This window comes from Lemur catta, chromosome 12, assembly GCF_020740605.2.
Source record: "Lemur catta isolate mLemCat1 chromosome 12, mLemCat1.pri, whole genome shotgun sequence".
NCBI classification, from domain to species: Eukaryota; Metazoa; Chordata; class Mammalia; order Primates; family Lemuridae; genus Lemur; species Lemur catta.
In genome coordinates, this window is record NC_059139.1 from 88018791 (window position 1) to 88306817 (window position 288027).

At 41.1% G+C, this 288027-nt stretch overlaps 1 protein-coding gene and 1 long non-coding RNA gene across 3 annotated transcripts; both read right to left on the reverse strand.

Annotated features, from left to right (window-relative positions):
* Window positions 1-26057: 26057 nt before the first annotated feature.
* LOC123648255 lies at window positions 26058-36905 on the reverse strand. Its single transcript, XR_006738541.1, has 3 exons — window positions 36610-36905; window positions 36084-36208; window positions 26058-26383 (listed from the first exon to the last, which is right to left on the reverse strand). It is a non-coding gene; the product is annotated as an uncharacterized LOC123648255 (long non-coding RNA).
* A 16964-nt stretch (window positions 36906-53869) lies between these two features.
* ZNF608 (zinc finger protein 608) lies at window positions 53870-156829 on the reverse strand. 2 transcript variants are annotated; one of them, XM_045565851.1, is made up of 10 exons: window positions 156125-156829; window positions 154005-155098; window positions 112824-113079; window positions 65686-65773; window positions 62729-65183; window positions 60670-61087; window positions 59928-60100; window positions 57652-57805; window positions 55456-55537; window positions 53870-54842 (listed from the first exon to the last, which is right to left on the reverse strand). In XM_045565851.1, exons 2-10 carry the CDS (start codon window positions 154911-154913, stop codon window positions 54836-54838), a joined length of 4542 nt encoding a protein of 1513 aa, XP_045421807.1. In that variant the 5' UTR covers window positions 154914-155098; window positions 156125-156829; the 3' UTR covers window positions 53870-54835. The 2 variants fall into 2 exon arrangements, with proteins under 2 accessions (XP_045421807.1, XP_045421808.1); XM_045565852.1 differs by lacking the exon at window positions 156125-156829 and having other exon boundaries at window positions 154005-155650.
* Between the last annotated feature and the right edge of the window lie 131198 nt (window positions 156830-288027).

Below are 288027 nucleotides of genomic sequence, written 5' to 3' on the forward strand. Positions count from 1 at the left end.
ATGGACTTTCTGTATCCAACGATAATGAAAATAGCCACTTTATGCAGTTTCTGCATGCAATTATCCAGGCTTTTCTCAGACTCTAGAGAAATCTAAGCTAATTGCTTTGGGACTTTTCCTACATTTCCATAAATTCTTTGTTAATTTTTCATGAGAAACTGTTATTGCAGTCGCCCTTAAAGTTCCCATTGTATTCAATAATGTAAAGAAGTCATTACCGAAAAAGAACGATTTGCTAGTGTCCCTGCCAGAGCTGGACTGCTTTTGAGCCCTGTGTATTCTCAGGTGAGGTGGAGTGGGTTTTTTTTCTCTCTCTTTTTTTTTTTTTTTGATACAAGTTTTTCTTCATCTGAGTTTACTCAAAGCCAATCTAAAAGCGGTTGTATGTGGTGCACGACCTTGTCATTATAGGACAAGAATTGAGTTTGCTTTATCTGACAGTTTGCTCTGGAATTGCTCATATACCCACTCATCAACTCCAAAGACAAAGAACTCTGTTTTAAGCGATAGAGGAGCAACTGAATGAGCCAAGTTTCCCAGGGATTGCTCTGAAATTACCTTAAATGTTACATTTGATTTATTGATTGCTTCAAACTCAGAGCCACAATTTCTATAGCTTCAAATAAGCACTACCTAAGAACACCTCAAACACATTGCAGAGAGTTTCAGGGATTTCTCAGCCTGTTTCTCTTCTTTGAGCTCCCTTCGGTACAAGGGCACACCCTCTGGAACCACTAAGGGAAGACAATCTTCCCTCTCATTCTTAGGCGGGGCTGCATTAAACATGGTGAGACCAACCTGGTGCTTAAGACACTAAAAACAAACACACAGGAGAAACAGAGCAGTTTAGCTTTGATTAATTTATCCAAAATGAGCAATCAGAAAATCTAAAAAGAAGCTATTTTAATTTCAAAATATATGCAAGGCTTATATTTTACAGTTTACATTCAAGTTTTATTTCAAACCACCTGGGAGATATGTATCAATTCATCCACCTATACTCAAGATTTTTGCAGGTTACTGTATGTATCCTTTATCTCAATAAAACTGATATGGAGACAAGGCCAAAAAAAGTCACCCAAATCTTGTCTTTACTTTCGGTTTCTAAAGGCTTTGGTCTTTCTGGGGAGGCAGCGAGCACTGGGGAAGTTATTCTGCCACTTTCAGCCCACCTTGAGCTCTAGGCTGGAGAATTGGGATGACTGATTGCTAAGAAACGTGCTTGCATTCCCTGCAGGTTATAATCTCTTCTTGAAGATTATGAGAAGGTACTTGGCTATATTTAGGGCAGACCACACTGTGCTGCACTACACTCTTCATTCGGGCACACCAGCGCTCAGTGTGGCACAGGCCTGCCCACATGTGACGTCAGAGCTGGCCTTCCAGACTGTGAAATGCACAAACTTTTCTTAACATGGGCTCTTGTCATCCACAGGTGGTTTTGGCAGCCCACATGTGAAAACTGCCCATTTGCAAACACGCTCATGTATCAGCAAATGACCAAGTGGTCCTTCCCAAATAGGTACCAAAACCCACTGGAAGTCATTCAAATTGTCTAAATCCATTCATGCTCTTTTATGGGAAACAGAATAAACAAATATCTTTACAAAGGAGAATTAAACCTGCTGCCTTCCAAAGTCAGAAAAGCGAAGTTCTTGCAGCCCGGTGTCTCCCAGTAGTCTTTCCAAGGGCTAATTGTTCATCTTAGTAGATATTTTAGTAAATCTGTGTTAAATTAAATTAAATTAAATTTATCTAAAAGAGTATTGACATTTGAATTTTTTAAGTCTGATTTCAAGGCATCTGAACATTTAACTTGGGGTGAGAAATCCTAAATGGTTCCCAGTCTTTGATGGAGACAACCAAGCCACAGCCTCACTGAAGGTGTTCTTGCTCCTCACAGGTGCCAAGGCTCCAACCACGCTCCTCTCCAAATCACAGCTCAAAATTTGGTCCTCTCTTGTCTTCCGATCGGCATTAAAGCATTCTTTCAACAGTTTCATAAAACTTTTCCGTTAGGAATTATTGTTCTTGACTGTGGAAATGTACATTACGTAAATGCCTAACAGTGGTTATTTATTTAAAGACATTAGCACAAAGGAGCAAGGGCAGGCGCTACAGTCCCTGTTCTTACCAATCTGTATTTGAAAACTCAAAACGGGGTGAGTTTGGAAGTGCTCTAACTTGGATCTAAGGTAAGCTGGTCATCGAACAGGAAGTTTTTTTTCTTGACAATGAAATGCACATGGAGCAGTTCCTTATACATCAGCCTCCCCTCCTGTGATCCTCCTGACACTGTGATGTAGGAAACATAATCCCCATTTTACAGGTAAAGAAACTGAAGGTCAGGGAGGTCAAATAAATTCCCCAAGATAACACAAGAAGTAACAGAGTCAGGGTTTTAGCCTTTCTATCTCTAAAACTCATCTCATTTCCACTACGCCACATGCAAGGATTAGCTCCTCCATGCCCTTTGACCTCTAGCTTTGACCCATCCTTGGAGAATTGCCCACACAGTTCTTTGGACTCCCTCAGTATTCTATATAAACGTCTTCCATAGAACCTGTAATACTTCATTGCAATTTTTGTTTATGTGTGTGATAGACTGTGAGTTCCCTGAAGACAGACGTCTTGCTCTACACATCTTTGTATTCCTGGCACCCACCATAGTATCTGGCACAGGGACTCATTTATTGAAAGATAATGCTGATGCCAAACAAACACGTATAAAGACACTCAAGTGCTCACATAGATAAATGCAAATTAAAGCAACAATGAATTTTTTTTTTGGCCATCAGATTGGCCAATATTAGATCATTTTCTAACACTGAGTGTTTTTTAGGATTGGGAGAAAACAAGGACTCTCATACTTTGTTGGTTGGCATAAAAATTAGTACAACTTTGAACAGCTTTTTGGCAATACCTACCAAAATTTTAAATGTACACTCCTCTTGAAGACATTTGTCTTTCAGATATACCTGCAAAAGGGTCCTAAAATAAGTAAACAAGAATATTTATCATAGTATCATTTGTAATGGAAAAACATGAAAACTGCCTTAATATCCTTAATAGGAAAGTACTTAAATTGTGTAATGCTTTCCTGTGTCAGAATGCCATCATCTGAATAAGGTGCCGCCCAGCTGCTTAAAAAAAATGATTTTTGTGTACCATGTGCGGACATGGAAAGATATCCACATTCGTGGAACTCTCTAAAAAGTTATGCAAGAAGCTGATAGCTGTGGTTGCCTTCAGGGAGTGGGGAGATGAGGGAGATTGAGTAGGGAAACTTTCTTTTCATTTTATATTCATCATTATATTAATGATTTTACAACAATCATGTATTAATTTGATCATAATTATGCAAAATTATGTGGAATTTAATGAATGATATTATTGGTTTAAAGTCTGTAAAATGTCTGGCTCAATAAATGTCTGTTCTGTATCCCAATCGCCTGTAACCTCCTTTTAAGAGATGTGATGTTCAAAGACACACCATGAGACTTGGGGTCAGAGAAACCAGGAGTTTTGTTTCAGATCCACTACTTGTATAAACTTATGAAAATTATATCTAACTTATCAGCCCCTTTTTTCATCACCTGAAAAACAGGCAAAACATCACCTGACTCATAGGGCCACTGACAGCGGTCAGTAAATTAATAATCATAAAACATGTAAGGGGCACATAGTAGGTACCTAATAATTATGATGGATGCCCCGTCCTTGGTCTTTGTCTCCCACAGTCACTTTATTTATTAATTTATCAGCCTTCTTCCCATGGGTGGAACTTGGAGACTGAAAAACAGAAAGAAAATCTAACTAGTTAATTTTGCTACTTACGTTAGGCTACAGGAAAGATCTGGAAATCAATGAAGGAAGATAAAGAAACAGAAGGTTATAAAGAGATTCTTGAGTTAACAATGGATTTCATTGTGTCCACAATGGACAATGATTCCTGTTTGCTTTCTAGGTGAGAAAGTTAAGGGTAGCTAATCATTCCAGACTGGACTGACCACCTCACCCAGTGTCCTGGATACCCCATAGTCCCAGGCAAACTGGGACGGATGGTCACCCCGTAGCTTTGAAGACATGCCTGACACTCACTCCCCTCCCTCCTCTCCCCCAAAAACCAAGCGTCACCTGGGCTAACCCAGGCCCTCCTCCTTGAGGTGTGTCCCCAGCTGAGAGAGCCCCAGGAGAAGGCTCGCCAGACCCAGTGAGACCCCGTCCTGCCCGGCAGCTTTTCCCAGTGGGGCCCACAGGGCTTTTCTGAAGGCAAGCAGGGTGCCCGGGCCTCATTTGCATGTCAATGCCCTTTCAGTGTGCAGTGATTTCGTTGCTCTGCTGCTCTCTGAGCTCTGGGAACAAACGGAAAGGTTTGTGTTCACTGGTGAATGCCTGCCATTCTCTTTGCTTTGCTTTGCTATCAGTCACCTCAAATGGTGAGGGTTAGACAAACAGTTCCTTGAACTGTTTAAAGGAAACTGCCCCTGCCCAAACAAGGCAGACTTGGATTTTCTCATCCCAGGGATAATGATAAAGAGATTGGACTTTGGCCTGTGAATCCAAATCCAGTGCCTATTGAGGGATTGAAAGGGAATTCACTTTTTCTTAAAAGTGGCCACCAAATTAAATGGAGAAAGGGCTTTGTTTAGGTTTGGGTTTGTTTTGCAGCTCCTCACAAGCCCGGCTTTCATGCATGCTGACTGTCCAGGTCAGCGACCAGCAAGTGCCTCACTCCACAGCTGGGAACAGGCACTGCTTTTCTGGCAAAGTTCAGGGCGGCACATTCTCCCATCCCCAGCACCAGCAGGAATTCAGAACAGACAATTGGGTCTTTGAAATCCACTGGAAAGCCAGCATTCCTGTGCTCCAGTGGAGGAGGTGGGGGGCAGATTGGAGGCTACTGAAGCGTCCATCACGCAGCCCTTTGCTATCGGGGCACCGCACGGGAAGCAGAGCGTAAACACCTCCTGCTTGTTCAGGATCCGCAGCGTCTCTGAAACCTCCCTGGCTCCTGCACTCCATGCCCCAGCTGGGCGGAAAGGCAGTGTCCTGTACATCAGCACGTTCTTCATGACTCTTGTTCTTTTCCACGTTGACTAGGAACTTTCAGTGCCACCATGCAAGAATGGCGCTTTACTTAAAGCTCCTGTGCTGTGTGAAGCAGTCTGTCACGACTTAGCGGCCACACTCTCCCACGGACGCAGTCCTGTTGTTTTTATTAAAGGGGTTGTCAGGATCTGTGATTCACACATCATTAACTGCTTCATTAGGAAGACAGCAGCCCTGTGGGCCCTAAACTTGTAGCAGTTTGAAGACAAAGCGAGTAAACACTCCCCCTGTCTGAGCCAGAGAGGCAGCCCCCCTCCCCCCACCCCCGCAGACCCTCATCGGTGGGAGTGTCTCAAGAAATGCTATTTTCTAGGAAAAAGGTTTTTCAAACTCTGGAGCATAAATGTGTAAAACATATTCACTTAAAACTGATTTGGTTTAAGTTAAAAGCATTACTTTGCAATGAGCTGCGCAATCCCACATCATCCATCAAAACCAAGCCATCACAGGCTGCAACGCGGGGTTACTTAAGCATTTTCATATGCCCTAGCCTTCTTTTTTTCAGAATAAAAATCAAGACCATGAAATACACAGAAGGGAAAACATCAAAAAATTTGTACACACAATTTGCCCGGGACATGGGTATTCCTCTAACACGGATTTTACTAAGCATCATTTATATAAACAATGGAGCCAAGCTCTGCTTTCTTTCATATGCATGTTTTCTCAGCGGTACTACTGCAGATCTTGAAATGCAATATGGGGGCTCTGGTTTCCCAGTGAAATCATACGGTTGGTCTCTTTCCTCAAAATAAACTTGCCACATGGAACCAGCCCTGGCCTGGATCAAGCAGAAAAAACTAAAGATTCCACACCTCTTGGACCAGCCAACACAGCCAGTGTATAGGCCAGTCAGCCTTAGTGATTTCTTTAGACTCTTTCCACTTGGTTCTCTGTACTGGGTTTTCTCTGAAGCTTTTGCTAAAAGGAAGGATTCTGTGACTAAAATAAGTCGGAAAGGCTTTCTTGACTTTTTTACTCTGTCAAAACTTACCTGTCCTTACAGCCTCCTTTTTAGGAGCTCTACTAGGTAACTGGCTAAGGAAACTATACTACACTAGAGCTAATCTATAGGACATAAACAGAATATATTTATGCTTTCTGGATGGCATTTGCATTAATACTTAAGACTTCAACCTTCTAACAAAAAAGAGTTAAATACAAATTTCAGGTTCCACGGAAGGCTACTTGGCAAAATATTTTTGCCATAGCAATGAGTATGGAAGAGACTTATGCTTAAAATCACACCACCATAGCAATTGTCTGAACAACGATTCTCCAAGTATGGTACCCAGACCAGCTACATCAGCACCACCTGGGAATTTGTTAGACATGCATATCCTCTGTCCTCACCCCAGATCTACTCAATCAGAAATTCTGAGATTGAGGCACCCCAGATCTACTCAATCAGAAATTCTGAGATTGAGGCCCAGGGACCTGTGTTTTAACCAGCCCTCCAAGTGATTTCGTGTGCACGAAAGTTTGACAACCATGGACCTAGGCTAGTGTTCTAAGTTGGGTTGCCTAGAAGCAGAGCCTGAGATGGGGATTCTTATGAAAGTGATTTATTAAGGACACTCTCTCGGTAGAAATCTGTTAAGAGAGGCAGCGGAACAAGGAGAGGGTAAAAGCCAACCAAGCATGTGGACTCAGGTGAAGTCTAGCGTTGGCCCAATTCATCTGGAGCACAAACCACAGAGCAGAATTATCTGCCCTTGAGGTAAGGGGCCAACCTTTGCTATAGGCCTTCTTAGTCACTGCCTCTGGGGAGGAGAGAAGCCTCCCATCAGTGGAGGGTAGTTCTCTGGAGAAAAAGAAGTAGTTGTCATTAGTAGCCAACAGTCACAGTGGTTGTGGGATGGGGACCTGGAAAAGTACTGCTGCTACTGCCAGTATTTAAAGTCAGCTTCAGAAATACACACGCTCCACCATTTTTACAGTGGATCAGCTGGAGAAGGACTCGCCTCCCCACTCTCAGTACCCAAGATAGTATTGGGCATGCAAACACAAAGCAGGAAAGAGCTTAAACTCCAGTCTAGCCCTGAACAGCCACCAGAAACCTAATCCACTTCGCCCATCTTTGAGTAATACCGACCCTGGAATAAGGTTGGTTAGAGCACAAAGTCACCAGCCTCATGGTGAGGTGAGAGAACTTCATTTGAATCGCTGGTTCCTTACAACGTGAGTTTTAGATGCCTCATATCTAGTCTTCCCTTGCTAAACAAGAACACGCTTATTTCCCTCGGGGTGCTGAGCCCTTCCCCACTGCATGCTGATCTTAGTGAAGCTGCAAATCACTGTGCCTGTCTTCTGCTAGGCAAGGTGTGGGCATCTCGCTCAGTCTGGGTTGACTGATTGCTTTCCTTGAAGTTAAAATCTTAATCAGAGTGACACAACTGACTGTGGTCAGAGCACATTCACAGCAGTGACTGAGTCTGGAAGAAACTTCTTTTCAGTGCCTGCTACCAAGGCCCCCAGAGAGCCTTCTTAAGCAGAATTGTTCTTAATTCCTTTGGATCCTTCCAGCCCCATACGCTGCCAATAAATTCTATTTTGCTTAAGTGAGTTGGGTTTTTGTTGCTTGCTCGGACTGACACTGGTTCCCAAATTCATTGAGTTTGATGGTCCATTTTTTTAATGTTGTGATTTTTATTCAATCTTGTTCACATTATTATTACTGCATAACAAACTATCCCAAAACTTAATGATATAAAATAGTCATTTTAATATGCTAATATATTCTGTGCTTCAGGGCACAGCAAGGATGGTTTGTCTCTGCTCCCAAGTGTCTGGCACCTCAGCTCAGAGGACTCAGATGCCTGGAGGCAGGAGGAGGGGTCACTCAATAGCTGGGGCTGGAATCACCTAGACTTGTCTTCTCTTATGTGTCTAGTGCTTGAACTTGGATGCCTCAAAGACTTCGTTCAGCTGGGCTGCCCACCAGAGCACGTACATATGGCCTTTCCTGGTGACCTCAGCCTTCTCGCTGCACGGCAGCCTCGTGATAGTGGAACTTCCTCAGTGATGGCTCAGGATTCCAAAGCAAGTCTCTCCGCTAACAAACAGAAGCTGCCTGCCTTTTATATGTTGGTCTCTGAAATCACATAGCTCACTTTCACTGCATTCTGTTGATTACAAATGAGCCGTAAGTCTGGCCCAGATTCAAGGGTGAGGAATAAAGATCTTACCTCTTAATGGGGCAGAGTCAAAGAATTTGTAGGCGTGTTTTAACACATCCATGATATAAAAAATATGGTATATAAAGTTTATTAATTGTAAGTGTATAGCTGGATAAAGGTTTACATATGTGCCCACTGGCATAGCTCTACCAGAATGTTTCTCTTCTCCCTGGCAGTTCCCCTCACGTTCCTGCCTACTCAAAACCTACAATCCCCTCAAGGCCAACCCTTGTTCTGACTCCCATGGCTGTCAGTTGGCTTTGCCTGTTCTTAGTGCCATTTGTACTGAATCAAACAGTATATTTGTCTGGCCTTTTTTTTTTTTTTTAACTCAAAAACATCATGTCTATGAGATTCAACCACATGGTTGTTTGTATCAGTGGTCTGTTCATTTTATTGCTGTGCAATATTCCTTTATATGACTATCCCACAATGTTTTTATCTATTCTGTTGATGGACATTTGAATTGTTTCCAATTTGGGGAAGTTATGAATAAAGCTTCTATCCTTGTATGTCTGAAGGTCTATTTTTAATATTAAAAAAAACATTAATGAATCCTTCCATGTTCTAGTACCTATTGATTTTAAAAGTACATAATGCTAAAAGGCAACTTTATGACCCCAGTCACACTTTTAAAGGAATTTCTTCTAATTTCTTTTACTAGTAAATACATACATCTAATACAAGACATATGTATGTGACATTATTCTTCCTACTGATAACATTTAGGGATTACAGGTATTAATAAACCCCTTTGCCATAACCTGTGCTCCCCACGCTCACCCCTAGGGATTCACGGCTCTGCAAGTAGGGATCACAGATAGGAGAGATTCACCTTTGGGATCTTTTAAATAAGAAATGTGCTTAAAATTTAGATGTCCCCTTACATTGCTCCAGAGTCAGAAGCTACAGTAATCACACCAGAAAGCAGAGTTTGAGATCACCACTCTCCTGCTATGCTCTCTTGCTTCCCTCTGAAGCAAAGGTTTTCATTCTGTGCAGGCATGCAAGCCCGGGGTTTGCCTCTGCCATATGGAATTGTACGTGGCAAGAATAGCTATTTCTGCAATTTCAATGACGAGGCTGACTTTCATCTTAAATGAAACTTGAATTTAATGCATTTACCTGGAGTAAACCAAGTCAGTGCTAAATAAGAATGCATGTTGGAATGACCTCCCAGTTTCAGAAACGTTCTTGGAGTCACCCTCGCCATGTTTCTCTCTGCTCATTCTTTTCTTGAGGTCACTTCCAGCTGGACCACTGGAGTCAAAGTTGAGTTTGAGTTTTCTGGGCTGCTTCCTCCATCTCTTTGACACTTTCCCACCCTTCTATTTCTCACTGCCTTTCTGACTTTTATCCTTGAATGTGGTTATTTTGGAGATGGTCACCTTCCTCCAGAGACAAAGGAAGCTGCAGGAACCATCCTTGGCCACATCTCCTCCGCTTTTGCTCTGTCACTGTTGGAGCCACTCTAGTCTAGAAGGGAGATATAAGAAAAACTGTGCAGCATGTTTTATGGGGCTGCACACAAAGAATGCTAAATAAAATGGATGATGTTGTATTGTATACTTTGATATTAACCTGAGAGTTCCAGGGAGAACTTAATTGATTGATGATATGCCAAAGATCCGTTTGAATTGTGCTAAGCTCATTCATTTTAGTTTTGCTGACAATCTGAACAGCATATTTGTTAGTATAAAGTCAGTCTCTGGGTAAATGTGCTGTCAGCAGTGATATTGTACAGTCTTTTTGAGGTGAGATGTAAAAACTTCTATCAACAATTTTTAAGGTAAATAAATCTAAATTTTGAAAAATTTAAAGCCTTCCCCCCAACTCCTATTGGCACGTGTAGGTGACTAATCTAGCTGTCTCTCTTTAATGATTTTGTGGATGGTCAATGTTATCACGGTCTTTCAATGTTGTCATACTCTGTGAGGGAACTATTACTCTGAAAAAATATACATATATATATAGAGAGAGAGAGAGAGAGAATCTAGTGGTATTGGGGTAGAGGGCTCTAATTAGGAAAAAAAAATCTTTTGCTGACAGTAAAATGCAGATAACTACTTCACTTTGACTTTTGTATGTAGGTCACAAATTATGATACAGCCTTAGAATAATTCATCAAAATACACACTACAAAATTGCAACTGGTGCGAAGATATCATTAACCTTTATTTATAAACAATGACTGTGTTCTCTTCTCCCTGAATCACCTCAAGCCGTTCTATTTTATTTTCATGAATTGGGCCTTAATCTTCCACTGAAACATTTATGTTACACAAGGTCTGACAAGAGGAGATTACTGAAAATCTCCTTATTTTTCTTTTAAAGAGCCTCTGAATGATTACTGTATTTGCTCATCAGAGAATGAAGTATGAGAACATTCTAATATTTGTCACTATAAGAGACTCATAAAAAGAGATTGGACTACTCCCTAACCCCCCCCCCCACCACCCTAACCCCAATCACCACCACACACACACACACACACACACACACTCTCTCTCTCTCTCTCTCTCTCTCTCTCACCACTGGCTTCAGTTTTAACCTGGGAATATCATTCCTGGAAGGAAGAGAATGAAGCCTAGGGACACTAGTTATGGGGCTCTTCCCCTGAGAGGGGTAGCCAGGGAGCACGTTCTGTTTCTTGATATAACACTGATTCACCCAATTTTATGTTGTAAACCAAAGCTTGGACAATTTCTCATGGTGTGGAAAATGTGACCTGTTATCCCTAAATATCAGCTAGCAGCTCTAGGCTTAATTGCTGCTGCTTTGATGCTTGTACCGAATATACAGTTATGTTGATTTTGAAGTGTTTTCAAGACGTTCAGCAATTACACAAAGATACTTGATTATAAAAATCAGGGAAGCTATGCCAAAACTATAAATAATAGTAAAATGCGACATCTCTGCCTTATACAAGCAAGGTAGAGAGTAACTAAGGCATGTTTGCACATTTCAAAAAAGATTTCTAGATTCTGATACTTTAAAGGTTTATTGTTTCAACAGGGCTTTATAAAATACTTAATATAATACAGCTTTACAAGGCTTAGAGGAGATCTATGAGAAACACATATTAAACAGAAAGTAGGAATACTTCTATCTTGTTTCTATGTGTTAGTTCTGCCCTCTACCTAGAGAGCTCCTTGGCATCTTGAAGTTTCAATCTTAATATACATTTTTATGCCACACAAACTATTAATATTTATCCCAACATTATATTCAAAATAGTTTCTCCAAGTTCTTGATAGAGTAAATGCTGGTTCTGACACTTCTGAAACCAGATGGCACTTAGATCTTTTCCTGCTTCTTTGCCTTTCTTCTCTTTGTCTAGTTATTTTCAAATTCTTCTTTGAAATTTGGCACGTACATCCGTAGGTAGAATGGGTCACTGGCAACATTTCCACAGATGCATACAAGACGATTTTAAGGACTTGGGAAACGCTCATTAAATAATGTTAATCAATGATGTCACCACGTAAAACTCTTTCCTGGACAAGTCTGTTCATTTGCAAACTGACTGTTACCGACCCACTCAAAACCCAGAGAAAGAGCTCGGGGCTCTGCTTGCTGAGGGGTCATCAATGATAGGACCAAGGTGGGAACCTGACTGGAGAAGTGTTGATTATGTTTTCTCTCTTACTGAAATTTTTTTCTACTTCTTATTTATTTATTTATTTATTTATTTATTTATTTATTTATTTATTTTGAGACAGAGTCTCACTTTGTTGCCCAGGCTAGAGTGAGTGCCCTGGCGTCAGCCTAGCTCACAGCAACCTCAAACTCCTGGGCTTAAGCGATCCTACTGCCTCAGCCTCCCGAGTAGCTGGGACTACAGGCATGCGCCACCATGCCCGGCTAATTTTTTCTATATATATTTTTAGTTGGCCAGATAATTTCCTTCTATTTTTAGTAGAGACGGGGTCTCGCTCTTGCTCAGGCTGGTCTCGAACTCCTGACCTCCAGCGATCCACCCGCCTCGGCCTCCCAGAGTGCTAGGATTACAGGCTTGAGCCACCGTCCCTGGCCTCTACTTCTTTTTTAAACTTTTTAAAAAATTTACACATAATGAAATCATTTTTAAATGTAGAATGTTATGAATTTTGACAAGTGCATAGAGCCATGTCACTAGCACCACCATGAAGTGACAGAACATTTTCCTCATCCTCATCCCCCTAAAGAAAATTCCGTCGTGCTGCTCCTCTTTAGACAATGTCCTCACTGCTAACTCCTGGCGACCACCGATCTCTTCTCCATTCCTATTGCATTGCCTTTCCGAGAGTACCACATAAATGGAATCATAGATTAATAGTATGTCACCTTTTGAATGTGGCTGATTTTACCTAGCATAAGGCATTTGAGATTCATTCATCCTACTGCGTGTATCAATTTCATTCCTTTTGATTACCAAGTAGTACTCCATTATTTTGCATGTATTTATTTACCCATTCCTAGTTGAGAGACCTTTGGGGGTTTTTTTTCCAGTTTGGAGAAATTATGAATAAAGCTACTATAAACATTCATGTAGAAGTTTTTTTATCATGTCACCTATAAACATGTAGAACTGGAATTTCTGCATCATATGGGAAATGTATATTTAACTTTTAGTGAGTTGACAAACTGTTTTCCAGAGTAACTGTCCGTTTTGCATTCCCACCAGCAATGTACGAGATTTTTCATTGCTCTGCGTTTTTGCTAGTTTTTTAACAAAACATTCTTTTTTTGGTTTTTTGTTTGTTTGTTTGTTTTGTTTTGTTTAGAGATAGTGTTTCTTTATGTTGCCCAGGCTGATCTCCAGTTCCTGGCCTCAAGTGATCCTCCTGCCTCAGTCTCCCAAAGTGCTGGGATTACAGGTATGAGCCACTGCACCCAGCCAAAAAGCATTCTAACGGGTGTGTAATAGTATCTTATTGTGGTTTTAATTTATATTTTCCTAATAACTAATGATGCTGAGCATCCTTTCATGTTTTTATTTGCCATTCATATATATTGTGTGGTAAAGTGTCTTTAAAACTTTTGCCCATATTTAATTAGGTTGTTTGTTTTATTAGTGAGTTTTGAGAATTTTTTTATGTATTCTGAGCACAAGTGTTTGTATATGTTTTATAGATATTTTCTCCTGGTGTATGGCTTGTCTTTTCGTTCTCTTGATAGTGTCTTTGACAAAGAAAAAATTTTAATATTAACACATCCCAATTTATCAAATTTTTTTCTTTTATGAATTGTGCTTTGGTGTCAATGCTAAGAACTCTCTGCCTAACCGAAGGTCACAAAGATTTTCTCCTATAGTTTCTTCTAAGAGCTTAATATTTCACCTTTAGATCTATAGTCCATTTCTAGTTAATTTGTGTAAAAGGTGTCTCATTGGAATTTGAACCAAGAGGTCCGGAAGGAAGTAGTCAGCTGATGGAGGACTTCCGAACGAATTCAGCATGCGGCTGCATTGTGCCGAGCAAGCAAAGATGAGCAGAAGTGAGAGCGATCGTGTGACCTCTGAGTGTAAGCTCAGGTCTTGAATTTTCCCATCCTACTTCCCCTGAAACCTGTCTCTTCCCTTCTTCTCATCTGTGGATATCCATAGGATTGCCTTTGGGGATTCTTAAATTATCCCTTCCTCTGTTGCCTGATGAGCCTTAGGGGGTTTCTGATCTTTGCCAACAAAAGGACTTTAAGAGGAACAACTCTATCCCAATATGATGGCCTTAGGTGAATGTGTGTGTGTGTGTGTGTGTGTGTGTGTGTGTGTGTGTGTGTGTGTGTGTGTGTGTGTTTCATCTATCAATGGTCCTGTCTAGCACCCAGATAGTCATTGTTCGGAAAAACATTCACTAAGTGTCCTGACAGATTTAACATTTAGTCTGATCTTATAAACTAGACTGCTTCTTTGAGGGCTATTGGATAGAAATGAGAATCTCTCCAGGAAAGAGGGCAGGAGCAAGGCTCACTGACCTCAGGGCAGACGCTGAGTCAGTCTTCCAGCTCTCTGGCCCCAGAGCCACCACCCCCCTCAGCACCCGGACGCTCCCAGCCCAGAGCCTCTCATGGTCACACTCTGCAGCTGGTGGAGCTTGCCACCTGGTCCCTCAGCTGGGACAAGTCTGAAGTTTTAAATCCCTCTCAGGTCTTACAGTCCGCACTGTGTCCCAGCTTGAGCTGACACCTCTCATTCTCTGTGGCAGAGGCACCCTGCCCCCACTCTGCTGACCCCGTTTGACAGTGTCCACGGTCCCACTGAGCTGCTTCTGCATCCTGCTTTGTCCTGCGGAGACCAGGGGCAGCTCCAAAGAGATCAGCTTTAGCCCCTCTCTCCGCCTGAGCGGGCTGCACCGCGTCCTCATCCCTGACTGGCGTGAGCCAGCGTGGCCGCGCCCCACTCCCCAGGTGGGCGTCGGGAAGGGGAGGTAAGTTAAGACCCCTGCTTCTCACTCCCCTCCTGACTCGCTGCAGGGAACACTTCTGGCGTCCCTCTCCTAATCCTCTTCCCTTCTTCCCGGGGAAGGAAGTTGTAGCCTTCCTCTCTGGCCCTCCAGTAAGAAACTGCCGGTGGTCTAACTCATTAAGTGTGGATTTGGATAAGCTAAAAAGTAAGGAGACAAAGGAGTTTAGAAAAAAAAATTTCTAATATCCTAGTTTTCAGGACTGTTGGGTTGCTGCAAAATCATATTTTTGAATGCCAAAAATTGCATATTATTTGTGTTCCCTGTCTACATTCCCGACAGGCAGTTAGGTGGGTACCTCGGGCAGAGTAAAGCCAAGATCAAGTACTTAGGAAAACAAAAGACACCACAACAAACAATTTTAAACTAGTACCCTCGCCACACCCCCTCACAGGCACACTCGCATACATGCCCCCACACACACCGCACACACGCACACACATGCACACACACACACACGCACAGAGTCTGAACAAACGGGTCCTTCTTAGTCCCAACTTGAAGCCCATCCCAGCACAGACGTCCGTCCAAAACCAGAAATCCACAAAGGCCTTGAAAAGGTACGTCTGTATTGAAAGTATCTTGCAGAGGAGACCAAGGGAGGATTATATTCCACAACATATAAAAACACATGCTCAGTTTCTTCTTCATCCATGTATGTCCCAAGCGTTGGCATGACGGCTACTTCCCCGTGTCGCCCTTCCTCGAATTCTAGCCAACACCGTATTTGCTCAGGGCTCTCTTCTTACTTTCTCCCCTCAGGGCCTGCAACCTGTTCAGTGTCACCTGGTGCTTTTTCTCTTGGGAAACCAGCCTGCCGCCCTCAGCCCTTAGCCCTGGCTCCGCCTCCACCAGCCCACGCAGCACACCGGAGGGCTGGAGCCAGCAGCCTGCACGGAGTCCTGTCTGGACAGTTGGGGGTGGAGAGAAAGCTTGCTCGCTCACATGCTAGGATCTTGGCCCAGTTATGCACATGCACACATACATGCACACACACGCACACACAAGTAAATACACACACTGAAAATTCCAAAGAAAATACATCAAAATGTCAATTGTGGCCATCTCTGGGTCGTAGGATTATAGCTGCTTATTATTATTTTTTATTCATTATGGACTTTTCAGAAAATTCAGTGATGGGCATTTATTCTCTCATTTAATGTTTTTCTAATTAGAAAAACATTCAAGTTAAGATTTCCAAAACTCAGCTGAAGTCTTACTTCCTTCCAAAGGCTGGCTCTATTAACTTCCCCTATCCCAACCCCTAGTAATTAATTTATTTAATAAACATCCACCTAATGTTTTTTGAGCACTGACTGTATGGCAATCTCTGTGCTGGGGGCTGTGGATCCAATGCCCGACAAGTCCAGTGCACAGAGAGGATATTCCAAATATTTAGCAATCTTTATGGCCCAGATGCCAACTAAGCAGAATGGACACAGGCCAAGACCCTGGAGCTGTGGCTGCAGGACCCTACTCTGCCCGCAGCTGCTGAGTCTATTGGAAACAGCCGGGGCCTCTGGGGCAGAGGGGACGCTCTGAGGTCATTCACTGCCAGGACAGTCATGCCAGTGTGTGCCAGCCCTGCTCCCATGTTTGCTCTTACAGTCATTTAATCACCACACAGGGCAAACACTATGACATGAGGACCAGTAAGAGAACTGGAAGAGCTCAGAGCAGCTGATTTAACACATCTTCTCCTCCTTCCCCCGCTCTGTATTAGTGTGTCTCGCATAGATTTTATGATGGCTATTGTATTACCTATAACTAAAGTAGCCATTGAGGCAGGCACGGTGGCTCACACCTGTAATCCCAGCACTTTGGGAGGATGAGGCAGGAGGATCACTTGAGGCCAGGAGTTTGAGACCAACCTGGGCAACATAGTGAAACCCCATCTCTACAAAAAAATTTGTTTTAATTAGCTGGGCTTGGTGGTGTGCCCCTGTAGCCTTACAAATCAGGACGCTGAGGCAGAAGGACTGCTGGAGCCCAGGAGTTCGAGGCTGCAGTGAGCTATGACCGGGCCTCTGCACTCCAGCCTGGGAGACAGTGAGACCCTTTCTAAATAAAGAAAGAAATAAAAAAAGTAACCAATGCTTATTTCCTCCCACTGGATCCCAAAATTCTTAAGAACACTGAACATGTATTATTCATTTATGTGCCTGTCTGGTACAGTATCTGGCATGGGATAAGCATTTATGGAATAATATTTGTTATATGTTGTCAAATAAATGAATAAACTTTTAAAGTTATGATCCTCAAATCTGAAAGAAGAAACAGTTCTGCCAAATGGGGCCCTCTGATACTGAAAGGCTTTCGGATAAGCGCTGTTTGCTAAGTTACAATATTCTGGTTGGCAGGTGCTTGGGAAGGAGAAATGGTGCCCAGAGATGGCACCTTGGAAGACGACAAGGACGACAGGGACAGATTCAGGGAAGAAGGCAGGGAGCGAGGATGGGAAACGAAGCAAGAGAATCGTTTGTCCTTGTGCCTGGAACCACCAGTCCCCTTCACAGCCACAGCAAGGGTCCAGGGGCAGGCCCAGGGGAACACACACGTGCACGCACCCACACACCTTGCCCAAAATTCTAAGTATAATGCTGAAGTCTAGGGGTACTTCAGTGAACCAAGTAAAAGCAGCTCTGAATACAAACAAGAAGCCCAGTTGCTTGATTATCCAAGTGACCCTGCACTTTGCTTAGGGCAGGGAGAGAGACAGGCTGCATGAGGAGCTCTGTGCTGTCCCACATGCCCAGGGCTGGTGGCAGAGCTCCGGGTGCCCTGCTATTGCTTTACGTCTTGAGTGTCCGGCATAGCCCCAAATCGCCTTATCTGCAGAGCCTCTGAAATGCATGTGTATGTGTCCTGCCTCCGGGGACCTGGAAGGAGAGAGTCATTAAAATGGGTGAAAACCCCCAGATTCCATGATTGAAGTCCTTCCTGCTCAGGTAGTATATCAAAGAACTGTTCTTTAGAAAGCCCCCCTATTCTGATTTCTGATTTGGTATGTGCATTCCATTCAGGTGCTAACAGCGTGGCCAAGTTTGGACAGCAACTTCCCTGAAATTAGTTGAAGCTAGAGTCAATGAGCCACTCTCGAGCTAGGGGCCACTTGGCACCACTTCACTCCCATGGATTTCATTCAGAACACTTTAAAGCTCCGAATGAAATGTGACTTTTTGTTTCTTATAAAATACTGGTCTTAGAGAAATATAACAAAACTCCAGTTACATTATCAAATCTAATATCATTTTACTGTCAAAAATCATCAAGTCCAATTCACAGGGCACTGATTCATTGTTTTAATCAATATAATACCTAATTCTCAAAAGGATTTGAGGTGAAAAAATAAGACTATGTATAAAAAGTAAATAAATGGTAAAACACAGGAGGAAAGTGCCTCCTTGAAGTACGCTCCTTGATAGCTTCCCTAAACATTCCCTCTCCTGATTCCCTTCCTTTCTCTTTCTGGATTCTTTCTCCGTCCTCCATTCTCCTTTATGCTAACCACAAACATCCCCTAAGACTTTGGAATCTTGTTTTCATTAGTTGCAAAATGGGCTCCGTACCACCTTTTTCTCTGAATTGCAATGAGAATTAGACACCAAAATGCAGATCTTCCAGTGCAGTACGGGACACGAAACAGGAGTCAATCCATGCCACCTCCCTTTCTTCTTCCTTCCCCTCCCCATATAGCAAGGGAGTGTTTGCTCTTACACAGAATGGAAACTTACATTTCTGATTTGGCTTTTCATATGAGGGCCAAGTCTAATTTTAGCTGTCTTCAGCTAGATCTGAACATAACCCTTCAAACCCAGACTTAAACAAGAACACGAAAATCTCCCCCACGCAAACCATCCTGTTTTACAGAGTCTACTTTGCCCCAGGTCTCAAAATGTGAAGTTTTGTTTCACTTCTCTTTCTCCTTTGTGCCTCCCCAAGCCCTGCTGGTTATAATTTTTGCAGAGCCATGGACTCATCTTTGTATTTCGCTAACATAAGTTAGGTCTCTTCGCCTCTCTGTAACCACTGCATGCTCTTGAGGAGTACGTGTTTTGGTATACCTGTCTCCCATGCCTGACTGACCAAGCACGTCTCCCTCACACCCTTTGTCAGACTACAACCAGCTCAAGAGCCAGAAATGTCTCGCTCCTGCCAGTAACATCAAACCCCAATCCAGCTTCTACAGCCTGTCCCTCCTAATCAACCCTGTACAATCTGCCAGCCCTAAAACTGACTGTGCTCTCCGGGCCCCGTCCCTAACCCTATAAGAACGCTTTGGCGTACATGCCTTCTCTCTGGGAGTGTCCTCATTCCACTGGCCTGTAATCTGAAACATACATGTTGTTCAAACACCAGATAAATTCTTATGAGACTTTTCCAAGGCAACCACACCTCAGAATCACATTTCCTTTTCTCTGAATACCTTGGTGCCTACCAAATATATCACACATCACACTCCTTCATATGTCAATTTAGTGCTAGTCTCAGATCTCAAATATAAACACACACACACACACACACGCACACACACATATGACGTATGTCTTCTAACCCCAATTCAAGTTATTCTGTTTTATTTGTCATAGTGCCTTGTACAGATGATACATGTGCTAGGCATTCAGTAAACCCATACTGACCTTTTGAATCTACTACCAGCTCCTACCTGGTCCAGACAACAGTTGAAAACATTTCTCAGCATGGGAGACTCATGCTATTGAAGGTGTATGAAATGCAATAGTTCACAAACACAGCATTAAATAACACTAACTCACACAGCGAGAAAGTTACTCTATTTTCAGTTTTCTCTCAATCCTTCTGAATAAATCAGGGAGAAAGTGTTCCTTTGGCACCAGCGCCCTAACCGCCTCCCTAACCCCGCCATTGCCTTTTTCAGAGAAAGAAAACTGGCCTCAGGCTCAGATCCTTTTCAGCTTTTAGAGCCTAAAAACCATTGTTTTGTTTTCACAGCTTTTGTGTTGTCTCCTATTTATAGCATGTGACATCTTGTTTCCTTCTATAATTTGTTTAAATTAAAAAGTAAGTCAACTTTTTTTTTTTTTAAGATTTAGTAAATTTCAGAAAGATGGGTCCACAAATGACTCAAGTATGGGAAATACTGCTTAAAAGATACTCTTGCTAAAATTTTTTGTCTCTAAACCCTAGTGATCGCCTTGGCCTGGAGCTATGCATGCGATCAGTGGATCAACAGTGGACAAGTTAGCCCTAGTTCCAGAAAAGAGGTGGGGAGGTGGTCTGGCCAGTGAGGTTGAAAAAAAGACACGAGTTTCATTAACACGCGAGTCCTCCACAAATCGCCTCCAAGGCCAAGGCACGCCTCACACACCCTTGCCTCACAGACTGTCCTGTGGGCTGTCTCGGGTCGTTACTTCGTCCTGATTTCCCCCAGGTGAACACGCTCAGCTGTGGAAGGGGCAGGCCACATGGCTCATCCTAGACCCAACAGCACCTGAAAACTTGGACCTCATTTTTCCTAAACCTGAGTCAACATACCCAAGCTCACGATTTCAATTTGTCTTTGAGCTATGTATGAAATGGAGATCATAGCCCCAGTGTGGGGATCTCAAATGTTAGCAGAAACTAATCTAAATTCCTAGCTTTAGGAATTCCTGGGGAAATCAACCCAGGGAAATTACATGACCCATTGCCAAGAACGTATGTAGCAAGAAATTATGCTGAAATTCCTTTGTTATCTATTAATATCAACTGCCTGGCACTGTATCAACCTGGGGATAAACAAGTGACCCTGATCATTCAATTGTTCAAGTCTTACATTCTTGAAAGAGATAAGACAAAACAATAGATTCCTATTTGGGAAGAAGTAGCTTCTTATTTTTGTGGTAAACAAAATAGTGCATTGGGTAAATCCTGTTATTATTTGATAAGAATGCAGGAGAGATTGATGGTTGAAGTTAGAATTCTGAGATATTTATCCTAAACAGAATTGGTAGGAGAGAAAAACAGCAGATGTAGAGTAAAAGGTTGTTCCAAATGTTAGGAATGAGATTCACTGGGTTAGGTCCAAAAAGAAGGAAATGAAGATCATGGCAAGAAGACTAGAACTGAAGCCATGCAGGCTGTTTGTCTTCAGGTCAAGATTACAGGAGCTTAGACACTGCCATAAATCGTTTAAACAATTGCATAAGAAGTTAATTATTAAATACATTGTGTTTTATTAATAAATATGTACAGATGTATCAAAATTGGTACAGGCTTAATTTTTCAAAGCTATCACTTTAGACTTTGCATTAGTGAAAAACTCGAGCTAATCTCTGAGAATAAAGCCAGTAGGATCCGCTGCTGTAATCCTGTCTGGTCTGCCAAAGACCTGGGTAACCCACCGACACTGACAAAACAGCCAGGGCAGAAGTGGACTGTCACCACCAGCTACTTTAACATTTTGAATTTTGTATTTTCCATAAAAACTGCATTCATGGCTTTTGGAAAATAGATTCACACGACGCACGTGAATAAGTTACGCATAAATCGAAGATCTTATTTAAAGTAAGTCAGTGGAATCTTTGTTACAAATAAAGTTGCATTAGAATAACTTCTAAATTCAGAGTCAAATATCATCCATATTATAAAATAAAGTGCATATTAATAGTAATAAATACAATAGAGTGAAATTGGCCATTGCTTATCTGACATAACAAGCATATCCTAAAGTTCTAACTTATACATCATATTTTGAATTTCTTCCTCTGTAAAAAGTCATAATCACACTTGCCAAAGGTTTAATCTCCCAAGATCTGACTAAGAAAATACTACATTGTGAAGTTATTCTATATTTTCATAAAGTTTATGATAAAAGAATTTTACATCAAATTTACGGCAAACTATGGAACCAGGCAAGAGACATAGACATCTATGCCTACCCAAGATTATAACCAACTAAGGGTAAGTCTTTGTCTTTTTTATTTATTTGTAGACATGTTTAAAGTGATGTTGATGTGTTCAGATTTCACAAATGGAAGTTACCTTAAAGATCCTATTGTCTAAGACGGAGATCCAATAAAGTATGACAGACTCCAGTTCAAACTTTCTAGCTGGCCTGCTGTGTACTGGATGGATGACTTTGAGCAAAGTTCTTAGGTTTTCTGAGATTCCTTAGGAAACAGCAAAGTTATTAATAATTGTACCCACCTCATAGGGCTTTTTTGAGGATAAGATGGGGTATTGCATGCCAAGCTTACAACAGTGCCTGGCACGGAACATGGGCTCAGTAAATGCAAGCTGTTGTCACCAGTATCAACAACAGCTTCATTATCCTAGGGGGGTTCAGTGAGGACTTGACTGAGATCAAACAGCTAATAAGTGACAGAGTTAGGGCCTGAATAAAGGTTTCCTGAACTTTCATCCAGTGCTATTTCCACTAAACCACAACTACTACTGACGTTCCATCCAGTTTTTAAGATCCCATTTTTAAGAGATTGATTAATGTGGTATACCCCACAGCTTCTGTTCGGCTTCATTTCAGCTTTGCAGTGAAGCCACAGGAACTGTGTGTGATGTGAGATAAAATTGCATTTGAGCAGGGTCTTTAAGCCAGTTAGAGAAATTCCTCTTGTGTTCCATTAGTTTAATTATGACATAGTTAAACAGACTCTGAGAAATTTCAAACCTGGGAACATTTGCCCACAGAGGCATGCAGGCCCTGGCAGTAGCTCTTAATCACATTCCTCAGTCAGGTGTCAAGCAGAACACAGGCACAAGCACACAAGCAAGTTTTGTTTAGAATACCTCAAAAAGCCAGCCAAGTGGCAAATGTGGACATCTGTGCTAGACTGTGGCTGTCCTGTTTTTTCAGGCTAATCTGTCAAGATAACCATTTCCCCATTCTCTTAAACAAACACAGACTTCCTTGTTTAAACACTATAACAGTTCTAACAGAACACACAGCTTTTAATCATTCTGTGTTAAGTACACTGGCAAGAGTCTGAGAAAAGAATCAAAACATCTTAAATGTAAACTGGATGATTTTGCTACTTTGCAAATCCCAGGAAACAGAAAAGAGAAACCTGAAATTCCAGATAAAAGGAATATAACATTGTAGGAAGAACTATAGTGAGTTTTAAAATTTTAATTGAATTGGAAATGCAATTGTGAACACAGTTCAGCTTCTAATGAAAAAACAAGAAAGAAATCTTATGCTTTATTTTTTCTTCTGCAGAAAGCTTTGAGTTTTGCAAATTTAAGTTTACGTGCTCCTATTGTTTTGTATATGTTTATAAAGGCGACACATGCTGTCCTCAGGAAAACTATTTAAACACAGAGGAAGGTTGCTTATCCGCTAAGTTAAGTCCCTCTTGAAAGCCCTTTAGCATAAAGCTCTGTCACAGCACAGTGCATATCCTTTTCCATTGATGAGGTATTTGGGGTCATTTTCTAATATTTGAGAATAAAAATGTGAAGGATAAGGGGGAAAACTTTCATGGTGGAATAAGCAGGAAGATTGACAATACTGAAGCTCAGGTTGTACAACTTCAGCCTCACTGCTCTTGATTTGACTTGTAAAATATCCAAACTCACCCTGAAATATGAAAAAGTTTAAGCTTACATAAAACCTGATATGTTTTCTACTTAGAAAAAAATGGTGGTTAAATAACCCAAACTCTACATTGTCCATGCTTGAGTGTGGTTCAAGTACCAGCTTTGCAACCTAACCAACCTGGGGTCATACCCTGGTTCTATGGCCTAATTGTGACTTTAGACACATTAATAATCTCTCTGAGCCTTAGTTTCCTTATCTATCAAATGGGGATAAAAATCTTTTGCTTGCATAGTTCTTGTGATGATTGAAGGAGATATGTTTGCAATGGTAGGTGCTGGATAAACGTTAGCACTTATTAAGTAGAGTATTAACACCTGACAGGCACCTCCCTGGCGAAGTAGGCAGTGTATCAGTCTCATAATCTATTAACACCTGTCATATTGGATAATGTAAAGTTCTGACATAAAATGTGGATAATAGAGTTTATATATAACATAGATATTAGCAACTGTATAAAAATAGAAATTAATTTAACCTTGAAATACTAAACCTGCTTAAGAGATATAATGCCCTCAGTGTAGGTCACATGTACAAGTCCTTATGGAAAAAGCAGCCAGAATTTGCACAGTTTTCAAAATCATCCCAACACAACCAGCTGGACCCCAGTTGGGCACGAGTGAGACTCCAATCTGCAAGCTCTGGCGTATGCCTGTCTTGCAAATGGTGGTCCAAACTGCAGATGCCTGGAGGGCACCAGTAGATTGGTACTAGCTGGCCAGTCACTTCTTCCACTTGAGTAACAAGGTCAATCTTGACAACAGCAGTGGTTGCAAAGACCAACAGAAGCTGAGTTTCCACAATGGCAAAGTGCTAGAGTTGGGAGCAACAGAGGCCAGTACTGAGGAGCCAAGGACGAACTAGGCAAACAGCTGTAAGTAAATTCTGGTTCTCCGGGAGCCAGGGCAGTGTGGTAAATGAGATTATTTTAAGTCGTTCTTTATTTCCTTATGAATTCCTACAATAAATGCCCTAACTGAAGTAGCCTGGGTATGTATTAATTGTTTTGCAACCTGATAGGGTGTAACAGGTCATTGTATCTTCGATGATCAGAAGGCACTTAAAGATCTCAGAACACTTGAGGGTCAGAATTACTCACATCAGTTACCACATGAGCATAAATGTCTGGTTATTTCCTCTTGAGATTTTATGTCTATGTTCTGATAGCTGCTACCAAATGGCAGATGATGACACTAATTAGGGTCTCTTGGGCCCAGCTCATATACTTTAATTAAACAAATATTTATTAAGAAATTGCTATATGTAAGACACCTTGCTAAATATTGTGAACAATTAATAAATGACTAAGACGTTTCCCTGCCATAAAAAATATTACAACTTAATGGTATTTGACAAGTTCACAAGTACCGTAAGATAGACTATGATAAATGCTTTAAGAAAGAAGCAAAACTTTTACGATGATCCAGAGGAGGAAGAAATCCTAGGCACTTGGGAGGAGAAGCAGCGCAGGAATCAGGGGAGGCTATCGGAGGGCGTAACTCTAAATACCTGGAAATCCAGTGGAATTTCCCCGGGAAAGGTAAAGCCAGGACAGGGGGCAGGAAGGGGCGGGAGGCAGAGCAGTGAGTGCTATGTGAGGAACAGCCACTGTCATTGATTGGCTGGTGTGTAGAAAACTGGCAGTAAGAAATAAAGATGGAAGGGAGTTTGAGCCCAGGAAATCAAGGGCTTGAAATGTCAGAATAAAGAATTCAGAATTTATTTAGCAAGTAATGGAGTTTAGTGAAGTTTTTGAACAGGGAATGATATAATCAGCTGAGTTGGAGTCTGACACATGCCTCCACACTTGAGTAACTTTTCTATAAAAATATGACTTTATCAAAATATCTTTATGAATAAAATAACACATACCTATAAAATATGAATAGGCAATAGAAACACAATAGAGACTAAGAATGTAAATAGTATAACATCTAAGCGTAATGCATTATCCAATTTGTCTTACCAGAGAGTGATGTCAATTTTCTCTCCTAATAGTCACTTGAAGCTGATTCCTGCAACCAATATTCTCTTCTTCACAGAGCATGGAACAGACTGGTATTATTAGTCTGGTTCTTTCCTTAGGCTGCAGCATAGAGTGGTTATAAAGAGTATGAGCTAGATTGCACTGAAACTGGAATTTTCACCCATAATTGGCATAGCCATTTTGGAGAGCAATTTGGCATATGTGTAATATTAAGAGCTATGGAATCTTCACAGCCACAGACCCTGTATACCCACTTCTCAGTCTCTAGCCTCAGGACAATTTAAAAATAAGGAGAAAATGATGTGAATTAATATGCTTCAAATATTATATAGTATAGTAACATGATTCACATATTAAATAGTAATATAATAGTACAGTGTTGCTTATAATGTGGAAGAAAATAAATAGAAACCTTAATTTCAAAAACTATGGAAGGAATTCTTGAATGAATGATGGACCATCTATTTCATAAACTGTTATACATCTATTTTAGATAGTAATATGCAGCAATATGTCTATGTTAAGTGTAAAAAAATACATCATGATTCCAAACTATGTAAAAATAAATTTATGTAAAAGAGACTGGATGACAATAGATAGAAAACAATAATGCCAATTGTGTTGAAGTAATTTTATTAAAGAGGAAAGGGCTTTCCTCTATTTTGTCTTCCAAAATGCTATTATAGCATCAGAATTATCAACGAGTAAAGGAAAGAAAGGATTAAAAACAGATCTCTAAAAAGAAGCTAGTTAGTCCCCTGAAGACAACATGAGAAGAAAAGATCCAGTGGACCTGAGTGGTTTCGTCCCTAACAAATCCCAGGGGAGCTCAGAGTGCTGCAGAGGTTCCAAGAAAACCTTAAGCTGCCAAAGCCACATAACATAGAATGAAAAATGAGTTCCATGATGATTTTGCCCTCTTTGGTGCCTGCATAATGCCGCAATCAGAAGAGGACAGCAAAAGGGAAGGAGGACATATGCATGGCATTTCATTGAGTTGTAGTTGAGTGCACGGATCATCAGATTCCACCCTCCGTAGTCTATTCTCAAATGCTTATGCAGGGCTTGGTTTCCTCCTTTTTTTCCTTCTCTCGGGAATGAGAAATAGGAAATCAGTAAGAGAATACTACAAATAAGATCAATTTACCATTGATATTCACAACATGTATTTAGAAACTGAGCTATCTCATTCTCTTTTTAAAGTAAACCAATAAAAATGTTTTCTGATCAATCAGGTCATCAACTGAGACAAAGAATTTCTTAAAAGTTTTGTGAGAAGCAAGATGGAATGCATATTTAATTGCTGGCTACAGATAGTCAAAGTATTATCTCTACATTTCTCAGAATAATCTCATCTATGGAATTACTCATAATTCTACAATATATAGTAGAATTCTACAATATCTATTTAGTTGCTGCATGCAACTAAAAGAATAAGAAAACAAAGCATCACCATACAATATATAGTAAATTAAATTATTATTTCATGAGGATTTCAATATTATTCAATAACACTGAATAGTACTGCTTGGACTAAAACAGTTTTAAAGCTAAGATCTGATTCAAAGGCAATTAGTCCTATATAATGAAAGCTTTTTGCTTTAGGGGCTTTTATTATTTACAAGATATTTTTATTATTAATTTAAATTAGACAACATTTAAGTAGGTCAATACCACGTACATTGCATGAGACAGAAACGAATGTTCTTCTTGAACCCATTTTTATGTGTAGCCACTTCCCATTGATAGCTGGCTGTTCAGACCTGTGTGCTGGAGTTATTTTCCGGGTGTGCAAACATCTTTGACCCTGTTCCTCCTGACTATTGTGGGGAAGATACACAGAAAGAATGCGGCGCCTTGGCACTATTTCACACTTCATTCCGAGGCAGAGGCAAAGGTTAAGAATGAGGAAAATTAGGCAGACAACCATGTGTGGCCGAAAGAAAGGCTGACTGTTCTGCAGAGGCGGATTCCCCTGACACAAATAGCAGAAAGGCCCGTGAATGAGATCATGTCAACTTCCTCTGCTTACACAGTGATGCCGGCCTTCTTTCCTTTCGGAAAAACAAGTCATCCGTGCACCAGAGTTCAGGGCTGCATTGTAACATGTTTCCGAGCTCCAGTGACAGCACACTGACACAGGTCCAAGGGACAGGCCCAGGCAGGCTTTTCCAGGCCTGGCCTGAGAGCCCTGTGAGAATGCACAGAGCCCACTTTCTGCATGTCATTGAAATCCAAACCTCTGACTATCCGACAGTCAATGAACTTCTGGAAACACGTGCTGAATGAGCAGGCTCCATTTTTGAAGGAAAACCCTTTTACAAGGATCTCAAGACCATGTTGGGCAGGTTTGGGGCTTAGTGATAAATTTTTACGTGTTGAAAGGAGGTGAATCTGGTTTTTGGCCATGCCCCTACTCAGGGAGGATGAGACTCAGTAAAATCTTTTCACAGATGAACTCTGAGTCAGAAAGAGTTTTTTAAATTATATTTTAATCCATGGATTAGTGCACTCGATTTCTTTTATGATTCTTTTTCTCAATAAATTATTTTTGCTCTCCAGGAGTGATTCTAGTTGGGGAATATGACATCAATTCCCAGAGTAGGCATTAACTCATGGTAGATGGAAAGGCTCAAGATCATAATATTGTATACAAGAATGAGGTTCCTATAATCCAACATTGAACATTACGCAACTGCTTTATGAGCAAATTGGCCTCTAAGTTACCGAACATTAAACAATAAGTAAAATGTTGCTATGGAAATTCTATATTAAAATCAGATGTCTATAAATGTCTTCATTTTGATTTTTTGGGGGGTTATTGTTACATATATACATTTTTTTTGTTAAGTCTCTGTTTTAAAAAAAAATTGAAAAGACCCTGCAGCATCTCCTTTGCTGGATGTGAGACTAGCAGCCATCTCTGCGAGGCAGCAGTTCCCGGGAGGGCAACAGGGCATTGTGCCAGCAGCACCCCCTGTCCCCACCCCCCCATCCCCACCTCGAATACGGTTCCCAGGCGGTCAGGTATCTCCACAGACTGTGAATGCTGTTCTTCAGCATTTCAGACACAAAGATATCTCACTTCAGGTAATTTGACAATACAGTAGATGCTCTGTTAACCGACCCCCAAAGAGCCAAGTCCCCAGGCAGGCCGCTGTTTTCCCAGCCCCGACTCGTGGCCGCTGCACACCGACGCCTCAGCTCACTGCCAACAGGCTCCTCTCCAGGCAGGCTCTCTGGGCACCTCTGCTCTCGTCAGTGTGTGCACGTACCAGGAGTCAGTTGCATCTGCCCCACACCTCTTTGTACAAGTTGTCTTTGTGATTATGACTATGTAGCTTATTTAACACTTAAACTGATAAAAGTGACAGAAGAAAGAGATTTGTATTTTCTCTGAGTTATCTTTTTCTTATGTTGTCAAATTAGGTGTGGGTGATAAAATTGTAAATAATTGGAGGGATAGCATAAAAATAGAGGAGGATTTTGTTCTCAGATGGCTCCAAAAGTTCCATTAAGTTCCTGCTCCATTTAAAAGAAACCAAAACCAAAGAAACCATGCAGTTGAGACGCTAATACAAAAACAGATGATGCAGCACATGAATCAAAGGGCCAGAAGTGTTAGATTAATGCACATTTATATGCTTTAAGTTAAAAAATATTTAAGGTATGGGTGCATCATGATTTCTTATTCTGTTTTAATTAGTTTTCTTTCTATTAACCCACAAGCCATCAATTCTGAAGATGTTTGAATAGGGGAGTTTCTGCTGTATGTAGAGTGTCCTGGAGTTTAAGAGCTAGAAAGCAGACACGTAATTCAGGAAGCTATTTCAGTCAAAGCAAGAAGAAAGGAGAGCCTGAACTATGCTGGTGATAAGCAAGTAGGAGGTACATATAAGAGAAATTGCAGAGTAGAAGTAACCAATTCCTGAAGGTTTACAAGGAGTTAATAAGGCTGCAGGGTTTGGGTGTGGGTGGAAGTAGCACCTTGGAAAGACACAGGGAATCCCAGAGAAGAAGCTGATTTAGTGGAGGGGGCTTGGGTGTTTGGTTTATCAGGTTTGAGATGGACAAAGACTCCAGGTAGAGATACCTGATGTTGCTAGGAGGAAGTTAGCAATAAGGGTCTGAAACTTAGGAGAAAGGTCAGTGACAGAAACACAGGTATGAAAGTGGCAACGCAGACAACAGCAGTTGAAGTCCTAAGGATGAAAGAAACCTGGAAGAAAACCAAAAGAGAGAAGTGGTCTAAGGAAAAAAAAATCAATGTTTAAAGGCAAAAGATTTAAGAAAAGTCACAAAGAAAATAAAATAATTCGAAAAATGAAGATGAGAATTATAACTGGACCAGGTCTCAGAAGCCAAGAGACGGGGGAGCCGGGGGAGCGGCAGATGGTCAGGGACATATGCTCGGGGAAGTGTCCTTGAGGCTGTCAGACGCCCGGCTCCAGTGGAGAAGCCTCTCAGTGGAAAACAGGGAATGTGCCAGATTTCAGAACGTGAAGGATTGAGTATCTTGTGAGGAAGAACAGGCGGGGGCAACAGGAAGCTTGAGAAGTTTGATGGTGAAGAGGTGGGAGATAGCCGTATGCCTTGGGGGCTAAAATGGTTGAACAGTGAACATTTTTTAGCATAATGAAGGCTTGAGCTGAACACATTCATGTGAGAAGGAAAGGAAGCTTTAGAGACAGAGTTGGCGAGATCAAGCAAACGAAGATAGAGGACCCCGAGGAGACAGAAAGATGAGAAGCAAGAGAGCAACTAGGGGCCAGTTTGGCAAAAAGGAAAGGATCTTCTTTCTTAAAGACAGGAGCGAGGAAAGACAGACAAGAGGAGGAAAACTGAAGTGTTTATGTCCATTAGCCTCCATTTCCTTACTAAAATCTCACATCGTGGCCAAATCAATGTTTAGTGAATAAAAGCGTCAGAAGTCATCTGCTAAGTGTGATTATTAAGGACAGGGCTGGGGATTGGAATTGATGCATGACCTGCAAGAGGAGCATTTATCAAATGGACAACCGATGAGTATGCTCACCGAAATAAGCACTCAATGCCACTTAACGAAAGCACAACAAAAATATTTGTTATTGATTTTTTTCTCCAACCTGGGTAAACATGACACAGACAATCACCATTACTGGTAGGACCAGGAAAGGAAAGAATTAAAAATTTCTGGTTTTCTCTCCAGGTTCTCCAGTCTGGTTGTATAGATCAGACACCTGGAGGCCCACTTTTCTTGGAGACAAACATGTACATGTATTGGCACACAATGGCTTTGGGAATCCATTTTACTGAATAATCTGTCCTTCTAATTCTTAGAGCATGAGCTCTTCTGCACACAGATTTCCAGTCGTCATGGCTGGTGTTTCTAAATGAGGCCCCTTCAAGCTACTTGGGTATTTGCTTCTTGAAAAGCAAAGCCTTGTCTTGATAAGGATGACAATTTCCAGCTCCCCCTGCCAGAGAAGGCCATCCGGCAGGCCTTTCCTCTCCCTTCTCAGCCACTTAAAAAGGTGTCAGATTGAAACATGAAGCAGTTGGACTCCTTTTTCTTTTTAGAAACCCTGAACAGCCGAAGGATTTCAAAGTTAAAGTGATAGAACTCAGCCTTTACTAGGTTATTTCAATTTATGCTAAAACATTTCAATTGCATTGAGTAATCATGTAAGTTGAAAGAGACATTCTCTGTTCCTCGCATACATGGACACTTGCCCACACCGATCTTAAACAGGCAGAAGGAAAATATGTTGTAAGAATTGGGGGACAGGGGGCTTCCAATGCCTCGCTCTTTCAAGGTATGCCCCATGAGATTGCCCAAGTCCCAGATAGCCTTATTTCATTCCTGCTGATGAGGTCACTGTAATTTTATGAGTCACCTTTAAGATGTGAATAATTCTAAGAGAGAAGATCATCATTAACACCTAATAAATTGCTATATCAAATTAATCAGCCTGTTGGCTGAGGAAATTAGGCCCAGAACAATTAAGGACAGAAGGGCAAGGGAAGCAAAGGGTGTAGACTCCAGACATACCAAGGAGGAGAGCAGGCCTAGGCGCAAGCTACCCAGCTGGAAGACCCTGAGGTCCAGCCTGGTCCCCTGGAGCAGATCTAGAAGTAATTACACCAGCTAAATGGGGGGATGCTTCCTGAACTTACCAAGGGACCCCAAAGGCTTATAGATTAGGCCCATTCCAGAAGAAACATATTTAATAAAGTCACTTGGTTTGTAGCCCACCAGTCTGCTCTGTGGATGAAATTCCAGTCCAATGAGACCCACAATGATCGGTTCTCCCCTTTGGCTCAGGCAGGGCCGAGTTGCAAGAAAGGGGGGATTAGAACACCAGCTGGGCAATTAGACCAAATGATACGTAGCATCTCTTCCAACATCAAGAGTCTGTGGTTCTGTAAAATATTGCTCAAAGCATGTGGGCCAAAGCTTAGGATTTCAAAGGCGTTTGGTTAGATAAGACTTTCTTGTGATAAAGATTTTGACTTTTTTTTTAAATAATAAAATTACCCCAGGCCGGGCGCGGTGGCTCACGCCTGTAATCCTAGCACTCTGGGAGGCCGGAGGCCGAGACGGGTGGATCGCTGGAGGTCAGGAGTTCGAGACCAGCCTGAGCAAGAGTGAGACCCCGTCTCTACCAAAAATAGAAAGAAATGATTTGGACAGCTAAAAAAAAATCTATATATATAAAAAAAAATTAGCCGGGCATGGTGGTACATGCCTGTAGTCCCAGCTACTCGGGAGGCTGAGGCAGTAGGATCACTTAAGCCCAGGAGTTTGAGGTTGCTGTGAGCTAGGCTGATGCCATGGCACTCACTCTAGCCCGGGCAACAAAGCGAGACTCTGTCTCAAAAAAAAAATAAATAAATAAATAAATAAATAAAATAAAATAAAATTACCCCACTTCATTTTCCCACTTATTTGTTGACTGATTTTGAACAAGAGAAATCAGAAGTTTGTAGAAATATTCCATTTAGCAGTGTTAAAGGATCCCGCATGCCCCTCTCGATGTTATTTTGAGATAGGAGAAGGAATGGAGAAGAGAAAATAATGATTATTGGGCAACTATTATATACTTTAAATTTATTATCTTATTTAATTCTCTTTAATGCCCATCTTGTTTAGTTATTCCCATTTTATAAATGAGAGAAATGATCTCATGGAGATTAAATAACTTGCCCAGAAACATAGAATCAGAGGGCACATTTTGAGGGTCTACCAGATTTTTTGGATACTAAATCTCATGCTGTTTCTACTATGTATTACGTCCTCTTTCACACTTTGAGTTATAATATAAACACTTGTCAATGGAGTTATCGAATCACTCCACCTTCAATGGTGAAAGTCTATGAGTTTGAAATGTAATAAGTAGTAACCAAAGGACATTTCTGATAGCCCTTGCTAAGTATATTTTATCAAATAAGGAAGTTTTTATGCCTGTTTTACTTAAAAGATGAAGTTCAACTGACTGAAATGTAGTAAATCATTAAAGAATTTTAAGTGCTAGATATTGAAACACAGTCCTGTTTGTTTCATAATATATGTTAAAGCAAAGATTCAAAAGCAAAAATGCAAGGGGGTCCTTTAGAAAAGAATGTGATACTCTAAAATATTTCCAATATGAGCCAGGTGTGTTGGCTCATGCTTATAATCCCAACTACTTAGGACCAGGAGTTTGAGACCAGCCGGGGCAACATAGCAAGAGTCCAACACTACAAAAAATAAGAAAAAAAAATTAACTGAGCAAGGTGGTGCCTGTTGATGTCCCAGCTACTTGGGAGGCTGAGGCAGGAGGGTCTCTCGAGTCCAGGAGGTCCAGGCTGCAGTGATCTGTGATAGCACCACATGATGGCACTTCAGCCTGGGCAACAGAGCGAGACTCTGTCTCTTAGAAAAATAAATAAATAACATAAAATAAAATATTTCCAGTATGACTAATGCTGCAATAGGATGTTTAAAAAAATAATGACTCTGGGCCGGTTGTGGTGGCTCACGCCTGTAATCCTAGCCCTCTGGGAGGCCGAGGCGGGTGGATCGCTCAAGGTCAGGAGTTCGAGACCAGCCTGAGCGAGACCCCGTCTCTACTAAAAATAGAAATAAACTATCTGGATAACTAAAAATATATATAGAAAAAATTAGCCGGGCATGGTGGCACATGCCTGTAGTCCCAGCTACTCGGGAGGCTGAGGCAGTAGGATCGCTTAAGCCCAGGAGTTTGAGGTTGCTGTGAGCGAGGCTGATGCCACGGCACTCACTCTAGCCCGGGCAACAAAGTGACACTCTGTCTCAAAAAAAAAAAATAATAATAATAATGACTCTGGAATAGTTAAAAATTCCTGGTCATGTCACTGTTGCAGATCTTTGTTTATTCTGGTGTTTAATGTAAATGTTTACTAGAGTAATAAATAGATTCCCTTGAAATATGGTGACAGAATTGCTAGCAATTGTATAATCACTTTCTAAAAATCATATTCTCTGATAATACAAAGCAAACTAACACAGTAGGCCATGCGTTTCCTAAATTAGAATGAAAGGGAAAAAATTAGATTGTATTCCCCCACACAAAATTTGAAATCATTTCTAAGAAATCTGTAGGAAAAAAATTGATGTTCATGAAACTAGTTGACAATTTTCTCCATGAGGTTTGAGTCTGACAAGCATGGCTCTCTAAGTGTATGATTTTCCCTGCAAGAAGCAAGTGGAGATTGATTATTAATTATTTGAGGTTTTAACTGCTCCTCTATATGAACTGCTAGAATAACAAGGCTCTGATCTTGCTTTAGTTCTTGGATTATATCCCACTCTAGAACCTCACAGAAGACCCTCCTCCCCTTGGACTGCAGTTATCACATTCAGACTGGACCACCTAATGTGGTCCAGTTCTAGCCAGCCTTCTATTAATAAACTCAATATGCTGAATTGTTAGATTAAGAAAGTGATGAAGCACACAATTCATCTACTTTCCGTGGATTTTGTAAGCACTTAAACCAAAGGAGAAGAAGAGCTTAGGTTCCAAGATCCTTCTTAGGCATCAACCAATTTTTGCTGCAAAGATAGGTTCCAGATGAATCCCAGTGTTGGGAATATCATGCTAAATACTTCAAAATTCTGAACATACTTCAAAGTAACTGCTGCTATCCTACAACAATTTTTGACTTAGTATCTTGGGAAATTCTTTCCCATGGATATATATCTGATTTTATAATAGACATAAATAGGGAAATGGAATTTGCTTTGCAGAAACTCACTTTATAGCCAAATTTGCTAGCGTGCATCTATTTCATAAAGTGAGAGATGAATTTATTTATGTTCATATCTATCATCTCTATATCTGTCTCCCTCTCTGGGGCTTCCTTCACGCAGTATTTAACAAGAGAAAATTGACTCAGAGGAGAATGTGGCTAATTCAACAAGTATGGTAGATCTTGTTTAGGAGACTCAATATAACATAACCCTCTTGCAGAACCCTTCCAAGCAGAGTATATCATTTAATTGCCTTCCCACTCCCAGCCCTCTCTACCTAAAAAAATAAAACTAGCTAATGGATAAAGTATTATTCTCATCATGTTATTCACACTCCTATTTTATAGACTAGGAAATAAAGGCTCAGCAACAATATTTGGATTTTCCCAAGATCACAAAGTTAGTGAGTGTGGCAATAATCTTAAAGCAAAGACTCTTTTATGCCTTATTTAACCCCAAATTTTATATATCACTCACTAAACCACATTGTCTTGCTTGTTCCATCTAACAATGTAGTGACCATATTTCTTCTCTTTCTTATATATAGTTCTATTTTTCTTTCTTTCTATGGAATTTCTTTTCTCACTTCCTCACCTAACTGAGCAAAAATAGTTTCATGAACTCCAAATCCTCAAAATCGAGCTACCTTTTCTTTAATTGTCTCTAAATTCTCTGATTAGAAATAAGATGCTGGTCAAGCTTTATTTCAGGTCGGAGCAGTGTTTAAGACAAATTGCAAAACTAAAACTGTGTGTGTGGTGGGAAGGGGCAGGGAAAAATAAGGATGGAACAGTCCAGATGCCCAGGTGGGATCTCTAAGTAGGACTTATAACAGCACCTCTTTAGAGGCAGGAAGGAGACTCAAAGCAGCAGAGTCATTCATTTGAGCTTCAGATTATTCACTTTCCTAGCTAATCAATAATTGTTATAATTAAAATTGATAGCTGAAAATAACATGACATAGGGCTGCTGCCAGAATACTGATTGTGTCTTTGGCTTGGAAAGATAGGCAGCGGCGTGGAACACTTATTTTCCAATTTGCTTTTAGCTGTGTGCAAATTGCTTTAGCTGTATCCAGCTGATTTAGACCTTGCCTGGAGGTGCACTAGATTAATTGGGAGCCACACATTCATTGCTTACAGAATGGACTCTGTAATTGGTGAAATTTGTTAGTGCCAGTTATAAAATAACTATATAGTTCTGCTTTTTAGCTGTCCTTTCATTACTCTTGCTGTAAGAGGGGAGGAGAGACAATTAGAACCATCCGATGATTAAGACGGGTGCTTTTACATACGGACTCAGAGGAACGTGTCCACGGTCAATATTTTATACAAGCAAACATTAATGTGAATATGATATTGATTTTTTTCAAAAACTGAAGAAGTACTTGAGCATATAAAAGAATTTTTTCATCTTTGTTGTGACTGAGCCTTAGATAAGAGAACCCATTTTGTTAGAACTATGAGTAGATTTTTCAGAATGATTCTTTGTTCTCTCTTCTAACTTTATTGGGTTAAATAGAACAAGCACTCTTTCTTACTTATGGCGAATGAAAGAAATAAAAAAAAATCCTGAGGCCACAGCTGGGTGCCTTCCAGTTTGTCTTGTTTCTTCCGCTTACTTCTTCGAGTCACAGGGTACTGCGGGGACCATCTGGGTTCCCTGCTTAAAATATCAGATGAAGCTCAATGAATATGAAAGTCATTTTTGGCAGGAAGATGTTTTTTCTCAGGAGCAAAACCAGGTAGGCTAAGAACAAAACATAATCTATAATTACAGGATAAAAAAACAAAGAAGTATTTGTTTCCTTAGCTCTTCAAAAGTATTTTATGTCAACAGACTTAAATATTCAAAATGGTAAATTACATCCCTCAAATAACTCTTGGTATATTGTGACGCATACCAAATTATACAGAGGCTATTTCTATACATATTCAAAAACTATGTATACACATAGAATAGAGATGTCAGCCTGGACGCTTTGTCACTCCGGTGACAAGATCAGATTCATTGAAGAAGACAAACAAATGAAAGAGTGGAGAAGAGGGATGTTTAGTGGTTCATACCTGAGAAAGCACAGAGGGTCGCTGCATTCCACACTGCCGGCTTCGGGGGCTCGGAACGGTGTCATGACTGTCTTCCTCCATTTCTTAGCTTAACCTTCTCTCCTGTTAGCTTCACTTTCGGAAAAGTCCTCACCCCATGGAGGTCCCGGTGGGACTCAGATTTACATTATACCTGTTCAACAACTCTGCTGAAAAGAAGGTGTTTCTTTCCTAACAGTTTCAGCAAATTCTCAGACCTAAACATCACAGGCCACGGTGAGTCACCAGCCCGCTCGGAACCAGTGGCTGAGGGTGGACAATGCTCACCAATCACACCTGAGCCGTGCGCACCTGGACTGAGTGTGAGGGAGGAGGTCCCCCAAGTAACACTGAGGGACCGTTGCCGAGGAAGGGGAAATGGATGCTAGGCAGGGACAACCAATAACCACAACACCGAGAAACAGCAAAGTTGTAGTAATTCCAATACCCTTGGAATCTAATTAAAACTGAAGATCTTTTCCACCAGAAAAATGTCTGTGTGACCCTGTCACATGAGACGTTGCTTGCTATTTCAGAAGGGTTCATGCATTCCTGGAGTCCCACCAATAACATGGAAACTAGAAAATCTTTCTGAAGTGAAACGGATTCTTAAAAGTATCCCATTTCGTATCTAAGAACAACTTTAGGTTTTATTTTTCTTCCATCCCTCTTTTATTCCCCCCAAGTAATTCTGTTTTTGAGGAATTCTTCTAAGGTAGCTATTTGCTATCCTTATTGTAGATGAATAAACTCTGAAAATCCAAGCTGTGCCCAATGAGTGTTTTGCACAAATGATAGATTATCAAGAGCTAAACTTCAGTAGGATGACTAACACAGTGGCCGCAAGAGTGATGTCTGTCCTTCCTTATTTGGCACAAGAAAATGAGTGTTCTGAGGTAAAACATTGTAGTGAGTCTAATTTAGGGACTCAACATGAAGATATGGTCTACCAAAAGTAAATTTTCTTTAAAAAAAATTCAAAAATTAAAAAAATAATCTTTTTTAATCTTCTTATTTTATATAGAGCTATATGTGAGTGCTATGGAGGAAAAAGATGCATAATGAGACAACCTCTTTTATGGTTATGATCAGAAGAAAAACTTGTTTAAACATTAAAGTGATTGCTCAAAACAAAATATTTCATTACATTTCCCTCAGAAATATGTATTTGAATATTTAGATTAAAATTGTTCTCACAATTTAAAAAAGAATTAATTTCACAAAAGGGGAAAAATAGGCCAGGCCCAGTGGCTCACACCTGTAATCCTAGCAATTTGGGAGGCTGAGGCAGGAGAATCACTTGAAGCCAGAAGTTCAAGACCAGTCTAGGCAACACAGTGAGACCTTATCTCTACAAATATTTTGTTTAAATCAGCCAGGCATGGCGCGTGCCTGTAGTCCTAGCTACTGGGGAAGCGGGGCCTGAGGTACGTCGATCCCACGAGCCCAGGAGTAGGAGGCTGCAGTTAGCTGTGACTGTGCCCCTGCACTCCAGCCCAGGTGACAGAGCAAGACTTAGCTCCTAAAAAAATAAAAATACAAATGAGTATTGCTCCATAGCAATCTTCACAAAAAGAGATCTTGTCCCATGTTTAAGATCTTGCCCCAAGTTAAGAAAGGATCATAAAATTTGCTAGGAATAAAGAAGAAGGAGCAAGAGATGAAGAAGGAGGAAAAGGAGGGAAGGAAGGAGCTTGACTTCAGTTCTTGTTTTCAGGTTTTGGAAAATAGAAGATTTTAAATGAAACCTCAGGAGAAAGAAATGGAAAAATCACCACTATCATAATGTTCAATCTTTGTTGAACATTTTGTCCTTGAAGATAGAAGTAATTGCCGTATGTTAAGACCAATAATTTTTTTTTTTTTTTTTTTTTTTGAGACAAGGTCTCGCTCTGTTACCCAGGCTGAAGTGCAATGGCACAATCATAACTCAGTGCAACCTCTAACTCCTGGGCTCAAGGGATCCTCCTGCTTCAGCCTCCCGAGTAGCTGGGACTACAGGCATGCGCCACCACCCCTGTCTTATTTATTTATTTTTTTTTAGAGACAAAGGTATCACTATGTTGCCCAGCCTGGTCTCAAATTCCTGGCCTCAAACTCCTGGCCTCAAGAAATCCTCCTGCCTTGGCCTCCCAAAGTGCTGGGATTATAGGTATGAGCCACCATGCCTGGCCCAAGACCAATAATGTTTATAAAAATTTATCAACCAGTTCTGCAGCTATGGAATAAGAACAAAGTTAATGATAGAATGGGATAGGGGATTAAGAGCAGAAAAAAACCTAAGTATGAACAAAAGACAAGATGAAAGGCATGAATTTTAAAATGTATAATATCAATTTATATATATACACATAGGGAAATATCTAGAAAGACATACACCAACCAATGAAAATGATTATTTTCTGAGAGTTTGGGAACAGAAGTAAGGGAGATTTTTATTTCCTTTATTTAGTTATTTATTTACTCATTTAGTTATATATGACTTGTGCAATGAAAAATGCATAATAGAAATAAAAATGTTTATGAGAATAAAGATTTCTAGTATAAACAAAATGACAATTTGGTACAGAATTTCTTTCTCCTGGAAACTGTACTGAGCAACCAGGACAATGAAAAAGAAACATTTTCAGAAAACTTAGAACACTAATTTTAATGCTGTCCCAAATAGTAGAGATCACGCAGAACCCCAAAAGAAGATACCGTAAAAGCACCAGGGAGCAGCCCAGGAAGGGTTTAAGGGACCCAAGGTGACAGCATATTCACAAAGCATAAGCACAAATGCACTTAGGATGAAGGGATCCACTGGGAAGTGAGCAACCAAAGAGAGAGAAATAATACTTTGGACAGCTAGGCAAAAAGATCAAGTCATTTTCAATGATTGTTTTGTTTTGTTTTAGGTATGGAAATGTTTTAATAACATCGCATGCAATAATAAAATAAAAATTGCAAGGAAAAGGCAGAAGGTAGGAAATAGGTGAGGACAAAGGAATGTTATTTAACATTGACAAAGCGGTGGAAGTGTCAGCACTACAAAAGTGACAACAAAGTTAACTCTAAATTTGGAGGAAGGAGAGTCACAGAGGAAGGGGAGCACACAGGCCAATTTTATCACTGATAATAGTAAGGAACAAAGAGGATCAGGGTTATTATATAAAAGTAGCCTTTGTATGAAACAGCCTTGGTATGGGGTAATTATACTTTTATATAATACAAAGGAGTTGTACAAAATATTTGTACAAAAATATAAACCTCAAATATCACAAGAATTACAATGTTAAAATAATCAAAAAGAAAACATAATACAAAATAGTATGAAAGAACAGAAACAAGCATATCTCTCAGAGCCATAAATAAATATGGGCTAAAGTTGACTAATAAAAGAAATAGATTTTCTGATTGAATTTCTAAGAAACGAATGTCTATTCTTCATAAAAGAGACACACCCAAAACACATGAGTCAGAAAGCTTGAAATGAAAAGGATGGGCAAAGATACTCCAGGCAAATGCAAAACATTAGAAATGCAGGCTTGCCCCTATGCCGTAGCGTATGGGGTGGAGACACAGTGCCACTGCTCTGCTTCAGGCCCTGTCCGAAGTGCGCTTGCAGCTCCTGGGCCCATCAGCGATTGCCAGCAAGCTAAGGAAAAGCAAACAAAAGGGAGGAAAACAAAACAAGAAAAACACAAAGGAAGCCTTTCTGTTCCTCTAGGTATTAACTAACCTTAACTCCTCCTCACTAAACTCATTTCTTGCTAAACATCTAAACCACCGTATGATGTCTTCTGTCTCCAAGACTCTAAACTACGCTTTCAACGCAGCCCGTGAGGCAATGAGTCCACTTCTTACTCCTAACTGCCAATCCCAACTGGGTGTCTTAAAATGATGAGCCTCCTCCATTACTTCAAAATGAAATAGGACATCTATTAAAAGAATGTTATATAGACTTCTTCACAATGGATATGTTCTATTTTTAACTCTAAGATATTAAGTACCATAAGAGGGGACTTAACCTATTATTAATAAAGACATTTATTTGTTTGCTACTCCATTTGAGCACTTTCCTCATTAAGCTTATAAGAATATGCATGTAATGTTATGCTAAAATAAAATATTATCCACTAATAGCCAAGGACAAACTTTGTATAATATATTTCAAAGCAATTAACAACATCACTGTGAAAGATTCTATAATTAATAAACATTCTCTCTTCATTTAATATATATATTAAAGAAATTAAATAGAAATGAATTAAGTAGAGATAGTGATAGCAAGAGAGATAGAATATGGAGACTCATACTGCCACATATTCTTGGTGAGAGAAATGTCAGTTTATTTTTAAAGTGATTCACGTCCTTCATTTAAAAAAACAAATAGTTCATAATTATATTAATTAACAATAAAATTCCCTTTCCCCTCTAGGCCACTTCTCCCCACTCCAATTCATCATAAGTAAACCACTGTTAGCAGGTGGAGAGGCTTTGCTTTCCAGGTTTCCTATCCAAATACAAATAGAACAAACAAACATACACGTCTGCCACACACACACACACACACACACACACACACACGTATGTAAATATTTATTCATTTATTTACAGAAATGAGATTGTACTCCTATACCCTGTGTGTAGTATCCGGCAAATTCTTTTGTTGACAATATGTTGTGGCCACCATATCATGTGAATACATGAAGACTTATTTCATCCTTTTCAAGGCAGCATACTGTGGCTGTACCATTACTAGGCCACACTGATAGACATTTAAGTAGGTTTTGGTTGTTGAAAATGATGCAACGAACATTTTTGTACCGTGTCTCTGTGCAATTAAGTGAGAATGGCCATAGACTATTCCCCAAAAGGAAATTATCAGTTGACTGTCACATTGTTTGGGCCATGACAGTGACCTGGACACGCTGGTGTGGTCAGTTCCTGTGCTGTATCGAGATGGGGAATGGGGCACAGGACCATGCGCCGGCCCTACCCTGGCCACGCAGTGGCGAGTCACTCATGTGACACTCGCTTCCTAGAAGATTCCAGACTCTGGAGCGGCACAGAGGTGTGCTCACCTTTGCCTAGACCCTCTCTGGGGCACCACACGGCCCTGTCAACGGCACTGGAGATTGTAGTCTGCAGGGGAAGAGATCTGTTTTCAAATGTTGGCCATTTTTGCAGTTTGTTTCATTCTGGTTTGTTTATATGTTGTTTTTAATTAAATAAAGTCATAGTGTTTCACCAAAAAAAAAAAAAAAGTCATAGTGTTTCACCAAAAAAAAAAAAAAAGTCATAGTGTTTCACCAAAAAAAAAAAAAAAAAAACAAATTTGTCTCTAACATATTTCTCACCAGCAGTGTAGGAATTTTGACTCTCACCCTCACCAACATCTAACCTTCATCTTACTGATAGGTAGAAAATAATCTGTTACCCTTTTAATTCACTAGATGACCATCTTTTCATATTTCTCTCAGTCATTGCAGTTCCTTTTCTATTAACTAGTTGTTTATGCCCTTTGCCCATCTTTTTTTGGGGTGCTAGCTCAATGCTTTTTAAAAATAATTTGAGCATAAATATTTGTTTTTGGCTGAAGTATATTTTGCAAATATTTTCCCATTTTTTGTTTGCTATTTAATTTTATTTATGATGTTATTCCCCATGTTCAAGTTAAATTTTTTTTATGTCATCAAATTATCCATCCTTTTCTTTATGGCTTCTGAATTTCATGTTATACACAGAAGCACCACTCCAATTCCAAGAACAGAAATAAATTCATCCATGTTTTCCTCTAGTGCTTTGATACTTTCACTGAAGGTTTGATCCATCTGGAATTTATTTTGTTGTAAGGAATTATATAGGATTCCAGGCTAATTTTTTTCCATATGGCTAACCAATGTGTCAAAGTATATTTAAGGCAATAACATACCACATTTGCTGGTTGAGTAATGTTTTATTACAAATAAAGATAAAATTACTTCTATGTTTTCATGTATTAATTTTACTTTTCAGAAATAGTAATAGTACACTCCAGTTATTTCATAAGTTTTGTGATACGTTTCTTTAAGAAATATATTCTTCAATTTAAAAATGTTCTGTGTTACAGGAACATGAGAAAGGAATAACTCCCTGAATTCTTTTCAACAAGAGACTCCCAAAAATAGTGAAAACAATTACTCCACAAAAATATTTTTAAATGACTCTTTTTCAGTAGAGTTTAACTTGGCTTTCAGGGTTCTACATCAGTTCAAATTGCTATGCTCTTTAGCTTCATGAACAAACACTGCAATGGTTTTGCCAAAGTAGGAAATATGTTAGTATTCTATCCCAACTAATTCAAATCATGAAAATGGTGCAATTAAAGTATATAATATCATGTCATTCAAAATCTGTCAAATACGCAGTAGGAAACATATAAGGAATAACTGGAATAGGACACTTTGAGGGGTAAGTCAAGATTTTGCAAAGATTGAATAATTAGTTAAAAGCAACAGTGCCCCTTAATCTTAAAGATACTAATTTATTTCCTCCTACCTTGCAAACTTCTCCCATTTGAACTTCCTTCTAGAGCTGGCTGCATTTGTCTGTTGGCTGACCCTTGTCCTCTCTGTCCCTGGTCCTTCCCTTCACCCTGGAGTGGCTGCCTTAGCCCACATTCTCTCATCCCTTTGCCCTCATGACAAAATTGAAATGGCTGGTAGGCAAACAAGTGAAATTAATATCCATCATCCTCCCCCACCACTGCCCATGACTCTCATCCTCAGCACCTCTTACACGGCATGACGCCACAAAGCAGCAGCTGGCACCGACTTCTATAGGTTTTCCTGCCTCCTGCCTTTTCTGAAATCTTCCACGTGTGTGATGAAGGCTCATCTAAAGGCGGTTCCTCCATTCCCTTTAGAGTAAAAAATAGTCTTTACAGAAGCTTACAAGATCCTAATTAATACACCACTTTCCCCACCCAAACACACACAACTCTTGGGCCTCATGCAATGAGCATTTGCCGAATTGAGGATATTCGATTCTGCTATAGAAGACAACCAAGCAAATGAGACTGATGCAAATCATTAGATGTGTTAAGCATAGATAATTAAATTATCTACCTGGGAGATACGTTAAACAGCTAAAGGAAGTAGAGCATGTATGTGTGAACCTACATAGCATGGAATGGAAGAAATAAGTCAATGCTAAATATTCACGATGCACTAAATATACATGAGACACACGAAGCACTAAATATTCATTCTGTCCTAAATATACATGAGGACATGAAGCACTCAATATCCATGAGGTTCTGCTTCAGCCATTCGGTAACACCCATGGGCGTCCCCACCTGTCCGCTGCCCTGGAGATGCAAACAAAGCCCCTAACTGCTCATGAGGCTGACGCGACAGCTCTCGGCCAGGCTCTGCAACAGAGCAAGCGTGTGCCGTGCCGACTCCAGACACCGTCCACCTGCCTCGCCCTCGGCTCTGGCCCTGCTCACCGCACATCAGCAGGGCAGGCTGGTGCAGCACAGAGAGACAGGTACACGAACACTGTGGGACCTTGGATTCAGGTAGCATGGCCCTTCCATTTTCTTGGGCACCATCCTAAGTATGTTGATCCACTCCATTTCTTTCCACTTGCTTCTCACTTTATGCTTTAATTTCAAATGCTTCAATAAACTGTATGATCCATGCATGTTAAATCTGTGAGCTTCCTTCCCATGACTGTGGGGTAGCTCGCCTGGCTGGGTGGTTGAAGGCGACCATTGCATCAAGGTTGTGTCCACACAACACCTCATCCACCATCCTGCCCCTCACTTAGTTAAAGAACAACCACACTGTTCTTGCTTTCCCCCGAACACTCCAAACACACTGTGACCTAAGAACCTTTGCACTTCCTTGTTCCTCTTCCAGAAACACTTTCTCAGACATCTACATGACTTGCTCCTTCATGTCTCTTCCCTGACCCTCCTATATAAAGCTACATTATTTTCTAACAGCAATTCTCCAACACTAGCTGAGTGTCCTGTAATCCAGTTCAATTCTGACACTAATGACCCAGAGCTAGTTCAGACCCCAGAGGTTACAGGTTCAGTCCTAGAAGACATTCCCCACTTCAGATGCCAGCCGCAAATGGGGTCCCCAGCTAACTACAGGTCTTCCCAGCCAACTACAAGTTCGGAGCTTCCCACGATTCCCTCTTCAGTTCAGTAATTTGCTAGAATGACTCATAGAATTCAGGAAGGAGTTATATTTACAATTATAGTTTCATTATAAACCCAGGAACCACCAGATGGAAGGGAGGTACAGGACGAGGAATGGAGGCGGGGGTGGCACAGAGCTTCATGCCCTCTCCAGGTGTGCCACCTCCCAGCACACCGACGAGTTCACCAACCCAGACGCTCCCTGCACCTCACTGTGGCGGAGTTTTTGTCCAAGTTGCATTACAAATCATGATTAATCACCTCACCGGTCATTGGGTGACTGACTCAATCTCCCCTCCTCCTTGATAAGGATGCAACCAGCCCCTCCCTTATCTCTGCAGGATGAGACAGACACAGGGGCCCAGAGATTGGTTGTTTAAAAATTTTTATTGCAGTGCCTGTTCTGGCCCAGGTACTCACTCCCCCCAAAGAAACATTCTGTAAAACCCAAGGCTTCCCCTCCCTCAAGGTGGACGCTCTTTGGCCTCCACCCATCTACACCCAGATGCTCAAAATAAATGGCATTTTGCTACACATGAGGCTTTGTGTGTCTCTCTGAGCTCCGGACCTAACTCTTCAGAGTCTAAGGCTACTTGCTTTGGTGGGTCCCTCTTCTTTTTTATCGGCTGGAAGTTCTGGGGAACCTCTGCAGAGGAAAGGAGTATGTATCAGTGTGTGTGTGTTAGGGGTAGAGAGTGGCACTTTTCCTCCTGCCAGTAGAGTCCTACGCACTGTGTCGTTGAAGAGAGAAAGAAAATACAGCAGGTTTCTGATCCCTTCATGTTCCTCTGTGTGCTCAGTGTGGCCCAGCGCCGTGAGCGCCTCCCTGTCCCGATTCTGCCCAATCACCGGATTCTCTAAGGAAGAATCAGTTACAACTGAGGGTCTCTCCATGTTCTGCTTGAGTACAAACACCTGCCTGCCCCCACCCACACCCATCCTGAACATACACTTACCCCTCTGGGACACCCAGGGGAGTCTACCAAGTCCCACTGGCCCCAGGGAAAGATGTACGTGTTGGACAACAAAATATTCCTCACCCTTTTCTTCCTTCCAGCAGAACCCTGGGTGTAAACCATGATCCACCCCTCCCATGCATAACCCAGGGGCAGATTCCCATCCTTCTTAGCCTGAGGAAGTCACAGCAATCTCATTCTCTTGCTGGGGGTGGTTCAGGCGTGAGCATGTGGCCCGGTTCTGGCCTAGGACACAGGAGAGGATGCTTGCCGGAGACATCTGAGAAAGGTCTCTTCCCTCCTAAGAGAGACACAGGAAGACACTTCTCTCCCCTGGACATTGGTGTCTCGGGACGGAGATCTGGAAGTCCTGTGGCCGTAACACGGAGGATAAGACCCAGGAGGACCGAGCAAAGAGTGTTTCAGAGAAGCAGAGCCAGCAGCACGAAGGATGGTGTCTGGAGCTCATCCTGCTCTTGGCTTCATGTTATGAGAGAGAACACATTTCCTTGTGGCCGAAGGCAGTTTGGGTCAGTTTGTGTTCCATGAAGCTGAAAGCATCCAGCTGTAGAGCAGCCTTGCTAGGGATGCTCTCCCCTGCCGTGAGTGTCACACTGAAATCCTCTGCTAGGCTGGGGATTCCACCCCTCTTCCCCCATCTGCCAAACACCACCCTATAAATGGACCCTGGAAAATTCTAATCTGATCTAGGAGGATGGGGTGGGTGGTTGGACCACCTCTGGACAGTGGTGGGTGTAAGGCTGGTGGTGGGCACCCCTCCCCTTCCCTCCTTAATGGAAAAAGAAGCCCACGAGACCTGCCGAGAACAATGCCTGCAGGGCCCAGCTAAGTTAAAGGACGACCACATCTGCATAGTTACCCTGATAAGAGTCATGGTTCCTGGAGTCCACACATACCACCAGCCCCTCCTATTTCTCAATACCCTCCCTAAAACTGCAACAAAGAAATTCTTCACTCTTCGCGCCAAAATCTTCCCGCCGGAGAAATCTCCATCCCTCAGCCCTAAAAACATATATAAGCCCACTCAAAACTTCTGGGCAATGCGACTTCTCAGGCCCCTCTCCCCGGGACCTGAAAACCTCACCCAGGCCCCCCTCTCTTGGGACCCGTTACCCCCACCTGGGAGCGCTCCAATAAAGCCTCGTTATTTATCCCTTTCAACTCTGCTCGTCTTTCTTTCTCTGGCGCCGGCCAATCCAAAAAACCTTACAGTGGGGAGATGGGACTACCTTCTCTTTCTGACCTACGGGTCAATGACCTCCAGTGATTAAATGGGGCCAGGATGCCTTGATCCACTAGCCCCTGTCACCCTTATAAGGAAGAATTTTTGAATCAATTAGCATATTTTGTCCCCAGCACAAACCATTTGGAATATGGCCAAGAAAAATCTAGGCCATTCATTTTTTTGTAGCTCCTGCCATATCACAATAAAGTGGCAATTTCAATACAAGATTACAGAAATTAGAGCATAGTTTAAACATTTACATTTGCAAATATGTTCCATGTATTCCCCTCTTCCTTCAGTGGACACAAAATGCACTGGAGAAGGACCTGGTTATGGAAAATGACTTTAAAGTTATGGTTTGAAAATCTTCCTTTTGTAATCATTTCAGAAATCCTCTGGGACGTAAGTGTGACATCATTTGGAGATAATTAAAGTACAAATTTAAGCCCACTGTCAGACATTGGAATGGCCTTCTGTAGAACCCCATGACTATCTGCCAGAATCACAAAAGCATCAACTCTCTCCATCAGCCTCTGATGCTCAAGCACCAGGCTCCCACAAAGCCCGACTCTTATGCTCCAAGCTTCTATTAAGAGTTACCATGTGCGTGTGGTAGAGCATTAAAGGCCAGGGTCACCACGGCAATGAGAAGAACCCTTCCAGCAGCCTCTGCAAGCAAGGCACTGAGGAGCCTCCGGGCTCCCAGGACCCCGGGCCTGGGATGTGGAGTATAACAAGGGGGTGGGGCTTTGTCCCACAGAAAACTGGAGACACAGTCACTTCCATAGCTGTGTGCACTTGAGCAAATTACTTTACCTTTGTGCCCCAGTTTCCCCAACTCTAAAATGGGAAGAATAATTGGGTTGTTTTGAGAATTAAATGAGTTGTGAAATACTTAGAACAGCATCTAGTGCATAATAAGTGCTATATATATGATGATTATGATGATCATTATACCTACCAGTTAAAATCATAGTGTTTAATATCATACAACAGTATTATCCTATTATCACCATGTTAACATTGCCCAGGCAGAAAGGAACTGTGCTGGGTGATGTGATAGGCAGAGTAATGACCCCCTAAAGATGTCCATGTCCTAATCCCCAGAGTCTGTGAATGTGCTCTGTCACATGGCAAAGGGGAATTAAGATTGCAGACGGAACTAAGATGGCTAATCAGGTGCCCTTGAGGTGGGGAGATTATGCTGGATTATCTGGAGGGACCCAATCTAATCAAGGATCCTTATAAGAGGGAGGCAGAAGAGTCAAAGGAGATGTGATGACTGTGTAAAAGTAAAAGAGAAAAAGAAAACATTTCCACAAAGCAGTAGAAAGATGGGTCAACAAGTAATGACTCTAGCTCCCCAACTTTTCTGACTAAAGGAATAATGGTTGCTTTAAAACACTGAAAGTAAATAGATTACTTCCAAATTTTCCAATAGTTGGAAGGAAGCACGGTGCCACGTTAAATCTCCTCGCTTAAAAATGAGGTAGGGAAGGAGGTTGACACTCTTGAAAGTTATAGGGCCATGATTTCGTTTCTCAAGAGCTCAATTTCTTGCAGAGGCAACAAACAGCCTTCACCTTGCATGTCAACTTTGACCTATTTTCAGGGGCTACCAGGAGAGTTGTGCAGAGGTGGTTGTGAGGTGTCACCTGCACTCAGCTGGGGAGGGTGCTGCCGTCACCAGCCACGTCTCTTGTGGACTCGGGGAAGGAGTTCTGTCCCACTGTGCTACCTGCTGTTCCATGTAGAGAGGAGCATGACAACAGGTGGGCACAGGTCAGGCCAGTCTGACCAGACCATACACCTGGACCCTAACCTGTAGACGCCTATGGGCGTCATCTTGCCTTGTGCTCACTGTGGCCCTGGAGACCTTTATTTTCTCCATATCTCAGATTTTGGCATGTTTCCTTTCACTTTATTTTCAATGTTTAAATGAAAAAAAAAAAACACACTTCACTGAAATATATATCATATCTAAGAGTCTCTCAAAGTTTATTCCTGTATATGAATCAAATGACTCTCCCCGTGGGAAGAAAATCCAAGTTCAATCCCAGCAGCTCGCTTAAGAATTACCCATTTTTCCAGGTTTTCAAATTTGACAGCCTTCCATCCAGGGGAAAATAATATGCCTTTTGGAGGGCTAATGTTACTAATTGATGTGCTGTGAACTGAATTCAGCCCTCCGATCAGCTCTTTAAATTGAATTCATCTTCAACCCATAAAAACTACTAATTATCATGTTAAAATATGGATCATCCAATTCTCTTTAAAAAGCCAGAGATCCAGTCCAATTTTACCCACGTTGTCAAATGGGCATCCCCATTATATTTTCAGGGGGTTACAGGGAGCCACAAGGATGGCTTTCACGTCTCCTAAGGCAACAAAGAACAGAACTCAGCAGTCTACATGTGGGTTTAGGGGCTAGGCAGGAGTTCTAAATTTCAAATGACCAGCCGGCAGCTGGTTGTCACAACTTTGTGGGAAGGTTGCTACGGCGTCTCCACGGTAGAGGCCAGGATACTGCTAGACAACCTATAACGCACGGGACAGTCCCCCCACAACAAAGAATTATCCAGTCCAAGATGTCAAGAGTGCTGAGGTTGAGAACCAACCCCAAGAATGATTTTGTTAAGAGAAATACAAAAGAATCAATGGCAGAGGCCCTGCTAATAGTCAGACTGGGGGCTTTGCTTTGTTTTCTCTCCTAAAGTTAACTGAAAGTAAACAACATTTATGACTCAGACTACTGCAGGAAGCAGGGAATGGATGACTGTGGTTAGTGACAAAAACAATAATAAATGGCTTTGCCTGTCTTGTCTCTTTTTCAGAGTCAGGGAAGGAATGAAATGACCAGTAATTATCATTTAAACTGCTGTTTTCTTCTGTATCAATCAGAGCTATTCATTCTGGTTACTCACAGACCCTTGGGCTGCAACTGCACTAAATCAGGGTCACAGCCAGCCTTTCTACTCTGCAAGTGTTAATGACCTGGGCTGAACATCAATGGCAAGTTTCCATGAAAAAGCCATCTGAGATCCCAATCTCGGAATAAATGGTTCTATTCGGAGCCTATTACCTTGTTTTTAATATTCTGTATTCAATGAGACCACAGCTGTAAACAACTCTTCACTCCCATTTCTCCCCGAAGTTAATTTGCACTGTGTCAGCACTGCAGGCTTTTTGCATATGTTCAGGACAAGCTGATATGAGCAGGCCTGGAATGAATAATGTTTAGTAAAATCAATAAACCCTATTATTAGTCACTAAGGGGACTGATTTTATGTCTATAAAAGTAAAACAATTAGAACGTATTAATGGCAGATTCATCATAGTAATATAATGGAGCCAAGCATGCTTGTCTTTTGGGAATCTTTAATTTACCATTCGTTACTGACTATATACTCAGCCAGAGAAGTGGCACATATGATATAAACAAGCTCTGGCCTTTGGCAATTCATGTTGTCATCAGCAAAGTCAACACTGTAATAGTAAGAGGAAGAAACAAAACTTCATTTAGTGATTAATGTAAACCAGTCATGAATAATGTTCCAGTAAAAGCCTAGGGGGAAAAACTGTTCAAATCACAATGTGCTTTTGGTCATATATCTTTGTATTTATCAGCATTCCTGTTTATTACACTAGCAGGGATAAGCATCCTCTAATGTACCTATTTATAACCCTATTTATTTAACCACCTAACTAGAAGTGATTAAAAGTTTAGTATGTATAATAAATATACATCCAAAGGTAAGATTTGGAGCTCAAAGGTAAGACTGGCTTCCAAATGTATGACTTAAAAAATACGTATCACTAAAAGCAGGGAAATTGTCAGGAACTCCAGTATCACCCAGTTACCAACAGGAACATGGTAATTCAGCTGGTGAAGAGTAAGATGACCTTGCTGTGTTTCGAGAGTTAAGGGGCTGGTCAAGAACTGTGTTCAGCACATAAGCAACCAAGAGACACACTGCAAACCATACTCTGAACAGAGGAGACCTACTTGTTTAACTGCATGAGACAAATTACAAGTCTTCAAGGATAATGAAGATGTGGTGTAAGAAAAGAAAATATTTAATAATCACAGCTTTGTAGTATAGTTTGAAGTCTGGCAAATTAATACCTCCCATTTTGTTTTTGTTGTTTAAAATTGCTTTTATTAAAACTGCTTGGTATTGGCACAAGTGCAGGGACACAGACCAGTGGAACAGAACAGAAAATCCAAATATAAAACCATCCTCATATAGCCATCTAATCTTTGACAAAGCAGACAAAAACATACTCTGGGGAAAAGATTCCTTATTTAATAAATGGTGCTGGGAAAACTGGATAGTCACATGTAGAAGACTAAAACAGGACCCACAGCTTTCACCTCTCACAAAAATCAAATCACGGTGGGTAACAGACTTAAACCTTAGGTGGGAAACTATTAGAATTCTAGAAGAAAATGTAGGAAAGACTTACAGACATTGGCCCAGGCAAAGAATTTATGAAGAAGACCCCTAAGGCAATCACAGCAACAACAAAAATAAATAAATGGGACCTGATCAAATTAAAAAGCTTCTGCACAGCCAAAGAAACAGTCATGAGAGTAAACAGACAACCTACAGAATGGGAAAAAAATTTTGCATACTACACATCAGATAAAGGACTGATAACAAGAATCTATTTGGAACTTAGGAAAATCAGTAAGAAAAAATCGAACAACCCTATCAAAAAGTGGGCAAACGACATGAATAGAAATTTTTCAAAAGAAGATATAAAAATGGCTAACAAACATATGAAAAAATGTTCAACATCTCTAATCATCAGGGAAATGCAAATCAAAACCACAATGAGATACCACTTAACCCCAGTGAGAATGGCCTTTATCAAAAAGTCCCAAAACAATACATGTTGGCATGGATGCAGAGAGACAGGAACACTCATACACTGCTGGTGGGACTGCAAACTACTGCAACCCCTATGGAAAACAATATGGAGATACCTTAAACAGATTCAAATAGACCTACCATTCGATCCAGCAATCCCATTATTGGGCATCTACCCAGAAGAACAAAAATCATTCTATAAAAAAGACACCTGCACCCGAATGTTTATAGCAGCACAATTCACAATTGCAAAGATGTGGAAACAACCCAAGTGCCCATCAATCCACGAATGGATTAGTAAACTGTGGTATATGTATGCCATGGAGTATTACTCAGCTATAAGAAATAACAGTGATACGACATCTCTTTGGTTCTCCTGGAGAGAGCTGGAACCCATTATACTAAGTGAAGTATCCAAAGAATGGAAAAACAAGCATCACATGTACTCACCAGAAAACTGGTTTCCCTGATCATCACCTAAATGCACATTGGGGAAGGATACCAATTGGATATCAGACTGAGACGGGGGGTGGGGGGAGGGGATGGGTGTATGCCTACATGATGAGTGCGTTGTGCACTGTCTGGGGAATGGCCATGCTTGAAGGTGCTGACTCGGGGAGGTTGGGGTGGGGGGAGGGGATGGAGGTATGACTACATGGTGAGTGCCAGGCGCACTGTCTGGAGAATGAACACGCTTAAGGCTCTGACTCAGGAGGATGAATGGGACATGGGCAATATATATAACCTGAGCTTTTGTACCCCCATAATAAGCTGAAATTAAAAAAAAAAGAGAAAACATCTGACAGCTTAAACAGATGAAAAATATGAGAAATATTCTCTTAGGTGCAGGAATAAACACCATAAACAATATTTTTATAAGTGACAAGCTAGATGAAATTCAAAAGAAAAATAAACTGAAAATTAGAAGAAAAGTGTCTTCCCCCTGAAATCTATTAAGAACCTGGACTAGACTAGTAAGGCAGGTAGCAAATGTAACACTTTAAGGTGGTCTTTCAAAAGCAAAGGAAACATTTTTTTCTGATTGCTAAAATCATCTATTCATTTGTGAAGCAAAGGCCTCTAGGTAGAACTAAGCAGATTACACCAGCACAAACTCTGTCAATTTAAAGAACTTTTTAGTAAACCAAGTGGTAGAACTGTCATTAGCAATTATAGTAATGACACTTTCAGCTGGGATGCATCATTGACATCAACCATCCCAGACACACAGCGCACCCCACCTAGGGCTTCTGCACTTGCCTTTCCATCTCACTGCCGTGCTTCTCCCCTAGATGCATCAGTGGACCCCCCTCCTCATGTCCCCAACAGCCACTCTATTTACAGCTACAAACTCCGCCACACATCCACCCTGCCCCTTCTGTGCTTCATTTCTCTTCATAGCATTCACCAACCAACGACCATACTCTGTACACTGCTCACAGATTTTGTTATATGTTTATTTCATCCACTAAAAAATGCAGGTTCTGTGAGGACAGTTTTTGTCTGCTTTGTTCACTGCTATGTCCAGCACCCTGTACAGTGCCTGGGATAAAACAGGCACTCAGTAAGGACTGTTCGAAAGAAGGAAGGGAGGGAGGAAAGAAGGGAGAAAGAAGTAAAACTTTAGCATAAAACATTTTAGTGTATCAATTTAATGACAGCTAGCTCACTGACTTTTTACAAATTTCATCCACTGTCTACCTGTCATAGGATTTACATCTTTTGAGTGTCATTTCATACCACAGAAACCTGTATCTACCAATATGTAGCAATACTAAGCTCCATGTCTAGAGTAAATACTCTGTAAATATGTATACACTCACTGAATTAAATACACTATTTAGTTGTTACAACTGTGTATAATAAAAGTTAGTATCTGTGTACTGTATCCTATGCACTGGGCATTCTTGATTAAGAAACCCTTCTTTGAAAATTAGAATCACTATCAGCCAGCTAGAAATAACATGAGACAGACAAGAAGCCATTATAAAAAAAAAAAACCTTTTTAATTCTGATTGCCAAATTATTTAAGGCAGGTATAAAAAAGGAAAGCATTCAATATACATTTTACATAAAATAAACTAGATTACAGCATAAAACAAGTAACCAGGCAATGGCGTTAAAGTCTCTCTCTTCTAAAACTGGATAATTGTAAACATTAAAAAAAAAAAAAAAGACTGCAGGACTATTCAAGTAATAGAACAATCACAGATGTCTCTGGTATGCAGGCTATTGGGTTATTTGCCATTCAAGATTATCAAAAAATGACACCTCATTATTCACAGATGCTCATTATTTCCCCATTTTAATCTTTACATTATATACAACACAGTTTTTGTGGTACTGGCAACCCCATGCCTTCCAAAAGTATTTTTCCCACAACACACAAGTACAAACAGTGACTACAGGAACGTTTTACACTGATGCGTCTTTAACAGGAGCCACCAATAGACATCTAAATTGTACCAAAGTGTCATCATCACAGTTAGCCTTTCTGAGGGGCTTCCAGGAAATATGGGAAGGATATGCAAGGTTCAGGCACACTGATACATAACATTATTTATTTACAATTTAAAAGGAAAGGAAAAGAAAGTAAGCAGCCTTTTGTGGCTAACACTTTTCAACATGACAAATACATTTTTTATTTCCTTTACTGAGTGGTTTGCGACGTGGCAGCAGACCCTGTGTGTGCGAGCCTGGTTACTGATACAAAAAGTAAAGAATATATATATATATGTATATATACAGATATGTATACGTATATATATATAAAACAGAAGTTTAATTACAGCAACATTTGTTACTCTGTGATAAAATCTGTAATTTACAAAAATGAAATGACTGGTTTTTGCCTGCCATTAAGGCATTTCAAATTAACACCATGGAACTGATGTCTGTATAAAGCGCTTCCCCATGTGATCCAGTCACATGACAACGTACATTTCCAATCTTGTTATTCTCTGCAAAAGAAAAGCAAATCTTAGCACAGGGTTCTATCTACATTTGACACTGCAAACCTGAAAACCAGAATGATTGATAGGCTTATTTTAATTCCATTTAATCAATTCATTTAATTCAATTCCAGGAAGTGAAAACACAAGGTAATGATATACATTGTAAAAAAATTAATTTTATAATCTTAATAATTTAATTCCTTTAAATTATTTTCCTTCTTAAAACAACTTGAGGAATAATTAAAAATATCAAAGAACAAACATTACCTTTAGCATTATGAAAATAAATTTCTCCATTTGCAACTTTATCTTTAAACATAATAAAACAAAGGGAGTCATGTCATGGTGAATTATTTTAACAGAGTTGTGAGGATAAACTAAGAAAATGTGAACTGTCTAAAAACCGAACTGGTTAATTACTAATCTACAACACATTCACAGAATGAGGTTCCGGAATGTAAGTTGCACGGGAAGCACACTGGCATAATAAGTATATTCACTGCAATGACACAAAATCCAAGAAGCTAAGTTTTTGGTCTAAAAACCCTACACTTGCTTCCTCCTGACCACCAACACGTCTCTCTTTAGAAAAGCGATTCAAAATGTACAGGGTATTTACCTTCTCTGTGCAGGAAACATCCCAGATGCAGATGCCTGGGCAGCCACTTGCTGAGAGGCAACGAGGGCAGCAGAGGTCAAGCCTAATGGGGGGAAAAATGTAAAGGTTCTGTAACGTTTGGAAAGGTAAGAGTAGACACAGGCCCAGTGGCAAAGGCTGCAGACCCAGTAGCAGCAATGTGTCCTTTCCTAAACACACACAAGAAATGTTTCATGCAGCAAGGACAGAGAACAAACAACTTGGTCTATCCAATATCTAACCCTTTATCAAATACTCTGTGGTTTTCTTAATAGCTATTCAAAGAGGATATAGCATTCCATCTCTCTGGCTCTGTGTGGTACTAAATGGTTCGCATGCATTCCTGAATAGGAAGCTCAGGAGAAATAATAGGTACCAGGCAACAACAGGAATCAAAAGTCACAGTGCATTATAGAAGCGGCATGCTATTTGCTTAGAATACAATACTTTCATAATAACTTTTATCACTTTAACATTTTCCCCAGTGATTGAACACGATGCATTCCATAAGGTACATGGAATGAGTGAATCAAACCTAGAAATATTCTTAACTTTTACCCAGCAAGACAAAGGTAGCAGTCAGAGATAGTAATAGTCCCAAATGGCATGAATTTGCCTAATAGAGAATTCTTTTAAATTCTATAGGAAACAGAGCTGGGGATAAATAGAGTAAACAAATACAAACCTAGGGAAGATTACCCTCTCCTTCTATGTCCTTTATTTGGAAATATTTTCTTTTTCCAGAGGTATTAATAACTTCAGACATTACAATAATAACAATAATATCTTGAAAGTAATAAGATTTCCTGTTCATACGTATACTTTATTTTTATATAGATGTAATGCATTAGAAATAAAACTCGTTTCTTTCTAAGTTCTTCTCACACTCAATATAAGTTGTTTAGGAAACAGAGATGCTCTCTCTTAACACCATTAGTTGATACCAAATAACAAGAGTTAAATAAATAAAAATGACCCCTTCATGTTTGTTTATCACTTCCCATTTTTGGAAATACCTTCAAACATATCATTTTACTTTATATTCATATAGAAAGGTAAGAGGCAGCTTGGCAAGTGCTATGGACTAAATTGTGTCTCCCCAAAATAAAAAATAAAAAGCCCTAACCCATAATGTGATTGTGCTTGGAGACAGGGCCTACAAGTAGGTGATTAAGGTTACACGAGGTCGTAAGGGTGAGGTCCTAATATGGCAGGATTAGCATCCTCATAAGAAGGGACACCAGAGCTCTCTTTTCTTCCACCCGCCCACCCCCGCACATGCACAAGGAGGAGGTCACGTGAGTACAGAACAAGATGGTGGCCACCTACAAGCTGGAAAGAGAAGCCTCTGCAGAGACTGACCCTGCTGGCACCCTGATCTGGACCTCCCAGCCTCTAGAACGGGGAGAAAATAAATTTCTGTTGCTTAATGTGATATACGCTGTGGCATTTTGCCATGGCAGCTCGAGCAGACTAAGAAAGCAAGATCCTAGCAAATGGATCTTTTGGTAAAGATGGTGCCACGACCTACCCCCATGAGGTGACAGAGATGGGACACATACTACATGTTCAACTACCACACCACAGACGGAAGACCCCTCACATCAATTCTACGGCTTTTCAAATATGTTTCTCTTTCTCAAAGCTCATCGTTAGTGACAGAGTGGCAGCAGTGAAGGGCTGTGAAGAGCCCTTGAATTAGGTTATAAAAAGTGTTAAACCTGATCGTGTTAACGCCACTACTTCATGGGAACAGAGCAACTGAAAAGGCCCGCAGAAATCAGGACAAGTCATTTCAAAGCCTCCCCCTGCCCCTTCCTTTTCTCCTACAATTTCCGCGAAGTAGATATCTGACCTTCCGATCGTTATATTCGTTATATTCGGGGCCCAGACACAGGCCGCCGCCCTCCGTCTGCGAGATAACAGGAAGCCTCCGATAACATCAACCAGTGACAATTATTAAGTGGGAGCCATTTCATGTCTCAATGGAATACAAAGCTGTGGGAACAGCCTTAACCGTGTCACTAAAAAATGCTAGGAAATAAGTGTTGAAAACCGTCCCCAGAGCTAATGTCAACTCAAAGCTCAGTGTTTTTATTTTAAGATTTGAGAGGCAGTTTTAGCAACTGTTTCCCAAAGCAGGGTGGACACAGACGCAATAACGATGGAGCCGCTGACCTTGAAAAGGGTCGTACTGGCCTGGGATGAGCGGGTAGCCCATGCCCACGTGGGTGTGGTGGTGCGTGTGCAGGTGCCGCTGGCCGAAGGGCGAGTGGCGGTCGCGCTCCCGCTCCGCTTCCCGCTCGCGCTCGGCCGAAGCCTTCTCCACCGGCTGCACAGAAAAGAGAAATTCCCCGCGTCAATCTCCGAAAACAACTTGTAGGAGCAGTAAACCCCGTCACTGATTAAAAAGTAGACATACAGATACTTAGAATTCTTTACGAATTGAAGATAATTTCAAAAGACAGGCATTAGCTGCAGTTGGGATTAAGCCAACACTAAACAATTACTCTACCCAAAGCAAGCCAAGCAGTACCAAGGTTTCCCTCAATGACTGAAATCAGAGTTCTTCTCTGTTTCACTCATAACTGCGGGTTGAAAAGCCACCCGGTATCCTCCCAGAAACAACGTGTACATATGGATCAAGGAAAAGAAATAGTTTTGGAGATTCCTTTAAGGTCAAGTTTTCTAATTACACTTTTATTTCATTTATATTTTGTGGGGAGAACCTATCTCTTAAATTTAAACATATCTGTATCTACTTTTTCTACTGAAAATATACATCCTAATATTATATGCCAATTGAAAGTATATGCCCACATTCTGAATCTCTCCATTTCTGAACACTCACAGAGAAGCTCCCATTCTCCCAAATCACAATTTGGTTAAGGAAAGTGTGTTTCCTATGCATTTCTACCTTTTAGAATATAACCACTCTTTTCATTTACAAAAAAAAAAAATCTTTGTACTAGGAGGGCTCACAGAAAAAGATTCATAGATCACCTTTTCTAGTTTCTTTACAGAGGTTCTGGCGGACTCATTCACATCACAGATACTGCATCTTAATTTACTTTCAACTTTTCTTTTCTAGCTAAGAACCACCATAGCCTATAGCCTGTCTTTAGTCTCTCTTCATAACAGTCTCTAGAACTAGCAGTGGCTTTTTCTGGGGGGAGAGCTGTCTTTCATAAAGACACACATTTATACTACTTCAGCGGAGTTATAGGGACACGACAATGAGTCAAGGCCAAAAAATAGCAGATGCAGTCCTCACTCCTTAGCCAAGTGACTCACTCTTGCATATGAGCTGCATACTGTGCAAGACTCCAATTAGTGCCGGAATAAACTTAACAGCTATTACATGTCATGGGACCTCAGCTTTGCTCATGACGGAACCTCCACCATGAACACTGACCACGTGAATACCAATGGTCAAGACTAGGAGTAGAAAACTGAAATCTCTACGGAAGTCAAGCTAACAAAGACGAGTGATGCAGGCTGGGAGGGTCTATTTACATACATGCCTACACTGGTGGGAGTGGGACATACTGCCTACGTGGGGATACTTGTTCCCATCAATTACTGCCATGTCACTTTGGACCAGATTTTCTATTAAGAGAAAGAGAGCATCTGAATTTGCATGTGAAATCTTTGATTTTTAAAAGCTGTCCCAAAAGAAAACTTTTTTTTTTTTTGAGACAGAGTCTCACTCTGTTGCCTGGGCTAGAGTGAGTGCCGTGGCGTCAGCCTAGCTCACAGCAACCTCAAACTCCTGGGCTTAAGCGATCCTACTGCCTCAGCTTCCCGGGTAGCTGGGACTACAGGCATGCGCCACCATGCCCGGCTAATTTTTTCTATATATATTTTAGTTAGCCAGATAATTTCTTTCTATTTTTAGTAGAGACGGGGTCTCGCTCTTGCTCAGGCTGGTCTTGAACTCCTGACCTTGAGCGATCCACCCGCCTCGGCCTCCCAGAGTGCTAGTATTACAGGTGTGAGCCACCGTGCCCGGCCCTGAAAACATTTTTTTAAAAACTTGATTTGCCCAATAGGTCAACAATTTGTGGCCTCTAAACTGCTTACTTACAAGGATGCTATACAATAGAGTTCTCTGTTACCTAATTTCTCAAAGTTTTATCAGAAATATTTCACACAAAATGTTGGTTTCCTAAGAATTTAAATTTCCACCTCACAAGCATCCTCCCAAGTAAGCAAGGTATACTAGATTTTGCAGCAGAAAAGCTTGCTATCACCATACACGCTTTAACAATAATTTTCCCTCGTGTGAAAATATCTTACTTTTGAACATTCCATTCTTTATGTATTAGGATAAAACAGCATCCTGAAATCACAGCCGGGTTCCAAAACCATTTATAGTTCAAGACTGTTGTCTAGCTTGATTCCCTTTCTCTTCAAAACACAGTACTTTTAAGCAACAACAAAAGGAGCCTTACAGCAGGAGACTTGCTGCGGTACTGGTTGGCGTGCTGCTGGAGCAAGTCCAGCGCTTTAGCTTCAGTGGCTGTTTTCGTGTTGATGCTAGGGCTGGTACTGACTTTCTCTGCCTCTTCTCTCCCTGACATCTTCCCATAAACAGGATAATGAAATCCTGGAGAGAGATAGGCCCCTGCAGATAAACAACAAATGCCATATCAAGTTATGGGCTACATCTTTAAAAAAAAGATCATTTGGGTCACATGAATTTGGGATAAGAGCCGGAGATCTTAAAATAGGGGGCTACATTAAGAATGAGCTACATCATCGTTAAACTGTATCTAGGTTCTCCGATTTTCTTCTCCCAGTTAATTCATCCTGATGAACGGAGGTTATAAACAGAATTGAGCTTACAGCCATTTCATACATTTATGTGTCCGCTTAAGTGAAAGGAATAGTAACTATAATGATTATGACAGTAAGTGCTTAGGATATTTTCATAGGCAATAAAGTATCTGTCAGTCTAACAGCTGTAGCAGACCATCAGAGACTATGGAAACTACAGCAGAGGATTCTTGACACTTCATTTAAAAAAAAATCTTATATTAAATCTGTTTCATCTTTGGGACTTTAAGCGGCATAGAAACAAGCAAAACAAATGTCATTCTTAAAGCTTCTAATTTATCTAGAGTTTTTATAATAACAGCTAATATCTGGACATAGCCTCTTCCCTCTAGTACAGTTAGAACGCACAGCACGTACCAGGGTAACTGTGCATCAGGACGGGAGACACGGCCCGGTACGCGGGATGGCTGGGGTCATACATCTGCGGGTAAGGGTAGGCATGCAAGTACTGTATGTATGACTGGTGCTGGCTCATGGGCGAGGACACAGCCACTCTCGTTCCCCGAGAGTCCTTCCAGTTCACAGGGGTCTTCCGATCATCATTTTTCAGCTTGTTCTCCTCCATTGATTGAGAATCGGGACGCTTGGCCTCTTTGGGCTCCTCTTTGATGCTCGTTAATGACACAGGAAGGCTGGGCACACCACTCTCTTTATTAGGAGTTTTCCTTGGACTATCCTCTTTTAATTTCTTCTCTCGATCAAGTTCTTCTGACTTTTGCTGATCCAGATACTTGGGCTGGTATACGTAATGATGCCATGTCCTTGAATCTGGATCCTGATTTTTAAAAAGAAAACAAAACAGATTTGTTTTAAAATTTCCATTTTTAAGAAAACTTATTTATCATTGTGACAGCACTATTCTAGTATTAAGTTAACATCTATCTGTGTGCTAGGCATTGTGCTAATAGTTTTACTTCCTTCTCTCACAAAGTAGCATGTCTGAGGGAGGCATTGCTACTGATCCCTCGTGCAGAGACAAAATCAAAGTTTTTAAAGTCCAAGCAGTATCACGGTCACACCGCTGCCCAGTCGTGGAGCTCGGCTTCAAACTAAGGTCAGCTGGAATTCAGAGCTGGGCCCTAAATGTCACTTCTCAACATCAAATAACATCCTCAGACATATTTAATCCAATCCTCATTTTCCTTTTAATACCTTGCATAGGTAAAAGGAATATTAAAAACTCCAACTCAAGCTAATAATAGTAAATTTAAGTAATTGCTATAGCTATTAACATCACTTAGGAGGAAAAACTCTTGGTTTCCTAATACATTTTCTTCATCTACTGCAGCTGAGGCTTAATATATTGGCTCACTTCTCATTATGTGCTAACATCTTAATCAAAACAAAATTTCAAATTAATAGCACACATTATGGCTTCTCTATTGGAAAAACAAAGCCATCTATAAACCCCCCCAAATCGTATTGTTCTAATGCAGCCCTGGGAGGTGACAGCCTGATTTAGGCGTGGAAGTGGGGCACGTGAGACCTCTAAATGGCCTTTGTGACCTGCAAGCCATTCATGACAGAAACCCACTGGGCACCCGGGCCCTCAGGGGACATCCACAGCTGGGCCTAAGCCCCAACTCTGGGCAGAACTGTGCGTGGAGGAGGGTTCTTGCTCCGATGCACCGGGGCTCTGGAGCGCGGGGGCCGGGGCAGGGAAGTGCGGTGCTGGGAAATACCAGTGTTGACGCTCATGGCGCTGCAGTGAGTCAGGACATCTGGGCTGTGACAGAAAGTGCTAGCACATGGTGGTTTCACAGTGACCGGTTTTCAGGTGTTCTCGGGCTGGCTGAGCACAGGGCTCTGGGACGGCTGCTGAGGCCCATCCCCCCCTCGTTGCCCCCACTCATGCTCAGCACTGAGCTCTGCTCCGGGGCACTTCGCATAGAGCGTAACACAGAAATCTAGGCGTCGCAGACCCTACGTCAAAGACAGCTGGGCCCCAAATTTTATTAAAATGGTGAATAGGAGGTGTGAATTTAGGGACCCCGTTTTAATAGTCTGAGAAGATGCTAGTAGAAATTCGGAAATTTGTAAAAGAAAAAATATTTCAGAGATCAGATCCAGAATCTGAGGGTCAGAAGGGAATTCAGCAGCCCCATAGTGGAATATGCTAAGTGAGAAATTAAGGGACCCTGTCAGAGGCATAGAGTGAGTGAGTGGCATGGAACACAATCTGCAAAGTGCACGCCCACAGTTCCTTTTACCCCACAGCATGACAAGAAAATAGTGAGTAAGGTACACTTTAGAGCTACATGAAACTCCTAAGAATCTTAAGATGTTTTTCAAAGGAAGAGGAAAAAGCCCTAAGGTCGGTTTCTTTCCTGTGCCAGAAGTCTAACCAGACCAAGCCCAGACATGTACAGGTGTCAGACTGCTCTCTCTCTGTTGGGGCCACGCTCCACAATCTTACTTGTTTAAATCTCGAGGTTGGGTCTACACCTGTCTGCTTCATAGAGTCCATGACAGATTTCATTTCTACAGCCTCCTTAATAAGCTGGTGGTTTTCCATCTGCTTAGCTTTGAAGCTGTCGGCCTGAAGCTGCTGCTGGTGATTGGAGAGAAGCTGCGATTTACCTGTCTCCTCAGTTTTATTAGGCACTGACGGCCCTAGTTTAGAATGGTTTTTGTTAGGCTCCGGAGTAGAGGGAGCTTTTGAGATTGTGGCCGATGGCATGTTTTTCTGTTTACTGTCCTCCTTGCCCAGCTCTTTCAAGGGGAGCTCACTTTTCCTTTCACACTCGCCTCTCCCAGTCTGGACCAGTTTCTGCTCTGCCAGCCTCTGGTCCTCATAGTACTTCTCATATTGCTGTCTATAGGCAGGGCTGGTGGCCATCAGAGACTTCTGGTCCATGTAGAGCCCATAGGCATACTGGCCGTAGTACAGTGACTGGGCCAGGGCGGGATGTCTCTGTGTGATCACCGACTGGTGCTGGGGCTGTAAGGATGCAGAACTGTGGTCCACTTTCTTAGCGTCTAACTGCTCGGCCTTGTCTTTCTTGTCGGCATCTTCCTCAGACTCCTTCTTGATCTTCATTCCCTGCATGCTGCCGCTGTTCCCGGCTGCAGGGGCACCGACCTGTCCAGGGTGCAGGTAACTTGGAGAATAATAAGGATCGTAGCCATGGTAATAGGGAGAATGGGACTCCTTCAGTTGAGACGATTGTACTGTAGTTGCAGAATGCCCTTTGACGACACCATCTTTGCTAGAAATGATATCTGACGGGGAACTGGTTTTTGACCTCATGCCCTCCGACCTGCTGTCAGAACCACCGTCGTCAGCAGCATCAGATATGTCCGAATAGGCCGGGGTGCTCGTCTTGGCCGCTGAGCTCTCTGCGCCATTCTGGGTCAATACGTGCAGGGGTGCCATCGGCGCCTGCCCGTTCACCAAAGTGCTGCATTCCATCCTCGAGGCGCTCCCTATGGAGGGGCTGGGCGCGTTGTCTGTGAAGGTGTAAACCTTGTCGGCCTCGGCCTTGATGCTGGCCATGCGGCTCTCCTGAGACTCCGCCAGCCCGTTGGCCAGCCCTTCGTTCTTGCTGAGATGCTCCTTCAAAAAATGCCCAGACAAATCCTTGCCGGCCCCCTTGGAGTCCTCTAGTTTCCCCAGCTTGGCATCCATTTTCGGGCTTCCCGTCTCTTTCCCTTCTTTGTCCTTTAGCTTCCGCTTCTCCTTTTTCTTTTTGTCCTTGAGTGACACCAGAGCTGGGTTCACGGTGACGGGCTCTCCCATAATCGTGGGCTTTGGTTGAATGGGTTTTAACGGAGGACTCTTTGGTGTAGCCTGAACGACAGTTGTTGTGAGGGAGGGCAGCCCGGGTATCGTCCCCGTGGTGGTGGTGGTGAAGGCTGCGGTGGGTATAGCAATTAGCTGCGGGGGAGTGGGGGCTGGGGCAGGGGCGATGGGCCGGGCGCTTTTTAGTTTAGAAAGGTTTTTGTCCATTTTGCAATTGTTAGCTTTTTTGCCCTTTTCTTTTTCTCCCAAATTTTTCTTGTCAATTAATCCTTCTGCTTCCAGTTTAGGCATCTCGGCAGCCAAACTGCCATCTGCTGCTGAGCAACTGTCTAATGTGGCCGTCATGTTGGAGATCACCGGAAGGTTGTTCAGTTCACTGTTAAGGCCCTTCTTTTTGCCAGAATTCTTCCCAGCTTTAGAACCGATAATAGAACCCGGGCCATTGCTCATCAGTTCCCTCTTTCCCTTGGGGGTGCCGGGGGGGTTCCCAGACCCAGGGGATGCCGGTGCCTTCACCTGGTCGTAAGCTGACACACTTGTGCTTGGCTCACTGCACTCAAGTGCCACGTTGCTCAGTGCCTCCTCACAGTCCGAGATCTTGTCCTCGCTGTCGGGCTCAAACTCCAGCTTGTTTTCTGGGTCTAAGTGTGCATGAGCCTGGTGGTACCTCAGGCCGTTAATGTGCTTGTACTTTTTGTTGCAGTTTGGGTGGGGACAATCGATTAACACTGGAGAAGAGCAGCCCTGGTCCAAAAAAGTAGTCTCTGGTTTCCCTTGAGGGGTAGTGGGAGTGCTTCTGGAATTTGTGCGGACACGCTTCCCAGGCTTGTTGTCCTCAGAGCTGGAGTTCAGGTCCAGCTCCATCGGAGGCTTGTTTTTCCTTTTATTGGTGGAGGAAGGGCTGGCTTTGATATCCTCGGCAGCACAGTTTGGGGGTGTCCTTCGTCCGCTGGCATTGAGGCTGCCCCGCCTCCCTTTCCCATTGGCACCCCCTCTGTTCTTGTTCTGCAGCCCTCTGGACTCCGTGAAGCTGGCCTCGGAGCCTGGGGCAGCTGCGGCAGACCTTGCTCTCTTCCCTCTGCCCCGGCCCCCTCTCATCTCCAGGTCACTTGTCGGTGACTCACAAAACCTAGGGAAGCAAGTAACAGATGTCAAAATGAGCATCCTGTAAAGAGCCAGGTGAAATCAAAAGGTACACAATGCAGCAAAGAGGAGTCAACACTCTGGTAGCTTAAGGGCTGGGCCCCGCCAAGGAAAAGAGACCCTATCCTGCCACCGACAATTTCCAACACCTGCAAAGGAACAGGCTACCAAGGGCTTATATTCTTTTTCAGAAAATGAAAGGAAAACAGCCCAGGTAGCTAGCTTCCAATCCAGTTCAAATTCCCATTTTGACAAAAGAAGAAAACAAGAAGAGAGAGAAGGGGTGGGGAGTAGAGATCTTCTGATAGAAAAGAAATCCAGCATCTGCATTGTACTGTGTTCAGTCCTGAATTGTTCATTTCTCTTTTGCCTGGTTTCAATTACAGGCAGACTTTTATGTATTATTAGTCTCTCTCTATAGTTTCCTTGCAAAGAGAGGATGGGGGAAGGAGAGGAAGGAGGAGAGAGATAAAAGACCCTGTTTGTACCTGGGAGGGGCCCAGTCGTGCTTGGTGCAGTCCAGTAGGGTCCCCACGTAAGTTTTGTTCCTCCACGTGACATTGACCACTAGGACACCTGTGGGAGGTGGGGGAAGAAAAAGGATCATGGTTAGCATGGATTACAGTATTTCCAGTTCATTTATCATTACTGTTTTTTACCAGCAAAGTTCTATTCTAATTTGCTTTCAAAAGCTGTGGTTTGCATCCTTCCTCTTTCTGGTTTCGGTGACCTCAAGCTAAAACCCACAGGAAATAATGTGAGTGTGCGTGTGTGTGTGTGTGCATTCGTGCGCGTGCGCATGTGGTACAAAAGGGTGAGACTGTGTGTGAGAGTGTAATCAAGATACTGCTGACAGAAGGAAATGGTTTTTGCCATGTCCTGCTGTAAAACAGCAACACTCACCTCTTAATTTTTCTATTATTACACATAATTGCTTTCGTTTGGCAAGCAGCCAACATAAACTAAGCGCCAGTTACCAGCGCTTAAACCAGAAGGTGACTGAAAGCAATCGGTTTTTGTTTCCAATTCAACAACATAAAATAATGGGGATTTTTATTTAATATTAAGAAAAAAATTGTGTAGGTATATAAAAATAGGCATAGAGGGGAAAGTAGGGTTTTAGAGTCCAGACAGCAGACAATCAGCTATGATTTCTCTTTCCTAATCCTCCCCTCTTTGACTTTCTGAGACAATAATCAGCCTTGCTATGGTATCTGTTTCACTGTTTGGTCTTGTTTCATATTAAGGACTCCTAAAATAACCCTCTTAAAAAAATAAATGTGCACAATAGATTTGCTCTTGGGGTTATCTTTAGAATCAACTTTGGTAAGCATTTGCCACAGAGGATTAGAAGAGAAATCTCAAAACCAACACACTTGTTTCCTGCAAGCCATTCTGCTTTTCCCAACTGCTTTGCAGACAGACAATTTAATTTAGCACTGCATCTGTGAATTACTAAACTTAAGTGCACTTAAGTATACCAAATGTCACAGAGAGACAAAATATAACATCCTCTTTATTTCTCTAGAGGACTAGTGCCATATTTTTTTTAAAAAATCACTCCTTTAAAGCGTATTTTAATAGGACCTACATTTTGAGACATACATAAAATATTAGGGTAAGGAAATGAAATATTTAAGTGAGCCTTTGTTTTCTTTTCTGCACCTACTCCCATTCTTTCTTGGAAACACCAGAGGACATTACTCAAAGTCTATTTGTAGCTGGTTTGCTCTCTTCCGTGACCACTGCCATTTTGAATTTTGCAAAAAACCTGTACTGAGCTCCTTTATGCTAAGGGAAATCTCACAAGGTAAGACTCATTTCCTTGGGAACCTTTTAACAGCAGGTAAAATGTCTGAATGGTTGGGCCTCAAGTAGTGGGGAGGAAGAATTTCTTTCAAAAGTCTCAAAAGGAGATTTTAAAATTGTTTCCCATATGGTCGATGTTGCTATTACTTAGGCAACAGCTGAATTTACTCAGTGTAAATTCAGCCCGTTGTAGCAATAGGCTAGCAGGTGAAAGGCTAGGATGAAGCAAAGCATTTCCTCAAATCACGTCTGAGTCCACTGAAATTCCCTCAGGGCATTTTTTTTTAAAAAAACCATTGAATATAAAAATTCATATTGCGATGAAAATCAATGGTAATTAGGCATTTGGTCAAAATGTGCACAAGACAGAACAATTGGAGGAAAGGATTCTTTATGAGCACATCCCTTCAGGAAAGGGGAGGGGTGGGAGAGGAGGAGAAGAGGAAGACTGAGCTGGTTTTCTCATCATCTGCTCTCTGGGGCACTCTGTGTGGTGTCAAAGACCTCTGCAGCTGCTTAAGATTCTTTAGCATGTCAGCTATATTTACAGTGCAGGAATATATCTGTATCGCCAGAAGGTTACTGCATTTTAGCTTTAGATGCAATAGGCTGGATCACTGCGTTCTGGAGTCCCTGATGTAGCACAAATGTATAATTAAAATTGCTTGAAAGGAAACATGAAAGAAACAACAAACCCTCCATTCTTGCAGTAATAAAATTAAAAACAGGAAAAGTCTGCACAGACACTTAACATTTGTCTGCAGTGAAAGGCTTTTGTTATTGCTTTTCCCCTAAGGGGCTCGCGCTTCCCGCGAACGCGGGCCGCGGATTGGCCAGCGCCCGCTGCCGGCGCTCGCGTCTGATTGGCCGGGCCGAGGGCGGCGCGGGGGGCGGCGCGGGAGCCGGCGGGGGCGGGGGGCGCCCGGCGGAGGCGAAGCCGCGACCCGAGCCCCCGGCACCGGCGGCCCCGCTCCGCACCGGCTCGTCGCCCCGGCGAGGGCGTCCGCGCGAGGACAGCCGGGGGCCGCCTGGCCGGGCTGTCTCCCCACCGCGACCCACGCCAGGCCCCTCGCAACCGAGGTCGCGCCCAGAGCAGCCGCGCGGGAAACCCGCGCCGGAGAGGAGGCGGGGACCCAGCGCGAGCAGTTAATCACCGGTTATGGGGCTGCTGGGTGAAGCCGTCACAAAGGCTGAACTGCAGTGGCAACTTCCGCACTGTAAAACTATTCCCATCTCCTGCTCCTCTTTCTAGAAGCCATATCGGCAGACCTCTCGTCTGGGGACAAGCGACGCTGTTGTGATTTGCACTGGGAGGAAATAAAATCCTGGAAAGAAAAGTCCATTTTCAACTTCCAAAGGCCTAAATAAGTCACCCTTATTTTTCCAGAAGCACTCCGTATTTACAATGTTCTACTCCCAGGGAGATACCCTGAGTAGCCTCCATCCAGCAATGCTAATTAAATACGTGTGCTTGGGTCTATGTTTCTTTATGTGTACAAGCCGCTTCACAATGCCACAGAGTATTTAAATCTGCCTGGAATTCACATGCGAATATACACACGCACGTTTACACAGCCACATCTGCCGCTTTATATAGGAATGAAGGCTTAAGGAATGTTTCTCATATAAACTACACAGTGTCTTGTCTCTTTGTAACAGAGTCTATGTTTAGACAACACCCTATTGTGAAGGGCCAGGGGGAAAGGTGGTGTGTTAGTTCTCAAACATGTAACAGTTTGATCACTTTGCTGAAATCTTAAAATCTTGCACATTATGTAACCCATGGTCATATAAATGTCCAAGATGAAAATTAGTCCTTTAAGAGTAAAAATTTGAATTTTATAAACATGGGCATAGAGTTATATTTCTCACTATCTTATATAAATTGGAAATAAGTATACATTTATTCCAAAAAATTTAATGTCATTTTAATGCACATTTATTCTTTCAAACACCTAGCCTGTGAGGCAGGTGCTAAGGACACTCTATACGAGTCCTTTCCATCTTTCTATTTGCAAGTATTCCAACAGGTTTATCGTCCTCCCCTTTCCACCCATGCACTGGACATGGTCTTTCTCAAGGAACTAATGCCTGCACTGTAACATTTTATATTTGAAAAATATCTGAGGCTTATTACTAATAAAGTAAGAATTACAGCTGAACAGTACAATGGATGGTTTGAGACTGTGCTCACCACTCATGGTTTTCTTCTTTGTATTAACACTTTGTCTCAGATACAGATACAGAATCTGATGCTGCCCCTAAAGGCATATTACCTACAGAACATTTAATAAGAACAAGGTCTTTAGTATATAACCTCAGCCTCTTACCTATAGGAGCCAAATAAGCCCTGAGATCTCATAAGGATTCCAGTCACAATGTTCTAACTGTTATTTCCTCAGTACAGACTTTCCAGGGAGATGGTCAAGCCCATCAAACATTTACTGTGTCTGTGGGGTACACATTAGGTACCTATTTGGGGCTATGGAATCAACCATGTTTTAGCTGGAATTCCACCCAATCTGTGTACTTCAAGAGTCTGCAGTCTTAAAACAAAACAGACACAGGCATTCACTATCATCCAGAACTTGAAGTACAGTTTTGCACATTACCTGCATTTACAGAGCAGGCCCCTTAGGCCATCACATTAGACTAGACCAGACCCTGGATGCGATATGTTCATGGTGCCTGCCCTGCCCACAGTCCCTGCTCAGAGGGCGGCCTTGGGTGACCAGACTCCTAGATCAGAGATCCTAACCCTAACCTCATCTGACTGGACCAGAGATGAGCACCTGAAGCAGAGGCAACCAAACAGGGACTTACATTGGGAATCCGAGTTAGTAATGTGCAAGTTGCAGAAAGTTAGCAATTAGAGCGGAAACCTTACGGTTGTGAGGTACTATGAGACTAAGAAGACCATGATAGGCCAAAGCCCCAATAATACAATAGCTATGAGATGAGAAAGCCAACTGCTGGTGCAAAGCCCTCAGTCCGTGTGTGTGTGTATCTGTGTGTGTGTGTGTGTGTGTGTGTGTGTCCCTTTTTCCTCCAGCTTCATCACTGATACAGGATTTCACCAGCACCCATTCAGGACTGTCCAGTTATTTTCCAGCCATCTTGTTAGAACGTTGTTCCGTGTGTCTTTGAATACCTTGGTCCTGGCTGTGCCTTCTGATAGTACAGGCAGTCCACCCATGTCCCCTTGCCTGCCTTTCTTTCATCCAGGCAAGGACAGTGACCATGCTGGCATTCTCCTCACCTCCGGTTTACTCTCTTCTTTCCCCTCTCTGGCCTAGACAAATTTCTTCAACTGTTCTGCATGTCACACTTTCAATTCCCCTGAAAGAAACCTTGAAGATGCCTTCATCCAAATCCTCAAGGAAAGCTGAAGTTCCTAACAAATTAGGAGCAAATGGAGACAAATTCCAAGGGTGTCACTCCTATGAATCCTTCCCTCAGTCATGCACAGAGCACACACACCACCAGAAGGCGGCCCCTCTCTCCTGGGTCGCCACGGCACCGCACACACAGGCCCCTCACTGGCGCACGCTCACAAGGAGCCACGTTTCCCTCCCCATTCTGGGTTCAGAGCTAGACTCCTCCTCAGCTGCCCTACTGATTCAGTGCAACCGTGTGACCGAGTCCCACAAAGGAAAGTGAGTGAAATGACGTGGGCCACCTCCAGGCCTGGCCCATAAGAACCTCCCATGCACGTTCTTCCAGTCTCCTTCCCTTGCTTGCTGCTATGATGGAAATGACTACCATGACTGTGAAGGCCTCAAGTTGAAGGTGGCTACGCCTCCCTCATCTGGGACCCTGAATGACAATAAGAATCTCCTCCCACCAGAATACCCAATTCAATCTGCTGGGTGACCACCAAATACTCTTACCATGTCTGGACACGGTTGAGACTATCTGCCCTACCCTGATGTCCCCTTCATATTTTACTCCACTCATATACACAGTAAGCCTATCTCTCCCAACCAGATGACACTCCTTAAAATCAGGAGTGGTGTCTGCACCCGCAGACCCTGGGAGCACAGGCCCAGCTCACAGCGAGAGTTCATCAAACACCCAGGAACTAACTACATGGGAACTGATGAGAGACAGTCCAGACTGAATCCTACTCAGTGACTTCTTTTCTCTATTATCATACTTTTTCAGTAGGCACAATCTCCAACTAGCTTATAGATGGTAGACATTCTCCATGGAGAGATTTTGCTCCCATGACGTTATAAATGTGGTTTATGAATTATTATTTCTGGTATTTGTGAAGCTGTTTCCTCAAGAACTGGGTAAATGCCTGATTTCCCAGTGGACAGGCATAACTCTGTTTGCATTACAGTTTAAAGACTGTTTCAGAGTCTTTAAAGTGCCTCATCCCTGGGACAGAAGTCTTTGCCAACCATTGCAAACACGGAATTTGGAATTAGACAGAAGTTTTTTTGCACTCTAATTCAGACTACCACATCTGGACGGACTTGGTGTGCCCTCAGGCAGAAAACAGAAACCTCATTCTAATAACGCCAAACTGTAACCCATTTATGCCATAATCCCTTTTTTTAAAATTTACACATTTCTTTCCTTTTATGTCTTTTTTCTAGTGAAACATTAGTGACAATAAAAATCCTGCAATACTCTGGTTTCATGAATACAGGACAAAGTTCATATATTTTGGATATCATATTACCCTGCATTTTTATACAATGTAACTATTGTACAAGGTGTGATTTATCACCATTCCTTTGTTTAGAACTCCCTCCCTCCAATATTTTGTTGTTGTCACTCTGTTGTATTCCATACTGGTACTTTTTAAAAAGCTGAATCTTGTACACTTATCTGTTGTTCCAGCTTCAGATAGAGCTTTCTTCAAAGGACAAAGTTGAGTTTATAATTATTTGGGAAAATTTAAAATTTGCAACTAAGGTTGCCCATAAAATACTTGCCAGTCAAAAAGCAGAGGGACTTTCCCATTACCTATGTATGCTAAGTATACATGGAGCACTGGGACAAGAAAAGTAAGTGTTGTCACATGACCATAAAATGGAGTATTTTCTTTTAAAGAGCCCTACCGCCGGGCTGAATGTTTGAAGAGTCACTTTAACCACATCCTGTAATCAACCCATCTGGAACACAGTGCAGCGATTAGTCACCCTGAACATTGGACTTTATCTGAATAAACAGTGTACAGCAGTGGAGCTTGGGAGCTAGGGCAGTACTAACAAAAGGAAGTGTAATGAAACACTCTGTGCCCTAGTGTGCCGCCACCCCAGTCACAGACCCCAGAGACATGCCGCTCTGGTGTTAATGCAGTACTTCATGAAAGCACAGTGAGCTTAAAGATGAAAGGACTGAAGGGCTAAAAATTGCTGGTTTGGATAGATCTTCTCTGTCGGTGGCTGGGATATGTTGGCATCACTCTATCTATGTTAATTATAACCTCTCAGATGACAGTTCAGCATTCCTATGAGAGTCTGGTGTTATTTTCAGGACATTAGGAACAGGGTTCGTTTATGGGAGGACAGTTATGATTCTTTATTTGCCAGAGGTTAACCTGAGCACCGAGACATTCTTTTTGGTTCATCTAAACCCAACCCATAAATAACAAATAAACAAATGAAATCTTAGCCAATACCAAAAAGCAAAAAGCCATGGCAAAATACTGTTCTAATCTACATTTTAAAAGATAATAAGCTTTCTTACTTGACTGTGTTTATCTCTTTCAAAAGTACATTTGCTCATCAGTATACAATCTATGGAGATGTTTAAAAAAAATGTGAAAGGATTTTCCCCTCTAAATACACTGAATAAGCCCTTAAAAAATACACACACACACAGCTAAAGAAACCTTGTTTCCCCGTGGGTCTTATGGTTTAATACACAAAAGAACACACAGCCACTTCCATCACTGTCACCTCCCCCGCAGCCTTTGTTCTGAGGCCTGATGAGCTGTATTGATTTGGGAAAATCATTGAGCTTCTTGGAAAACTAGACTCTCGCTTATTCACTGCCATCTATTTCTTTCCCATGAAGACAGGTGGTCAATATCCAGTTGACTGGTCAGCTAAAAGAAGCTCTTGCTGCTTTTCTTTTTCTCGCTTCCCTAGTAACATTATCCTTTCCCACTTCTAGAAAACACAATGGCCTGTTAAGGAGTCCTGTGGGTAAGAAGAGGGAGCAGAAATAAGGCTTTTGTGAGGCACCACTGGGAACACTAAAACGCTGTCCCGTACATTTGCATGGGAGCCTGCACCACATCTGTAGGTGGTGACCACATTTCCATTGACCAAGCACTACACAAGTTGAAGTAAGCATTCAGAAAACTTGTAGAGCCCAAGATGTAACTTGAAAAAAAATCGAAACGGATCATTAAAGATCAATTAATGTTTACCAAAGAAAGAGATGCTTTACTTCTTTTAAGTCATCAGAACAGATGTTCTAGCAAATCTCCTAGTTATAAAATGTCATAGGTGTAATTATACACATTTTAGGTAGCAAAGAACATCATTTAAAAAAATATCACATGGAGATCTTTAGAAAGTAATTTTAAACATAATTGGTAACAAAAACATTTCTTTGAAGTTAGGCAGACATACATATCCTAAAGCAACACTGGCCTTTGATGGCTTGAGGCTAGCTTTAAAAAATATGCATATATTGCATTATTCACAGAGCACTATGTATTCCTTATTGCTTAGGGAGTTCCTCTAATAGTTTCTGCTAAGGTGCCCAGAGTCCCCTACTTGGGGACAGTCAGGAGAACAGGTTTGAAGTGACCACACTGTGGGAGGCAGGAGGAGGGCTGAGGATAGGGGTAGAAGGATAAGCCCCCTGAGCTTGCTTCAGCAAGGACAGCAAGTCAGAGACGCCAACTGGGCCGCATCAAAGCCACCCCTGTACCCCCAAGAGGATGGTTCTCAGGCTGTGGTCCAGCAAGGCTCGGGCAATACACGGCAGGATGCAAGGGACACAGAGGGACAGGGGGATGGAATCAAACAAAAAAAATAAAGTCTCCGGAGACAGACATTTGAAGCGATGCAAATGCATAAACTGAATATGTACATCTATAGAGTATGTGTCTGGGTACATTTGTACCAAGACGTTTCATTTCATGTCTTTGATTAAACTTTCCAGTAAGCAGCTGTTGCCTTTGAGGCTTGGCGACATGGAAATAAGCAACAGCACCACTCTGATTTCTGAAGCCAAGCTCTAAACTTGGACTTTCCCCTGTTCCTTGTCGGTACCCACTGTTTTATGTGAGATCTGATGAGTTCAGATGATGGTATCCAGTGCCCGCAGGTTCCTCACACCCTCTCCCTTCTCTAAGCACAGATTCCTCATCAGAATAGCAGAACGATTTCTCATTTCCTTCCTCCTCCTCCCTTTCTTCCTAGGAAGACCAGGTTTGCTGCTGACTGTAACAGCATCAGCTCCCCACCCCCAATCCAGCCTCACAAGCTTTTATTATCAGCTTGTTAGGAGATTCTTTTTCCCCCTTTAAACAAAAGTGTTCGGAAAATTTGGAAAAGGTACTTTATAAATATTTATTGAACTAGGCCTACCATGAGCCCTAATAATGACACAGTTCTTATGGTATCACCTTCTACAGTCATTCCTTTCTTAAGAGTGTTATTTCAGGAGACAGCCGCGTCCAGGGGCCCTGGGCACACAGCACAGGGCCAGGGTCTCCCAGAGTGAGAGGGACACAGCCTGCAGTCACGCCCACTGTCAGGCTCACATGTCACAAAAGATAAGCAGCTCAAAGAATGCAGCCTTTCAAATCATCGGTCCCAGTCCTCTCCTGCACTTCATATTAATTACAGGATCTTCTTAGCTAACAACTCCTATACCCAAGCTTTCCACGATGCCATTAGATGCCATTACTTCAACTGGAAAAATGGGCAAAGTGAAGAGCGAAACCTGACAAAAATAATATCCTTAAGGCAAAAACCTCCCTGGCCACACCACTCCCCCACAAAAGAGAGTACTCTGTCGTAGAAGGGTGTAAAACGCTCTGAATCTGAGAAGTCATTAACAGCGATCAGCCACTTCCCTATTTTCTGTAGCAGGCAGCCTGTTTCCCGTTCAGTCCTTCCCCAGTGGCAGGAGAAGGGGAGGGAGGAGAGGAGGGAAGGCAGAGTCATTACTGAGATGAATGAGACTGAAAGATGCAAAGGAAATAAAATGTAAGAATGAAAAATCTCCTATGCCTTGGGAGGAGGGTAGGCAAGGAAAAGGGAACGCAGAGGTATCATCAGTCTTCCCCTCTAGCCACCTAGTCTTCCTCACCAACCCACCACCTCTTGTAGACCAGCACCAGCCTAGGTTGTGCGTGATTAGCAAGAGTTTCAGGCTTAAACTCTGTTGAATTGCTTGTCAAAATATGTGTAATACAACTATAGATTATAGGACTGTGTTTTAAAGTAATTTCTTACCATCCCCAGTCCTTGAGATATAAGGAGACAGTGGGAACCAATTGACAATTATGCTCCACATCAAAAAGCTGCTACTGATCCGTGTACCTCACTGGGACTGAAGAGCCAGGCTTCCTATAAATTATGATGCTTTATTTAAAGTCAGAGCGCTTATTTGCTTTTGTGCCAGCTCTGGGCTCTTTTCATCTCTAGCTCTGCCGGGCCCAGGAGAGCACACATTCCTACAGCTCTGCTGGCCACCAGCTGTGTCCTCTGTAAATCATAAAACCTCTGAACAAGCCATGCTTTACAAAGGCCAACAACATTTACTGGAGATGATCACTCTGCTATTATTCCACTCACTGAAATTTAAAATAGCAATTTATAACGGCAGCTGAAAACGGGGGAACTGCCTCCCAACTCCATGTGTGTTTTGTGTGTGTAGATGGGCAGGATCTGCACGTATTTGGCATGCAAAGGGGTACATTTTGTGTGTCACCAAAAAGGCACTGTCTTTGCAAATTTGGAAAAGAAACAAGGAATGTGGATGTCAGAGAAACTAGATTCAGTACCCTCACAGTTGAAGGCAAGAGGGTGAATGGGCTCCTGTCCCAGGAAAGCCTCCCTGTGCTCCCCCGGAGGCGGCCATGCCCACAGGTGGTGTGGGAGGGAGTTCACACACCCGGTGGGGAAGCCACATACTATGGCTCGGGTTTGGGATGTAGCAGGGAAAACTGAAGGAACTAACACTAATGGAGTGGAGTCTGCAGTCGGTGTTGAGGACTGGGAGGAAGAAGAATAAAAGAGCAGTGATTGAATGGAGCACCTTAAGCGCCTGGAAATGTGGCTTTGGAGACAGATCCATCTGGTTCACAGCCCACTGTGTAGCTGCTGCTTCCTCAGCTGACCTAAACCTTTCTGAGCCGCAGTTTCTTTATCTATAAAACAGTATGGATAATATGAACATTAAATAAGATGTGATGCATGTAAAGCATTTGACACGGGCACGGGCGTGCTCAGCACATGCACCATGGCTTCCTCATCTTTTACACTGTCCTCTCTGTTACTCCAGGTCACAAACTGAAGAATGGGGGAGATGCCAAAATGCTACGAATTCCACACTCAGCAGCGTGGCCAGCAGCAAGGCCCCTGTGTTCTCTCCAGGTGAGGCACCCTCAGTTCTGGGCATCAGCACTGATTTGCCCACATTCCTAGTGACCAGGCTTAGTGTAGATGTGGCACATCTATCTTTTAGAATCTTAAGGACTACAAATTCCAACCTTTAGCTCTTCTTTTATTATTGCTATATTTACCACCAATTTCAGCCAATACAACGTTATCTTTCCTAACGCATCCACTGTGGAAAGCAAACATTTCCTCATCTGATCACTCAATAGTAGAGTCGATTGAGAAATGCAGTTCTAAATCACTGAAGCCTCCTCTCTGGACGATTCAAGAGTAAGGAAACCTCATTTCAAGTTTTCGGGAACAGCTAACTGAACGCCCGACATCTGTCTAAATTACAAAAGGCAAAATTAAGGCTCCCCAGTGCAGTGACAACAGAAATGAGAGACACTGCAGCAAGGCTCTGGGGACGGAGACAGCAGGTTAAATGCGAACCCATCTTTCCAATTCCCATCTGGACCGACCAGTTTTCTGGACAATGGTCAGAGGCTGCCTTCCCACCCTCCCCCATGCCACATTCCAAAGTTCTTATCTTTCAGCAAAGAAAAAAAGCCCAACAGAGTTACAAGTATTTCAATAACGTGCTTAGAGACCAGCTCTTTTCTGTAAACAAGCCTAATGAAGTGTGACTAACAGTCCTCTCCTGGAGCAGAGGGAAGGTAAAAGGGCCTTTGTTAGCACTTACTGGAGCAAAGTCGTCATTTTGCTGGAGCAGAACAAAACTTAGCTGGTTATTGATTGACCAGCCCGGCTCGGTGTCACTGCTCACTGTCTATTTCTATATTCTATATGTGTAAATACGCATGTTCACACGGACGCAGAAATGTTCTACACGTGCACAGTCACACACAGCTGCGGAAACTAATTTTGGGGTACGTTTCTCTGCAAACCAGATGAAATGCTCAAGGCATCTAACTGCAATCTAATTCTTCTCTGATATTTGTATCTCTTCGAGTCCTTGATGTTACCTAACATTTCTCTCCACGTTTTCAGTACCATGAACCTCAATTTCAGAGCCTGTAAACCCACGATCCCCATAGACACTTCATAGTTTCCGAAGTCACTCTAGTCTAACCTGACCTGGTTATTACATTCTAGAGGTGATTTCATTTTTTAATAAATTCAAAATTACTGGTGTTTCCTTTTCCCATTTCACCTATTGATTCTGAAACTCCTGAAACGTGGCTCCAAATGTTAACTGCTAAATAAATAATTCATGATGACTTTAATTCTCTTCTTCAATTAAAGTTCATCTTAAGTATTATTAATACACACAATGGTGATGATAGCAGGAAAGTCTGAAGTTGGCTCAGACTTCTTTCTCGGACAGACTGAGGAATTCAAGTCAAAACCTGCTTTCCTTGCGAATCTAAGCAAAGATTTCAGCATAAATTATTGACTGCACTTTGGCCTCATCTGAAACATTAGCCCCACAGGCTGATAAGTTCTGACCCCAGGTGGCACATCAGCCCTCTCCGAAGAGGCAGGAACATTAGTGCTCTGCACGGGGGACTGAGGAGTGCGAGCCGATCAATCAAGCTCTCCGACAGCTTTTACTGCCTCCATGCATTAGGCCCAAGTCAACCTTCAAGACTCCTATTGTCCGCATTATTCTCTTCTTCTCTGGTCTGATGAAGTTAGGGTTAAGTCCAAGGCTTCAGCGGGAGAAAGGCTATTGTTAGTAACTCAGTCTTTATTGACTCTGACCTGCAGGGCAGACTCCAAGTCTTTTCTAGAAAGTAATGCACTGTTAATTGCAGCTCATCATCAGGGTGTGTGTTATACACCAAACACTTCAACATCTTTCCAGCTTGCCTCGTAATTCTCCTAAGAGTTACACACACACACACACACACACACACACACACACACACACACACATATTCTGGACAAAAATTTGATTAGTAACCACCACAGCCCCTGAATTGCTGAATCTAATACCAACGCAAACATGGAGTGTTTGGCTGAACAATGCCAACACCAGGGAGTTGGCACAGGAGCAAGAAGTAAACTTTTTCACGGCAAATATCTGTTTGGATTAGTACATGGGGCAGGAAAATACCTGATGGAGGAATAAAGTGGAAACCTATGATTTCCTTCTGATGGCTTTGCTTAAAATAACTAAAGATCCTTTTCAGCTGAAATTGGTAGCTACATTTGTGAGCAACCAGCGACAGACTGGATAGCCTCGGGGAGAAGAGGCTTGGATTCCACTCAGGCTTCATGGGGAGAATTCAGCACTCTAAAGGGGTTGCAGAATTGTTGGTCGAAAGGCTTTCTGGTCTTCTTTGAAAAACAGGCAAACCATTTTCTCTTCTTACCCAAATAGGGCTCTCAGGGACGGGGTGGGGGAGGCAGTGCCCAGCAGAAGGTCCATGCCACCAGGGTCCAGGTCTGTTTCTCATTGTACCGGGGCGACCAGGCCTGCCACGCAGCAAGCATCAAAAACCCCAAAAAGCCTTGTTGAAAGTGGAAAACGATAGGCTGGAAACTAAATGCTTCCAGGGAGATATCACATGTTGATATTTTGGAAATCAAATTTTCTGGGTACATACAGGGGAAAAGCACTCAGAACTAAATGGCTCAGTTTTTTTACTTAACTTTTGATTGAGAAATTTTTGTCCACAAAAGCCTTCAGATATTTAGCCAAGGTATTATGGTACCTTATTTTAGTACATCCCAGTATATGAACTACTATATATGAATTAGTGCACAATTTCCCAAACCAGTGAGTAGAAAGCTGTTTTAAATTCTGCTCCATTTGTGTGCTTGATACTGTATTGACTCCAAGATATGTGAAAGTGATACTAAATTTGATAAGCTTTCTGAAAAGGTGCTGGTTAGAGAGAATAATGCTTTCTGTCTTGCTAAAGACTCTAGGTGCAGTGGACTGTGTTTTCTGGTGCCATTCACTCCAACTTAACTTTAACATTAGTGAGAATTAGATCAAGAAAAACTAACATTTGCAATTAACCTTTTCCTTTAAATTATAGCCTTGTATCTGTAGCTTAAAAAATTTTAAAAGTCCTTAATTTCTAACAACCAAGAATACACCATCATAGTACATTAAACTCATAAACACAATGGGCTACTGGGGCCAAAAATATTTTGTGAAGTATTCAAAACAAAACTCAATGGGCTGTTCCTATATAAAAGAACTTCCTTGAGAAATAAGTTAGGCAACAATTCAGAAAAAAATCAATTGAAATACTCGAGCAGCTTCTGTATAAAGACAGAGTCTAAATTTTAAGTCTTGCGTTAACAAACACAGAAGCTGCAAGGGGTCAAAATCATAATTGCTAATAATTTTAAGCCTACAGACAAACTGAACTCATTGAGTCTTGGTAAAGCTGAATTTGGGGCTTCCTCAGAAGCTTCAAAGAAGGCAATTCAAAACTAATAAAATAAGCATTATTTTACACACCAGGTAGTTAACATTTGTGTTACTGTCCCCAGGGGGTAAAGACAGAAAATAAATATAAGGAACACTGATTGAGTGCTTTGCTATGTGTAGGTCACAAGAATAAGTGTTTGTACACAGATTATCTCATTTATTCCTCAGAGCGAGCCTATGTTCAAGGTTCTTTTATTATTGCTATTTTACTGATGAGCAAATTAACTCTTGGAAAGCTTAACTGGCTGATTTGCCCCAGGGTAGAAAGTCAGAGATTCGAACACTGGCAGTCTGACTCCCCATACCAGGCTCCTAAATGCATTATGTAAGTTTATATAAACAGAACCCCAAGGATGCGCCAGGCCTTCTCCGTGATGACTGGTGGTGTGCTGGGGACATGCGCTACTGATGACACAGTATTCAGGACCCATATTCAGGAACATCCCCCTGAGAGCTTGAACTTGACCGTGGTGGTGATAGATACACACAGAAAACAGCCATCCCAGCACAGCAGGGTTCTTCCCCTGGAACTCCCACCCCAGAGCTAGTTGTTAAATACTCACTGGCACACCAACCGTTAGAAACTTAATTTGCTGAATTGTCATTCTTCAATCACAGGAAGTGGTAAAATGAATGAAAGCACAGGAGAACTCGTGTATTATAATTTTGTACACAAATCAACATAGAAAAGTGAAAACTGCAAAGCTCAAAACTGTTCATCAGCTGATTCTGATATCTCCTAAGTGAAGGAGCTCATTTCAGTTGATTATTTCCATTTTAAAATAATCTGAAAATGATATAGATGTAAACAATTTGGTTTTATGTATCTTGTATTTTTTTTTATTAGAAATTTCTATGGAATAAGTAATCTTACAAGTTAAAGAACCCAGGAAAACTTCCTCTGGGATTTCAATAGCCATCCACTTTCATTGAACTATTACAAAAGCAATTGATGAGGTACATTTGTCGCTCACCTGATGTAGAAGCCCTGAACACAGACCATAACCCGCCCGGCTACGGCAGATCCAGGCTGTTGGCCTCTCCCACTCCTCCTTGCAATTTAATGAACAGTCATATCCAACAAATCTCCTCCCAATAGCCTGCCAGTGGTTATTCTCCCAGACTCTGGGCCCCAAAGAGAGATTTGTCATTGCTTAAATAAATTTTACAGATGTAATAGATAAAGGCAATAAAGAAAACAGGGCTTTTATAAAACAAAGTTGACAGAGCAGAAAGCTATCTTTCCATAATGGGCATGTACGTTTGTGCGTACTAAGCTGCTTGTGTGTACCAAAGGGAAATAGACAATGAAGGTTAGGAAGCATGAAATGACAGCCTTCTTTGCCTTTCAGGGAACGTAAATTTTATTTGCTGAATGTAAATTTTAAAGCCATAGTTTTCAATCTGCATGTGTGATCACCAGAAATTGATTTCAAGAAGATATAAAATTATTTAACTTATTGCTTGGCGATGCAAACCCCAGGATACACATTTATGACTACCAATACTGGAAAACTCAGGTGATGCTTTCCCGTTGGGAATCTTCTTGGCACAGACTAGAAGTGGGCACCTGCAGCAACTGTCCTCAACAAGGGGCCCATAGTTTCTAACGGGCAGTTTCTTGGTACCAAACAACTGGAATGCAGAAAGATAATTTTCTTTCCCAATGTGCTTTTAGATATCTCATGCACTCCAAATGATACAAATAGAGTAGTTTCCTTTAAAATGTCAGGTCTTTAGGCTACGGGAATCAAGTATCTGGCTCCTAACACAAGGAAAAGACATGGGAAGGAAACCACTTCAGTATTTTTGCCTTCATAATATGGTAAAGATGCATTTTTTTTTTCCCCAGAAGATTGGTAACTCAATTTGACTAGTCTTGTCACAACTCAAACGATCAAAATACAAATTGGGTTTGCTCTGTGTGTGTGTACGTGCAAGCGGTGTTTAATCTGTTTAACAATTTGTGTCCTTTAATGCTTAATCCTAGTTAATTAAATTAGCCTAATTTTATGTTAAGTCATATTTTAAAATAGAAACTTGGTAAATATGTGGAAATCCCAGCATGCAGGCATATAATTCCACAAAGTAGAACAGAAAATCCTAAAAAGAAATTTTAATAAAAATTGTCATTTAAAAAAAATGACCAAAACAGCAATAATGTAAACACCAGTAATCAACAGATGCAGGGGTGTCCCCTGGAGCAGGAGATTAGAGAGATGTAAAGCTTCAATCACTTAATGTAAGTTAGCAACTCCATTCAAAGTAAAAAAGAAATGCCTGATCCCTGAGCACGGAAGTTATTTAGGATCAGCCCTTCAGGATAACTTCTGCTTAGACTATATTTACAGCCCCAGTCATTTCATAAAAGAAACAGAAGAAAGAAATTTATGGGTGTGGATTTGGAAGTTGGGGAGGCAGGAGGGACAGGGGGAGCAATAAAAATTTTTTACAAAGCATTTACACAGAAAGCACTGTTCCCAACTACACCTTCTCCGGTAGTTTACATTCCTCTGATCCCAGAGGAAAGCTGTATCGGACAATCAGTGACACTGGGCTCCTGGGGACAGAGCGCTCATCCCCTGCAGGTCCTGCACCTCCATTCATTCCCCTTCCCCTCATGGTCACCTTTGTGGGAAGAACACACATGGCAACACTCACATCATTGTTAATAACTGTAAGAAGATCTACAGGTACCAGGGTCTTTTATGTTAAAATCTTAAATTACAGAGAACATGATGGCAGGATGACGAAAATCACCCCTGTCTCTGCCTAGAACAAATAATACAACACTAAGAATTGTACTTTTGTTTGTTTAATTTAACAAGAACATATATAGTGTTGACTACGTGTCAGGCACTACTAGAAATGCCTTACAAAATATTAACTCTCTTAATCCTCCTAACCACCCCGTGAGGGGGTGCTGTATTACAGTATCTCCTTTTTACAGCTGAGGCACGAAGAAGGCCATAAGTAACTGGCCGCGGTTGCACAGGCTGCCAGCTACAGAGCTGGGAGGTGGAGCCCAGGGGTCTGCTGCGTCTGTGACAATTACCCCGTGTTCCCACATAGAAGACACCAGTGCAAAGAAGGAGCAGATTCCGGCCCTCAATACAAGGGGTTTGCTCCATGCCCTAGTTGTTAGTATGCTAAACATACATGACCAGGTACATGGTTCACATGATAAGCTCTATCATACCATGTCTCAAATTCCCATAAAATAAACAAACCAAAAATAATCACGTAATTTTCAAGCACAAAAGTATCTTGGAGATCATTTATTCCAAACTTACTCTATGGAGAAGGAAACTGAGGCCCAGAGAGGTTAAATGGCTGGTCCCAGGCCCCAAGACTAGAGCAGAGCCAAAAGCACCCTTGGGTTTCCAACTTTCTTCCCTTCCTTTGCCTCCGCACAGCAGCATCCGGGGTGTGGGCGATCAGGATGCCAGGTGCCTGGCTCTCAGGGCTTCTCCAGTGAGCATGAGGTTCTTTCAAAGCCCATCACACAGCTGGGAGGCCTGACCTGCAGCCAGGAGCCGTTCAGGACTTTTGCCCCAGTGAGACTAACACACAGCTAAGTGATTGGAAATTGCTCTGGAGAAGAGGAGGATCAAGACAAGGCTTCCCTGAGGTCTGAGTAAAGAGGGAACCAGTGACTGAGCAATAACCAAAGTCCTGTGGTAGGTGACACAGGAATCAATTCATTTAATCTATCATTTAACCAATTCATTTAATCAATCCTAAACTTCTCGGTCCAATTAGTAAGGCAGCCAAACCTAAATGTCTCAAATTCATGGAATATAAAGTAATTGAAGAGAATGAACCAAAAGACTACCTGTTGCAAAGGTCATTATTGCTAAAGCACAACCCATTTAGTGCCACATTTAGTGTACTGAGAAGAAAAAAACATCAGATGCAGCAATACGGAGGGACAGGATTGCCCCTGAGAATGTGACCACAGGCTTCCTGGGACAGCACTTTGACGAGCAAAGGGGGGCAAGAACCAGCGTGGTGACTCACCAGCCCTCCCCCAGAAATCACATCACAAAACGGAGTTATCTAAACGCACATTGCAAGCCTCTTGCTCTACTCGCTTTATCTTATCACAGGGCTCAGAAAGGAGCCACTGATGGCTGAGAGGTGAGAGCTGCATCCTCAGGCGCCGTATCTGCACTTCCCAGAATGGAAGCGGAGGTGTTCTCGGGATGGCAGTCAGCCACCACGCCCTCTGCCCCCGTGGAGATCCGACAGGAGGGCAGGTGACACACAGTGTGCCCACACTGAACGGAGTGCCGCTGCAAGTGCATGCCACAGTCACGAGTCTCCAGCTCGTTCTAAACGTTAAGAATCAGGGCTCCACTTGTGAAGGAAATACAGGGTAGGTATTTGAACCTGGGTCCCTGGTTCAAAAAATCTGTGAATCCCTTCATACACACACACACACACACACACACACACACACACTCACCCCTATAAGATGGTATATAGGGGTTTCAAACCCAGCCTTATCAGACTCCTGTGTTTTTCCAAATTCACCAGATGATAAAAATTCCCTTGAGTGCTTATTAAAAATACAAATCCCTAGATCTACCCCAATGATCTAAGGGGATTCTTAGCAGAGCCACCAGGCTAGCAGACTTTAAAGAAAAATGGACATCACACAAAATAAGATACATAAACCATGTTGAGCTTTTCTAAGAAAGAAATGGGGATACTGGTTTTTATTGATTATTCTCAACATTGTGGGGGACGGGGCTGCAGGTGGGAGTAGGATGCATTGGGCTATTCCTTTGGAAAAGTCACTAAGGAGCATGGAACAAGGCTCAGAGCTTTTTATCTGCCTGAGCCCTGTGACAGGAGTATTAATACAACAGCTTTACTTGGTTTAAAGAAAGAATTATTTCACCATCCACACTAATCTCTTCTGGCAAGAGGCAGAATTCTGCTGTGGCGACTCACAAAAGATGATGGAGCCCAGCAATCCTTTCTTCACAGAGGGGACTTTGGGGCTTTTCAAAATATTAATATAATCTCACTTATTAAGATAAAACGATGTGCTAAATAAAGCACTAGAAATTTTCACACTAGCACAGCTATCTATTCTTTTACTTTTTTTAAAATGGAAAGGCTCTATAAGAGTGTCCATTTTCACATCATAGCCTAAACTATTAATGCCTTGATATACTACATAATTGTGTGCTCTTTTGCCAGAAGTCAAATAACTGGACAGGTCACTATGCAAGATCAAGTAAATCATAGCTGGCTGGGTATAGTGGCTCAATGCCTGTGATTCCAGCACTTCGGGAGGCCAAGGCAGGAGCACTGCTTGAGGCCGGGAGTTTGAGATCAGCTGGGGCAACATATTGTGACCCCATCTCTACAAAAAAATTTAAAAATTAGCCAGGCATGATGGCATGCATCTGTAGTCCCAGCTCCTCCTGGGGCTGAGATGGGAGGATCCCTAGAGCCCGGGACATTGACGTTAAAATGAGCTACTATCACGCTATTGCACTCCAGTCTGGGAGACAGAGCACAAAGAAAGAAAGAAATAAGATAAACAAACAAACCACTGTAGCTTAGAGACAAAACTAATAGCCAGGCTAACTTCTACCTCATCATAGGGACAACGCCCCTGCCAGGGGTGCTGTGTATAGAGGCGAGTGTGCCTGCGGGTAATTTCTGATCCCACATATTCACCCTACCTGAGAATCACAGTTAACCAGCACACTTTCATTAAGTTTATTGAAGGCCCTTTCTTCTCTTTTCTAAGGATAGAAGGCAGAAAGAAAGAGAGAGAGAGAGAGAGAGAGAGAGAGAGAGAGAGAGAGAGAGAGAGAGAGAGAGAGAGATGCAAACAAGCTTGCCTTTTCTACCCTGTTCCACCACAAAAACCTCTTGTGAGGTCTTCAAAAATAACAATTCAGCAAGAAGTGACAGCAAAGCAACCACTGAGTCAACCCTTATAAGTCCTTTTCAAAAAGCTGCTTCCAGTGAATCAATTTTCAATGTTGTTTCAGTTATTCTTAGATAGAAAACTTTCTACCCCCTCCCTTTCTCCTTTGGAAATTTGGTAACCATAGTTTCTGTATCCTGCTGAGACTTGATATGTAGAGCCGTATTCTACCTGCTATTAAGCTGCTGATAGCAGTGTTTCTGTTGCAATTTATGAGCAATGTCAGTTGAAGGCAGAGAGTATTGTACACACTATATTTTCCCAGCTGGAGATCTCCGTGAATGGAAAGCAAAAACATGAATACACATGCACTGTGGGCTTGAGGGAATAAAAAGACAGGAAAAAAGTCAGCAGGCTAAAATCAGGTGGGTGGTCTTGATTATAAACCAAGTAGATAATAAAATATTCAAAGGAAGCTCTAACTAAATGGTCAGGAAACAGAGACACACAATATAGAAGCCCAGAAAGCTCTTTTTCTGCCTGGACGTCTCCTGCCCAATTCCTACATCGGTAATGTGCCAAGACTCACCTGGCCACCTGGGGTTTTAAATAACTTGCCATATCCAAAAGGTCATTTGAAACCACAAAAACAAATCCCATTCCACATTAAGTTTCTAATAACTGCTATAGTACATAGTGAGAATACCAGATTCAATTTCCAACCTTCTCTTCTAAATGCCTCCACCCACACAATACCTCAAGAGTCAAATTTATTTCTCTTCCCATACCAAAAGTATTTTATATGGAGAAAGAAATCTGGTTTATTTTTATAGCTAAGAAAGAGGTACATCATACTGTCCTCAGGATTCTTCATCATGAATGAAGTGCACAGAAAAGGTAGCAGTCCTGGGAGAAGACTAATTCTGCAAAGGAAAAAAGGATCAAATAATGAATCAAGAAATTATCCAGCAAAATCATTAAAAAGCCAAAAGACTGATTCTTTCTCTAAAAACTCTACTGAGAAATACAACATAATTTATTAATAGGCACCCAGTCAAATAAACCTGATTTAACTCTTTCTCGGCCAAATGCAGTGCAGCACTGGCTTGTCTGTGTCATTGGTTCCCAGTACTGCTGTACATTATAGCTATGGGGGGGGGGATTCTTTTTAATAACCATGCCATGGCCTGACCCCTAATTATTGTGATGCAGTTTATATGGGTCCCAAAGGCCACTTTTTGTAAAAAGGGATCCTAATGTGTAGCCAGAGTTGAAAGCCACTAGCCTATGTTCCTCCTCCACGGAAATAGTAAATCTCTAAAGAACTAACAAACTAATCTAACTATGCCCTCAATGACATCAGTAGGCTATGTTGACTAGGAAAACGGGAAAACTGTCTCCAGATACTAAATGAGATGCATGAAAAATGAATAATTACAAAAGGCAAAAGGATCATTCACGCATTTTCACTGGAACATAGTTTAAGATATTTCCCAACTAACACTGGAACAGATCTTCAATCTAGGTGTTCAACTGTCTCCCCAATCAGAATTTAGTGTTTTTGATTCAGACATTCATCTCATAGTATCAACAACATAAAATAAAGATACTGTGCCTATTAAACTTACCCAGCCCAGAGCTAAACCAGGGGAGAAGTAATTACCAATTAAAAAGCAGCATGAAGTGCTTTGAAGGAACAGCCTTTTGATGGCAGAGTCTCAAATGCTAAAAGGCAAAAATCTCAGATCTTAACATTGTTCAGAGAAAGCCTAAGAAAACAAAATATGTCTCCTAAAAATTCTTTCATCAGAAAAAAGGTATGCACCCAAGCCATTTATCATGGCTTGTAGTGAGTATGTGGTGACAACAGTAAGGTCCTAGTAAATTAAGGTGACTGTCTAAGAAAGAAAATCGGAAGAAAAGGGGATTGCAAAGGACTGGCTATTTCCAAACTGCAGAGAAAATATAACCTGAGAGACTGGGCACATGCAGTTAACACATTTCTGGAGTCTCGGTATCCAGTAGAGGGGACCTGATTGTATCTGCCACCATCAGTATGGGTGTAGTTCATGCATCCTCTCAAATGGGTTCGGCACAAGGCTGGGAATGCCTGTTGTTATTACACTCGGCCTCTTAACTCATACCAGGGGAACTTTCTCCTACAAATGATTAGAAACACCAAACAATATGATGTTTATAGGCAGAGATATAGATACATAGATATATCGCCCACTCTCAATTATTGTGCAGTTGATTAACCAGTTGGTGGATTAAACAGGTTGTACATTATCCATACACTGTAAAACATTTATATTTCTCCTCCAATCACAAGGTCTTTTAATTTCTTTCCTAGTGGCTTGCATAAGGGCTAGGTACAAAACAGAATCCAATAAATTCTATTGAATGCTCTTGGCTTTTTACCTTTGTTTTTTTGTTGTTGTTGTTTATTTGTTTCTCTCTTTCCTTTTTAATATAATGCTCTGACTAGCTATACAAAATGAAAATCATGAAAATCAAACTGTGAAACACTAACCAGATAACAGCTCCAAATTCAAAAAAGACTCAACAGAAAATAGGAGGGTAGGGGGGCCCTCAAATATAATGAGACTTTTCATCAGTTTGGGCTTTTAATTACCTGTGATATCCTTACTCTCTGTAATACAGTTAAGAATTTGCCATATTCCTATGATCAAATTTTTATCTCTGAACAGGCTTATTTATTTCAAGGATTTATACAGCATGTAGTCTATAATCATTTAACTACAGAAAGAAAGCAATTATAATTGTTTCCTGAAATGACATAATTGACACTGTTTGCTACTTATATACATTTTTCCCAAATATGAAAGTGTTTTTCTGTTTTAATTCAAAAGATAGCATGTGCTTGCAAAGCATGTCTCTCTGCTCAGAAGCAAACCAGGTAAATTATAAGAAAATTTGCTCATAACCATAATATAGTAAGAAGTAGAATATTTATTGGTCCATGTTCCCCAAGCCTGCAGCATCATAAAAAATCACCTGTGGAACTTAGAGTTCCCTTACATTCCTCTGTAGATTCTGGGGTGGTCTCCAGGAATTTGCATTTTAGCAAGCACTGCAGGTAAACTGTATCATCAGGCAAAGTCAGACAAGGGTGTTGGACCTATCAGTGTCTGGCACTGTGTTCAAGGAACCTACAGCTGAGTGCAGCCATTCAAAAACTGCTGCACATTAGAATCAAATGGGTGGTCTTTTAAAGTTTTGATGCCCATCCCAACTGAAATCAGAATCTGTGGGAGAAGGACCTAGGCATCAGTATGTTTTAACTTCTCTAGGTGATTCCAGTAGACAACCATGTTTGTGAATTAATGTTCTAGTTTAGTGGTTCTCAGCCCTGACTGCTCATCAGAATGACCCGTAGGAAGTTATACACTAACTAACTAAACAAACAATGCTTAGACTGCATCTTCAACCAACTGAATCAGAGTATTTGGCAGTGAGGCCTGAACCGTGACATTTTTTTCTAAGTTCCTCAAATGATTTTACTGTGCAGTCTGGATGAGAATGAGTCTAGTAGATTCTATGGTTAAGAAAAAGTATTTAAACAACGTCATAAGCTTTTATCCAAACACCCTTTCCCTGCAAAGCACATGACTATGTTTGCTAAAAATAAATAACAAATTAAAAACAAAACAATTTCTCCTTTGAAGACTGCTACTCAGCTGCTCAGATAACTAATACACCTAGATGAAAAAGCAAGGGAATATTACAAAGTATCAGCAAGAGTAAAATTTACAGAACCCTAAATATCTAAGTGTTGAGAACAAAACTAAGAATGTTCCTAGTAAGTTTCCTGTTCATATTAGCTAGGTGCCTAAGTCATTCAAAAGTGTGCAGATTGTTAATAAAAATTACTGAAGCCAACTTTGGAGTTAATGGTTTGAGAGAAAAAATGTCTTTTGGAGCCTTCCAACTTGACTGGTGCCTCTATCTTTAAGGATTGTGTTCTTCCTACAGGAAAATTATAAAACACTTTCCATCCAAGTTCTCTTCAACAACCTTTAAGGCTAATAGAGCCAGTGGCAGTTTACATATCTGTAACACATAATAACAAACTTTTCCATCTTTTTTCAAAGCAATTTTTTATATATTAATATATTATGTTTACCACAACCTTAACCCCATTTATACAGATGAGAAAAATAAGGCCTAATGAGTTTAATAACTTGCTTAAAAGTCTCTTGGCCCTGTCAGGGTTCATATTCCATGAGACCACAACCATCATTTGTTTAGAAATATCCTTAACCTATCTGTTATTTAAGGAAAATCCATTTCCTCAATCCATTTCTACCCTCTAGCCCCCTAAGGGCTTAGGGGACACTGGGTGGCTGGAACACAGCAGGGAACAGGACAGAGACACGGCCAGGTAGGCAGCTATAATTTCAGGTACTAAGTACTTGAAGAAAACAAAGCAGAACAATGGTGTAGGGAGTGACAGCAGAGAGGGTAGTTTGGGGGTCAAGGAATGCCTTTCTGGGGAGGTCTGATCTAAGCCAAGAGCTGCAAGACACGAGGCAGCTGGCCACGCGAAGGAGACAGGGCTGCAGAAGTAGAGATGGAGCGTCCTGCTTTTTCAACGCAGCTTGTCTTAGAAGCCACGCTTGAAGAGTGGTCCATATTTAGTGAGAACCCAGTGTGTTCTTGACTTCATACGAAGTTGAAAAGATGTCATCAAAGGCTTTAGATGAATGCCCTGGAGAGAAGTAACCAGAATCCTAGAGCCATCTGAGACTCACGTGCAAACAATAAATGCTCTCTGAACCCAAGGAGGAGGGGTGACTGCAACACATGCAAACGAGGTAAGCATTTCTTGGAGGTTTTCTTTTCCTTCTGTTTATCTTTCTGATCTGAAAATTCCATTTAACTCCTTAAGATGTAGTTTTAACAAATATTAGTGAAGTGCATTCTGCTGTTGCAATGACTTATCTGGACCACTGTTAAGAGCAGAAAAACAAAGCTACTAACTGTTCCTTTATACTGTTGTGTAAATATGGGCCTTTCTTTGAAGTGTGTAATAAATCTATAATACCTGGAATATTTTCTGACATACCCTCTCAGCAAAACAAATCTTAAAAAAAAAATACCAACATACTGTTTAAAGTAGATTGGTTTGTTTAAAAACTGGCTTAGATACCAAGGGACATGTTTGCAATAGCAAAGAACTGGCCACAATCCAAAAATCCATGGGCACAAGAGTGGACAAATAATAATGGTGTATTCAAACAACCTGATACAGCAATGACAATGAATTCACCCTAATGTTGAGAGAAAAAAGCAAGTTGAGAAAATATACTGTATAAGATTCCATTTATGTAAGGTTCAAAAACATGCAAAACTAGGCAATGTATTATTTAGGAATTCAGAGGTATGTGATAAAACATGGGAATGAAAATACAAAATTCAGAATATTGGTTACAAAGGGAGAATAAGAAATATAATGGGATTGAGGGTCACCGAGGGGTTAAAAAGGTACTGAAAACTGAAATTTTCTATTTCTTAATCTAGGAGGTAGAAAATATATGCATGTTTTCATGGTGTTCTTTATACCTTACACCTATTTTAAAATATTATTTTGCACATATATTCAATACTTAAGTTTTTGGCTGATTTAGAAAGAATTCAGATTTTCTTCACCCAAATGCCACTCCTGCTCATTTCACACTTGTACATAAATTTCCTTTTTTTAGCTTAACATCCTTTCTTGCATTGATGCAATATTTTGGTGAACAATGCCTGAAGAAAAGGAAAAGCAATCCCACCCATTGAAAGGGAAAACACCTAAAGACACAAAGTAAGTTGTGAATGAGAACGGTTTTCCCCTGAGAAGCCATGGGAAACTGGAGAGAGTACTTTACTCTCTCCTCTTTGACAGAGCACAGAATCTATGATGTCCTGATCTAATCGACACAGGACACATACAGGGTCTACAAGGAACATTGCAGCAATATTCACTTACAAGGGTGTACTTCACAGGAAACCAAGGATTAATTTTCCCAAGGCTCATAAGCAAGTACTTCCAAAAAAGGGAAAAATACAACTATTACATATCTGTGCAAATCAAAATTCATAGAACAGTGGCAGGCAGCCAACCCAACTATTCCAGGTCTGCTATCCCATCTGCTTGGCCTGTTAACTGTCGGAAAATACAAGCAAATTGCTTCTTCTGCAACTAATTCTCAATAGGGCTCCTAAAAACCAGACTCCATGATGCAACTTTAATAAGACAGAACAGCTTATTATGATCAATAGAGCAAAGCCTTCCAGCAGTTGCAGAGCCAAAAGCTGGCTCAAATGGCTCTTGGGTGGACGTGGAGCATGACCGCGATCCTTGCCCACACTGCATAAGGCCCTGGGCCAGGAGACACTCAGATGCCAGGAAGGAAGCAGCTCTCCGTCCTGATTCCTCTCTGCAGATGAACCCAAAGGCATTCTCAATCCTGCTAGATTTTATTAGCCCCAATATATGGTAATTAATTTACTGCAGGCTCTTAATTCATAAATGGATCAAATAAAGCCTTACATGGCTTTTGGCAGCCAACCCTTACTAAATTATGGTGACTAGAAGTTTGTTCAAACGCTGCCCATAAGTCAGCCCCCTCAGCTTGTAAAGTTCAATTAGAGAGTTCTTTGCTTATTGTGTGCCTTAAAGCTTCAAAGAAGGCATTATTCATGCCTTTTCCATTGCCAAAAAAGGAAAGCTGGCAATGAAGCAATTCCTAGAATGTTGATCCAGGCATCACCAAGAAATCTTAAAACTTCAACTCTCAGTATCCAAAGGCCTCCACTTTGGGAAAAAAAATCCCAGTGAACTGTAATAGACTAAAATTAATCTAATGAATTATGGAAATCTACATAATAATGAAACTTCTAACCAAGACTGCATAAACATAACCACCTCCTAGAGTTTCTTTTTCTACATTCCCCTTATAATTGCCACTGATAGGCTCCTGTAAACGCAGTCTAAACAGACTGCGGACTTAACCGAGAAGGACAGCTTGGAACTGCCTTCCCCACCACAATGGGCTGCCATCTCAGTTCCCATGCTCACATCTAGACTGGAAGGCCAAGCCAGGGTATGACTTGCCAAAGGTTTGAGTTCGACTAGCATTTTCTGAGGGTGCACATCAGTTGCTGTGTGTTTTCTTTGTATGCTGTCTACTTCTGCCAGGGCTGATGACAGCTCTGCCCAGGGCCATGGGGCCAAGAGCTTTCCCTCTGATTCCTCCCTTCCTGGCAGGTAAGTGGCTGGACTCTAGCGCCCCTTCCCGTGGGCAGTTACGTGGTTGCCCTCAGATATGAAAAAGGATTGGTGTATTCTCCTAAGAGTACACCATTAAGTCAGAAAAGTGTCAGGCAACAAATCTCCAACTCTCTGCAAAAGAAGAATTTGGTCCTGCCAATTCTGTAAACACTCGGCCTTTCCAGTGCAGCAGACTTAAATGAAGGGGCAAGAAAACAATTCCACTGCGGGCTACTGCCCGGAGGCCAGGGCTCTAAATCTCCCTGAAGCTGAAAACAAATTAGCAGCTTTGCCTACATCAAGCTGGCCATCTGAAAGGAGGCTGATTTTCACTCCCGCATTACAAACTGTGCTCCTTGAAGATAACACTTTTAGGGATATAAAAACGTTTCCTTCTGCTTACTGCCTGTCACCTCGTTGACTGGACTGACAGCACGCTCTGAGCACCAACGTGGGACGTGAGCGAGCAACGTGGGGGAAACGGAGGGCGGGTTGTTTTTAATCAGCACTTTTTAAGTTGAAGGACAAAATCATGGGTTAATGTGACCTCCTTCCTCTTCTTCCACTCATTCAGATAACACACATTTATTGGTAGCTGCCCACGCATGTGGCACTGGAGACACATTTGTGAACAAAAGAGACAATCTCTGCCTCGGAATAAGATACAAGTGTGATGTTTAAAATCATCTTTTACAGTCTTTATACTCAAGGAAGGCAAGCAAGTACTTCTTATTATTCTGAAGTAGGTGGACTAGAAGGAAAAACACCTATCTAGGCTCAGAAGAAAAACTTGAAAATACAAGTAATTGTACATGCTTTGGTTAAGTGAGCAGAGTGCTCTGGGGCACTGTGAATGCGCCCTGCCTCGGGGCTTGGTTTTCCCACAGAACACAGCAGTGGACCTTGGTTTTAAGAGATGTCTTCAGTGCATCTGTCCCTTGTAGACGGAAAGTGCTTATGAGACCTAACTTGACGACTGTAGCTTCTTAGAGGTGCAGATACTAACAGCCTGGTCAACAAAGAAGATGAGAGTTTTGCTAAAAACATCAAAAGGAGTTTAGGAAAAATCAGCATGGTGAACAACTCAAGTTGCTAAGTAAAGATAAAAAGAACAGAGCTGAAGCCCAAAATAATGATCTGGCAGGGGCCCATCAGGGAGGGAGGGAGGACTGGGGTTAGGAGAGAGTGTCCATTCCAAAAGCTGCTAAATTGGTTTTGTTTAGATAAGCAATAGCCAAACAAAAAAGGCAGTTTGGGGTCATTGGAAGTTTCATTAATATGTCACTGTTTTAAGTTCCCAAACTTCTAGTCTTCTTAAAATCAAGCATCACTGAAGCCACATTTGGAAAAAAAAATAGGCCAAGTAAACCATAATAATAATAAATTGAATGATTTGATCTCTCTGTAGAAGTAAAGTGATAATTACAGTGGAATATTCCATATTTATTGAAACTATCTCAATTTCAGATCATGAAACAAATGGTAGCTACCAAGAAATCTCAATAAAGGAACTTAAGGCTCTCTAAGAGTTTCCTCACCTGTGAAATGAGCATAATATTATAGTCACTAAAAAAGGGAAAGATTAAGTCAAAGTTTATATAATGGAAGGAAACCTTCACTTTTTCCCCCCAAAATGGGCACCAGGAAAGTAGGCAGCCAGGAAATCAGCGAAGCCCCCAGAAAACTGGGGAAACTGATCAAAGCAAGAAAAAAGGCATATGGAAATCTACAGCTGGGGGACTCTCTAGAGAAATGATCCACCCAGTTCTCTCTATACCATCCACAAGTTCCACTGAAGCACCTGACACTTCAAAACCAGCTTCTCAGCGTGCCACTCGTAGAAACAGACAGCCAAGGGTCATCAGTCTTTTGCGGAAAGGATCCAACATGAAATTCAGAGGCCAAATCAAACACAAACAAAAAAGAAACTTAGAGGAATGAGAAACAATGCTTTGGGGGGGTTAAGGGAAAGAAAGGGAAAAAAGGGTAATTAATATCCTCAGAGAAATGAGAAGATATTATGCATTCATGAAAGTAGAAAAAGAGGTTTTTTAAGGAAACAATTCCAACAACAACAACAAAAAAAACTTTAAGAAATGAAAAACATATGAGAACAGATTTTTCTGTGAAAAAACAAAGATAAAGAAAAAGGCATCCTTTGGCGTGATTCTTTTGTTTTTAATCTGCTATGCTGAGATTGGTCCTCTCATTGGAAACTCAGGTCCTATAGTTTTGGAAGTTGTGTAGATACATTTCTTAGGAAAAAATATAATTTCCATTTCCATTCTCTTGCTGGAACTTCTTTTATTTAAAAATTGAACCTCCTGCACCAATCTTCTTTTCTGATTTTTCCCTCCTTTTTTGAAACTCTGGTTTACAGGTATTCATATATTTTCAGATTTCGGGAGTTTTTTTCCACTTTATCTTTGTTGAGATACGTCAGAATGCTGGAGACAGAAAAGATGAAAGCTCACAGGATGGAGTAATGAGTGCGAAGCACAGGATCTGAAATCAGAAGGGCACTGGACTTCTCAAAGACAACACTAGGGACCTCAAAGCGAGGGAGCACCAGCTCCCAAAGTCTAAGGAAAAATGATTTCCAACCAATTCTTCATCTAACCACACTACCAACCAAGCCTGAGGGTAGAAGGAAGACATTTTTAGGCATCCAAGATTTTAACATTTTTACTTTTATTGGAAGATGTGCTCCACCAAAATAAAGGGTCAGACCTAGCGAGAAGAGTACATAGATTCAGGAAATGGGGTATCCAACATAAGAGGCAATGGTATCTTCAGAATTTTTATAGCTATGAATAATGCCCAAGCAATCAGTCCAGAATGGAGAACTTAGGAGACTCTGGGAGAAACCACTCCTGAAGATAAAACGTACAGAATACATACTTGATGTATTTCAACATACTGAGAAGCAAATTATAAATCTTGCATGACAGTCAATGGTGAATTAGTGAGGGTACATACAACACCAAGCAAACAAAAAATAAGTCAATTATCAACCTCAGGGAGAAAGTTGGATGAGAAAAAAAGGCAATCATAGTACGTGGTTGTGCTGTGAATAATATATACATAATTATAATAATGTAAACACTGAATATTGACCTAACCAAAAATTACTTGTGGTAGGAGGCCTCTAAGTTGGTCCCCCCTGATCCTTGCCTGTTGGTATTCACACCTGTGTGTGATGCCCTCCCCGTGAGTGTGGGCTGGATTTGCTCACTTGTAACCAGGAGGAATGGCTAGCATTCCTAACATTAAGTTCCGCAAAGACTGGATTCCACTGTGGGCCCTCTCTGTCGGACCTTGCTGGGGACGGTCCATGCGGTTAGCAGCCCCACAGACAGGCCCGTGTTGCACGGCAAGGCGCTGGGGCCCTCGGTTCAACAGCCCATGAGGAATTGGAGCCTGCAGACAGCCACATCAGGGAGCTTTACAGCGGACTCGTCAGCTCCAGTCAAGTCTTCGGTTGACAGCAGGACCGGCCCACGGCTTGACTGAAACCTCAGGAGAGCCTGAGCCAGGAGCACCCAGCTAAGTTGCTCGCAGATTCCTTACCCATGGAAACTGCGAGGTAGCAAATGTTGGTTTAAGGTACTACACTTTAGAATAATCTGTTACACAGCAACATAGAGCTCGTAACTCATAACTACATTGGAAGTATGGGAGGTGGTAAAATATGTTTGTGTTGGGGAGGGGTAAGAGAGCTAAAGCATTAGCTTCCATAGTAAGAAGTTACAATAAAATACCTAACACTGAAAAAATAAATCAATAAGTATCCATAGAAACACGTGTTTTCAAAGTACAGAGAAAAATAACAGCTAAAAGAGTTTAAAGTTGTTAGTTGCCTCTGGAAAGTAGAAATTGGGTAAGAAGAAAGGTGCAATAGGAAACTATTGTTTTTTGCTATAGGCCTTGTAGAACTATGCAGCTTTTTAAACTATATGCACATATAACTTGAATAGAAGTTAAAAAGAAAATTAAACTGCAGTTATGTGTTAACTCTCGTTCATCCAGTAAATTCTCAATTTCACAGTGGTCTTTTGGGCATTTTAAGGAGTGTTAACACAAGGTATATATAGCAAGCACTACAAGTCATTAGAGCTTGTGCAGGCATATTAGACCAGAGGCTCCAAAACTTGCTAATGAAACTGTTATGACTATACCTCTTAGGAATCTTATCAGAGAATATCTTTAATGGGCTCATTCTTCTTTAGAGAGTTTATGTCAATGTAAAATAAATATCAGCCTACTGAGACCAGACTCCTCTTTACCTGCAGAAGTGCTAATAGTTCAGTAAGTGATTTGAGTAAATAAAGAGTCCTGGAAATAAAGCCATTTTTGGAGACTCTAATCATGCCTACTCACTCCACAGGACTTGGCACTATTTAAGGGTAATGCCATTGCAGCTCACTATTTGCTAAGAATTTTCTTCAGAATCCTTTAAGTCTGAAATGATTCTGGCATGAAGAACACCCTAAGATCTTTATACTCCTTTTCTACCTAAACTTTAGGTATCTTCAAGAGATGATGTGTATCAACCTCTGCCCCCTTCATTTTACACATAAGTGAGGCCCAGAGCCAAGGAAACACAGAAAGGCGAGACTACAGCCCAGTTCTCTTGCTGTTTTCCAGGGTTCTTCTTTCCCTTGGACCTTATCAAACTCCCCGACAAGTGGTAAGCATTTCGGAACTACATCATACTATTCAGGTTATGTAAAATGCAGTCACTTTCACAGCAAAAGGTGAGGAAGCAACAGGAATACTCTGAAAGAACTTCATGGCTTCATCATATTTACATAAATTTTCATAACAAATGGGGACGGTGAGAAGTGAGAGTTCCCAGCAAAGGTTTAACAATCACACAGCTTTCCTTTCGTTTTCACTAACCTTCCTTTTCTTTTAAAACCAATACACTATAGTAACCTCAAAGTTATAGCAATTTGCCATTTTGTTTTAATTTGGTTTTTCTCCATGGTTTAGCTACAGGTTTTTTTCTCAAAAACAGTCTGTCCTGTAGTGGTCATGACTGCAATACCAAGAACTCTTGAGGATTCACCAACAATACACTTTTTTAAATCTGCTAAATGGACAGATATTGGCATATTGCAGCCAAAAGGATAAAGAAGAATTTTTAAGGAACATATTATAGGTACTTTTTAATGTATCCAATTGTGCTCTTTCAGAGGGTTCTAATAAACACAGTATTTTGTACGAAATATAAAATGCCCTTTTTGCTTAGTTATAATGGGGGATTTTAAAGGTGAATAACTTCTCACATGCTTTTACAGTCACATACGGTCACTCCAGATACTTTTCCCTATTCAGGTATCCAAAAAGGAAAAAGAAGTTCATGTACAATAGAAGAAAGGCTTTGGCTGCCCTCAAGTGATTTCAGTGTTTTCATTTTGGGTTCTAATCAATCTTATTATGCTTACCAACTGGCCTGGCACTCCTACTATGCTTTTGTCGCTTTTCATTAATGATCAGAATGAAATAAATGGCAGAATGACACCAAACACTGAGCTGTAACAAGTTGCACTGTCAGAATTCACGGAGGGAAAGAACACCATAAAATTAGGCTCTCTGACAATCTCCTAATATTTCTTTGTACACACCAGACTACTCTTTCTACATTCTAAAACACATGAACAATTTACCCTGAGCAACGCACAAAAGTTAAGGCTGCAAATTCCTTGGTAGAGTACTGCATCTCCCTCAGGTAAAGTGTGGTGTAAGTGGTCAGGTTGAGAGTCAAATCTCAAGGAAAAAAAAAAACTTACCAACAAACTGGAACCTGGACCCCAGGGGGTCTGGCTTAACTGCCAGGCCTGGCTGTCCAGAGGAGAAGCTCGGTAGGCTCCAGCCCACCTTATCCTGAAACGTGCGGTGGGTATACGTGGGCAAGACAACCAGACCCCTCTCAAGACATCACTAAAGCTCAGGAACACTGTGGCTTTTAATTCTCCTTCGGACCTTGCCTTGATTTCTACACAAGTCATACATTCCCCATACCTCATTTTCCTCCCTGTGAGAAAATAAGGACGCTGGTGCTAAATTGCAGCCTCAAATACTTAACAGTTGCGCTCAACATATGATGTGCTCTGTTGAAATTCCATGCTTGGAAATGTGCTGCTTGCGAGAAACTGCAAGCTCAGGAGGACTGGTATGGCTGATGGTATTTATTTTAAGAAGACATTTAATTCAAAAGCCGGATATAAAGTGAGATATCCTAGAGGGTGGATACTTCAGGGATTCTCTAGTAACCAACTGAGGATTTTGAGGTAATGCTCTCCTGAATCACTGAAGACTAGTGTGCAGTCAATATAATTTTAAGTAGCTCACTATATTCTGCTTCTTTGAAAACTAACCCACCATTCTCTTAATTCCATTAGGTTATTTGTTCCACCATCAACTCAAAATTTACAATTTTTTTAGAGCTCCATGTGAATGTGATAACGCCTTTCAGTCACCTACCAGGCAAGAGTCTATGGAAGAGACAAGTTCAACAAGTTCAACATTGCTTTGCAATGAACACTGTCCCCGTTCCAGGTCTATGGCCTCCTACCTTGTCTGCCCTTGAGCATTCAGAGACTTACTGAACTCACAGTGCCTCTCTCACACTTGCTTACTGCAGCCAGCTCCGTTCCAGGGTCAGAGAGTGTCAAGCAAACGCCACAATCTTAATTATGGCTCTTCTGAGCTTTTAGTATCCACCCCCTGTATTTGTTGGGACAAGAAATAATTTTATATGTGTATGCACGAGGTCCTGGGCAGGAAGCAGCTGACTGTGTACACTGTCCAGAGCTGGCTGGCTGCTCCTACTCTGAAAGGAGACCAGGTCTTCCTGCCAGGCTGAGGAAAGCAGGGGAAAGCAGCCTTCAAACAAAACGGCCGCCCCCGCTGCTCGGGCGAAATAAGACACATAAATGCTCTCAGTCAGCTCTTTCAACCTGCGTTTCTTCAAAAGTTGTCTGTCGATGTGGATATCGAGAACACATCTACACCACAACATGCAAACTGTGCCGATGTACGGGTGAGCCCCTGAAGAGCTGGCAGGACCCGGGCTGCCCGCTGGGCCAGGGGACCGCGTGGCCCTGCCTCTCTGAGGCACCGGCAGCGGCGGGCCATGCTTCTCTTGATATGAAATACAGAGCTGAAAACTACATTTTGGGTATTTTCGGAAAAATATTTGGTGAATATTTAATTTAAAAAACATTTCACTCTATAAGCCGAATTAAGTTCCCACATTTCAGTCAAACCTCAAACTGACAGGCAAATGTTTATTTGCCTTTTAGCATAGTTTTTAAATAACAGGTTACAGTCATGCACACATACACATACCAACTCAGACTCAAAACTAGGAAAGGCTAATCATTTTAGATAGGATCTAGAAATCCAAACAGGATACACTCCCCGCAGTCATTTTATTTAGATTGCCGGACCTCAGTTTTTCCATAAGAATAATGGGCCTAATTATAGTAGTCTTCTACATAATGAGAAAATGCTGATTAGATGTTATTGACGGAGCAACATAAGGTTCCCCTGGCTAAAGCGTTAAATTGTTCAGACACACCAAATGGGTCATGTGTCATGTAAAGGAAACAGTCACATTTCTAATGTCCAAGGACTGAAATACTATGAAAGTGGCTCAAATATCTATTGCGTCAGAAAGCTTAATAATGAAATGAATATATACAGGTGTGATGTGTATATAACCACTCAATTTACGATTTGGTTATAAGAAATTATCAAATGAGCAATAAGAGTCCGGCCTACCTCACAGATCTTTTTATACGCCCCCCTCTCGGGTCTCCTGGCGGTTATGTCAGACTCCGCTAGACCTCTGCAGTTGTGCCCCTGAGCCTAATTCTCCCAACTTTCTTTGCTGAGAACGGCTTTTTGAAACCTATTATATGCCTTCTCCCATATTATAGCTTATTTTCCCTTTGCCAGGAAAATACCAGCCAAACTTACTGGAGAACAGAAAGGCCCCAGAAGGGCATATGGGAATGCTTTGGTAGATATTACTTTCAAAAACTACCTGGATAGTTCTTCCTCCTGCCACAGTTATACACAAAAGCCGAGGGGACAAAGACTAGGAGAGGAAATAGAAGCAGGGGTCTGGGCAGGGCTTGGGTGTGCCAGGGAAAAATCGTTATACTGTTTGAATACATCAAGTGACAAATCATATATTATAAACAAATCACGAGATGCAGGATTTCTATAAAAATCCTGTCCTTCAGCCTTCTTTATTCTGAAGGAGCAGACCCCGAAAGAAAGATGTTTACAAAGACAGAAATACAAGGGGATCAGATTCCTTCCAGTTCAGAATGGATGCCTGACAGACTAATTTTCTCACCAGGGTGTTTGAATTCTTCATATTTAAAAGTCTCTCTTAACTTCCTTCACTTGGGGGTGGGGGAAGCTGTAAACGTCATTCTAGACACAAACAGAGGCGAAATCCAAACCTTTCTGTCATCTAGAGCAAAGCCCTCCACGGAGGCAGAGCCCGAGCCCCGTGCCTTCCCGGGAGCGCTGCTGAACAACTGTGGTTTTACTGTAAGGGGCAAGTCTCGCTCCCTTCCTACCTAAGGTAGGACCCCTGGATACGGACATTGAAAGCTCTACATTTGACTTACAACCTCATCCCCTTTGCCATCAAAATGTCAGTAGGTCCAAAGGTGGAGAGGGTAAGTGAGACAGGCACTCGCATCCAGAAAGTGTAAACTGGTACAACTCTCTGGGAAAGCAGCTAAGCAGTATGTCTTCCAGTACATTAAAAATGTTTCTATAACACTGACCCAGCAATTCAGTTTCTTAAAAATTGATCTAGCATAAAAATTGCAAATTCATAAAACAAAACAAAAAAACTTCATGCATACACTATGCAATGCTACTTATATTTATCTAAGAAGTTGAAAGCAATATAAATATCCATCATTAAAGGAACTTAAATTAAACTTTGGTGTGTCAATTCCATGGACTATTTCATATCAAAGAAAAATGTGGCTGGGCGCAGTGGCTCACGCCTGTAATCCTAGCACTCTGGGAGGCCAAGGCGGGAGGATTGCTTGAGGTCAGGAGTTTGAGACCAGCCTGAGCAAGTGTGAGACCCCCATCTCTGCAAAAAATAGAAAAATTAGCCAGCCATGGTGGCACATGCCTGTAGTCCCAGCTACTCAGGAGGCTGAGGCAGGAGGATCACTTGAGCTCAGGAGTTTGAGGCTGCAGTGAGCTATGATGATGCCACTGCACTCTATCCAGGTGACAGAACAAGATTGTCTCAAAATAAAAGAAAAATACTTCTTATAAAGTGTTTTAATAATATTAGAAGTATTTCTTTCTTAATGTTAAGATTAAAAGAAGACAACATTAAAAAGTGTGTCTAACCTAGAACTAATAAGTGATTATAACAAGGCTGCAGGACACAAGGTTAATTAACATACAAAAGCCAATCGCTACCTATACACCAGTGATGAATAAGTAGAATTTAAAATTAAAAACACAATATATTTACATAAGCTCCCTAAAAGTCAGTATGTATGTATAAATATAACAAAATATTTATAAGATCTTTACGAGGAAAGCTACAAAATGTTCACGAAAGAAATCAAAGAACTAAATGGAGAGATATTCCATGTTTATGGATACGAATACTCAATGATGTCAGTTTTTCCCAACTTGATTCAATGCAATCCTAACTAAAATCCCAGCAAGTTATTTCATAGATATCAGCAAACTCATTCTAAAGTTTATATGGAGAGGGAAAAGACCCAGAACAGCCAACACAATATTGAAGGAAAAGAACAAAGTTTAAGGACTAACACTACCCAACTTCAAGACTTAGTATAAAGCTATAGTAATCAAGACAATGCAGTATTGGCAAAAGAATAGATAAAAAGATCAATGAAACATAGCAGAGCTCAGAAATAGACTTACATAAATACAGTCAACTGTGGACTTTCAGTGATAATGATGTGTCAATGTGGGTTCATCAACTGTAACATATGTACCACTCTGGTAGTGGATGCTGATAGTGGAAGAGGCTATGCATGTGTAGGGGCAGGGGGCATATGGGAACTCTCTGTACCTTCCTCTCAATTTTGCTGTGAACCTAAAACTGCTCTTAAAAAATAGTCTTTAGGCCAGGTGCAGTGGTTCATATCTGTAATCCTACCACTCTGGGAGGCCAAGGCAGGAGGACCACTTGAGGCCAGAAGTTCAAGACCACCTGGGTAACACAGTGAGACTCCGTCTCTACAATAAAGAAATAAATTAGCTGGACATGGTGGCTCGCACCTGTAGTCCTAGCTATTCAGGAGGCTGAGGCAGGAGACTCACTTGAGTGCAGGAGTTTGAGGTTGCAGTGAGTTCTCATGACGCCACTGTACTCTAAGCCAGGCAATAGACCAAGTCTCCAAAAAAAAAAAAAAAAATAAAGTCTTTAACAAAATAGTATATCCACTGAAAGATCTCAAGTATGTTTTTAAAAATACATATTAGAAAGCTAAGACACGGACAATGAAGGCAAAAATAGCCAAGTACAAGTGGGACTACATAAAACTTAAAAGGGTCTGCATAGTAAAGGAAACAATTAACAGAGTTGAAAAGGGAACCTAAGGAATGGGAGGAAATACATGCAAACCCTGTATCTGATAAGAGGTTAATATCCAAAACATATAAGGAACTCCTTCAAAGCAATAGCAAAAAACCAAATAACTCAATTTAAAAATGGGCAAAAGACTTGAACAGACATTTCTCCAAAGAAGACACACCAATGGCCAACAAGTATGTAAAAAGATGCTCAGCATCATTAACCCTCAGGGAAATGCAATCAAAACTATAATGAGTATGAATTAGAGAATTAAAAGACAGTAACTCTCCTTCTGAGTATTTATCTAAAAGAATTGAATTCTGATCTCGAACAGATATCTGCACTCCCATGTTCACTGCAGCACTATTCACACTGGCCAAGACTTGGCAACAACCAAAGTTTCCATCGATGGATGAATGGACAAAGAAAATGAGGAATATACACACGGTGAAATATTGTTAAGCTTTTAAAAAGGACATCTTGCCATATGTGACAACATGGATGAACCATTTTGCTAAGTGACATAAGACAGTCACATGGATTCCACTTATAGAAGGTATCTAAAGTAGTCAACCACATAGAAGCAGAGTAGAATGGTGGTTACCAGGGACTGTACAGAGAGGAAAATGGGAAATTGTTATTCAGCAATTTCCTATTTATGTAACTTTTAGCTGTGTGATTAAATTCTAGAGATCCGCTGTAAAACACTGTACCTACAGTTAACAATTTTTTTAAAAAGCTAAGAAAGTGAACTAAGTGGTCACCTGAATTATAGATTTCTTTTCCTTCTATGTTTTTACTTTTCTTCTCAGATGTCCTAAAAAATGGCCATGTATTCCTTTTATAATCATAAAATAAAAACCATATTGAGGATATGAATGATTTAAGGGCAAAAGCATGCCAAATATTTTGTTTCTCCTTTTTTGTGTTGATTAACCAAACAATAGCAAGGTTGGAAGAGAAAATATAGCAACATGTAATCAGATTTTATAATCGATTTTTAAAAATCAGTGACAAAGTAGATTTCTCAAACTATATTTTCAATTGTCTAACTTAATGTAAGAGTTACATATCCCTCACTAAAAAGCTACGCTACTAAAACTTAAACAGGTATCAAGACCATATCACTTTGTTGTACGAACTGATTCAACATTCAGCAAATATGTATGGCGTGCTTACTCTGCGCCAGGCGCTGAGGCTCCAACAGTGAACAAAACAGATGGAATCTGTGCACTTAAGAAGCTCACAGCATAGTGGGGCTGAAAGGGATGGTTTGTATACATCAACCCAGCTGAAGCTGATTCAAGTACTGCTGCCAAAATCAGATGCTAGAACTATAAAGAAATTCCTATCATTCCATGCTTAAAAATAAACTCCAGTTATTACATCACATTTGACTCCCTCCTTCCAAAGAGCACTTTGTGAAACATACAGGAGCTTTCTGAGCAGTGATCTCAATCCAGGACTCCCAGGAATGGCGTGAAGAGAGGGCTCTGCAAGTTCAACCACAAGGGGGTTCAAATTCAGACTCCCCCGCTCGCCACATATGCTGCCTGGTACCGGGGAATCTCCTTTATTAAATTATAGGTAATAGGGAGCTTATTTTAGACTTTGTTCTGGGGATTAAAAGAAATCATTACCTAGCAATAAGTCAGTACTCAACAAATCAGTCCCTTCTCTTATCCATATACATGTTTACACATAAAAACAACAAAGAATCAAATACAAAGATGTAAAAGTCAATGAATGAAATGGGGGGACTGGGGTAAGTGGTAGTGACTGCTGACGGATATGGGGTTTCTTCTGGGGTGATTATAGTGTTGTGAAATTAATTTTGGCAATGGCATACAACTCTAAATAAACTAAAAACCACTGAATTGTATTCTTTAAATGGGTAGATTATATGCTGTGTGAATCATATCTCAATAAAGCTGTGATAAAAAATTGTATTAAAAAAAAGGTCAATAAAATACTTTAGTCGATATGCCTACGGGGCCAACAGCTATTCTTTGCAGCCAATCTCCATTTTGTAATTAGAAAATGTATCTTCAGTTCAAAGTCACTATAATATTAAGATACGTCCAAGATTTCCTTACCTACTCCTTCTTTACAGGGTAAAGATAAACAAGCAGATGGGACAACACCACACACACACACACACACACACACACACAACACAACTCTTACAGAACAACTTAAGTCATTTACTATACCTAAATCCTAAGAGAACATTAGTTTTACATTCTGTATTTACATGTAAGAATAAGTCTGACTATAACATCAACCAACAAAAAGGTAACAAGGCCTTTACACAGTAAGTTCAAACCTTGTCACTTCATTACTTAACACCTACTGTCACCACCAAAATAGTACACAAATAACACCAAAAAAAATTTAGACTAGAAACATTAAGCTGAATCCTACCTAACAACAGCTTATTTTTCACATTCACAAGAGGTATAAAATGACTCTGTTGTTGCTTTCCAGCAAAACACACAATCACTCATCATATCCAAATTTTGGCTGCATTACCGCATCAGTAAAGCATAAAACAAGTAGGTGCAAGAGTAAAGCAATACCCAGGAAAACAGCACAAAACCTGGGAAAATTGCTTCCTTCCTTTCTCTCTCCTTCATCCAATATGTATTGAATGTCTACTCTATGCCTGTTTGCAGATCTGACCTCCATTTTTGCTCTTTATATTTTTCTGTGAGGTTGGTAACATTAGCTTCATTAATCTTTTGTTTTTTTCTTTTCTTTTTCTTAAAGACAGGTTCTTGCTCTGTTGCCCAAGCTGGAGTACAGTGGTGTGATCATAGCTCACTGCAGCCTTGAACTTCTGGGCTCAAGAGAGCCTCCCCAGTAGCTAGAAATACAGGTGCGAGCCACTGCACCCACCAGCTAGTTTTTTGCATTTCTTATAGAGATGGGGGGGGGGGTTCTCACTATGTTGCCCAAGCTAGTCTTGAACTTCTGGCTCAAGAGACCCTTCCACCTTGGCCTCCCAAAGTGCTGGCATTACAGGTGTGAGTCACCACACCTGGCCTAGTTTCATTAATCTTGAAAATACTTTGCTGAGTTTTGTTGTTTATTATATATCCTTAATTCAATTTTATTTTTAAAAAAATGTTCACCACTGTACTCAGAATAATCAGAGGTAAGTAAGATGGTACATGGTCCGGCAAAGAGATAGATCTGATTTTCTATTTGGGGTGCTTTTTCCATGTGCAAGTGGACGGCAGGAGTGCGCGTGAGTGCACTGCCACCTTTGAGCTGCTCTGCCACCAATGGCGACGGACCTCCAGGAGCCATCCACACTGTCCTCGGCAGCCCCCACTGCATGATGGCCCAGGAAGGGGAAGGAAAAGTTCACGCTGACGATCAAGGCTGGACCCTTTTTCTTATCAGCACAGTGATTAAACAACCATGCTCACCTGCCAAACTCACATACGGGACACTGTTTTAATCATCACTGATTTGGGGGGTAATAAAATACAGAAGCTGAAAGTGATCATCCCCTTGTGAGTCAAAGTTGAATTTATAAAATCACTGGGATTTACCTCAATAAATAATATTTCATTCTGTAACGTACTGCACCAACTCCATGCTCAGTTACTGAAAATATAAAGTAAGCTTGCTTAATCTCATCTCAAATTAATTAAAATTTAAAAAGAAATGTTCTATTTTAAGTAACAAGATTGGTAAGTAAATACTGCAGAATAGGAATAACAATACTATACCTTAGACTCACCCTCTGTTATGCAGAATCATCTGCATTTTTTTTTTTTTTTTTTTTTGAGACAGAGTCTCACTCTGTTGCCCGGGCTAGAGTGAGTGCCCTGGCGTCAGCCTAGCTCACAGCAACCTCAGACTCCTGGGCTCAGGCGATCCTCCTGCCTCAGCCTCCCGAGTAGCTGGGACTACAGGCATGTGCCACCATGCCCAGCTAATTTTTCTATGTATATTTTTAGCTGCCCGTATAATTTCTTTCTATGTTTAATAGAGACGGGGTCTCGCTCTTGCTCAGGCTGGTCTTGAACTCCTGAGCTCGAACAATCCACCCGCCTCAGCCTCCCAGAGTGCTAGGATTACAGGCGTGAGCCACCGCACCCGGCCTCATTTGCCTTTTGATGAACTACCCAGAAACCCCCTACAATGCACATTTAAATGCTATCCTCTTTATGACTGGAGATACAGGAGAAGCAGAGGAATTCAAAAACATCTTTGGTAGCTTAGAAGAGAATCACCTATTTCTCCAATTAATTACCCTGAAAATATTAATTCCCAAAATCACTTTTCTTTCCTTGGAAAACAAAGAACATCAGGTGAAGGGCTGGATAGAAACAAGCCTTCCTCCTTCCTCTCACACCTGGTGTCGAGTTTGCTCATTAAAATCATCCTATCATAAGTTGCCATGTTTATTTCCTTTGTCCCCTCTGAAAACTGGCTGATTCTGAGTATAATCCTTTATTTGCTACATTAACAACTTTCCTTAATACTAAGGGTTTACGAACCATTTCAAAAGTGATTCAGCAGAGACCACACAGAAATAAAGGTATTGTGTCTTGTTCACTTGAGAAATCAACAGTAAGGTCCACCACCACCATATTAATAAATTAGGAAGAGTGGTACAATGGTTGTCCGTGAAGCCCTGCAAACTCTCTGCAGAGTCCATGTTGAGGGCCCCCTTTCTCATTAGCCCTCTATCTAAACCAACGTGTTCATCTGCCACACGACAGCATCTTGGTAGACACTACCTACTCTGGGAGGGAAACAGGGCAGGTATTCCTGTTCATCTTATACCTGGGCAGGTGAGGCAGTAACAAATGTGGCTTCCTTAAAAGAAAAGGTCAAGGAACTTGCACAAAGCTAGGCCATCCACTCTTTCCCTAGATGGTGGTTCTCAACCTTGTTTGTACATTAGAATCACCTGGGGAGCTTTGACAGAACACCAATGCCAGGTCACCCACCAAACCAGACCAAACTGCCAGTCTAGACCAATTAAATGCCTGGGGCAGTGCCTGGGCATCAGCACGTTTTTAAAGCTCCCCAGGTGGTTCAAAGGCACAGCACTGAGAACCGCTGTCCTATAGCCTATATATGTTTAAAAGGCCATCACAGGCAGACACCAGTTTTATTTCTCTCTCTTTTCTTCTGTGGCTTTGCTTAACTAGTAGGAAAGTAAAGGGGTCAGGAATGCCCAAGTGGCAGAGCAGTAGTGAACGACAGTCGTACAAGGAATGATGGATTCAAGTGAAACAAGTATGTTCTCAGGTATGGCAAAAACAAACAAACAAACAACAAACCAAAACAATAAGAAACGTGATTCAATAAAAATCAAAAGAAAAACACATTCAGGAGAGCTAAAAAGCGAAGTTCAACACATATGTATTTATACACATTGCTGTATACATCATGTTTTTTCTGGTTTTTTTTTTTCCCCCAAAAAAGGAGCAAATTTTCAAACAACTATACATAGGCATGTGTGTCCCAAATGTCAGAAATGAAATGCTAAGGAAATTCTTTCCAACATCTGTGAGTAATTTTGTACAATACATCATTGCTTCTATGCATTCACCTTAAAGGAAAAAGATCAGAGTAGAATAACCAAACATCCAAACGCAGTAATAGTTTTTCTCTCCTATTAAGCATGATCTGAAACCCACTAATTTTTTCCAGAGGGAACTTGACTAGCAACACTTTATTCCTGAGCATAACTCCGTTCTTAGACAGCCAGGACTTCCCGTGCTGGCAGTAACTCTACAGGGAAACACTGACTGAAAGAACCCTCCTCTAAGGAGGAATTCCAAGCACAAGAAACAGTGAAGCACGAAGCAGACATTGCACACTCCCGCCTTGCTGCTCCCCCCATCACCAACCAAAGAAATCACAAAAATAGTCCATATTCCCCAAAGCCTGCAGATATGAACTCTTAAAATCCAAGGATCTTAAAACACAGGCACATATACAACCTCTGCACACACGTTGAGTGCATACAAAAAATTAGGTTTGTGGAAAACACTACCAGTTATCCAACACCCTCAAAATGAAAATACCCAGGAAAGGATTTTATCCAACTCAATCTACAGGACATTAGTCAAAGGTACCTGGCAGTTTTATAAGTGCTCACCTTGAAGCTCTTTGTGAGTGAAACCTCACACTACTATTGTAGCCTACTCCCCATCCCCACCCCCGCCCCCGCCCCCAATCCATCTCTTTTAGCTCTGCCAAGTAACTGGCTCCAACTGTGTTTGTTCTGTGTTTCTCTTTGTTTTTCCCGAGAGGGAAAAATTAATGCTCAAATGGGTTTAATTTTAAAGTGGTACAAGAGCTTTAAACACATGCAGTGAGAAAAAATGCAAATGGAATGCTCCTGAAAACGACTGCACACTGAACACACATCTTAGGACCTCGGCCTTTAACTGAGACGAGTTCTTACATTCTACAGAGGTCAGAAGTTTAGTTTATCCAGCAAGAATAACTCTATTAACAGCTCCAGCTCCCTCTTGTCACCACAGTAAACATCCACACGTTCCAAATCCTGGAAAATGTGAGGCAGGAAAGAGGCGGTTGGAGGCGCTGAGGGCCCGAAAGCCCTCTACAGTGATCAGCGAGCGCGTACGAAGACATCCACGGGGAGGGGTGGATCGCAGCGCACGAAAGCAGCGGGGTCGGGCTCAGGAGGCCAACTTTTCAGAGGACAGGGTGGAACTGGTGAGGCTTAATGTACATGACTATCAAAAGATGATAGTAATAATAATACCTTACAGCTCTTTATGTCCCGAGTATCAGAATTCCACATCGACTCATGTACTGCCTGTAGTTTTGCAACACAGGTTTTTTTCTAAAATAATCCTATCTTTTATTAGAGGCTAAGGTTAAAAAGTCAAAACTAAGCCGACTTCTAAGCAAAGGGAAAAATAACCCAAGCCTTAAAGCTGTTCCAGAGTTTGTGGCTAATTTTATGTCATCTACCACCCATGAGGTCACACTGCAGGAACTCAGTCCTGCCCCACACTTGAATAAATAAAATCATGACAAGTAACAAACTGACCGGTGCTAAGTCATAGCTAAGAAATGGGAAGACAGCACTTCACCCTAATGAGGAAATTATCCAGGTACAAGAAACTCTGAGGTTCAAGTTCATGGAAATTAACCCCTTACCTGTCCAAAGCTTTCTCTGGTCCTGAAAATTTGCACCTAAACGAATTAATTGTGCCCTTCTTAGTGTCTTGATTCCTGTTCCGTACTTTTCACACTGAGGTATCACCCTTACCCGCTACTTGTGCTTCAGGAAGAATCCAAGGGAATGCAAACTCACAACCCAAAGAGAGGTGGCAGACAGACGCCTGCTCCCCACAGGAACCCTCGCCCTGGAGGGTGTCTGAACAACAAACAAGATGAAAAAAATTTAAGGTTGGCTCCTCCTACGGCAATTCCTCCCAATGTGGTTCCACAGTATGGTTTTAAATGGCTTCCCAAAATATCTGAAAAACCCAAATTAAAAGGATAAAGAGGGAGGAGACCCAAAACCAAAAATGTCTAAAGCCAAAAGTAAATTTTAATCACTTCCATTTGAGCAAACAGGAAAGCTCACCATAGCTACTGCTGTCATTCCCTTTCTCCGATCGCTTCTTGTATACTTCTTTCTTCTTCCTTACTGCTGCTATCTACAAAGCTGTTTTATTTATTTACAAAATATACACCATAAGAGTATATTTAATGTAATACATAGAACTCAGAGAGTTCTCTAAGAATCTTTGTTTTTCTATCCTGAAACAGCTTGAGCTGTTTTCTGCCTTCTAACAACCTGTCGCCTGATTTTCATTCTTCATTTTTATTTTCATTCCCCAGTGTGCCACTATCTTTAACTATTTATTCCCAACTACTTGCCCAGCAATTTTCCTCAATCTATCCTGCTTTCCCATCCCTCTTTTGCATACATTTTACCTTTTCCCTTTGGGTTTTGGCCCTCAATTTTCCCCCCTGATTTAGAAAAACCTGATGAATGATTTTGAGTCTCAGACCTTTCCTATTATCCTCATTCTTGCCCTTACTCCTCTCAAAATGACCATGAGATTGACAACTGTCATCTCCTTTACCCTTGAGCAATCTACCTTAAAGGGAAAAAAGTTTCTCCTTGTTCTTCATTCTCCTGTGTTCCCCTGCTATACGCTGGGGCACGATTCCTCCTAATTTTTTCTACTTGTTCCCCAGTGGAGCAATGCAGGTCTCTCCCTGGTATTTAGTTTTCAATTATCGGTGAAGCTGTTAATGACACTGGCCAGTGAAACACTCTGTACCTGATGGTTGTGTGCTATGAGATGTGGCCAACCATGATTTAGATCCCCTATCAGCAGGGCATATGCTCTGATTTATATTTCCAGTAGCAATGTTGGATTAATCCTGATCCATTTCTCTTGAACCTTGTTTCTCTGGTGACTAACGGATTGCACTTGCCAAACAGCTTGCTAAGTTCAGGGGCAGGAAAGGTTCTATGTCTCTGGCCATAGAAGAGAAGTGACTGCCTTAACTAGAGCTTAAGCCTTTGACCTTGGCTTCATTAGCTCTGAGCACCAACCAGCCACAACCACATCATGACAATGATCCTCGCTATGTGCAAGAACCCTTGCTCAATTCAGAAGGTAAATATAAACTTCTACGACACAAAAACAACCACATCAAGACAGATTGGTTGGCACCACAAGAATAAACTAAACTTAAGGGACTATCTACTTCCCAATCTCCACAGCACCTTTCAGGGGAAAGGTAAACCCTGACCCTGCTTCTCACAGTCCTTCCACGTTAGCACTTAAAAGTGGAGAATCACTTTTAGAGACTCTGACTCATCCTGAATTTTTGTAAAAGCAGCCACGAACAAGAAGACAAACAGTTCTTATTTCAACACAAATCCAGACAGCATAAAAACCAGTTTTCTTTCCTCTCCAAATACCATTACACAAATTCCCCTCACAAGTGGACATTAATACATCATGGGGAAGAGGGTGTGGGGAGTATATAAAAATAAAAAAATTGTATTTACCTTCTTCTGTTTCATGCCACACGATCCCTTCCAAATTCACACTGGTCCCAGGTTCACAGGGCCCAAGACACTCTGGCTCTGTCACTACTCCAACTTCACATGTATTGACACCCACGGAACGAGTCCGAACCAAAAGCTGTTCAACCGGTGCTGCAATATTGGATGAAGATGGGGAAAAGTAGGAGGGTAGAATCTGAGGCGTGAGACTGCTGGAAATCGGCGGTGGTGGTGCTGGCACTGTAAACAGGGGGTCAACCTGAAAGACAGACAGGCTTACTGCAGTGGTGCTGCATTCTGTGACTTCTTCTTCATGCAATCTGTTTACATCACTTCTAGAATATATCACCATTCCAAATTCCATTTGCAATTATAATATGCTTCGTGTGTTTTCATGGTGCCAAAATATAAAGTAGAATAGAAATGAGCATTTTATTTTTTCATGCCAAACAAGGTTAAACATTAGAGCACAGATTCCGGAATCATAGGCCTTCAATGTTCTTCTAAATTCACCAATGGACAACCGTTAGTCCCAGCAGATGTGAATGGAATATGCTTTACAAAATTAAAGCTCTTTCCCACTTGGAATGAAATCTTATTTTTAAAATTATAACATTTTCCAAAGGAGAAACTCCAATAAACACTAATAAACAGCAACAAATACATTATTGGACATTTAAGTATAGGAACTAGACTAAAACTGTTTTGAAAGTACTTTATAAACCATAATAAATTAAATCACTACTGAAATATATTAACTTACTCTGCTGGATATATAAAATATATAAACTTGATTACACACACTGAAACACATAAACTGGATATTATTAGCACGTATGAAGTGTAAACTCCTAATTAAGTATTCTATTGCAAAGTTTAGCAGAATTCATATAAGAGGGGAAGTAAATGTGTGTGCCCAACATTAACAGAACTTGAGTTTCTCCAATGTACAAATCCTTTAGTGGTTCGACTTGTAAAGATCCCTGATGAGTCTGATCAAGGCTCAGTAGCCCTCTCTCTAAATCCAGGAAATAGAAATTACAGCCAAGTACAAGATCTTGTCGGGCAATGACATCTCCCTTGCACCCGTATCCCCAGGAAAGCAGCAAAGGGAGTTCTTCATCACAGAAAGTTTAGAAGTCTGGCCATAATGAAACCAAAGGCTATGCGTGTACTGAACAGGCACAGCAACCCATTCAATCATTTGGCCCATTCTAAGACTGCTACACAATAGCCAAATGCAAAGTCTGTACCAGGACTCCAGATTACCCATGTCCTGGTTTTGCAGATAGACACAGCCTAATATACCTTGCATGTATTATCAGTTGGGCTAAATAGTCATATATGTAAAAAGGACACATAGAAAATCATTCTTATAAAATTCTCTCGCTCCTTCGGTTGTTCATATACTCCCAGTTATTCTTCTGTAAATTATCCTTTATAGCCACTTGGCTACAGACATAATCTCATCTAGTCTTTGTTGTTTAAAAAAAACAAAGAGTGTATTTCAAGGGAGTTATATGAGGAAGTATGCTCCTAGTTAAACAGCTGAAGCAGTCATCTGTGTGGGCTCCTTGTTCATATGACTGTAGGAACTATTTCTACAGTTTGCATTTCACTAAAATGATAAACTGACGTTCACTTGCCTGAGTGATCCAAGATGCAATAGAACAGCCTTTCACCCATCTGCATGTTAAAAAAAACTTAATTTCCTGCTCTCAAAGCTGCCATAAAACTTCTTTTGCTCCATGCTTTTTATTGTTCTGCATTCTTGATCACAGAGCCCAAAGAAGAAAAGCATTTAACAGCCCCAAACCCCAGATACGGTGATTTATGCTTTTCTGTAAATGTAGCTTAATGTGGATCAAAGTTCGCACTGATAGTTCTTATTTTAAAACTGAGCTGACAAATGAAGAAAGGAGTCCTAAGGGAGGAAATTTAAAGGGAAAAAAATCCAATGCCACCTTGTAGTCTTTATTTCAACTAAAAGATTGTGTGAATTTTGATTCAATTCTAGAATCTAAAACAAACAAAAAAAAAGACCAAAGAAAATTATAAACCATCTTCTACTGCATTTTTCTGCATGCTTCTCAACGTCTTAATTTGTACAGTTAGTTGTAAATTGACTGCAATTTGATGCTACGAATTGAAATTGAAAAGACAAAATGGAACAACATTCTGAAAATGTTCTTTACATCACCTGAACAACAGCATGCATTAATACCGGGAGAGTAAATATAGCTTCCATTGGATGTGCAAGAAACTGGAATCAAATTAAAGAGGTGAGTGGTCTTAGAATCAATTCTCTGATTTGCAGATGAAGACACAATAGGGCAATGAATGCAGTAAGAACTATGGGGGCAGAACATGTTGATACTAGGATTTTGGCCCCAACTCTAACACTAAATAGCTTGTGCCTTAGAAAGTCATTTAACCTCTCTGAGACCCATTTCCCTCAACTGCAAAATGTATATTATTCAGCCTTCTAATATTGGTGAGAAATCCTACCACAGCAGTTGCTAGACTAAATCCCTATTTCAACATAACCCCCGCCTATAGATATATTTGCATACATGCACACACATACTATTTGGGATATTTACATAATTTCCAAGATCAAATTTCTAAAGAATCCGGATGGCTGAAGGGGAAAAGCCATGGTATTCTGGACCTACTTTTAAGTTAACTGTCTTTATTTCCATTAACACAATCCAAATGTAATGATAAAGTTTAGATGATGATATTTATAGGAGGGACCTTGGAGCCCTGTCCAACATGTTTTAAAATAAGAAAGCTGAGGTTCAGAGAGTATGACTATAAATGTGAACTTAATCATAAATAGTACCCCAAAGTGGTAATAGTCTAAAACCCCCAAACCCAATAGATAATATTGTCTTAAAGGCTCAAATCTTTGACTTACACAAGTGAATTTCTCTCAGTTTTTTCACTAGGGCTTCCTCACGGTAGCTCAAAACTGCCATCCCTGTAGGTACTATGGATGAGCACTACCAGTGAGAGAAGAGGAAATCTCTTCTTCCCCTCCCTCCCCGTGGGATTTCTAGATTTGGAGGAGGAAGTGGAGCTCAAAGACCACCATGTGGTCTACCGCAAGCCCCTTTTCCCTAGAAGTCACAAAGTGGAACGGGGGTTTAGGGGAGGGGGGGGGAATTACAGCCATTCCCAGAAGTGTTTTATCTGGCAGGCATACTACTTTTTAAAATATTCCAATTTTTTACCAACGATTAAAACAGCACGGAAGAGTCTAAACTTCCACTATCTCTTAAAATAATAATTGGGGCCAGGCGCAGTCACTCATACCTATAATCCTAGCACTTGGGGAGGCTGAGGCTGGAGGATCACTTGAGGCTAAGAGTTTGAGATCAGCCTGGGCAACATAGACAGACCCTGTCTCTACAAAAAATAAAAAGTTAGCTGGGCATGGTGGTGCACTCCTGTAGTCCCAGCTGCTCGGGAGGCTGAGGCAGGAGGATATCTTGAACCCAGGAGTTTGAGGTTGCAGTGAGCTGTAATAGTGCCACTGTACTCCAGCCTGGGCAACAGAGCAAGACTCTGTCTCTGATAATAAGAATAAGAATAATAATTAGATAATGTGCTTTGCTGGGCCCACATTCCTCACGGCATCAGCTGACAAGGCTCAGCTCCACTACAGCCTTGCCATCTGACTTGCTGGGCCGCAGGCAGCTTCCGTTTGTGCTTCCGGCCTTTCCCTGAGACAAATACAGAATGCTCCAGCTAGCAAGTCACCTAGCCCAAGCTCCTCATTCTAGAGAAAACTGTGGCCCACCTTTGTGCCCGGGCAATAAACTATCTCCAGTGGCAGCCCAGGTAAGCATAAAAGAGTAGCATCCTGCATGCAGAAAATGTACAGGAGTTCAGCACACACTGGGAGACAAAAGAGGGAGAAAGGCAAATAATTCAAAAGAGTGTGGCAGTTCTGTCTACCAGATAATGCCCCCAGTGGGAGATGTTCCCCCTACCAAAGGTTTCAGTTCCCTTGTATCTCACAGTGTCAAACACGAAGCCACATATATCATATGTAAAGCAGGATTTTAAAGGACTTTCAGTAGTTATTTTTGCGTTATACAAAAGATCAGCTCCATTGCACCCTGATTTCTCAGGTCACTGATCCCTACCCTGAACCACAGTTTCTTCAACCAAGGAAGCTCATCAAGCAGAGGGTGGCACAGTTTCCACAAAACTCCTCCACTGAGGAGGCAGAACGCACCTGGGGTTCTGGCAGTAGACAGGCTTGGGTTCAAATTCTGGCCCTATGGATACTTGCTGTGTGGGACCCTGAGCAAGTCACTGGGCTTCTCTAAGGCTCAGCGTCTGGATCTAAGAAATGGGAGTAATAATAATTCCACGCCCCATCCCGGCTGCAGTGAAGACTCAGGGAGATAACGCATGCAAAGTGAACGCTCAGCCCGGTAAACACCGGCTTAAAAATAAAAAAGGCCCAGGTCTGATATTACAGTTCCCTAACCCTGCACACAACCTTACAAAGCTCCTTTTTATATCCTACCATATTTAACATAAATCTATAATCCCCTCCAAATGCATGGTTAAGTGTGGTTAAAGTATGTTAAAAGTATAACAAAAAGGGCTTAACCCTGAGAAGCTCAACCTGGAAAAATACAGCTTCTTTCCTACACTAGCATCTGGCGGCGGTCGACTGGCTTACCCCACCCCATTTCATAACGTCACGGCAAAGACGGGATCGCTGCAAAGGTCCTGATGAGCCCCACGATCTCCTCCTGCTCCAGCCAGCTCAATCACGCACCCCCCAGTGATGGCTGCATTGCTGCTGTGTGCCAGGCCCTGTGCAACCTGCTAGAACAGCTGCCCGCACTGACCCGGTCTCTGTCCTTGCAGACTGACTGCTCTGTAGGCGAGCCTGTGATACTAGTCAAATAATCACCCAAATAGGACAAAATTACAACAGTAATTGTAGAACCACATCCAAGAGACCACTCATGGTGGCCTGAGTACAAAATGCAGGGTGTCAGTGGAGGACAGGGTGGTGCAAGAATCGGTCTTTGGAGTTGGAATCCCAGCTCTGCTGTGAGCTACATAACCTTGGGCCAGTAGCCTGATCTTTGGGACTCAGCGCCTTCATCTGTGAAATGGAAATAATGTCAGGCTAATGGGACTACTTCATGAGATCATACAGATAACCTTAGCTCAGGGCCTGGGATAGAGTAGCTCTCAATAAATAGGAGCTACTGCTATTGTCAATATTATTATCATTATTTCAAATACATTTGAGACCTGAACTAATAAGAAATCAATAGGTGGTTTGGCCCTATGGGGCTAAATGCTAGGATTTGCTACACCAGAGCCAATTCGAGAGAGGCAATTACAAATTCCTTTCTGAGGGGAGAAACTCTAATATAGCTCTAATCTGATAGTCCTCATTTAAAAATTGGTCGGCGATTATTAGTCTAATAACACTAGTAACTGGACTAAAAGATCAGAACAGAGAACCGGCCAGTTTTAGCAGTGGTTCTTTTGTCAAAGCTCTGTCCTGTCATCTTGATGGGACACTGATGTAACCTATTAGAACCCAAAAGAGGAAAGCAGGGAAGCAGCCGTCTCCAGTGGAAAAAAAAGACCCATAAGTCTAACAGCTGGTGGTGGCAGCCTGTCAAACTGAGGAAAGTTAATGTCAAGAACAGACGCACGGCAGTCTCTCACTGTTATTTTTGCATGATTATTCCCAGGTGTTGGTGCACGCTGAGCAGTAGCCTGGCGATTTATCACGGAGAGAGCCTAAGAGCATGGGAGGGGCGGCGGGGAGGGGGAAGGGAGGCGGGGAAGAAAAGCTTATTTACACAGATAGCGGCACTTAGTGTGTGTATTCAGAGGACTGGGGGTGGGGTGGGGGTATCTGCGGAGAAATCCTGGCAACATTTCTCTGTTCACCTTATTTCAAGGACTTCCTTAGTGCTGATGAGCAAGGAAGGCTCCAAGGCTGGAGTGTGGGTGGGGGCAGCTTCTTATCACTCAAGTTTTTGACTGTTTTGGCCAGTGATGGTTTCAGTACCAGAAACTGACACCTAGTGAGGAGGGGTCACCAGGGCAGGGCTCCAGCAAACACTCTGCTCCACAGGGACCAACAAAGGGACATTCAAGGTGGCTCTGCTGCATGAGACAGCTGCCAGGCAGAGGGAGAAGGGGAGACCCCGGGCTGTGGAGATAGGCGAGCCTCCTGAACGCTCAGATTCCCTCCCTCGCCCAGGGTCAATCTGAACCCTGACAGGGGAGCTTGCCACAGGTTTCTCCCATCTGTTGCCAAAAATCTCCACACCCACCCCGCTATTAACCCCTCAATCCTGGGATTCTCAGATCACCAACAACCAGAGGAGGCATGATGCTTTTATTTTACTCAAGAGTCAATATTTTTACATTCTATGAGCGTGCTAGGGCACGATTAGCTAATGCTCACGTTTTCTCCATATCCCGGTATTTGGTGTTATCATGAGACTGTCCACGGTCACCTCTTAATTTAAAAAGTATTAGGGCAGAGACTGCACTATCTTGTAGGGGAAATCACAGCTCTTTGAAGCTGACCACGGCCACAGTCTCTTACTTGGCATTTTAACCACCCTTTCTGCCTGACATCACTGCTTCATTAGCAAAGCAGGGGAAGCTTATAAAAAACTGTTTCCTTAAATTAGGCACTGTTCTTTTCTCCAAAATTAATCACCAGGGTTGAATTTCCATCCCTGATGGACAAACGTGTAAGAATGTATTTTGGTCATTCCTAATTCCGCCTTTCCTAAATGCAGCAGAACCATGATCAAAGCGCTTCATGCTTTCAGCTTCCTACAAAAACAACACAGGCCAATTCTTACTAAAGGTCTCAGGCACCACCCGTTTTTTTGCCTCTAAACTCTCACAACATTCCCACTTTACAGAGGCAGAAACTGAAGATCTTAGAGATGGGCAACTCATGGAAGCAACTGAAATTCAAAGCCAAAGCTCCCTGATTTCAAAAGCTTTCTTGTAAAAAACAGTAACATCAGCAGCTACTTTTTAACAGATGCCATAGAGGGATTACGGCTGTTCTGCCACACATAGTGTAAAGGGATGATGCTGTGCATTCCCTCATTCCATCTCCACGAGGTGGTCATGGGAATATTTTACAGGTGAGGAAAAGGAAACCTGGGAAAAGTTAAGTAACTGAAAAGGTCACGCAGGGGTCTGTGGCCGGGCCAGAATTTGAGCCCACATTGGTCTAACATTAAAAGTAAACTCTTCTAAGTGTAAAATAGAACACGAGGTGGAAAGAAACCTTCCTCCAAAGGTAATTTCCAATCCTTTTCTGCATGTTGCAAGCCACACACCCGAATCACCTTTTATTACCCACAGTTTAGAATAGTACAATCTCTTCAGAAATCTCATTTTAAAACCCTACTGAAACCAAAGCTCAGGTTTTGTTTCATTATTGTTGTTACTGTTTTAAATCATCCAATTCTAAAAGCTACAAGTATGGACACTGACTGGGAATAATAAAACTATTTCCATTTTCTCATTACCCGGTGTGAAGACCAACCCTGCCTAAAGAAAAAGCCACCAAGGGCTCAGGGTTTCACTGCTGAAGTGCCGCCAAGGCTCAGCAGCTGACGTGGTGGGGCCCGGCCTGGGGATGGGCGACCAGGGCTCTGGCCCCAAGACCAGCAGGGCCAAGAAGGATGCCTTTATGTCCGGCCAGGACCCCAGCCACGCCGGAATTCCAGAATGCCAACGACCCAGGGCCTCTAAGGCACTACTACTCCAGTGGGTAGGAAAGGGGGTCACTGATTGTTCGCGTCTGACTGCCAAAAGTGGCCCTGTGTTCAGATCACAAAGCGCAGATGGCCAGCCACATGTGTCAAATACACTTTAAACAGCAGGGACTATTTTTAACTTTGTTCTCTAGCCCTGACCCTTTTCAAAGCAAAACAGAAGGTACTGAGGATGTAAAGATAGCGTATAATTAAACTACTCAACGTCTTACATTTTTTTCTTACGAAGGCAAACCAAATTCCTCCCTCCAAGGCCTGTGAGCGCGCAGAGCTCCACGGCAAGGCGACACTGCTGGGGGGCAGATGCAGCCTTGGGGACTCTCCACCAGTCACACACTTCCCCTCATCTGTGTTCTTTGAGAAAAACCTGTCCTACTGCTGGGCCGCAGATACTTAATCTGTTCCTAAAGTGCCGCTGACATCTTTCACTGCTCAGAGAGCTGGTGTACTTTAAATAGTGGCTGTAAATGATCTGCGTTTTCATTTCTGGTTCATAAGGATTCTCTGATTTCCTCTCATCATATTTCCAAAGACTGTTAATAAGCCAAAAAGAAGGGAGACCCTTGTAAAGGTACTAAAAAAAGACTGGCCTTTTCACCAGTGCCATTGCTTGTACAAAGCTGAATTCCTGAAAAGTTCCACATAAATTCCATTTCTGTCGATTAGATCTTTTTCCCAATCCCTTAAGACTGAGATTTAACGTGGATGCGCCTGTATTAGCCAACAAGTCAATTTCAAAACACGTGAATAACGCATCTATCTTAGCCGATACTGGCCCCTGGCAAATGCACTGACTGTGTGACTCCTAATTTCTCCTTGAAGTTCGGTTGAAATCAGGGACAGGGTGGATGTCTCTCGGCGTCGCCCTTCTGGAAGCAGGCATGATTTGAAGAAAGGAGAAAGGAGGGAGAAAAAGGACAGAAAAGCCTGTTTGGGAAACACCACCTTATTCCCATTTCTCTTAGCTAACAGCAGTTCTTTTCCTTACTTTACATTAAGGAATCCCACAACCACCTAAAAGGAGTATGTTCAACCAAAATTTTAGACATTTAAATTATAAACACAATACATGCTGGTCATAATAAATTAAATGACAAGAAAGTACCTGAGTCACACTGTGTAGGAACTAGGGTAGTGTCTTGAAAAGGGTCCCAAACCTGGTTTTTCAAAGCATCGTGGCTTGGCCACAGAAGAGGACAATTTTGACTCCCTGCCCAGGATACTATCTTGGTACCATTCACTTTCCTCCCTGCAGAATGTGAACATTGCTCACATCAATTCAACACGTGTCTCAGAGGCTTGGCATGTATGTCTCACCCCTCTTCTCTCCAGACCTCCCAAATGTTGGTCTAAAACACTGATCAATTTCAATAAATTAATGACAGCTTTGAAATTTTAATTTCGTATTAAAGCCCAGTTAAAACAACTGGGTAAAGCTCTCTATAGTTTATCACAGAGATGGAATCGTTAAAAAGAGAAGGACAATCACAAAGCTCCTACGTTTGTATCTTCATACGTATCTATATACATGCACGTGTACAATATATCCACCCATACATAATACTTATCCACATACCTATTTTTGCAGATACTTTAGAGACATATTCATTCCTACTGCAGCTCTGCAGAAAGGCCAGGGTGGGCTTGCACATCTGATTTTGGAACCTGAGGACACTGAGGTCCTAAGTGGTGAGTCACCTCTCAGGGTCAGGAGCAAAACCAGAGGCCAGGCCTGTTGTGGGGAGGTCCCTCACGGCCTCCACCAAGCTCTGTACCATAACCCAAACCTTTAAAGGTTTCTTCCCACAGACCCACAAACAAAAAAAAGCAGCTCCCAGTCCAGAATTTGGTTTCCCTCCTGAGAACAGAGCACATTTTAAAAGCCAACAGGTCGCTCTCCGGCGAGAACCCCTCTTCCAGCAGTTGCTTGTGTGCCCTCTCAGCACTGGCACCCACAAAGCATACAGAGGGAAGCACTTTTCGTTTTATAGCCATCTGTGTTGCTTGAATTTTAATATGAGCATGCCCTACTTTTATCATTTTTAAAATGATATTCAAAAACTTTTTAATAAAAAAATGCTAAGCAATTCCACTGTAGAATAAAACTCAACAGAGCAATGCAGAGAGGAGAGGGCAGATGACCGAAGGCTATTACGTGAGCCCCTCATGAAGAGTCCTGAAATCCGCAAGTGAGTCCCAGGTGGCACAAGGACCCAGTCCGTGTGACAGGGGACTACGTATTCACCCCACACCCTGCCCTTTACAAGGGTTGCTGTTTAAGATGCCTCACTGTTAGGGAAGTCATTCCCTCATCCAACACATTTTTGCCAGGTGCCCCTGTGTACCAAGCATGGCTCCAGGAGCCCTTCTGGAGCCCCGAGGTGGCCAGGCAGTGGCTGCAAACCAGGGCATGGTCAGGGCTGAGACAGTGGGTTGAGAGACGCTCCCCAGGGCATTGTGGGAGCACCAGGGGGGTGCGGCAGGTGTGCAGAGGTGGACTATAAGGATGTGTAGGGCTCGGCCTGGTGACAGACGGGAGTGCAGGCAGAGCTGAGCCACTCTGGGTGCCACACTCAGCTAAGGGGCTGGCAGCTCAGGGCATCAGGGAGCTCACAAAGAGCCCGGACCAGGCTAAGAATTTGCGAATTTACTGTGAAGTCAGAAGAGAGCACTGAGGATTTTAAAGTAGGAACACAGGAGGATCAGATTATTCATTTGATTTAAAAAAAAAAAAAAAAGCACATACTGGAAGCTATGGGAAAACCGAGGTGGCAGGGCAGGACTGGAGGAAGGCGTCACAGTACTGCAAGCAGAGACAGCACCTGGTGGGGGGTGGGGAGGAAACGGGGGCAGAGGATAAACTCAAAGATGAGCCCCAGGTGTCTGCTTCAGTGGGTGAGTGTCAGTCCCTGGGACCAGGAGGATGGGCAGAGAAACGCCTGTGGGGCAAGGTCTACCAGGCACATGGACAGAACTGTTTGGAACTCAGGAGAATGATCTAGACCAGAGAGAGGTCACTGGCACAGAGGAAGTAATGAAGCCAGAGGAGTGGCTGAGATGGCTCAGTGAAAATGGGAAGTGTGTGAAGAGAAGGGGCAGAGCCCTAGACCCCGGCAGTGATGGGGCAGAGGGGAAGGGAAGGAGCGGGTAGCTGATGAGGTCCCAGCAAACCCGAAGAGTAGAGTAACCCAAACCAAAAGAGAGAGGCTCTAAGATGAGAGAGGTCTGAGAGGCCTGGTGTCCAACACCACGGAGAAGCCACAAGGAGACCGTGTCCACCCTGTGGAGCTGGCCCAGTTTCCTCCTTACCCTCCACCTACCAGAAGAGCAAAGCCGCCGGCTTCTGAAAATCTGCAGATTCCTAACATTTCCCTTAGTTTCACCCTAACAGCCATTGGCGGTGTGCCCATAGTGCGGCCCCTACACGAACCTGGAACCTTCTATTTCCATCTAGGTGAAGAAATAATGACTCCACACTGTGCATGGCTGCAGTCACCTTTCTTCTGTTAGGTAACTCACAATCTTTGAGAAATCAGACCTCATCCCCAAGTACGTCCCCGTCCCGCAATGCTTTGTGGCTGCCAGGAAGACAAGGAGCCCCTTCACTACAGGAGGCTGGATCACAAAACCAACGAGGATCCTGAATAAGCTTTTCAACCAGCCCTCCACCCTGATCCTGGCCCTCCCGGAGTGATGTCCTGGTAGGGTCCAACGCATATCCCCCCTTAAGAATCACTTTCCAGCTTTGAGCAGAGATAAACTTTCTCTCCTTCCTTTCTCTCTTACTACTCTCATAGTCTTTAAAATTAGGTTCCCTAGTTCCCTAGGTGGTAGGGTATTTCCACCCTACGAGTCCCATTTGAGCACCACCCTCCCTTTGCCGTCTTAGAGCAATGAGCCTTTACAGAGGGGATGTCACAGGCAGCTGACCCTGCTTTGGGTTTCTCTTAGTCCACAGTCTAGTTCAAGGGCTACCCAATGATGGCCGATGGGCCAAATCCGGCCAACTGCCTGTTTTTGTACGGCCTGAAAGCTAAAAATGTTTTTTACAGATGGACTTTTGCAATCAATTTCATGATAGCAAACACTAACTTTGAACCTCTATTAAGCGAAATTTTATCCCTTCCCACAAAAAAAAAAAAAAATCCATTCTTCTCATTAGGAAACCTGTATTACCAAAAATTGTACTCAATTACTATCAATGGATTTTAAATTTTGTCAATTAAAAAATTTTGTGGAAATTTGTTTTCTCTCATTATGTAAGTACCTACATAATGTCCGTGATTGTACCTACAGAAACATCCATGATTTTGCCTCTTGGCCTGCCAAGCCTAAAATATTTACCAACAGCCTTTTACAGAAAAAGTTTGCGGACCCTTGGTCAAGTTAATGAGAAATGCCTGTATTTTCAATAGCTCATCTAGGTTCACCCTTGGACTTCACTGTAGGTTGGTGGGGAGGAGCAGAGGGGACTGAGTATGTTGGGAGAGGGCAGGAAGAAAGAGAAAACAGGAAGTAGGGAGAAGTGCAGAGAATTCAAAAAGCAAGCAGTAAACATCCAGATCCCTTTCTGAATGGGGGATAAAGAAAAAAAATTAGTGTACACACTATTGAGCTCTCTCAATAAAACCCAGGAGTCATAACCCAGAGGAGACAGGAGCACATTCCAATTCTAGCTTAAGCAGTCATCACTTAGAACATGCAGCATTTACTAAACATCTTTATTACGGCAGCCAATATGCTCAGTGCTAACCAAGACAGACAAGATCCTTGCTCACACAGAAGTGCATTTACAAAAAAAAAAGAAAAGTCAATAAATTACACCTCCTCATGAAATAGAAGAAACTTAAGCATCCTATGTAGTTGCGAAGTGTTTCTGATAATATTTTAATCTTAAAAACCAAGATATTTTATCTTAATTCCCCCACAAGTCAATGAACTAGATGAAACAATTATTGTTCTCTAATATATTTTGTTGGAGACTAGAAATGAACCCCAAGAGATCTGGGGTTCTTTCATCCAGAAGTCTAGTCATGGATGGGACAACTAAGGCCATCAGTCCCTGAAGCTACTTCTCACAGAAGATAATGACAGGCTGGTTGATGTTACATGCCATGTGCCCCACTAACACTTCTAAACTGAGTAATATACTGCAATAAACAAAGAGTGCAATCTCTGTGCTTGGATCTCATGTTGCTTACTTTCTAGCTGTATAATCTCAAAAATTTACTTAACCCTTTCTAAACCTCAATTTCCTTACCTATAAAGTAGAGATCATAGTATTACCTAATTGTATTTAATGTAACAGACACATTAAATGAGATATTCCCTATAAAGCCCTTAGTGTCCCCAACACATAAGTGCTCAACAAATGTTAGTTATTCCAGCATTTAGTTTCCACCAGTCTCAATAGCACATGTTTACAGGGCTTGCTTAATTTGTCACATGGCTAAACCAGCACATTAAAAACATATTGCTGTGCTCTCTGAAAACCAGAGGACAGTTTTCAAATGAATCGAAAAATGAAAAACTTCAAAATACCTGGGGATGGATTTGTAATTGAATATTTACAGTTATTTAAAATCAGGTATATAATAAGATTTTATTTTAGCAGAACAATGATTTTTTCTCTTCCAAAAGCTGGTGTCCTGGGAGGAATCCTAGACTAAGAATGAGATCAGGATCTTACAGTGTCAACAACCATAAAATGGCATTAAGAAAGCTTGCCTCAGCTATTTTATAGTAGATACTGTAACATCTGTAAGATTTCTTAACCAGTGAATAAGACATTTTATATAATTGGGGGTCTATATCCTAATAACATACTATCAGCACCCTGTGAGCAAGAGCTTCCCGTATCTACATTAAAATATACATTTCTATTATATGCTCCCTTAGGTGTTGCTAATTTCCAGTCAGTCGATAAACACCTGCAACACAGTTTGAGCTTTAAACTAAGCTAAATTTAAATCAAGTTGATTTGAATCATGATTTTAATCATCAGTCAGGAAAAACTGGTATCTTTTAAAATTAAAGAATGCATGTTTTATTTTTGCCATAATGATAATATATATACCTCATAAAACTCATAGATGTATGTACATATACTACTGTTTAGAATAAAACATTATTTAAAATTAGTGTAAAAAACCTTTTAAAACATTCCCATTATTTTTATTTTTAATATTACCATCTAGTCCTTACATATACATATATATTTTATATAATGAAAACCACATACCGTACCTTTTTAATGCATTTTTGTCATATTTCACAGCTATATGAGAAACTATAATATAGTTGCTTTATGTATCAAAACTAAATGAAGCAGCCAGGCATGGTGGCTCATTCCTGTAATCCCAGCACTTTGGGAGGCTGAGGCAGGAGGGATGTTTGACACCAGGAGTTTCAGGCCGCCCTGGGCACCTTAGCAATACCCCATCTCTTTTAAAAAACAAACAAACAAAAACCCTAAATGAAGCACCTATTTAAATCATTCAACGACCATCTCCTCTAAGTTAATCATGGGTATTTTTCCACAGTGCGTTAAAATCTAATAACCATAACCAAAACAATTTACATTTAAATTGTTTTGTTTAATTAAAAAAAGGGGGGGGACTTTCTCCAACCACAAATCATTTTAAGATAAGCACCTTAAGCACCTTTGTTCATCGATGTTAATATTTATCAAGAAACATTTATTCCTTGACTATCGTGCTTATTTTCATTACAGCCCAAAATTTACTAGGGAAAAGGAGCTCTCATGTCAAAGCCACTCTCAGGCAGTTAAGGAATAAACTGGTGACCTAGAATTAAGAACATAAAAACTCTGAAGTTCTGACATCTTACGTGACTTTTGTTTTGTTTTGTTTTGTTTTGTTTTGGTGGGGTGGGATGGGGTGGGTGAAATTCGTTTCAGGTAGCTTCGGTTGTAAGTGCATTCTCCTGTATTATTTATATTCTAGAGCTCTAGTAACTCTTTAAATTCTAATAATTTATTAACAAAACCCCCACGTCCTATCTTTGCCACAGAACATAATTTTATTCTGAACTTATAAATGTGGATAAAATATTTAACTTCTGACACACCTTAAAACTATATAAATTTCTCTTAAAAGCAATGTGACTTCTTAAAAATCCACTTTTTAAAAATCAATTTCTTCAATTCACAAATACTTCTGATTTAACCATTTCTTTGGAATCTAATATTTCAGCTCAAAAATTAAGTGAAGATAAACTAATGTTAACAAAAAGACCTTCTTGAGGGGCTCTCAAACTATAGAGCCCAAGGATAATACAAAATTACAAAAGCACAGCAAAATGATGTTAGCAATTATTTAGTCCTTTTTTAAAAAATTTTTCTTAGTTTTATAGATGGGGCAAGTTACCTCAAGACCACAGGAGTTTGTGGCCAAATAAACACCCAAAACTTTTCAGAAATTCCCAGAGCTCACCATGTGTATGCAACATGCAACCTGGTTTCACCTCCTGCATGCAGAGTTCTGAGTGGATGGGGGGCTCTGGGTGTGTCTGTAGCCACACAATCATCCTCATGTTGGCAGAGAGACAACAGATACAAATTCTGTAGCTGTTACCTCTTCCTCTTGTAAAACCTTCTTGCCTGCTCTTGCCCTTCTATAAAGCAGAATCATACCTTGACGCCCAGGCTCAGCACTTAACTATGACTGAACAATTAGTGCAATCTCACAGTTCTAGATGGCCTGTCCCACCATGTCACAATCTGAGCACAGGCCCACATTCAGAGGACTTCCTCCCCGGTGGCCTCTCTTCTTCTTTCAGAGTGACACAGCCTTACTCCATTTATGTTGGAGGAAGTAGCCAAAGCAAAAGTATGACCTGCCATCCCAACTCGTACATCTTCCCATGGAAAGCAGGTAATCTTTCTCTGCTTATCATTCTCCGAATGCCTTGTTAGGGTAACAACAAAAAAGAAATTCTTTCACATGCGTTACAAAGTCTAATATTTTGTCAAACAGAAATGAAAAATAAACCTAATCTAAGCTGTCATAGAATAATGAAATGCCCCTGGCAGTTCCATCAAAGTATGCAGACATGTACGGACTCTTTGAAGAAATGAAACTGCAGTTTATCAAGTGTGATTTATAAGCAACACTGATTTAGCTGGTTGATAACACTGCTGTCTAATCATTAGTAGTCAGACAACAGCCATGTGAACACATCAATTATGGGCCACTGCCAAAAGCCCTTGAGATCTTGGAGATTAACAGCCAATCCTCTGTTTTACAAGCTCACATCAAAAAGAATATTAATAAGAGGAGGGGCAATGTGAAAGCTTGTCAGAATAATTCAGCCACTAAAACAAGGCATTTTTTTTCCTCTCCTCTCTGTTGAATTGGCCCAAGGAAGAAGCTGGCATGAGCTACAAAGTGCAATGCTGCCAATTTCTTGGAAAATGTTTTTCACTAACATATGGGAACTCGTAAGGGTCTGCAAAACTGCTATTTGGTGAATAAGACAGGCAAGCTTTCTCCATGTCTCTTTTTAATGCTGGAATGAAATAAATGGAGTCATTATTGAATTATTTTTAAATTAACATGCACAGTAGAAATATCCGTTGCTTTTTCTCTCCCCTCAAAATCAGAAATTTTATAAAATTTCATCACATATACTCCATTTCTAATACTTCTGCCATCCATTAAATCTAATTAAGAGAAACTACTAGTACTAACCTGCACATTAATGAGTTTCTTGAAATTAACATGGTTCTTTCCAGTGTAGAACAAAAATCAAAACTGTGCGCTCTCTGACTTTACTTAAATTTCTTCTTTCCAACTATCTCATGAAGACAGATATAAATCCCACTGATATTTCTGCAATTAGAATTAAACCAGCTCTCATAACCCATACATATAAAACATTTGCAAAAATACACGCCACAGGCACAGCATTCGTTTCAGTTATATCTGTATTTAACATACACACCAGTTGAGCATTGCTATATTTTTGTAAATGATCAGATTAAACTAAACAGCTGGCAACTAACGGTTTAGTGGGGTTCCAGCAGGCTCCCTAATATATGAACATAAGCCACATTTCAAAATGTGTAGCCTGGGTTTCCCTGCCACTTACAGATTTGTTTGCATTTATATTTGTAGAACATTCTATATTTACAGAGTGTTTTCCTATTATTTCATGTGTTGTTCATCATTTCAAAATCAGCATGGGGTGGTGGGTAAAACATTAGGGAAGGAAAAAGAAGCATGGATTTCCTGTTGCTTCTCAGTAGTTAAGCCATTTGGCCCCTAAGTCACTCACTTAATTCAAGGGCTCGTTGACAAGCAATTGTTAAATCACAGATTCTTTACCTGGGGTTCAAAGACTTTTGTAGAGTCTGAGAAACCCTATAATTACAGAAGCAAAGGTTAGTGTGTTTGTGCACTTTTCTTTCTTTCTTTTCCTGGACAGAAGGTCCATAGATGCTCAGTAAAATCCTAACCTACAACAGAGATAAAAACTGCCGACCTAGTGGTAAACTCAAGGACAAAAGCTACACCTCTTTTTCACTACAGTGCATACTCAATGAACAAAGTTTGCTAGACTAAAGCTACTGGCATTTGTTCTAAATCTCAGTCTCTTCACCTGTAAACCAGAGCAATAACATGTACTTATGACCTTTGAAGGCCATCATAAAAACCAACAGGATATCACTTTGGAACTACTTAAACAAATTTAAGGTGCTACTGAATACAACAAACATTCCTTGGGCAGCTGGATGCTAGGCATTGTACAGAGATTAAAAACTTTTTTTTTTTTTTTTTTTTGAGACAGGGTCTTGCTCTGTGGCCCTGGGTAAAGTGCAGTGGAGTCATCATACATAGCCCACCTCAACCTCAAACTCCTGGGCTCAAATGATCCTCCTGCCTCAGCCTCCTGAGTAGCAGGGACTACAGGTATGTACCAGGCCCAGCTAATTTTTATTATTTTTAGTAGAGGTTGGGGTCTCACTCTTGCTCAGGCTGGTCTCGACCTCCTGACCTCAAGCGATCCTTCCACCGTGGCCTCCCAGAGTGCTAGGATTACAGGTGTGAGCCACTGCGCCTGGCCTAAAAATTATTGCTTTATTATTAGAAAGGAAATAGCCTTCTGAGTAAACAATTTATCTGGGGAACTTACTTGGGGGGAACGCAGATGTCTCAAAAAGGAAACTATTCCCAGACTTTGATGATGCTGTATTAGAAGCTCACTCCAGAAGATGTTAGATTTCTCGTGAACAGAAATCATCATCTTCTTTTGTAATACATCTGATTATGAGGTCTCTTTTCTCTACTACTTTTCCAGCAAAAACTCTCTTAATGCTAAGACAGACACACAACTTAGAAGCTCCATAAGAACCACAGCCATGCCATAGCTATCTAACACAGCAACATCAGAATTCGTTCACGTGAAACAAACCTTCACAGGAAACACGTAGATTTTCAATCTACTGAATGTATACTGACAAGTATATTTTTTGCAAAAACATATTTTAATAACATGTTGTGTTTAATGGGCATCTTCAAGGTAAAAAAATCAAACCACTCTTCTTTTTAACAACAATTACGGCTATTAATGACAGATGATTGTAATCAATGATTATATACCAAAATTGTCCGAATGGGCTGTACTTCAAGTTCTTACACAAATTTTAACAGAGATAAAAGGGGCCAATTCATGCCTGAGTTCCTAATATTATATTCCAAACACTTGGGCTGGCTTTCCATCCCCCCCAAAAAAATTAGATTGTTAACTTGGTTTAAACAATTTTCCCAAGGTCACACCTAAGCTATAATAGACACTTCCCTCTTACTTTTGAATAATGACTTTTTCTCTCTCTTTTTTTTCTTTTTTTGAAGAGTAGCTTTCCATTTTAGCCCTGAAAGTTTTGTGGGTAACAAAAAAATCATCAGACAAAAATGTGCCAGCAAACAGGATGCCAGTCCAATCTGTTCTTCTGACACAGCATGACCCTTCTGGAAAAGTCCTCTTTATCTTCATTCTTTAAAATTCAACAGACAGGCTCTACCAGACCTGAGAAAGCAGGTGCAATATAACCAATGACACAGACAACAGTACTTTTAAAGAATTAAAAATGTCACATAGATGCAAGCTAAAAGAAAATCCAGATAATTCTCAGCAATGGTTTCACCTATGATCATTACATGGAAAAAAGACAAAAGATGTGGACCCAGTAGAGCCAGCCTTGAGGCCCTCTTCTCCTCTGTCACCCTACTATAAGACAATCCAGTTCAACAAATATGGACTTAGCATTTCCTAGAAGAGGGCACAGTGCTAGGTGCCAGAGAGATAGAAATAAGATGGCATCCGTGCCCTCAGGGGTCTCAGTTTGGCAAGGGAGATGTGTACTCACATCACAGAACAAAATGGGGAAAATGTAGATAAAAAGATACATGTTTCCAGTGCAGTAAGTAGGAAGGGGGGAAATTACAACTCTTTTGGAACTGGAAGGATGCTCAGAAAATGTAGTCCAAGAAGAAACTAAGTCCCAGAGACGGTGACTTTTGCCTAGAGTCAAAAAAGAAGTCAAAGGCAAATCATCAACTGGGACCCGGTCTTCCAATTCCGGTTCTAGAGTTTCTCTCCCTGGATCACTGCTGAGGTGGGAATCAAAGTAAAGGGTCTGCAACAGGGAACAATCTACCTGAAAGCCACATGTGGCCAACATCAGCAGGACTTGCTGGCTATGTTCCAGTAAGAGGGCCCCGATAGCAAACTGGCAATTTTCTGAAGCCCAGCTGACCAGAGGAGACGGATGATCTCCACAGATCAGACCTATAGCAGTAACACTTACAACTGCATGCTTTGTACACTTCCAAAGCATTTCCTCCTGCCTCCACAGCAATTATCTACGTGCTACTAAACCAAAATGGCTACCTAAGCAAAGCTATGGCTCATCTTTACTACTTAAGCAGTTCATTTGTGTAGGAATGTTCCTGCCCCAGGATTCTAGGAAACACTAGTAAGTGTATTTACTAGCTGTAAATATTCCTAGGGCTGGAGCTGCAAATCATTAGTCCTTCCTGCTCTACCTCCCATTTGACCAAGTGCACTAATTAACCACCTGTAAAACACCTTAATGAAGTCATATTTAAAGCAATACTGTGGTGATTTTTCTATAAAGAACCTTTAAAAAAAAAAAAAACAGGAACTTCTAATAACCATTCCTAACATCTGCCCTTTGAGAGGAAAAAAAAAAAAAAGACATCTTCAAATGAGCTATCTGAAGCTTCTGCTAAATGCACACAAAGGAGCCAACCTCTAGAGCTGGAGAATCAGAACAGGGGTTAGGAGACCTGGGACTGGATATTTGGGGAAATGAAAACAATTAAGCAGTCTTCAAATAATTCAGATGTGCAACTTTGATTAAGAAACAAAATTTATATTAAGGGTTCAAGGATTTTGGATACTGAATCAAAATTCATTTATATAGAAATAGACCCCCAAAGCCAATAAGGTGAATATCATACCTTCCAGTTAAAGACCATTAAGATAGTTCAACTACCATAAAAGCAGTAGAAACAAACAAACAAAAATGTCTAATAATCTAGGAGTAAGAAAAGTCTTCTTTAGGAATACAAAACCCAATACAAAACCTAACAGCCATAAAAAATATGAATTGTAAATAAACTTGACTGTATATAAATTTAAGATATTTGCACAGTGGTAAAAAAAAAAACCTACCATAAACAGAATCAAATAACAAATAGAGATGGAAAAAAAGATTTGCAAAGCACATAAAAAATATTCATAAAACATATGGAAAAAAACTCATGTATTTAATTAATATACACTGAAATACTTTAAAATCAATAAGAAATGGCCAAGAACTCACCAGAAAATTAGTCGAATGTTACAAATTAGCAATATGTAGAAAAATAGAGATACAATGGCTTGTACGCAAGAAAATGCAAATTAAAATAAGATTACTATCAGACTAACATAGATTAATGGCAGAAAATGATAACTCATAGTGTTAATTGTAGAAATACAGGCAATTCATGTTCCACTGTTGGGGGGAATGCAAACTGATGCATTCAAGTTGGGCAGTGGAGACAACTGAATTTTGAAATACATGTGTGCAAAGATGTTCACTGGAACATTTTTTGTAACTGAAAGGGCCTAACCTAAATGCTATCAGTAGAAGACCAGTTAAATTATGGACTCAAAGGTAGAAAAGGAACATATGATACCCAAGACATACAGTTACGTGAAAAGAGCAAGGTCCAAATCAATCTCTTTAATATGCTGATTTGCATAAGGAGGCAAGAAACAAATATATTTGCTTGAACATATGGAGACTATTTTAAGGACATACAAAACTGTTAAAAATAATTGGATCTAGGAAATAGGCTGGGGGGTCTAAGGAGGAAGTAAAACCTACTTTCCATTATATAACAATTTAGTACAGTTTGAACTTTTACAGATTTATGTCCTGCTTTTCTAATTTAAAAAAACAGTCAATTAAAAAGTATTTTAATAAATATAACTAGTTTCTCAGGGCTCTACACCAGTCTCCAAAGCAGGAGGCATGTTCAGCTCCCAGGGAGTATGCAAGCAGTCTATTGGGATGTAAGAAAGAAAAAAGACTGGCATTTCTTTTTATATTATTACCTTATTATTTTCAATTTCTGTTGTTTGTAATTTTAGTAATGGTCGGCTATATTAAGGCAATAGTACATGCATGTCTGTAGAGAGAGAGAGTGTGTGTGTGTGTGTGTGTGTGTGCATGTGTGTGCATGTGCACAACTAGACACACTTGGGAAACATTCCCTCTGGGCAAAGTAATACTCTCTTTTAATTAATGTCTTCTGAGAAAGGTACTGTTTTGTCCACTGAAAAAAGACTCAATATTTATGATCCTGCATGTGAAATCAGTTGATATAATTCACACAAGGTAACATCCCATCTCCCTTAACCAGCTAGAAGTGAGAATGAAATCAAAAGACCTGAGGAATGAAGCCAGAAGTTAAGCTTGGGATGGGTAGTTCCCACACACTGAGATCTTTCTAGAACTTAAGTCACAGCCTGTCCCTCCTCTGCTCAAAACCCCCTAGTCCTTCCCACCTTTCTGAGTCTTACCTGGTTCTGGAACGTTCCCTGGAGCCTGGCCTTGAGCTCCTTCTCAGACTTCATTTCCTCACACTCTCCTCCTTCCCTCATCCAGCTCCAGCCAGCCTGGTGGCTCCTCAGACACACCAAACACACCCTCCCTCCCTCCTCCCGGGCTCCTTCAAGGGCTGTCGGGGCTAGAAACTCCCTCCTCAGGGGGTCAAATGGCTCCTCACTGTACTCAGGTCCCTACTCAAACAAAAACAAACATAAACGCTCCTTTCCTACCATGGCTCTCTCCCACTTGCCCCGCTTGATTCTCCCTTATAGCACGTAACACCAACCAAAATATATTTATTTGTCCAGAATAAATCAGAATATAAGCTTCATGAGAGCAGAGACTTGATTTGTGCACTACTGTACCTCCAGGAGCCAGACTGTGCTTGGCATAAGCTAGGCATTCAAAAAATATTTGCTGAGTAAATATTCTTACTGGGTAACTAAAGTAAGGAATAAATAAAGGAACAAATAAAAGAATAAGTTGAGACCTGCACTGTCACCTCCCTCCTTCTAACATTCCTACTGTCAGAACACCGAATGGTCAAAGTTCTCTAAACTGCAGGAGGAGGCAGGGAATGAATTAAGAAATGAATATTTAACTGCTATCTACAACATCTGTAATTTCTTTTTAAATCCCTTAACACAGCAACGATACCCTGTCAACTGCCCAGCATCTGGACGTGCTCTCTGAGTTTCTCCTGTGACAATGGAGGACCTGTCCCAGCTCGAGGTCCCCGCTGCACCCATGTACCAGATCTCCTCCATCCCAACCCTCATGCCTGCTCCAAGACCTCATCCCCTCTCTCGCTAGCATGAGTGGCTTTTCTCCACCAACCACCCATCATTCTCATCAGCATACAAACAAGCTATTAGAGTCCCACACTTTAAAAAATGATAGATATTTAGACAGATATTCCCTGACACCTCATGTTGCCCCTTAAAAAAGAGTGCTATACTCATCATGTCCTGTTTTTGCTCACCTCCCACAAAAAAATCCAAGCACTCCAACTAGACTTTTTAGTTTCCTATCCCTACCCCTAACCGCAGGACCATTTGTGTTAAGGTCACTGAGAATCAATTCTGAGTCTCTGACTTCTTGGCAGCATTGACAGGGCTGATCACACTCTTCTTTACTTGCTTTCCAGAAACACCAGACTGGTTGGGTTTTCTTCCTCCTCAGTGGACACAGTCCTGGTTCCTCCTAATGCTCCATGGCTCAGCTCAGGGTCCTAGTCGTTTCCAACTCTACCCACTCTCTAGGTGACCACTCCAACCCAACAACTTTAAAGTCCACCTGTAATGCCCACTTCCCCAATCTGTGTCTCCAGCCCTGGCCATCCAAAATCAAACATCATCACTCGGCAGCCATGGCATATAGCAAAAGTGAGTCACAACTCTTGATTCCACCAACCTTCAAATACAGGTGATTTCTGTAATTCTCATTCTTTCACGACACCATATCCAAGAGCTATCCTCATTACCTTAGGAAAACATGACCACTTCTCACCACCTTGAGACCTACCAAAGAACTCTATCTTCTCTCACCAGGACTACTGAAAGTCTTGTAACTGATTTCCCTAGTCCTTTTCTTGCCTCTCTCTAGTTCTCCACACAGCAGCCAAGAGTAAGCTTTTATTTTATTTATTTATTTATTTATTTTGAGACAGAGTCTCACTTTGTTGCCCGGGCTAGAGTGAGTGCCCTGCCGTCAGCCTAGCTCACAGCAATCTCAAACTCCTGGGCTTAAGCGATCCTACTGCCTCAGCCTCCCGAGTAGCTGGGACTACAGGCATGTGCCACCATGCCCGGCTAATTTTTTTTCTATATATATTTTAGTTGGCCATATCATTTCTTTTTATTTTTAGTAGAGACGGGGTCTTGCTCTTGCTGGTCTCGAACTCCTGACCTCGAGTGATCCACCCACCTCAGCCTCCCAGAGTGCTAGGATTACAGGCATGAGCCACCACGCCCGGCCAAGAGTAAGCTTTTAAAAACAAATCAGGCCCAGTGCTGTGGCTCACGCCTGTAACCGTAGCACTTTGGGAGGCCAAAGCAAGAGGATCACTTGAGGTCAGGAGTTTGAGACCAGCCTGGGCAACACAGTGAGACCCCCATCTCTACAAAAAATAAATAATAAAAATTAGCCAGGTGTGGTGGTGCACACCTATAGTCCCAGCTATTTGAGAGGCTAAGGCAGGAGAATTGCATGAGCCCAGAAGTTCAAGGCTGCAGTGAGCTATGATCGTGCCACTGCACTCCAGCCTGGGCAACAGAGCAAGACCCTGTCTGTAAAAAAAAAAAAAAAAAAAAAAATCATTCCCTTATTCCTTGCCATGACCTACAAGGCCCTGTATAGCCTGGCCTGTGCCCAACTTCCAATTCAATCTGTCATGGTCTATGCAGAACACATTCCATCATTCCATGCTAGTCATGTGAGTGGACTTAATAGCATGTACAATCGGCCAAGAAAAAGACTAGGAAGCATGTCCAGAAAAAAAGTGCACACATCCAATCAATCAGGATTCCAAGCTTTGGTTCCCCTCTCCATTCAGCATCAGTTGCTGAATCTGCTCTTACTCTCCCATCTCAAGCTTATACCTGACACAGCCCTCCCACCTGTGACAGGGCTTCAAAACCATAACTGCATCGGGCCCTGCACTTTAAGACCCTTACCTGGGGTCTTAAAGAAACATCAACAGAAGAGGTTTGCAACAAATAGGTAAATCTCCTACTTTGTTTTTCTAATGAAACTCTTCCCCATCGTGTCCTCAGATGTGTCAGCATTTCCAACAGAAAATAGCACAACCCTGTACTCTGTCAGCCCTAAAACCCTTTCCTCTCCCCAAGTCAAGGCTTCAGAGGAAATAAAAAGTACCGCTGCTCACACAAATTATGGAGTTTATCATACACATTATCTTTCTGATTTGTGTCCTTGGGATTCCAGTAGCCTTGACCTTGTACAGCTGCCCTCAGAGCATGTGTCAGTTACATACACTATTTCTGTTTCTATTCCTTATATCAATTTCATCAAATACATTAGAAATTTGCACAAATTTCTAGAAAGCATGACTTACAGAAATGTATACATATATAAAAATATATTAACAAATATGGAAAGTAGAAATATATAACATTTATACTACTCTCAAGTCTGACCCACACCATAACTTAAAGACAAAATCAATCTTCAGGATCTCATTTTCTCATTAGATCTCTATTTTGATCTCTCTCCAAAAGTCCCTTAAAAAAAATCAGAAAAAAAGGCTGGGTATGGTGGCTCACTCCTATAATCTTAGCATTCTGGGAGGCCGAGGCGGGAGGATCGCTTGAGCTCAGGAGTTCGGGACCAGCCTGAGCAAGAGCGAGACCCCGTCTCTACCAAAAATAGATGAAATTAGCTGGGCATTATGGCGTGCCCACAGTCCCAGCTACTTGGGAGGTTGAGGCAGGTGGATGGTTTAAGCCCAGGAGTTTGAGGTTGCCGTGAGCTATGATGATGCCACCGCACTCTACCTGGTGTGACAGAGCAAGACTGTCTCAAAAAAAAAATCAGAAAAAAAAGAAAAGAAAAAAACAACCTCAGACCCTGCTTTAACTTCATCACTTGTGCCTTGTTGCTAGCTCCAAGTATTGTTAAGAAAACATCTACAGAAGAAGTTCTCTCCAAACCCAACTTTACAAATAGGCAGAAGAGATGACTGCCCAAGAGGCGTGATTTGACACCAGGAAAGCTCCCGCGGCTCTCTTCTTACCAAACAGTCTACCTTTGAACTCCACACCGTGGGGCTTTAAAAGCCTACTCACGATGGGGCGGTGGTACCATCTTAAAATCACGTCAAGGGTCATTGAATGGACTGCTAATGGACAGCAAAGCTCTTGATAAATGGAGAAAAAGTAGGCTCTAAGTGGATGGGAAAATATCAGAAGGTAAAAGAGATATTTCTAAAAGGAGCTTAGTCAAGAGGATCAAACCAAAGATCACCTCTGCTTTAGAGTGGCTGATCTTTTGTGTATCTAGCCCTCCCATGCTACTGGCAATAATAGCCTCAGCCTCAGGAAGAGCCTTCTCTTGGCCTGTCTTATACAGGTTTTCTACAAACTGAAAGTCACCATCCCAGCCTGGCTGGCCTTTTGCTTATCTTCCTTACCACACAAGACAACCTCAAGCTCATTCCCTGGGGCATTTTAAAATGCTAAGGACTTAACAGTAAAATATTAAAGCAACTGACATATGGTAAATATTATATAATGCATATAAATTTGGCTCATTTCTCTATACTTTCTGAACATTATGAAATGTGTTTATTTATAAATATTTGGGTGCATCTCCACTCCTGTGCAATAAATGTACCCATGTTGCTGGCCTTGTAGAACACGGTGCCATCAACCCCACCCTTCTACTCAAAGCAGACCTGATCAACAGCCCCATAACCTCGCCTTCTGTCCCACGACTTCCTAAACCCCATGACACATTCTTCTTCTTTCTTTCCTTATAATTCCAGGCAACACAAATAAAGTTCACTAGAGAACCCTATTAGCCTACCAACTTCAAAGCTAATTTATGGGTCCAAGATTTAGGTCAGCAGTGTCCCAACTACAAAAGGGAAGGGGGCCTATGTCTACCCTTTAGACTCTGATCTGCACAGGAAGCAACGAGGAGGAGGAGGTCTTGAGTAGCTTTAAAAGCATCACTTCAGATAATTGCACTCATTCTGGCGTGGCCTCCAAACACAAGCAGTGTGAAAAACAAATGGATGCCGAAAAGAAGGCTCGTCTCACACAGCACTGATCACCATCAACTGCCCCTTTCTGGACACTTACGCTGCAGCTGGGGAAGACCAGGCAGGGCCAGGCCTCAGAGAGCACCCCAGAGAGGGAAGTCCTGGACAAGAGCAGAATTTGCCCCAATGTCTGATGAGATAAATACCAAAACCCCTTAACCAAGAATATCCAGGGGCAGAAAAGTGGTATTTTAACACACTTGAGGGGAAACCTAGTCTGAGCTCAGGAAAGGTTAAACACACACATATTAGGAAACACTTAAGAACAGAATATAGTAAATCCTTAAACATTAAAAATCACTCCTCTTCTAGATTCTATTTGTTTATGTGGTTGTAATAAATTCTTTAAGCTTTTCCTTGACTGTAAATACTATACATATATATGTGTGTGTTTAAGTGTATATGTCTATGTGTGTTTATAAATATAAAATATACATAGATGCCATATTTAGTGATCTATGGTTACTTTTAATTCTCTTTTGTTGTTTACTTGTTGTTCCCCGCACTCCCCCAAAGGGTACTTTGAAATCTTTCCAGTTTTTACAATTAAACCTAACCATCTGGACAGAAATCTTCACATTCACTAAATTAGTCACAGATTTTGTGGGTAAGCTGAGAAAGTAAATGCTATGCTCAGTGCTAGGATTGAAACCACATCTACCACAGCAAAACACTCTCTCTCCAATAATCTCTCCAATTATGCACGCACATGCAGGCTCAAATAACACGGAAGCAACTACACCTCACTGCACAGAATTATTTGTACAGCTAGTATTATTCTTTAGATCCCAAAGTGAGTTACAACAAATCCAAAATAAAATTCTTCAAAAACCTTTCAGAATTTATTTTACAGACAAAAGATAAAAACAGTGCCTATTTTTCCACCACCATGTAACCTTCTGCTACTACCGGTGTGTGCTGGCAAGCTGCTCGCCAAAGTCAGAAGTGATTTGAAGAGATCTGTATCTATGTGTTGAATACTGTGATTTGAATACACAGGGCACTTTCTAATTTTTTAAGTCTTCAAACCTCCTCAGAGTTTACTGTAAGTGTCAGAAAAGGAAAAGTTAGCATGTTTAAGATTCACTACAGAGACCGAAAATCCAACGGGGGCAAGTGATTTTGTGTTGTCATCCAATCACCAGTAGGTAACTATAGATACTACAGAACTTCTATCAATTTAAAACTGGACAGGATTATCCACTGCGAGTAACTCTGCAGCTGTACTATCTCCCGGTAAATGGAAAAAAACACTGGTTTTTACAAGGAGGCAATGTGTACGAATTTATAGCAGGCTTATGGAGGCATATGCTGGCCTTTCAAAGGAGACTTTAAGCCTTTAATATGAGCTGAGATAGAGAGTATTACACTTTGGTGTAAGCAGGTTTATAAAAATCATCTTCAGAGTGTCTTAGGTTAGCGTTTTTCCTTTCACATTTTATATGGACAACAAAAAGGATCCACTTCAACGGTATACAGAAGAATGGGTTAGAGGGGAGGAGCCAAAGACAAGGGAACGCTTGTTAATATTAAATTTAGAGGGGCAGAAAGCTAAGCATCTAACTCTCCATTCTTCATGCTACATGTGAACACAGACTTAACGTACTGAAATGGCAATGTTTAGCAGGTGCGTTTTTAAAATCCTCAGAAGCACTCATATTGTGGAGGCACTGACAATTTGGTAAAAAGCTTTCTTTCCTGGAAGGATTAAAACTGTGGAGCGATTTCAAGATTTCAAAGCCTCTAGGCTGTCATAAATATTAACAAGAAGCCATGTTTTTTTATCTTTGCACTTTTATTTTGGCTTACTAAGTAAACCTAGGTTGAGCACATATTAACACCCAAACAACCACAGAAATCAAATTTAGGTGAGCATTTGCAGGGTTTTGCCACTTTGGTAAAACATGATTTTTTAAAAAATGTATGCACATGAATTTAGTCTACTTAGTGACTATGACAGTGTTACATTTTATGAAATTTGGAGTTTTAAAAATTACATTGATCACAAAACTAAAATCCAGTCTCTTTTCTCACTAAATAGAAAATATTAATAGAAAAGTATCTGGGATGAACAATAGCACATTAAAAAGTCACTAGCAATTTGACAGGCCTGAAGGCATTTAGACCTAATTTTTTATACTCTCTTTGCTCCTCAATTCTTACAATCCTGTTGTTCACGACCCCCCAGAAAAAAACAGATCTATAAAAGAAGCTATCAGCCGATAATGTGGACTCAAAAATTATGCCATTTCAAAAGGGATCATGACACCAAGAAAATAAATAGTACCAGAACTTAAAACAAGGAGAAAAACAAAACATCATCTTAAGCCAATTAAGATATTTAAAAGTTCAATGTATCAAATATGCATCAAGTAATAAACAAATGATTTTAATGTTACAGAAGAAAAGAGCTTTTTCATGGCCAAAGGGAACACAAAGATAGCATGTAGGAACAATACTTGTAAGTATGCTGAGTTATCAGAAAGGGTGACAGTTTATACACAAAAGAGCAGATTGAGATAAAGGGCTTCACTCCCAAGATTAATGTAAAAATAAAAACAGTGAGTTGGAGAGTGTTTAGAATGATACTTCTAGAAAACAACACTTTCCTAGCGATTTCCATAAGCCTATTCACGAGAAGATTAGAAGGACAAATTATAACTATTAATACAATGGAGACAAACACCATGATTTCTGGTCTTCTACTGTTAAATATAATCTAGTCCTTAAAAAATGTGTGTGTGTGTGTGTGTGTGTGTGTTTTTAAAGGCATCCTGAAATTCAGGCTGCCAGGCAACAGTTCTTCCCCGCAAAAGCGCTGTACCACTTCACTGCTGTTGCTGGAGAGTCCCTTTCTATTTAGAAACATGGCCACTCACTAATGAAATAGTGGGGAATTTCTGTAAACGGTCCCAATTATTCAAGAGAATGCCTTGCCTAGGGCCATTGCAACAAAGGCTCTACGACAACCACCCTCTTTCCCACACACCTTTCTTCTACTTTTTTAATCTCTGTCTCCACCACCACCACCATTCCCCCGTCCCAACAAACAGGAAGATTTCAGCAAATCTTCTAGCTCCTCTCAGCTAGAACCTTAAGTTTTTAGCCGCCTAACCAGGCAGCAAAGAAATAACAACCTGCCTCCCGATTCCTCCCCTCCCTCTTTACAGCTTAAAAAATGCACTGGGCCAAACAGTTCTCACCATTTAACAATTCATTCTTATTTTGCCTCCTTTGTGAAAGGAAAACAAAAAGGGTAAAAACAGCTGAGCATGATCACAAAACACAACACTGGGCATTCAATTTCTGTACCTTACAGACTCATTCTTTCACCTCCTAGTCCATAGGATTTGGTGACCGAGTAAGTCTTAATCTGTAAACAAATGGTTTGCTCTACAATTAAACTATTCATTCGTTTTTTTCTTAACTGCCTGGCGACTGCCCAACCCAAAGACTTCTAGGTTCTTGCATTATTTTGCTCTCCCAATGGTTAAAAGGCAATAAGCTCATTTGGAGTTTATAAAACTATGCACCATCAACAAAAGCATGTAATGCTTCCAAGATGCACAGTGGCTTCTACACGCACAATGAGGAGCTGTGTGTAGTCTCCCCCCCCGCCAAAAAAATGCCCGGCCCCAATTAAGCACCCTGGGGGCCTTCAAAGCAGTTATGCTAAGTTGCAAATACAGCAAGATCCACTTGAACTCCAACTGTCTTGTGTGCTTTTCCTCCCAAGGTAGGGGAAAAAGCCCAGGCAGGCTGACCTCATTAAAGGGTAATTAGTGAACCCCAGGACTTGCGGGGCTACCACAATCAAGCCTATTGTGAGCATTTCACTATGGGGCCACTATTTTTTCTTTTAAACCCAGGAGGTCTCTGCAATCTGAAGGCCCCACGTTTTAAATTTTTAAGGATTTCAACCTGGCTATTTTTTCCTACCAGTCACTGAGTAAGAAAGCAATACAAACAGCATCCCTACTTCTGTGGAATTGAGGCATAGATAAAAATAAGTTTTTTCATAAAATCATTTAAATAATTTATATATATATATATATATTAAATAAATAAAGTAAGTTTGGGCTGGGTGCGGTGGCTCACGCCTGTAATGACAGCACTTTGGGAGGCCGAGGTGGGAGGATCACTTTCTGGGTAACACGGTAAGGCGCCATCTCTACAAAAAAATTTTTTAAAAACTAGCTGGGGGTGGTGGCACAGGCCTGTATTCCCAGCTACTTAGGAGGCTGAGGCAGGAGGATCGCTTAAGCCCTGAAATTGTAGGCTGCAGTGATCTATGATCAAGCCACTGCACCTCAGCCTGGGAAACAAGAGTCTCACTCTGTCTCAAAAAAAAAAAAAATTGTTTGAATGCTCCACTTTCTGATTATAGAGAGATTAAAAAGGACATTATAAATCATTCAATATATAGTTTTTATCATTATATATGACAATGAGGTTAAAAAACTGATGCACCATTTACATGTGAAGGTGTTACTTAGAAACTAATACAGAGTGATGTGATCAACCTAACCACTTTACCATCAATAAAATCCTTCACACCTCTTTAAAGTCCATTATTACTGTTGATACCAATCTGCCAAGATGCTAGAGAACTGAACTCTGCTATAAAATGCACCAGTAAATTTCGCTGTTTACATTAACAGCAGCACCTTTCCACAAATACTAACCCAGAGATCCACTGCCTTGGTACTAAAAGTCTCCAGTACTTGAGAAAGTCTTTAAGGCAAGTAATAAAATGGTTGTCTTAACTTGACCTTCTCAGCAAGATTTAAACAACTCTAATATTTACATATAATCAGATGGATCAACATCTTTGTAACAAAAATTCCTGAAAAGAAGGAAATAGAGTTGGAGTGATGATCGCTGTCAAAACAGAACCACCCCAAACCCACTCTCCTAACAGCGCATTATGGAGACGGAGTGGGGAGACTAGAGTCACAAGAACCCAAGGACTATGGGGATTCCAGCACCAGAGCTCCAACAGCTCGGAAGGGTGTGCTCCAAAGACCCAAACACAAACTTGCAGGGTACACGTTAATGCCCACAGCGACATCTTTAATGCTGCCCTTATATTTGTGTCAAGCCAATTAATCACCCAATTCATTTATTTGGGTTTACAGCTTTTGAATACTAAAGAATTTAAAGGCGAAGAACAAAAGTCTTTGTGTTTTGGCCAAATATACTTTAAAATATATTTAGATGGAAATTTGTGTGTATTTACCTTCTATTAAAACACTGCACAGGAACCCCTCCTTAGCTGAACATCCTGTTTTATTTATTTTAGAAACACTACAAAATTTATTTGCATAACTTAAACACATGCAATACATTTTGGGAAATGTTGAAAAGATGGAAAAGGCTTATTTAAGGGATGGGGGAGGAACCCCAACCATAGTTTTCTGGTTTTGTTTTGTTTTGTTTTAATATATCCAGTATATATGAGGCTTTCGGAAAAAAATGCAAATTCTGGAAGTCATTCCAAACAGTTGGAAACTCTTCCTCTTAAAGTAAATCCAAGGGCTCAAAAAATAAATATTCAAGAGCATTAATTTGTTTCTAGATGTGTGCGTGCAAGTAAAACAGCACTCATAATGTGGAAATTTCAGTCACATTTTGCAACTAATTGGAAGCAGATTAGAATTCCGCCTCAGGGGAACGTTGTCAAACTAGAAGCTGGAGCAAATGAAGAAAGAGGTGAAGGCGTCGTGAAGAGCTGACAGATTTACAGCGCTCAGGGCCATAAACGGGGCCCGGCGGGAAGGAGGGCGCGTCCCCGGCTGCACGTCCCCGCCGCCCCGTCGGGAGCGCGCACCGGCCCGAGGCGCCCGCAGCCGCGCCCCCGGGAGCCGGGCCCCCATCTGCTCCCGTCGAGAAAACAATAAACGGACCTCCAGAAGAAACCGGTGCTACTGATAAGATAGAAAACCTGCAGGCTGATAAACTGGAGGATGCAAGAGTCAAAGGGAGAGAAAGCGTCTTTATTTTAAAAGCGGGGGAGGGGAGAGAGCAAGAAAGCAGATTGTGGAGGACAATACCGCAATGGAGTAACGCAAACAGCTGCTCGCTTGCTACTTCGGTGTCTGGCATCTGCTGCGGCATCCTGGGAAAGGCTGGGGAAGGATTTGGGCAAGGAATGTAAATGGAGACAATTGGCCAAATGGAGCTGGATGCGGAAAAGCTCAATTGCTCTGTTTGAAAGTCATGTTGCAGAAGCAAACAGTATTACTTAACTCAGATTCCACCTTCAGAGCATTTCAAAGATTTGGGGATGTGAATCGCTTTTCAATCAATTACTAGGATGTCAGACAATACAAAGGGATACAGTCTGGTTGTTGAGGCAGCCTCCATTTGTCAAAGTGCTCGGCTCATCTTCCACATGTCTTCACAGAAAAGTGAAATTGAAGTATTTTTCTCAGTATTTAACTTATTTTTCTTTATTTTGATCACCACTGCTTATTTCTGAACTGGCTCAAGGAAGAGTTTCTATTTGTTGTGTCTATTTTCCCCTTCGCTGCAAAGATTCGGTTCTAATTTCATTTCCATCACAAAGGAATTGGCAAAGAACTAAAGCACAGGAACACATAACTAAAGTGCTGCTGTGCTAGTCACAAGCCTATAATAAAGCACAGATTTGATAGCATTATCCATGTACTGTGGTGAACCACACACAAATAAACAGTTCTCCGTGAAGAATGAAAACCCGAGGCTTCAACCCTTCCAATTCAAACATTTTTGTTGTTTTTAACGTGAGCCATCCATAAAAATCAGCCAAGGAGGTGACAGGAAATCCAGAAGTAATCTGGTCTGGTTATGCACACTTTGCAAAAAAAAAAAAAAAAAACAGGAGATGCTTTCCAACTCATCCTGATGATTTAGGTGAAGAATGGGTAAAACTGTAAAATCTAGGCACAGAAACAAACGGTACTTTTACGCCAACTGAATTCAAACACGTGGTGAATGTAGTAATTAAAAAAAGGACAGCCCTCCAAGCATGGGGAAAACTTGCTAACCCAACTAGGAACAACTTAAACACAACCTTTGAACCTTCAGTGACTAATTCGAAGGACAAAAAGGTATACTGAAAGCAGCCAGAGGGCCAGATGTGCTTTCCTAAGAAACTAAACCAGGAGTTTTCTTTAATCAAAAGGACAAACAGTGACTTCCAGGAGTTTATGAAAGTGTGACCAATTGGAACTTTGTCGTCTGTTGCTAATTGAGGCATATAAAAGAGTCCATTTCTTAAAACATTCTACAAACACTTTTTTTTTTTTAATTCTCTGCCACATGACAAAAACCAGAATCAAGTTGACTGGTAGAAGATCAGTGCAACCAAAGACCAAGCTATTATTTCAAACTGTCAGGGGAAGGCAGTAAAATTGCTACCAGGTCTCCTTAAGTTACCCTTCAATAAAAAGAAGCCATCAGGGAAATAAGAGGAAAAGAAAACACATCAAAACCTTAAAAGTCCCTTTAAGTAAAATTATACGTCTGTGGCACCATGCCATCTGCTCTCTGGTTAACATAATAAGCCAATTCCACAACCTAAATATCTGCTTTCTAAAATCATTATGTACAACACAAAATATAATCAATATATTTTTATTTCCTTTTTTAAACTGTGAAAGCTGCATTCATATGGCATTATTGGAATATGCCTAAATGTCCCTGTAGGCACATTTTTCTTAAGGTGCTAGCTGACAATGAGCATTCCCAGGAGGCAGAAAGCTCCGTGTTTGAGCCAGAATAGTCACAGTGAATAATAATCAAACTAGGCTGGGGGGTGGGGATGAGAAAGAAGAGAAAGTGGCTTTGAAAAACCAGCAATAGTTGTTTGTTCACCGTTTCAAACCCATTTGTTCTAACTGAAACACCCTTCCCTTTGAGTTCTCTATTACAACTATAATATATACTTTTAAGTTTTTATTTAGCTTCACTGGGGGAGAAAACCTTCTGAATACCAGATGAGATCCCTGTGGTTCAAGGCCTACTGACCTATCAAAATTTAAGTATTTGCTTTGTGATCATTTCAGTTCTTCAGGCAAAACCCATAATCTCTTCTACATTCCCAAAGGTATTTCTAATCAAAATTTAGCAAATATGCAAAATTCAGCTTTAGAAGCAAAGTGCCAGCCTCACCCTCTTGAATATCCTCCCAGCTCTCAAAATAACATTACAAAACAGCCCAACTGCTGGTCAATCAACTATGAAGAGTTTAACGACCTTTCATTCAGTTGCAAAGGCTATGTTCCGGCTGCCAAAACCTTTAGCTTAAATTAAAAAGAACTTGCAACAGAGAGCAAGTAGTCACCAGTGAAACTTCAGCTGGGAGAGAGAAGTGGACAGGGAGGGAGGGGCCCAAATACTCTGCAGCAGAGTGGAATGTAAAATCAACAGTGACCTTTTTTAAAGAATAAAACCCATACTAACTATTCCCAATCCAACACCTATATTAACAATTACAACATTTATATACACACACCTATGAAACATCAGTTACAAGGCACCAATATGATACATATGTTACTCTATAATGACCTAAGTGATTACTGAGGCAGGGGATTCACCTGTTCTCTTTCCCTATACTCTTAAATGACTACATTAAGGGGGTATAAATACCATTTATTGACAACAAGCCTAGGAAAGAAGGGTTATTTCCACTAAGATGTTGCTAACAAGGATAGCCCAGGATTGCCTTAGTTCTGTCTTCCACATTTTACAAGGCGGCTACACAAATAGGAATAAACTATTTAGTATTCAAGCAAAACCCTTGATGTTCAGATTGCTGGCAAGTTCAGAGTGCTGGCAATCAAAACTATGTTGTGCTGCAGTAATTACTATGAAAAACTTCCAGTGCTTAATATTAAAGAAGAGAATAACATGATCCTTCCACCTCTTCTACACCTCTAGAGTGTGTTCAACATGGCAATTATCTTCGTTCAAGAAGCAGAGTTTAAACTGTATTGAAACTCAATTACACCCATGACTTTTTTAAACATACACTTCAAAAAGCAGGTTTCATCACATTCAAATCACTGAGCAAAATCTTTTTCCCATCTGATAAAAGATTTTTATCCCCCTCCCACGAGACGTCTTCAAGTATAAAATGGCTTCTTTTCACCTCTGTACCCACTTGTTCGCTTTATTTAAGTAGAAGAGCGGCTGAGCAAAGTTGAGAGACAAAGAGCGATGCCAACTGATAGATACAGTTCAACGTGCAGCTCTCCCAAACGTCAGTACCCGGGAAGCCTAGAACTGCCACCATGTTAAAAAACCAGATCGCACACTTGTTAACAAAAAACACATTATTTTGCTACTTTGAAGAATGCAAGGGAACTAGGAGTAGTAGATTTATGATTTAAGTGCTTGTGGCTAAAATAGCTTTCCAATTATCAAGGGCCTCTTAGGAAGAGCAAGAATGCATTATGTGTTAATGACCACAACCAGGGGTCCCTTTCTCAACTCTTTTGTCAGAACCCGAGCAGATCCTCCCCGCAGCTTCACCATTAACATGTCTGTTTCCTGTCAGCCCACTCAGAGATAATGTCATTTATCTCAGGGAGGCACAAGCCCAGTCATTAGCTTCAATAAAAGACCTCAAACAAAGGCCGGATAATGTTTTACCCAGGGCTCTAACTAAACCCAGAACCAAGAATCTTAGTGTCTAAAAGTCAAGGACTCAAAAGTTACCCTTAAAAGAATATTTTCCTTGTTATCAACAATCCTAGATTACAGCTCTGAACAAGAGCAAGTTCTAAGTATGGTAAACACCAGTCCACGGCAATATCACACACAATTAGATTAACCGATAAACGCTGACCAGCCTTAGCCCTGAGAGCCTTTTCCACCCCTGCCTCCAGGGGGAAAATTGACAGAATAATTCAGGTACTGACTAAATAGTCAGATCTTTGAAGAACTGACCCCTCATTGTGATTGCCTGCAGGAACTGAATAACCATTATAAAATGTTCAATGGCTGGGCTTCTGGAAATCTTTTAAATAAAAGTGGAACTGGTTAAAATAAATGTAGGAACATGTGTTTTCACAGTGTTGCTCATATTACCGCAATTTCGAGTTTCTATGAAGTACCAGGTGAACTTTTTTAAATTAAAAAAAACACACACACACAGACACCATCAAAATTGGAGCAAATCTCAGCCATTCAATCCCTGTTTTTCATGCTGAAAACGAAGAACAGATGGTACTTTCCATGTTGTTTGAATCTGGTTGTTGAACACCTCTGTGGTTAGGGAGATTTCTGCTTAGCACTTTCGGCATACATTTCATTTACTAACTATAAAATGCTGCTTAGGAAAAATAAGTCTTTATAACACTCTAATTAAAAACATCTTGCAGCCAAGTAATTTCACTTGTAGAGCATTCTTAACCTCATGACATTTGGACCATCAATCCCTCCTCCCACTCTTTTTTTTTTTTACAGACTATTTGCAAAGTTGTTAAAAGTTGCAAAACTGTTATTTACCTCCTTTAGCACAATCTTGATCAGCTGTGTGTGTTTTTGATCTCTCCAGCAAACCTAACAGATTTCAAACACTAAACTCAGAATTCAGTGATGGACCTGATCACTCAAATACTCCAAGTTCCATGGGTTCTCACAGAAAACTTCCTTGGGGAAAGGGCAGCCCCTCTGCACTCACCTCAGAAAGCCCTGTCACCCTCTGAGGAAGCCTATAGAAAAGTAAGGAGTTGGTCAATGCTGATTGGAAACCATCCTTAGTTACCAGCGTTTTTAACAGCTAAATCCCTTATGTAGTTTTCAAAATAGTTTGCTGTCCGACAACAATGGACTTTGTTCTTTAATTATAGTAAGTGACCTTTCTGCCCTTTTACTTCACAGTAGATAAACTGCACTCTCTAAGCAGAATTCATACAAGGCAGTATATATAAAAAGAAAAAAGCATATCGTCCACAACTCATTAATCAAAATATGTTCTTAAACTGCTCACACTCACTTAGAAAATCTGCCAGAATTCCCTTGTTAAGTGTAAAATGGCTTCTACAAGAGAATAAAATACAATGAATGATATCCTTTATAGACAAGTCCATTTCTAGACACTGCCTTTACAAGGACCGTCTTAACGAAAGCAATATGGTATTACAGACACAATTCTCTTCCCTGAATATGTATTGAGACACAACTGTATGACACAACTAAATGCCTTCCTGTGCCTTTCATGACCTCCTGTGCCTTTCATATCAGCTGCTTTTAAGAATTTTAAGAATCTACGTATTTTCAAATTTTCCAGAGATCAAATAAACTCATAAACCCTATATAATTATTTATTTAGCCCAGCCAAATGCCCCCCTGTCTGATAAGTCAAAACGGTAAGACAGCTAAGGAGGATACATAAAGAAGAGCTTCAATACAAGGCTATTAATGCTTCAAAAGAAAAGAAGGGAAGGTGGAGAGGCAGGTTTTAACAACCAAAAGCCAACCCATCAAATGTACTTATTCACACATGTCACACTGGTGGCTTAACCACGAAATGGGCTATAGAAATGTAGCTCAAACATCTTAGAATTATGGCATGTTTTGATTTTGTTCACGTATTAAGGGAGTGGCAACTTTTACAACATACTTGTGGTTTCCACATAAAGGAGCAGAACACTCATTGATTTAATTAGGTTTCATAAGGTCCAATTTATCATGTTTTACATGACTTTATGTAGCAAAGAAACAGAATAAACAGACCAAAAATAGACATTTAAGCACGCTGTGAAAATTAACCGGTGACAGCAAGTCTTATGAATCTCCTGTGAACCTTCCAACCAGAAAAAAACCAAATTCGCACACATGCATACAACTCTCCTTCGGTGTTCACATGTGGACTCTTCACAAACCCAGATAATCAAGCAAGGCTGAAATTAAAACACGGCATAAAAATGTCAAAAAAAAAAACCTTTCTCAAAGAGGCCTCAGTGTTGAAATATTTTGTCAGATGAAGCCTGTCCTTCCAAATCTTTAGTATAGGTAAATAGATAGCCTCGTATCATTAGGAACTATTTTCTGAACTGATGCCTAATTTGACACAACCACTAGTTAGTGGAATTAGAGTTACTTTCCTGGGTGGCATTCAAGCAAGGGAGTGCCATGTCTGAGTGTCAGGGATGAAAGCATTCCTAAGAGAAGTAGTTCTGGGGTGGGGTGGGGTTGGGGTGGGGAGGAACGTCTTAAGGTACAGTGTCTGAGCTCTGACACCCCAGCTAGATAGAGAATGGCCAGCATGGCAGGACCAGAGCCCCTGGGTCCAAACCCCTGAGGGGCCCAATGCCAACTCCAAAGGCTAAAGTTGGCGGCGCAGCTTCCTCCTGCACAGGGCCAGGAGCGAATCCCCTCCCCCACCCCAGACCCACCATGACCTGTCTGCTCTTCATTTATGTAACTCATATTACCACATTTATACTGCTCTGACTGAAGATGAGTTGCATGTATGTGAATAATTTAATTCTTCCATTCTTCATCCAGTTGGTTTCCTCTGTGAGTGGAAAGTGAAAAGAACACAAAAACTGGAGAGATGACTCCAAGCTCTAATCTCAGTTGCCATGACAGCAGCCTTTGAGATACTGTAATGTTCCGATTGCCAGCTAAACAAAATTGTTGAATGTGAACATTTGGCTGGAAGATTAAAAGGCTAAGGGGAATGCAAAAGGGCAGTACCTCCCACATTCCAAGCAGCCAGTGAATCCAATCAAATGGCTCTGACTCCTTAACCACAGCCATTGTGAGCTCTGGATTAGGGCAATTCATCTAGATAGTTAAAGCAGATTAGAACTGCAATTTGAAGACTATTGGCAACAAAAGTAAATGCCCTACTGTACTAGGTAATAAGAAGATTTTAGAATGCCTTTTAGCAGAAATTATGTGAAACTACACATTTTAAATGTAAGAATCGAAACCTGAAATTTTTTAAAAGCCTTTCAAATTCATCAAAGTAAAATGCTATCTGACCAAGGGGATATGAATAAAAAGTGTACAGAGGCTTTTTGTGAGTTTGGTATTATCTACGCCCTAATGTACCTCCATCACCTTCTAAAATCAAAACTTTATTCCTATATTCCAACATAAATCTTCAACACACAAAAACAAAAATACAAAGGTTTAAATAGAGAGCAGTGAACAATTTTTACACAGAGATAATTACCCAAAGATATGTTACGACCACTTACGTAATTCCGATCAAGTCAGAAATAGCAAAAGATCAAATTATTTAATAAGCATGTTTCCAAACAACCATACCACAAAACCACACGATAGAAACGTTGCTTCTGCAAGGAATAACCTGTAGAATTAATCCAAAGATTAATTTTATAGAAATATCACACATACCCCCAACTTGCTTTCAGTCTGCCTAGTGGACAGAGCCTCTTCTCAATTACCCAGACTTTACTCAAGGCACAACAATTACCAGACCAGTAAGACACTGGCCTCTGTGACTGAAAAGCACAACACAACACTGCAGGCAGTTTTTCCAAGGCAGTGTCTAACTACAGACTTGTACAAAGATGAGAGAAAGTGTCCTAAATAACTATCCACACTGTTCAAATGTAATGCATAATTCTAGTACTCTGCTTCACTCTTAACTGCCCACATCCCCTTTAGCTGTGTCTTCACATTTCAAGAACATCAACCAACCAAGTCTATTTCACTCTTCTTACCGACCTTCCAGCTCCCCAGTTAAGCTAGGTATCCATGTGATAACACTCTCAAATCGCCAGCTAAGAACTAGGTGAGGGAACTAGGGTAGAGTGCTAACAGCCACCAAAACCGTCCAGTTTTTCTGCACAGTTATGAAACCAAAGACCCAACACACCAAGCTTGGGGTTTAAGGCAGGACCAATAACAAGAACCCATCCAAGGATACCTTATGACAGAACTATTTTGGAGAAAGTAATGAAAAAATAAATACGATGAGGGTGGAGTATAAATCAGAATCCTCGTCATTGCCCCCCAAGGAAGGAACTTGAACCCTGCACCTAAGGACACATTACCAGCAATACTAGGGCCAGTACATTAAAACAGAAGACACTCTCCTAAGGGGAGAAACCGGGAACAAGAGTCAAGTGGGTGTGTGAAGGAAAGATTTTCTATTAAAAGCACACACCACAACTTGCTGACTGGCCAGGAGCCCATCTTCAGGAAAAAAGGTCCTTAGAACACTCGGGCCCTCCCACTTGGGGACCCAAACACTAGCATCACAAGCAGCAGCAGCAAGAACAGCACAAGCAAAAGCCAAACCTGCACCCGTGTAAACGCCCCACATCAAATGTCGGTGTTAAAGGATGCATATCACAGAAATCTCACAAAGAACCAGAAAGCACAAAGTGTAAGGCACACAAGAGGCACACCCCCACAGCCCCACACGAATGCACACAGAGGAGAGTAGGACATCTAGGAAGGCGACTTTATCCTACCTTCTCAGTTTTCAGTTTCTTGATTCGCCTGTGGCTCTCCTCCTCCTCCTCTTCCTTCTTTACCAACATAGAGTTTCCCATGAGCCCTGAATCCGGGGCACTTTTGCTAACTTCCCCTGCAGCGGCGACGCTGCCACTCCCAGTGCCCCCGCAGTGGAAGGGGCTCGCGCCACCTCCATTGCTCTTGGCCCCAAAGCCATAGAGGTGCCCCCCAGAAGGGGCCTGGCCGCCACTGCCATTCTGGTGGCCCTGAAGCAGGTCGTGCTTGTCCTTCCTGGATTTCCCCGCATCCTTATCCCGCTTGGCGCCTCGGCTGCTCTGGCTTTTACCTGGCTTCTCCTCTTTGCTTTTCCCACAGGAGCCTGGCCCCGCGGTGGCAGCGGAGGTGCCGGTGCTGGTACTATTGCCGTTTGGGCTGCCGCTGCCGCCGCTGCTCACACTTTGACCCAGCGCTGAATTCATGCCAGTTGCCTCTCCAGGGCGCCCTTGGACTTCCTGCCTCTTGCCAGTGCTGCTGATCTCGGGAATCCCATACAAGGCAGCAGAAGGCAGAGATTTATTAGCATCCTTAGAAGTTTTACTCCTTTTCACTTTTGATTTGCTGGTCTCTTTGTGTGAATTCCCCTGGGGAGCAGAGGGCTGAACAGAAGCAAATTTTAGGCCATCCGCTAAGGCTGCGGTAGCACCGGCTCCACTGGATGCCGGACCGCCACAATCCTTAGGGTTGTTGCTGCTGCTTGTGGTGGTGGTGGAATTATTCATCTCAAATTTCTGTCTGTCCTTCTCCAAATCAGCGTCCAGATCAATTATTAAATTTCCAACCCCGATTTCCCAATCATCGCCACTGTCATAAGTATCAACTGTATTTGGATCCACACCTTTGCCTGCAGTAGAAATGTTCACTGACATCCTGAAGATGAGCTCTCTAGAATAAAAATCCGATGAACTTTCCTTTGGAGATGAGGGGACATTCGTTTAGCTCCGCTGGGCTTTCTTTTAAAGAAAAAAAAAAATCTTCTAATCTTCCTCTTCTTTTTCCTGCCCCACGAATGTGTCCAGGGATTTTACACCCTTCAGTCCAGGTCCACCTTTTCCTGTGAAGGGGGGAAAAGTCGAATATTTCTTGTCTGGGTGTTACCAGAATAAAAACGATTAATATTGGGGAGTCAGTAAGGGGTACAGGGAAGGATGGAGAGTAAGGTGGCTCATGTATTGTCTCCACAGTCCAATATCAGGTTTAAAGGAAAATAACCAAACCCAAAAAACACACCCATGACAGTAAGCATCTTACAGTAGGTAAAAGAAAATCCCTTTATCAAACAACACAAGGATAGTAACTTTTAAAAAACCATTAAAATATCTTAAGGATCTGATTCAAGTCCAGAAAGGTTTTTGTGTTTCTTTTTTAAAGTTTAGGATTTTTCACTGGCACATGTGATATCTCAACCCCAGAAACACAGCCTGCACACTCAGACAAGAAGGAACACGGCTTTAGACATCCCTAAACATGTCCTAGATCTTCCAATTTAAAAGACCAGACCCTGGAAGTTCTGAGGCTAGTTTTCATAATAGAATGTTGCTAAATTTTCCTTATTTCTAATTTTAGTACTTCTTTTTACAAATTGTCTGGGCAATCTGGTTTTTGTTCCCAGTAAGGAACAGAAAAAAAACAACCAATAATCCCCCCCACACACACACATACATACCTCTCTCCTATCCTCTTTTTTCCTAATAGCTTATACAATTTGGGGGGGAAATATAAATACACATGCCTTTAAGAGCATTTCTTGATAGAAAAGACAGTGTTATACAAAAAGTTAAATATCTGCCTTTTGAGAAAAAAATACAGCTAAACAATTCTAGCATAGTCCTGGGTCACAGAACTGCTCAGTCTGTTAAATATGGTGCTCCTGACTGTACGGGAAACTGATTAAGACATACACTTTAAGTGATCTGCGCCAAGGTGGCCTCAATGACCGCAAATGAGTGTGTGTTTGACAAAGAGCAGTTAAAACGGTTTTTAAAGGGATCAGCCCCTTTTTAACAGTTGATTGTCAAGAAAAAAACAAATAAAAATACATACACACACAAACACACACACACACACAGACATTGCTTACCTTTAATCCTTTATCATTTTTTAATTAGGCCAGCAAATCAAAATGCCTTTCCCACTCCACTCGGCAAACAAGCCTGTGCCTCATTTTACTTAAACACCAAATGATCAAGAAGGCAGAAACCAAATAACACATCTCAGCCAGAATAATCACTCGATAACATTATTCCACCTCCCCACCCCCCTTTTGGCAAACGGACCAGGAGTCCTTTTCTCCTTAAAAAAATGTATCACAGTACAGCTGGAAGATAATGTTTCACATTCACAACAGAAGCACCAAAGGTTTTTTTTCCTCTTAACAAGCATCGAGAATAATCGTTTTTTTTAAAAAAGAGAGAGCTTAGAGAAAAAAGTTTTCCCAACTTCTCATTCCGCCTTCAGTTCCAGACTTCAGAGTCACCGTGATCAGTAAGTAATGATCCCGTGTAGCAAACCTACAGGCGTCCGCTAGTAACAAGACAGAATGTGCTAACATCGGGATAAATTAGTGAAAGGGAAGAAAGAATAAGAAGAAAGGACTGAAAATCTGGGCTGGATTCCGCCTGTTAGTCGGGAAGTGGCATTTTTCCGCCCGTCCTGACAGATTTGATTTCTTGAACTAACTTAAGAGAAAAGGAGGGGGAAGAAGAGCGGGGGCAGGAGGAGGAGGAGGAAGAAAGGGTGGGATGAGAAGCCGGGCAAGGGGAGGAAGCGCAAGGTGGGGGGGGGAGGGCGCGGGCGACCCGGGGCTGGCAGGCCGGTTGGAACGCGCTCGCTCGGGGCGGGGGCGGCGGCGGGGGGGACAGCGGCGTTTAAAACCGGCTCAGTCTCCGAAACCTAGAGGATGTGATGTTTTCCTGTTTTATGTTGTTTTAAGAAAAAGGAACTGAGTTCCTAGTATAGTTCCCGGGGGCGGGGAGGGGAATATCCTCTGTCGCTGAAGCCAATCAGTCATGTGGTAATTCGATAATTAGAGTCAAAAAAAGATTTTTTTTTAAGGCGACCTTTTTCAGGAGTTTTTCCCTCTTGCACTCGCAGCACACGGTGCGTCTCCCTTTTATTTATTTTTTCTCTCCTCCTCCTCCTCCTGTCGCCCACCCCCTCCTGTGTTTAGTCAGATGGCCTCGGAGCTTGGCTTAGTATTTTTAATTAGCTGGCGTTTGGAAGCTAAAAGCAGTAATGAATTGTTGATGGATTGGAAGTGGAGAGTCGCTTTGCTGGAAATGTCGGGGCTGCGAGAGGGGGATGGGCGAGCTGGTAACAACCAACCATCTAAAAGGAGCGATTTTGTTACAGTGCAAGCCTTTCACATCACGTGAGGATCAAGGGCTCAATTGGTTGTCGTGAGAACAAAAATGGTGACAAGCGTATCAAGAAAATACTGATCTGGTCTTTAAAAAAAAGCTGAAGGTCTCTCCCCTCCCCCTGCACACACCGCCCCCCCCCGCCGCCTCCCCCACCCTGCAGTGGGCGAAGCTACAAGTTATGAATGTGAAACATTTCTCTGAGATCTAGGATCTCGGAAGTTCGGAAGGAGTGAAATGTAATGAGCACAAGAGCAAAGCAGATGTTTTAAAGAAACACCTTATAAACCTTTCCTCAACTTATCTCCAATTTGTCGGCTTTCCCAAGGGGCCAGGGCCAGGGACGCCTGGGGAAGGGAGTAGCCCCCACCCCCCGCCAGCCACTTGGATTTTAGGAACCCCCTCATGTATTAAACAAAGAAAAACATTTTGCTAGCGCCCAAGCCTGGTCCTGTAATAAACACAAGATTGTCACTATTTGTAGGTTTGTTTGGGTTGGGTGGGGCTTTTTTCCCTCTTAATGGTATTTTTGCTGCTTGCTTTTTTTTTAAGGAGATGGAAAATGGTAATTATAAGCATTACATTTAATGGGTGACTATTCCCTTGTTTAATATTAAATTATTGGGCACTGGGATCTGACAGGAGACAGAAATCGGCTTGGTCTGTCCTTACCCCCATTTTCCTGGCTCGGCTTGGGAGGGGGTCTACCCAGCTAGGACAGGAGAGGGAGGGGGTAAGGTGAGCTAGAGAACTGACACTGCAGACCAGGATATGTAATTGTGTCACTTTTATTCTCCTTTGGGTTAGAGCCCAAAAGGCAATTTGCTCTAAGTTACCCCGAGTGCCCAGTCAAGCTTAATTTGTGTGAAGAAGTTACAAATGCTTCACCCTCCACTGAATAAAATTCACCCTTCTTGGGTTGTTGTTCTAAATGCAAAAGCCAAACCCTGTAACTAGTTCCTCATTTCTATGCATAAAACTCGCACATTCCCCTGCATGAAGTCCCCGCTAAGTGCTATATAGAGACACACCACGCAACCGTACTTACGGTCTGTATTGGATCGAGTTGACCTTTTCCTTCTAACTGCATTGAATGTGTTTGGTTGCAGCCGCTTTATTTTGGAAATTATAATCTCTTCAACAAATTTATTATTAAAGAAGATGGACCATCAAATGTCACAGACCGTCCTGTGTATTTTTTATAAAAGCAAAAAAATAAAATTAAAAACAAAACAAAACAAAACAAAAATCCCCCTGGCGCACACACACAACAAGCTTGTTCTGCAACACTGAAATCAGGACTGAAACACAACACACACACAGGGGGAGTGGAGCAAAAGCAGCTCTCAGCCTCTATACCTGAAAGGGACTTTTCTTTGTTCCCAATGCCCTTTCGCATTAGGCCAATCAGAGAGCAGCTTTTATGAAACGGGGCTCTCTCATTGGCTAGCTGCTTTCTCTTGGCTACTGTAGGGGGTTGAGATATACACACGTATAAAACACACACTGAGAGCGGGTGGGGGTGCGGTGGGGGGTGGTTGTGGAGACAAAGCGTTTTATTTTCCAACCAGATTGGGGTTGAGGAACCTCCCGCAGTAAGAAGGGGGAAAAAAAAAATGGTGCGCCCGTTTCAATTACTACATCATTCACATAAAACACTTATTTATTAAAACAAATCTCAAACTGGCTGCGAGGAGAGGATGTCGGTAAATACAAGTTTGATTGTGTTATCTTGGGGGAAATAATGTATGTGATCGCTCGGTGGCAGAGGGAAGCCAAATGAGCCACTAGCGCGTAGCGAGGAGAAAAGGGAGGCCGGCTGTGTGGCAACGACTGCGAGCGTTTTGCTGGCTTCCCTTCCTTGTTCCAAGGACTCGGCAGCCCAACTCCCAAGACTGATTTTCTGTATTGCAGCTTCTGGCTTTCAACCCTCCCCCACTACTTTGCCCTTCCTGCAATTTTTTTTTTCCCTGTGTCTCTTTTTACTCGCTGATTAAATAAGAAAAATCGATCTGGGGGTAAAGGCGGTAGTAGGGAAACAAGTAACCCTTTTGTTTCCAGTGTTCTGGTCTACAAGCACTGAAGTGTGAACGCGGGCAACCATTTAACCAACACTACGTGAATAGTTCTTCCCTGGAATTAGTAAAAAATCTCTTCCACCTGGTGTTACATGGCTCCAAAAAAAAAAAAAAATTAAAACAAGTCCCCAGCTAGCCACCCCAAATTTTTTAAAAGATCAATTTGTGGGAGAAAAATATACTAGAAATATTAACCCTTTAAACAGTGCCCGTCGGCGTCTTGAAACCGCCAGATCGTCAGAATGCCTCTTCCCCCAAATCTTTAACCCTATCTTGGTGGGCGAGGGAGATCCTAAATCCTCTGACTGCTACAGCTGCAATCCACAAGCACTGAAATATTTTACAATTTTTTGTAAGACAAATGCCAGCAACCAAGTTAATGGGACTCTGAGGTCATAGGATAAGGGAGGTTAATATGAATAACAAGTTTAGTATTTTACTATAAAAGTTAATACATTTAAGCTAATGTATTTATACATATTAAGCCTTTGAGCGCATTTTATTTTTAATTTTTCATTGTTATCTTCCACTATTTTAGGGATTATGGAAATTTTATGGAATATGGAAATTTTGAAGCCAAAGGATGGTGTGAATTTAATTGAAACATCATGATCCCAAATTTTAAAAATCCAGTACTACTGGGATTGTAATTTCCACATGACAATTGCAATTTAAGAATGTGTCTTAACTGACTCAAAGGGACACATAGAGTGAATTAGTGCTAGCAGAAGATAGCTTATGACGTAAATATTCAGTGTTGACTCTGTGGATCAATAAAAATATTTATGTCACATGTTTTAAGTAATGGCTATTGACTCATGTTTGAGCTTTCAATATATTTAGTCCACAAAAAAATTGCCAATTAGTTGTTTCACTACCGTAAATGAACTAGATTTGATGCTGCAAATAGTAATAAACAGCAGTTTCCACCCTTTATTGGGATATATAAGCCAGAGGAATGCAATCTATAATAGTTCTTAGATCTCCCTAAGTCAATCTGTATTCAAATCAAAGCTGTTCTTTAACAAATAAAATGGGGCAAGTTAAATATTTGGTAACCACTGATCCTCCATTTTAGCTTTAGGTTTGTTTTATATTTTTGAATATACAGATTTTACATTTATGTATGGCACACTGATAAATAGCACACCACCATATGGTGATTTTTAACTTTTCTTCTTTTAGAAGAGTGGTTTCTCAAAGGACCAGATCACTCTTGGGCACTTCCTGTGTCCCTGTGGTGTCATCTACATTTCAGCCTTTGGGAGCCCATGACTACCCCATATGTTATATTAGTTTGGAAAAATCAATGGTTAGCTCTTAAAACAACAGGACTTCAAAGGACTTTAAAAATGAGACCCAGTGAGGTTGAAGAAGGGTAGGAGCTCCTCCGATACATTCTCTTGCTAAAAGCAAATCGCAGTCTGCAGTATCGATTTAGTATAACTAAAACCAAAGTTTAGGCTTCCTGATACTCTAATAATCTAACCTAACCCTAGCTTCAACACCTAAACCTAAACCTTAAACCTTTTTGATAAACTCTCACTGGCTGAAGATGAAGGCTTATGCCCAACTCGACCACATATTTAACCTGAACCAGTTCGGTAAATTAAAGCCTTTCCTTCCATTCTAACAACTCCACACTCAATTTACACCCCACCCCCATCTCCTTTTTCCCAGAGTCTTCCAGGAGACTTTTGAATAAATCAGTGTTGTTATGCTGGCTTTTCCTGTGTTTGTTTTGTTTTGTTTGACAAAGGGGCCAATCAAGAGGCTTCAGAGGACTACCAGCTAATGGATGACTGAAACTAAGATAATTAACTACCAGCTTTGAAAATCAGAGCTACTCTTCACAAAATTGGGAAGTTCAACTGCATTTATAGAGATGCAAATTTTATCTTAACCTCTTATCAAGGTAACTGGAAACATATTTGTCTCCATACTAATATCCATTTGCATATACTTCATAATACCAATACACTATTGTATAATATGTGCCCTTTGTAATTTTACATCTTAGTGCATAGCTACTCAGAGATGAGGTGGGGGGAGGAGTATTTGGAATGGAGAGGTGAATGGAGCGTGAGGACAGTGTAAAGGGGCAGTTAAAGAGTATCACCTCACCCCCAATAACCACCCCCACCCTGGGACCCCAAGATCGATTCTGCCCATGCGTACTATGTTGCTTACCAGGTAATCAGAGGGTCCCCAAGAGAGATGTTCATCCTTTTTAAAGGCAGAAGATCTCAATGCTGAGGAGGCCAAGGGCTTCAATTACAGGAAAACATGTGGTCTTTCTTTGGCGCCTCTCTCCTCTGATTTGGGGTATATAATTAAGGATCAAAAATCATTTCTTTAGTTTTTGTTTATTTGGGAGAGAGTCTACACCTAAGCCTAGCTTTTCTAAGTCTATGCCAACATTGGCACTTGAGATCTACTCAAGACCAAGGGAAAAAGTGGAGAACAAAGTCATGAAAAATAAAACTTACCAGGAAGTGGGCTTTGTTTATAGGAAAAGGAACTTAATGTAGACATAATGAGAAACTTACTGGCTATCCAAGAAGATTATGGAGAAAGATTCTTATCTCTCTGGGGTTGCTGATGAACAGGCCCGCCTCAAGGCAGTGGACGGGTGTCCTGCCCTGGTTTCCAGGGAACGTAGAGTTAGTGATTTAGTACACACCCACACAAACACTAGAAGGTCTTCACTTTTTTAACCTACTGGTAACAGCCTAACTTCCTACTTCCTAAAAGTCTCCTGGAGAAAAACTCTCTCTCTGCCTTTTCACACCTGCATACTAAATCCAATTCAAGATTCTATGGAGTACTTTTAACAATATCCATTTCTTGATAACTGTCACCAAAAATAGATAAGCAATGTTCTTAGTCAAACGTTTGATGTTCTGCACTATCCTGAAATATCCCTGGACCAAGACAAAGCACCAAAAAGCTGGTCTACCGTGGAGAGAGATAGGACCCTGCACGTGAACGTATCAGATCCTTTGGTGGTGGGGGGACGGAGCAGATTTGAGGAAGAAAGACACCAATGGTGTTCCTCTTGCCATGAAAGATTCTTCAACACTTCCAATATACATTTTGCAAATATGTATATTTATATACATTGTATAACACTGCTATGTTAACTTTTTAGGTCATTCTGTGCCTTATTAACTCACCTTCATTTTAATTCCTTCAATTACGGCAAAGAGACCCTACGTGGAAGAAGAGTGAGAATGATTGTCTTGACAGGTCTTTATAACACAGGTTAGCTTAAACAAGTTGAGATAATATAAAGCAAATATTACATGAATTGATTTAAGACTACAAGGAATTTTAATAGTAAAGAAATATCAAGTTGAAGAACTTTGTATGTTTATAAACCCCATGTGTTTATGTAATTCCCCATTCCTTCTCTCAGTCCTCCACCTTAAAAGAAAAAGAAAAAGCAGCAATTGGAACCTTTTATGTCTTGCAGTTCTAGAGAACCTAGCAAAATATAGCAAACCAGCACATTCTTTTAAAGGAAAACATTTGTATACTGCTCGCATTGAAAGAATTGCAATGTAGGTCAGTGTTAAGTGTCTGAAATCGTACCTCCGCTTGGCTCAGGCTCTTGTGGTGTGGTGTGCGCTGCTGTATCTGAACGGGTGCCCAAGCAAGGTCTGCGGATCAGTTAGCAAAGTAAGGCAATTTACATCGCATGTAATGAAACCATTTCTGAAAAAGGATTTTTCTTTTATGCCAGTGGAGACCGGGTGCATAAAAAAGATCAAAACACAAGCTACATTTTTAAAAAACTACTTATTGGAGATTGCTGTTGCTGGTTTTATTACAATATGTATTTTACAGATTTAGGTAATAGCCCTGATTTTTCAAATCGACCTCTGTTTAGACACGTTTCACTTTGGGCTGTTTCTTGTCTGCAAAATTACAGTCATTTGCACGTTATTACAGTGAGTAGGAGACAGATTGTATTTAGCGTTGGGTGGGGGAAGGGTTATTATGGGAAGTGATCTGCTAAGGTCAGCACATAATTTCAGCCTGAAGAAAATTGCTTCTGAATGGTTGGTCTGTTAGCTAGCCAAGGAATGGTCACTGGGAGAGACTGCAGAATACTTCTGCTTAATCTGCATTATAGAGTTATTCTCATTTCCACAAAGATGGCCTGTGGAAACAATGTTTGTAAACCGAAATTTAAAAACTTGTAGGTGAAATGTTGTCACTGCTCTATTTGAATTCAAAACAAGTACAACAAAGTGCAAAACTACCAAGAGGCAGCGGGATACAGCCGTTACCTTCCACTCCATCTTTCTTACCGACCTGCCTTTCTCTGCTTCCCCTTTTGTCATTTTTAAAACTTCATATGACTTAACGACAGTAGATTTTTATATATGTGTAAAAATTTGTGAGAGCAATACCAAACACACTGATAAATGTATCTCTACCTTTCACACATATGTGACTGCAGGGTGGAGAAATGCCTAAAATAGCTTCTTTGTGGAGAGTGGCAGAAGTCTCTTAATTGTGTAAGTACTAGATATATTTTGGGCAATAGAATTTAAGATTTTTTTTCACGCTTTATGAAATATATTTGTTTGTACACATTTAATAAAGTGGACAGAAGATGACTAAAACAGTGATGCTTATCAGAAACAGTAACCTCTAATTTATAATTTAAATCCAATCCTTATGCATCTCCTAGGAAGTCTTAACATATTTGGTTAGATGAAATCAGACTAAAGTTTATTTTAAAGAAGAATAAAAGAGTTCCATTATACTCAGCTCTTTTGACTGTTGAATATCACTTTTGTTGTGAACAACTGTGCCTCTTTTGTTTTCCAAACAAGCTTTCCTAAAGGATGAATCACTACAATCATTTGGAGAATATGCAATAAACAACAGAAAGCCAGAAAGTTGTTTTGCTGTTTTTCTCAGCAGAGCATTTCCTCCCCTTGCTCACAGCTCAGCGGAGCCTCCAGTCCACCAGCCAATCATCATTATGGAAATGTGGTTCTCAGTCCCCTGATTGGCTGACTCCTGGGCCAGGGTGTTAGGGTTTCTACAGCTCAACACACGCGCTGCATGCCTGGCTGCTCTGTGGATCCTCTTCTTCCAAAATATTTTAATCACCTTTCTTTCCCTTTCTCCTCTCTTTTCTCTTCTTATGTCTTCTCTCTCTCTCTCTCTCTTTTTTAGATTCTTAAAATCAGCCAGAGGAGCACCTTGTATTTTTTTTAAAAAACCCTTTAAAACATAATGGTCATATTGGGACTCTACTAAGAGTTTAATGTACAGCGACATTTCTTCTAACTATATTTTAATGTTTTCTATGTATTTGGGTTTTCATGGTATGTCTTTGGATTCTACAGGAATCCCAGGAAAGTTAAATGAACAAATTGTTCTAACATGTGCTTTCATTTTTATAATTCTGAACATTATCTATTCTGACAACAATTTTCTTCTCTGAGTTTTTTTTATTTAAAACATTAAATTAAGAAATCTTCAATTAAATAACGAAAAGTAATCTTGTCAGACCATTTTTAAGGACAAAGGAAACAATGTATTTTTCTTCATAATTAAAATGTTGCATTTTTACCTATAATTTTTTTTAAAGTTTTAAAAATTTATGTCCTTATCATGTCTTCAGGATACACAACTCTTTCAAACTTAAAATAGATTTGTGATTCAAGTGAATAATAATAGGAAATATATGTGTGATTTTTACAGAAACTCTTCTTAATTGTTTATATGTATTAATGTATTTAATCTTTATTGCAGCTCAGTAAGATAAGTACTATTATCATCACATGGGGAAACTGAGACAGAAAGGATAAGTCATTTGCCCAAGTTTTGCAACCAAATCTTGGTATAGCCAAGATTTAATGTAGGAAGACTATATGCTTAACTACATTAAGACTGCCATCAAAAAACCAGGCTCCAGACAGCAATGCCACACTTTTTGTTGAACATAGGAACCTTTTTTGTTGAGCAAGTGACTAAGACTTCTTTTCCTGAAAAAAAATGCATTTAACTGCTTTTCCATCAAAGAAAAGCAATGTGGTGATTTTTTCCAGAGATCAATACTATGCCAAGCAGAAGGCATGGCATCTTTGATCATATATACAAATTATGTGAAAAAATGTATTCCTTCTGATCCTAAGACTCAGATTAATAAAGGAATCAGTTTCTTGTTATCACTTAGGTGAAAATGTTTAAACATTTAAAAAAATATTACCATAATGGATGATGAAGTAAGGTTAAAAGTGACACAAGCCTGGCCATTACTGAGACTGGTGGTGTGTACATTGGGATCATAATATTTTTCTTTATGTGACACATACACAAATATATTTTAAAATTTCTACATTAAAAATTGGGGATGGGGAGGAAATTACCAGGTCTTGGGGAAGGAAAGAGACATTCAGAAACACAATTTGTCCCTTGGCTTTAGAACATTTTTGGCATTAACCCAATAGAGTAAAATAGTCTCAAACGACATTATTGTGTAATAGACACAAACAAGCAGCAGATTACATCTGCATCCTACCCTTTTTTTTACACAAGGTTTTATTTTGCATCAGATTTACTTGCAAGGCCATATATAATGAAAATCTGTAATGTTCTATTTATACATTTAACATGTACCCAGAAGACTCAACTGAACACTTTATAACTTCCTTGAGTAAACTGTATCTCAATCAAGAAGTAAAAAATCCCCATAAAGAAACATATATATTCAATAGAAATTAAGGACTAAAGACTCAATATTTCATTACAAGTATATTATACTTTGGAAGAAAGAAAAAATATTTAATAATTTAGGTTTCTTCAGTGCATGCTTTCTGCCTCAAAGAAATAGTCATAGAGATGAAACACACAATTCAGACACAGAAATTCTTTTTTTTTTTTTTTTTTTAAGACAAAGTCTTGCTTTGTTGCCCAGGCTAGAGTGAGTGCCGTGGCGTCGGCCTAGCTCACAGCAACCTCAAATTCCTGGGCTTCAGCGATCCTACTGCCTCAGCCTCCCGAGTAGCTGGGATTACAGACATGCGCCACCATGCCCAGCTAATTTTTTTCTCTCTATATATATATATTTTAGTTGGCCAGATAATTTCTTCCTATTTTTAGTAGAGATGGGGTCTTGCTCTTGCTCAGGCTGGTCTCAAACTCCTGACCTCGAGCGATCCACCCACCTCAGCCTCCCAGAGTGCTAGGATTACAGGCGTGAGCCACTGCGCCCAGCCCAGACACAAAAATTCTTTAAATAAAATAGCAAAATACAGTAAAAGACACTATATAATGTAAGCAGCATTGAACAGAATTGTACTAAATGAAGAGAAAAAATGTCTAATCTTTTCACAAAGGGAGCTATGACATTGACATTAAAAAGAGCATTGAAGAAGATAAAAATCATGGTAACAGTTACTATTCTTAACAAATAGGATATAATTTTGTGAAATAATGAGATTATAACACAAGGAGTCACTGATAAAACTGTTATAGCAGAAAATGGATAAATCATTAAATATAATGAGATTTAACTATCACTGTGAGAGAAATGATATGTAATTAGAAAAAGGAACAGAATAGTGAAAAGAAAGCAATGTTTCTACCCATGATTCCACATTAGTAAAAGTTTAGTGATAAAAAGGAAAGTATCTCTGAGTCTATTAATAAATTACAAACCAAATTTTCATTAATTATAATAACAATAGTCCTCCCAAATTCAAACTCATGTCCTATCAACCTTTTTCATTTTATTTAAAAAACACCTGTATAACATTTACTCTGTGCAAGGCACTACGCTGTGCATTTTACAAATCTTAACTCATTTGCTATGATTAAATGTGAGATACTCATTCATTTAGTAATAGTAATACTAACCTCTACTGTGTAATAGTAATAGCAAACTCTCACATGTTACATAAGCTCCACAGAAGATGTGAAAAGAAATAAGACTTCATCTCTGCCCTTGAGATGCTTCAAGTTTCCTAGGGGTGATAAGACACCAAACTCTGAAAAGGATGTGAGTTATGACAGTAAGTACAAAAAGCATTACTTTGGAGATAAGAAAAGCCAACTTTAAGGAATCAGTGTAGGCTCTGGGGAAGAAGTGGGTTAGATTGTTGTGCCACATTAGAATGGAGATGGAAGAAAGGCCTTGCCAAGCAAAGAAGACATATGAACATAAACGTAGGGCAAGAAAGAATGGAACTGCAGTGTTGTCCAGCATGGCTAAATTCTAGGGGTGCTGAAGGGACGGATTGGTGGTCAGGCTGAAGGTTCAAGTCTCACTGTAGACAGGGCCACTATGAACCAGCACAAAAGTGCTCTGTTGAGGGAACGATGGAAGCTGACAGCAGGCTGTGTTCTGCTCACTCAGCTGAGTGTCCCGGCTCTGTACTGTGTCGACCTTTCATCACGCATCCCCCCAAAGTGTGCTCTCAGCCAGACTGGGTTACACAACTGCCTTTCTCCCCTTCATCACAGGACAATGGCCTGCCCCTAGTAGGGACTATGGAAAACTCTTGAATCTCTTACCATTTAGAGTCTTTTATTGACATATATAGAAAAGAAAAGGTAGTCAAGAAAGGTCCAGGGGGTAGTAATGAATCATGCCTGGCCAAGTTCTTGGAAAATGTAATGCTCATTTAAATTACATTAAATTAATGAACTTATATTGAACTTCTATATGCATAAATAATAGAATGGATTCACCAAAATATAGGAGGTGGTAATGATTAGTGAGCAGCTCAGCGTGTATTGAGATATATTCAAGCCTACAAGTGTATTCAGTGGACAAAAGATAACAATAAACATGTAATAAGCCAACTGTGAATTTAGAAACTCTCAAATTAGAAAGTGCAGGTTCTACAGGAATATTCTACAGCCAAATTAAATAAACTAACCCAAGCAGGGAGAGATCTTGGTGAATGAAAACCTGTTGAGAGATAGGTCTTTATGAATGAAAACATGTCAACTGAATCCAAAGTTAATGTCAACAAATAGAACATAGGGTCAAAAATGGGATCCCTGGCGAAAAACAACATCTACGTATGCGGCAGAAAAAGAGCACATTTAGGAATAACATTTATCGAGTGTTGGGCTGATGTGGGGGGGAGGGGATGGGTGTATACACACATAATGAGTGTGATGAGCACCGTCTTGGGGATGGACACTCTTGAAGCTCTGATTGGAGGGGGGAGGGGAGGCAAAGGCAATATATGTAACCTAAACTTTTGTACCCCCATAATATGCTGAAATAAAGAAAATTTATAAAAAAAAAACTCAGGAAGGGATATCTCTGAGGAGAGAGTGATCAACAATTCCAAATGCATCCAGGAAATCAAGTAAGTCTAAGACTGAAAAGTCTCCATTGGTTCTTATTTTGGGGAAGTCATTTAGCGATCTCGGAAGGAGCGATGTGAGTGGGATGGTAGCAGCAACCCATCGACTGTCATAACTGTAGGGTGGAAAGGGGAGCAAATAGAGAAATCAAAGGAAGTCTACTGTCTTTAGGAGCTTGTTGTCAAAAGAGAAGAAAGAAGGGCCATTAGAAGAAAAAGAGTCTAGGAGGAGGCTTTTGTTGTTGTTTATAAGTTTCTATTAATATTCATAGTATGAAATAGTCTTTAACACACTCACATTTTGAGAGAAAGGAGTCAGTAGAGAGAGTAGTTGAAATTTCGGAGGTTAATGAACAAAGATCCTAGCTGAGAAAGGAGAGAAAGGGAACAAGAACGTTTGGTGCATCAACAGAGAGTCCCTTCAGGTTTTAGCACGTATTTCTAACGCAGCAAACCCAGAGTGGGGGGAGTAAGTGGAAATTTAGGGAGCTGCTTCCACAGGGGATCCCCCTCCTGCAGCAGCAGTGTAAGGAGACCAGGGGACTCAGGGCCGCCCCAGCGCACGGGAGAAGTGAAACAGCTGCTATGAATAGAAAACAAGACACTTTGAATTTTGTATTTGGACCTTAAGCTCTTAATGATTCGGTATATCCAGCAACTTTCTGGGAAGCTGACGGATAAAGAGGAAGAAACTTGAGATATTAGAACAGATTTATCTTGTCAGAGTATGAAAAAACTAAATGAGTAGATTGTACTAACTTAGTCTTTCCGTTACCTAACAGGGTTTAGACTTGACAAAGATAAGAAGGAAGTTCAGGGCTTTTCTTTACATTCCAACTTGACATCACACTAGGTCATATTTGTCTAAAGTAAATGGCTTCTCTGTTTACTCAGATAGCTGTCTGTAAACCAAAATTGCATGTCTGCCGTCGACCCACGTATGTGACGCTTGCCTCAGTGCAAAGTAGAGGCACACATTGAAATCTCACTAGTTTATTTTACCTAGTTATTGTATTCATTCACTTGTATTCATTTGTTAATCACCTACTATGTTCTAAGCACTGTGCTGGCTAGACGATACAAAGAACTTTATTGGTTAATTCTTGAAAGGTATCCATTTTTTATATTTTATTTAAAAGGATTTTTTTTAAGTTAGAAAATAAGTAGGAATGAATGCAATTCTACGAAGCCATTAACCTTTGCACTCCAGAAACCAGAAACTAATCAGTGAACTCCTCGCATCCCTCAGCTGAGACACAGGTCAGCATCAGAAAACGGAGCCGGGATGGCAGCCCTGCATCCAGGTTGCCGAAGGCTCAGGTAATCCCCAGTTACGAACAAACCTCCCAGATGAGACTGTGTCAAGAAGAACACAAAACAAAAATAATCTGCAACCTCAGCAGCCATCTCGGAAGATTTATTTCAATTCAATAGAATAAATAAGTTAAAAAGCAAATCTCCTAGAAACACAAATATGGTTTTGCTGCCAATATAGTCAAACTATATACTAAAGATGATTATAGAAATATTATAAAAATCTTTCCCAAAATATTCAAAGATATTCAAATGGAAACCTTAATTAGGAGTGGTATATCATTCTCAACAGGAATCAGCGTTCTGGAAAAGATTTATGGAAGTCATGAAATACAGCTCTGGGAAAACATACAAATGAAATAATGTGAAGACTGGATAGGCATGTAATATCTGATAACAGTATTAAAACTCTTAAACAAATTGACAGTGGGAAAACAGATGACCTAGCATTTTTCATGCCTTTAAATATATAGTATGCCTATTTTTCCATTTGAATGTCTGGCATATAGTGTCAAGTTTTTTAAAACAGCTTTATTGAGATATTTATGTCCCATAAGATTTACTCATTTTAGTATACAATTAAATGAATTTTAGTATATTTACTGAGTTTTGTAACCATTGCCACAGTCTAATTTTTAGAGCATGCCCATCACCCTAAAAAGAAACTACTTGTCCATTTATAGTTAATGAATAGAGTTTTAAATAATAATTTTGGAAACCACGTTTACTGATTTGGTACTCTAAGAAATGGTATTCACATAAAAGTTATGATTGAAAAATAGTGAATCTGATTATAACGTATGACCATTACTATCTAAGAAGTTCCCCTTTTGAAAACATCTGGGTAACCCTTCACAGAGGTTGACATGAGGGCACCAGAGAGACATTGCAGGAGGAAAGAGTTTTACATCCTGGTTCAGCATATCTCTTTAGCAGGCTCCTGCAGCATGGATGTCTTTCCTAGTACCAGGCTCCTGCAGCATGGATGCCTTTCCTAGTACCAGGCTCCTGCAGCATGGATGCCTTTCCTAGTACCAGGCTCCTGCAGCATGGATGCCTTTCCTAGTACCAGGCTCCTGCAGCATGGATGTCTTTCCTAGTACCAGGCTCCTGCAGCATGGATGCCTTTCCTAGTACCAGGCTCCTGCAGCTTGGATGCCTTTCCTAGTACCAGGCTCCTGCAGCTTGGATGCCTTTCCTAGTACCAGGCTCCTGCAGCTTGGATGTCTTTCCTAGTACCAGGCTCCTGCAGCTTGGATGCCTTTCCTAGTACCAGGCTCCTGCAGCATGGATGCCTTTCCTAGTACCAGGCTCCTGCAGCATGCATGGCTTCTCCGGAACCAAGCTTCTGGAGCATAGCACCCTGGCCCTGCAGTTTATGGCGACCAGCAGGACCCAGTGGCCAACAGCTTCCCTTGGCACCCCCTCAGCCAGTGTTGTAGATAAATGTCTCTTATGAGATATCCCCTGTGTGCAGCTTGCCCCAACAACCTAGGGCTCAGATTTCCAGCAAGTTCCTGAGGGGGGATTTCCTACAAATTCTCCTGGCATGGCCCCACAATGACTTTTTTTGCCATCCACTGAACCAGACCATATACTCCCCTAAAAGGTCTTAATCTCAACAGTGAGTGTGTTCAGGGAGAGCTTGGGTGCTTTATCTTAGCACTAGGGATAGTGGCTATATTACATTGTGTTATTTCTGACATTTCATTATATACTATGCCTGCTATTTTTATATTCTCTAAAGTTCTCTTTACTCCTTACTAGCCGTTCTCTCATTACTGTAATCCTCCGTTATAGTTAATTCTTTACATTAATCTTTTCGTGTTCAAATTACTATTTGGTTTCTCTCTCCTGATTAGACCCAGACTGATGTAAAAAAAATACCATGAGCCAGAAAACACTGCTTTCAAAACAATTCTTTATATTCATTTTCTTATCAAAAGATGGTTTGCTTTAGAAACTACTTACTATAGACAAATAAATGTATCTAATACCTAGAAAGCTATGGCTTAATTTAGGAAGGAGATCTACACTGATTTTGAAAGAAGATAAAAATCAAAAGGCTGGGTTATGGTAGAGCAAACACTGGACAAGACTGATGTGACCTGAGACTCTTGATAATTTCAGCCACTGTTCCGATTCTCTATAGCTGTATGTAACAAGCAGTCCTCAAACTTAGTGGCTTAAAATAACAACCAATTTTATATGTTTTATGATTTTTGAGGGTCAGTGATAAGGACAGGCCTTGCTGGTGGATACTTCTGTTCTATGTAGTGTCAATAGAGGTCACTTGGTGGTACTCAGCTGGCGCATGGGCTCATGTAGAGGGTCTGAGACAGCTTCACTCACATCTGGCACCTTGGAGAGATGCCCAGAAGGCTGAGCTCAGCCGGGACTATCAACTTAAATGCCTACACATGGCGCTTCCAGCATGGTCGCCTCAGGCTAGCTGGACTGTTTACGTGGCAATTTAGGGCTGCAAGAGTGAGTGTACTAGCAAGAAAATGTTCTAACCGCATGGCTTTTATGATGCTATCCTGGACATCACATAGGCTGCTTCTCTGGTCACCAACCATCCCAGTCGCCCAGGTCTAAGGAGACCCCCAGGGGACTTGCAGTGCTAAAGCCAGGACTGTCCTAGGAAACCCAGAGTGACTGGTCACTGTAGTGCCATATGTGTCAGCTGAAGCAGTCACAGGCCCACCCAGATCCATGGGGAGGGAACATAGACTCCCCCCACTATGGGAGTCTATGGAAAAGAATGAAAAAATTTGCAACTATATATTTTTTAAAAACAGTGAGCCATTCAATCACTCTGAACTTCAATTTCCTCATTTCAAAGAAATAAGAGATTCATTGTAAGCGGCTTCTGAACTCTGATCCAACTCTAATGGGGATTCTATCTATAGGAGACAGAAAAGGCATCAAGAACTATTGCTGGGCTGCAACAAACTCACGGTGTGTGCATTTAGGTTGAAAATAGGTTATTGTATTCAAAGAGAACCTCACATCACATTTTTCATTTCTTTATTAAATTCCACATTGTGTGTGGTTGTGAATCTTTTTAAATTAATCCTGCTTAGCACCCTGGAAATCTTTTAATTAGTGGATTCTTGTCCTCAGTTCTGGGAATTATTCTTTTATTTTATTTTATTATATTCTCTCTTCCGTTATCTCTGTTCTACCTTCCTGGAAGTCTTGCTGAATAAATGTTAAAACTTCTGGGTATATCTTCTGTGTTTCTTAACTATTTTCTCATACTTTCCATGTTTTTGACTGTATTCGTTTGCTAGGGCTGCCATAACAAAATGCCACAGACAGAGTGGCTTAAACAACAGGACTGTATTTTCTTTCTGGAGGCAGTGCACATCAAAGTGTGTCGGGACGTTTGGTTTCTCCTGAGGCCTCTCTTCTTGGCCTCGGGCTTGCACAGGGCTACCTTCTTCTTGTGTCGTCACACAGCCTTTCCTTTCCGGACATGCACCTCTGGTGTCTCTTTGTGTGTGTCCAAATTTCTTCTTGTTGTAAAGACACCAGTCTGATTGGATTAGGGCCCACCCGTATGACCTCATTCCACCTTCATGACCTATTTAACGACCCTGTCTCCATGGCGAGTCACATTCTGAGGGACTGGGGGTCAGGGCTTCAACAAGTGAACTTAAGTGGACACAGCTCAGCCCATCAGTGTCCTTCTACCCCATATTCTAGTCAGTCACTGGGCTCAATTTTCCTGCTCGTTAATTAGATCGTAAGCATATCCATTCTGCTACTTCTCATATCTATTGAGGACTTTTACTTCAGCAATCATAATTTTTATTTCCAAAAACTCTGATTGTTTCTTTTTCATATCAGCCTATTCTTTCATATATATGATGGTTTCTCAAAGCTTTCACCATATTACTTTTTCTTTTTTTTTTTGAGATGGAGTCTCGCTGTCACCTGGGCTCGAGTGCAGTGGCGTCAGCCTAGCTCAACTCCTGGTCTCAAGTGATCCTCCTGCCTCTCCCACCCAGAGTGCTAGGATTATAGGTGTGAACCACAACACCCGGCCACAGTATTAATTTTTCTTAGTTTAAGTGCAGGATGCTATTATCTGAGACTATTTCCTCAGGGCTTAGTTCTGTGTCCTGAATTTTGAACCTCTTTTTCAAGGTGGTGTTTTTTTTTCCCAGATGTTTGGTGCTATCTCACCATCTCTTGTTTGAAGCTTGGGCAGAAAGGGTGTACTCCTGACTTGTCTTTTGGATATGGGAGTGCCTCTTAGCATTTGTAAATTACCTGGGTGTTGCCTCCAGTGATTATCTGTAAAAACTCCCACTTCAGAGATGCCTGTTGAAGGTTTTATCCTGTAGCAAATGCCATGGAAAAGGAAAGGAAGGCTGTGGAACTCAGTTATCTACACCCCAGCCCAACCCCTTCGGAGGTCCTTGTGTTACCTAGGATTCTTCTCCAGCCTGAACGAACAGACTGGGAACCTGCAATGGCACTATTTCTTATTTTGTTTGGAAAGAAGTTAGGGCAATAATCTGAAGGTATTATTACAGAAAGCCATTGTTTCCTGCTTGCTGTTCAGCTGATGTGGCAAAGGAGCGAGGAATTGGACCCCACTAGTGTAGCTATTCTGAGCGTGGTTCTTTCAGTGCTCTGAGGATTACTGTGGGTCCTCTGTTGAGCTTTGCACAGGTTAAGTTTTTTGTTTTTGTCTTTTTGTGGAGACAGGGTCTCTCTATGTTGACCAGACTGGTCTTGAACTCCTGGCCTCAAGCAATCCTCCTACCTCTGCCTCCCAAAGTTCTGGGATTATAGGCATGAGCCACCCAGTCCACACATGCTAGATTTTTATTGGGATTGCTAACATCACATTTGTGATAACTTGCTTCTGTCCATGTTTTTTTCCCATTGGTTTTTCTTTTCCAGGAATTTCTCAAAGTATGTTTCTCCCATGCTGTTTTGCAGCTCTGTTAAAGGCTATTTTCTGTCATTTCAGTGGAGGTTGGGGTATAAGTAGAGTTTTATAGGTATGCTGGGGCCACTCTCTTGATGTAATCCCTACTGGGTTTTCAACTGAAGAAATAAGTAAAAATAATCATGCTCATCTTATAAAGTAAAAATAATAATACTAATAATATTAAAGATAAAATTCAGATGTATTAAAGCAAAAAGGAGTAAGTTTCCTTTCAAATCACCTTCTAACTAACTATACTCCTTTTTTTCCCTAGAGTTTACTATATACCTTTCTGTACTCTTTGCCAGGTATTTACAAGCATATCCATGCGATGTAGAGTTTTTTCTTGCAAAAACTAGAATTTCACTATTATGACTTTTTCTGCAATTACTTTTTCCCTTAAGATTATATGATAAACATCTTCCTAGATCAGTACATATAAATGATCTCATTCTTTTTATGGCTGTATGATATCATTAGGATGGAAATATTATAATTTATTATATCATTTCTCCAAGATTGTTTCCAAAAAGCATATGATTTGATTCAACACCTCAAAGAGTTATTAAGGTGTTATTTGAAGCAGGAGTATTAAATAACATATCATAATAGAAAATATTACTAAACCACTCCTAAATATGGAAAATGGAGACTATTCCAGGAAAAGTCATTTAGTTGTCTCTCTTATGCTTAGGATTAAAATTATTAGACAGAAAAAAAACAAGTAACAGTGGCCATGGCTAAGCATGAAAGCAAACATCACATCAAATATTTGCTTTACATGGGTCATTTGAAGTTCTATCAACTCTAAACACATTGCCTTAAACTGTTGAAATCTAAAAATAGTTGTGCTGCTGCTCTCCGTTTTGTTGCTTATCATCTCATATCAGTTTACCTGATGTGAGATGTTGTGTTCCAATGTTTATTTAAGCTCTCCCTGTGTGCCAGAGTATTTTGTTTAACCATATGCCAGCCCAGAAAATTATTATCCCTGTTTTAAAATTAGACAGATTTTGTTCAAACAATGATTTTGTTCTTGGTTCTTTGTTAGTTGCATGACCTTGTTCAGGTAATATAACTTCTCTGAGCTTCATTTTCCTCATAGACAAAATAAGGACCATATTCTTGTATTCAATCATTTACAATTGTGTCGGATACTAAGTAGAAAGGTTATTTGGAGGATTAAATGAAATGATCCATATAATATCATACCTGGCACAAAATAGGCATTCAAATAATAGCCACTATTATTGTAGCTAAAAAGACACCAAGCTTGAATTTGAAACCAAGTACATATGAGTCCAAAGTCCTTCCTTTTTTATCTTCATAACTCCATGCTATCATCCTAAAACCATGTCACAGGACTACACCTATAATTTGCCATTCTTTTCACTGGTTTCTATAGTCCAAATCATTCAATTCTTCCAAGATTAAAAAGTAAACCTAAACCCACCATAGTTTCTATGGTGAGAAATACTAGTCCAAATAATTTTTACTTCTCTTATTTTTTATTATTTCTTTTCACTGTGTACCACACAATCTAGTTTTCCATGGGTTGTCATACATTTTTGTCTCTAGAGCTGTAAAAGTTAGCTTGTGCTAGCATGATAAAATAGACAGACTGGATGGCTTAAGTAATAGAAATTTATTTTTTCACAGTTACAGAGGCTAGAAGTCAGATCAAGATCCAGCCTGGTTAGTTTCTAGTGAGGGCTCTCTTATTGGCTTGCGAATGGCTGCCTTCACCCTGTGTCTTCATATGATGGAGAAAGAGAGAGAGAGCAAGAGCACTTGCATGCCCTTTCTGGTATCTCTTTTTATAGGACACTAATCTTAACAGATCAGGGCTCTACCTTTATGATCTCATTTATCCTTAATTACTTCCTTAGAGATCCCATCTCCAAATACAGCCACACTGGAGTTTAGGGCTTCAACATATGAATTTGAGGGAAACACAAACATTCAGTGGCTTCTTAGATGTACCTTGTCTTCCAACACTTCAAACAGACAGATGGTACTGTACTTTCTACTTCTTTTATATTTCCTACGAAGGGCTTAAACTGTGACTAGGCATGTAGTAGAATGAGCAATATACAAATGACATCTGATTTTACAAAAGTTGCAAATCAAGAGAAATGGAATGACAACTACTATGATAGATGAGTTCACTAGTGTGAAAAAGGTCAGTGATGGAAGTTTGAAGAAGGGGCAAAAATTTAAAACTTCTAGGCTTTTTGACCTTGAAAGAGATGAATAGCAACGCCCATGATGTTACCATAATAAAATTGGGAAGGTAAGTATAACTCCGTAAGAGGAAACATCTGACCTAATGTTTACTCAGGGTTATAAACAGAAAAAACTTTACAGTTCAAATAATGTCCATTTGTCACTGCTTCCCATAAGGATTCTTCACTGGAATCCCAGAGTTTGCTTTTTTATTTTTGACTAATTATTAGATAGTGTCCACACAGGTCCATGTCAGTGAAGGCAATAGGAAGCTAAAGCCAAGCACAGCCAGAACTTTTATCTCCAGCAGCACAGCACATCTGAAACTGTAAGCTGCAAATACTTGCCTAGATCCACTTTTCATATGTATATATAAGCACATATGTATACCTTTATATTTTCGTATAACTGTTTCTTTGACCATTCTGCCCAAACAAAGCAATGTAGTCTGTGGGTAGGCAAGATCTCTTACAGCAGTGAAAGATTTGGTGATGGGCACTTAGTGGGGTGAGTGAGCTGGCTGAGAATGGGGGCAGGCACCATGGAAGTAACCCTGGATTCAGAGTTAGAATCTAGGGTTCTTGTCCTAGTTGTCACTAATCAACTCTGATGCCTAGGGCAAGCCACTTCAGTTTTCTGCCGTGCCCTAGTTTTTCTTGGTATAAATTGGGACAATAAGGCTTGCCCTACTTACCTCATTCATTTGTTGTGAGGGTCATAGGAGTTAATGTATGTGAATGCGCTTTTAAGACATAAAGCCAACCGCAAATGCTGTGCGTTTTTATTTTGTATGTTCTCTAGTGAAACTATCAAATAAACATGTAGTTGGATGGCACTTCATCCTGATTGCTGTGGATTATACAAACAGGCATAATAAATTGCTAATGTTATACCCTGAAATTGCATTTCCAGTATAAATTGATAGGGGAGTCAAAACAATTGTATACATATGAGCCTAAGAGTATGTTAGAAACTGATATATTACAAACTGATAGCTGGAGGAGATGTTGAGATAAAGACATAATAGCAAATGTGCAATCAAGATCAGTTAGTCTAACATTTGATAAAATAATAGTGAGGTTGAATGCTCTGATGCTGTGGAAATTCTTTGAAAATTTAACCTGCAGAGATATGAAAGTAAAGAAAATTTTTCAACATTCAAATAAAATATTTTTAGTTGGAAAAGACCTTAGAGACTATTCCAACCCAATTCCCTTAATTTTGTAGATGAAAACATGTTAATTCAGCTTGCGTATGTTTTGTCCAAGGTCACACATCAAAGATAGTAGCAAAATTATTCTAATATTCTAGCCACTCAGAACTATATTTGGAACCATTTTTCAAGTTCAAAGTGAGAAACTGACTCAAGGTGGCAGCTAGATAAAGAATCTGGGATTCCAAAGACAGACAATGCTGGCACGACTGGGCTAGGAGTCCAGATGGATTTCATGCACAGCCGTGAGTAAAGGCAAATTGGTTGACTGATCCACTCCAATAAAAGAGCATGAATGGGGCAAACAAACTCTATAGGAAAGAATAGGCTGTCTGAAGGGAGACCTTGTGCTGGAAACAATGTAGATTCAAGGAGTAAATTCCAAACGTTATGACTGGCTAGCCAATATGGGCTTGGGAATAAGAGCAACAAGAGCATCATGATAGTACTTCTAGTAATAGCAGATTTTTATTGAGTGCTGTGGGCTAGGCGTGGTGTTAAGTGTTTTACATCATTCTATTTTTAAAATCTCAAAAAAAAAAAAAAAGGAGATAGGAATTATTCTCCCATTTGGGGGAGGGAAAAATGGAGACACAATGGGAGAGTTGGAGCTTAACCTACACAAGTATAAAGTCCACATTCTTAACCATTGTGGTCTATGACCTCCAAAATAGAGAAAAAGAGTAAGAAGACGTGCTGGATTTAACAACACCAGTACTTGATTCCTAGACTCGTTGGGAGGGGTGCAGGGTATGGCTTCCAAAAATTATCAATGAATTTTAATACAATAAACTACCCAAAACCTACATCTAAACTTCACTTGTAAGTTAGCATCTTGCCCTGATTCTGGGTCATTCATATGCATCTGGTTTTTCATTGTAATGTAGACGTGATAAAGGGGCAGTAGAAAGTGGGTTGGTGTTAACACCAAACAACAATCAAAATAAAGTGGCCAGGCCGGCGCGGTGGCTCATGCCTGTAATCCTAGCACTCTGGGAGGCCGAGGCAGGTGGATTGTTTGAGCTCAGGAGTTCAAGACCAGCCTGAGCAAGAGCAAGACCCCATCTCTACTAAAAATAGAAAGAAATTAGCCAAACAAATAAAAATATATAGAAAAAATTAGCCGGCATGGTGGCACATGCCTGTAGTCCCAGCTACTCGGGAGGCTGAGGCAGTAGGATTGCTTAAGCCCAGGAGTTTGAGGTTGCTGTGAGCTAGGCTGATGCCACAGCACTCTAGCCTGGGCAACAGAGTGAGACTCTGTCTCAAAAAGAAAATAAAAATAAAAATAAAGTGACGGGTCATTTGTATAATAGTCAAATATTTATTGAATTATAGAATCACAAGTCTATCAAATACTGAGTATGTGTTTAGAATAATGATATTCATTCATTCATTCATTCTTTCAGCAAATATTTATTGGACATTCATTGTTTGCCAGCCTGAATTTTAGGGCACTAGGGATACCAAAATCGTGGAGCTTATACTCTAGTGAAGTTGAGAAAATAATAAGTAAAATGGTAACAAAATATTATAATTTTAGACAGTAACAAATGCTATGAAAACAATAAAAATGGATGATATGAGGGAACATGATGGGGGCAGGAGAAATTTGAACTTTCCACATCCTCCCCTTCATTAAAAATCCATGTGGGTCTTCCTTTCATATCTGTAGAACATTCCTCTAAATTGAATTTAAAATAAACCTCAAAACTATTCTTGCATTAATGGGAATATCAACTAATGATTGCCCATTTGAAATAGGGCCAACCCTGAAAACCCATGCCTTGTTTCTGTTACTAAGGGATGCACAGGAATAGAGCTCACCCGCCATTTCCCACTTCTTCCTTGGCCGTTGGCTGCGCTCTCTTTCAGGGTAATGCAGTGCTGGGATCCCAATCAGCTGTTAAAGATTGATGGAATAACTGAGTGCTTTGGTCTGGTTAGTTCACAAATAAAGGCACAGGACATACATCTCCCTTGTTTTCTCATATCTATCCATAAAATTAGGCTAACAACTGGCATTCTGAAGTTATCATCAAGAAACTCCCAATATTGGCTGGATCATTTTCATAATATTGCCATTTCATTTTCATAAGCAAAGAGGCTCCATTTGAGAAATAATGCCAGTTATGCTTTATCATGTAAATGTAAACCATCGCTGAAGTTCAGACACATAATGCTATGCGAGTGTGGAGACCCTATTTTTGCAAATTGACAGCTCCCATTGTGTCTAAATGGTTAATATCGAAGTGATGAATACAAACTATATAACTTTATTTGGGAGAAGCTATGATAAAAATTTGGCTCAAGATATTGTTTTTGTGAAAAAAAGTCTTTAAAACGCCCCAGTTTGGGAGAATAAGATTAGGAATGGGAAGAGAGGTAGTGAGGTAGGAATTGGGAAGAAATGTGAAGAGGAATGAGAAAGTCACCAAGAAAGAGAGACGTGTTAGGAGGTAAGGTCGATTACTCCAGTCTTGGGTCTTGATCATGCACACATATGTCTCTCGTAATGAGGACCAATTTGTATCAGACTTACTTAAAAATCCAGATGGATACCACACTCTTGCAGTCTTGTATGGGAGCTGCTCCTCTTACAAAAACAGAACCAGCAAGGATAGTCTACTTTGAAAGATTTCATTTGGTTTGGGCTAAAATCACATAGGCTTCAGTTAGGAGAGCTGTCCCCAGTGTTCTGCATTAGAACCAACACAAGGAATGTATTTGCTTTCAGTTGGTTCAAAATCCCTGTGGGATACAGGCACCATCAAATGCAGATTGACATCTATTTGTAGCACAACTAGAAAGGCAGTTTCATTCTGAATTATTTAACATGGCAACATTTTGCACATATAAATCATGTCCAGCTTTATTAGATTAGGCCAATTGAAGAAATATATACACCTGCCTGTCATGTAAAGCCCTTCATCTTGGGGAGTAGACTCCCCAGGGGGACATCCCAGGAAGTAAATTGAATACTGAGTGGTTTATCCAGTGGTGGGGCCTGCATTGGAAATTGAAATTCCTGCATGGACATCAAATTTCACATCAAAAATGAGAACCTAGTTCATCTCTCTTGGTTACCAGGGTACTAATCACTCTAGAAATTTGGATTTACATGACTATGGCCCTTCTGTGCCCTTTATGTTAGAGCTGGGCCCTGTCAATGTGATAATGTTCATAAGGCCCTTTGAGGTCTTCAGATGAAAGGCGTTCTGAAAACACAAGCTATCGCTTGCATAAATCAACCAAATAGCTTGATATAATTCTCCAGCTTTGGGTTTGCCAGAAAGGGACAGGAGATAGCAAATGGTATACGGTGAGATGAAAGGCTAGAGATTAATAGGCAACTGCTTTGTAATCAGATAAGGCATGATGATGCACAGCCAATAGGCCTGATTTCTATTACAAAAGAAAAATACACCTAGGGTTGTTCTCATTGTGCTCACAAAATCTCAGGGGAAAATCTCTTTCATAAAAACAGGCTGCATCTCAAATAACAGCACCATGTTAAAGCTCTTCCTAATTTAAGTTCAGAAAGAAAAAAAAATCACTTAGTGCCACATATGGGCACAGCATTGAAAAAATGGGATTGTATTTCTTCTCCTCTCACCCCCTCTCCTTTTTTTTCAAAAAAAACCTTGTTAAAGGGGGAAACTATGCATCTGAAAAGAAAAAACGCGATGAGACCCAGTGCCATTGCTTTGGAGAGCTGAGAGGTGGAGAATGAAAAAGCCATTGGTCTCAGTTTTCCTGCCACAATGGCCTTTTATGAGAGGGATTAGACACGCCAAGAGCTGGCGCAGGGCTCACTGGGGCCCGGGACGACAATCTGGAAAAAAGACGATAAAAATCAGTTTGTCGTAAGGTTAAATCACCAAAGACTTCCTAGATTGGTTTTTCAGATTGTTTTTTACTTTGGAAAGAAGATAAAAAAAAAAAAAAAGAAAGAAAGAAATATGGGCTAAATGCTGCTTTTTTTTTCCCTTTTCCCTTTTTTTCTCCTCAGTGCAAGATGTAGCATTCAGAAAACATGTCGAGCTAGTTGAGGCATTAAAAAGATCAGTCTTTGGCTGTTGAATGAAAGGCTGTTGTGCATGTGACTCACATACTAAATGGAAACCTGCCTTCAAAGCCTATTTTACTGCCTAATTATATATACACAAAATGTAGCTGTCTGTTTCAATCAAATCATAGGAAAAGGAATAAAACTCCTCTAAAGATGCAATTTTCATGGTTTGTCATAACCTTAGAAACACTGCTAACGTAAAAGGAGGAAGTACAGCTGCACGGTCCAGATAAGGTTCCAGTAATTGTTTTCCTTTTAATTATTACTTTATAAAGACATTATACCTCCTACTCCGAAGAAGCAAAATTAGTGTCCTCTGTCTCCTCTTCTTTTTTTTCCCTCCCTTCCCATTTTCACACCAAGCTTGTTGATATGCATTTCGGCTGTGGCTAGAAGCCAGCGTAGCTATGGAAATAATATTTAAGTAACCACCATAACTGCAGGCTTTCAGAGGGTTTCAGGGAGGAAACCTTTTCTAAATTTATGTTTTGAACTGAGTAGAGCTTTCCAAAGCACAAAATAGAGTGCCAGGGATGGAGATAAAGTACTTAGACCTAAACAACTGTTTGCACTTGGCTTTTATGGAAATAGTTTGTATTCACAAGAGCTAATATATTTATTTTTAAAAATTATTAATTGTATGATCATTTTTTATTCTTGTCATCTTCACTGAAGAATGATATAATAGAATACACAAAAGGCTCCCCCCCTAACATTTTATATATACAGATCTTTTTTTACAATAACCCCAAACTGTAAAGTTTAATAAGCCATTGCTAATTTACATATTTTCATAGATTCAAATCATTAAAATGCAATGATATTTTAATGGCTTAATATATATCTAATTGCAGATTAAAACTTTCTAACACTGGAGTTGGTATTGAATATACCACCAAGGGACTCCAAGTGCTTAATTCAGAAAGCATTGGCAGCTACTAATATTTCCGAAAGAAACAGAGTTCATCACTGGATGAGTAAATTGATTATCTTGTAATGTGTATGTGTTTAAAAAGTCATAATTTTAACTACATCTATGACCCTTTCCCTTAAATCTCTTCCCACCTGTCCCCAGTTCTGTCTCCATCCCTACCAAGTTTGGGACCTACTGCCTGAACCCACAGAGTAAACAGCTCAGCTAAGAACTGTGATGATTAAGCAGATAAGATCATGAAGCTACTGTCAAGGACTGGGAAATCCTGGGCCAGGTAAGATATGCTAGGGAATTAGAAACAGGAAAGAACTGGGTGAGCTTAGACTCCAGAAATCACTGACTGCATCCTAAATTCCCAAAAGGGGTTTGTGACCTGTTAAAAGGAAACATGTATGGTCATAGCTGCACTATTCACAACAGCCAAAAAGGTGGAAATAACCCCAGCATCCGCCACTAATAAATGGTTAAACAAATAGTATATCCATATAATGGAATATTATTCAGCTACAATAAGGAACAATAATACATGCCACAATATGGATGAACCTCAAAAACAGTATGCTAAGTGACAGATGCCAGACACAAAAGGTCACATATTATATGATTCAATTTCTATGAAATACTTAGGATAGGTCAATCCATAGGCACAGAAAACAGGTTGTCAGGGACGGGGGGGAGGACAGAATGGGCTGTAACTGCTTAAGGAGTATGAGGTTTTATTTTGGAGTGATGCAAATGTTTTGAAACTAGATGGAGATGGTAGTTGAACAACACTATGAATGTACTAAATGCCACTGAATTCTTTTTTTTAAGCCAGTCAAATTTAGCAGCGGGGGTTGAGCCACTGAATTCTTCACTTTAAAATTGTTAATTTTATGTAATGTACATTTTGCCTCAATAAAAAAAAACTATAATATCATCACTCATTCACTCACTCATACATTCATGACTTCAAGGAGCACCTATTTACTACCAACAAGCTGTCAGGCACTGTAGTAGGCACTGGGGAGCTACATCGAATCAGCTAAGAAAGCCTCATGGAACTTGCATTCTATTTGGAGGAACAAAGCAAAAAACCAAAACAAACTTGGTAATTATAAATGGCTACCTGACAAAGAATGACAAAGTTGGCGGTACAGGGTGCCTTAGCTGGAGAGGTCAATGAAAGTCTTTCTAAGGAGGTGATAGTTGAGTTCAGACGTGGAAAATAAGAAGCCATACATGGGAAGAAAATTACTAGAGGAGAGAATGACATATACAGAAATGATTGTCATGCTGTAGGAAAAGAAAGGCATCCAAACAGAGAGGGTTGAGATAACATCCACGGTGAAGTCAGAGAGATAAGCAGAATCCTGGTCATGTAGGACCCTGCAGGTTATGTTCAGAAATTTGGATTTTATTTTAATTGTGCTGAGAAGTTTAAAGCAGAGACGTGGCATGCACTTTTCAAAAGATCCTTGTCGCCGACTAATGGAGAGTGGATCGGAGGACGGCCAGAGTACCGCAAACAGACCATTCATCAGGCTGCTGCAGCAGCGTGCACGGTGACGGTGGCCCAGGCTAGGATGCCGGCAGTGAGGATGGAAAGAAATGGGCAGATTCAAGATCTATTCTGGAGGTGGAGCCATCAGAACCTGTCGATGGATTGAGTGGGTAAAAGGTAGATAAAGGGAGCATCAGGGACTACACCTGTGGTTTTGGCCTAGGCAACTGGGTAGATGTTGGTGACACTTCCAGAGATGGAAGTTGAATTAATTTTCTACTGCTGATACAACAAATTACCACAAACTTAGCAGCTTCATATTATACAAATTCATTATCTTAACAGTTCTATAGGTCAGAAGGCCAACATGAGTCTCACTGGGCTAAAAGCCAAGTGTCATCAAGACCGTGTTTCTGGAGGCTTTGGGAAAGAATCTGTTTCCTTGGCAGTCCCAGCTTCTAGAGACCACCTCTTCTTAACTTATGGTCTCCTTCCTCCATCCTCAAAGTCAACAAAGGAGGCTTTTGCATCTAATCTCTCTGAGCTTCCTTCAGTTATCGCATCTCCTTCTGAACACAACTGGGAAAGGATTAGACTGGGCCCACCTTGACAATCACATATCGTCACATCTCCTTCTCTGCCTCCTCCCTACTCCACTTTGAAGGGCCCTTGTGATTACACGGGATCCACTCAGGTAATCCAGGTATCTCCTCATCTCAAAGTCCTTAACTTAATGACAACTGCAAAGTCCCTTTTGCCATATAAGGTAATGTATTCACAGGTTCCAAGAATTAGTATGTGGACATCGTTGGGAGAGACATTATTCTGCCTGCCACAGGGATAAGTGGGAGAGGAATAGACTTATGATGAAAAATTAAGATTTAAATTTGAGATTCTCATTCTCAAGATACTTACAAGTGGAATGTCAAATACATAGTTGGATCTCCACTTGGATATATGTCTAAAGTTCAGGAGACAGGTCTTAGCTGACATATGGGGGTCATGGTACTTAAAGCCATGGTACTAGATGAGATCACCTAGGGAAACAATGAGATAGAAAAGAAAGTATATGACCAAACCCTAAAGCACTCAGCATTCTGAGTTTGAGTAGAGTAGGGAGAGCCAGCAAAAGAGAATAACTCAGACATGATAAGCACATTTCCTCTGATTAGGGAATTAGGAAGCAAAGCATAAAGAAAATGGGATCTTGGAAACTAACAGAAGAAGAAAAGCATGTAAGATCGCTTGAGGTCAGGTGTTCAAGACAAGCCTGAGGAAGAGCAAGACCCCATCTCTGCCAAAAATAGAAAAAAATGGCCAGCTACTTGGGAGGCTGAGGCAGGAGGATCACATAAGCCCAGGAGTGTGAGGTTGCAGTGAGCTGTGACGATGCCACGGCACTCTAGCCAGGGCAGCAGAGCATGACTCGGTCTCAAAAAAAAAAAAAAAAAAAAAGAAAAAAAAATCTTAATGTGGCAGAGAGATGGAATAAGAGTAGGTCAGAGAAGTGACCTTTAAATCTAACAACAAGAAAACCATTGGTGAACTTGCTAAAAAGATGTTTTAGTTGTGGTGGGTAAACATGAGAAAATGGAGAATGTGCAATTAGACAATGCTCCGAGGAAGTTTGGCTATGAAAAGCAAGAGGGAAATAGGCGCCATTTTTGTAGGTGTTTGTAAATTCGGAGGAGAGTTTTGGTGTTTTATTTTGTTAAAGGTGGGACACTCTAGATTGGTGGTTCTCAAAGTGCGGCCCCCAGACCAGCAACATCAGCATCAGCTGGGAACTTATTAGAAATGCCAATTCTTGGCTCCCACCCCAGACCCCTGGGGTGGGAATGAGAAAGGCTGGGAATGAGATGCAGCAGTCTGGGTTTTCACACGGCTTCCAGATGATTTTGAAGCCAAATCAAGTTTGACAACCAATGCTGCGGTGATGCTGGTGACGATCCAACGAAGAAGGAGGTACTGATGTCACAAAAGAGTGGACACATCTGACGTCTGCAGCAAGACACAAGGAGATGATAGGGTGGGTCCTAGTCGGAAGGTGGAACATTGGTTGCATTAAGGATGTCTTGCCCTGGTAAAAAGAGGTCAGGTCAAGTTACAGGTAAGGCTGCAGATCAGTCAACAGGAAGATAAAAACAAATCATGACAAACTAATTTCTTTTCATTTTAAAAAATAGGCTGGGTTAAATAGTAGGTAGAAAAGGGAATTGTATAAGTATTTGATATCTTAATTTCAACAAGACATATGACAAATCACCAATGATATGCTCAGAGAGGGGAGAGAGATGAAAATCGGAGAATAGGAGAGTTGAGCGGGGGTGGCTGGTTACACCCAGAGGGAGGGTTCTGATGGAATAATAGTGGCAGGTCCCTCTATCAGGACCTCCCTACCCAACATTTTATCATCTGCTTTGCTGAAGACAGAGGAAATGTGCTTATCATATCTGAATTTGGCACAAAACTGAGAAAGCAAATGTGTTTGGTGACATAATGTGGATTCAGAAAAATCCTGACAAATGAGAATGATGAGTCAGAAACTGAAGAGAAAATCGAACAAGAACCAAGCTTATGTATTTTATGGCATTTTAAATTATTTTTCATGACAATTTGGGGATGGGATAAGATTAAGATTTTTATTAAGAGTAGTGTGTAGGTAAAAATAAGGAGTTTTAGATGCTTACAAGTTTCATATGAACCAAGAAGTTCAATCTTAGCCTGCATGAATAAAAGCTAATTAATCAGATCAAAAGATACTTCTGTCATTCTCTAATTGTCATCAAATGTACCAGGAGGATTGTGCACAGCACTGGAAGGCACTGAGAACTAGAGGACATCATGCATCTAAACATGTGTGAGTGCAGTGAAAAGTCTGGGAGCCACATTATAGGAGGAATTTTGAAGTGATTTTGACTACATTCAATCACGTAGCAAGCATTTCTTGAGCCAGACCTAATTCTAGGTGCTGAAGACAGACGAGAAAACCAAAATCCATATTCTGTCTCCTGGTACTTATAATCTAGTGGGTAAAAACTGATCATAAACAACAAAATAAATAAATGAAGCAGATAATCATGAAAAACAATAATTGCTGTGAAGAAAATAAGACAGTAAGAGAGGGACAGAGAGGGAGTGGGGCAGGCAGCATTTGATAGAGAGTCCAGAAAACATCTCTCTGAGGATGGGCGCTGACGCTAAGACTGGGTGGCTACATGTCAGCAGCGCTGCAGTCCGGGGGCGAAGCATTCTTTGCAGAAGGGACATGTGCAAGGGCCACCAGGCAGGACTGAGCTTGGTGTCTTGGAGGCAGAGAAAGAGGACCAAAGTAACCGAAGGACAGACGGTCAGAGGAGCAAAGCTGCCAGAGGTGTGGGCGGGGCTGAGATCAGTTCATATTTAGGAGTTTGGATTTCATTCTGAGTGAAAAAAGAAACCAATGGAAAGTACTAAGAAGGAAGTGATAGGATCTGAGTTATGTTTTCAAAACATCAGCTGGGCTTTTATGTGGAGAATGGATTGTTAAGGTACAGGAGAAGATGGCCTGAGGAGAAGGAGTAGGAGACAAGGAGGAAGGTCAGAGCCATGATCCAAGGGAAGCTCGGTGGTGACACTGAGAAGTACCTGTCTGGACAACTGTGCTCTGGGCGGTGCGCCGGTCAATTTTTAGCCACTTTACCAACGGAACCTGCAAACCCTGCACTTACTACAGTCATGGGAAAAAGCCAGTGGATAAAAGGAAAAGGAAAGGAACTGACTTCAGATCAAAAAGCATATGGGTGGGCATCATTAAATATGGAATGTTGGGTTTTGAATCAAAAGTGCAGTTTTTAAATCTCAAACAAGAAGCAGTACAGGCTGGGCGCGGTGGCTCACGCCTGTAATCCTAGCACTCTGGGAGGCCGAGGCGGGTGGATCGCTCGAGGTCAGGAGTTCGAGACCAGCCTGAGCAAGAGCGAGACCCCGTCTCTACTAAAAATAGAAAGAAATGATTTGGACAGCTAAAAATATATATAGAAAAAAATTAGCCCGGCATGGTGGCACATGCCTGTAGTCCCAGCTACTCAGGAGGCTGAGGCAGTAGGATCGCTTGCGCCCAGGAGTTTGAGTTTGCTGTGAGCTAGGCTGACGCCACGGCACTCACTCTAGCCCGGGCAACAAAGTGAGACTCTGTCTCAAAAAAAAAAAAAAAAAGAAGCAGTACGATTAATCAATTATGCGCCTAAATTGTCAGCACAGTTTTGCCATCTTAACAGCAGCTTGTTTATGCCAGCAGCAAAGAAGCCTGGAGAAGGAGAGGTGATGAAATAGTCAAAGGTTGTTGAGAATCGAGTACTTTTCCTTGCAAGAAGTGGTCCAAAGCCTGGAAGAAGTGGTAGTCACTTGGTGCAAGGTCTGGTGGATGACAGAGAGTTTCCAAGTCCAGCTTCTGTAGTCTGAGCAACATTGTTTGTGCGACACGTGGTCTTGCAAGAGGATTGACCCGTTTCTATTGCCCAATCTCAGCTGGTTAATCACAAGCATCCTTATCATTTCATTCGGTTGGTTGCAGTAGACATCCACTGTAATCAGCTGACCAGGTTTCATGAAGCTGTAGTGGATAATACCAGCACTGGACCACCACACAGACACCATTAGCTTTATTTGATGAATATTTGGTTTTAGACTGTGTTTTGGCACTTCATCTTTATCCAATCATTGTGCCGAACCCTTGCAATTGTCAAAAAGAATCCATGTTTATTCCATGTAACAATGCCATGTAGAAATGGTTTGCCTTTATGTTGTGACAGCAAAGAAAGGCAAGCTTCCTGACAATTTCTCATCTGACGCTCGTTTAATTCATGCGGTACCCATCTATTCAGCTTCTTTACCTTGCAGATTTGTTTCAAATAGTCCAATATTGTTGGAATGGTAACACCAAACCTTACTGCTAATTCACGTGTAGGTTGAGGCGAATTTGCTTCCACTACAGCTTTCGGCTCATCATTATCCACCTTGGTCTCAGGTTGCCCACGTGGCTCATTTTCAAGATCAGAATCACCAGAATGGAACTTCTCAAACCATCAATGTACTGTGCATTCATTAGCTACATCCTTCCCAAACATGTCATTGATATTTCAAGCTGTCTGCACTGCAGTGGCTCCATGATGAAACTCATATTCAAAAATAACACAAATTTTTGACTTATCTATGGTTTCACAAAAATTGCTCTTAAAAAAATTGACAGCTCATCACAAGCCAAAATGTACATTTGAGAGACTGACCATGTACCTTCATAATAAAAACAAAACAAGAAGTGTTGAAGTGAAACGTCAGAGATATCAACTGTCAAACTTAATATTTAAGGAAATTGGACATTTCATACTTTATAACCTAATAAATGCCTTCCACTATTAAAAAAACTCTTAAACCTAGATAGAGGAGAATGATCAATTCACACACATTTAAGAAAAAGAATATCTCTCTGAAAAAGGATCCTATACAATGAAATGTCATTGCCCTGGTAAGACATCAATCCCATACTGAATGTAAAACTTGAGATTTACTATAACCAAGTCCAAAATCTTTTCGAAAGTCTACTTAACTCTTTGCACTCTGCAGAGGGGCTACTTTGAGGTCTCCAGGTCTCCTTGGCACGTCCACCCCATGCCCTATTCTCCTGCCGAACAAGCATCTCTTATCCCTTTCCTTTCTCTGCTTATGGGACCACTCGCATCTCAAGCAGCCAGCGTGGAGACCCAGAGAGTTACTGCGATTCTTCCCTTTCCTCACCCTACACTGGTGGCATCTGAAACCGTGGTCTTTGTTCTACCTACTACCACTGATGTTTTTCCCACTACTACTTTCCATTTTCTTCCTTGCAGCCATCCTTGTCATCCTTGATCTAGTCCACTGCAGATCTCTAATCTTGCTACATACACCTGTGGGAATAGTTTCCTGAACAAATTCAGATCATGTCATTCAGCGTGCACCTGCTGTATCATTAAGTCTCCATTGCTGCCTGAGGTAAGTGCCAGTACTTCAGTCGAGCATTCAGGACCTTCCATTATGAGACTTAAATCTACCTTGTCCCGCACTCTTTCCATTTCTAAGCCCCAATGATCTAGCCACCAAAGAGGAAGGGATTAGTTTAGTGTCACAATAATGTTATATTCCATATATTATTGTCCTCATTTCATAAAGAAGGTAATTTGTTTGAAAGATGGCTACAATTCTACATTCACACCTACATTCCGACATTCACAGTTTTTTGCAATGTAACTTTGTCTTTCCTTTCATCAAGAGGTACAGTTTCTTCCTCCACCCTTTGAACCTGGGCTTGGCCAACCGCCTTGCTTTGGCCAACGGGACATTAGCAAATGTGATGCTAGTACAGGTTTAAAAAGTGTTTGCACATGGGTTTGCAATCTTTTGCTTGTAGTTGCAACCTGAGACCATTTTGTGACCAAGCCCAAACTAGCCTACTGGTTTTGAGGAGAACTGAGGGGCCCCAGGCAGACATGCGTGTGAGGCTCTTAGATCAGGGGGTCCCAGTAGAGTCACTAAGTCTGATTGTATCCTCATGCCTGACCCCCAGAGAGAGCAGAAGAACTATCCCGTGGAGCCTAGTCCAAATTGCTGACCCACATAATTATAAGCAAATAAAATGGCTATTGTTTTAAGCCTACTAAATTTGGGGCTGCTTTGTTACACAGCAAAAAATAAATAACTGCTAGAGGGAGTTTTGGAGAATTGCTCACTATCTCACAGGAAATAAAGTGTTGGAGCTGGGATTCCAGCTCAGATCTGCTGACTGCACTGTCTGTTCTCTTGCCGGGACATACGCTACTGTCTCCAAGGTGTCCCCAGTGAGCCATTCATCCGCCAGGTTAAACTATATGCGAGTGAAGAATGCATGATTGCACATTTAGTGAAATCCAAACTCAGGGAAACAGTTCTCAGAAGGGCTGGATATGTGGCAATGCTGTTTGCCTGCTAAATTGCACAGCATCTTTTAAAGTCCTCAATCAAAAAATAAGTTTTCCCTAGATTTGAAAAAAACCTCTGACCCACTTTTCTTTGCTTCTAGAAGACAAAACACCTTTGCCAGCAACCCTTTTCTGTTTTTTTTTTTTTTTTTTTTTTGAAGCCTCCAAACAACCACATAGGCTTCGGCCTGGGAAATGGCCCTAGTCCTTTTGCTCTAGGGGCTGCCGGGCAGGGTTCTTCCTGGGTAGCTAGAATGGTTGTACAGAAGGCCTGGAAGGGCCGGGCGCGGTGGCTCACGCCTGTAATCCTAGCTCTGGGAGGCCGAGGCGGGTGGATCGCTCGAGCTCAGGAGTTCAAGACCAGCCTGAGCAAGAGTGAGACCCCGTCTCTACCAAAAAAAAATAGAAAGAAATTATCTGGCCAACTAAAAATATATATACAAAAAAAATTAGCCGGGCATGGTGGCTCATGCCTGTAGTCCCAGCTACTCGGGAGGCTGAGGCAGTAGGATTGCTTAAGCCCAGGAGTCTGAGGTTGCTGTGAGCTAGGCTGATGCCACGGCACTCACTCTAGCCCGGGCAACAAAGTGAGACTCTGTCTCAAAAAAAAAAAAAAAAAAAAAAAAAAAGAAGGCCTGGAAGAATCTTGAGCTCTGTAATAATGATAAACATCCTGAAAATCACAGGTCGTTTTGCATCAGATCCTTTCTGAGAAGCTGATGTTACCATGTCTTCAATCCAAGTTTATTGAGCATTTTGTGCATGCAAAGAACAGCAGGGCCTCAGACAAATGTCAGTCTGGGCACGAGTGCGTTGTGTGTGTAGTGAACTCTGACTGGGACACAGAAAGCTTGAGTTCCCAGGCTAGCCCACCACTCTGGAGGTTTCTGGAGGGTAGCCCCTTGCCAAAGATTTAAGTAAACCCAGGTTGTGTGAACTAGTTTTTATATTAGCACAAACAAAACCAAACTAGAAGGATAAATCTATTATCTTGGAAATTGTAAAGCTATTATTAATTTAAAAAACTAGATATAGGCTTGTTGTTAGACTGTTCTCTGGTTTGGAGTATCTGGATCATTGCAATGTGGAGAAAGGGGGAAAGCGTAGGCTCTGACTCAGAGAGAATTGAGATCGCGTCCTAATTAGAATACCACCTGACCTCCTGGCTCTGGGGCATTAAAAGTAACATGACTGTTAGAATTGTGAGTATTAAATAATGGAACATCAAAGGTCTTAGTACGTTGCCTGGTCTCCTGTGGGTCCTAAATATGTCAGTTCCTGAGCATGTTCTAATTAAAAAAAAAAAATATATATATATATATATATATATATGGAGAAAGAGACATGTTATTTTTTGAATAGCACAAATTAAATACAGGAAGTGGGAAGAATACATTTAAAAGTGAATCTTTATGCTACAACATGGATGAAACTTGAAAACATTAAGTGAAATAAGACACAAAAGGACAAATATTGTATGATTCCACTTACATGAGGTACCTAGAGTAGACAAATTCGTAGAGAGAAAGTAGACTAGAAGTTACTAGAGGTTGAGGGGAAGAGGAATGGGGAGTTCTTGTTTACTATTTATCAGGCACAGAGTTTCAGACTGGGAGGATGAAAAGTTACGGAGATGGATAGATGGTTGCACAGCATTGTGAATGTACTTCACGCCACTGAACAGTACACTTAAAAATGGTTACAATGGTAAATTTTATGCTATGTGTATTTTACCACAATGAATAAAAAGTTCTTAAATCTTTATTAAGTATCAAAATACTGAGCCCTTTCTTATGTGTTACTGAGCACCTAAGAAAAAAAAGCCTCCAGATCTAGGAAGATAGTGTCAATCGGCTTGGGAGGCTGGCTTTGAATGTTAAATACTCCTTTTTAATATTTATTTTCTCTTTGTCTTCATCTCCACATCAGGTTGAATGAGAATTGATGGATTAGAAAGCAGTTGGCTCCACCTCTATGCGCAGGTCAAGCTCTCACGGAGGACGAGATTATCCATTCTCTCTCATTGACTCCACTGGGATCCATGTTACTCTAAGCTGAAATACACATCTGGCAGAACATGAGCTGGTAGAAATTTGAATATGTAAAAAAATTAGACATAGGGAAGGTGCTAATGTTGTTGAATATGTCAGAATTCTAAAGGCCTGGGTGCTCCGTCCGTCCACGCTGCCTGCCTTGTTTCACCTTCCTCTTCAGCTTCCACGTGATGAACCACCACGACTCCAGGCTTATAGCTTCTGGTAGCAGAACACCTGAAGCAATTTCCAACTTCACATCCTCACACCACGTTAACCAGAAGAAGAAGGGCTCCTTTGGGTAGCTCTCAGTAAGAGAGCAGGCACTTCTTTTGCCCAGAAGTCCGAGCAAACATCTCTTCCCATCTCATTGGCTCTGACTGGGTCACATATTCATCTGTTGAATCTGGCCTGGGAGATGGGTATGCTGATTGGCTTAAGCCAGGGTTAGGGTCACTCAGGGGCTACATTGTAGTCTATATGTGAATGGCTTCCCCTGCACAGCCAATCACAATGGCAACCTGAGATTTTATCTAGTTCCACCCCGAGATTATTAACTCCTTGAGTGCAAAGACTGTTTCACCATCTTGTATGCACTCATAGAGTCTGCTACTCAGTAAGTTCTTCTTGAATGAATGAATTACTGTATGAGTGTACAGAAAACTAGTTGGAATGTATAAACCTCTCATCTGAATTTAACATATAACACTGATTTTTCCAATAGCTTCTTGCTACTGGATGGTAGCAAATTCTTAAATTTTCAATATTAATGGAGGTGGCTCAAGCACAGATGAATACAGTTTCAGTCTTCTGCTCTATTAGGAGGTGATATTTTTGTACCTCACATTTCTTATACCTGGTTTTCAAGGAAAATTTAGTCATTGCAGTGCAAAGCTCGTGAGCAGAAAATAAGCTCTTACCTGGGCCTTCTCTCAGCACTCAACGCAGGAAAGACAACGACTGGCTCTGATGGTTCTTGTGTAAGTTGTACTTAGACTGTAAACACTAACTTTGTGTGTATTTTTATGATTTAATTTCCTCTTTTTATGAGATTATAAAACGTATTTTTAAAAATAAATAAATCTTTAATGGAAGTGTATGATGGCTGACACGGGAAATGTGTAAACGTGTCACATGCAGTATAAGTACATATTTAAATATGCATATTATGAACATTTAAAGCTGCAATGGTTCAAAATAATGTTAGCCTCTTATGTGAAACATTCCTCTCTACTTATGAGCCCACAAGCATCTTAAATACAGATTATATTATATATATGAGCAACCAATGTAAAATATTTTGGATCCAATTTTCTTTCTTAAATTTCTCTGTCTTTTAGAAATTGTTATCTTATGTGCTGCTTGCTTTTTTTTTTTTTTTTTTTTTTTTTTTTGAGACAGAGTCTCACTTTGTTGCCCAGGCTAGAGTGAGTGCCGTGGCGTCAGCCTAGCTCACAGCAACCTCACACTCCTGGGCTTAAGTGATCCTACTGCCTCAGCCTCCTGAGTAGCTGGGACTACAGGCATGCGCCACCATGCCCGGCTAATTTTTTTTGCTATATATATTTTTAGTTGGCCAGATAATTTCTTTCTATTTTTAGTAGAGACGGGGTCTCACTCAGGCTGGTCTCGAACTCCTGACCTCGAGCGATCCACCCGCCTCGGCCTCCCAGAGTGCTAGGATTACAGGCGTGAGCCACCACGCCCGGCCTTCTGCTTGCTTTTTAAATGGAAAAAAAAATAAACATTCTTCAAGCTTCTAATGTTTTGTTTATTTTGAGACAGGGTCTCGCTCTGCTGCCTGGGCTAGAGTGGCATCATCATAGTTCACTACAGCCTCAAGCTCTTGGCCTCAAGCGATCTTCCTGCCTCAGCACCCCCAGAGTGCTAGGATTACAGGTGTGAGCCACCTCGCCCCACCCCGTTTTTTTTCTTAATGCAAATCTATCACATAAATGGGAAATGATTTCTCTCCCATAAAGTATTCCCTAGACTCTCTTTCAATCTTTTTTTACTTTACTGCTTTTGACATTCTCATCTTCTTCTATGACTTAAACAACCAAGTATAAGTTGATAACCCCAAAATCAATGTGTCCCGCCCTACTGTCATTCATTAGTGCCATCATATTATGCCCAACATCCTAATAGAAAATCACCACTTAAATGTTCCCATGACCTCACGTTCCTTGGTCAATGGTATTCTCATTTGCATAATCAACCCAACCAAATCTCTTGGCATCATCCTAGATTCCTTTTTCTCCATCATCCACCCTCTGGCTCCCTTTAGGAACTCAGTAGACTAGTCCTGTCACATTTGGTTCCACGATGTCTCTCTCCACTCTGTGGTCAAATTTAAGCTGTTATTATTGCTTTTCTGGCTGACTGTATTCTCCTCCTCTTTGGAGACAGTGACTCTAGTTTCTTACCAACTAATCTGCCACGCAACCTGCCCTTGCTTCAAATAATCAGTTTCAAATATAAACTGATTATTCTGATTTTTCTGCTTCAAATTCTTCACAGTCTTCTCATTCCTTTTAGAATAAAGTACATGTTCAGAGACTTTTGCAATCTGGCTCCAACTTATTGTGCAATCTTATCTTCTGCCACTCCCTCCAGCTCTTCCTCAACACCTTCCTTTCTGCTCCAGCCCCGTCAGATCACTCAGCAGTCTGTGAAAACTCACTAGCCCTTTTTGTTCGCTATGCCTGGATTGCCTTTCTTGCCTTTATCTCCATCTAAAGTTAACTTTGGTAAAATATTTTCTGATTTCCCATCACAAGCAGCCATTCATTCCTCTGTACTCCCACCAAACCATGTTCCCATTGTGCGTACCTAATATAGGCCTTCCTGGATTGGTTTTGCACTTCTTGAAGGAGGCAGGGACAGAAAGGGCTGCATCTCATTCATTTTGCATGGACCGTTCCTAGCTGGTGCCTTGTGTCTAGCGTGTACTAAAAAAATGTTTGTGAATGAGTCTTCATTTTGAATGCTCAGAAAGACCTTAAATTTAACCTATAAACTTCCAGAAATAGGAAAAAGGAGGCCTACAAATTCATAGCAGTTGCGTGACCACACGTAGTAAAAGCAAGCAAGTTATATCCAAGACAAACTGCAGCAAGGTAAACCCATTTTGCTACAGTCCCTGCCCTGCCTTTTAAGAAACGTCTAATCTGAGATCCCTTTCACGTGTTCCCCTTCCAAGATTTAATGTACGTGATTAATCTTGACTTGCCTTAATACTGCTAGGAATGTGGCAATGACCTCAGCTGAACACTGGCAAAGTGATTAATGTTACATGAACTGGATGAGGTTTTTTTTTTCTCCCCTCTCTAGCTCCTGAATAAACACATTCATGCAAGATTCGGTTGCAGACCTTTGCTCGATGGAAAACGTACCATGATTTCAAAGAGTAATGCTTCAGATGCAATAAACAACATTAAAGGAAACACAGTCCTTGTTAAAGAAAATGCTGTTTCAGGCTAAAGTCCCAGTCATCATAAAAGATATATGATGCAATAAACAAAATGAACCGTAGGCAGACTGGTCCATTCCATGACTAACCACTGATCGAATTTTCCAACACTCCCGGACTTCCTGAGAGGTAAACTATTCACAAAAAGGTCCATGTTAAATATAAGGCCATCATTTCTTTTTTATATTTCTAGTGAGGTCTAAGAACAGTAGAGGATTTTCCTCTTTTTTTGCTTTTCTTTTTTTTCTATTGGTTGTTTGTGTTTTTGAATTTTTTATGATGTGGGAAGACTGGCAAACAGTTGCTATGATTGTCAAATGCCCTAAATCAAGAAGGGAAAATGCAATAAAACACAGTTTCCATGGTAACGCATTGTAACCTAGTACCTCTGGATTATGAGGCAGCTCACATCTATGATCATTACATGTTGACAGGCATAAATTGCCCCTAAAAGCATTAATTTTAGAGATAAAACTGGAATGTGGAGCTAAGTTATAATAATGTTTAAATATTTCCAAAGTAGTGGCAGCAAATCAACACTGGTTGTGTTACTATTTAAATAATGTTAATAAACTAAACACAACCCCTTTAAAAAAATTTACAAGCTTTTCTCTAAAGATGGTGCAACAAATATGTATACAGTTGGCCATCCATCTCCACAGGTCCCACATCTGTAGAGTCAATCAACCTTGGATTGAAAATATTTGGGGGAAAAAAAGTTCCACAAAGTTCCAAAAGGCAAAACTTGAACTTGCTTCGTGCCATGCACTATGTTGAATCCAGGTGAATGAAGTGATGTGTAGGCATTGTATGCCGTATTATAAGCAATCTAGAGATGATTTAAAGTACATGGGAGAATGTGCATAAGTTACATGCAAATACTATGCCATTTTATTAATATATAAGGGACTGAGCATCTGCTTATTTTGGTATCTGTAGGGGGTTCTGGTATCAATCCCCCATGGATACGCTGTACACTCTTGAGGCAAGTGATAGCTGAATGTTTTTGATAGGGTTAAAACAAATCCAGTATCAGCAATGATATAGAATGATAGCCATACATTTTAATGAAGGAATGCTTCCAACATGGAAGTAATTCCTAAAGAGCTTGGTAGTAGAGAAGCTCTTGAAACTCCCTTAGGACATAAGTACACAATATTTGTCAGTAGACATAATTTCCTTTTTTTCTTTTTAAAGCAACTCAGACAAAATGTTGCTGTTTTACACACTCACTCTCCTGTTCTCATCAGAAGCATTCACACTATCATCAAACATTTTATGGCTTAAAAAAAAAAGACTGAATTGTGTGTATGGCTACCTCCAGCTGACTTCAGCAGTTACTCATTACCCAATATAATCAACAATTAAGACAATTTTTTCAAGGCCATTTGTGACACTTCTAAATATATCTGTATGACAATCAAGATAACATGATATGATATGATTTAATATTATATGATAATAAGGAATTAGTCCATTTTTTCAATATATAGACTTTATCTAAGAGTTCCCTTTATTTCCCTGCTAGCATTTTTACAGTGAGAGTGGGAGAAGCAAGGAGAGACAGGTCGCTCTTCCTCCAAGCTTGGTTTTCACTGTCCTGAGCCTCAGAAGGGCAGAGAAAGTGACCAGCATGCCTCAGTTTCTGCTTCTGTACACTTGAGATTAAACCTACCACATAAGCACTTACTGAGATGGACGCATGTAGGCAGCTTAGAATAGTACTTGGTGCATGGTAAGCTCTCCGCAAAGCTTAGCCCCTGCCGTCGTCATCATCATCATCGACGTGTACTTCCAACCTAGGTGTGCCTGGTAAATATTTCTTCAATTGAACAAGCCTATTTGTTCAACTGGGTGTTACAAGACTGCTTATTGTAACCAATTTTGCTAAAATATGTTACATTTTCTGGAAATCTTACTACATTGCTTTTATTCTCTTGCACTGTACCTGTCAGTGCAAAACACATGTTAAGAGAGATCATTGAATTGTGCAATAATCCTATCTTCCAGTATTGCTAATTTGTAGAATCAAACCCTTGGGAATAACCCTTCAGATACTGCAGGGTATCTGAACAGATCTAACACAGACTTGTGTTTAACCTATTGACCTGAGAAGGGCATGTATTTAAGAATCCTCCATACTTTTAAGCAGCGATTCAGAAATTTGCTAGCTACTTCTGTTTTCTCAATTCTTTTTTATTGAGTTTAGCTTTTTTGAGAATATAACCATTTTAAGAACAAAGAAAGCAATTTTCTTCCATTCTAATTGCTATAGACAAAGAATTATATCAACATGGTATTTAGTTTGTCTTTAAAAATTAAGACGTTGACCTATGCGTATCCAGCTTTCAATACTCAGTACAATTTGGCATTCTTTTTATTTATCTCTAGTCATTTTCCTTTCACCTTTCCCAATGTATACTCCTAAATGGAGCCATCTTCTTAATTTCACTCTCTAGTTTTTTAATCTCAGCCAGTGTCCTTGTCCTACAGACACATAGAAAATAAAGGCTGTCATATGATAGCCTGCTGTCTCTTAACAGCATCCTACATACAGTTGACCTCTGAACAACTTGAGCATTAAGGGCACAATCCCCCCACCCCCACCCAGTCAAAAATCTGCATATAACTTTTAACTCCCCCCAAACTTGACTACCAATAGCCTACTCTTGACTAGAAGCCTTACTAATAAACTGTTGAATAGCACATATTTTTGTATGTTGTGTGTATTATATACTGTATTCTTAAAATAAAGTTAGCTAGAGAAAAAATGTTATTAAGAAAATCATGAGGAGGAGAAAATATGTGTCCTATTTATTGAGTGGAAGCAGATCATCATGAATGCCTCCATCCTCATCGTCATCTTCATGTGAGTAGGCTAAGGGGGAGGAGGAGGAGGGGTTGACTTGCTGTCTCAGGGCTGGCGGAGGAGGAAGGAAATCCATGCATAGGTTGGACCTGCACAGCTCAAACCCACGTTGTTCAAGGGTCAGATGTGTAAGAAAGCGCTGAAGCAAAATGCTAGGTACATGCAAAGCCACCAACAACAAATGTTAGTCCTGAGTTTAAAGGAAGGAGTTTCCTGGCTTGGAGCAGGGAGTTTCCTAGTTACAGCAATAAATATCCCTCTCGCCTCCCATTAAGGTTAACCCTTCAGCCTATAAGCACTAATTGATTCCATGCTATTTCCTCTCGGTCCCGGTTCTATCATTTGTTTCCATTTCTCTGTTTTCAGGATGTTTCTCTCTCTCTCTTTCTCTCTCTCTCTCTCTCTCTCTCTCTCTCTATATATATATATATATAAATATTCTCCCCCCAATTCTTCCCCATCCCGGTCTTTCTTCTCCAAACCTAGTCTTTGTTCAGAGTTCCTATCTCAATAAATGCACCATTATTCCACTCAGAAGTTTAGGGATTATCTGCTTTCTTGCCATATCTACTCCGTCTTTGTCAGATTTTCCCCCTTTCACTTCTCTTCGTCTCCTTTGTGCCCCCCATACCCCAGTTCAGGCTCAATGTGTTGGGACTTTGTGGTTGAAAAATGGCCTGCTGAGGTGGTAGTATGATGCTGCTTTTTGTGTTTGCCTTAATTTGGAATGTTCTCATGGTTTTGGTTAAAGAATACATTAGAATAGGGGATGGGGGTGGGGGTTAGGGAGGATTTTTCATAACTGCATTCTCATTTTTAGATTATTGCTGACATACTCTCACCTTTGGACAAATGACCCTGAAAGAATCTCTGCATTATAGGAGCTACATTTCCTCTGTAACAATTATTTAGTGGTCACCAATGTTCCACTAAAAAACACTGTTTTCTTCATGAGATGATGACTGTTTCATGGTTCTTTTTGCTCTCTGTGTGGCGTAAGGCCCAGGATGTCATTATACGGCCTAGAGATTTCACTACTGAGCAACATTACCCACCGAGGCTGGCCCGGGGAAGCAAGAGTGTTCGCAGTCAACTCCAGCTCTGGTGTTTCTGGGTGACCTGGAGCAGCCTGACTTCCTGTCTGGGATGCTGTTTCTCACTCTAGAGCTCTCCTTCACCCCAGGGAAGTACCTGACCGAAAGGGCAGCAAGCAGTAGATGGAAGGATACCAAGCCTTCCCCACTCAGGTCAGCCAACTGAGTGCTGCATCGTGAGTCAACAGAAAATAGTTTTTCCTCATTCTTTCTTTTCATTAATAAGAATGTTTGTACTTGGTCTCTATCGCTATATTATCTATATCAAAGAAATGCTGATCCTGCTGTTGTTTCCCACATTTTCCCTGAAAGGGAAGACTGGAGACTTTTGGAAGCTTGCAGTAAAGAAAAACGAGGGCCTGGCCATTGTGTAGTTTGCATGACAGAGACTCGGGAGCTCACAACTCTCATGTTTAGCTTCCGGGCTCCAGACCTTGATTTGCTCTAGGGAGTATTAAATTGTAGTCCACTGAGGGCTCTGGGTAAGTCTCTGCATTTACCTAAAGAAAGCTCAGGATAAGAAGTCACCTCTATTCCTGAACTTTTAGCCTATATTTCTATGTTCTTTTCACTGTACTAAGAGTAACACTCCATTATTCTAATCATTAATTTAAACATTTCTTTAAATCTCAGTTTTCTAACTTTCTGTTCAAAACCATTTTTAAAGGACAGGACGTCTGTGTTGTGTATTATTTCTGTAGTACCTGGACAACAGCGGATGCTTACTGAATGCTGATTGATTGAAACCGTCCTCAATTTATTAACCAACAAATGCATGCAAATAGGCAGAATAGAATAGCCAGTCAGCACGATGACATCATATTCCTTCTTTGGCACTTAAAAAAAAAAAAAAACTGGAGAACTCAATTTATAATGTCCTAACCCAGCTTTGGAAAATGGTCCCCCCATCACTGTGAGGAAAAAAAATTGAGATGGTTGAAATTCAGATCCACCCAGATTAGGTGAGAAAAGGAAGAGCTGTTTTGTGTTCTTGCCCTTGTGCTGCCTCCTTTTGTTATTAGTAATTCTACCCTTCTCTTATCTGATCATGCTGGGACACATGATCTCACCAGCAAATGAATGTACCTCTGAAAACTCCCCAAATGCAAACGAAATGAAAGGCGGCCCCCGCCACTTGCCTGTGGATAGAGAAGTTACGGACATTCTGAATCAAGTCCACCTTCTACTGATTCAAACTTCGTCAAGATAAACCTTTTTTCTCATTGTTCTAACATTGTATAGAGGAGACAATTTACATGCAAGTAATTATGTTGCTGTATTTGGTAGTGTGCTCTCTGCCCATTCCTGTTACATTGCCTTTATTTAAAGCATTGAATGGGCTTTTAAAGACTTGGAAGTTATGTGTATGATACCATTTAAAACACGCCATCTAGAAAGCAGTGCAATTTTGGTACATTTTGTGCACCTCTAAAGTTCTTTTACTACTAGTATTGTTATTATTATTATTTTGAGACACAGTCTCACTCTGTTGCCTGGGCTAGAGTGCAGTGGTGTCATCATAGCTCACTGCAGCCTCAAACTCCCTGGGCTCAAGTGATCCTCTGGCTCAACCTCCTGAGCAGCTGGGACTACAGGTGCACACCACTATGTCCAAATAATTTTTCTATTTTTTGTAGAGACGGGGTTCGCTGTTGCTCAGGCTGGTCTCAAACTTCTGGCCTCAAGCAATCCTCCTGCCCCAGCTTCCCAGAGTGCTAGAATTACATGGGTGAGCCACCTCTCCTCGTCCTAAAGTTTCTTTCTTAAATGAAGTGTTTAAAAAATTTTTTTCCTCACCCATTGCTAGGTTCATGACTGAGGCCCCTATAACAAAAGACAGATTATCTAAAGAAAGCATACAAATTTATTTACTATAAGTTTTATGTGATACAGGATGCTTTATAAGGAAATGAAGACCTGAAGAAACAGGTAAACATGTATATTTTTTATTGCTAGGTGGGAAGAGCAAGTGGATAGCTGTGAAGAAGAGTGATTGGATTAAAAAGTATGATCTGGCCCGGCACAGTGGCTCACACCTTAATCCCAGCACTTTGGGAGGCTGAGGCTGGAGGATCACTTGAGGCCAGGAGCTCAAGACCAGCCTGGCCAACATAGTGAGACCCTGTCTCTACAAAAAAATTTTTTTAAATTAGCCAGGCATGGCGGCACATGACTGTAGTCCCAGCTACTCAGGAGGCTGAGGCAGAAGGATCACTTAAGCCCAGGGAAATGGAGATTGCAGTGAGCTGTGATGATGCCACTGCACTCTAGCCCGGGCAACAGAGTGAGACCTGGCATCAAAACATAAGTATGATCTAATGGTAATAAACTGGGAGGAGGGAGGACCTAGCAAGACCTGTTTGTTCAGATTCTTCTCTATGTCCCTCTGTCTTCCGATATAAGGAAGCTCCTTTCCTTTACGCAAAAGAAAGGCACCTCTCACGGGAGGGTCCTAGGACCTGCTTCAGAGGAAGGCCAGCAGATGCTCCCTAGGCTTTATGATCCGCTCAGGAGAGAAGGATGGCAGGGTGTGTGTGTGGGGGGGTGGTCAGAGAGACCTTCCTGCTTCTGTCGTTCTCTCAAATTCCTTCAACTTAAAATATTTACTATGCCAAGGCACCATATTTTGGGGTGTCTTGAACCCTAAGCAAGCTTTTGTAAATTTTATTGGCTTTCTCTTCTTCCCACAAGCAAATGATTATTTTCATTTTCTTTATATATTGTGTCAAGCTACCAGAGCTTTTTTTTAAAAAAAAAAACATCTGACACTGATTTATTTTTCTTCATCCCTCAGGTTAAAACAATGAAAAGAAAGCAACTATTCTGTTGGACCAAACAATTTATTTGAAACTTTGACTTCATAAAGGCTCAGGTAGCATTCTTTCATTTGTTTCATGGTGTTAGTTGGTTTAACCTTTTTTGACTTGTTCAAACACAGTGAAATCAGTGCCCACAGGGCGTTTGCTGGCCATCTGCACTATGTCACGTAGAAAAGCCATGGGCCCTTTCTTCCTTTCCTGGTGTCCGTAGTTCCCAAAAGATTTAGTCAAGATAATATTGCCTCTCATCTTGAGCTGACATGTTTGCCTGTAGGAGTTACCTGTGCAGGAGGAAAGAAGTAGCGCTTCCTCGCCCATCACTAGTTCATGACTGAGGCCCCTATAACAAAAGACAGGTTAACAAGGGAAAAGCATACTCATTTATTTAATGTGAGTTTATGTGACACTGGAGCCTCCATAAGCAAATGAAGACCCAAAGAAATAGGTAAACTTGTGGGTTTTTATGCCTGAGTTTGATTAAGAGTATACCGTCATGGAGAAGTATGATTCGAGGACAAAAAGGTGTGATCTAATGGTAATGAATTACCGAGGTGGGGGGAATTACGTGAGGCCTGTTTGTTCAGATTCTTCTCTGTCTTCAGAGATAAGGATGTGCCTTTTCCTGGGTTAGGGAGGGCCCCTCTCCAATGAGGGTCTTGTGGTTTGCTCCAGGGGACAAGAGCGTGGAGAAAGAGAAAGTGGCCTTCCTGCTTCTGCTGTTTTCTTGAATGCCATGATGCCATATTTGGGGTAACATGTCCTGAACTCTGTTACTGCATTTCTTCAAATTTTATTTCAAATGTGATTCCAGATTAATATTTGGGAGAGTTGTAAAGCTTCACTACGTAGAAGGTCTAAAACAGCCTGGCCCTCTGGAGGTCTTCTTCGTCCATCTGAATTAGTGATTCTCACAATCATCCTAGAACTACCACAGAGTTCTCCACTTTTCTTTTCTTTTTTCCTTTTTCATGTTTCATTTTAGTTGCTGAGCTAAGCCTGAATTGGCATTTTTATAAACTTCCCTTTCTTAGCTATAAATAACTATATTTCCTTTAGTCCATTTCATTTACAATATTGTGGGTTTTTAAAGATAAATTAAAATTTTAAAAGAGTTCAATTTAGGCTTTCAGTTTATTATTTTTTCTATTTTCAATTTTTGTGTAGGGAAGGAAGTGTTAGAAAAGAGGGAAAAAAAAAAAAAAAAACCGAAGTGTAAACTTGCAGGAACAATGTGTATGAGAGCATTTCGTACTGCTTTAATGGAGCTAGAATACATATGCCCTGAGAAGTCAGCTAAAAACATGAACACATTAGATTTCCAGTGGAGGCGGGAATCTACAAAGCAGCAGAACTTTAGAAATAAAGCTTCTTTTTACTCCTACTCTTTTGGGCACGAGTTTGAAATGGTATTTTTATTAAACAAAGTAGTTCTCTCAGGGAGGCATCCTTGGCATGCCTCTGCACAGCTGATTCCCTTCTTATTCTCTATTTCCATCTTCCTTATCCTTTTCTTCTCTATTTTTATTTCTGTAATTCCCATTTTTTCCTTTTGACCTTCCTGTTCCTTCAGTGTGCACGTCAGTTCTTAGCCCCTGGCGAACCAAACTCTTAACAGTTTCATGACCCTTAAAGCACATCAAGAAAAATCACAAAAGGCTCCTGGAAGGATCAGAACGTGTGACTGTGTCTATAAAGACTACACACACCTGAAATTCCAGGTCTCTTCCAATCGTAACGTTAGCCTCAAAACGCAGTTGAAGAGGCCCTCTGAATGTTTAGCGCGTTTATTAGAATTTTCAGTGCAAGTGGGAGGTGGTGATTCCATTTTGAAAGTTTCCCAGGTGATCCCTGTTCACGTCAAGGCCCCCACTGAGATCTTTTCCTAAGTAGCCATTGAAGAATCAGAAATTACAATGAAATGTCATATTTCACATGAAGCTGTAGGGGAGGAAAGATATCTTTTCTTCATCCATTGCTAGGCTCATGGCTAATGCCCCATAACAAAAGACACACTAATAAGAGAAAAGCATATAAATTTATTTAAGTTTTATGTGACATGGGAGCCTTTATAAGGAAATGAAGGCCTGAAGAAACAGTTTGTGAATGAAAATAAAATTTTAAGCCCTTTAGCTGACTGAAGGCACCCCCTTTTGGCCAAGGGTGCTCCAGAAATACCCTAAAGCTGAGTTGCTGGCCGTGAGAAGGGAGGTCAGACATGCCTTGTCATGCCCTGCTTCCTTCTTGGAGATGCCCTTTGTAACTCATTAACAGGCCTAAAGTTATACAAGACAAAGCTTAAATCACATTTGCAGGTCATCAATTGACTTAACAGATCACTTGAGTTTGGGTATATGTGCCGTATATGTCTGGTGGCTTGTCTCTGCATAACAAACTGCCTTATCTTAAATTAAAACATTCCAAGCCTTTAGACAAAGCTTCATTTCTTTAACCAGTCACAAATTGAAGATTTTTTTAAACCCACCTATAACTTGTAATGCCCCACTTCAAGATATCCCGCCGTTTTGGGTCAAACCAATGTAAGCCTGTCAAGGCTTGATTATGATTTTACATGTAATTCCTGTCTCCCTGAAATGTTTAAAACCAAACTGTAAACCAACCATGGCGACACCACTTGCTCCAGGCTTCTTGGGCATGGCTCTCCGGACCATGGTCACACAGGTTTGGCTCAGAATAAACCTCTTCAAATTATTTTACAGAGTTTGGGTTCTTTCGCATTGACAAGGCAAACCTGTGTATTTTTTTTTATGCTAAGTTTGATGAATAAGTGGATGGTTGTGGATAATTGGATAAAAAAAGTGGGATTGGATGGGATTGGATAAAAAAGTGTGATACAATGATAATGAACTGGGGTATTTAGAAAAATGTGTTTGTTCAGATTCTTCTCCGTATCCGTTCCCTGTCTTCAGAGGTAAGGATGTTTCTTTCCACCAGGTACAGAGAGGCACCTCTCACATGAGGGTCTTACGAGCTGCTTCAGGGGAAGATTAGAAAGTCCTTCCTAGGTTTCTTTGATCTGCTTCAGGAAAGAAGGGTGGGAGAAGGTTAGAGAGACCTTCCTGCTCCTGCTCAAATACCTTTAGCTTAAAATATGCCGTACGTAAGGTGCCACATTTTGGGATAGCCTGTTCTGAATTCTATCAGAGCTATTTCCATTGCAGAAAAAGAAAACAACAACAACTGTACTTCAATGGGAAACTGCATTGTTTGTGTACAGCACACTCTTCCTGTTATCTGATTCTAGCCTTTCATTGTCTTTGAGCTATTTTACTGTGCTGTATGTCATAGATAACCGATAAGCATGCAAATTTTCCCCTGTCTGGTATAGGTTCAATCGACTTTCCTCCCCTGCCCCTGAAAAACCAGCTTTGTTACATTTGCATTCTCATTTCAATATTCCTGATCTCTAAATGTGTCTCTTCACATTCTCTTGAACTGGTTATAACATCTGCTGGGTTCCCTCTTTGATTAATGACTAGGATCAAATCTTTAACATGTTCATTTTTATGTCTGTGTGAGGGTCATGATTTTACCCTTCTTTTGGAAATTATGTTTTAACACCATTCCTCCTAGCCTTTACTCATCATTCTTTTCCTACCTTTAATGGTTCTTTTTATTTTTAGATAGGGTGATTTGGTTTCCTGAATTCAGCATTTGATGAGCAGTTATTTTTATAGGCACAATGGGCCACAACATTTGGAGTTGAGTTGAAAATCTGGGATGTGTGGTGGTACAAGTCTCATAGAATGGAAGAGATGGAAAAAGTCTTAAGTTTATTTAGGCTCCTCCATCATAGGAATGAGGCCAACCTACTCTTCATGTGGGTCTTCATTTCTGAAGGTTACAGAAATAACCTGCATTACATAAAACTTTGGTTAAATAAATTTGTTATGTTTTTCTCTTGTTGACCTACCTTTTGTTACAGGAATGTTGGCTTTCACCCTTACGATGGGTGAGGAAAGGAATCACACCTTTCTGCCCCTACAAACCCAAGTCTGGATAATTGCAGACTCCAAAGTCTTCATTACCATGGCAAATTCTTCTTTAAGTGGGGATAACAACATGAACCTGAAAATTATTGTAAGACTTAAATGAAAGTTTGAAACTAAGGAACCTAACACCATGCCTCACTCATAACAGACCTCTGATGGTCTCCCTCAATGAATAAAATGGGAGGATAAAGCCAAGGGCACCATTTCCATGTCTAATTGGTCAGCCTGTGTCATTAATTCACAGGCATGCTTCACATGCCATTTACGTTTTCCCACAGTGCACATCTTACGTGTTTGATAAAATTTGGGTGAATAGAATTGATTGGAGCAGAAGTAGCAGTTATATAAAGGAAGTACAGCTGATTTTAAACAAAGACTCCTTTCACTGTAGAGCTTGAAGGAGAGACCATGTTGTTTCCATTGTGAGTTGCACCCTAATCCTTACGTCAACCATACATTCTAAAAATAATCCAACCAGGTTTTTAGTGAATAATTTATAATCTAGAACAATTGTCGTAACTAAATATCCCAAATTACTTTCTGCTAGAAAATCACTCTACATTCCTATTTACATAGGAATATTATCACAGACCCCTTTGAATGAGCAACTGCTTATTTTAGGAAATCAGTAGCTACACTTCTACTGGTCACTGCTTCCTTCCTTAGCAAATATTCCCAGGTCAATCTTCAGTTCAGGCGGATGACGCTGGGCATTGTTAGCAAAGGCGCCCTATAGCATAGATGCCTGAGAGCTCTTTTAGACTGTGTGCTAACAATATTTTGATATACTCTGTTTTCCCCCCTAGCTGTTTCCTTTGCTGCCTGAGCTGTTTGGTCATGTCTGAACTGCTGCTGATGAAGCCTTTTCTGGCAGGTTGCCCGGGGAGCAGCTCTCCTGTAGATTCCGCCTCTCTCCAGGAGTTGCCTGCCTTCAGTATAATGGGCAACATTGAAAGCAGCAAGGCGTTCGGTCGACAAGGTCAGAGTGCCTTTCATTCCTGCAATAATCAACCAGTGTAGCTCTTCCTCAGACCTGGGGAGAGAGAAGATAGAGGTCAAAAGAGCAATTACATTTCACATTGACTCCAGAAAAGGCTTGGATCACAAGACTGAAAAGAAAAACGGATTCCAGTCTCATTCTTATCCGTTCCCTTTCTGGTCATCTTTGTTATTAACACTGCCCCGAAACCATAACAAGTTTTAGCTTGATGACGTGAAAAACGCATTTTCCGCCTGCAGATGAGATCTTTCTTCTTAGACGTTTAGCACTGTCAGCATATTGCAAAAGAATGCAAATGAGCTTCAGGATCTATAACCGGAGACAGTAAGCAAAGGCCATTAATTATGTTTTTAAAAAATGTTAACCCTAGCAGACTGTATAACAAGCAATTGTGCTAATTTCAATCTGTAATCAGTTCCTACATTAGCATAACTTTATTTATTTAGCATTAAAGCAACAATTTAGAGAATATAATTTAGTTGGAAATGTCAGTAATTTTGCAGTGGCAGATTGTTGTTACAAAGCTACCTCTATTTGACCTTACAGCTGCCAGGACTAATTACTTTAATTGCATTAATTGCACTGACCATTCTCGTGTTTAATGTAGTTACTGTTACTCTTTAACCACTGAGCAGATCAGCCTGGCTGGATTCTCAGTAAAATGGGCCAATGCTTCCTTCCAAATCTCCTATGATTCTTTTCTGCATTTTGAGAGTAAATAAGTCACAGATTATCAGTGCTCTCATTGAGATCATGAATTCCGAGGAAAGCCCTTGAAGGAAAAAAAAAATGTGTACTGTATTTCCTGGTTATTGCTGACATGATTAAAGTGCAATTAGTTCACTAATGACAAAAAAATGTTTAAGAAATGGTTGTGGCAGTTGTTTTTTTTTTTTTTGAGACAGAGTCTCACTCTGTTGCCCGGGCTAGAGTGACTGCCGTGGCATCAGCCTAGCTCACAGCAACCTCAGACTCCTGGGTTCAAGCGATCCTCCTGCCTCAGCCTCCCGAGTAGCTGGGACTACAGGCATGCGCCACCATACCTGGCTAATTTTTTTTGTGTATATTTTTAGTTGTCCAGCTAATTTCCTTCTATTTTTAATAGAGACTGGCAAGAGTCTCGCTCTTGCTCAGGCTGGTCTCGAACTCCTGAGCTCAAACAATCCACCTGCCTCGGCCTCCCAGTGTGCTAGGATTACGGGCATGAGCCACCGTGCCCAGCCGGTTGTGGCAGTTTTGATGGTAAATTAAAACTCCCTCATTTCACATTTTGGAATAAAGTCCTGTTAAAAAGTCTGTCTTCTTGTTTTCACCTTATGGACTGAACACGTAGCTTTGCCTGGGATTGGACTCAACACGAATTGAAATACACAGCTATGTCCTAATTTAAGACTGATAGTCTTGTGACTCTGTAAAATAGATATTTTCTCCTGATGAGGAAAGTTTCACAGGACATTTAACACATACTTTGCGGTCAGGAAGGCACCTATTAGTCAAAATGAAGACTCGACATACCCGTTCTTATATATGAAATTATGGACTCTGAAAATCAGAAACACGAGGTTCACCCAGTTCATCTGCCCACTCAAACAGGTAGCAGCTCCTCGTTTCCGCCAGACGATCGTCTGGGCTCTGGCTAAACACTCCAGGTGACTCTGGTGACTTTGTTCAACAACTTGAATTGCTAAAACATTTCTTTTACGTAATAATACATATCTATCTGCTTTATTATATTAATTGTAATAGCCAACATGTGTTGAGTGACTGCTGTGTTCTAGGCACTGTCTTAGGCACTTGCATGTATTTATTCATTTGATCCTCCCAACAGTCCTATGCAATGTGTATTATTATTATTGTTATTACACATATGAGGTGGTATAATTCATGGCAGGGGCGGAATTCTAACCCTGGGTCTGGAGCCTCTGAGTTTGAGCTCGATGCTAGATCGCCTCAGAATCGGATCCAATTCCCCTCCACCGCTACCTAGGCCTGATCAACAGCTCGTGTGCGAGGTCAGCGACCCCTCGCTGGCCGTCTCCGGTTCCTCGTGTGGCGGGGCCTCCGTTTGGCAGCTTTTCTCTTTAAAGTGAGGCCCCAGATCTGAAAACAATCTTAACAGTCCAAATGTGTGCACTGTTTCTTCAGGCTAAGTCCTACTCATCTTGAAGTCCTCAGCCCGGATGTCACTTCCTCCGGGAAGCCTTCCCGACTCCGGGTCCACCTCAGGAAGCCTCACGAGCTCGGGCGGTGCCCCCGCAAAGCTTTCTTTACTTGCGTCCACACCCCGCTGCTCAGTAGTTAATAACCCGGATTCCCTCCCTGCCTTTGCTAGGGAAGGGAGGGCTGGCCCTGTCCATTTTCAACAATTTTACTTGTAACTCATCAATCTCACACAAAACACAAAAATTCACAAAGCTTTTGGTTCCTTCAGGTTTGAGCTCTGTATTCCAGTTACATGGTACCCACGGAATGAGGAGGCAGGTGAATGGCTCTATTACTTTTATCTTAAAAAATTCGTCTCTAGATCCTCATCAGGCAAGGAGCCCTCATTCTAGACTTTCCGACAGATAGTGAGCGCTTTGGACGTAGATTTTATCCCACCCGCCACGGCCCCTTTGTATCCTGCTGTGTCCCTGGCAGCCTGTGACTCTGGCAACCTGCATTCCCGCTGTGGCTGAACACAGCAGGCCCGGGGGGTCCCCAGGACCAGGCTCCTGTGGTTGCTGTCCCCTCCCACTCCCCACTCCCTGCTTCCTGTTTGCTTTCTGCTTCCACAGAAGATGTGCTGAACTCTTTCCTTCTCTGTGTCGCCTTAAACAGCACACCCAGGGCTTTCCTAGAGCCTTTGCAATGGGTTATTCTGTCACCTCCACCTTCCGTCCCTATTATGGCCTCTTGCAGGGACCACCACAGTAGTTGCCCAGTTTCTAGCTTCAGTCTCCTTCACCCAGCAGGCACCCCTGTGGCAAATCCCCCGGGAGCTCCTTGCCTCAAGAGGACACTTTTTGCCTGCGGTTGTCAGACACATCTGCATTGTCATTCTGAACTTCATTCTTCTGGTGGAGAAGGCAGAAGCAAAAGAGGAGTGAAGTCATTCTGTTTTCTCTTTGTCTTGTTAATGTTACGTCATCATCTCTTAGAAATGTGGCAAACGGTCCCTTGTTCTTACTCCACATATTTGTATAATAAAAGTCATTTTTTTATTCTTTTTTTTCCCCCAGCAAAAATGAGTTTATTTTCTACTTTATTCTTTATTTTTATTTATTTATTTTGTTGGAGGGAGTCGCCCAGGCTGGAGTACAGTGGCACTATCATAGCTCACTGCAACCTCCCCCAGTGCCGGGATTGCAGGCGTGACCCCACTGTTCCTGGCCTACTTTATTTTTTATGACACCCTTATTCTAAGTTTATGCTATTGCATCGCTTTTGTTCTTGGCTACAAGTTCTTTGATCTTTCAAACATACCTTTTAATATCTGAGCTCAAAGGAGAGTTCCCAAGCAACCATATTGATTTCCTTAGTTTTTCTTCCATATCTGGCTAATTTTCATTATATAGTTAGAGTTTAATTTTCTACTCCTTCTGGACCTATTTATACCCCTTTAGAAAACCCTGTGGCCCTGGGACCAAACATATGTTTTCTTTGAACTTTTTGAAATTTGCTTTTCCATAGTCGAGGATGCATGTAAGATACTGCTCAGCATTCCTGCCTTTTGCTCACTTGAATGTTAAGAAGCCCCCACTTTCTCCCAGGGTTCTCAGCACTTCTTTGTTCTAACCCTGCTCTTTCTTGGAGATCAGAATCAAGTTTAGGGTAACTGTGTCTTCCAAACCCCAAGCTGACGGACTGTATCTCCTTATTTGCTCCAGGCTTCTGTTCCTGGAGGCAAGAGGGGTTCCACATGCCACACTGCTCAGCGATGGTGGGTGGTCACACCAGGCTTGGGCTCCTGTGCCCTGGCAGGAGCGAAGAATGCCAGAGGGACAAGAGTAGCAGCAGCCTCGGGGAGAGGTGCCCAGTCTCCCTACACTGGAGCAAAGGCCACCAGATCAATTCCTTACCCAAGGTGATTGAGTGCCATCACCTTTCTGCTGCCTCTGCCCAGAGGTGTTCCTCTGAAGGCGTGGAATAAGAGATGGCGAAGCAGAGGAGGCAAGGGGATCAACAGGGGAGAAAAGGAAAACAAGGAAGTGTGGCATGGGGGGGGAGGCTGGCAGACTAATATCTACTGAGACTCTACTGTGTGCCAGGCACTGTGCTAGGCATTCACACACATCTATTACTTATTCCTCCCAATAGTATCCTAACACACAGGGCAACTAAGCATTAAATAATCTGGCTTCTCAAAGTCACAGAGCCAGGGAATGTGGAAGCCAGGAAATAAACCCAGATTTGAGGATGAGAGTTAGGATAACAACAGCAACAACAAAACCCCACAAAACTAAAACCAGAAACTTACCCAGTTCATCGCAATACAGGCATCTCAGTTATGTGCGTTACAAAAGTAATGACCTTACAAAGGAAATACACATACAAACAAGGCTTGTTACAACAAACTTCAAGGAAACAGCTATTTTTGTTGTACATTACTAATAATTTCGATGTATATCACTAGAATTTTATCCTATCTACTTTCTTGAAAAAAATGTACCCTTTACTTGAATATTTTTGACAGGCAGAGTTTTTTGTTTATTTTTAATTTTAAATTCTACTGGTGGTATTTCTTAGCAAAATGTGGAGAAAAAGAAATAGCATTGTAGTGATGGTTACATAATTTGTGATCCTTGAAGGAACTAGTCTTCTTGTTATGTTACTGTCAGCTAAACATATAAATGTTTTTTGAAAAGTCTGCTTCTAGATGTTAATGGAAGTATTGATTTTCACCTCTGTCTTTTTTTTGATGATGCCTATTTACCATGCTACCTCCTCATCTCCGTTCTGAGCTCTGCTCTCTTAAGCATTAGTGTCAGAGGCAAGTGCCAAAACCAAGGTGACTAAGTGGGTGTCAAGCCAGTTGCGGAAACAGAGGGAAGACTTAACTAATGGCATAGGTCTTCTAAGTCAATGGACCCTGTCTCTCCTAATTTCATTATCAATTCGCCACAGGAACCTGACAGAGTCAGTATGTTAAATCAAATTCAAAAGCTTGAAAAAGAAAAGAAAAGGAAAAAAAAAAAAAACCAATTTCACAGTCAGGTAAAAACATCATAATTCAGAGCAAATCTTTAGTATTGATTTATAGCTGTAGACTGCTGTCCAAAGATTTCCTCTTTAAATTAAGAATACTAATGATTTCCCACCCTGAAATTAATAATCCAAAAGCTGCACATACTCAGAAAAGGCAGTAACTGTTGTACTGAAATCAGGAAGTGCCAGGGAGCAGATGCCTGGCCTGTTTCCTTCAGCCGCTGCGGTTGAGGACGCGCCGTGGGGTTCTTGAGGCTCACACGCTTCCTTGGGAGGCATTCTTGTGTGTGCCAACAGGCCATAAATTTGACATAGAATATCCTGTTTGCTGAGGCTTCGATAACACACGATTCAATGGCTCTCTGATAAACAGATTTGTTTGGGACAAAAGTTCTTGCCCAAGTAGTTTGGAGACTTAATTGTGCTTGTGGAAGAGGCCATGTAGACCAGCCAGGGCAGTCTGGGGCCATAGCAAAGCCCTGATCAGTTCCAGAGGAAACCGGAGCTTGAAAGAATAGCCACAGTGGCTTGCAACAAAGAATTGAGACCAGGGAAAAGGAAACAGTTATTTGTGGGGAACAGAAAATTGATATTAAGAGGAAACCGGTACAGATAGATAGAAAGATATGGTCATTTTGCTACTGAGTATTTTTATTTACCCTGTGCTATTGTATATATTTTTGCAAGCCACATTAAAATATTTTAAAAATAATACAGGGGTATAAATGAATAAGTGAAGGCTCTTTGAAACGTTTTAAGTTACTGAATTAGGAAAAAAGAGATTCAGGAACTTTCCAAGGTTCTCTTAGAGAAAAAAAGATGAAAAGGAGTTTATATTACTAGTTGATTAACATCTGTTTTTAGCAAATTGATTGAGTCAATAATCCCTGCAAGAGTCCCTAGAACATAGAAGGTACACAGTAGACACTATCTGCGGATTAATATTAAATTATACAATGTAATTATTTCGCAGGATGGTTACAAGGGTTAAATGCGGCTGGGCACGGTGGCTCATGCCTGCAATCCTAGCACTCTGGGAGGCCGAGACTGGAGGATTGCTTGAGGCCAGCAGTTTGAGACCAGCCTGAGCAAGAGCGAGACCCCGTCTCTACAAACAATATGGTGTGAGCCTATAGTCCCAGCTACTCAGGAGGGACTACTGAGGCAGGAGGATCATCTGAGCCCAGGAGTTTGAGATTGCATTGAGCTATGATGATGCCACTGCACGCTAGCCCGGGGAGGGAGATGCCGTTTCATAAAAAAAAACAAATTCTGACACATGACTAAGTCACAAAAGGAGCTCAATGCATATTAGATCTCTGCCCCATTCTTTGAACCAAAGAAAAGGATAGTCTTTAATTTTTAAGGCAGTGTAGAATATTAAATATCAACTTTCACCTAATAAGAAATATGTATTCTGTACAACTTGATTTGCTCTTAGGAATAATCATTTTTGGTGTATTTAGAAATTTAAGGCCCAGGTAGATGGATAGGAATAGAAAAAAATGGGGAACAGAAAATTTGGCTTCCCTTCTATCAATACTTTGTGGGGAAATAGGAAAATGTTGATTTCCCTTCTTCTACCCTCTCTTATCAGTTCCTGGAAGTAATCCGAATCTTCTGTCCATGTTGGATGCACCCCCAGGCCACAGGCTCAAGCTAAATCTGGGCTCCTTTAAGAAGCAATGGGACACTTGGTGCCAATGGCTCAGATCCGTGTTTCCTCGGACTGAGTCTCTTACTACACTGCATAATTCCATGGGGGGACATCTGAGCTCCTCCACAGGAGAATCACCTAGCATTTGCACCTCAGAAACAAACAAGCTTTCCCCCTAAAGTTCGGGCTGTGGAGGAACACCTGTCTGTCCAGGTACTATGCGGGTAGGAAGCCTTGATGGAAGAAAGCGCAGTGTGGGTGTACGGAGGGACGGGCAATCTGCACCTAAAGGGTTTTTAGTCATCTAAGGACAAGCGATGACTTCTGAGCTTCTAGGAGGAATGATTCCCCACATAGAGATTTGTCAGACAGTTTATATGCTGGTTAAAAAATATCCTTTGTGAAGCTCAAATGAAAAAGAGCACCAGTAACTGCTATGCCCACAAGGGTCTGGTCTATTCTTGTGAAAATGACCATTAGGCTACATTGACTTTCCTCTGTGGTTGATTTCCAACAGATCATAACTAGCTACCATAGAGTGAGCAAAGGATGTCCCTTTCTGAAAACAATATCTACCATTTTAATGATTTCTAAACACATCTTTCTCCGTCAGCCCTCTAATCTCTTTCAATTGTTAGAGAAGGGCTTTAAAACATCCCGTTAGTGATTTCTGCTTTTAGAGCTGCAGTTCAAAGAGGAGCAGCACCTCTGATCACTTAGGAGAGGCTTGGGAAGTTCGCTTACAAAGACATCCTAAAGTAAACAGCACAGTCTTACTCTGGTCCCCGTCTGTCACGGAAACACGCGTGTGGGCGCACGGATGCTGACCAGCGAGGGGCTGATTCCAGTTACAAATGACTGTCATTTCCTCCTTCAAAGGAAAGCCGAACCACGGTCTGAGGAATTCTCCTTTTCTTTGTCTGTCAACAGAACTCTGGTAATCTACGTTTCTTCATTTCAAGAAATGAGACTGCAGCGTATGCAGAAACCAGAAAAAATGAGTCCAGGAATCGGAGTCAGGTGTCAGCACTGAGCCACTTGCTGGCCTTCATCAAAGGTTGGCTGGTTTTCATTAGACAGGCGATATGCTCAAATATGGCTCTGACACCGGTTCGAGACACTTTCTGGCTCTAGAGTATTTAAGCTAAAGATTGACATTTGACCACATAGATTAATAGTTCTCAGCCCTGGCTGCACCTCAGAAACATCAGAGGCCTGAAGAAAGAACAGAAGAAGGAAGGGAAGGGAATAACATATACATATGGTTTTTAAAAAATTCAAACATACAAAAAAGTATACAGTGAAGTAATGCTCTCTCCTATTTCAACCTTCAGTTTTCCAGTCTCTAACTCCATCTCAACCGGGATTAAAACTATGTAGATGTCCAAACCTCACCTCATACCTACTGAGTCAGTACCTTCTGGCATGTGTATTTTTAATAAGCTCCCCAGGTGATCCTATTGCCTGAGCAGGTTAAGAACCCCTGACCTTGATGGCATGACAGAATTCCTGGGCCTCCTGCTATAGGGGTGCACTGTGGGACACACGGACGTGGGAACTCACCGAGCATCACAGACTTCAGGATTGGAAACCCTCATTATATGCACTTGTTAGAGTGAGGAGGTTTGGTATTGCTTGTTTAAGAGGCAGTATAGTACCAAGACAAAACAACACAACAACAATAAAACAAACTATGACCTGGGACTTAAGAAAAATGTCTGGATCTAACCTTGCCAGTACTTCATGGTACGACACTACCCTCATATTTGAGAAATGAGGGGGTTGGACTAAATGAAATTGTAAAGTTCACCTCACTAATATTCTGCAGTATAAAAGGTTGATGACCTACCTGGATCCATTCGTACTTTCTTGTTCCTAACACAACCTGGTTTTGTTCAGGTACCCAAGCCCCCTGACACAGCCCAAACACTTCAAGGGCAGCTGACCGCCACAGGGCCCATGGGTGAGCCTGGCTGGCTGAGGGATGAGTCCTTGTCTCTTCAGACAGGGGCATGTGACCCAGTTCCAGTTAATATAAGGTGCAGGCAGATTTGTGGGAGGCTTCTGAAACTGTGAGAATCCAGTCCCTCCCTCCCACGGAAGGTGACCGAGAAAGCCCCCAGAGCTCTGATGGCTGTTGTGCCATCCTGTGATTCAGGTGAATGAACCTTAGCACGGAGCTGACACGCTGAAGGCAGAGGGGAGAGACGAAAGGAACCTAGACCCGTGTCGATATATTGACTACAGCATCCAACAGGGCTGAAGCCCTCACTATATTGTGACTTCCTGATATATGAGCCAATAAATCTATTGTTTAAGCAATTCTGAGCTGAGTTTTCTGTTACGTGAAGCTGAAACCCACCTAAGTAATCCATCTTCTTTAAGTCTAAATCCCTTACTCAAGGTCTTAATTCATCCCCTGCATTCAGGTATCTTTCATTAACTTCTTGGTGATTAATCTTGTCTTTTTTTTTTTTTTTCAGTTTTATGACCCCCCCTTGATAACTTAGTGACTATTAATTTGACATTTTTATCATTTGTTCTCTGTCTACTCTTGGCCAGTCACAAATTAGCATTTAAAAGCATTGACGTGTATATATAATATAGGTCACCTAGCTCTTGTTTACAATAAGGTGATACTTTACCCAGAGACAAGCAGAGAGGAAGGTTACATGCAGAGAGTTTCCTGTTTTAGAAATCTAGGGGTATCTGTAAGAGAGATTCCCAGTGTCCCTTCCTAGCTTTAACTAAGTAAAGGACCATTTGAATCTCAACGTTAAATGAACAAGAAATAGATTATTTCATGTGGAGTGTAAAAGTTCTTTCTTCTTTATCTTGGGAAACTGATTTTATAGGAATTCTGGGGAAAGGAGGAAGGAGGGAAGGAAGGATAGAAGGAAGGAAAGAAAGAATCAATTTTTTTCTAGACTTGTCAGGGTGTTTTCATACATAACTTCAGTAAAGTCTTACAACAAGCCTGCAAGGTAAGTTAGTTTTATCTCCACTTTACATTTGGGGCAACTGAAGCTTAAAGAAGTAATTTTCTCAAGGCCGCTCAAGTGCATGTCAGAGCCAGAGTCATACCAAGGACTGTATGACTCCAAAGTCGTGTAGTCTCTACCACTTAAACATTGTTAACCCTTTATCTACTCCCCCCCCCCCCCGACCCTGGCAAAATTCCCGCACTTCGGCAATCCCCTCAGACAGTCGTTTTGCTGGGCTAGTGGGCAGCATCCCTGGACAGCCTCCTGGCTCTGGGCTGCTTGTGGCTTCCACCTCGGGGTGGCTCCTGGCGCTGCTCCTCAGGCCCTTGGAAGCTGGGCCTGGCTGCTCCTGTCCCGGGTGACGGCAGTAAACGCTATGTTACCGAATAAACGGTTGGTTCTTGTCACAGGTTTCCTTGACTTGATTCCCCTCCCACACTTTGTGGTCTTGCGGTCACCACATGTGAAATTATAGCCCTGGGTATAGTCACCAGCCTGGTCTTGTGGATCACTGCGACTGATAGAATTGTTCCCAAATACCCACTACCCTGTTTTTATGCTGCGTATTTTCTGTTTTCTCTCAAGCGATGTGTCCCAGCTCTTAGTGAAACCTGCCACAGTGCCCAGGAACACACATTTATGGTACCCTCTGGCATACCAAGCTGAGAGTATGATGAATCACCCTGAGCACAAGGGGATTGCTCCCTTTTCACAATTATTCCCCAGCATGATGTCAGAGCACTGTAATAATATGGAGAGGGAGCGGATGGGAAGAAACGTTGGTAGGAAGGAAAGTAGGAAGGGAGGGAGGAAAGGAAGAAGATCTAGACTAGGGGGACTGATAGAACAGCTGATAGGATTTTTACCAATTCTATCTACATAGAGATTGCTTTGGCTTAGTGATATCAATACTTCTGAAAATTATATGTAGAGGGCAACAACTTAACAAGATCCACAAGTCAATACTAGGATAAGTGAGAGGCTCCCAAGAGTTCACAGGCTTAGAAAATAAATAAGAGAACAGAAGATTTTAAATGAATTAATGAACACTACATTCTTGGATGTTCTGAAGCATCTGAGGACATCAGTAAAGATGAGGACTTACTTTTGTGGACTGTGCTTCTTTGGTTGAGCTATGTCTGCAAAACTGGTCTAAGTTTTGGTCATGGATTTATAAATATTAAACACAGAATATATAGAAATTAGTGAAAATTTCTAGCCATTCTGCTGGGAGTTTTCTATCTTCTTTCTTTCTAAACAGTACCCAAATCTTGGGGGAAAAACATGATTCAAATATTAGAAGAAGAAGGGATCAAAAAAGGTCAGAAATGGGGAAGGGGAGTGGGCATCCAACCAACCTAGCTAATGAAAGCACAGATAAGAAATCTGATCACATGGATATCCAATTTACAATGGTGAATTACACCTAAAATTCAAAAGCAGTCTTTAGACTCACTTGAAAAACATGTTTTTCTTTAACTTCCTTACAAACTTCCTTCTGTTGATAAACTGCAATGTTCTCACTAGAGAATGGTTAAGTGCTACATTTGGGGCATCCATCTCTGAGGAAATCACCCAAATCTAGCAAATGGACACTGTAGTAGTGCCCCTGCAATCCTAACACCCTGGGCATCTTCAAGGTGCTCCGGAGAGGGAAAGGGAAAAGGAAACACTTCCTTGTCAAATGTTTATAACCAATCTAATCATGGTAGGAAAATCTTGGATTATATTTATGAAGTCATAAAAACACTTTATCAAAAAGTCCTCCAGAGGTTCTTCAAAAAATTGAAAATAGGGGCACAGTGGCTCATGGCTGTAATCCCAGGACTTTGGGAGGCCAAGGTGGGAGGATTGCTTGAGCCCAGGAATTGGAGGCTGTAGTGAGCTACGGTGACGCCACTGTACTCTAGCCCAGACAACAGAGCAATACCCTGTCTCAAATAAATAAATAAATAAATAAATAAATAAATAAATGAAATAAGAATAAAAAAATAAATAGAACTACCTACCATATGATTCAGCAATCCCACTTCTGGGTATAAATCCAAAGGATATCTGCATTCCTGTGTTTATTGCAGCAGTATTCACAATAGCCAAGACATGGAAACAACCTAAGTGGCCATCAGTGGATGAATGAATAAAGAAAATGTGATACACACACACACACACACACACACACACACACACACAATGAAATACTATACTGCCTTAAAAAAGAGGAAAATCCTGTCATTTGCAACAATATAGATGAATCTGGAGGACAATATGCTAAGTAAAAATAAGCCAAGCACAGAAAGACAAATACCACATGATCTCACTTATATGTGGAATCTAATAAAGTTGAACTCATAAAAGTGGACAGTAGAATAATGGTTACCAGGGGTAGGGTGGGGAGTTGAGGTTAGGAGAGAAGGAAAGGGGAGTGGTTGATTGAAGGGTACAATGTTTCAGATAGATGGGGGAATAGGTTTTGAGATCTATTGCACAGCAGGGTGACTATAGCCAATAATAACGTGTTATATATTGCAAAATAATAAGAGTGCATTTCTAAAGTCTCACAGTAAAAATGATAGATAAGTGAGATGATGGATATGTTAATTAACTTGAGTAATTGTGCCACATTGTACACATACATGAAAACATCACATTGTACCCCACATATGTATATAGTTATGATTTGTCAATCAAAAATAATAGTAATAAGAGTTTTTAAAGTCCTTCAGATACCTCAAAAAGATTTCTCTTCCATTAAGAAACATATAAAGTATTTCTATATGTGTCTACTTGTGAGGCTAAGAGGGAAAATGTGTTTTTCTTCAAGACTGTTTACCATTTAAATAAAGAGAGAATAGAATATCCATTAAAAGTTTGTTTTCATCCAAGTAGCATCATGGATGAGAATTTATTTTGTCCCTTTCACATTTATACTCTAACCCCAATTTCACCCAGCAATTTACTGGAGAATTTCCAGTATCTTGAAACAGTGTTTTGAGAAAGGCGCTGAGTTGTTTCCCTTGTAACAGATTTAGCAAGTGAAAAATGGAGGTTTTTTCCTCATTTTCAGACAAAATCTTAGCAGAATGTTTAAAAGAAAGATAAACAAAGTGTCAGGAACACTTACGAAAGAACGCTAAGACAGAGAGGCAAGCGGTAGCAGGGAACAGAATAAGTGGGTGTTGTCACACAGATGCTGGGCACCGCTAGACTGGCCAGTGCAGCCATACTGAGTTTTCTTTTGTTGACACTGAACTCATTTCAAATAGCCCTGACAAGGCAAAAATGGAAAGGAAGCTCCTTTTTTTTTCTTCTCCACCACATGTGGTAAGTTATAAAGTCCTTCTTGGTACCACAGAGTCATCTATTTCCAGAGAGTTTATGATTGTAAATGGGAGAATAAATGCTTAGCTTCCCAAATCACCTTGTTCCCCAGGAGACTTCATCAAAACCTAACAGAATCTGTATGGATGCTTCAGATCTGCCTGCTCTAAGCACCCACAGATGTTTTCTCTTGGCACAGATAATAAGGATCTAGGATTAAATGTTACCATTTAATAATTAATACCATTCAAACTCTCCCTCCCTTCTGTTGGAAGTTGGCACTGGGGCATAACTGCTGATGCGTTGACATCCCGGAACACCCGATGTGCTGATTTCCAGGCTATTTGTAACATTATCTTCAGCATAAAAGCACTTTAATTTCCCAAGATGTAGTAATTGTAGTTTTCATAAACTGGGCCATATGTTGGGCTCTGTCCATATACCTGCAGTTAGTTACATTTATAGATAAAAGTTGGCAATTGATTTCTTTGAAAGAAATTAAGAATGTGGATTCTCTTTCTCCTGAATGATTTTAATCGTGAAATCCCTATGCCTTTATCAGATGTATAATATCACACTATTGCAGAATTATGTAAGACAACGCCTGTTTCTGAACCTGGAATCAATCATCTTCCTCTTCCTTTAAATCACACTACACATCTATAAAATGTTAACATTCGAGGAACTGGGGTGAGAAGTAGCCATATAGTCCTTATAGTATTTTCTCAACTTTTCTGTAATTCTGAAATTATGTCAACATAAAACATTTTTTAAAACTACACTACATACCTGAACTAGCTTGATATATTTTCTTAAAATAAGCTGAATCTTCTGTTTTACCTACAGAAGCATTTACTGAAGTAAATCTATCCTTTTGTATACAGAAAGCATCTTCTACCCTGCTACCTATAGAAACATAAAGTAACTGATATGTTTGTTGTGTAACTAACAAGGTCACAGGCTGTTCTATTGGTGGAGCAAACTCGATTAAGACCATGATAATCTTTTGAAAGATTGTAATTTATCTCCATTTGAAGGGCATTATCTTAGTTCTTCAGCTATCACAGGGAGCAAGGTTAACAGATATTCAATGATGAGTTTTTGAAAGCTATAGTCAGATCTTGGTTCTCTTAAACCTTTTTAAGGGGCTGTCAAAAGGCAATGAAATAAAAATTGTCAAATTTGTCCACAGACTTACCTAATGGCTGTTATCTGAGAAAGTGGTTTATGATTCATACAGACACTACCTTTACTTAAGCAATTTCTTTGCTTTAGATTGAAGACAGTCTGTTCCCATTGCTCACGTGGGAGAGATTACCACAAAAGGCTCTTGTTCACTTGTAATAAGAAGCTCTGAGACACCAAATCCACAGAGAGGGGGTCTGGACTTTCAAAATAGTCCGATACTTTCACTAATGGTCAGCATTATTGACTATCTTTTTACCAAGTTTATTTGATTTCAGTGTGGATTTGGGGGTCTATAAATAGCCTTGAATATTTCAAGTGGGGTTTGAAACTAATTTTTAAGGAGGAAGGGAGGGAAGGAATTAAAATGCTAGAGCATCTTCTACATGCTAGCGGCTCTGCTTGGTAAATAGGTGATTCTCATTGAATTCTCCCAACAATTTCCATGAGATGTGGATGATGTATATCTAACAGATGAGCATATCTAAGCGTGGAAAGATGATGTACACAGCACCAATCCACATAAGTGAAGTGATTGGGAATTGAATTGGGGAAATAGTCACCAAAATATTATGTCTTTCCACTACTTCCATGCTTACAACTGTTTGTGTTTTAGTCCATTTTCAGTTGCTTATAACATAATACCTGAAACTGGGTAATTTGTAAAGAAAGGGAATTTATGTTTTACAGTTATGGAGGCTGAGAAGTCGAAGGTCGAAAACGAGTGAGGCCACACTGACTGCGTGTTACTGAGGCTGTCGAGGCCTGTCGAGTGTCGACATCATGGCAATATTCCACCTCAAAGAGCTCGGTCCGGCATAGGGGGAAAATCACTCACTTGAGCAAATGAGCAGGCACGAGCTCTGCAAAAACATTTGACAAATTGCTAGGGTTTGAACGTTTGTCTGCTCTGAATTCACGTTGAAACTGAATCCTCAGTGTGGCAGTACTGAGAGGATCACCTCTTGAAGGCCTCAGCTCTCAATACAGCCACATTCATTTTCAAGAAGGGTAAAGGGGGATGGGGGCAGAGGAGCGGAAGGGGGGCTGATAGGCCATTCCTAGCATCTTGCATATTTAGAATGCACAGATCCACCAACTTTCAAATACTATTAGACACCTTATGTAACTTAACTTCTTGCCATAGTTAGACCTGGGGGTGGTGATTAGAGAGATGGGTATGGCAAGAGTAGTGCAAGAGAATCCAATTTAGCTTTCTGTAAAAAAGCGTTGTGTGCATACTCTTTATTTTTCACAGAGCTCTTTAGCTGTCTACAAAACCAACCATGTAATTAGGCTAAGTCCTTTCAGCATAGGAGAGAGACCAGGACTACCTTGCTTTTTTGATAGGCCTGGTTTCATTTAAAAAATGAAGAATGGCTAAGACAGGCTTATAAACATTAAAGTTTATTTAGAAACTTACATTGAACAAATTTAATGCTTTTACCTGCAAAATATTAAATGCAGCATACTTACGCTATTCATAAGATAATTATAGGATTAAAAGTATGTTCAATCATAATGTAGCACAGGTGGTGTGGTCCAGTAATACGATGAAAGCTTAAAGTAGTGTGATGGTCGTAGTCACACAACTGTATGCATTTGTCAAAATTTATCAAATCGTACACCTAAAAAGGGTGAATTTTTTTGATATAAATTATACCTCAAAAAACCTGCGGCTTTTAGAAAAGGTTGCAGTTTTGTCTATATTCCTATAACTATACAACCTTATTTGAAGATATTGCCAGCGGTTTATGTGCAAGTCCTTTTAAGACTGTCAAGTCCATTCCAGCTCTGATAGTCCCCCTGGGCTGCAAGGATGAAGGGGTCCAGCTCTGGCTTATTCAGCATGGAATTCTGGTGGCTAGCAGAGCATCAGGCACATGGCGGGGGGCTCATTTGCACTTGTTGATGGAGTACATAAAGACCCCTATTCATCCACTAGGACAGAGCTCCAAGTGGCCATGTTAGCCCCATGTCATTCCTGACCCAAAGGCATCCTGTAAGCCTAACTTCTTTTTAGGGCCCTAAAGATCTTTTGGAATATTGGTGGCATATTTGGCACATATTGGTCAGTTCCAAGAGATGGTCTAAACTGGATCTTCTGGACTTTTTAGATCCACTTTCACCCTGCGAGTAATCCCAGAGATTCTCTAGAAGCCCACCTTCTTGGGTGGCAGAGCAGTGGAACATAAACTCCACTAAACACAAAGACGTTTCTTGACCCTATCCTGGAATATATGAAGTGCAAAGCTGAGCTACCTGGAAAAGCATGCTTATTGTTCCTTTTACCTAGAGACGGATAATTGTTTCTGGGATTCTTTTTTACTGTAGTTGAATAGGCACAATTTTAGAGTTAATTATCCTTCATAATAAAGCTCAGCCTCTCAACAATAATAAAAAAATCTTACAGTACCTGAAGCCATTGTTTTGACAGAGCGGTACACAAAAGTATACATAAATCTCCTTTGGACTAGAGAAGTATTTACAGTGTCTCTTTCCTAATTGTTCTTATTCCTAATTATGAATTTATTATGTGAAATTCATTTATGAAATGATTTTATAGAACTAACAGAATATCACAAACACTATAGATTTCTTCAGCTATTGATATTTCAATATATAAATTTAATAATATTATAACTAAATCCTTGTACCATATACATAAATAGGGTAAGCTGTATCATCACATTTCTCCAGGAAATTGGCTGAAGTCTATTTTTACCAGTTAATTAAAATAAAGATGCACAAGTATGTGGGAATACTACTTTCTTCTATGAAATTTAGCCAACCTTAGAAATATTTTCATAACTGTTGTTTGACCACCAAATTTCTAAAATCCTTCAGAGTTTCACCTCAATGATTTTGGTACTTATCTCTGGAAGATATAGCCCGCTTTTTTTCTATGTCAGAGGATATCTGGTCTGAGTCCCTTCCTTCCCCCCTTCCCTCCTTCATTCCCTCTTTCCTTCCCCAGGCATGATAATGGGGTTTGCAGGAATCAGCTCATTCACTAGTAATTTCTCCAGTAGGAGAATCTGGAGTGCTACCACACATACCAGGAATGGATTATTCCTAAGAACTGATTGTTCATTTTTTAGGATTTTGGTAAACTGGCTGTTAAACATAATCATTCTTAAAAATTAAATTCTGTAAATTTACAACTAAATAAATTATATTAAAACAAAGATAATACATCAAAATTTATCACTTTCTACTATTTCCTATCACCTATGCTCTTGAGGTTATTTAGGTCTGCTGTACATGCTGGAGGTATATGGTGGAAATACTATATAATGCTGTGCTACTTCATCTCTTCCCGACTTCATGCTCGCTGACTTTTTCTTGGTAGCTTGAAATTGGCCATCGTGGGAAATTAGCAACACTACAACACAAAACTGCCTCCCCTGCCATCCTCCAGACACCCATCTTTCCTTGCCCCCAAGGGCTGTCAAGCGATTACTAGCACATTTAGCTACAAAAGAAGAAGGAGAAGGTCTAAGCGCCATGATTTTAGCCTCTCCAACCCATAGCATAGGCATTATCATTACACCAATGATACTTACCAAAATTGTTCATCCATCCCTTCCTTCACTTATTCGATGAATATTTATTTAGTGTTGTTATGTACAAAATACTGTGCTAAGCATTGCTGCGATGACTCAACAAAGAAATGTTGAGTAATGGAAAGAACTTGAGCTTTGGTTCAGAAGGATCTGGCATCTGAACCCAACTATGTGGGTGACCAAAAACCCTGCATCCTGGGAGGCCCCTCTGATCTGGGCAAATTGGAACATTTGGTCATGCTACAACTATGACATTTAGCAGTTTTTAAAACATAGGCTGGCTACTTTGCATCTCTGAGCTTTAGTTTTCCTATTTGTGAAATGGGGGAAGAAACCCATTATCCCAGGGCTATGGTGAGGGTTATATGGGTACCCTGTACAGGATAATGCCTATAAATGTAGGCAGTTAGACAATGCCTTGCCTATATAATATGCTCAATGAATGAGAGCTGTTTTTATTATTCATAATAAAATCCATTATAAAATAGGCAAAGAGTACTTTTGTAGGAGTTGAGATGTAAGTATAAATTCTAATTAAAGGTTTTAGATGGTTTGATAGAAGAGGCAGCCTTTGATTTTCTGAACATTATAGTACAAATCACCCTTACCTCATTATCAAGCTATATCTTGCCTTCTGATGCTGCTATATTGTTTTCTAGTATCTCCTGATTTTCAGAAACTTGTCAACCTTACTGTGAAAACCTAATTACCATTTTGCACCTCTGCTCTGACTGGTTCGGGGCCTGTCCTTCTTTATTTCCAGTACCTAGTTAGACAGAAGCACGTATTCAAACCCTGGTGTCTAAAAACCTTCAATAAAACGATGTGCTCAGTTTGTATATTAGTGGGATAAAATTCAATGGGAAAAAGGAAATCAGGTTATAATACCTACATCGCAGGTTTTCAGTGAGACTTAAAAGGCATGAAAAGTTCCCAAAGGTTAGTAGATACTCAAGAAATGCCAGGTAATATTTCTACTTCTGCTTAATTGTTTTCCAACATCCAGATAGCTGATAAAATACTGTGCATCGAGCATTCAGAGTATGAAAATGTTAGTCTTTCATTTCACAATATTATTAGGCAAGAAAATAAATAAAGGTTTGTAGTGACTTAAAGATCTTCAAAAGGAAAGCAACATGTTTTGTTCAAGAGGGATGAAAAAAATCCACATAAAAGGTGATTAAAATACCCACAATGATCATCAGTCAAATCATAAAGGGAATATTAAAAAAGCACCACTGTTGTTTGAAAGCCTTTTGCATAGTAGGTAAAGGTATAATTTTGAATAGATATTAAAGTCAGACACATATGCAAACATTATTCTCATTGTTGAGGAAGTAGTTTTAAAAAAGGCTTACATTTTTCCCCTTCCTCTTCCTCAGGGTAATTATTTTTATTATCCTTATTTTTTTGTGTCATATTGTAATAATAGACACTTTAATCCTTTTTTTTAATCCTAAATTAAAAATTAAAAGATTAATCCTTTTTTTTTTTTTTTCTTAAATGTGAGAAAACTGAATGGATCCCTGGAGTAAACCTTTGGTGACAAGGTGGTGGATCTGGTGTCTTAGCCAGGCTCCCAAGTAGCCCCCAGTCATGGCCACCTTCTGGTGTTCACACCCTTGTGTCCTGTCCTCTCCCATTGAATCAGGGCCGCTCAACCTGGCTAATAAAGTATGGCGGAACTGATGACGTATGGGATGGTTCTTTCTTTTTATTTAGAGACAGAGTCTCTCTGTATTGCCCAGGCACACGATCATAGCTCACTGTAACCTGGAACTCTTGAGCTGAAGGGGCTCCTCCTTCCACCTTAACCTTCCAAGTAGCTAGGACTACAGGCATGTTCCACCACATCTGGCTAATTTTTATTTTTTTTTAATTTTTTGTAGAGACAAGGTCTTGCTATGTCTTAAACTTGCTATGTCTTGCTGGTCTTGCTGGTCTTAAACTTCTGGCCTTAAGTGGTCCTCCCACCTTACCCTCCCAAAGTGCAGGAGGCACCATGCCTGGCCTGATTTCTGACCCTAGGTCACACAGTTTGGGTTGTCAGATAAAATACAGTATACTCAGTTAATTTTGAATTTTAGATAATCAAACAAAAAAATTTAGCATAAACATGTCTGAAGTATTTCATATGCCATACTTATACTAAAATATTATGTATTGCTTCTCTGAAACTTTGATTTAACTGGGTGTTCTGTATTTTTATTTGCTAAATCTGGCAATCTAGGGAGGACATTTTGGCTCCCACCTCCTTCTCCTGGATTGCTCACCATGCTGTGAGGATGCTCAGGCAGGCTTGTGGGCAGGCCCACGTGGAGAGAAACTGGGGCCTTCTACCACCAGCCAGGGCCAACTCGCTGCCCATGTGAGACAGCCACCTGGGAACCTTTTTTACGATTGTTCAGATATCTCTTTATGTAACAAAATTAGCCTCCTACTTCTCTGTCTGATTGTGTTCTAGGTGGCTACTCGAGCCTGTAAGTTCCACTAGAACAGAGTGGTGTGAGTTTTTGCTCCCCTTTGTGTCCAAATGCCCATTGCGCCCCAGTGCCAGGTACTCAAATGGTTTCAGTTTTGTTAAATGATGGAAAATGTTCTCTGAGCCTCACTTTCTTCATCTATAAAATGAGATTAAGATGGTATCCATTTTTTAGGGTTGGTGTGAAGATTAAATGAGTTAATAGGCTTAGAAATATGCCTGGTACACAGACGAGCTCAGTGCCCATGGGAGGAATCTTCCTTATCTCAGTGAGTAGCTTGCATTAGAATCTCCTGGAAGGCTGGTTAAAATCTGATTCCTCTGATTACTGGGCCTCGACCCCCATGTTTCTGATTAAGTGGGTCTGGGTGTGGTCAGGGGATGCTGACGCTGCTAATTTGGGGCCTGAACCTCTGCCTTAGCATAAGGCTTTCAACGACTGTGCCATGCTGGGAAAGTGCTGCTCAATTCTGTTTAGAAGTGATTTGCGTTGGCTGCGTGCAGACCTCAGCTCAGGTGGAGCTGTCAAGAGTGTGAAGTCTGATTTCTCTTAACTCAAGCAGGCATAGAAGTCTCTGATTTATTTCTGGCTATAATCAATACCTGTAGGCCAAGGGATGCTCTTAGCCAGCAGGAAGTCTAAAATAGTAGGAAGACAGCAGCCTCTGTTCTAAATTCAGAGGTGAGCTCTGTTCAACTACTGCCGGTTTTGCTGGCGTCTGGGCCTGATCTGAGCCTGCTTGAAGTGCTAAATGCTACCTTCAGCTGAAGTCCTCCCTGTACTCCGAGTGGGGGAAATTTCATAGTAAATAGTAAATAATCCTATAGTAGAGCAGAAGCAAACATTTTTTGTTCTAATTGGTGCAGGTTTAAAGGATTAAATAAACAGTACCTAACAGTATTCCCTGTCATTAAACCCTTTCGTAAGTCAAAAACTTATCCCCCAAAGCAGCATAGGAGAGGAAAACATTCCCTCTGTTCTCTTTGGTTATTTGTCGAAGTCCTGTGAACTAAACTAATAACAGACAGACTAACAGGAGAAAAGGTATACAAACAAATTTTGTGAACATTTTTACATACTGCGGTGGCTTTGCAGAAAAGAAGTGGAAACTCAAAGAGGCAGTTAGACCTGCGGACTTGTAAACAACTTTAACAAGAGGGGATGAATTGCGGAGAAATGACTAGACAAAGTAAAGGGGGAAGTTGTGAGCTGACTAGGAAACGCATGGCAGGTAAGTGTTGTCAGTAAAGTCTATTTTGCAGACTCAAGTTTGTCTCTGGTGATAAGAACGGTGTCCAGAGTTGCTCTGCTCTTCCTGGTAGGGAGAAAGGAACATGTTTTTACAAGGGGAAATTAATGCCCTGCTTTTAGACGGAACTGCAGAGGGCAGACAGCTCTTCCTGTTTCTGCTGCTTCTCAGTGACCTTCAGCTAAAAATAATCCTTATGCTAAAGTGGCATATCTTGGGTTGGCACATTCTGATCTCTTTCATCAGTATCTTTCAAACGTTAACGTTCCTATAAATCACCTGGAGGTTTTGTTAAAATGCAGACTCTGGTTCAGTGGGTGTGGGCGGGGGCCTGACATTCAGCATTTCCACCAAGCTCCCGGGTGGTGCCACATCTGAGAAGCTTTTGAGCTTCACCCCACGAGAACCGAGTGTGAATCTAGGCACTGCACGTCAGACCCTGCTGCACAGTGGGAGTTACAACCACTGCTCTGTGTGCACTCTTGGTGCCGTTGTTCATGTGTGCTAGCGCACACTTCACCGTCCACGTAGCCAAGCCTGCACCATCTTTTTTATTCCTATGAGACCTGGGACAAATGGGATCTTTGCCTGCCTAAGCCCTACAGGTGCCCATTTTAAATTCAAACGAACATCAGTCTCGAGGGAGGCAAGCACTACACAAACTATATATTTGGAAAGAAAATGGGTTGTCTATCGCTTATGTTCTTAAAGGAAAAATGGGACAAGCCATTTGAAATCAGAAGATACTGAAAATTCTCAGATATGCAGCGGCCATACTGTGTTTCCTTCGATTTGGCCACAGGAGGTCTCTGAATGGCCTTTACTCAGGTTCATTTCTGGGTGGGGTCACCTTTAGCCATTGCAGTTGTCGGTTTGATCTCGACTCAGCTCTTCTTCTTCCTGTACATTCAAGCCCCTTCAGAGAGTGCCCACCCATACTGGGTTAATTCCTCAGGCCTTTCAGACATATAATTAACTTTTTAAAAGTCACTGTCACCATATATGTGTAAAAAGAAAATCACAGCCTCAGACACCTATAGCCGGCCCCACAGATCATTCACTGAGGAAATCTCTTGCTAACCTCGCAAAAGCAAGGACATGCGAATTGTACTGATGTCTAGCACCTAAAACTAAAGCCTATCCAATTCTACACTAATAAAGAATTACAAGTTTATCTTACAAGTAACAGAACAGAGGCAAGACAGAATCAGACATTCCTCCACCTACCCAGGGACACCTACATAACTGATGCCACAGGAGTGAGCCACCACATCTGGCCGTAAACCTAATTTTTAATGTACCAAATAATGTAATTTTCACTTCATTTCCATCATTTCTTCAAAGAATGAGGGTTAAAAATGAAAATCTTTGTTCTTAGCAATTACATACTGCTTGAAGAAAAGCAATTAGTATCTTACACATGGAAAACCAAAAACGCATCTGATGAAAATAAAGAGAAATTTAAATTACGATTTACTGCTTTTGAAAATGACTTTGTTTATGAAATGAAGTTTGGCAATCTCTCTCAATGAATACAGTAATTTAAGCAAATTTTGCATTAAGAATGAATCATCGTAAGAATTTTCTATTGTAACATTGTAAGATTTTAATGACCATTTGTTTTAAAGCAAGTCTCTGAAAAGACTTGGTCACGGGCCAGAAGCTCATTGTAATGACAAATTGCTCACAATGAATTGCTTTGAAAGAAAACACTACTTTTTGTTTTTGAAACAAATTTGTGTAAGTACTAGACATAGTCCCGTCTCTGTAAATCATATTCTCTGACCATAAAGTTAAAAGGCCCAATTTTATCTTTTTCAGTTTGTGTCTTTCAGATCTTTCTAAACCTACCTATGTTCTCTGTGGCAGCAGAGGTGAGTACTGTGTTGTCACTGCTAAGGAAACATCGCTCCTTCACATGCCCTTATTATGCAAACACACAATGCTCTGTTGGTTAGTTTGAGCTTTGTAGTTCTTCAAAGTGGTCATGAAAATACGAGGTTTTACTTTTCCTTTTGTTTTCCCTTTAAAGATCCAGAATTGTCCAAATGTTTCTTATAGGTCATCTTCAGAGTTTTATTACAATTCCTAAAATAAATGAAAGACCTTTTTTCTCAAACAAGCTCTACATTGATTTACAAAGATAACAGCTGTTAAAATTGTAATTGTCTGTATTTCAAGTAATGTTATTTATAATATGAATCACATAAAATCAATGAGAATACAAATTAATATTGTCCATTTTCACAAATGAATAAGATGCCTGCCAATTTTCAAATAGCAGGACATGTATCTTCATTTGATTAAATAGTTCTAGTGTTATGTTTATGGATTCAAAGGAAAGCAAAGAACTGCGGGCAGGGAGATCATTTATTTTTGAGACTCTAATTCTACTTCTGATTTGGTTGCCTTACTAATTGTTTTTTTTTGTAGAGAGGGGTCTTGCTATGTTGCCCAGGCTAATTTCAAACTCCTAGGCTCAAGCAATCCTCCAGCTTCAGCCTCCCAAAGTGCTAGGATTATAGGAATGAGCCATTGTACCTGGCTGCCTTACTCATTTTAGTTCTATAAACATGGACCATCTCTAAGGCCAGACCAGGGTTATGTAGTGTCTGATGCCTATAATTTTGGAGGCCCTTTTTAAGAAAAAAGTTTAAAAAATATTTTACTTTTGTAAAATCTACAAAAATAGATGACCACATGAACTCAATATTAGAGCTTCTCACTGAGCCATAGAAAGGGCCTATTCCATGATACAAATGATGAGCCTAAAGATGAAGCTTCATTACCTTCACCCTAACTCCACCTCTGGACTTATATACATAGCCAAACTGGGGCATGAAACTGTAGTAACCTATCTGTCAGAAGCGTAGTGTGATTGATTTATATACGGATTACAGAAATCTGTTTTATTACTCAGTCATGTTATGCAGAAAAAGTGCTGGGGAAAAAATCATATATCCATATTGGCGGATCAGTAAAAGAATTTGCTTAGAACATGGCAGAGCACTTAGTGGAATCACCACATGGCCAATTTAATTCTACCAGGAGCACCACTGACACAATCTATAGTCTGCTTGCTGACTGATCATTATCACGGTTATTAGAAAAAAGCAACAGCGAACAATAAAAAAGCAGTTAATTTTGGTTTTGTTATGTAAACCTAGATCAGGATCTTCAGCTGGTTGTATCGCACTGCAAACTAGTTTATTTCATCACATTTATGGATAGGTAAGTAATAATACAAGTTATTAAGTAGTTTATATCATGAACAAATGAACAGCAGAGAAAAATCAATGCTGCTGTAATCAGAGATGGAAGAAATCCTGAAATCCTACGGCACCTGCAGAAGGTGTCACGGAAGTGGTGGTATTGCGTTTTATAGGAAGGGTAGGCATGTCTCAAGCAGCAGAAACCATTTTAGTACAGGTGTGAACGTCCATTCTGGAAATGAAGAATAGAAAAGTTTCACCAACATAGCAAGTTCCAGTGAAAAGGATTCATGGATGTCCATTTGAAGAAGCAGATAAAGGCCATTTTATTAAAAGGAAAGGGCTTGAAAATCAAACTAAAAATGTGGTGTCTAACCCGGCAGCTTCCGCTTCCCCTGGGAACTTCTTATATATGTAAATGATCAGGCCTCACCCCAGTTCTTCTGGATCTAAAACTCTGGGGTGGGGCCCAGCAACTTGTTTTAATAAGCCCTCCGGGGGGTTTGATGCTCACTGGGGCAGCAGGGCTCTAAATGACAGTGAGCCATAGAAGATTTCCAAACTGAACATAAAGTGATGCTCCTGGAAGATTAAGGTGGCAACTGTAGGTTAGACAGATTGGATAGAGAAGAGATTGGAGGCAGGAAAGTCTATTTTTTAACATAATGTCTTAATCAGCATAATATATATAAATTATAATACCTGCTGCTGAATTCCAAAGCTGTTCTTTGTCAGGGTTTTAGCATCTTCATTTAATGCTACAACATATTAAATTGCAGCAATATAACCTGAGTAAGCCTGCTTTAAATTATTTAACAATCAAGTAAATGCTTTCATTTTATTATAGTGAAAACTAATTTAATGACTTTCAGCTAGTAACTAGTAGGAAGAAACTGGGTCTTTTGCACAAAATACAATAAAAATTCAGCAACCTTATAAATACTTATCAGATAGATAGAAGCACCGTTCTTAGGTAATGAATTTGGGTTTTTAAAAGAGACTCTTTTTCCCTGCACATAATCATTTCAAATAAACACGTGCGAACTTGCAGTACTCTGGATTTTTAAGAGGACAGAAGTGGAGGGCGGGGAGAGACAGGACAGAGATAATGGTTATTCTGAAAAGTGAATGAGAGAGTGAGAGCAGAAGAGGAGGAAAAGAAAGAAGAAAAATGCAGCAAGGGATTATAAATCATGAGCCTCCAGGGCCAGTGGGACGGTGGCCGTGGGTCTCCGTGGGCCTGCGCTGATTCCGCGGAGCAGGTGGCGACGCGGGAAGGCGGGTGCCGAGCACCGTCCCGGACAGGCCAGCGGCGGGCGGCTCGCCCTGCGCCGGGGCGAGGAATGATCGCCGTGCTGCTGGACGCTGCCCTTGGAGTGTTTCTTACGCTGGAAACCTTGGCACTTTGTATGTGCCCGTCCACAGAAAACGTGCCGGGCGAGAAACACGCAGCAATGTCCTCACGGAGCCCCTCGTGTGAAGCGGTACAGTTTGCGTAAGGCCTGCACAGTTTGAGGGTGACGCAATTCGACAGAAGAGACAGGTTGATGAAATGTCTGTGGCATCTTTTTTTCTTCTGGCATTTAGTGGAGTGGGTGGAACATAACCCTGGAAGGCCGGGGGCGGGCCCCGGGTTCCGCTCTGTTAGGGACCCTGCGCGGCGGGGGCGAGAGGCCCCCACCCCCCAGAGCAGGGCCGCCCGCGGGGAGGGGCGAGCGTTGGCACCCGGCAGCGGCGCAGGTGACCGCCAAGCCACAGGGGCCACTGCCGGTCCGCCCGCAGGTCAGCTGTGGAGAGACAGCTCTGGAGCTCGATCGCCGTCCGTGCCGGGGTTGTGCAGGGCGGCGGGTCTCGGGAGCAGGGTGGAGGCCGGGGACAGTGTGGCAAGAGGGGCCAGCGCTTGGTGCGGAGGCCGGTAGGACTCAGGAGTCAGTGCCCAGAAGCATTAGGCACACTGCAGCGCCGGAAGCCAGAGAAGAGGCCCAGAATGAGCACGCATGTGGGTGGGTTCCCGGACAAATCCAGGGTAATCATTGACACGTCCCCGGAGCCCACTGAGTGCCAGGTGCAGATCACCTTGGCTATATTAATTCAGTTAATCCTCACAAAACCCTCCTGGGGTGGTACTATTGTAATCCCCATTTTACAGATGAAGAAACTGAGGCACACAGAGGTTAAGGTGAGGCCATTGGCCGTGGGTCGAAGGCCGAGCACGCAGGCTAGCTACGGGCACGGAGAGGCAGGGTGAGCAGAGGTATGTGTGCACAGCAGAAATAACGTTCCCAGCGCGCAGGTTGGCTTTGCCCTCCCACCAGAATGCAGCCTGCAGGCGTCCTGCGGAGGCGCTGACCAAGCACAGCGTGGGAACGGCTTACAGCAGAGCGCTGTGCGTCTCCCGAACCCCAGCAAAAGCAGCGGCCTGGATCTGCGTCACCACTCCAGGCTGATTCTGCCACCTGATGGTCTGCCAGACCCGGGAGGTGGGGCTCAGTGGCCTTCGTGCCAGGTCGGAGAGTGGGCTCGGTAGTGTTACAAAACCACAGACTTACACAAACCCTGTGTTTACCCAACAGAAAACGAAGTGGAAAGTTTGCAATTATGTAGCTTATTTGAACCAAGTTGGGTAATTCAACGTCCAAACTGGGTAATTCAACTCTCAGACATGAACCAGTAACTACAGGGAAGAGCTGAAGATGTTCACTGTACAATTTAAAGGCAGACCTTGTTCTCTCTCTCTCTCTCTCTCTCTCTCTCTCTCTCTCTCTCTCTCTCTCTCTCGCTTTCTCTCTGTCTCACACATGCACACACAACTCTGAGGAAAATGTAATTTGAAAAACCTCGCTTGGATAACGAACTTGTTGAGATTCTTTTAGTTAAACTGTATTTTAAGAGCAAGGCAGTGCACAATTTTGAAAACGGACACTTTAGAATATATTGCCAACTCTCACAACACTCACCATGATATTACAGGTGAACATAGTTCTCTTTTCAGAAAGACTGTCATCTGCAAAGATCCTTTATACACTCATTTTTCTATTAATTATTTCTTTTGAAAAGTTCAGATTGCTTTTCAAATGAACGTCTTATTAATTTACCTTTCCCTACAACTAGGAAAAAAAATTTCAGAATTTAAAAACTAAACTTAAGTAAAAAGTCTCTTAAGCTTTGATTCCGGCCCTGGACCATCATGAACTACCACATAAGCTTTGGCAAGTCGAAGTCCTGAGTTGATAAGAGCCATTAAACTGTGGGATTTTATTTATGTATGTATTTATTTATTTTGAGACAGAGTCTCCTCCATCATCACAGCTCACAGCAACCTCAAATGTCTGGGCTCAAGCAACCCTCCTGCCTCAGCCTCCTGAGTAGCTGGGATTACAGGTGAGAGCCACAATGCCGGGCTAATTTTCCTATTTTTAGTAGAGACGGGGTCTCACTCTTGCTCAGGCTGGTCTTGAACTCCTAAGCTCAAGCAGTCCTCCCACCTCGGCCTCCCAGAGTGCTAGGATTACAGGCAAACTATGGAATTTTAGAACGGTAATGGAGACTTAATAATTACACAGTTAGAGGTTTTCTTTGTTCAGATGAGGAAACTAGAGCACAAATGATTCTTTTTCTCTTTTTCTTTTTTTATGAAACAGGTTCATAAGGTAACAAATGACTCTTACAAAGTCACAAAACTGGGAAGTGACTATTCTTTCTGCTATCTTATGCTCCTTCTCTGCTAACTAGTATTGAATGTTTTCCCCTAAGTATTTCTCATTTTCCTTACATGTGCAATGAACAGCAGTACTCAGTTATACTATTAAAAACGCATGGGAAACAGCATTGCAAGCAGGGACTTGAAGAGAGATTTGCACACCATGTTCATAGCAGCCTTATTCACAATAGCCAAAAGGTAGAAGCGGCCCAAGTGTCCATAGACGGACAAGGGATAAACAAAGTGTGGTTTGTACATACAATGGGATATTGGTCAGTCTTAAATAGGAAGGAGATTCCAACACATACTACAGTGTAGGTGAGCCTTGAGGACATTATGCTCAGTGAAATAAGCCACTCACAAAAGGATAAATTCTGTATGATTCTATAATACTTATAAGAGGTACCTAGAATGGTCAAATTCATAGAGACAGAAAGGAGAATCATGGTTGCCAGGGGTTAGAAGGAAGGTGTAACGGGAAATCATTGTTTAATGGGTACAGAGTTTCAGCTGGGGAAGATGAAAAGTTCTCAAGATGAATGGTGATGATGGTTGCACAGTAACATACATGTACTTAATGCCACTGCACTGTACACTTAAAAATGGTTAGGATGGTAAATTTTACCTTGTGTGTATTTTACTACAATTTTTAAAGAAGTACATGGGAAAAAGTTATCTTTGCTCTAGGTGAAAAGATTGACAAAGCTCATATGATTGTGCCACTGTTTTATTCTTTAAAATAACTATGTTTGATATACCTTTTAACATAATGTTTTCATGAAAGCGATGCTTTTATTAATAGCATATCAAACGGACCTATAAATAAGATTTGAATATGTCGTTGATCCATTTAAGTAGTTTACATTGTAGATTTATTAAATCTGTTTGATGAAGGGGAAAAGGTGGACAGGTAGCTTAGAAGTTTAAGACTGTGAGACACTGGGATTTTCTTTCCATGGCTGCCTGTGTTTGCTCTGATTGCATGTGTGCATTCTGGACAAACCCCCTCAACATGCTTGTGAACAAAGATCCAAGGAAAACACAGCATATCTTGAGTTGTTCCACTAGCAAAGTGGAGGTAGGAATCCCAACAAGGAAGCTGGAGGCTAAGTTTTAATTCTTGAGAGAATGATCCATTATTATGTGCTGCTTCAACCTGCCAGAGGACAGCATGAGACCCACAGGCTGTGAGATGACTCACTTTTCCACAAAAAAATGATGAAAGCATGTAACTTTCACTTTCAACCACTATGTCAATTTATTTTTAAAATATGGGGTCATTGTAGGTATGTGCAAATTTATCTTTTTTTATTTTGGATGGGAAAATGCTATATAACAATAAAGTATTTCTGTTGTTTATCTCTGTATGTCACTTGAAATGGAGATTTTCTAAGGATTAATAATACTCGAACAAAACTTTTGTTAAGCCAACATTTAAATTCAGCTTTTACAATTTGTTAATATAGGGTTAAGCTCTATTAGTTCTTTTTTCAGATGTTTAGAACTTACAACATATCTGAAAGGCAAATTTGGCATTAAACCAACATTTTACTATTGCCAGCTCTGCAGAGTCAATATATCACATTCCCAGAAGAGGAGATTGTATTCCTTTTTGCCTCAAACATCATTAACCAAACTGACAGCGAAGCGCTAATTCCGGAATTGTTCCAGTTGTTGTCGATGTGTAACGCAGACGGCACCGAGCCTGACTGTCAGATGTCAGGCCAGGTTTCCATCACTGACAGATAAAAAACCTGCACAGTTTGACTTGTAAGGATGGGCTCAACTGATGAAAACATTGTAGATCAGAAAAAAATACAAGAAACATACAATTATGGCACCTTTTCAGAAATTTTTTTTAATCATCAAAAGGAATTGGAGAAAACAAAAGTTTAAATAAAAACAAGGACGCTTTAGGGACAAACAAAAAAAAAACAAAGAAAGGTTTAATATAGTAAGAATTACATTTCAGTCTTCCTTCATCTTTTACTTTCAAAAAAATTCAATGTTCCCCCTTTTGTTAGATTGAGAAAAGGAGCTTGACTGTGTTCAGGTTCAGCTCTGCTAGGCCTGTGGGCACTTCCATACAGATGTGGGTTCTAAGTCTTTGCTCCAGTTCCAAAGTGAGACACGCATGTATCTTCATGTTATGGATTGTTTTCCAAATAGAGGTTTGATGATTTTTATTGGAGAACTCAAACACAGATTTATTTTTTTCTTTTAAGAGGGTTCTAGAATTTCTCAGTTATCTTCCTTTACCCTTCCAAGTACTAGGAGATAAAAGACAATGCTGGTTGCTCACCCACTATCAATTTTCCCCTACCTTCCTTCCTAACATAATCCTCATTTTGTTTGGGGAACAAATTTGCCCTGATAAAAAACTGCTTTTTGCCACATTTGCTTACCCACCCTCCCACCCTCCTCCTCGTCATCACTCTCACAACTCCTCACTCCCCACACCACACTTGGGAGCTAGAGGTGGCCGTGTGACAGTTTGGGTCACTGACATGTAAGTGAAAATTGCTGGGTATGGCTGCTAGGCAAGCTCTTTAGAAAGGACACCAACTCAACAGGTAGCTCCTTCCCCTTCTTCCTGCCCGAAACGGGGCTGTGAAATGGAAGGGGAGTAGCTATCTGGGGACCCTAGGAGATGAGCTCACGCTAAGGACATACTGAGCAGAAATATGAAAGAGCCTCGGCCCTACCAGCTGCTTGGAGCCACAGTATCAGCTCTAAACAGCTTACGTCCAGATTTTGGCTACATTAAAATATTAATAATAATAATCACAACACCCCAAATTTGTTTAAGTTCCCCCTTTTCAGCCTCCTGATACAGACAAGTTCACTTCCTATTCATTGGAATATTTTACAGCAGAAAATTCAGAGACAAAATATACTAGAGCCTTTAATGAATGGTATTTCCCTAGGCTAACTTGCTTAATTATGAGGATGTTTAGTTAATATACAAATTATGAAGCTTGAAATAATTGGCTCTGATCAGCATCCTCATTATTATCATTAAAGAGATTTTTATTCAGAACTCATTTGCATGAGGAAGCATGCTCGGCTGTTTACCTGGTGAATGGTTTTCTACGCTGAAAGCCTCTCTCAGGCTTGGAAATCATTGAAGAGAGTCTTTATAAATGAGTGACTTTCTCGGAGCTCTTGCAGCATATTGAAGCTGTTTTCATGGGGGTTATTACAAACACTGTAATCTTTAAGGAAGACTAGCTATTTATACACATTTGATGTGATTTAATATCTTTATATGGTAAAGCAAATTCAGAGTTGTCACATCATTACATCATTTATAATGATGTCATTCTCACTCCAATTCCTATATGCTTTCTTGAGTGGGATAGAAAATGATGGGGTTATAGTTAGCAAGCTGGGAGTTTCTTGCTAACTCTGGGCATGCCCATGGGTATTTCACAATGTGAATATTATCTGTTCTGTTTTTTGAAGCAGAAAAAACAAAAGTTGAGGACTGCTTTATACACAAAGAACAAAACCCTGTCATGAGTACCTTCAGCAGCACCTGGGCAGCTTCTGGGGGCTCTGTTCTAGTTATTCTGAACGAGCAAGGGAGGAAGTGGAGGTGGGTACCAATCCTTCAGGGACGTATCATTTATTGCTGTGGTACCAACCCCTGGGCCATAGACCGGTACCGGTCCGTGGCCTTTTAGGGAACTGGGCCACACAGCAGGTGAGTGAGCCAAGCTTCATCGGTATTTACAGCCACTCCCGATTGCTGGCATCACTGCCTGAGCTCCACCTCCTGTCAGATCAGCTGCAGCATTAGATTCTCACAGAAGTGCGAACCCTACTGTAAACTGTGCATCGAAGACAGCTAGGTTGCGGCTCCTTATGAGAATCTAGTGCCTTCTGATCCAAGGTGGAGCTGAGGCGGTGATGCCAGCGCTGGGGAGCAGCTGTGAATACAGATTATCATTAGCAGAGAGGGTTGACTGCACAATAAATGTAATGTGCTTGAATCATCCTGAAACCATCCCCCCTGCCACCCCACCCCTGCCAGGTCCATGGAAAAATTGTCTTCCATAAAACTGGTCCCTGGTGCCAGAAAGGTTGGGGATCATTGATTTATTGCAAAGGCACCAGAAATGGCATGGAATAAAAGTTGAAAACCACTGCTGCAGAGCCTTCATGTAGTATATCTCTCTTGGTTTATGTCTTTTGCAAAGAACTGGTGGTGGTGGCCTGAATCTGCACTGAGTGGAGAAGTGTTATGAGGCTGTGTTCAGGCCCAGTGGGGGCAAGCACAGTGATCGTCCTCCTGGCCTTTGGGCTTGGCACTCCTTGTCCCGCGGCCTCCTAGCCCCCCTATGTTTGCTGCCCTGGGCACTTGTGTTGAACTCATTTCCATGAGCCTGTGTAAAGAACCTTGGCCGATTCCTCTGCACTGCCAGTGTATCTCCGGCATTATATAAATCTGTACTTATTTCTAATCTGTATTAGTTGGGATTAGCTTCAGCTGCAAAAAACAGTGAACCCTCAAATAACAGTGGCTTCAACAATATAAAAGTTTAATTCTCTTTTAAGTAAAGTAAATCTGAAGGTAGTGAGACAAGGACTGGCATGATTTCCTTTAGTTTTCTGCTCCATCTTCTCCAAGAGGGGTCTGCATTTTCACAATCTGCACAGCAGGATAAGTAGACAGAAAAAGGGCTCACTCATGCCTTTTAAGGAAACTTTCTGTAAACACTGTATAGCACTTTGGTTTCCTATCATTGGCCAGAACTTCTTCATATGGTCACATCTAACTTCAAGGGAGGCTGAAAAATCGAGTCCTGTGTCTGGATTCATGGATGCTCTCGAGTAAATAAAGCTGGGATTCTGCTACCAGGGAAGGGGAGAGTGACTATTGGGAAGCAATTAGCTGTCGCTGCTGCCATTTGCAAACAACTGTAATTGAGGGTGTGGTTATTTGTAAGTGTGCTGATTTCAACATATGGGCTGTAACCTTTGTTCCATTTAGCACCTAAAATGCTTTCTCCACTTCCACGGGATTTATGGAAGCCAGATGGTGGCTCGTTACCAGCCATGGGGGTTTGCGTTTTCTCCACTGCATTTGTTTGTCTTGATTCTATAGATGAAAGCGCTCTAATTTATCTTTTTTCCTCCAAGGCCCATTGCATTTAGTGAAATTGCTTTTCAGATAGATACACCTCTCCTTCCCCTGCCATGTTGGTGGCTTATTTCTGAAGATTATCAGGGTGCTCTTCAAGGGTAGACCTGTTTGTGGGACACGTTTTAGTAGGCTGATCATGCCATTTATTAAAGAGCTCTGGATTTTATCTAGAGAAGGAATTAAAAAAAATGCCATACCCATGAAAGTAATAAAAAAGTTCTTCTAAAACTTCCAGGTGGCATGAAGAATGTTATGTCAGAGATTATTAGTCACAATTACTAGGCACAGGAGACACTTCTGTTTGAAAAGGAGTGATGATATCCTTTTGCTACTCTCTCAAGAGCCAGAATCCCAGAACATCTCCTGTCCACTGACCCCCAGTGACTCACCAATGAGAAGTCATCGTAGGTTTAACAGTTGGAGTAGTCCAGATTTTCTGAATTCTCCTAACAAATTTCAGTATTTAAAATATTTATTAGCTGTAGTTCTATTCTTAGAAGGGCTAGGATTTCAGGAATAGATTAAGGTATGAGGGAATGGTAGTTCTGAGCGTGAAGATAATACATGGACTTAACAAGAAAATAAAGAAAAAATCTTTTTCTCTGATTCATTTAACTGGAAGAGTTGTAGTGGTGTAATTTATTTATTTTGGGGCATTTGGATAAAACAGTACATTGTCCACCAGGAATTTAGGAGATTTTGCTATTTTAAAGGATTAAAAGTCTTTCTATTTTATTATTAAGTCCATGAGACTGAACATAGCACATTGCCACAAGAGTAGAGATATGTTTTAACAACTGCTCAACAATTCCCATATGACTGTCTTTAATTCAATTCAGTTCAGTTCCCTGCAATAAATCAATGAAATTCAATTTAATTAAACACTGATTAATTCTATGGAGGAGGTACAAAAAGAGACCATTTTTATTTAGGGACCACATATACGTGCACATGAGAAAAAAATATACGACGGGCTGTGTCTCCATGTCAAGGTGTTTGCTACAGGCCATCGCTGCGTCTGCGTCACGGTGTTCACTGTGCTTCCAATCACATTTGTAGAGGGAGTCCCTGAAATACCACCAAGAGATGGTGCCCGATGGCTGACGTGGACACAGCATGCTCTTTCACAAGGGTGAAAGTCTGAGTAGATAATTATTTATGGAGAAAGAAGTAAAAATTTTGTCCTTAAAGTTTTATTTATACATGCAGAGTATTATATATAAATTAATGTTAATGATGGTAATCAGTGAGTAGAAGAATTTCAGTGCTTTTATTTTATCTCTTATGCTTTTCAGTATTATTGAAATTATTTACAATGAATGTGTATTATTTATCTGTTATAAAACTATATAATTATTAATGCAGCAGATGACTTTTCATCATTGTTAAAGAAATCTGGGTATTAAATTAATGATGTTTTAGAAGCTGGTCATGACTACTTTGTTCATTTCTTTATTCTACCCAGTTCTCTAAAATACTCTAGAAAAGAAGTCCTGTTAAATAAGCATAATGCAAGTAGTAAAATGTGGGTTCCACTTTTGGATGCGGTGTTGTGGCTTCTGGGTAGAACGTCCATCAGTCGTGCAGTGGGGCTTCAGCTGCTTGGTCACGTGGGGCATCATGAGACTGGTTCAGTGTTTGAGGTCCTAGCACGATGCCAGACACTCAGTGAGTCCTTCACAGACTTCACAAGTTTTCAGGTCTTATTCATCCTAGTGGTAACTTCACGTGGAGAAAGTGATTTAAGGAAACCTTTCTATGCTAACAGTAAAAAAATAAGGAGGAAAGCTTACCAGAATCCAACAGCTGAAAGGCTGATCTGGGGCTTTTGTTGGTAATAATGAATGGCGAGGAAGCAAGGTGGCCACGGCTGTCACTGACAGTCAAAGCATGGCTTTGCCAGTTGTTAAGTGACTCTCTCAGCCTCAGTTAACTCATCTGTAAAACAGGGTTGGTATTATTTGTATCCACCTCAAAGAAATGTTGTGAAGATTCATTGAGATAATGTATGCAGAGTGTTTGCATAATGCCTAGCACAAAGTACACAGTCCTTGATGAATGTTAGATAATAACTATGATAGGGTAGTTTTTGAGTGATAACACCAGAGACCTTTTAAGGTCAATAATGTCTTTTTTCCCCTTTATTTTTAATCCCTCTTGCTGAATCTATTGTACTCTTCTGCATATAATAGATATAAAACATACGTGGTAAGTTGACTGCGATGTAAGAGAGAATGCTAACTAGTTGCATCCTCTTGATAAGAGCGTTAGTATGTACCTAGTACTTAGGTGCACCACACCTAAGTCAAGGAGAAGCACCACAGAGGATATGTAACTAGCTGAATGCTAGTTACTCTACAGCCTATACCCTTCTTCCACCAGTTAACTTGTATGTTCCATGAAGCTGGTTACATTTGTTCCTGAACCTGCTTATGCAAGTTGCAGTTGCCATTGTAATTATTAAATTTAATTAAAATGTATTTGAATGAATCAAATGTGTTATTGAAAGAAATTTGTTATTTAAATGAAAAATAAGTTGGAAGTGTTGGAAATATTAATACTTGACACCATGGAGTTGCTACAAAGGAGATGCATTTGATTAGATATGGTGGAGACAACTATGATGATTTGGTTGAGGAGATCCTAGAAATCTAGAAGTCTTTTGCATTCAGATTGCTTCATAAATATGTTTAAGTTTCTCCAACAGAAAAAACTGGTGATGTATGTTGAGTGCGATTTACGTGAGAAAGCCCATGTGGAGGTCCATGATCAGTGTGGAGGTCCTATATATGTTAAAAAAAGTTTCAAATGAGTGTTACAATGATTGAGATGTGCACTTTTTGTGTATGATTCCTGGTTGTAACTGATTTTTAAAATTACAGTCCATTAAGAGCCTGTCCTTGATGCATCTAATTAAAGGACTCTTCCTCTGGGACGTTTTGCTCTCTGGTGTCTCCAGGGCTTTACCCCTTGGCTCTCTCCAGCTGTAAGAGTCTTCCCCCAGTTTCCACCCCCTGTTTGCTTGCTCCTACTTCACAACTCTGAAAGTATCCCTGGTTCCCCTAGGTCTGATTCTTCTTCCTCTTCAGGTTCACCAGGTTAGTTTTCCTGTCATGGTCCTTGTCACCAGTTCTGTCATCTTTGCTATCTTACCTGACATCCCTGGTAGACCAGGATGTCTCTGGAAGTCAGGGTCCATGTGTCCCCAGCACTCTAACCCAGGGCCTGGCACTTAGTATTAATAGATACTTAGTATTTGTTCAATGCACAGTGCATCCAGAGAATAATTCTTAAATAAAAGGATTATAATTTGTTTGTGACACTTTTTTTAAATTTTTATCATAAACAATGACATTTTAAGCTAAACAAGTCCCTGACCATAGCAAAGACTAGGTGAGAGATGTTGAGAGTGTAGACTGCTGATTCATGCTCAAACAACTTTATTTTTCTCCTAACCAACTTTCTCTAACTGAATTTTCTAAAGGCAGATGTTTTCCATTTGATCAGGAAAATGAAGAACAAACAATAATCGTGATATTTAATGAGAATATGTTTCTTAAAGCATGGCTTTTTTGTGCCTTTCTGAGCAGTAGGAGCTGACTTCTCTCTTCTCATTCCTTCCCCTTCGTCTATCTGAACTCCTTTTTTTTTTTGCACAAAGGGGACTCTTTTTCCTAGTGGTATTTTCATTCTTTTGTTCAAGCTCTTGTTTGGTTTTCAGAGGTTGGGGCACTTATGGTTCCGGATGAATCAGAAAGCCACCGTGCTGTCAGTTGCTCAGCACACCGAGCCCTCTCCTGCCTCAGGATTTCCTACATGTGGCTCTGCTCGGCTTTTCCTCATAGTGTGAGCACAGTTTGCTCCCTGTTTTCAGGAGTTTGCACATTAGTGGGGAAAGACAGACAATAAATAAACCAACCACAATATTTAGTACGGTAGGAAACAATGAACGTTACAGAGAAGCCGAAAGCAGAGTGAAGGCATGAGAGTGCTGGAGGGGAGTTGCTCGTTGTCACAGATTGGCAGGAAAGGTGGCCCTGGCAAAGTGACATTTCCGTAGAGATGGTATTGAGAGAGGGGGTACACTCTGCAGACATCTGTGGGAAGAGCTTCCTAGAAGGAGGGACCACAGATTGGAAGGCCCTGATGCAGGGTCAGCCTCGGTCTTTTGAAGGACAACAAGGAGGCCCGTGTGGCTGACACAGCGGCTGGTGACGTGGCAGGAAGAGAGCAGGGACCAGATCTTCTAGGCCCTTGGAGGCCATGAAAGGACTTTGGTCTTTACACTAGAGCAGGGAAAGGAAATTACCTGCCTTGCATTTTAGGAGGCTCCTTCTGCCAGCTGCATGGGGATGAGCAGGTGGGGATAGGGATACAAACAGGAAGTCTACTTAGGAGGCTGTTGCATGGTCCTGACAACAGAACGAAGGGGCCCTGATGACACTGCTAACAGAAAAGGTGACAAGAGGTAGTCAGCGTGTGGTTCTCCTGCCCAGCGTGGTCTTCCCTGACCAAGCGAATTCCTCCCATGCACTCATTCGTAACACCTGTTTTGTTTTCCCACAATAGTCATTCCTATGTATAAGCATATTTTTTGAGTGGCCCTTGGTTGATGTCTTACTCTTCCCCTGCAAGTAAATATTAACAACATAATAGCAAGGATCATGTTTGTTTTTTAATCATTTTATTCCGAGCACCTAGCCAGTACCAGGCACATACAGAGTATTTAATAAATATTTGTGAATGGCAGGAAACAGACTATTGTCACATGGAGGTTGTGTCTGAGTATTAAGAGAATGAATCCAGAGGTCAGAAAACCACTGGATTGAGAAACGGGAGAAGTGGAGACCCCTGTACTGCTGTCTGGCTACCTCAACCCCCACAGAGGACCCCAGCGGGTCCTGGTGAATGTCAAGCTTACTTTAGCCCCAAATCCAGATGACAGTTTAAAATAAATCTGAAGTAATTTTGATACCTTTCTAGATATTTATTAAAAACGCCAGTACCTGATGGAAACTCTCAGTCTCTGGCATTGTTTAGCCGTGGTCTGTCCCAGTGTTCTCCACGGTGTAAGCCCTGGGGCGGCCCTAATTGCAACACCACAAGCTCTCGGGGAAGAGCGAAAGTGCTAATGGAAGAGTTATTTGGCCTAGGAAATGGACGGCGTAGCCCTTGAACTGCTCTTGTTGTCCAGGTCGTTTTGCTGTTAACACTGATCCTATGAAAGCTTTCATTTCTGGTGATTTCTTACCTGATAAGAACAAAATAAAATGCTAGGCTCACAGCGCCACTTCCCCTCATTGCCTCAAAATGTCCCAAGTTTCTCTTATAAATTTATGTGGGCTAGCTATAAAATGTGGGAAATGAAACTGGGGACCCCTGCAACTGCTTCTCGATGGGTCTCACATGGCGGTGCACATTCTGGGTCTCTGTGCACTTCTAACACCGTCCTTGTCCCATCAGCTGTGTTTTCCTGAGGGTGGTCCAAGACACGGTGTTGGTGACATCACTCCCACCACCTCTACTGAGATCGCCAAGGTTACCACAAGTGATGTGTATGGTGACAATTTGCATCATGCTGCACTATGAACTTCTCTAACGTGCACTTTATTTATGTGTTTGTTTATAGCGCTGGTCTCCCCATGTCACCCAGGCTGGAGTGCAGGAGCTTTTCACAGGCGCACAGTAGCGCCCTGCTGCCTTGAACTCTGGGCTCAAGCGATCCTCCTGCCTCAGCTTCCCGAGAAGCTGGGACTACAATTGCGCATCTCTGTTCTAAAGTCCAGAGACCCCAGCACTGATGGTTTTAGACTGTGCCCCTGAAGTCTGAGCACCCAGAAATAAGGAGGCACTCACGGATCAAAATCCCTGATTGATGTTGGCGCCAGCTCTTTATTTGGACGGGGCTTGGTATATTGGCTAATAGAGGGCACAAAAACGAAAATAAAAACAAAACCTATTATGATTCACATCTGCTATGTCCATGAAGATCCTATTGTGTGACACAATGAATATTTATCAGGATTGTAAGTTAAGGGCAATGCCAATCAATTCTGAGCTCAGGCTTCTTTATGTCACTTAGTCCTTAAAAGTCTCCAGGGGCTTTTACAAAATGGTAACCTTAATGAATTTTAGGAATATGAGTTTGTGTGGCTTTCGCTTTTGAAACATATCCCAGCTTCCCCATTCACAGAGTGAAAGGCTTAACAAAGGGCTTGTTAACAAATGTCTTAGCAGTGGTAAATTTACAACGGTATAAACAACACGGTTTGACTAAAAATTGATGCAACTATGCTTTTTAAGTTACGTGTGAAACCAGCCACAGTACTCCATCTGGTATTGGGCCGTGCTCAGTTCGAGCATGGGAAACCTTCAGTGCTGCTGATGATGGTGAAGATGATGGTGAAGACTTCAGGGATATGGGCAGAGTTCAAATCATTAACTGGAATTGGATAAAACTTCAGAATTTTGAAGACAAAAAATACTGAAGTGGAGTAAGCTCACTGGAGACATACTTAAGAAACAGAATTTTTCACCTTCCGGTGAGTGGCCTGACTCCTGCCCAGTGTCCCCAAGGTCATCAGCGTCATCCTCATCACTGTAATGACCTTTGAATTTCTCTCAGGCTCACATTGCGCATGGCGGGAGGGTAGCGCTTTGGTGCCTTTGGTTGCTCTAAATCCTGGCTTATTTAGACCTTGTTAACAGTGTCATTTGGTTTTTAATTGGTCAGCTGTCAAAAACTTGGAAACTACTGAATTATCTCCCTGAGCAAAATTGGTGCTTCTCGGCTTCAGACTTGAGTTTACAGTGGGAATAAGATAGGGGCACGTCCGACTGGGAAGCAGCGGGGCTGGGACAAGTCAAAAGCCTCCCTCAATCCACTCACAGTTCTTCATCGCATCAGGGCGACTCGCCTGTCACTGTCCATATGGTGCCCGAGGCAAAGGGTTAGTGCTGCTGATGGTGACAGACCCTCCGGCAGTGGCTGCAGCAATTACCTGGGAGCCACATTGCATTTGCGGTTTGTTTCGATGGATGGGGGGATGGATGGAAGAGACTGCAGGTCAACATCACATTTTTTGGTCAGACTTGGCAAATACAGAAATAAAAATATGACCACAATGATCATTTAAATATGAGCTGCTATAATCTTCTGTCTATGCACCTTTGAATATGTCCTTCTGTTTCTGAAGTTCCTACTCTGTAGAACTACTTCATGTGACTGTATTCCACACGGAACTTATCTTCCTCTAGGTGAAGCAGGCTTTCCTCAAGCATTATCAGAGATGGGGAGAGGGAAGGGAGTAAAAGCCATTAGGGGATGTGATTTAAGAATGAGTTTTTTTCTTTTTAAAATGAACTCAGTTGAGTAAAAGCAAAAGCGGAGCGAAATGAAAAATGGAAAGTTGTACTGAAAGTAGCAACACACAAAGAAAAACATAGAATGACAGCAGCAAAGCCTGTAGATGTTCTGCAGAAAGGAAAAGGGAGCAAAAGGACAGCTAAATATATTGCATTATATCACATGACCCAGGAGTTCCTTTTCTACGTATATACCCAAGAGAATTGAAAACATACCCACACAAAAGCTTGTGTACAAATATTCATAGCAGGATCATTCATAATAGATCAGAACTGGAAACAACCCAAATGTCTATCAACCGATGAATGCATTAGCAAAATGGTACATCACACAGTGGAATATTATTCACCAACAAGATGGAGTGAAGTTCCCATTCAGCAACACAGATGAACCTTGAAAATGTTATACTCAGTGAAAAAAGCTAGTCACATATTGCATTTATTGTATTTTGTACACATTGTAGTTATATGAAATGTCTGGAATAGACAACTTTATAAAGACAGAAAGTAGATTAGTAGTTATCAGGGACTTGGGGCAGGAGGGAAAGGAGGATGACTTTAAAAATTTTTTTTTAGTGATAGGGTCACTCTGTCACCCAGGTTGGAGTGCAATGGCACAATCATAGCTCACTGCAGCCTAGAATTCTGAGGCTCAAGGGATCCTCCTGCCTCAGCTGTCTGAATATCTGGGACTGCAGGTGCACACCACCACACTCAACTGATTTAAAAAAATTTTTTAAAGATAGGGTCTCACTATGTTGCCCAGGCTGATCTCGGAACTCCTGGCCTCAAGCGATCCTCCTACCTCTGCCTCCCAAAGTATTGGGATTACAGGGGTGACCACTGCACTATATGGGGGATGACTTTCAATGAGTATGGGATTTCTTTTTGGGATGATGAAAATGGTCTAAAATTAAACAGTTGTGATGACTATACAAGTCTGTGAATATACTAAAAACCGCTGAATTGTACGCTTTAAAATACATGGTATAGGAACTATATCTCAATAAAACTACTATTTAAAAAAAATTCAAACCACTGTATTATTTTTCTTCAATTTTTTAGAGTCTTCCCCAGGCATGGGCCCTAGCAGTATGCCTGAGAGGCATAGGCAGAGGGCAGAGGAGAGGAAAAGAGGAAAAGAGAAAGAAGAGGACTTAGAAGGATAATATTAGTAAGAGACATGGGAAGAAGGTAGATATGGAAGAAAAAGCAACAGAAGAGAGTTTCAATCAGCCTTGTTAAACTGTGAGAAACAGAGACCTACTCCAGTTAACTCAGCAAAAGGGCCCATTGGTAGAGAAACACACGGAGAGTCCTCGAAATGGCGAGTCTTACGAACACAGCTTTGCAAGCAGCTCTGCCCCCCTCCTCACGGGCTGTGTGATCTCACGTGATGTGCCTACTCTCTGTGCCTCTGATCCATTCTTTTCTCTTTCATATCTGACTTTCTCTTTTCCCTTGTAACTTCAGCTTGCATGTGACTTGGGCTTACAATGTCCCCTCCAAACTCGACTGTTTCATAGCATTCTTAGTACAGTCTTTGCCCTCTGCGTTAGTGGCTCCATGATTCCTTCTCTATTCCCTGATTCTTATTTCCTGAGATGGGAGCCCAGTTAGTTCCGTCCATGTTTGCAACCCAAAACCTGGGTCATAGGCCAATGGTCACCCAGCCAGTCTGTAGACTGACCCTCCTTGGATTATGGGCCTGTCTCTAGAAAAAGCAGCATTAGCTGAGAGCAGAAAAGCAGGAGTATCTGGTTCATAAAGGGCACAGTGGGCTGTAGGGAGGAAAGAAGGATGATTGGAGAGATAGTTTGCTAAATGGTACCGTGGATGGGCAGTGGAAAATACGGCAGGCAAGAGGCTGGAGAACCTTTGTTAATGCTCCCTGCCAATGATAACCGCTCTTAAGAGATGTGAGGTGCTTGCTCTGTCCACCACTGAGAGGAAGCTAATCATTACCCTGTCGGTGAGTCAGTTTGGGGGACCTTGCTATGGTTTGAATATGGTTTTTCCCACCAAAACCCATGTTGAGGCTTGGTCCCCAGTGTGGTGGCATTGGGAAGTGGTTCCTTTAAAAGGTGATTAGGTCACTGAGAGTCTTAATGCCTCTCTCTCAGGAGTGAGGACCTGGACCAGTGACAGTGGGAGCAAGAAAGCTGCCTCTGGCGTTGGGCCTCTTTGTAAGTGCCAAGCTCCTCTTCTGTTTTCTTGCCATGTTTAGATGCAGCATGAGGTGCTCACCAGAAGCCACCAGGTGTGGCTGCCCCATCTTGAACTTCTCAACCTGCAGTACCGTGAGCTGAATAAACCTCTTTTCTGTATAAATTACCCAGCCTCAGGTATTCTGTTACAGAAACACCAAATGGACTAAGACAGATCCAAACTCTATGTTTTTGCTAGAAGCAAATTCTAAAGAGACTAAACTGAATCTACAGGATTCAGTTTCTTTTCCCATTTTCTTTCTTTCTTTTCTTTCTTTCATATTACATGGCTGGATAACTTTCCCCATTTTCTAAAGTTTCAAAATCTTCCTGACAGTTATTCAGATAATTGAACGGCAACAAGAAAAATGATCCTGGAATGAAATCCAAGCATAATAATATCCAATATTTGCTAAGGAAAATTTCCATTCTATTTTCTTCTTCACATATAGCAATACACAAGCATTGGCCTGGCTAACACAATTATTGCACATGAAAACTATAGTATGTACTTTATAATTCTACTTCTAGGTATATACCCAAAAGAATTGAACATAGGGGCTTAATCATATACTTGCGCACAAATGTTCATAGCAGCATTATTCATAATCACCAAAAGATAGAAACAGCCCAAATGCCCATCAACAGATGAATGGATACACAAAATGTGGTAGGTACATATTAATACAATGGAATATCATTCAGCCTTAAAAAATAAATGTGATTCTAGGGTGTGATGGCTTGTGCCTATAATCCTAGCAATTTTGGAGGTTGAGGCAGGAGGACTGCCTGAGGCCAAGAGTTCCAGACCAGCCTGAGCTAGAGAGAGATCCTGTCTCTACAAAAAATTAAAAATTATTAATAGCTGGGCTTGGTGGCATGTGTCTATAGTCCCAGCTACTTGGGAGGCTTAGGCAGGAGGATCGCTTGAGCCCAGGAGTTTGAGGTTGCAGTGAGCCAGGATGACACCACAGCACTCTAGCCTGGGAGACAGAGCAAGACCTTGTCTCAAAAAAAAAAAAAATATGATTCTGATACATGCTACAACATGGATGAATCTTGAAAACATTATGCTAAGTGAAATAAGCCAGGGACAAAAGAAAAAAATATTGTATGATTTCACCTAGAATGGCAAATTCATAGACACAGAAAGTAGAATAGAGGTTATTAGGGGCTAGGAGAAGGGTAATGGGGAGTTGTTATTTAATGGACACAGAGTTTCTGTTTGGAATGATGAAAAAGTTCTGGAGATGGACAACGGTGATGGTTGTCCAACATTGTGAATGTACTTCACACCACTTGAAATGTACTTTACTACTTGAAAATGATAAAGGTGGTAATTTTTATGTTATGTATATTTTAACACACATACACATACACACAAATCCAGGAAGAAGAACAACAAAAACTATGAACTTTGCCCTAGTGCTTCTTGGTGAAAACAATCTCATTTTTCATGAAATCATTGGAAAGTTGCAGTCTCCACTAGATCTTCTTACAGAAATGTCACTGTGGAAATAAGAGAACTGCTGTTCCGTCCCCACTGGAATTTCCTCTGCTGCACAGTGAGCATGGGGCAAGGTTGCACAGAGGCCTTTTTAAATACACATACAATAACATACTTCAGTCTAGTCAAGAGATCAGATTAAAAAAATTAACCAGACATAGCGGCTTGTGCCTGTAGTCCTGGCTATGTGGGAGGCTAAAGTGGGAGGATCGCTTGAGGCCAGGAGTTTGAGTCCAGCCTGGGTGACAGAGCAAGACCCCATCTCTAAAAACAGATCAGGGTCTGTACGGTGTCTTGAGATTTTTGTTACTTTAAAAGTATCTGAGCTGGTGTATATGGTAACATGTTTCCTTTTGAAAAAATATGTTGCTTGTACCGTCTGTTCTTCTGTTTTTGTTTTCACATATAATAATCATCGGTTGGTGTACGTGAAATTGTACGAATTACTCAAAGGAGGAGCCGTGAGTGAGGATTGAGCAGAAGCAGATTTCCTGATCGTCGCCCTTCAGCATTAGTGCCTAGTGTCTTTGCCATTTCTTTCCCTTGGAAGATGAGGTTTTCTTGTAATAAAAATGAAATGTAACTCTCTGAGAGTTGCTTTTTAAGATATGATTTCTGGCTTATAACTGAAGAGACTGTTTATGGCTAAGAAATAGTAGCAGCTTAGAAATTTTAAGGGGGAAGGATGGATGTTGAACCTTTTCCAGATGAGGCTTTGTTGACCACCCCCAGCACGAGCGTTGACACAGGTGCGATTTTGCAGACATGGACCTTCTTTGAGAAACAGCAGATCAGCAAGGACCTAATGCTTCCGGCTGCAGCAGAACTTAAATACTTTAAATTTGCTTTTCATTTTTATAGTGGTTATCTTTATTATCTTTGCCCTTACATTTTTGTTTTGTTGTTTTATTCTTGTTTCGGTGTGGAAATCTTTGAAGTGAAATGAAGTTTCAGCGATCCAACACCTTTTTATCTTTCTCTTTTTCTCTCTCTAGCGCACTCCTCTTGCTTTTTTTCTTTCTATCACACCCGAAGCCAGATAACACTTTCCTGCTGAGAAATTTTTAAAGTCACCACCCAGCCCTAGCAAATAAGGGCTGTCATAGTTTTTGGATGAGAAAATCGACTGCAGCTCACACAGATCTAGAAGCTGATAGTGGTTAATTGACAGCTGGGAGGACACAGTCTCCTGGCAGAGCTGGAGGGAGGGTGAGCCCTGTGGGTTTCATTTGGGCAGAGATAAAACAGGTTTTTATTCGGTACTCATGGGGAGAGCATAATTAACCTTTTAGAAGTTTGAGGATGATCAAATTGTTATTCATTTTGCAAATGAGAAGAGAGAGCTTCCCTTCCTGCCAGCAAAATGCCAGTTCAGATTTCAAGGTCACTAGATGATCTCTTTGAGGGAAAAGAAAGCAGTAAACACAGTAAACACGCACACGCACACACACACACACACACACACACACACGCCAAACCCACAGATTGAGAAATGTCACCACGAAAACATTCAGAAATGAAAAGGAACAAATGTTCTTTTCTGTCATGCTCCACAATAAAAATCGACGCTAATGTTCGCTGCACATTCACATGGGCCTGTTGGATTAGAAGGGCACTACCCTTGTCACAGAAAACAGAATAGATGACTCCAGCTGGTAGCTCCTATGCTTTGGCATGTCCTGATGTTTTTTCGAGGACGGGGGAAGGGCTTTTTGAGGTCTAAGCGTGCTTTAAAGATGGCGTGCATGACATTGCTACCACATGAGAACTTTGCAGCGTGAATAATAAACTCCAGCGCTTCAAAAACATTTTTAAAGGATTTAGCCAAGTCTGTGCATGAAAGGAAGTGGTTTTCACTAGGCATCATGCTTTAAAGATGACTATGCTCATTATGTGAATGACCTTATTCTGCAGCTGTTTGCATTGCCACATCACAAGCAGCGCTTCATCCGCAACTGCCTAGGAGAAGAGTACTGTGTGGCTATTCCCCTTTTTAAAAAATACTTGAAATTTTGTGATAATTTCAAACACACAGAAAATTGCAATAATAGTACAAAGAATCACTGTATGCTCTTTATCCACATTCACTAGTTTTTAACATTTTTGCCCCATTGGCTTTAATATTATATTTTATCTACCTACCCATCTACCCCAGGAATATTTACTCTGCTGCACTATGAACAGGGGGTGAACATATCTACATCTATAGAAAGTGATTATATGATTATATTTTTCTGAACCATTTGATAGTAGGTTGTACACACAGTTCCTCTCTGCCCCTAAATAGTTTAGCGTGTATTTCTGAAGAACATGAATATTCACTTACATAACAATGGTACAATGATCAAAATGAGGAAGCTGAACATTAATATGACCTATTAACTAATCTCCAGACCTTTATTCAAATTTTGCCAGTGGGCCCAATAATATCCTTTATAGACATTATTTCCCTGGTTCAGAGTCCAATCTGGGGCCTTGTATTACATTTAATTTTTATGGCCCTTCAGCCTCCTTTAATCTGGAACGTTTCCTTAACTTTTCTTTGTCTTTTATGACATTGTTTTGAAGGGCACAGGCCATTGATTTTGCAGAACATCTCCCAGTTTGGCTTTATGTCATGTTTCATTAGATTTAGGATATACTTTTTCTTTTCAGGAATACAAGGTACGTGGTATTGTGTCCTGTCACATTGTCCCACAAGCCATTGGTGGTGAAGCTAAGCTGGGTAAGGTGCTGCCCGCCAGAGTTCTGCACTCTTACGATGCTATTTTCCCCCTTATGATTTATAAGTAAATTGTGGGAAAAGTCTCCTTTTCTTTATTGGCTTTGGTCTAAGCTAAGCAAAGCCAACAACACGCTGCTGGAAGCTGTTCTCACATATTTTATGAAGAGGCTAGAAAAGATTTAGATAGTTTAGAAAAACATGTTGACTACACACATTTGGGTTTTATGCTTTCCTCACCCTGTGGTGTGCAGAATCAAGCAGAGCCTTTTCCTTCTACTTATTATTTGTTAACAAAATAGTCAAGGAACTACTCAGACATATACCATATTTGTGAGGGAAGGTGACAGGTAAATAAAGGAAATATTAAAGAACAGGAATGAAACAAGAATGAGGAGAACACATAAATGCTAAGAATAAAGTAATGAGAGTTTACAAAGTCTTTTCAAATAAACTAGGTGTGCACCAATTCTAGTTTGCCCTTTCAGCACACACAGGCCCTAAGCCATTCATTTCTCTCCTCACCGTTATTCCTTCCTCCTTCTATTGTTTTCCATTTTAGTGGGAACAGTGGTACCTTCCTGCAGGAAACAGGATTACTAAATTGACACAAAGTTTATTGTCAGCTTCCTCAAATTGTCTTAGTCATATTCATTGTCAAGAACGTTTTAAAAAGTAAATATTATTGTGTTGATGTTGGAAGATAAAGAAAGAAAGCGAAGCCAGGTCTCACATACTTAATAAAGGAGGACACGCCTGGACAGACGATTCACACTGTCCGCAAGATCAGACCCCGAGTTCGGGAGAAACACCACTCTTCCTGGCACGGAGACCTGAGAGAAGTTTCTCTTGCACAAAGAAGACCCTTTGTAAAGAAGTAAATCATGTCCTTGACAACATCCTTACAGGAAAGCAGCAATGAGCTGCAGGGCTGTTTCTTAGGCGGCCGCTCCATGTGGCCGATTGCCTAATGCCACAGCACGGAGGAATGACAGAAATCCGTCGTGACGACAGAGCTCCTTGACAGTCGCTTTATTCCAAGGTTAGCTTGCAGAGTGTCTAAAGCAGTGTTTCCAAACGTGCTATTCATCTCCCCCAGCCGTGTCCTCAGTTCTGTCAGATCAGAACGATACAGCTTCCTCCTCGATTACGGCGAGGGTTGAATGAGGTGAATGGCTGGGCACCGCGACACGGCCAGCAGCACTGCAGGCAGAAATGAACAAATGGAAGTTATCATTACTACTTTTGTTTCTCAGGAAAAAATAGAAATGAGTGGTTAGTCAAAGCCCCAAATAGAACATCTCCACAATAATTTAACTGGGAAACATTTTTTTTTTTTTTTTGAGACAAAATCTCCCTCTGCTACCCTGGCTACAGTGCAGTGGCATCATCCTAGCTCACTGCAACCTCAAACTCATGGGCTCAAGCGATCCTCCTGCCTTGGCCTCCCAAGTAGCTGGGACTACAGGTGTGTACCACCACGCCCAGCTAATTTTTCCATTTTTAGTAGAGACGGGGTCTCACTCTTGCTCAAACTGGTCTTGAACTCCTGAGCTCAAGCAATCCTCCCACCTCGGCCTCCCAGAGTGCTAGGATTACAGGCGTGAGCCACTGTGCCCAGCCAACTGGAAAAACTTTCAGGCAGTTTATCAGTCCATGACCTATGCCATTAGAAATGATCTTTATATTAATAAATCACCCAGAAAATGTCTAGCTTTCTGTAATTTGTCTTTCTAGTAAACCAGGAGAAGCAGGATATAAAATATGCCCCTAGGTGACTTAGTGAGTTTGCTATTTAGGATTGTTGGCTACAACCCAGTTAATCTTTGGCTTTGGTGCTAGAAAAATCACATAATTTCAGTGGTTCTCAAAGTGTGAAAGAGGCAGCATCAGTACCATCTGGGGACTTGTTAGACATGCAGATTCTCAGCCCTCTTCTAGATCCACTGAATCAGAAACTCTGGGGACGGGTCCCAGCAATCTGTGTTTTAACAAGCCCTGCCAGTGATTCTGATGCTTGCTAAATTTTGAAAACCACTGCTCTTATGTCATAATTAAATAACAGGGCTAGTCATCTATTAATACCCCTTCCCAGGGTATTAAAAAAATCATTTTCTTATAGAAGGATGCTTATTTTTTCCTTCTTTATTGAGAAGGGGGAGGCGGAGTATTCAGTTTACTGGGTCAAAGTAATATCATGTTATTAAGGTACAAGTTAAGATGAAAAAGGATCAGACTACATAAATCCATAATTTAACCCAATGGAAAATATTGGATTTGGCCAATACTATACCTCCTGACTCCACCTCTCATATTGGCTTAGCTTAAAACTGATTTCTTTTCAGAGTTAAAGGCTGAGGGAGGATCAATAAAAGCTACAAATGATTCTATGAAAATAGGCTCAGTGTGTATTAAACCAGCTGTCTTCAACCAACTTTCCCTTGTCCGCTGCACAAGGCAGAGGATGCTGAGATGTCGAGAATGCACTCACAGGAGCAGAGGTAAGTTAGGGTAAGTTAGCGCACTTCCTGGCATTTGAGCCATAACTGGGCTCCTTTTTCTTTCAATCAGCAAAACATATTGAAACCCTACTATGGTCAATAACTGTGATGTGTTATCGGAAAATTCTTGAATGCCATCTCATTTACATTTTTATTAATTTATTTCTCTGCAACCTTTGCTGTGTTATAAAGACTAACAAATTTCTAGTAGCACCCACATAACCAACATCACTCTTTAGAACTACACTGGTGCATTAAATAGTACTTAGGCAAAAATGGGGTTGAGTAGTAAATGTTCAGACCTTATTTTATTGTTTGTTTGTTTGTAGGATGCTCAGTCTTGACACACAGGCTGCTAAGTACCAGAGATGAAGCAGGATTCAGGTTCCCAAGTAGGGGTAATGGAGGAAAATGAACACTTTCCCCTTTGCACAACAAATATTGAAAATGAAGGGAAAGCTAACAAGAGAGAAAAAGCAAACAGAAAAAAGGAAAGGAGGGGAGAAAGTATTTTTGACTCTCATGGTGGCCAAATCATTCGGTTCCCCTGGGAAAGGATGCGTTGGCCCCCCCACCACTCCAGGAGCCGGCACACAGGCCCGGTCAGGCTGCCGCAGGCAAGGGCCAGAGTCAGTGGTGCCGACTCCGTGTGCCTGCGTGGCTCGCCACGTGCACGCTCTGAAGACAGACCTCTAATCGTCACCTCATGCACTGTGGGAAGAGTAGGCAACTCTGTAAATATAATTGCTTTTCAGTTTAGGCTAAACGTTCAATATTAAATTTTAGAAAAAACAGATTACCTTTAATTCTAAATTTGGCTCATTTGGTTAAATGTCATATCCATTTCAAAAAGGAAGAATGAATGCGCTGGTATCTTCAAACTTGCAGCAGGCTTTTAGGTTTTCCATTTTTAAAAACTTATTTAGTTTTTACAATATGAAAATTATAGACAGAGTGACATTTAAACCTTTGCTTTTCATAGCATTTCACACTTACACCATTTTAAAAGACAGCTATTAACATTTACAAAAATCTTTCAGAAACCAAATGTTCTAACATGCAGAATTCCAATTATACTGTGTAAGAGGGTTATCAACCATTCTTCTACAAGAATACTTTGAAGTGTCTGGTATTAAACCGAGAGCTAAAATGTCAGTTGCACATAGACAATAAATTAGGGTTTATAAAATCTTGTAAGATTTATTTAATATTACAATTTTGACCTTTAGGCTGTCTTCACCACAGCTTACTTAAGTTTCTCTCTCTTTCTCTGTGTGTGTGTGTGTGTGTTTCTCTCTCCCTCTCTTTTTATCCCTCTAATCCTACTTGAATGTTAAACAAAGGCTGTCGTGCAAGTTTTATGAAGTTATGTGACCCATTCATGCTCCAGCTAAATGCTTCCCAAGCCTCCTAACCCCTCTTGTTTAGGCTAATGGCATCCCGTGGGGCGTGGCCACTTCCCTACAGCAGCCGGAGTCATCGGTGAAATGCTAAACACTTGATAACCTTTTCTGAAGAAGAAAGTCTGTCTACCTCTTTTTAGACTGACTCTTGAAGACAAGCCTACAGCTATAAAGGACCTCTCTCAGACTTCTCACCTATTTAGCAAGGGAGATAAAAGAAGATGCTGACCACATCCTATCATGCTTGCAATCTGGGATGAGATCTGATGGAATTAACAGAAAAAAAATATCAAAAGAAATTCTGATCATTCCCACTGAGGAAGAATCAGGGAATTTCCCTTGAGGATGAGCTCCAGACTAGGTACCACCCTCTCAGATCTCTGCAGACAAATCGTTTTCATTATTGGGCACCTTTCCCAGAAATGTGGGAAATGTGGAGGGGAGAGACGAAATACTAGAATAGAGAAGTGAATGGTCGTCTTGGTCTCGCCCAGCTGTTGGCAGTGTCGAAGACTGCTCCCTGTCACCCATAGGCTGAAAAGTAGTCAGAACCATTGTAGTCTGTAGGATGCTTTTTCCGACCAATAAATATTAATAGAACTTAATATTATCAGCAAATACTTATATAACATTTCTGTGGACCAGACTTAGAAATATTCTAAGCACTTTACATAATATTCTTCATAAAGATGCTGGGATTTACTGGTAAATAACAAAGACCTGGGCAAATTGAAGTCATTGTCTCAGGATCAAGCAACTAGGAGACGGTTGAGCCGTAATTTGTGCCTAAGCAGTCTGGTGCCAGAGCCCTTGCTTCGTGAATGGCCTGGTTCCTCCCGAGAACTCCTACTCAGGTGGTTTAAGAAAACTACGCAAGCCTATGAATGCTCTTTGCAAACTCTTTTTTACCAACAATCTGTGAAGGTATAAATGACCTGAGATAAGGCCCTATGTTTGAGGCTTTTGAATTCATTTTGTCGCCTGCTTTCGAGAGCAGCTTTGTGCCGAAGCCAAGAACCAGCAGCATCTAATACCGGGGTGTCGGGGTGTCGCTCAAGTCAGGGGTTCTCCACAGCCCACTGCCAAGTCCGAAGCCCGCGAGTAACTCGAGTAACTCGCAGCTGACGCTTTAGGACACTCTTCGTTTGTGGCAGATATGATTTTTTCTATGTTTTTGTTAAACATATTGTGACATATTGTGTGAGCACATTTCTGAATGTGAGCGTCCTTATAAGACACATCTGTGTGAAAAATAGGTCAGTATTCACGAACCCATAAAAGGATATCTTGCACCGCCGGTCGCATTTTATGATTGTGGTACAAATCAAATCCGATTTCAATGAACTAACTGTAGGACTGAGAGATTTCTTACTCTCAGCTGATGGTCCACTTATTTTAAGCAATATTCCATATAACGAAATTCTAATTGGGTCATTTCCTCGGAGTGCGCCGAAAGGGATTTAGCATGCGGCCATAAGACAGGGACTATGAACACAGTCACCCACCCATTCATTCGCATTGATTGAGATCTACTTAGAACTCTGTTGGATATGCAGTGATTTTAATCCCTTATACACTTCTATGTGGATCTCTTATGCATTTAGGACACTGGGTGACAAATACTTTACATATAAATGAGCCCGCTTTGTGAAAGTCACCCCGTCTGTGGCACTTGCTATGACAGCTGAAGGGGATCAGAATACGCCACCCCAAAATATGTCACTTTGATATAAGGACTATTTTGAGCTGAAAGCAATTATGAAACAGCAAACATAGGAGGAGCTCTCTGCCCTCTCCTTCTGCCTAAAAGCAGGGCATACATTTCCCTTTTGTAAAGGAAATCTACATGTGTAAAGGGAATTTCCATTTGTAAAGGTGTCCTCCTTTTCCAAACTAGGAAGAGAAGACTCAATAGACAACTTTTATCACTTGAGATGACTGAGTCTACATGACAAACCTTATTAAATAAATGCTTATTTACCAGACATTTCCCTCTTAGTCTGTAATGTGTTGCCATAACAGAATACCTGAGCCTGGGTAATTGATAAAGAAAGAGGTTCATTTAGCTCACGGTTCCGTAGGCTGGGAAGTTCAAGATTGGGTTGCCCCATCTGGTGGCTTCTGGTGAGCGCCCTTGCATCAAAACATGGCAGAGAAATGGAGGGAGAATGGGGCACATGTGAAAAAAAGGCAAAACACAGAGGCAATTTCTTTAAAACAACCTGCTCTCTCAGGAACTAATCCCTTCCCATGCAAACTAATGCATTCCTGGAGAACTAACCCATTCTTGGCAGAAAGACATTAATCCATCTTAACAACCTAATCATCTCTTAAAGGCACCACCTTCCAATACCACCACATTGGGGACCAAGACTCGACATGAGTTCTGGTGGGGACAAGTCATATTCAAACCATCGCTGTGTAGCAGAGGTAAAGGTCTGGAAAAGGACAATGAAATGTTTCACGAGTTGTCACTTTAAAACCTTCCACCTTTTTTGGGAATTAAAATCTGCATGCCTTCCTGAGGCCAGTAAACAAAAGGGCAGAAAAATGTTCTTTGCTGTTTGTTTTCTAGTATCTTAAACCACAGGTGATGGCTCAACAGAACTGTCCAGACGAGGGTCATGAGATCATCACCACTGGAGATAGGTCCACAGAAACCACCAATTATAGTTAAACAAAAATAGCCTGAGGCCACATCATGTGACACTGGTCATGTAGACCTGAGTCCAACTGCCAAAAAGCCCCCTTTAAAAAAGCTCTGTTTTTCTACTTAAACACAGGATGGTGGTCTTTGAGACACTAGCACCTCCTCATTTGCTGGCAAATTACTAAGCTTCTCTTTCCTCTTCCTTAAATCACTTGTCATCCTTCTTCGTTCTCACTGATTAGGCCTCGGGGACAAGAACTGAACTTTCAGTAACAGCAATTTCCAAACCGCAATTTCCTAGTCACTTTCCCACGACTTACCCTCCTTTTCCTTTGTCTAGTCTTTTTTCCATGCTTTACTGCACTTTGTTAAAATGATATTTATGCCCTAGGTTTAACTGCCACTTTGGAGTTTTCCCTTTTATTTTGTGACCCCTCCCCTTCCCTGTGTGCATATGAAATAAACCTTTCCTCCTCTTAATTATCTTTTATCAGTTTAATTTGCAATCTCCTGATCCTGAACCTAACAGGGTAGAGGAAAAGATAAAATGCTTATTTACCAGACATTTCCCTCTTAGTCTGTAATGTGTTGCCATAACAGAATACCTGAGCCTGGGTAATTGATAAAGAAAGAGGTTCATTTAGCTCACGGTTCCGTAGGCTGGGAAGTTCAAGATTTTTAATAAGGTTTGTCATGTAGACTCAGTCATCTCAAGTGATAAAAGTTGTCTAGAGGCAGACAAAAATACCAAAGTGTGCCAAGAGGCAAGCAGAAAGCAGGGATATCACAAGGGCCCTATAGCCTTTTTAAGGTAAATTATATTAGGTACCAGAAATTTGCCTCTAGTGCTAAACACCAACCTATGATAACAGGAATAACAATCACTTATGTGCATTTTGGAGCTTTTGTTTCAAGAACAAAGCTTTGTTTACAAAGAAAGAAATGAAGACTTAAACATGACTTTCATTAATCCCAGTTCGATTTTAACTAATTTTTCCGGACATGATTTGAAAAAGGATGCATGACATTTCAAGTTCTTGGAGCATGGTTTTAGGACACAAAACCATACTTAGTGTCATGGGCCAGCTCAGCAGCTGAATGCTGGCCTGGAAATACTGGTATTTTTTTCAAATGGAAATTCCCTTTACACATGTAGAGTCAAAAAATATCGATAGGTTGGCTGTTTAAGCTGTGTCACTGTGAAATTTGTGTGGATGGCACACAGTACTTCCGCCCTGCTTTGTGTGTTTATCTGCCTTCTAGACCGTAGGTCCCCAGGGGACAGGGCCTCTGACTCATTTTAATAAGACTCAAAATCACCATCAAACTGCCTTGAACTCAAGAAACAGATGTTGAATACATGAATAATTGAATAAATGTTCTTCTTACTAATAAAGAAGTTGGCAGCCTCCATTTTTCACAGGATGATTTGACCTACTTAATATTTTCAGGCAACCTGTAGTGTCTCCACAACCTGTAATTGGTCTCACTTGTGTCCGGGGCTGGAGTGGGTGCCGGTCCCCAGGCCCTGGCTGTGGCCCAGGGGTTTGCTGGCAGGTGAGCAGGGAAACCGTGCTCGTGATAAACACAGGGATTGGAAAGAGCACATCACACTCCATCCATTTCTTCCCTTCTTTGCTCTCATGAAACTAGATTACATCCTATGAAATTAAAAAAAAAAAAAGAGGCCAGACGTGGTGGCTCACGCCTGTAATCCTAGCACTCTGGGAGGCCGAGGCGGGTGGATCGCTCGAGGTCAGGAGTTCGAGACCAGCCTGAGCAAGAGCGAGACCCCGTCTCTACTAAAAATAGAAAGAAATTATCTGGCCAACTGAAATATATATATAGAAAAAATCAGCCGGCCACGGTGGCACATGCCTGTAGTCCCAGCTACTCGGGAGGCTGAGGCAATAGGATCGCTTGAACCCAGGAGTTTGAGGTTGCTGTGAGCTAGGCTGACCTCACGGCACTCACTCTAGCCCGGGCAACAGAGCGAGACTGTGTCTCCAAAAAAAAAAAGAAAGGAAATGGCTTCCTAGCTGCTAGCACTTGCAACTGTGTTATTTTTGATAGATCTTTATAAAGATACTATTTCTCTATTTGCCAACCACCTAAATATTAAATATTTTGTACCTTTCACGTATTCACGTGCATGGAGCAGGCGTGTTAACGTCACAGCAAGTTGGCTGTCACTCACCGACAGCCGCAGTTTGCTGCACGGCCTGCAGTGCCGCGTGCGGATGTTCGTGTGACCTGGGGACTCTGCGCAGGAGGAACAGTCGTTGGTTGTCCTGGCTCACTCCGACCAACCAGTCAGAGCTCAGCTCGGACTTGGGCACCTCAGCAACGCCGCCCTGACGCGTTTTCCCGGCCTTTGCCTCCACGGCAGTTCTGCGCTGCCTCTGGGCAGCCCCGGGTGTCAAGCGCGCGTCTCTCAGAGCGCTGCGGGCTGCCTGTCCGAACCGTGTACGCTCCTCAGCGAATTCCCAGCACCGACACTGCCTAGACCCTAGGAAGCACCCCAGAAACACTTACTAGATCAATCAATTAATTAATTAGCCATGATATATTCAGGAGCTCAAATGGTTCTTCAGTTCCGCTCTGTAATCTTTTCTCTTGTCTGGCCCGAGACACTTCCTTCCCCCTCGCTTCGCACGAGTTATTTCGAAACTTCTCTTTTTTGCACCCTCTCCCAGCAACTGCCCCGCCTTCACGGAACACAAACCCGTCCCTTAGGTTAGGCATTCTTTCAGCGTCTTGGCCCCCCCTGTTTCTCTTGCCCTCGCACATACAAGCCAGTCTCCCCTTCCCCTCCCGCATAGGATCCGGCGCCCATTTCTTCCCTCCCTGCGGCGTCCGCAGTCCCTGGGAAGCCCGCGTGCCCCTGCGGCTGCGGGCCCTTCTGTTTGCCTCCTCTCACCGCCACGTTTCTCCCTGAAGCCCTACGTCCCCTTGCCTACGATGGCTTGGCTGCCCTCTGCACTGTGAGGCCTGAATCTGCTCCCGCCAGTGTAGCCAAAGGCACAGCAGTGGCCGAACCCCGCACACATCTTCTCGCCTGTGTCTTAGTTCCCTTCTCTGACACGTTCGACACTGTCTGTAATGCCCGTCTCTAAGTCCCGGGTTCTCGACACCAGTTTCTCCCATGGCCTCTGTCACCACTCTTCCCATCTCTCCGCATCTCTCAGTCTCAGTCCCGAACTTCTCCCCCTCAGGCTGCACACTGGTTAGTGTCCCCTTCCCGCCTACATGCTCTCTTTCCACATGGCATGTTCTCCCAGGGCAATCACATCCACGCCAACGAACTGACCTGCACGGAAGCACATTCTGATGACGCCTGAGCCAATCTATCCAGCCCAGGTCTCTCTTCTGATACCCAAGGCTGCATGCTTCTCTGTTCTACCGGAATATCGTGTTCTTGGCAAATGTACCACATCCAGAACCAGACTCACCATTTCTCTCCCCAAACTGCTTCTCTGCCTGTATTATGTGGTTTCACGAATAGAATAACCATCCCCCAGTCACTAAAGCCAGAGTCATCCTAACTCTTCCCTCACCATCATGCCCCATATGCACTCGATGACATGACGCTATCAGTTCTACTTCAAAAGTGTCTCCTAAATGTGTCCTCTCCCCTCCAGCCACACAGTAACAATCTTTGTATAGACCTTCATTATTTTTCACCTAGATTGCCTCTAGATTATGGCTCCCTGATCTCCAGTCTTTCCCTCTAACTTGCTTTGCACACAGCTGCCTGAGAGATCTTTCTGAACCACCACGTCCATGCTATGACTGCCTTGTTCAGTATGTGTGAACAAAACACACTCTCCTTAAGCTGGAGGCAGGACACTCTGGCCCTCAATGTTGCCTACTCATCTTTTGCCAGTTCCACATAGACCCCTGTTGGTCTACTAACGGGACTATTTCTTTAAGTTCTGGGTTTCTAAGCAAAACGTTCTCTCTGCCTAAAACACGCTCCTTGATCTCCTTAACCTTATCCTTCCTGACCCACTTAAAGGTTCCTTTCTTTTTGACACAGTCCACCAACCAAAGTGACAGCACATTCTCAAGTCCCCAGTGTGGAGTCGATGCCTTTTCTGTTGCCGGGGAGTGTGCTTATTGCATGGAATTGTAACCTTCTGTTTGCTTATCTTTCTCCCCAAATAGATTGGGAGCTTCTGGCTCTTATCAATTCCTCTTCCTAATCCATGGCCAAGTGTGCGGCATATAGCAGGTGCTTAGATGTTTGCTGAAAGAAGCAAGACATCATCAGACCTCTGCTTGAATTATTTTGGAGACAGACATGAGGTTCTGTCAACTCAGCCTCTTTCCTATTGACTTGGGCATCTGGCTCTTTTCTCTCATCCCACTGCCTCCAACCTAGCTGAGGATTCATTAATTCTCATCTAGAGCTTCGATATCCTTCCAGCTGTTAATTCATTCTGTGTATTCATTCTACCATTCATCAAATGCATACATTTAGATGTCACTGAGTACATCTCATGAGCCATAAAGTTCTGTTTATCTGTTCATACCCACTACTATTCAGAAATCCTGGGATGATTACAATATAAATGATGCCCTTTGGGCACAGCAGCGTGCACTTATAGTCCTAGCTACTTGGGAGGCTGAAGCAGGAGGATCTCTTGAGACCAGGAGTTGGAGGTTACGGTGAGCTCTGATCATGCCACTGCACTCCAGCCTGGGCCCTGCCTCCTGGGGGAAAAGAACAAATCAAAACATGAAGCCCTCAGAGATGTTCAGGGCTTCATGTGCACAACTGAAATGATAGTTGTGCTAATCAGAATGAAAGACGGTGCCAACAATCCCCACCCTGTGGTGCCCATACCCTTGTGCAGTTCCTCGCACGTTGTATGAGGGTTGGTCTGCGTGACCAACAGAATATGGCAGAAAAGATCAGACGTTATGGTATGTCATTTCCAAGATCGAGTTACAAGTAACACTAAAGCTTCCGCTCTGGATGGGCTCTTGCGTGCTCGCTCTCTCTCCACCTGCTTCATTACTTGCTCTGCGGGAAGCCAGCTGCCGTGGTGGGGTGCCTGCAGCAGTGAACCAACGCCTCTGGCTGGTACCAGTTGAGTTTAGAAGTGGATCCTCCAGCCCCAGACAAGCCTCAGTGGTCTGCAGCCCAGACTCCTGGCTCCCTTGACTGCAGCCTCAGGAGAGACCCTGAGGCCCAGCTAAGCTGTACCAGGATTCCTGACCCTCAGAAACTGTGACATGATAATTGTCTGAAGCTGTTAGGTTTTGGGTAATTTGTTATGCAGCAATAGATGAGAAACACAGTGTCCTGATGCTCTCTTCCCACACTTCTTTTCTCATCTCCTTTATATACTAATGTAGGCTTAAACTCCAGCCAAACCAGACTGGTCCTCTTTCAGCAAACAGGCCCAAAGGATATGGACTTTTGCTTCCACACCTTTCCCTCAAGGTGCCTTTCCGTTCAAATTATCCTTTCCACCCAGCTCCACCTTGCCAAAGTCCTCACCTACCTTAAATCCCTGCTCTTGTTGCAATTCCTCCTTAAAGCCTGTCTGATCACATCTACTCAATGAAGAGTGCTCTCTCCTATGAACTCTTATAGAATTATTTTTGTTCCTCTCATGTCATTTAGCTCTTAGTGTCTTTTATGTATCCATCTGAATATTTTTTTTTTGCTATGTGAGCTGATTTGCACAAAGTAAGTAATGTATAAATATCTGTCGAATGTACAAATTACTCTTAGAACCTGAAATACAAGCATTTTTGGCAGGCTGGCTTAAGTCATTTTTTCTTAAACAGTGTCTTCTAGCTTGTGCTGAACATGCAAGACATCTGGGCTCCACTACCATGCCTGGGTTGTTTTTTTCGTCTATTTCTGAGACATGTCTTGGGTGATGAGGCTTTCAACGACAACATTGTTTCCTGGACAATAATGGTTTCCACAGTTCTTTGATTTCCTTAAACACCCTGAATGAAGAGGAGCTCTTATAATTCCATACGTCTGATCATTTCTGCAGACATTCCTGGAAAACACAGAGCTTTGACACCAAGCTTTAGAATTATGCTTTATTTTTCCAAGCTATTTGAAAATCTAAATAAATATCCTCACACAGGCCCCTTTTCTACCAACTTTCTTGAATCATTTGTTAATAAATAAGGTGCTAATACCTAAAAGTGATTATACAAATGAGCAAATGAATTTTCTCTGCGCTGGCTCTGGCACTGTATTCTATGTGAAAGCAACCTCATCCAATTCTTTTCCCACTTTGGTTGTGAAATTAAGGTGCACATTTTATTTTATATCTCTGCAGGGAATAGAGGAACTATTGAAGCAAGTGGGAAACTGGCTCAGGAAAAGGAGATTAAAAAAGAATACAAGGTGAATAAAAGTGAAGAGATGTCCTCTGTGTTTATATCAGACATCTAAGGCTCAAAGGGTAACATATAACAGGTCCATTCTCATATGGGAAATCTAGTTACTTAGACTGTTAGAGAGGTGAGTGTAAAATTACTCTAGAAAATTTAAGGAATTAAGTTTGGGAGACCGGATAGAGACTGGAACTAGCAAGACTTCAATTAATATGTAAGGGAGAAAATGAAATTTTACAGTAAAAATTTAAAAATTCTCCAACTGGTACATCACTTCAGTGAACCAATTACCTTAAACTCAAAAAATAAAAACTAAAAAAAATAAAGAGGCACAAGGTGAATGAGAAGACAAGGTACAAACTGGTAGAAAATATTTGCAAAATATGTATCTAATAAAGGACTATTATGCAAAATATATAAAGAACTCTTAAAACCCAACAATTAGAACATAAACAACCTGATTAAAGGATGGGCAAAAGACCTACACAGACACAACACTAAAGAAGACATACAAAGGGCAAATAAAAATATGAACAGATGCTCAACATTATATGTCATTAGGAAATTGCAAATTAAAACAACAGAACAACAGTGGGTACCACTACCCACCTATTAGAATGGCCAGAATCCAGAACACTGACAACACCAAATGCTGGTGAGGATGTGGAGCAACAGGAATGCTCACTCATTGCTGGTGGGAATACAAAGTGATATTGCACTTTGGAAGACAGTTTTGACAGTTTCTTAACTGAACAAACTTTTATCATATGATTCAGCAATCATGCTCCTTGGTATGTACCCAAATGAACTGAAAACTTAAGTCCACACACACCTGCACATGTATATTTATAGCAGCTTTATTCATAATTGCCAAATCTTGGAAGCAACCAAGATGTTCTTCAGTAGGTAAATGGTAAATAAAGTGTTGTATAGCCATATAATGGAATATTATTCAGCTAAAAAGAAATGAGGTATCAAGTCATGAAAAAGCATGGAAAAACCTTAAATGTATGTTAGTCAGCTGAAGAAGCCAATCTGAAAAGGCTACCACTATGCAATATATCGGTGTAACAAAATTTCACTTGTACCTTGTAAATTTAAACATATAATTTTTTTAATTCTAAAAAATGAAAAGGCTAGATACTGTATGATTCTAACTAGATGGTATGAATATACTATTAAAAGCTAACACTACAATCAAGTTCTTTGTTTAGAGATTATTGCAGAGCTATTTTTGAAATACTACCTTGGCTTGGCTAAGACTCAACAATTTTTGAAAACCTTTTCTTTGATTTAGGATACAAAGTAAAGGAAAAATAATGTTTGAAATTGAAAATTGCTGATATTACCGGTATCACCATTTGAGTATTCTCTCAGACGGATAGTTGGTTAAAAATGAATGAATCTTCCAAATGTATCAAAAGGAAGTCAAAACAAAACAAACAAAATGAATCAGCACTCGTATAGGCACCAGAATGCAGAAGATCGTAGATTTACATTTTGTCTCTTAGGATGTGTGATACAAGGAGAGGGTGAAGAAATGGGTGATGTGCATGCCTTGATATATTGGTTAATCCACTTCAATTTCCTTGGGACTCTAAAGGTCCTCATTTAGCATTCCTTAAGAAAGAGACAAGAGTAATAGAGGGGTTAAGGGAACAGACTCTAGGCTAATAATCCCTGGGTTCAAGTCCTCGCTCTGTTGCTCATTAGCTCTGTCAGCTTTGTGACCCAGTTCATCACCTTTAGTATGGGGATGAGCCATATTATCCGCCTGAAACATAAGAAATAAAATCTAATAAAAACTTTTAATTAAATGCAAGTCATGCCATTACCAAATGCCCAGTTTGTCTTCCTTAATTACCTCTTGCATCCTTTCCCCTCGGTTTCATCCAGTTACCAGTTAAGGACCATGGCTCCACCACTCCAACCCAGAGAAGTCCCAGTTAGATTGTTAATGAAAAACTGCCACAGTAATGACAAGCCTTTATTCTGCAGAATACCCACTATGTGCAAGGAAAATTTGCAAACAACCCACACTTAAGTGCATTTCAGTTTGGTGCTGTCTACATTGAAAAATAAGAGCTCTTGGCTTTGTTTCAGTTTATAGACTCAGTGGTGGATCAGCCCATTTAATGAGCTATAGCTGAGAGGAAATACTCAGGGAACATAAAGTGCTAAAAGTTTGGAGGATTTGATTTTTTTCAGTCCAGTAACCAAAAGCATTTGATCTTTTATTGACAGAATATGGTGCTGTAAAAAGAAATGAAATGTCCTAAGTATTCAAGGTTGAGTAACTACGAATGCTTTCTATTTTCACTGTTCAAACACCCTTAACTTTATGCTGTGTATAATGATATATTAGCATGTTCAGGCTTTATAAAGAAAATATACGTTTTTTTCTTACCATATTAAAATGGACTCCTTAAAGTGTATATTTCAAAAGGCTGACATCCTCTCAATGTTGTAGTTCTTTTTATTAACAATTATTTTTCTAGATTAGTCTTCTGTTCTACCTAAGTAAAACAAGTAAAATGAAAGTAGCATATAGGGATGTTTCTTATTTGAAAGAGTAGAAAATGTGGTTTTCTTCCAAATTGTGATTTCCTTTGATAAATGCCCTGTAGCCAGAGGCTGGAGGCTGAGCACAGTGCACTCAGGAGCAGCACACGGCCCCCGCCCGGCAGGTCTTCCCCGGAGGCGCTGGGACACAGGCCCACAGGGCTGGAATAACAGTCCATTATTCAGCATGGCAAGTCTATCCCCCTACTTATTAGCATAGTTTGGAGGTTAAACAATGGAGTCTCCTCCTACTTATTCATTATCAAATTACTTCACGGTGTGTATTTAGACTACTACCACTGAATCAAGGGCACTAACTTATAAAAACTCAGAAGTGAGACTTCATTAAAGAGAACACTCAAAGGAAAGTTCTCTGGATAGGAACATTCCTTTACATTTCAGAAAATTCCAATTTAACTTTCAAATACCTTAAAATCACTATATCAGAGATATGTTACTTTTATTAGAAAATTAATGCTTTAGAACACTATCACTTAAATATTAATGAAATTAGTGCCATATCGCAGTTAATTGAAAATATCACTGACACTTGTAAATAGCAAATATGGTAATAAATGGAAAAATGCATTTTGATAAAAGAAAAATAGCTCAGAACAATCTGAGCTATGTGAGGTATGTAAAATTTATCAGGCCCAGAGAGACATAATTGAAATTGTCCTTTATAAAATTAATAAAGGGCCACAAGGTGGGAGCTGTAGTAGGGAAATGTACATATTCAGCCCTCATTCCCTAGCTTGCTTTCCTGTAATTGCTTACGACTCAGGAGTCACACAGCTGATGGTCATAGATCCTTAGCTTTCTTCATTGCTCCCGTAGATAACATCACCCTTATGAAACCTAAGGCTGGTCTTTGAGACATCTTCCAGGCTCTGCATTCTGGTGGAACTGCTGACCCACCCAGACCACTGGCCCATGTCAAGGAACTGACTCAACAGCTATTGCAACCCCCACCCAAGAATGGACTCAGCAAAGAAGACGATTTCTACACCCTTGTGGTTCTGCCCTGAACCCAGCCAATTAGCAGACCCAATTGCCTACCCTTCTGCCCACCAAACTATCTTTAAAAACCTTTTCTCCCAAATTTTTGGGGAGATAGGTTTGAGAATTTCCTCCCATCTCCTCCCATGGTGCCTGTGACTTTAAACTCTTTCTCTGCTGTAACAGCTGCTGTCTCAGTGTATTGGCTTCCTCTTGAGCAGCAGGAAATGCTGGTTGGGCTGCAACGTGAGTACTGGACTCTAGTCATGCCTCACCCCTGCACCTGCACCCACACAATAATTTTAAGGCATTTTGTTCCTGACTAGCTGTCTTACCCATTATTTTCATGTTTCTGGAATTTGTGATAGAAAGAACTATGTCTAGCCAATCAATAGCTTATGCTATTAGGTTATTAAATATGGAATGTCTGATTTCCTTAAGTCCTAAGTTTGACAGTTGATATCTCTGACATTTCACTTTTTTTTTTTTTTTTGAGACAGAGTCTCACTCTTTTGCCTAGGCTAGAGTGCCGTGGTGTCAGCCTAGCTCACAGCAACCTCAGACTCCTGGGCTCAAGCAATGCTCCTGTCTCAGCCTCCCAAGTGGCTGGGACTACAGGCATGTGTCACCATGCCCAGCTAATTTTTTCTATTTTTAGTTGTTTGGCTAATTTCTTTCTATTTTTAGTAGAGACGGGATCTCATTCTTGCTCAGGTTGGTCTTGAACTCCTGAGCTCAAGCAATCCACCTGCCTTGGCCTCCCAGAGTGCTAGGATTACAGGCGTGAGCCACCGCATTCGGCCCCTGACATTTCACTTTGACACTTTTTTTTCTTTTTTTTTTTTTTTATCTTAAAGGTACATCCTCATTCTTTCAAACATATGTTTTGGCTTGTGATTATCTTTCAAAGATTTTTTTTAGAGCAATTTTTTGAAGCCATGGATAAGTAAAAAATTTGTTTTATTTTTTAATATAAGTTCTGTCATGGAACTAGTGCAACACAGACAGCTTGAAATATCAATGACATGTTTGGGAAGGATGTGGCTAATGAACGCACAGTACATCGATGGTTTGCAAAGTTCCATTCTGGTGATTCTGATCTTGAAAATGAGCCACGTGGGCGACCTGAGACCAAGGTGGATAATGATGAGCAGAAAGCTGTAGTGGAAGTGAATCCAGTTCAACCTATGCATGAATTAGTAGCAAGGCTTGATGTTGCTATTCCAACAATATTGGACCATTTGAAATAAATCAGCAAGGTAAAGAAGTTGGATAGATGGGTACCGCATGTATTACACAAGTATCAGAAGAGAAATAATATTGAAGCTTGCCTTTCTTTGCCGACATGATATAAAAGTGAACCATTTCTATAGCAAATTGTTACATGTGATGAAAAATGGATTCTTTTTGACAATTGCAAGCATTTGGTACAATGACTGGATAAAGATGAAATGCCAAAACACAGTCCAAAACTGAATATTCATTAAAAAAAAGCTAATGGTGTCTGTTTGGTGGTCCAACACCGGTATTATCCACTACAGCTTCATGAAACCTGGTCAATCAATTACATCGATGTCTACTGCAACCAGTTGGATGAAATGATGAGGATGCTTGTAATTAAGCAGCAGGGATTGGTCAATAGAAATAGGTCAATCCTCTTGCAAAACCACATGTTGCAAAACACAATGATGCTCAAACTACAGTAGCAGGACTTGGAAACTCTCTATCATCCGCCATATTCACCAGACCTTGCATCAACTGACTACCACTTCTTCCAGGCTTTGTACCACTTCTTGCAAGGAAAAATATTCAATTTCCAGCAAGCTGTGGAAAACACCTTTTGTGATTTCATTGGCACTTGCTCTCCAGGCTTCTACCCTGCTGGCATAAACAAGCTAAGATGGCAAAACTGTGTCAATGGTTTAGGTGCATACTTTGATTAATTGTACTGCTTCTTGTTTGAGATATAATAAACTACACTTTTGATTAAAAATCAGACATTTCATATTTAATGACCCAAATTATATTTTTAATGCAAATTCTTGGTAAATAATTTAGGAATTGCCTCTTCTTTTTTTAAAAAATCCACTTGTAGCAGTCTGAGCAATAGTGAGACCTTGTCTCTACAAAAAATAAACTAAAAAATTAGGCGTGGTGGCATACACCTCTAGTCCCAGCTACTCAAGAGCTGGAGGCAGGAGGATGGCATGAGCCCAGGAGTGAGAGGTTGCAGTGAACTTCGACACCACCACTGTATTTTAGCTGGGAGCAACAGAGCAAGACTTTGTCTCAAAAAACAAGAACAATAAAAGCAAACAACAAAACCCCCCAAAAAACAAACCAACAAAAGTCCACTTCTAACTGCTACTAATCAGCGTGTATTCAGGGCAACTTGAATCTATGCTCCTGGGCTGCAGTCCTCAAGCTTGGCCCAAATAAACTCTACTTATATTAAGTTTGCCTTAGTTTTTTTCTTTAGGTCAACAATTCAGTTGCCAATGCTTGAAAATAAAATGCAAATTTTGCTTATGGCAGGCTAGAAATATAAAAGCAGACCAAGGTATGTTTGTTGGTTATTAGTGAGTAAGGGTGCGTAGATCTCATTTAAGTTTACAATGGGAAACAATTATTTATGTGATTTAAAAAAAAAATCAATGTGAATGATTCAAAAGAAGAAGGAAGTCTTTGGAGTGAGTGTTGGTGTTTAGAAGAGAGAATTTGTTTTTTACCTTCAGTCACTGAGAAACTGATCACAGCTTGGTTAATCTTTTACTAGGAAAATGTCCACCGATTGGGTAACTTGGAAACATGTTTGTATTTCTTAGCTACTAGGGTAGATCTGCCAGGTCAATTTACACGTTAAGTCTGGGAAGTGGAAACTCTTAACCCTGAATGTGGATCTACCCAAAGTCTTTGGTGTAGATCCCCTTTTCCTTGGCCTCCAGACCTTGTTTCCATCGAGGAAACAGCGTTTGGGAGTGGACGTGTGGGGCAGCGCCTGGCCCCAGCACGCACACTGTGGGATGCCACGGCTCTCTCTAATAACGCAGTGAGCACCCTGGCAAGCCCAGACTCTGAGCAAATTCTGTTTGAAAGGCAAACAGCTGTGTAATCATTCATCCAGTCTTAAGAGGAAATGGCTTATTTTACATGATTTTTTCAAAAGCAAATTTAAAGTCCTGGTTGTAATGGGGCCCCTTCTCTATCTTCAAAGTGGAGTGGGGAAGGGGAAATTTAATACAGGAGTGACCTTTCTCCCCTCATCCTTCGCTAGCAGCATCGTGTGTGCGTGTGTGTGTGTGTGTGTGTGTGTGTATTATACACCATATAGAATACATGATATATATATATAATAAAAGCTGAAATTTTTGGAAGAGTTGAAGTCAACTTTTGGGGAGAATTTTAATTTGCAGGTGGCTGTTCGTGCTAAACAGTGTTACAAAATGTTCTACAACTTTACAGAAGACAAGACTTTGTGTTAACTGCAGATTAAACCCACCAACCTTCAGAGCCACCAATTGTTTACAGTGAAATACAACCTTGATTTTTTTTTTTTTTTTTAGACCCTTGGTTTTTACAGCCTTCCAACCACCCACTTTCCTCCCACGATAAATTCTGAGGCAATTTCCAATTCAGATAGATGACAGTCAATTCCTGAATTTAGGAAGGGAATCATTTCTTTACATGCTTACTTTGCATTTCAAGTCGGCCAGAAAGGAAGCCCTAGCACGTTCGAAAATATCTTGGGAGTTACACAAACGTATGCAAGGCATCTCAGATTTATCTTTGGCATCTCTGCCATTTATTTAGAAGCTGCACACAAACAGAATCTGTCTTGTCCCACGCAGCCCTCCCATTGCACTAGGAATACATTATTGTGCTTCTGTTTAGCATGCAGACTCAGTGGAAGTACAAATTTGATACAGTTATACTTTATAACCTTCAGTTTACAGTTGAGCACTATGTCTTTTTTGTGCTGACTAGAAAATCAGATTGGGTGAATCTGGGAATACAGCTTCACAATGTGCGTAATCCTGGCTCTGCAACTGTGGAAAATCAATGAGGGGGAGCATTGATCTCCTTGCAGAGTGCAAATGCAGTTAGCTTGGAAACACTCTGCCGGGGATTTTGTTATTCAAGTCATTCAACTGCACAACATGTTTTCAAACCAAGCTCTTATCATGCAGCAGCTCTCTAGATTCCGGCTTAGCTCTACTTACACATGCATAAAAACCAGGTCTTCTAGAAAGAAAAAGAACTCTGCATAGCCACAGTTCAGCCTCTGTGTTTGGTCAAGGCTAAGTAAAATAGCCTCCACTTCAGTGGCATTTCACTATGTCAGTAGGTGGAGAAAACTCCTGCGGGAAGGTGAGAGTATGAATCACTTCAGGAAAATATTATCTTCAGCAATGATGAATCTGATGCGTGCCTGGGCTGCTTTGCCAACTTGTTTTCCTTTTTTTATTAAAGAAGTAACTGTAACCAAGAAATTACCTGGAGGACCCACTATAGATATACGTGTGTGTGCAGATACACACAAAAATGAAATATATTACAAAACCGAATACAGTATTATAAAAATATACATTGCAATATTTCATACTTGTTAGTGAAAATATTTTTATAACATCGTGCCTCCCAAGTGCAGAAAATAAATCAAACCTTTTAAAAGAGATCGCAGATGATTCATTTAGTGCTGTCATAATATGGTGTTTTCTTTAATGAAAATTTATATAGTTTTTCCTGGACTCAGTGGAATAAATTTATACCAAAAGATGGAAGGTACTGATATATTCAGTATTAAACACACCCGATACTTGACAATACACAGAAGCTTGACCAAGCGAGGTATGAACTGACATCATTAGAATGTACTTTTTCTAAGATTTTCCATGTTAAAACCATCATAAATGTACTAGAAATGAAACTGGTGATATTTGGCAATGAAACATAGCACTTTCAGATCAACTTTATGTTAATATCACAGTAAACACCACCAGACTGATTCAGATTTAAATAACAGATTTATGTTTAGACCAACTTGAAACTGTGACCCTCTGAATCAGAGGGAAATAAAACTAGCAGCTCTAGCTCCTTAGAGAACTTTTAAATGCAGACAGATGTAAGAAATATTACTAGGAAAGAATGACCAGTATAAACTCTTCAAGAGGCTGGGTGCGGTGGCTCATGCCTATAATCCCAGCACTTTGGGAGGCTGAGGCAGGAGGATCACTTGAGCCTAGGAGTTCAAGACCAGCCTGGGCAACACAGTGAGACCCCATCTCTACAAAAAATAGAAAAATTAGCTGAGCAGGGTGGTGCGCACCTGTAGTCCCAGCTACTGGGGAGGCTGAAGCAGGAGGGTCACTTGAGCCCAGGAGTTTTAGGTTGCAGTGAGCTATGATTGTGCCACTTTAGCCTGGGCAACAGAGAGAGCCTCTGCCTCAAAAACTAAATAAATAATAACAGAAAAAATCATCAAGAAAGGAGAGAAAATGAAAGATTCACATATATATGTATTTATATGTATAAATGTATATATAGAATATGTACGTGTGTACATATATAATTTTATAATCCTGGAATATGAAGCAAGAACTCATGATGAACAAAGGATGGGGGCACAAATTAGAATTGACAAGAAAAGAATTTTTTCTGACATAGTCAAGATAATCACAGAAGTGAATGCAGTTCAGGAGACAACACTCTTTTAAACTTCTAAAGACAAGAAAAGCTCTCTTAGTGAGGGTGGGGGTGTGGGGAGGCTTGATGTGGGGGTGTGTGGACAGGGGGAGAAGCGGGGTGGACCGTCAGGACTGGGGGCTCTTCTCAGTGTGTCCAGAGCACGGACTTCATAAGCACTGTGCTCTGCGGGTCCAGGCACCGCGCTGTAGGGCACAGGAAACAAGCCGGTCAAAGAACCCTGTGGTTCTACGTTAACATCCTCCAGGATGACCAGTATGGGAGGGGAGGGGGGCTTTTCATTGTCCTTGAAATAGAAGGTGATGTTATTATTACACATGATTCTTGCTTTTATTAACAATCTCATTTGGAACATCAAACAGAACATTAAGAGAGGTTAGGCTGGGCGCGGTGGCTCACGCCTGTAATCCTAGCACTCTGGGAGGCCGAGGCGGGTGGATTGCTCGAGGTCAGGAGTTCGAGACCAGCCTCAGCAAGAGCGAGACCCCGTCTCTACTAAAAATAGAAACAAATTTTCTGGCCAACTAAAATATATATATAGAAAAAATTAGCCGGGCATGGTGGCGCATGCCTGTAGTCCCAGCTACTCGGGAGGCTGAGGCAGTAGGATCGCTTAAGCTCAGGAGTTTGAGGTTGCTGTGAGCAAGGCTGACGCCACGGCGCTCACTCTAGCCCGGGCAACAAAGCGACACACTGTCTCAAAAAAGAAAAAAAAAAGAGAGGTTATTCAGTACTATATCAGTCAGGACTCAGTCAGGAGAGAGAAGTTACACAGCAGTTTGAACAAGGAAAATTGAATATAAACATTTACTAGCAGCACAATTCACAATTGCAAAGATGTGGAAACAACCCAAATGCCCATCAATACATGAGTGGATTAGTAAAATGTGGTATATGCATACCAGGGAGTATTACTCAGCTATAAGAAATAACGGTAATATAGAATCTCTTTGGTTCTCCTGGAGAGAGTTGGAACCCATTCTATTAAGTGAAGTATCCCAAGAATGGAAAAATAAGCACCACATGTACTCACCAGAAAATTGCTTTCCCTGATCATCACCTAAGTGTACATTTGGGAATAGCACCAATTGGGTGTCAGGCAGAGGTGGGGGGTGGGGGGGGACGGGTGTATACCTACATGATGAGTGCAATGCGCACTGTCTGGGAATGGACACGCTTGAAGCTCTGACTGGGTGGGGGGAATGGGCCATATACATAACCTGAACTTTTGTACCCCCATAATATGCTGAAATAAAAAAAAGAATAAAAAAAAGAATTACTAATTATAAAAAGGATAGGACTAGCAAGGTATTGGTTAGGAGTAAGTAAAGAGAACTCTAAAGAAAGTAGGAATACAAGATACAATAACAGTATATAACAATATAATAATATATACTAGTCATTACTCCCCTATAGCTGAGATAGAGAAATCAAGGAAGAGTCCTCAGGGCTGAGATCTAGATATCACTGGAGAGGGCATGGCCATGGCTCAATAAATAGCAGAAGAGTTGCTAGTGAACTTACTGGAAATCCACCCTGTAGGATGCCAGGCAAAGCTGTTCAGGGGAGGGCGTCTCACTGGAGGTGCTCCAGCACAAAGTCCCCAGGGTGGTGCCTGCAGACGTTGTGGGGCCAGGAACTAGAGCACCTAGGAGCACTTCAGGAGTCTGGTGCTAGAGAAGCCACCCATGCTGCAGTGCTAGACAGGAGCACGAGGAGCAAGGACACCAGAACTGAGATGCAAGCCCTTTGCCTCCTGCAGTGTCTGTCCCGCTCCCTCTCCTCACAAGGCTTAACATCATGCATATCAGCAAAGGGAAAATATTTAAAGGACCCAGATCCATTTTCAAAGAGCAAGCAAAAAGGTTGACTTTCGGGTTGAGAGGCAATAAATCGATAACCGGCACAAGTATACATTTAGAAACATAGTATTTTAAGCTGATGATTTGAATAATTTGAACACGTTATAGCTGATAATTTGAATAATTTGAACACATTAAGGGTCTTTGTATAGTGAGATGATTCTTATACGGTGAGTTGTTTTTCTTCCCTGTTATATTTTCATGAGGTAACTACTCAGAGGAACAGTTCACATGGTAGCTGTGTGGGCAGGACACATTACCTAACTTACAAAAGCCTAAATTTTATATCATTATATCATATTCTTGATGTTACAACACAGATAATGAAGAAACTAGAGTATTATCAATGGTTCCTTCTTATTTTTTTGAGACAGAGTCTGACTCTGTTTCCCTGGCTAGAGTGTAGTGGCATCATCATAGCTCACTGCAACCTCAAACTCCTGGGCTGAAGAGATTCTCCTGCCTCAGCCTCCCAAGCAGCTGGGACTATAGATGTGTCCTACCATGCTCAGCTAATTTTTTCTATTTTTAGTAGAGATGTGGTCTCGCTCTTGCTCAGGCTGATCTCAAACTCCTGAGCTCAAGCGATCCTCCCACCTCGGCCTCCCAGAGTGCTAGGATTATAGGCGTGAGCCACCGTGCCCAGCCTGTGGTTCCTTTTTAGATTCTTATATATTGCACAGTTAAATACACTTAGATAAATGATGTAGGCTCAAGACAATTTATTTTTCCTTTTCATGAAACTGCTGTTACGCCAATGCTTTTCATTTATTTTTTCTGGCTAGGACTGCCATAACACAGTACTACAGACTAGGTGTCTTAAACAACAGAAATTTATTTTCTCAAAGTTCTGGAGGTTAGATGCTCAAGATTAAGGTGTTGGCTGAGGCTTCTCTCCTTGGTTTGTACATGGCTGTCATCTTCCTGTGTCTTCATACGGGCTTCTCTCTGAGTGCATCTGTGTCCCAATTTCTTCTTCTTATAAGGACACCAGTCATATTGGATTAAGGCCCCCCCTAAATACCTCATTTTAACTTAATTACCTCTTTTAAAACCCTATTTCCAAATATGGTCACATTCTGAGGACTTCAACATATGAATTTTTGGTGGGGGGGGGAAGTGGGAGCTACAGTTTAGCTCATACAGATGGTTAGTTGTTGAAATGCCCAGGTTCAAATTTCAGATTGGCTAGTTTGACATAGCTGTGTGCCTACCTTGAAACTCACTTTCCTCATCTACTTTATAAGGTTGTTGTGAGAATTAAATAAGCTAATCCAGGAAAAGCCCAGAGCTAATAAGTTAAATAAGCTAATATAGCAGATCCAGAATAGTTTCTGGGATGTACTAAGAATAATAGTACATTAATGAAGATATTGTCACCGTCATTTATGGATTTACTTATAAACACATAATTGCTACTTCCCAGATGACCCGATGCCTTTGCTTATAATATGGTAGACAAGGCAGACAAACCAATAATTACTAACTAAGATGCGTGCTCCCTTCAGGACCTATGTGCCGGCTGTTCCCTATGCCTGGGGCCTCTGCCCAGATGGCAAACACTCAGCCTTTCCTGGCAACTCTGTGTAAAGTAAATCTTCACTTTTGCTCTTTCTAGTCTGTTGCTTTGTCTTCTTTTTTTTAATAGTCCTCAGTGCTGACATTCTCGTTTATTTTCTAACCCGTTCTCTGCCTCCTCCACCATAATGTTGTAAACTATCTTAGTATTGCTACATCTCAAGTTCCTAGCACACCAAACCTGGCACACAAAAGGCATTAGATAGTAAACGTTGTTTAAACGAATAAAATACAAAACAGTGCAATACGGTATGACGAGGCAAATAGAGGGTGCAGAAAAACATCCGCCATGTGCTCAGGAACATGAGCAGATCTGAAAAAGGAGAGAGGATATATTAAATATATTTTGGACTAATTCTATTTTTGTAATTCAGTGATACAATATTAATTATTTTTATCATCCAAAAACATTTTGTTCCCTTTCAGGGCACTAGCATCTGTGTTACCACAACAATAAGTTGATATCTTAAAATGTTAACTTTTAATCCATGAAGGAGCTGGAACTTATTCAAATCATTGTCATCCATTGAAAATGGTATAAAAATGTGAGCACTTAATGAGCTCTCTTCTTTCTTGCCCAACCCACTTCAGTGAATCTGATCTGATCCCAGGGTAACCACAGACTTCAAAAGAGGTTAGGGTCAGCTCTGTAGGACCCAGCGAAAGGAGAGGAAAAGCCCCAATAAACACAAAGGCCATCAAGTCTGAATACACATTTCTTTGACTGGGTTCACAAAGCATGAGTATTGCAACAATGATTAGTTTTGGCTTGCGATTGTTTTATCAGTCCTATCCAGTTAGACGGGCCATTTAAATGGCCATATTTTATTTAGCTAGCACCAAACAGTAACAATCTTGTCAACTGTATTGCATGCATACACCTTTTCTCCGTGAAAGTCTTGAATGCACTTCTTGTTCAAAAGTCTAACTAAATTATCAGATGATTTGGACCAGGAAACATTGTGTTTATGTAACCTTGTCTGCCCTGAGCATCTTGTCTACTGTAGTTTCATTATTATTATGTTAATCACACTAATGGGAATTTAAACCTGTCCAAATTTGATGCTACGTCTTTGCAGTACTTTTCAAATAGAAACTGAGATCATCAGAGTCTGTTATATATAGTCAGTGAAGACTCTGAATCGTAAATAATAAACTTTACATTGAAGAAAGAAGATAAGCACTGTCTGTAGTCCGTGTGCCAGCCCTGGTACAGCAGCGCCAGTGGTCCAGCCTGGGTCCGTGGGGGGCTCAGGTCAGTGTGGGGCCCACGAGGCTCAGTGGGCAACCAAGAAACAGAACGATTTCATCCCTCAGCAATATCTGGATGAAGCTCTCACCATTTCACACGTGAAGTAACAAAACGAACACTAAGCCTCACAGTGTGGACTAAGACAAAAGTTGACTCAGCTACATTTAGTTCATTTCATATTATGAATTTAATTCTTTTCAACTCCTTAGTGTTAGCTGCTCTTTAAAAGACGTTTGTAAAGAACAACTTTACAGTCATATTGAGGGAATAGTCCTTGAGTGAGTTGTACTCAGTGCTGCAATCATGATTCTAGTGCCCAGAAAGGTAGGTTCAATTTGTGAGTCTCTGAATAATCAGCCTGGCAAAAAGTACAGTCTTGCTGCTGGTAACTCAAAAAGAGTAGAGATTATTAATGTGGGTAGAGAGCAGCACAGCTAAAATGAGACCATTCGCTTTGCCTGCCTTGTGGAATCATGTCCGATAGGGGGGTGCCACATACAGGCATTTACACTGTCATGCAATGCGTGTGCTCCTGGAAAACTTCATGTTCTCAGAAATTATGCGCTGAAAATAGTAGGCCCACTGGCAAAATAGAGTTGGGTCGGAACATTCAAACTTATGCAACTTTGTAACAAGAGTACCAAGAACACAATAACAATCCTAACAAAAATACTAACATAGTTAAAAAGGCATTCTAAATTCCTGAAAAATAAATACCTTAGTAAATACGTGGTTTTCTTTTTTGTTTTTTAATAAAAAGGTGAGGGATGCTTGATGGAAGCAGGTATAAAGCCTGCTAAGTTGCAGAGATAAGAACAAGATGCACAAAAATTGGGGCAGAACCAGGCCATATGCACCTTCATGAAATTCATGACTAAACTGAGCCAAGAGGAGGAACATGTAGAGAACTGGCATCATGTAAAGAACTCTGTTCTTTAGTGGTTTGCTGCATTCAGTTCCTGTTACCTGGTGACACAAAACACTAATGTGCTAGGAAACATCGTGTAAGAACTAACAGGACCTCCACGTTGTATTAGCATCACATTCTTATTTATAATTGCATCTAAGCTTATTCCCATTAGAGAAACACATGTGGTACCAGAACAGACTATATTGCACTTCTATGTACTTATTTATACAATCATTTATTTTATTTGAATTATTGCATTTTGAATAAATTTTACTAAATTTACCTAAAAAGTCCACATTCTTTTTATTTGCTGTTGAGATCATTATAACTCCAGTTTCCCTTTTTTTTTCTTGTTCTCAACTTCTTTAGTTTGTTCCAGGCTGAAGTTTTCAGGTAAATTTTCTCTTCTTCTTTTCTCTTTTTATTATTCTTTTGTCTTTTTGTCGTATTCTACGTTAATCATCCTTGTTCTTCTTTTTTTTTTTTTTTCCCTTTGAGACAAAGTCTCTCTCTGTCACCCAGGCTGGAGTGCAGTGGCACAATCATAGTTCACTGTAACCTTGATGTCCTAGGCCCAAGTGATCTTCCTGCCTCTGCCTCTGGAGTAGCTGGGACTACAGGTGCATGCCACCATGCCCAGCTAATTTGTTAATAAATTTTTTTTTTTTTTTTGCAGAGACAGGGTCTTGCGATGTTGCCCAGGCTGGTCTTGAATTCCTGGCCTTAAGCTATCCTTCCACCTCAGCCTTCCAGAGTGCTAGAATTACAGGTGTGAGCCACCGCGCCCGGCCAGGAATAACTTTTTGAGGGCACCATTCAGCCCACTGCAGTATGGTTTAAGCAATTTTTGTTGTTAGCCATGGAATGAGGATAATGGATTTTATTTAATTGTCAATACTTTCTTTAAATGGGTGACTTGGTTAGGACTGTGGTCAGTGGCTGGGTGAATTTTGCACTGTTTGAGATTAACTCATTCTTATCGAATCTATGACCTTGGTTGTATTAATTGAATGTCCTAGGAGAAAAGTACTCAGATTAGACAGGCAAGTTCTCTAGGAAAAAAATTACTCAAAGGACCCAAGAGTGTTAATTTTGGCTCTCCTTTACAGGTAATGTAACAAGTCAATATCTTCACACTAACCAGACTGTCGAACCTTTCATAAATTACACAAGTTCTCACAGTGGGAAGGTGAAATTTACTTGTAGGGAAAAACACAAATGTACAAATTTTTTCTAATTTCTATTTGTAGCAAGAGAGGATGATTGCCCCCCCGTTACCCCCATCACACCAACACACACACACACACACACACACACCATACTTTGATTGAATACCCAAAGTGACTGCAAACAGCTTACCATGTGTGGATTCAGTAATCAACAATTAAGAGCAATGAATTTACTTCCTTTATTTCTTCCTTTTAGTACATTCCAGATTCTGTTTTTAACCTTTCATTATTGCTCACTTAATTAAGAAAAATGACCTTACGTTTCTTTTACATAATGCACATTCCTTAGTCAATGTATGGGGATCTTGGCATACAAAGCCATTGCTTTTCTTTTCTCAACCAAGAAACATGAATCCCAATTATTTTATCCCCTAAAAAATGGGAAGTTTAAATCAGTGCTTTTAAGCATAAGGCTACACGAGGCTTTTAGATCATTAGGTGAAACTAATGCATCACCGAAATAACTGAGTTTACAGATACAGCCAGGCTTTTACTATCATATCTATTAGTTTCCGCTGTTTTTAAAAAATAATACTAGGTCATCTGGGGAGATACAGATAACCCTTAGTAGACCTGAGTCAATGTCAGATATCTAGTTTTCTCTGGTGCTTCTTGTGTGGTCATCTATAAATTGCTATTCAAAGACCCACTGGGCAGGCTTCCAGGTCCAAAATGTATGCATTCTACAGTTTGACCCTTCAAGGTTCTATAAAAACACAAATACATTTCTTTAGAGAAAACTCTCTGCTACAGTATGGTCCCTTGAAACCCTCCAATTTGCTCTGTGATTCCTGCTGAGATATGCATTACATCATGGTCTATTTTCAGCTTTTTACATTAATCAAAACCTATCCCATTTATTAAACAGCTTCCTGCAGCTCAGGCATTTGAAATGCAGAGTGCAAGCAAGCAGCTGCCAAACACCATGAAGGAGAGAGGTGGGCTAGATTGGAGTAATGTACAAATTGAATTTCAAGTGACTGAGCAACCTCTTTATCTCTTGGTGACACAACCAGGGGCTGTAGCAGTGTTCTTAAGGAAATGAAACCCAGAGCCATGGTTCAATCATGGGGTGGTTACCACGGCCCTGCCCAGCAGTCTTTCCGGAACTGCTGATGAGTGTGACCTTTGCAAAAATGCACAAAGCCTTGATTTCTGCACGGTTAACCTTTATAAGCCGGAACCCCTCTGTGAAATCTACCCACACCAGAGGGAAGCTTCAGAACCAAAACAGACACATACACATTTTATGAAAGAGTAACTACAAATACGCACATGCACACACATATTCTCAGAGGATGAAGACATTGAACCCATTTTCAATTATTCTCTCAACTGTGTTTTTTCAAGCATTTACATTTGTCTTCCTCTAGAGCAGGAAAGTGCCAGTATTCAGTGCAGTGTCAACTGTACTTAAACTCATTTGCTACACTTCAGGATGGCCTTGATCGAAATTGGTGGTGGGAATGGAAATTACATACGTTCAGGGTTTGCTAAGAGTCGCTGAGACCATTTGCTAACTGTTAAATAACGACCAAGTGCACATGTTGAGAAGAAGGGGTGGGGTTTAAATTGATAACCTTGATTTCCACCACTGATCAAACAAAGAAAACCATTTTGATTCGATAGCACATCTCAAATGTGTTCTTTATTGCAAAAGTATTAATATTCATGCAAGGGCAGGAAGCTCAGAGCTTTATATGACAGTGACTGTAGCAATATTCTTAACCGGTTATAGCAATAAATTAAACTTTTTTTCTATGACTTCTTCCTGTTTTTAATAGCATTTTGTTTTTAAGAAAATCTAGTTTTTCTCATTATAAATATATTGAGTTAGATAGCATTAATTGTTCAGGAAAAGTAAGTTACACCAGCTAATCTAGCCTTCTTTTAATATCTAGTTCTAATAGTGTAGTAATATTTTTTATATAGTACTTTTCTCTTGACTAAGTTCTTTACATACCTTATCTCATATGATTTACCTAGCAAGCCTATGAAGTAATTAGAACAGGTTATTATTATTGACCAGAAAACTAAAGTCTAAAGAGGTTAAAGAGCATGTCAAAGGTCAACACTAGCAAATCACTAGTAACCCTGCAATGTTAACCTCTGTTTTCTGTGATTTCTATGAACAATGTGAGATATGGCAATAGGGATATGGGGAAACCAGTGACTTCAAAAGACACTTTGATTTATCTATATAGAGTCTCAATCTGCAGCTTCCTGTTT

What these genes read in the sequence shown, in the direction of transcription:
- ZNF608 (XM_045565851.1), bottom strand. Translation starts at nt 154,913, where the DNA reads ATGTCAGTGAACATTTCTACTGCAGGCAAAGGTGTGGATCCAAATACA. An exon ending in CAACCTCGAGATTTAAACAA is followed by an intron (nt 61,088 to 62,728) that starts GTAAGATTGTGG and finishes TTTAAAAATCAG; the next exon opens with GATCCAGATTCAAGGACATG. An exon ending in ACCGCAGCAAGTCTCCTGCT is followed by an intron (nt 57,806 to 59,927) that starts GTAAGGCTCCTT and finishes TTTTCTGTGCAG; the next exon opens with CCGGTGGAGAAGGCTTCGGC.